This window comes from Opisthocomus hoazin, chromosome 3, assembly GCF_030867145.1.
Source record: "Opisthocomus hoazin isolate bOpiHoa1 chromosome 3, bOpiHoa1.hap1, whole genome shotgun sequence".
In the NCBI taxonomy this organism is placed as follows: Eukaryota; Metazoa; Chordata; class Aves; order Opisthocomiformes; family Opisthocomidae; genus Opisthocomus; species Opisthocomus hoazin.
The window spans coordinates 26822450-27106217 of record NC_134416.1 but is presented as its reverse complement, the minus strand read 5'-3'; the positions used below and the strand labels follow the sequence as shown (position 1 = coordinate 27106217).

General features: G+C 44.7%; 13 protein-coding genes and 1 non-coding gene across 15 annotated transcripts in view; 12 read left to right on the top strand and 2 right to left on the bottom strand.

Annotated features, from left to right (window-relative positions):
• LAPTM4B (lysosomal protein transmembrane 4 beta) overlaps nucleotides 1-59408 on the top strand; it is a 62570-nt gene extending 3162 nt beyond the window's left edge. The window contains exons 2-7 of the mRNA XM_075415232.1: nucleotides 13659-13770; nucleotides 20904-20977; nucleotides 21606-21728; nucleotides 30025-30123; nucleotides 38352-38447; nucleotides 57336-59408. Of these exons, the coding sequence (XP_075271347.1) occupies nucleotides 13659-13770; nucleotides 20904-20977; nucleotides 21606-21728; nucleotides 30025-30123; nucleotides 38352-38447; nucleotides 57336-57410 (579 nt within the window). The 3' untranslated portion in view covers nucleotides 57411-59408. The remainder of the gene's footprint in view (nucleotides 1-13658; nucleotides 13771-20903; nucleotides 20978-21605; nucleotides 21729-30024; nucleotides 30124-38351; nucleotides 38448-57335) is intronic.
• Nucleotides 59409-77240: 17832 nt separating this feature from the next.
• Nucleotides 77241-155775, top strand: MATN2 (matrilin 2). 2 transcript variants are annotated; one of them, XM_075415811.1, is made up of 27 exons: nucleotides 77241-77305; nucleotides 90568-90735; nucleotides 105618-106187; nucleotides 110673-110795; nucleotides 114362-114484; nucleotides 121255-121377; nucleotides 128138-128260; nucleotides 132176-132298; nucleotides 134415-134537; nucleotides 135440-135562; nucleotides 135718-135840; nucleotides 136200-136322; nucleotides 136414-136536; nucleotides 136749-136871; nucleotides 139933-140055; nucleotides 140150-140272; nucleotides 140367-140489; nucleotides 140666-140788; nucleotides 140984-141106; nucleotides 141248-141370; nucleotides 141532-141654; nucleotides 144559-144972; nucleotides 147747-147899; nucleotides 151984-152055; nucleotides 152624-152734; nucleotides 152970-153065; nucleotides 155448-155775. In XM_075415811.1, the coding sequence occupies exons 2-27, from the start codon at nucleotides 90582-90584 to the stop codon at nucleotides 155498-155500; spliced, it is 3837 nt and encodes a 1278-aa protein (XP_075271926.1). In that variant the 5' UTR covers nucleotides 77241-77305; nucleotides 90568-90581; the 3' UTR covers nucleotides 155501-155775. The 2 variants fall into 2 exon arrangements, with proteins under 2 accessions (XP_075271926.1, XP_075271927.1); XM_075415812.1 differs by lacking the exon at nucleotides 152624-152734.
• Nucleotides 155776-157322: 1547 nt separating this feature from the next.
• RPL30 (ribosomal protein L30) lies at nucleotides 157323-161343 on the bottom strand. The gene is made up of 5 exons (XM_075415813.1): nucleotides 161236-161343; nucleotides 161100-161144; nucleotides 159988-160133; nucleotides 158728-158858; nucleotides 157323-157490 (listed from the first exon to the last, which is right to left on the bottom strand). Exons 2-5 carry the CDS (start codon nucleotides 161118-161120, stop codon nucleotides 157441-157443), a joined length of 348 nt encoding a protein of 115 aa, XP_075271928.1. The 5' UTR covers nucleotides 161121-161144; nucleotides 161236-161343; the 3' UTR covers nucleotides 157323-157440.
• Nucleotides 157722-157856, bottom strand: LOC142360945 (small nucleolar RNA SNORA72). The gene has a single exon (XR_012763549.1). It is a non-coding gene; the product is annotated as a small nucleolar RNA SNORA72 (small nucleolar RNA).
• LOC142360934 (syntabulin-like) lies at nucleotides 161254-186626 on the top strand. Its single transcript, XM_075417251.1, has 5 exons — nucleotides 161254-161377; nucleotides 182852-182954; nucleotides 183835-184038; nucleotides 184615-184764; nucleotides 185619-186626. The coding sequence occupies exons 1-5, from the start codon at nucleotides 161254-161256 to the stop codon at nucleotides 186613-186615; spliced, it is 1578 nt and encodes a 525-aa protein (XP_075273366.1). The 3' UTR covers nucleotides 186616-186626.
• Nucleotides 186627-192115: 5489 nt separating this feature from the next.
• Nucleotides 192116-199243, top strand: LOC142360933 (syntabulin-like). The gene is made up of 6 exons (XM_075417249.1): nucleotides 192116-192204; nucleotides 195124-195146; nucleotides 195480-195582; nucleotides 196463-196666; nucleotides 197243-197392; nucleotides 198247-199243. The coding sequence occupies exons 1-6, from the start codon at nucleotides 192116-192118 to the stop codon at nucleotides 199241-199243; spliced, it is 1566 nt and encodes a 521-aa protein (XP_075273364.1).
• Nucleotides 199244-202599: 3356 nt separating this feature from the next.
• Nucleotides 202600-209123, top strand: LOC142360932 (uncharacterized). The gene is made up of 5 exons (XM_075417248.1): nucleotides 202600-202666; nucleotides 204729-204886; nucleotides 205887-206908; nucleotides 207157-207286; nucleotides 209016-209123. Exons 1-5 carry the CDS (start codon nucleotides 202600-202602, stop codon nucleotides 209121-209123), a joined length of 1485 nt encoding a protein of 494 aa, XP_075273363.1.
• Nucleotides 209124-210143: 1020 nt separating this feature from the next.
• Nucleotides 210144-220691, top strand: LOC142360931 (syntabulin-like). Its single transcript, XM_075417247.1, has 6 exons — nucleotides 210144-210253; nucleotides 210305-210567; nucleotides 216799-216901; nucleotides 217782-217985; nucleotides 218562-218711; nucleotides 219566-220691. The coding sequence occupies exons 1-6, from the start codon at nucleotides 210144-210146 to the stop codon at nucleotides 220560-220562; spliced, it is 1827 nt and encodes a 608-aa protein (XP_075273362.1). The 3' UTR covers nucleotides 220563-220691.
• A 1611-nt stretch (nucleotides 220692-222302) lies between these two features.
• Nucleotides 222303-226830, top strand: LOC142360930 (uncharacterized). The gene is made up of 5 exons (XM_075417246.1): nucleotides 222303-222315; nucleotides 222420-222577; nucleotides 223578-224599; nucleotides 224848-224977; nucleotides 226723-226830. Exons 1-5 carry the CDS (start codon nucleotides 222303-222305, stop codon nucleotides 226828-226830), a joined length of 1431 nt encoding a protein of 476 aa, XP_075273361.1.
• Nucleotides 226831-227850: 1020 nt separating this feature from the next.
• LOC142360929 (syntabulin-like) lies at nucleotides 227851-238284 on the top strand. The gene is made up of 6 exons (XM_075417244.1): nucleotides 227851-227960; nucleotides 228012-228274; nucleotides 234510-234612; nucleotides 235493-235696; nucleotides 236273-236422; nucleotides 237277-238284. Exons 1-6 carry the CDS (start codon nucleotides 227851-227853, stop codon nucleotides 238271-238273), a joined length of 1827 nt encoding a protein of 608 aa, XP_075273359.1. The 3' UTR covers nucleotides 238274-238284.
• A 5489-nt stretch (nucleotides 238285-243773) lies between these two features.
• Nucleotides 243774-250912, top strand: LOC142360928 (syntabulin-like). The gene is made up of 6 exons (XM_075417243.1): nucleotides 243774-243862; nucleotides 246782-246804; nucleotides 247138-247240; nucleotides 248121-248324; nucleotides 248901-249050; nucleotides 249905-250912. The coding sequence occupies exons 1-6, from the start codon at nucleotides 243774-243776 to the stop codon at nucleotides 250899-250901; spliced, it is 1566 nt and encodes a 521-aa protein (XP_075273358.1). The 3' UTR covers nucleotides 250902-250912.
• A 5489-nt stretch (nucleotides 250913-256401) lies between these two features.
• Nucleotides 256402-263659, top strand: LOC142360927 (syntabulin-like). Its single transcript, XM_075417242.1, has 6 exons — nucleotides 256402-256490; nucleotides 259410-259432; nucleotides 259766-259868; nucleotides 260749-260952; nucleotides 261529-261678; nucleotides 262534-263659. The coding sequence occupies exons 1-6, from the start codon at nucleotides 256402-256404 to the stop codon at nucleotides 263528-263530; spliced, it is 1566 nt and encodes a 521-aa protein (XP_075273357.1). The 3' UTR covers nucleotides 263531-263659.
• Nucleotides 263660-266886: 3227 nt separating this feature from the next.
• On the top strand, nucleotides 266887-273411 carry LOC142360926 (uncharacterized). Its single transcript, XM_075417241.1, has 5 exons — nucleotides 266887-266953; nucleotides 269016-269173; nucleotides 270174-271195; nucleotides 271444-271573; nucleotides 273304-273411. The coding sequence occupies exons 1-5, from the start codon at nucleotides 266887-266889 to the stop codon at nucleotides 273409-273411; spliced, it is 1485 nt and encodes a 494-aa protein (XP_075273356.1).
• A 1426-nt stretch (nucleotides 273412-274837) lies between these two features.
• LOC142360925 (syntabulin-like) lies at nucleotides 274838-283329 on the top strand. Its single transcript, XM_075417240.1, has 6 exons — nucleotides 274838-274971; nucleotides 279080-279102; nucleotides 279436-279538; nucleotides 280419-280622; nucleotides 281199-281348; nucleotides 282204-283329. Exons 1-6 carry the CDS (start codon nucleotides 274838-274840, stop codon nucleotides 283198-283200), a joined length of 1611 nt encoding a protein of 536 aa, XP_075273355.1. The 3' UTR covers nucleotides 283201-283329.
• The last annotated feature ends 439 nt before the right edge of the window (nucleotides 283330-283768 follow it).

The following is a 283768-nucleotide window of genomic DNA, read 5'->3' as shown; positions in this document are numbered from 1 at the left end:
TATAGTATACATAATGCAGTATACATACTATCACACAGCACTGAGGCACTTCAGTGTAAAAAGTAACTTGTAAAGGGTGGAGCAGCCAGAGGAAATTTCCTGAAAAGAATGTCTGATCAGAATAGCCTGCACTTCAGGAACCACTGTGCTGCCTTGGGGAGAAAAGCTTGAGAGGGGGTGCTGCGAGATTGAATACGAACGTTACGGTGAAGATTAAAATGGCAGTAATATGGCTGGTTGGGGGGTAATCATAGAATCATAGAATGGTAAGGGTTGGAAGGGACCTTAAAGATCATCTGGTTCCAACCCCCCCGCCATGAGCAATATTTATTTCAAAGCTTGAGGACCAGTTTGGTTCAGCTAGTTATTAATCTTTGGGTTTTCTTCTACTACACTTCATTGCATTGTATCAAACATGAAGTCAGAGGTGACAAGTAATAATACAGAAACATTTTGGGCATGAAAGTCTCACAAGTGTCATATTTTGAATAAAAATTAAGGAAGATGAGAAAGTTGCTTCCAGAAGCTTGGTTTTGTTCTAGACAGCTGTATTGGCATGCTGCTCAAGGCAGTGACACTGCTGAAACGAGCCAGCTTCCCTTCTCCTCTCCCCCGGGTGCCAGGGTCCAGGGGAAAGCCAGCATTTCTGTCAGTTCCAAGTGACCCAGTCGGTACTGGTGAGTCAGAAGAACATCCCCGTCAGTAACAGCATTTATAAAGACCACATGTCTTCTTCCCGAGTAAATGGACTCCACTTTCTTTATCTAAAACACAAAGAAGGAGCAGCGTCAGATATGCTGACAGTGCCATGGAAGGATTTCCCTCTCTCCCGGCACATGGCAGTGGGCTTCCTGCACACCCCCAGGCTCCTCCAGCACCATCTGGGACAACGGGAATTATTTCCCCTTGACTTGGGTGGAGGGAAGACAAAATATTAAGGCATCAGTTCAGGAAAAAAAAAAAAGTTGAAAGAAGGAGATTTTGGTTTTGATGTGTTCCCAGTGCCTTCTGCTACCCGCCTTGCTGCAGCAGTGCCCTGGGCACGGGCTGCTCCTCCCCACAGTCCCCAAAATCCCCAGGAACCATGGTGGGACCTGTTGGGCCCTGCCAGAGCTGCCCATGCTCCCCGGGCCTGACAGAGAGGGGCTAAAAATAAAAACTAATGGAAGGCTGAGAAGCTTTTACAGCCAAGAGGTATCAGGTTGTGTGGCTCCCTCTGAAGAACATGAGGCAGGAATGTAAACAGAGCGAAGTTTTCAGCCAGGGTGGCTTCAGCATTTGAGCTGCTGTTTGTGGGAAGCTCAGCATGAAATGCTAGTCGTCATATTTCAGTTCTGGATTTTTCTGAACATACAGTTGAAGATACGCAAAATTTCTGACTGCATCCCAGTCATTTTTTTAATCAGAGGATTGAATCCTAATGGATGAAAAAATGTACTGGTGATGGCCTTTTTATACTGTAAAGCGAAAGAAAAGCACTGGTTGCTATGGCCTCATTGATTGACAGGTTGAACACCCTGCTAAGATCAGTAGAGTGCATTTGACCTGGTGTCAAAAAGAGAATCAAGGTATATGTTTTGTGATTAGGCCACACTTATTTCCTTGTCTTTTTCAAGCTCATGTATGTATGGCGATGTGCTTACATACCAGATAGAAGATTACTGAAGTCTTGGCTTACTTGGCAGGCAGTAGAGATCAGCACAGACTGCTCATGTAAACAAAATATACCTACCCTGGGGTCCTTCCAAGCTGCTCTGTCCCCACTCCTGCAACCTTTACACAGTCTGAGGCTGCTCACATCAGCAAGCAGTTGTAAGCTTACTTAAGGAAGTAAGGAGTTGACCAGGGTGGAAAGGCCTTTTCAGCAAAAACAAAGAAATTCTAAGAAAAGATCAAGTTATTAATTTTTTTCAAACTGGTGAGAATCTGAAGTTTGAAAACTGAAAAAAGAACTGAAGTTGTGAAAAGGGGGAAACTGCATCAATAGAAAGCCTGATGTTACAGGGGCTTGGAAACTGTTATCCCAGTGCCAAGTTGTGGGAATCTGCATGAATACCAATATGAGGCCTTGTGTTTTACTTAGAAAATTATCTTGATTTGTTTTTATATGGAGTGAAATTGGCTAAGAATAAAGGATCTCCAACTTTATCTACATACGAATGGTCATAGTACCTCAGCCAGCTTGTTGAAGGCTCCATTTCTTCTCATCAGCCAGGAACGTCATGCCAGTGTGATATAGCTGGGGTGTTGGGTCAGGTTATCTTGCAGGCAACACTGCCTTTACCACCTCCACTAACAGTCCAATACTGGTGGCACCGGGGAAAGAAGCCTCGCCGAATGGGGCTTCGCTGTGGGTTCACTAGGTGATTGCCCCTCCATGCCCAGAGCTGGGCAGTGTATTCAGGGGAAGAGCTGGATGGTGCCAACAACATGGCCAATTCCCGGCCCTTGGTAGGAGATGCAGTGTCAGCAGCAGGTGAGATTTCTCCACTGGCAGGTGAAGGGGTCAGGGATATAATCTGAATTTACTAGAGATTCTCAATTCTTGTAGTGGAAATGGCTGCAAAGACTAAATATTTATGGTCCAAATGCCATGTCTGTAAAATTATCATTAGCTTTTCTATTGTCTCTAATTCCTTCCATACAAGAACATCTGACACCTTGAAAAAAAAAACAGTAGCATTCCCAAGTAACTCACTGGAGACTTGTGGCGTTGTGCACATGCTTGCTCTAGAGGAGAGTGGAGAGGAAACCTGGAATTCATCACGAATAAAGAAAAATATGAATCCTACTTTCGATGGCTTCCCTGTGTGATTGAAGTAGATGTTGAATATCCAACTGAGACAAGAGTCAGAGGAGGTTCAGGGTATGTGCTCTTGGAGTGGATCACATACATTTCATCATCTTCTTCAAGACCAGTGGGAAATAAATGACTGATCCTGCACACAAATCCCTGCTCAGGGCCTGCACGGTACTTTCTTCAGAAACTGAAAATATACGGGTGCATTTTAGACATAATACAGCAAAGAACAAAGACCAGCACTAATCATTAGCAAGAACAAAACGTATCTTGTCTGAAGGACCTTCTCAATAACTACGTTCTGATTGTAACTTATCTAGGGAGACAGTATTAAATAACATAGCAATTAATTGCTTGAAGAATGGCTTCTGGAGAGCTCCTGGAATAACTTGTCCCTACCATGCACAAACTCAGGTTGGTTTCTGCAGTGCAGGACCTTATCCCACCTCCTTCCCTCCTCATTCCAATTCATGTTTCAGGACCTCTTCAGTTAAATTACAAAAGAAAGTACCCTATGGGAGGAATTTAAATTGCACAATCAATAAGACAGCTTGCAAAAACCCTGATCACTCACCTCTGGATCACATAATCAATCCATGAACAGGCTGGAAAGATTATCTGAAAAAAGGATGGATTCATAAGTGTCATCTGTGCTTTCTGTTCTGAGTGAAAATAGCCAGGTTTGTGTGTTTGCTGTGTTGCAGAGAGGAGCAGAAATGGCATTTTGTCAGCCGTCTCCAGACTCTGTTACACATCAGCGTGCTTATTAATGTTTTGCTGTAAAAACTTCTCATGGCATTGGAGGGCTAAAAGTTCTTGTAAGCAACTTTTGGACAGTCCGTGCTTTACTGAACTGTTCATTAGTCTGTAACACGGCACAAACATTTCTGAAAACTTCTCTAAGCTCTAATCTCCTTACTTATGCAAGTTTTCTTACCTCCCCAAATCTCAAAGAGTATACGGATCATTGCTACTGTAGCTGATAATCTGCATCACTTGTCCAGGGTAGCGACACAGTTGTCTCTTCTAATCGACACAGTTATCAATTCAGAAAATGTAAACTTTTTTAGAATACCCCCTTTTTTTCTTAGTAAGGCCTTCAACTGGATAATCAATTCACTGGGATTACAAAGAACAGTTGTCTTCCCCCAGTAAGAAAACAGATGGTTTGTTGTCAGAGGAGCAAAGTTTACATAAATGCTTGTTAAAGGAAGAAACCCATTAAGAGTCTAGTATGCTATAATCACATTTGGTTTTTATACAAAAATAATGAATGTATTTATAGAAAGGAGAGGAGGTAATACATTAATCAAGTAAAATGTGTTTAGAAGTTCTGTTGAAGGTTAATATGTATCTCTTAGCGAGCCAGAGGAGAACACATTAAGCTTCCCAAACTGATCGTTGATTAGACTGACGTCAGTGAAAATGCAATTAGTCTTATATATTCCTGGACATGTGGAACGGATGTTGCAAAACAACCAGGAATTAATTTCCTTGATTGCTTTCTTTTTCTCTGGTTTTATTGTGAGGCTCATGCTTTGACTTTAAAACCCTGGAAGCTTAAAGTGACCAAGGCGTGAAAATGTGCACGGGAGTTTCTGTGCTGTTCTGCATTTGGGCTGGATGTTTCAAGCCCTAAATCCCCAAACAGCAGAACAGGAAGAGGAAAAACCATGCTCACTGCTGAAGGTGCGAGAGTGGTGTTGAATCTGCCAGCAAGGCATCACCGAAGAAATATCCTGGACTTGAGCCTAGTGCACTGTTCCTGGACCTCCTGTGGCTCTGCTCTCTTTCATATGCCTGCAGTCAGCTCAGGCTACGCTCCTTCGAGCCCTCTGCCTTAGAAGAGCTTTTTAAAGTGCTGTGGCTGTTTTTTATTTCATTCCCAGCTTGTGCTGAGCAAGGTCTTGTTCTGTCAGGAGATATATTAGGCTACTTAAAACAGTCAGGGCAAATGCTTTTGGCAGAAACACAGATTTGTGGCAGATATTCACCTTGGCGGAGGTACATTTTCCAGCTGTGAAACAGCTGTGCCCAGACAGATTGTATTCATGTGATCATGTTGTTTACCATTTCAGTAGTTATCTGTACTGTACCATCCTTTGTGAGGTGCCCACTTCTTCCTTGCATAACTAAATCACTGCCTTGGGTTGCAGAGTGTTGCAAGGATGCATTTTACTACTGACAGCCCCGGTCCCTTGCATGGTTTCTGTGGATATTGCCTGTGATGACTACATAGGTATAGCTGATCAAAGGTTTGATGTGTTTGGGTGTTGTTTTTTTTTTAATTAAGTGGGCATCTGTGGCTCTCTGTCAAAAGTTGGGGCACAATCCTCTTGCCAGTGCAGTAATGCATGTCCAAAGAGGCTCGAGGTGAGTCTGAGTTGCAGACAGCATCGTGAGCTGGTGTGGGTGAGACACAACTCAGGCAATCCAGCCCAGACGCTCAACTGCTCAGTTACAGCTGTGTTAACTGGCCCATCCTCTGCCACGACCCCACACAAAGGCTCAGACCCATGGGAGCTGTCACAACTCACACCAACAGCAACACTTTCACAGGTCTGCCCTCAAACTTTTACAGTCACCTGCAAGACTCAGAAATTAATTTCTGGAAGTCAAGGACAAATTCCAACTGACCAGCTGAACAACTCTTTTCTCTTGTAAGGTTTTAATGCATACCAATTCTTTGCTAGCTCTCCACATCATGCTGAATGGAGGTGCACTTTAGCAGAAATTGTGAGTCAGTCTGGCAATGTTATAGCTTGAATATGGGTATATGAATACATTTCCCCAAGGCTGGGCAGAAGACCCCTACAGTCATTTTCAAGACCTTGCTCAGAAACAGTTCAACTTCCTTTAAATGCAATGTAAAAGTAACAAAGAACCCACTGACAAATTTGCATTCAAATATCCCATTTCCTTAAACCGTGACAGGACTAAGATGAAGCGTACAACAAATTAAAATCTATCTCTAGGGAAGCAGAAACCTCCAGTGTGCATCCTGCACAGTTTGTCCATCTAATATTTCTTTTATAAATTTCATCATTGCCATATTTCATTAGTAATAGACCTCTTGTGGTTTGGGTTTTAGGAGCGTTAGAAGTCTGGCAGCAGGCAGCAGTTGAGTCATTTGTATAGAAGAGTGCTGATAAATTATGCTGGACTTCCTATATCAATTTAATTAGCATAGCCTTTAAAGTTCAGTGCTTAGTGTCGTTATAATAACAAAAGTTGAGTTTATATATAAAGTCTGATTAAAATATTTTACGCAGTTTTCTATTATATGCGCTCTGTATTATGCTAGTCTGAGCCTGCCTGGATCATCTTTGACTTCTCGTGAGTAATTTGGAAAAATAAGCAACAAGAATTGCAGACTCTACCCTGTCTTCTCTAGATTAAAGAACATAAAAACTTAATTGCTACTTCTGATCTGACTAATGCTCTACCTCTTCCAGTTCAGTATTTCAGGTAGCAGCCAGAAACATAGGGTTTGAGAAACCACACAGGGAAGTAGGAAAGAACAACTTGTGCGAGGAAGACATTTTCTTCTATTCTGCTATTATTTTAAGATGGGCAACAACCTGAAGCATGAAGGCTTATGTTTTATTGTTCAGATGCTTTGTAATACAACTAAGTACTTGCATTTCCTGAATAAACATCTCGTCCTTTTCTATATTCCTCTCACCTTTGGTTTCAGTAACAGTGTCTGATAATTACACTGGTCAAAGGGGTGAAAGATTCCTTTAACCTTTAACCCAACTCTGCGTGGCCATCTTTCTTTCCCTTCAGACTGCTATGTTTCATTGGGTGAAAAAATAACTATATGTGTCTGGGTTTCATTCCTTGGACCGTTTGTTATTTTGTATATCACTAACATGTCTGCAGCTTGTCCCCCAGCACTGAAGCATTGAAATGTTTTTCAGCATGAGGCTGAAAGCTTATAAAGCAGAAAAAAGAGAGACATATCTACTCTGGCAGCCAGGGTTCTCCTGCTCCTCCTTTCCTAAAAGGTCAAGCCACTCAATGACGTATGCTCAGATGTAGCTCCTGGATCCGATGTACCCTGAGGGGGAAGACACTTCTTTACGTTGAGGGTGACGGAGCACTGGAACAGGCTGCCCAGAGAGGCTGTGGATTCTCCTTCTCTGGAGATATTCAAGACCCACCTGGACAAGGTCCTGTGCAGCCTGCTGTAGGTGACCCTGCTTCGGCAGGGGGGGTGGGCTAGATGATCCCCAGAGGTCCCTTCCAACCCCTACCATTCTGTGATTCTGTGAAGATGACTGAACCGTTGCCATGAGATCTGTAAAGAAACCTGAGCACACAGGGGGACACCTCATCCCTTCTCACATTGTTTGCCTGCTCCCTGCAGCAGTCAGACAGCTGTAAAAACTTCATTGCTAAAATTGCTTCCTTCTTTCCTCTTTAAGCAGAAGTCAGAAGAAAAATATACTTTGCCTATCAGGGAGAGAGAGACAATAGATAGAAAAATGCCTATATGGGGCAATAGATCATAAACTTGAACTCATCATCAGTGCTAAAAGAAGTTTGGGAAAGGCGCCCCGGATGATAGTGCAAATCTACCCTGAACTATGAAGTTAAACTTGACTTTTTTTTTCCCTTTTGTAGGGTTCTTTTGTCCTCTTGATGAGCAAAAGTATTCTTGCTTTTATTAATGTCTTCTATGCTAAAAGAAAAAAGCAAGAAAAATGTGAAGATGATGTGAAGTGGGAAGGCAAAGGTAGACGCAGAGAATTAAGGATGTTAACTTACCTTAAATGTACATTTTCCATACATTCTTACTTTTTCTAACAGTAATATTGACTTCAAATATCCAAGTATTCTAAAGTATTTATTGACTACTGTTGTTAGTTTAGTTTCAAGGAGCCAAAAAGTTTTAAGATTGGGGTTTTGTTTCCAGAGAAAATTAACATCTAGAGTCATAAACGGAGTTTTTTTAAGAGGGATGGAGGGTATGGGGTTTTGCTTGAGACTTTGTTCAGTTTCATTAAATACATTTAGGATTTTTTAATAGCAAAATTAATGTCACTGGTGGTTTGCTTCAGTAATATCTCTGTAGAGGGCAACAAACTATACCCTGCCAGTTTTGTGTAGTTTTTAAAACACGCTAGAATTGTGTGCGCCAGTGCGAAACCTGGCCAAGGTTTAGGAGCCTTGGTCAGCAACACGCTGAGATGGCTCGCAGTTCAAAGTCCTCAGAGAAAGCTGCTGTTATTTGCTGATCAGTCACAACCGTTTTTGTTCACAAATGTCATCTGCTCTTTCATCTGGTAGCTCATACTTTGTCAGGTACTGGACTATAGAGTAAGCTGCAGTGATGGTTTTGGTAACTGCCTGTATCGATCCCAGTATCATAATTCACTGATACAGATTACAGAAACTTGGGGGTTAACCTACAATGACTGTGTTTTCAGTTTTCATGAAATCTATTTTTTCATTGTTTTTTGTATCATAAAACCAGAGTTCATCTTTGCAGTTTTCTGTTTTTCTCCCCTGATCTAAAAGCATGGGGGTTTTGTACCTGCCAATTACTGGGCTGGTCACTGTCATTAAACCAGCCCGCTGCGTAAAGGGCCCCCGACAGGGAGCACAGGCAGTGAGTTAGTGCTCCACTGACGCAGAGATTTAAGGAGCGTGCTTAAGTGGATCTCTCTTGAGTTTCAGTCAGGCTGAAAACAGAACCAGAACTAACAGTGTATGAACATCTTTCACCACATAGACAGCATACAGAGCGTTACATGCGTGGATTCAGTTGTAAAATGAACCCTCATAAATAAAGCTAGCTTTTTTCTTACCTTTTCCTATAAATGTAAGGTACTCTCTTCACTCCACTGGGAAGTCTTGGGAGAACTGTAGTAGAATATTTGTAGAGGGGACCGTGTGGACTTCAACAGAAACATCAGTGTATTTTTAATGCAGTGTATCAAGATAAAGTAAGCTTAATATTTCCTCTTCTAAACTCCTTTATCAGACCAATTTTATTTCAACTCTTGACTGTAAGCTGGAGGAAGGCAGAGACAAACGAAGCCATTGTAAATCCTGACAATTCTTCTAGTATTTACAGAAATCTATGTAAGTCACCAGCTTGAGCACTTCTCTGTCTGCTTGAGTTAGGGATCTGTGTTAATGGCATGCTCTTAGGAGCTACTGGAACTAATTTTATTTTAGGTAAGCTGGGATAGATATGATACAGCTGCACTCCTGTGAAGGGTCTGAAGTTATAGTGGTACTCATTTTCTCATCATCTGTGAATACAGCAGTTCCTGACACGTTCCCTCCCCTGCATTTTATCTCCACGGGTCACCACAGTTCATTGCTGATCTCTGGAACAAATGATGTGGAAAAGAAGACAACTCACTCATTGGTGGCAGAAGTCTGAAATTTCAGTGCATTAAATAGTTTCTAAGTGCTGGATGCTGTCTGTGGAAGACATGATGTTACTTCCTTGCATCCTCAATGCTGCACGTTCCCTCTGGCAGAGCTGCCTCACATCGTGTGTAAGCTGTTGGTTCTTTATCACAGTACAGATGGAAGCAGTGGCAGCGGCTGGCAGTGCCGGTCCTGCTCGCAGCACGTGCTGCCTTTCTCCCCCGTGTCTGGACACAGTTGTCTGTTTCTCCCCCTTCTATCACACAGTTGTTGCTGCTTAAAGTATCTTCTACTCAAAGCTGAAACTGTGTTTTCTAAGCCCAGAGCAGGAAATCCAAATAATGCTTCAATATTTGGACAAGCTATTCCCTTCGTAATATTTCCTGGTTTCCCCTTTTCACTGTACATTCTGGGGCTTCTACAAAGCAGTGTTGTTCTCCTCCTCTACATTGATGAGAAGATGGATGTATTCCATCTGGTGGCCAGAGAAGCAAGATATGTGGATTTTTAAAATTATTGTTTTATTTCTGTATCAGGATAAGAGCACAGTTGGGCATTTCTAGGACTTTCAGTGGGATCTTTGTCCAGTCTGTTAGGGCACTGTGGGAACCACCCTGCAGGGGCTGAGGCCGGGTGCAGAACTGGGGGCTGACAATGGGGTCTATCAACAGCCCCCAACATGGTAGGTGATGAACCAGGGCCAGAGGCCATCCAGGGGGCCCAAGCAGGAGCAGAAGGGGATGAGACCAGGGACACAACTGGAGACAAGCTGGAACACACATTCAAGCAGTCCATCTGGGGAGCATGGCTGGAGACCGGCACTCCCATGGTGCCACCGGCGCAGGGACTGATGATCCCAGGCTGAGCTGAAATGGGGTCCTGGGCCATGGCAGGGGTGTGACAGGCCCCAGGTGGAGCTAGGCAGGGCCAGAAAGGCCTGTTAGTGCCCCTGGGGCTCCTCTCCTGTAACTCTGGGTTGCATGATGGCCGTAACGAGCAGCAGGACCCGGTGGTCACAGTTCTGACTTGACAGTGCAATATTTTGCATTTTATTCTTACCGTTGAACACCACCCTGATGAATGTTCGTGAACGTGTTTCTGTTTCTTCATCCATAAAAAGAGGGCAACATGTCTTATTGGGAAAGTGTAGAGCTCAGTTGCTTACTGAAACTTTACATAATGAAAATGCCTTCTAAGCATGGTTAATTAGTCTTTACATTATTTGTTGCTGAAGGAATGTAAAACGTCTTGAAGGAAATCTTGGCCATATTGAGAGAGCAGAAAACTCTCATTTGTTTTTCCCAGAACAGAGATCTCAACTCATACCAACTGCATGTATCAACGGTGAGTCACTTCATGCTCTTGCCCTTGATTATGTGTCCTTGGAAGATGCTACATCACTAAGTTTTTAGGCACATTAAATTTATGCATTAAAGCAGTTTTCAAAATTCAAGGGTCACATCACTTTCAAAACAAAAGAAAAACCCTAACAAATACAATACTCCCAACTGTGCATACATTTCTTCTTGGAGAAAGACGATGAGCAAGTAAATACATGGTGTATTTCATTTGCGCTGCTGACAGCACAGTTGGAAGGTGCTCAGAGATAATTATGAGGATCTCGAGAGTACAACCTGATAGAACAGAAAAGTGATGCACTAAAGAGCATTAGAGAGATTCCTACTGACCCCAGCAGACTTCAGATCAGGCAAACAAAGTCTTGTCAGGACAAAGTCTTATACAGACACCTAAAGGCAATGCTGATCAACATGTAATCTGAATTTGGACATACCCATATGGAGAACGCAGAGTGCCTTAGGTCAGTATTTTATCAATCTTCCTGACTATAGCTGTACAAAAGATTAAACTTGTATACCTTTAAAACAGCAACACTGTATACATTTATAGCTTCTGATGGCTTGGTTATTTTGAGTACCCTTCTTATGTATTTATTACTGGTGTGTGTCCTCTAGCTTTCCACAAAAGAGTATAAAGCAAGAACTGGATTGCAATATAAAGTTATACATAATCTTAAAAATTAAAAGGATTTATAGAATATAACTGAATCATGACAGTCATCTGATCTGTCTTCAAAGTCAAGACACAACCATCTACGGCTACAGCACTCCCAACACAGAGCTTTTTAACTGTTTTACGAAAAAATGCAGTAATGAAGATCTCTGATCCCCTCCAGACAACCTCTTCTGGTGTCTGATTATTCTTATTGTTCAGCAGGCTGCTTAACCTAAGTTTCCTTTTGGTGTAATTTAAATCTTGTACTTTACTCATCACCCAGAGGATCTGGGGAAAAGTCTATTGCCTTCTTCATTTCCTCATCTTTCTGCTTATAAAAGAGTGAGAGCATCTCCCTCCACCTTCTCCTTGCTAAACCTCATTTTTTTCCCTGTCAGCCAGGTGTCTGATCACCCTCTGTTCTGTTGCAGGATCCTCCCCAGGGTTTTTCTTGGTACATTTTAGAAGGCCTTTGAACTGGACCTTTCCTGTAGAGGCCCCGTGGAGGGCGAGTGGGAGGATGACTTGTGTGTCTAATATCCAGGTTTCTACAGTACTGCCCACCACCGTGCAGCCGCAAAGATGAGCTCATGGGATGCCACTGAGTCACCTTCAGTTTACTCGCTATCATACCCAGACTCCTTTCAGAGGAACCATTACCTACTCAGTTATCTCTCCTCTTGTTCTTCTGCAGTTTGTCACAAATGTGATGCTCTATGCTTGCTCATACTGAATTGTGCTCCATTGTCTGCATTCTGCCATAGTTGGTCAAAATCTTTTTAGTCTTATCTCCTAAAGTGCTTACAGCTTGGCTTCGTCTGCAAATTAAAGAAAGATACAAGTTACAAGTGACTAGAAATACCAAATCTTTCAATGATACTGGAAAATCCTAATCCATATCTCTGCTGTGCTGGCTGTGAATCCCTGACAACTATTCTTTCCTTACAGATATCCAGCTGTTTGTGCACTCACCTTCCCGCACTTTTAACCAAACCAGGTTTTCTTAGCTCACTGATGAAAACCTCATAATGTCAAAAGGCTTGCTAAGATGCAAAGAAATGGTATCTACCTCCTTTTCCCTGTCCACAAGGCCTCTTAGCCTGACAGAGAAGGAAAATAAGATGAGTTAATTATGGTTTGTCCTTGATAGGCCCATGGTGGTTGTTGGTTATGACCTTACAAATTTGAAGTGCTAATGGGCAGAATGTTTGATTATCTGTTCTTGGGTTTATTTTATTCTTAAATCTCACAGTCTAGCTAGAAATGCTTTACATGGTTTTTCTGCTTTGCAAAGGAATAAGCTGTGCTTGCTCTTTCCCCGTGTTGTGAACTCAATCTATTCTCAACAGTTTTTCAAAAAGATCATTGCTAACAGATCTCGTATCAGCTAAACTTGATGGAATTTGCCTATCAAAGAGCATTTACCTTATCTAAGAAATTCTCTAACCAGTTAATGTTTTATATAGCCTGTGTTCCTATACCTTTTTGTTGCTGTTAGTAAGCTGTGATCAAATTCAATTTCTTTTCTCCATTTTCCTGTTCATTGGTTATCTTCCTAGTTCTGTAGAATAATCTTTTAAAGATTATTATTATGGTTATTATTATTATTATGAAGAAAAATCTTTAGTGAAGTGTTACTTCATGCTGAGCAACCTTCTTTTCTGCAGTTAGCCCTCTTCACTTCAAAGCGATATGAACATTTTGTTCATATGTTTTAAAATATAGCTCTTGTCTACCTCTGCATTCCTTTCCTACCTGACACTCAACAATCCATTTCTACTGCATCACTCAATACTATATTCTTGTCTTTAAGTCACTTATTGCATTTCATAGCCAAAGCCTTAGCGTATGTGCCATATGACACAGGAAGGTGCATATCAGACGCTGGGCTCACGCTTCCAACTGCTCTCATCTGCTCAGTACCTCCTGGTTTAGCAGCTCCTGTGAATCAGCTCATCACTCATCACCTCTTTCAACACTCAGCGTCTTCCAGCAAATCACCTCCTCGCTGACCATCCAGCAACTTCACAAGGCCTGTCCTCGACACCAGATCTACCACGTTAACAACCCTTGACTACAGCACCCATTTGTAATAATCTCAAAACTATTTGGTTTAATTTATTGTAGCTTTTGCAACAGAACAAACAGAAGTGGGTGTGCTGACATGTTTTATAATCTGAAAGAGCAATGATAACTTGTCTGATGGGGTGGGATAGAGTCAGAACAAAAAGGTGTAATCCATGTTTCGTTTTCCTGCCGCCACATGGGGAAGAAATAGGTCCTGTTTACACAAACCCAGAGAAACTAATTGTAGTGTCAGTTAAGTACCACAGTCATACAGTTGGAAAACAGCCTCTGCCATAGTTGGCACAGGCTGTGGTGGTTATATCCTGCCCAGAGCTTTTCCATGGATTACTGTCGCAGCCTGACCCTTTTCCCTTTTTCCTCTCCATAGATTATCAATTCAGTGGTATTGCTGATTCTGCTGAGCGCCCTGACCGATCCTGACCAGTACCATCTAACCAGTGCTGAATTAGGGGGTGAATTTGAATTTATGGATGATGCCAGTAAGTACAAACTGCCTAAATAATAGCACTTATTACTTCAACATTTATGTAACTGTCATATCATTTCAGTAATTAATGTCTTTTAATTATTACTCCAGCTTTGTACCTTACAGATGCATTTTTATTGCGAAGGGTGTATTCATGGCACAGCTCATACTGGTTACCTACTAGTAACCTTATCTGCTACTTATTAGTAATCCATCTGCTCTGCTGTGTCCTGGCTTGGCAGGGGGAGAGCCAACCCTTGACATAGAGATGTTATCCCTGAGCATGACGCTGAAAGCCCCAGGGGGATTTTGCAAGACAGAGGGAGATACAAAATCTCCGCATCTCCCAGCACCATGTCCCATAGTGCCTGCACAGGCAGAAGAACCCTCCTGCTATTTACGTAACTGGCGGAATATGTTCATTTGTGTTGTACATATCTACACACCCTCTATGTGCACATGGTATGACTTGCACAAACCTGTTGTGATAGATGCAAGCACAAGTATTAACTGTATAGTCATAGGTGTATGAGTGATAACATGGGGCTGCTTCCTTCTTTCACCAAAGGACATCATAGAAAATCTTCAGTACCATTTCAGGGAAGGGTGAGCCAGGCTATTTTTGTCTCCTGCAAAAAAACCTTCTGTACTTTGCAAATGTTTCTTTCTTCTGTGACGGTTTCAAATTGTTTGGTGATGTTTGATTTATTGATTCACTTTAACTGTTTAACTCATATCTAGAAAAGTTTTCCCTCAATGTGATTTTGATAAAAATGACTGTTTATTTTCATTTCTGCTCCCAAGATTGTTACAGTCAACATTTCTCTAAGTAATCTGAAACAAGATCTGCTACCAGTTACACTGGTGTCTTGCTGCTCAGAATCAGAACAATCCACAGCAATAGGCTCAAAGTCCTTTCCTCATTCTGACTTAAGTCAATAAAAATATCAGTAGGAAAAGGAATAGCTCCACGCATGAGAAAAATGGTGTGTCAGAGCTGCTGGGTATCAGTTAAGTGATACTTATTTCCACTAGTTCTTTACCACAGATAGGCCTTGAGGGTTTATCTTTAGTTAATAATAAAGGGGCAATTGCTACTTTATTGTGTCTTCATTGAAAAATCACCTACAACTTCCGACTAAAAATCTTTTTATATAACTGGATTTAAGAAAGTAAGGACCACAGTAGATACAGATGGGCCCCTAGCTGATTCTGACATATTAAAACTGACTGCCTTGTCCTAATTCTCAGAGATTAACCTTGGTGATGACTGTCCGTCAGTGTGGTTTTATATAGCCGACATCAGAGGCCTGCCAGTGCCCAAGGCTTTAAAATAGTAATTCTGTTTTGTAATGCAATAGCTGTCAGATGAAGTCCGTTGGGGATTTCCATCTACACTTGAAAATTGTATTTTTTAGATTTTTTTTTATCAAGGCTTCTGAAGTGAACCCTGCAAGACTGTAAAAGGATGGCTTCTGGGCCAAGCGACCTCATTTCCATTCAGTAAATGGAACATTTCACAGGCAGTTAAATTACGAATGAACATTTGAATTAATATCTCCTTTTATTCTTTGACTTGCTCTGGTTTAATGCCTACTGAGTAAAGGCAGTTGAATCAGGCTACTGGCTTTTATAGTTACTGGAAATAGCTGGCAGGAGATTTTTTTTTTTGCTTTTTTTCTTTAAGTGTGACTATATTTGTTCAAATCTGAGGAAATATTTTCTTATGAGATAAAACATCAGACAAAATGCCAAGTGGTCTTCTCTTGTCCTACTTTTTTGAAGAAATCTTTCCTAGGTTAGCTACTTGTGCTGAAATTCTTAGATATGAAACCAGGAGTACATAATACAGGAGGATACATCAATTTTTATGCTCATGAAGGTCCCAAAGTTTTTGTCTATATGTACTTGTGCTGACAAATCATAAAGATGGAAATACTAGTAGCTGTTATTCTTATTACTACTTTTGATGCCCTGTCAATAGCAAACCAAAAAAGAATGCAGACACAGATTTTTCATATAAAATTGTCACTCTCTTTCCCCCCCTACTCAAATAGGCTTCTTCATAAAGGATATGAAAATATCAGCTGGAAGTAAACTTAGCAACTGGAAAGAAACTTATCAATCAGCTGAGTCACAGTAGTGGGATCATGGCTAACCTGAAGTTAATGACTGATTTCCCTTAACTTTGAAGAAACCAGGATTCCCCCAGTATTGGTATTCTTATTCTAGCTGTGCTCAGGCCTGGTTTATGGAAAATTTTTAATTTTCTGTTCCAGCAGTGGGAAAAAGTCCTGCCATGTGTAGAGCCAGAGCCAGGCCAGCAAAAACTGCTTGAAATTGCCAATGCAGCATCAGTTCCTTCTGTGAATGGCTGCTCAGCCTTCATTGCAGGATTTAGCATGGTTCCCAGGGCGTTACCAGAGGCTCCAAAGTGCCTGTTCAGTTAAGCAGAGGCAGAATTTACCTGAGCACTCAGAAAAAGCTGTAGATTATAGCTTTTCCCTTCTATTCTAGCAAAGGAAACCAGGGGGGAAATAATCTGCCAAGACTTGCCATGCGGCAGATGGATGCGCCGGGAGACACCCGCGCGTGTGGTTTGGCAGGCTCTCGGAGGCTTGCACCTGGGAGTCAGGCAAAGCGCTGGCTTCCTCCTGTGCTGGATATTCAGCTGAGCCCGTTTAGTCTCATCTTTCTTTTTATTATTTCCTTAGGGCCTGAGGGAGTTTGTGAACTAGAAGCTGGTCTAGGAAAAACTAGAAATGTGTCAGCTGTCCTATGTAATACTGCTGCTGTTAAAAGACTAATAATCTTTGGGCAGGAGATGGAAAAGCCCTATAAATCATTTTGACTTCCTAGAGTGTTTCACCTGAGCCTCCTGCTCAGCTTCTCCAGGGACACAGACCGTGATCCTGACATGTCAACAGCCCAAAAAAAGCAGTGAGTGTTGCTTGGTTTTATTTACTGCCTTCAGAGCATCACAGATGTGTGCGATACTTTGTAAGTCGTATGACAGCTAGAACTGAAATCCTATGTATGGCCTATAGAAATTGGTGGGAACTTTGACACTGGCGTCAGCAACTCCAGCCAAAACCCACCTGTGTCCCTGCCCTGGGACGGGCAGACAAGACAAGCAGAGGACTCAGGGCAGGGCAGGGTAATGAGATGGTCTCTCTGACGAACGTGCCAGGCATCCATGGCTTAAAAATATTAATTCAAATAGAACAATGTTAATAAAGAAACCTACAGACAGCAGGCTTGGACTTCTCTTGAGGGGTGAAGGGAAGCGGTAGAGTACCTACCCTTCCTGCCCCAATCCATCACCACCACTCCTGTAGCATGAGCCCCATGTCACAGGGAGGGGGGGAAAAAACTAGATCCCTGCCCAGCGTAGCATTTTCAGGGCTGCATCATCCCCTCTAACCTTCTCCTCTGGAGTAAATGAGCTGGGCTCAAAGATGAAGAAAGCTTTCTCCTTCTCATTGACCTCCCTCCTTTGCTGGAGAGAAAATGCCCCTGCGCAGGGGTTGCACCTCAGTGAGCGATGCCGCTAGGCTGCACGGCGGCTGGCAGCAGTGGCACTGAGCTCACACAAGCAGCTCGGAGGATAGAGCGAGGCAGTAACCCTCAGCTGGCAGCAAGGAGGCCAGGCTGCTGGATAAATAGAGCTGGGAAGGTGGGCAGGACTGCCTGAGGATTGCAGGCTGCTGGTCAGCAGCTTTCTGGCCCCTGCTGTCGGAGCCGTGAGCCAGCGATGAACTCCAGGGCTGGGGCAGGTGATGAGCTGGAGGATTTGAGGTCTCCACCACTCCACACAGGCTCTGGCTCAGGGACTGGCCTTGCTGGCTTCTCCTTTGTCCCCTCAGCACATGCCACCAGCCTCCCCTGTGAGAGGAGAGGGGAAGGTAAGGAAATGCTCATGAGATGGGTTCGAGGGAGCTGCATCTTCAGAGCTTGCTGTGCACGCAGGCACTCCGTGGCAGGAGCTCTGCCCGGCCCCAGCAGAGTCTTCTCCCCAGTGCGGGAAGCAAAAGTCATCACAGGCAGGAAGATAGGATCTCACTGCGAGACATAAGAGAAAAAATATCCAACTGGTTTCTTTAAACCCAAGCAGGAAACTCAAAAAGCTGTCTAGGACAGTAGGCTGTATATCCACTGCAGCAGTGGATATACAGTGGATATAGTCAAGTACAGACCTCCTAGGCATGGAAGTACAACATGGCTGGAAAAAAATTCACACACTCTTGTTAGCTTCTCATTTAGTGTGCCACATAGCTAGTTTCATTCTCATTAACTGAAGGCGACACAGCTGAAAAAACTCAATGAAGCCTTAAATGAGAAAGAGCCAGCTTGAGCCAACTAGGACCTGGCACGGCAGAGCGCAGCTAGAGAGACACTGGAGATGAGGAGCACGAGTGTGTCAGACCAGAGCTTGAATGTCAGGTTTATAGCAGTTTGCTAGGCTCTGGCTCTGAACCAGAACTGCCATGGTCACGAGCAAAGCAAAGCCTCTGACTGCTGCATCTGCTGTGAATGGCAGTGAGAGGAGCTTCCCCTTGGATACAATGAGTAGGTAACTGGGATTAAGAATGGAGAGAATAAATACATGTGCAGTTCCTTCAAACTGATATTTAAAATAAAAATACTGCTCCAAGGTCCTCTTTTTCAAGAGGTTCAGCTGAGGTTAGTGGCTACAGGCAGACATTTCTATTTCTTTTCTTTCATTCCCTCAATTTTACCTGATCTATCTGGAATCATTTTGATTTCACGGGATGTATGTGGGCAGCCAGGGCAAAGTACCACACAAGTAAGAGTGTCTGAAGAGGCTGTAATGCCTTGTATAGCATGGGTTTGTTTTGTGGGTGCTTCTTCCTCTGGAGGGCAGAAATCAGATCAGCTCTAACAGGCAGAGCACAGCCTTACAGTTCCTACAAAGCTGGGCACTGGTCATGGCAATGCAGCTCAGATGCCTAAGCTGGATGTCCAGATTCTCTGCACATTCAAAGAGGTGAAGGAGGTGGCTCTGAAGAGCAATTTGGGATGAAGAGGAATTTTGGATGCACTGAGATGTCACCCCCTCTCAAATTACAAGCAGGGAGCCCAGCTGACTCCTGAAGGCATTTCCAAGCACCCACAAGCCAAGGTGCATAAAACCACCAGGTAGGAAGCAGTAAGCGCAAGGGTGCAGCCTAACCTCAGCGCTGAGTGCTGGTGCCTCTCCTGGGTGAGACCTGCTTATTTTGACAATAAGACAAGAATTCGAGCATTTGCACTGTAAAGACATCTGGACTCCAGGCCCTCAGCAGACTACCGTGGTTTAAATGGGCTCCTCCAAGTGCCCAGGAGAGGGGCTTCATTTGTTAAATTAGGAAGCAGCCTGCAATAGAGCGGCTTGTGTTGTATACAATCACAAGGACAAAATCTGGGGGCAAGAGTGAGAGAGAAAGGGTCCTGAAATCCAGGACACAGATAGGGTCCTGGAAAAGGGGAGACCTGGGTTCCTAAGTCCTTAATCCTGCCACTGGTAGGCACGGTACCCAAGGAGCCTGTAGCCCAACGTACATAAGCACTTTCCAGAGATGCCATCACCAGGCAGCAACAGTCTCCTCTTTCTCATTTTCCCACCAGCTTCACAAGTCTCAAGTTCCCCTCTGCACCAAGGGCCAGCAGAAATCTGGATTAGTGCCAGCCAGAGCTCTGCGCTAGTGCAAGAACTGTGTTCCCTCAGGCAGAGGAGGGTCAAAGACTGGGTCCTTTGTCTTCTGCATGGATGATCCTACTGGTAGGCTGAAAAAAATGACAGACAACTCTTAGTGTCTGTCCTTCCTTTTCAGCCATGACCCGGGTGAACCTGCTCTGCTGCCTGGTGGCAGTAGGTGGGACCTGCCCACAGCTACCAGATCAGGAGCTTTTGGGGACTTTGATTCAGGGTCCATCATCTTGATGCAGTCAGGAAGGTGGCAGGACTGTCCCTTGCTGTAGGATGCTTCTCCTCATATGCTGGAGTTAGATGTTGTGGCAAGTCTGTGATCAAATGGAGGTATCTTCACGCTTTGAGTGCCTACAAAGTCAGGCAGTGATGGGTAGTGAACAGCCTGAACACCAACGTGTATTTGTGTGTCTCAAGTCCATCGAATGTCTCTTCAGGGCAGGTAGTTTAAATGCACCTGGTGACAGCAATGTGAACAGCAGGTATCTCACAGATACCCACAGAGCTGCATTCTCTCAAGTCACATCCTATACAACTCACATCTGGTCTCCATTTTGTGCACTGGCTTAGCCTTCGAGAATTACTTGCAGTGTTCATTTGTGCTGCCAAACTCACTATAAGGTCGAGTTCAGAAATACACTTCTGATATCCTGACTATGGTCTGTAATGATATCTAGGGAGGTGTATAGGAAAAGACCTAACATACGTGATTTTTTCCTCCAGGATTTCCTTCCAGCTGTTCGTGGCTTAGGAACTTCTTAAATCTAATGAAAAGTTAATGGAAAGCTGAGCCGCAATAGAAGAGAAGAGTCCTGTAATTACTTCAATCAAAGCCTTAAAGAATATTTGGCTTCCTTTACTACTTCACATTTCCTGACAGTTATAGATCTTCATTAATAAACTGCCTATCTTTGTAGTATTCTTGTCTGAAATGAAAATTTCCAAGACGTTATTTCTGCTCTAAGATGCCTCTATCTGCCAGGTTTGCTTTAAAAAATATCTCCTTTTCCAAAGTTTTTAGAGACAAGTGAGCAATGGTATACAGGAGCTGTTAGTGCAAAAACAATCTGCAGTGCAGAAAAGCAGGCGCTTTCTGGCTACAGATGTCATCATCACCAGCAAAATAGTCTTCTAGTTCAGTCTGCTCCTGATCTTTGAAAATCCTCAGAAAAATTAAACCATTCATGTCATCTCCACAGCCTAATAGAGGCTGCAGATGCTTACACAGTGTAACCGCTGCTGTGCTTCTCATATTTAGGAGGTTTCCTGCAAGAGCCAGAGATTTCTTCCAGCAAATGGCTGAGTGATGCCCCTGCCCCCATCTCCACCTCACCACCCACTCCATCCTTCGAGATGCTCTGAGTGAGGCTGATGGCAAAATAAATGAACCAAGCTCTGAATTTATCTGCAATCATTTTGATGTGTTTCTCTTCCAGATATGTGCATTGCCACAGCAATTTCTCTTCTGATGATTCTGATCTGTGCAATGGCTACATACGGCGCGTATAAGGTAATTCATTATATTCAGTGAAGACACGAACAAAGTGAACTATACAACTCTGTAGAAACAAAATGAAGAAAACTGCTTTCTAACAATTTCTTGTTTAGTTGTTTAGCTGAAAACTGAGAGGGAAATAAAAAAGTCAAAGAGCAGCAGAACTGACTGCTGCGACCAGCGCTACCCAGGGCCCCATGCAGCAGGCAGGAAGCCTGTCCACTTGGGCTGGCCAGCTGCGGTTTCAGATATGGGCAAGCTCTGGGCAAACTATGAATTTAGAGAACTGAATCTTGTTCCTACCAAAGTTAAGGAAATCTTTTCTCATTCATCTCCCAGGTCTGTGGTTTGTCCCAGTATTAATCCTGTTGATTAGGGAGAAAGAGTGTCATGTGGTTTCTAAATGTCCTCGTATAATGAGCTGTCGGACTTGCACCACAAGTATTACTGAAGTAATTGGCTTGGCCAACTCTTTTGGCTGAGTGTCGTATTTCTTTTAGCTCATTTAACAAGTTCTTTTCTCTTCCGGCTTCATGAAATGTAATGCATTGTGTCAAATATTCCTTAGATTTTAGTACAGAAAGACATATATCCTTCTATTTCAGCTTGTGGCTGATGAGTTTTTATCTTCTTTCCTTTTTAGCAACACGCGGCTTGGATCATCCCCTTCTTCTGTTACCAGATCTTTGACTTTGCGCTCAACACGTTGGTTGCCATCAGTGTACTCATCTATCCCAGCACAATTCAGGACTACCTCCGCCAACTGGTAAATCGCTTGATGTTCACAAGCCTTTGGGGGCAAAAAAGCTGTGCTAGGTGCACCATTTGTCCTGTATTTCTAGCCAATGGTTTCCTGTTGATTTGCTATGCAGCCCTTGAAAAGTCCTCTCAGTCCTTGCTAGCCTGTATTCAACACCCCTGCAAGGTTACATTACTAACTTATTACAATATTTGTGCAGAGCGCTGGAGTTGTGGAAGCTCTCAGCACCACTTCATTTAGAATGAGACTCATATTGCAAGACATAGATAATGAGTAATTGCTTTTGGATTCAGAGTTATTGTGTTCATATCCAGTGGCTTATTTTTGGTGCTATTTCAAGGATGTTTTGCTGCTTCTTTTATTATATTTGGTGCCTTCAGCACAAATTTCATTAGGCAGGAGTTTGATTCAATGTAGCTTTGTATTTGCTGGAAAATATTGTCGGATTCTGTCTCAGAGACAGTTATGGCCTTCTTGCCATGGTCTACTTTGGGCAAACATCCATAGCCAGTATTGTGCAAGCTTACAGAATGTGATTGCAACCACCTACAGCAAAGACGAGAACCACCATCCTGTCTCATCACAGGACCTTGTCCATGTCCAAAAAGGTTCAGGTGGAGTTGCAGAGCTTTGGGAGAAGCTAATGCTGCTTCTGTCTCTGAAAATCTGCCTAGAGAACCTGAATGCAGATTAGCTTGGCTGTGGACTTTGTTATGTGGATGGAAAACTAGCTAGGGCAGTATAAATAACGGGTAATGAGAAACAGCAGGCAGATAAGTAGCCACACAAATCTGCGGGGAGAGGCAATGCGTCAAGGCAGCTGGAGCTGGGATGCATCAGGGGACTGTTATCCTTTGCCTTATTTAACACGTGCCTGCATTCACGGCTGATGCTGTGCTGGAAGAGAAGCAGAGGAATAATTCAAAAGGTTCTCAGAGATGCGAGTGGAGAAGAGAAAATTATGAGCATAGCTTAGCGAGTGCTTGAAGCTGGTGCTGCTGCTGGCTGGAGCTCTCCTGCTCACCCTTCGCCTGCAGTCCCTCGCTCCTGCTTTGGTGCCAGCCCTGCTCTTGTGGCAGCACAAGCATCTGAGTGGCTGCAGGAACTACCCCCCTCCTTTCCCAGAGCATGAGTCATAACCAGGTTTCACTCTGTCTTGGCCACTGTACAAGGACGTGAGGGGGACATGAGCACCAAAATGCCCCTGCTCTTCTGCTGAAAACCTGGTGCCACATCTGGAGCTGGCTCACCAGGAGGACAAAGAGCAGCTGATTCTCTCAAAATGTCTGCTAAAATATCACTGTTGTTCCTGCAGATAAAAAAATAATAGGTTCTTCCACAGCAGAAATACAAGGACTGGGCCTTGGAAGGTATTGGGTTGGGAATGGTGCAGCAGAGCACTTTGGGAGCCACGTTGCTGCTCTGGAGTGTTAAAATCTCTGGTTGTACACATCTTTGTCTTGCTGTGGTACAGCATTTTCCACATTGGTAATGAAATGCCACAAGACTTCAGGAGTGATAAACTGTCAGTGCACGAAAGGGCAAGGGGGATTTCCAGGATAATTATAGGCTGATTAGCCCAACATTGCTACCAAGCGGAATAATAACAGAAGTGCTGAGATGACAGTTAATTGATAAAGGATTAGCAGAGAGGAATATGATTAATGACAGCCAGCACGGTTTCACGGAAAGTCAGTCCTGCAGGCAAACTCATTTTCTTTCACCGACAAGATTACTGGCTTCGTCAATAAAGATGGGCAGGGGCATAACAGACTTCTGTAAGACATTTGACTTCACAGCATGATGCTCAGAGCAACAATAAAGCACTAGATCGATAAAGGATGTATCAAATGGATTAGGAGAGGTTAGCTGGCAGACTGCAAAGGGTCGTGGTCAAGCCGACCATCTGCCAACGGGTTTCTATTTTGGGTAGAGGAAGGTCTCCAGGAATCAGCCCTACGTCTCGTGCTCTTCCTGACTTCCATTAATAACCTCGGTACCCAAGAGGCCATTCACAAAGGTGAACGCCAGCCTTGGGAGAGTTTCCCCAGGCTCACTGTCTAGAGGGATCGAGTTCTGTAGCGGGAGGCTGAGAGCAGGAGCCCAATCTAGCTGCTTCATGGCATCCTCTGAAAGATTCTATCCCTGCACTGCCCAAAGTGAGCACATCTCTGCATTTCCTAGAGGCAGCGCTCATGCTTTTTCCCAGCAAAATCACTTCTAATAAAACCTGTCACTGACACAGAGATTAACAAAGAAATAAGTAAGACTAAGGACAGAGGCATTAATGAGAGTGAGCTAGACTGACTGAGAACTGGAATTCCATCATTAATGTGTGTTACATTGCTAAATGAAAAAAAAAATTTTAAAATGAGCAATATAAATGAGCGTACAGTATGGCAACTGTACGTGGGATGCAGTGACCCTGTAAGCAGTCTAGGGAGCGAAGTGTCAAAACAAGAGTCCCCAGGTTGTTTTTGACGTTTGCAAAAACTGCTTACGGGATTTGTGGACAGAAAATGACAGCAATGAATAGTAATGAATGGAGACTTTCCTTCTCTGTTGGTGAGATAGGTTTTGTCTGTCTGTTTCTGGTGTCCGGTTGTAAAGAACAGTACTTCAAAGTCAGAGAATATGCAGAAAATTTCCTCCGAAAACTATATAAAAGCTGGATGCATCATAGTATGATGAGAGACAATCAGCTTTTCCTGCTTTGTTTACCAAGAAAAGAAATCAAGAGGCAATACCGTTGGGGTTTTCATATGCAGAACAATGAGGTATTTAAAGGCCGTTTAAATTAGGTGAGAGACATAATAACAATGAGGAGCTAAAAGCTAGTCCAGGTTAAGTTCAGTTAGAAACAAAGAGTCATTTCTATTTTATTAGTCACAGTGGAGATGAGTGATTGGCAGAAGCTACCAAGAGCTGTGGAGAGTTTTGTACAGCTAATGTCACTTGTTCAACAAAGTTTTGAAGCTGTTTTGAAGCTGTTCTGTATCAACTTTGAAGTTGTTTATGCCTCCTGTGTCTGAGCTGTAGTCTCAAGCACAAGCGGCTCACCAGGAATCCCTCGGGTCCTTACCTAGAAGGGCCACGTCAGTTGGCAAAAGGCTGTCACTCTTGGTTCAGAGCAAACACACTCTCTCTGAAAAAATGTGCAAAACTGAAAGGGTGAGGCGAAGCTCACGCCGCTGGTATCAGATACTCAGACACACAACAAGACAAAACTAAAACCAGGCTTCTCAAATTTTTAACAATAATGCCATCAATGCAGTGCGAGAGCCCAGATATTGTTAAACAGGCTTGTATCCATGGACTTGTTTCTCTACCTTTTAGTAATATTCGCGGTAGATAGGCTTGTCATCTCAAACGTGGCGTTCGAACAAGACTATGGTTAATACCCTTGGCCCCGCAGGTGAGACCTGAGTCATGCCCGTTGAGTGTGATCCCTCCTGGTGACTTATAAATAAGCCCTAGACTCATCTTGCCCTCGCCCCCTTTGCAGAGGTCTGCCAAGGTAGGCACAAAGCAAGGGTTGTGTTTCTTCCTGGCATTCGTACAGTTTTTGTTCCTCTAAAACTGCTTTGAATTTGGGGAATGATATTTTAGGGAGCACACCTCCATAAGGGAAATGAACAATCCGAATTGTTCTTCAAATCCATTACTGAATATCTGGAAGAAGGTATGCATTAGGTAATAAAATATATTTGGCGGTCTCAGGAGAACTTTTTTTTTTAAATTGCTTTAAGGTGAAAACTCCATGTTTCTAAGCATTTCTACTTCCCTACACTAGTATCTGGAATTATCTATTCACTTTGGTGCACATCCACCAGATTTTAGTCTATGAATGGTGAATGGCAAGCTACTGTGAAACCCTCCATGTACTTTTATCAGGATGATACATGAGCACCTACCAACAGAGCAGGCACAGCCCTAGCTGAAAATGTTGCAATTGTAAAATACAGAACATTGTGTTCACAGGCGATTTGGTAATGTCAGCCTATACTGACTGCTTCTTTCCGAGGTGCAAGTATCTTCGGAATATTTTCTTGCCTTTAATCCCCAGCTGCACACAGGTGTGCCACTTAATTCCCATAAATTGCAAGAGCATCTCAGCATGAAGCGTCTTGTAAAACAAGTAGATGTTACAAATCTAGCATTTGAAGCCTTGCATGGTAATGACATCTGATAAAACTTTCTAAGGGTTATATTGGACGTCTTGGTTGTTATCACTGTCACTAGAAAAACAAAAACCTTCACATACAGTAAATCCAGCACGTGTAAAACAAAAATTATTTTGGTTCTTGGAGTAGTGCTCTAAAGCAGTTTGACGTAAAGCACAGTTCTGTTCTTTAGCCGCACTAAATCTTTTATATATGGGCTTTCTAAAGCCTCCAAAATAAACACTTCATCTTCTGTCATCTGATAACAGCATACAAAATGAATTGAAGTAGAGGTGCAGAACAGGCTAGTCTGCAACTGAGTTATGCGAACTTGTTTTTTATTAAAGTACAGAACTCTCACAGTCCATCTAAAGGAAACTGCAAAGTATATTAAATAGCTTTGCTATGGGACTATCTGCAATGCTGCTGTACAACAATTCGGGTGGTATCGTCATGCTTTTAAATCCTAGGGGAAACACCTAGAGAATGTAAAAGAGATTAAACTTGGAGAAATTATTCCTATAAACTAAAGCTTAAAAAAGGAATATTCTTGCTGGCATTTTTAATGCCATTTTATAATTCCAAAGAAGAAGTACTACTAATTTCATAGCAAAGCTCTAAAAATTCTACAGACACATTAAGGTTTTCTTTCAGTTTTGTAAGATTCTGATACTCAGAGGACTGTAACTGTTGAATGAGAATCTACACCATCTTTTACAGGAGATTTTTTGTGGTCCAAGGGGAAGGAAAACGTGAAAGGTTATGCAAGCAGGCTGAGCGAATGAGAAAGGGCTTCAGCCTTGGACTTTTAACTCTTCTTGTGCATTTGTACAACGCTGATGCAGTAGAAATATACTTTCCATGCAAATTTTAGATTCTTTTTAAGGGTCTAACAGAGCTTTGCTATGCATAAGCAGTAATTTTTTTTAAATTGAAAGTTTACCAGGTATATTTTTATGTATACAGCCCTCTCTGTGTCCACGACAAGGTTATAAATTACACTTTAATTACGACTTTGCCATGCTGGTGCCACTCCACTACAACTACCTCTTGTTTGTATAGAAAAATTTGTCATGCCCTGCTGCAAAAGAACAGACCCACAGAATTACAGAATGGTTTGTGTTGGAAGGGACCTTTAAAGGTCATCTAATTCAACCTCCTTGCAACAAGCAGGGACATCTTCAACTAAATCAGGTTGTTCAGAGCCCCGTCCAACCTGACCTCTCTCCTGTATTTCCAGCAAGGGCTTGACTTTTCCCACCCAGCCTTATTTCAGTCTCCACTTTATTAAACCTTGCACAACATTTGACAACGAGCTTTTCCCAGCACTGAGTTGCAGCACTGAGCCCGGTGCCCGCGGCCTTCCCAGCAGCAGAATTCCAGCTACTGGTCTCCCCACAGGAGAACAACCCCTCAGCACAAGAGCAGAATTTCTCTTCCCACTTCATACATCCACATCAGTGTTTCTGCTTGTCACTGCAGTCGGTGGAGGGCAATGGGTGTTCAATTCATCTGAGCTACCCTTGGTATCTGTCTTCCAGGGAAGTGAGTGAAACTTCTTCTGCCCAGGGCAGACCCTAAGGGCCACCTGATGGCACCAGCTCCATAGTGGCTCCATAGTGGTACCTGCACCAGGTGAGCCTGGAGCCAGCTGAGATGCTTCCCATCATCTTTCCTGCTGCTTTGCCCAAAGCTGCAGGTTTTATATATTTATTTTCCTGCTGCACGGAGGATGTTTGTAGTTATAAGTCCAGATTAGGCAGCTAGTAGGCCAGCCTGGGCAAGCCAGTGTTAAACATTTTCTGGTCAGCAGGTGCAGCCAGCCCTGTTAGCAGACAAAGGCTATTTCTTCCACACTGACCCACTGCCCCTGGGCTATTTATCACAGCCCCAAAAGCTTTTTCTCCCACACAGCAAGCTGGGAAGCCCCAGGAAGGGCCAGCTTTGGTTCTCATGCCCCCTGCACCAAGACCTCCAAGGCGTCTGTGGGTGGAGTGACAACCACATAGGTGCAGCACCCACTGCCTCGCTGGATTTGCTTGCACCTCACGAATCTTCAGCACAGAGACCCAGGAAGCTGAGCACAAAGGGGACAAATCACAGCATTTGCTCCTCACGTGCTCTCCCGGCTTGCTGCTTTCAGTGCTGAATTACCATCCTTCCACCTGAAATGCTGCTGATGTAAGGGAGAGCGTGGCGCTGCTCTGCAGCACATGCTGCTCTCAGATTTGGCCAGGGCTCATGGGTCCAGCAGGTGGTCTTGCTTTTCAAGGTAGTGGGACCTTTTTTTGTCATTTTCCTCTTACCCCTGTGCAAATCGCAGTTGAGCTGATGCCTGGAAACAGGCCATTAGGTTATGGCCAAGACCCCAGCATGCCGTCATCCAGTCTTTGACTAGTGACTGCTTCCCAAGACACAGAATGTAGGAGGACCAAAGCCTCACTACAAGTTTTTATTACACTGACTAATTTTTAATGGTAGTTCAATCCTAAAAGAAATTGTTTGGGGGCAGTTTTACTGTAACTGTCCCTAACTGACTGGACTTTCTAGCCATGTGCATGGCCTCCCTCCTGCAAGCAGGAGGGCAAGCTGTGGCATTCACGCTTACATTTTTTGCGTACAAGGTTTGTGTTTATTTTTCAGAGCACCTTTTCTTGGCATATGCTCTTGCTTTCTTGGTCTCTGGGACAGGGTTAGGGTTAGAGTTAAGTCACATCCTCTATGTTCAGCAATAACATTCTGTGGAAACACAAAAAAAGAGGCAACTTATTGAATGAGTGTAAGCTAGTTTCCTACAAAAGCTGTATCTTGACAATGAAGATAACGTGATAAAAACTTCAGCCATGAAATTCTGTACAGGAACAGAAACATTGCTGTCAAGCAGCGGAAAATGTGCTTATGTAACTTTTATCTGCAAACGGTTACAGCTGCTGTTGATGTTAACCTCTCTGAACAGTTCATGGAAGTGCTAAATAAAGAGCTATTCTCACTAGCATCTGTCCAAAAAAAGGAGAATTTCCTGATGCAGTGGGCTGAGTTCTGGTGTAAGGGGTATTAAGATGTTACTCTGGATTTACACCATAATCGCCAAGAATACAGTTATAGCTCGGTCTAGTTAATTGTCCTGACAAGGATGCAGAGCTGGCCTGGTTAAGTAATTAGACCTGTAAGGAAAAAGGGGATTGTATGTGTGTAAGGAGATAATGCATGCAGTTATAATGAGCTACTGTTGCAGCAGTGCTGTCTTTTGTGGAGAAGAGCTCTGTCTGTGAACAAAGGTTTATTCTAACTGAAACAGGAACTTCTGCCTTGAAATATTTCAAAATGATTTGGAACATTCCTTTTAAAGGGTGTGTTTTCTTTAAGCAATAATAAATACAGTAAAACATTTCTAAGAGGTTGTTTTTCAGCCACCGATCATAAAGTGTTTCACAATAGTAAATCACTAGAGCCTAAGCTAAGCAGGAAGATTAATTTTGTCACCTCCATCTCATGTACAAGATAACAGAAGGACCTGGAGCACATTTTGACATTGCTCCCCTGGAGGACCCGTACCTCCACAGGGCAGGCACTCAGGCAGCAGCACTAACAAGTGCTCCTGGGAGAAGCAGTGTAAATTTAGCCAAAAAAAGATGGAGCAGAGTAGACCCAATGTCTTTTGATCAAATATTTAGATGAAAGGATCGTGCTGTCCGTTTTTCCTTCTTTGACTTTCTGGAAGGAGCTGCCACTGGTCTTTGGCAACCAGTGCCAGTACAAGATAACGATTAGTTAATAAGTACAGGACTTGCGTGCCATTGCCCAAGACGGCAGGTTTCCTGCTGCAAAGGTCCCAGAGAGATGTCCTTTGCTAGTTTGTGTCAGATACAAACCCATTGTGCACAGAGGAAAAGGCAGCTCACACCACGTACAAAGCAGAAAGCAAACCCCTCAGCCCTCCAGGAAGCGCTGGGCAGCTGAGCCTTCATCATGCCTGTTTCAGCTAAACTTACTGAAACTTGTTGTTGGTGCATAGAGCTCCCCATTTAGCAGATCACAGAAAGTTTTGCAAGCTGCTAATTATAGAGTGCTGTAATTGAATGGCTCTTAAATGGCTTATGAGATTAATTTAGGGTGTTTTATTATTCTTGCTTATGCAGCCCACCAATTTTCCGTACAAGGAAGAGATTATGGCTGTGAATCCTACGTGTCTGGTTGTGGTTATCCTCCTTTTCATAAGCATCATTTTGGCTTTTAAGGTAAGTAAGTGCATTACTGTGCAGAAAATCTCCTTCTGGTCATGGGTGGAAAGTCCCTTGCTGGGAGGCCTGGCTTTGGAAGAGATCTAGGGAACTACAGACCAGGCAGCCTGACAGTTATAAAGCAAAGTGATAGACATTATGGAGAAAAAGCAGAAGATCTCATAGACAAACACGTGAATATATAGGCCACAATGGGGAAGCATGATGCTTGTAGGGGGAGCTCATGACACAAATCCTTTGAATGAGCGGGTCATCCAGTGGACAAGGGAGCGCCTGTTGATGCCAACTTCTTGTTTTTTTCAAAGGCTGTTTGGCAGATTCTCACATCAAAGGCTTTAAAAAACACCCCAAGATGCACAGGAACAAGAGAAATGTTCATCTCACAGACTGTAGTTAGGAACTCGAGAATAAGGATAAATTATCAGTGTTTACAACAGTGAGACCCGTACTGTTTGGTACATTCATAAAAGCTCTGGGAAGGGGAAGGAAATCTAACAACAACATTTTTTTTTCAATGTCATCCAAAATAGGGAAAACAATCTGTCAATAAAGCTTTGCAGAAGGATCTCATGGCACTGAGTGACTGAGCAATGAAATGGCAGAGAAACTCAGTGGTGATAAATTCTAAGTGGTGGGCACAGAGGAAATACAATCTTGTTTCACAGACACTGCAGTGGACTCTGAAATAAGCATGACCACCTGAAAAAGGGATCTTGTAGCTGTAATAAATAGACCTGTGAAAATATTAGCTTACTGCTCAGCTCTGGTTGAACAAGTAAATCAAATGCTAAGAATATTAAGAAAGGAATAGAAAAACCAGCAGTCTAAAGATTTCTCTGCCAGTTTTGATGCCTACCATCTTTGGAAGCATGCATTCACTTCTGATGCCTTACCTCGAAAAGGGTGTTGTAGAACAGGTAAATAGATCCAAACAGTCCCTCATGGGAGGGACAACATAAGGGACTGTCACACCAGACAGCTAAAGGACACAGGGAGTGATGATTCATTTGCTGTTATGCAAACCTCGGTGATGAGAGGGCTGGAGGTTGCAGGTACCAGACGAAGGGGAGATGCAGCATTGCCTGGTGCAGCTGGAAAGGACTCATGTGAAACCACTGCACCCAGCTTCATCGTCCAGTGAGGTCGGCCCCCACCTGCTGTGCATGGCAGAAGTCCAAATGGAGCTCAGAATAAGATAAGACAAACCAATGCCTGAAAAACAACCACCTGTGGCTCAACTAGTCCCCTGAGCCTTGGACCTCCTGCAAATCATGGTGGTATGTGTGCCGCCTTCTTATATCCTTCTGCCAGTTTCTCACAGCACAGTGCTGCTGTTCTTGTGTTTCTTGTGTTGGATTTTATCTCCGAATAGTTCTTGGTCTTTCTCTGCAGAGCAATTATTCATTAGACTAGAGAAGTCCCGAAGAGCCACAGTGACACCAGGGTTGCTGCTTCCAGAATACATATCTGACAACATGAGCAGGGAAAGTTATTGTGGAAAAAGAGGTAGATTATATTATAGAAGTAAAATGCTTCAAAATTGAAAAAAACAGACAGGGTTTTTTAAGGTGTTCTTGGAAGTGATATTCACTTTTCTTCTGTGATCTCGAAATACAACGTAATCTTCTGGCTTTGTCCATATATATGTTCACAGTCGTACATTTGATTTTGTTTGCACCTTTAAGAAATATGTTTGAATGAAATTAACATGTAGATCTGTCAGGTGCCACAAGGGATGTGCTCTTCAAAATTCCAGATGCAAACATTGACTTGTTTTTACCCCAGGTGGATCTGATATTTCATTGACTAAGTATGTCAAGGATGTCCCAAGCTTATAAAAGAAACGCAACTAAAATTGGAGTGGTAAAAATACTTGCTGAAGAAGAAAGAAAACTAAGAAATTAACAGCGCAAAGAAGTCATTCTATTTTAAAGTGGCTAACGTGTTTTTTCCGAGAGTATATGTGGCTCATATAATGCTCATTCTGGCAACATATTATTGTGCAAATGAGTCACCAAAAATGTGACTCACACAGAAACACTTGCTAAACTCCAGTTAGCATCTTCATTTGAATTTCTTGTATTTCCAGAAAAGCTGCTATGCAGATTTATGAAATCTGCTCCTTGAAAAGAAAGCTGGACACTATCAGATGCATCACACGTTTTTCGTTGATAGACTTAACAGATGGTACCACATTTATATACTGAAACTGAAAAGGTACTGTGCATAAAAATATGCTTGAGCTCCCTCTGCCTCTGCAGTTCGACTAGAAATAGGGAGAGAAACCAAAACACTGTAACGTAGGAAAATCTGCAGTAAGAAAAGCTGCATTCGGCTGGCGGGAAATATGAAACAGAATCACGTAACTCCCTAGAAACATCTGGCATCATCACAGTTTTATTTTGGGTGAAGCTACATGCACAGGAAAACACTACTGAGGAGAAATCAAGGTGTAACAGCATTAGATGGTGGGTTTGTGCTTTGCAGTGATGGGATTGTAGAAAGGAATGGTGGGGGCAAGAGATGACAGTAAGAAAGCGAGCCAGCTAACCACACACAAGCTCTTGTCTTTTTAGTCCTTAGGATTTACTTGGATCTGAAGCAGCTAATGGATATTTCATGTGCTTTTAAGCAAAATCTTTTTTGGAGTAGACCAAAATGTGTTATTCCTTTTACTGTGTTTGTCTAGAAACTGAACCAGAGTTACATACCACGAAACATAGGTTCTTCCTATCTGGCTGAGGAAGGACATCCAGCAGCACAAATGTATTTATATACGCATCCACAGGGCTTCACATGGCAAGTAGCCAACACAGTGGCTTTCGAAGCACACTTTCCTCTGCAGCTGGCTTGGGGAACAGGGCCTCAGTTCCCTCTGGCCGGCCCCAGATGCAGAGACAGAACGGTTGAGACTGCAACCTCCCCACCATGGGCAAAGCCCCCAGGCCCAAATGACCTAGGCTCAGGCGAGTACAAACACAACCAGAAAAAAACCCTTTCCCCAAGCTGCCCTGAGCACTCTGCAGCTGCAGAGTATGGCTGCTTCTTCTCTTCCTTTTTAGCCTTTCTTTTTCTGGAAAGTAGGTAGGAAGAGGCAGTTGCCAGTGGGGCAGCTGAAAGGTATTTGAGCTTAAAGAGACAGGCTGATCTTCAGCAAACTGAGTATTAGCCCTGGTCTCCTTAATATGCCCATAATCTCACTGTATGAGGTGTGGAGCCTGGGTATGAGACCATTCTGCTCATCCTGGTGTCCTCAGCAGATGGGAAAGAGTGATGCAGAATGAAGTTTTATGACCCTGAGAGAAGTCTTCTCACTCTGAGAGATTTCGTGTCTCAGCCCAGGTGATGCCTCCTGGCAGGACTAACCCTGACCTGCTGCAGCACATCGCCCCGGCATCTGCTACCTTCCCACAGGGCTGCTGGAGCAGCAGCCAGGACCATGAAAACATCCCCAGCAGCCAAGCTCTGACTCCTGCTCCCAGGAATGGCCAGCACAGAGCCACGAGGTTGCCACCTGCTCCATGAAAGCCTGGGCAGATCCCTGCATGGGTACTTATAGTGGAAGAACCTCTAAAGCAGGGGTCATTTGCTTTAAATTGCATAGCTCAGTATGTGTGACTGTGAGCCAGCAGATGATGTCCTGGCCCATTTAGAGGGCTGCAGGACAGCGGTTTGGTTTGGCATCATAAATTCTTTCAATCACAGCATTCCTTTGCAGTTATAAGGAGTGGTTCTTGTACAGCTTTTTTATTCTGACAAGATACACATGCTAGTGTGCTGAGAAGATGGATTTGATTGCAGATTTCATCAGCACAGCAACCTATTGTTTCTCCTTCTGCAGCACCAACATCAGAAATACATGTGGCCAACTGATCTGCCATTAGCATCCCTCTGAAATCTTCATAAAAATTTCAGTTTGTGTTGAAACCTTTATCTCATTTTCACCAGTTACTGAAGACCAGCCCTGCCCTGCAAACAGAAAATTCAGAGCAGCTGGAGAATAAGATGGGACTCAGAGCGGATGGCTCTCTGTTGAGTCTGCAGCATCCATCCTGCACTTGCTGCCAGCAAGGGAGCTGCCCGGAGGGCTGCTGTGACCCAGATCAGCACAGACTTCTCCTTGCTGCGTTACAAGAAACAGCAGTATACAGTAACCTCTAATTTCCACGAAGATGCCAGTCAGTCAGCTGGTCGGGCACGTGTCTGACGAGCAGAAGCTGTGCGCGGTACATTACTGTCGTTGTGCTGCTTAACAAGGGCAAGCGGAATGACAACGGCCAGAGGCAGGCTTACAAAGTTTAGTCGGTTCCAGTTCCTTAAAGGCTCAAGTCATCTCCCACTATTCAAAGGGGAAGACTGAGAGCTGGTAGAAGTAGGCACGGTGCCTATTTCCAGATTCAGCCCTTCTTGTGCGCCCGTCCGTTCACGTGGTGGCTGCTTGGGGCTGCCCCCCTCCAAAAGGCGTCCACCAGCAGCCTGTGCCATGGTACCTGGGAACACCACTAAGCGTGAATGAGGCTGAAGTGACTTAATGCCTTTCACATAGGGCCTATTCCAAAGTGAACATTAGTCTCCTGAGAGAAAAATCGATACATTTATATACTGTGTGTCCAGCCACACATTTCAAAGCAGTATTTGAAACCCCAGCCAAGTTTTTCAGGAAAACAAATTGGTAACTGAATCAGCAATCCTATCTAACGGTGCAGCAACATCAGTAGAAAATAATGATCTAAACAAGTTTAAAGAAGAAGTTACAGGTTGAGGAAATGAGTTTCTGTGACTCACAATTCACAGGCCAGCAGCACTTGCCCAAAGCACTTGGACAAGGGCACGTTCTGAGCTGCCACCACGCTCAGTGTTTGATTCACCACAAGTAATGGAATGGGAGCACTCAGAAATAAATGGTATGTGGGTCAGTGTCTCGGGGCCAATCACTTCGTGTGTGCTGGCTCATGACCTCTTTAGTTCAAGGGCTGGAACGGACCTCACCCACTGAGAAACAGCCTGTGCGTGCAGCAGCAGGGCTGATTGGAGCTAGGGCTCAGCGCTGGAGGAGCGGTAGGGGTTCATTGTGGGGTTAAATGTGTTTAATTCACCACAAGTAATGGAACGGGAGCACTCAGAAACAAATCTCCCACTAGCTGCTCCCAGATAATACTGTATTATCTGAAACGGGGCTTCCCTCAGTCTGGATTTTGACAGAAGGAGTAAAGAAATTGGTTTGCAAATAGGTAGGCTTAATGTAAAGGGTTTCTTACACAGATGGGCTGTGTCCCCACAGAAGAGTACTGTGTCTGTCTCTATTCAGTGTCTGTCGTGTACAGGCTCTTATGCCTTTCTCAGCCCATAGTATCTGAGCATTGAAAGCTACTGAACTACTTATTACTATTTATAATTAGCAATGACATTTTATTTAATTCTGGAAAAGATGCAGTTCTCCACGTATGTGCCTTTACTCCACTTGTTTCAGTAGCCTGGGGCAGGTTTGCTTAGCCCACAGCTCAGGCTGTAGAGCCAGTCTAACTTTCCCTTGGGACTCAGCTCACTCCAGAAGACTTTTGCTCTCCCCATTTGACGGTTGAAAGTATTGTCAAAGTCTGCGACGCCTCCAAGTCATGCAGGGTCTGCAAGCTGCTGTAAAGAAGAGGAAGCAAACTTACTGGATTTCAGCCAGCTCGGCTCTGATGGAAAAAACTCTTCCTGATCTGCAAGTGAGCCATGAGTGAGTCATGTGGATCCTGAAAAATGCAGCTCATGTGTGACAGCTCTGGAGAGGGAGGAAGCACAGGGCAGCTTAAAAGGATAAGAGGCTTTTGGAGGGTCATCAGTGCAAGTGAGTCACAAAATTATGACTCACTCGTGGCAAGACACACATGCAAATCCAGTCAGGGCTGCCAGTTTGATTTGCACGCACTAGGTTTGTGAAAGAATTGCCATGCAGAACCTACTAAGTAAAAACATAATTTGGGCACTATCAAAACATACAATTCTCCTCATCACTGTCATGTGTGAATATGTGGGAAGCAGAAAGCTCCAGCACCAGCTTAGTCGCACCAGCCTTGTCCCTGGCACGCTGAGGATCTGACTCCTGCTCCTCCACGTGTTATTGTCTCTTGTCTTCCTTCCAGTCATTTTGCTCATCTCTGCTGGCCAGACTGGAATCTTTCCTGCTGGTGAAGGAGATAATGGATGTGAGCACTTCACCCAACCAGTTAAAAAAAAAGTGGAGACAACTAGTTTTTTGCCAGGCAGCAGTGCTACCCACCCAGAGCCCAGTGAGCTCCAGCACCAAAACCAGTGAAGTTTATGAACCTGGGGTAGGATTATTACTGCAATAACACATTTTTTTTGCCTTATACTGAAAAAAAAGAAGTATTTGTAATAATGGTTAAAAGGTCAGAAATAATTTCAGATTTCAAAAAAAAAAAATTTAGACCGGCAATTTTCTCTAGTCAGGCAAGAATAGGAAGACCCCAGACCATTCCAGTCACATGGAATATATTGATTTAATGTCAAATGAAGTGAAACAGAGCATTGAAACAATGCAGGTGGTTTACAGGATCATCATACAGTCATTGGCCAGGCTTCCACTCACAAGAGAAGGAAGGTTTCCTGTAATTTTCTTGATGATTCTTCAGTCCCTAGCGTGCTTGTGCTCTTTTTACTGGGGTTTGCTTTCACTTTCCAATACTACTAATCCCCAGTTGACAATAGTTAAATGTCCTTACCATAGAGGAATCCAAAACTGATTTCTGTTTCCTTTTTGCTGCTGTCCCTGAGACATTCTGCATCTGCAGCACCTTCTCTTTTTTTGTCACAGTCTAACTTGTACCTTCATTTTCTGTTGTAAAACTCACCCCTGCTGGTACGCAGTATCCTGTGCACAGTAATGAGGTGTCTGACTGAACTCATATCTCTCTGTATTTCTAGAGAGGTGTAAGAAAGAAAGTCAGCATATGTGACCTGCTTATTTAAGTAAAACAGAGGTTATATACACTAAATGATAATACTTTAGCCATATTCAGGCCCAAAGGGACTGTTTCTTTTTAAAACAATTAGTCTACATGAAGTGTGCTGTAATATTAAGTATCTGGAGTAGTAAACTTCATTCATATAGGTCTAGATTGCAGTATCTCTGCCTAGATGGAGCGGCTTGTAGTGCAACACAAATATCCATAATCATAGAACCATATAATCACAGAATGGGTTGGGTTGGAAGGGACCTTTAAAGGTCATCTAGCCCCCACCCCTGCTGTGGGCAGGAACATCTTTCACTAGATTAGATTGCTCAAACCCCCATCCAACCTGACCTTGAACAATTCCAGGGAGGAGGCATCCACAATGTCTCTGGGCAACCTGTGCCAGTGCCTCACCACCCTCATCGTAAGAAGTTTCTTCCTTATGGCCAATCTAAATCTACCTCTTTCAGTTTAAAACCATTGCCCTTTTACAGAATCACAGAATCACAGAATGGTAGGGATTGGAAGGGACCTCTGTGGGTCATCTAGTCCAACCCTCCTGCCGAAGCAGGGTCACCTACAATAGGTTGTAGAGGACTTTGTCCAGACGGGTCTTGAATATCTCCAGAGATGGAGACTCCACAACCTCCCTGGGCAGCCTGTTCCAGTGCTCCGTCACCCTCAGAGGGAAGAAGTTCTTCCTCATGTTCAGACGGAACTTCCTGTGCTTCAGTTTGTGCCCATTGCCCCTTGTCCTGTCGCTGGGCACCACTGAAAAGAGCTTGGCCCCATCCTCCTGACACCCACCCTTCAGATATTTGTAAGCATTTATTAGGTCCCCTGGCAGCCTTCTCCAGGCTGAACAAGCCCAGGTCCCTCAGCCTCTCCTCGTAGGGGAGATGTTCCAGTCCCCTCACCATCCTTGTAGCGCTCCGCTGGACTCTCTCCTGTCACTGCAGGCCTTGGCAAAAAGTCTGTCTCCATCTTTCTTATAAGCCCCCTTTATATATTGAAAGGCCACAGTAAGGTCTGCCTGGAGCCTTCTCTTCTCAGGACTGAACAATCCCAACTCTATCAGTATGAAGAACGGTGTTGCACTACTCACAAAGTCCCTACACATACTTATAGCCACTACAGCCAGTGAAGTGACTGTCCTGTGCTTCTATCAGGCTCATATTCATATTTATATGAGAATAGAAATGCTCTAACAGAAAAACATATGTGGTTTGTTTTCTACACAGAATAATAAATCCATTTTCTTTGCAGGGTTACTTGATAAGCTGCGTGTGGAACTGTTACCGATACATTAATGGTAGAAACAACTCGGATGTGTTGGTGTACATTACCACCAATGACACTGCGGTAAGGGTGTTAGATTGCAATCATTTGTCTAAAGTTATGCATGTAATAGCTTTATTTTATATTAATTTCTGACTCCTAAGTTAGCATTCTTAATTCCTTTGATACTCCTCATCTGTTGGTTTTGTTTAGACTTGAGATTCAACAGATGGGTGTGCTATGGTTACAAATCACATCTAATGCTAATATATTTATTTTATGCATGTAATCTGTTAAAGAATCTCTGTTAAGCGGCCCCAGGAATGACCCCAGCTCTGAGCTCTCCAGCTGTTTGGTGATCTGGACAGTGGGGGGACTGATTAGGACCCAGGGATGCCATGGTCTACACCCGCTGTGAAACATGGATTTAGCTGTAGAAACTGGTTTAGGACACTTAGTATCTGGTGTAGTGCTTTACACAATCACAGAGAGGAGCTAATAGGCAACGAAAGTTCAGTGATTCATCTCCCAGCACATGACGGGTTTTGTACAGTAAGGAGACAAAATGAAACAAAGATCGACGTGAAAGAAATGAGTAAACAGATATTAACGTCAAAGAATGGAAAGTGTCAGTTCACTTCATAGTAGTTTAGTGCTGACATGCGTATGTGCGGGACACGACTGCTAAGCAATGTCTTGCTTGTTGCAGAAGGCACTGAAGGAATACACGAAGAAAGAGTCCCTGGAAAGAGCCAGTTCTGTTTGCAGCGGTATCTCCATGGAGCTGCTCGGTTCCACCCAAGCTACACACTGAGGGCACCGTTCCAAATCAGTCCTCGGGGTGACTCAACTGGCTTATGTAATGAGGGTCTTTATGTCATTAACGTGACAGAGTGAGAGCAGCGTGAACTTGGTCCTTTGGATCATCTGGGTACAGTCTCAGGATTGCCTTCCTCAGGTTTTCCTAATCGTGGGTGGTCTCCACACACTGAGGTATTAGACTGTCAACTTTTAACCACTGGAATGAGTGATTCCTGTGCAGCCGCAAGGGCTTAGAAAATTACTACTTTTACATGAAATTTGTAATTCTCTCATAGTTATTTTTCTTCAATATCTCAAGCTTTAAGAAAAGCATAAGAAGTTTTACAGACTATGATGAGAGCTGGCAAGCCGGACGTTTAAGTATAAAAATATGAGTTTACTGAAAGCTAAGAAGTATTACTAGTTTCTTCACTTGAATCTACTTTGAGTAAAACCAGGAGTTTTAAATGAAATAGTTTTGACAGCTCTTCTGTTCAACCTATAGCTTGTTGTAACTCAGCTTCAAACATTGCTACCTCTACGACCCCCAGAACTGGCAGGCTCGGTGGTGGGAGTATGTCAGCTGGATTATCCGCAAAAATAAAGTTACCAAGGCTTTTAAAAAGTTTCATTAAAACCACCTGCTCCACTGCTGCCTTTACAAAGCAAAAGACTTTGGTGTTTGGAACGCCTGATTGCCGAAACACCTCTCGGTACTTTTGTATTTAGTAATTACCAAAGTTCTCTGAGCTGCCTCCTCATCTTTAAAGCACTTGTGTTTCTGCGGGGAAAGGAAGCCCTTTTATCCTGTTTACAGTTGACATATGCTTGCACTGAGAGTTGAATTTAACTTTGCTTGCCTTGGTCTTACAAGACAGCTACGGCAGAAGGAGGTATCGAGAAAGGCCGTGCATTACTAGCCAGTGCCCTGACCATTGTACTCTTCTTCTTTCCTCAATATTTACATCTCCTTAATTTGAATATGGTCAGAATCTCTTGCTTTCAGGGATGATGTATTTGTTATTCATTGTTTCTGAATAAGTTCAATGAGATGATGTTAGATCAGGTCTTATAGCAAGAGTTGAGATTTTATCAGCTAACTATCTTTTTCACCAAAAAAGCATTGCTTGGGAGTACAGAAAGGCTCAGGAGCAATGCTGCTGGGGAAGAGTTTCTCAGACCCAGCCAGAGAGGCAAGAGTGTCACTAACAGCCTGGCTTTTGAATTATTTACTTGGGATGAAGACAAGCTTCATTCAAACCTATGTCTGGCTGCTTCTCTCCAGTCAAGATGAATTCCTTCATCCATAGGTGACACACTCAGTCTTCATCTCTTGCACATCCTTTCTGGAGAAGCTCCATGGACAGCCAGCAGCACAGTGCACTCAGCGATGTGATGGAGGAGCTGACATGCTCCTGAGTGGCCCCTGCCTTTCTTCTGCTCATTGCTGAGCTTCAGCAAGGAACAGAGTCTGTAGGGTTAAATCCTCACCATCCTCCACTGTGAATGAGAAGATTGCTCCTCCCTCCCTTCACCTCCCCAAACCACAGAATCAAAAAGATTTTTTTTTCTATGTCTTGACTGAGAGACATCAGCAAATACCCCTATTCACAGGACTGTAAAAAAGTAAACTCCACACAATTGGATAAAAATCGTTTCAAAATGAAGTGTGGAAGAACAGGGCTTTGAAAGTTGAGTGCTGAGGAGTTTGGGAGTTTAGACTCTTGAAGAAACCTCAGGAAATTTTGAAATGCTGTGATAGGTCATTGCTGTCTGTTGAACTGTACAGTATTCTCCCAACACTCAAAGGTATTTTTGTATAAAAATGATGTTTTTTCATTCTTATTGATGCTGGGAAGCTTCTTTTGGCAGGGCTCCTTCACCCCAACATTAAATTATAAACTACAAGTTTCTTTAAAAATGTGGGTCAATCTCTGCCCTTTGCTTTGAAAGAAATTTTTAGAATCATACCTGCTACCTGAATTCCAACAGAGATGCAGGTCATATCTGCAGGGCATATTCTCATCTTCAGGGATGGTTTTTTTGATATATACTTATCTTCAGCATTAGCTGAAAGAATACCAGTCTGTGCAAAAGGAAGTGAAAATCTAAGCTTAAATACAGAACTGGGCATAATAGCTGCAATTTAGAGTAATAAGTTTTAAACACATCCGAACACTTCCAAAGTCTAGAGATCAGATCCCAGCTGCTACCTGCTAATATCCCTTGTACTGCATAGTAATTAGTGCATCTCTTCTACACTCTACATACCCTATGTTCTTTTAAAGTTATCAGGTTTGCAAGTGCTAGTCATTGTATTAGGAAAACCATTTGGTACGGAGTTTAGATATGGACTAGAGTATGGGTTAGTCTGCTGCCAAACTTAAAAGACCTGTTTTATGTATTGGGACGATAAGAAATTCACGTCTTTCTGCAGTTACATAAATATTTTACATGAAGCTAAGAAATCTATTACTGCAAACATTTTATTACTGTGCCTTACAATTTTTTGGGAGAGATGTGTTCAAAAAGTACCTTAAAAAAGAAGTGTATACTGTATTTCTATTATAATTTGCACACAAGTTTAAAAAAAGAAATCTCTGTCTTCAATAACAAATCATTGACAAAGTCATCCTTGAATTCAAAATTCTATATATATTCAGGACTTGTACTGAAAATGGAAAAGGAATGGGTAAACCCCTGTCATCTAATAACTTCACAGACGATTGAATAGCCATAAACAATTGCATTAATTTTATGATTACCTGATGATTGTTGTGTGCCATTTTTTGAAGGGAGACCTATGTCTGTTGTAAGAGAAGGCATGTCAGCTACAATAGTTGTTCTTATCTCCGGTCTATTAATATATTGGCAAAATCAGATTCTTGGATCTTCCATTGCCAGATAAATACAAATTTACTTATACCTTCATAAAGATCATTATTTTCCCTCTTTTAACTTCTGAACTAGGAGTTGCCTGTTTTACCTGTTCAGAACCCTTGAAAAATACATGTAAGAGTTTCAATTTAAATGGAAATATGATGTTAATGACTGAGCTTTTCTGGAGAAGAACAATCAAATCCTTACTACCTGGGATGCTGTGGCACGAGATATAGGAAGGGTCCACAGGTACTTCCTGGCTGCAGGAGCTGTGAACCCTTCTGAGATGTTTGGATTACAGGTCTCTTTCTCGGGAAAGAAGGAAACTTTAATATAGAGTGCAAGGATTTTGTTCAAAAGTGTAAGAAGCTGTGACTGCATATAATCAGTTCTCCAGTCCAGAAAGTAGTTCTGAAACTAATAACCAGAGAAGTTTTACTTTACTGCATTTCTTAATTTACCACTGGCAAGGTCTGTAAGCACACTTACATATCACATCCAAAATTCCATAGGGAGAACAGATAACTCCTTAAGCACAGCCATGCAGGTCTGCTTCTTGTTCCTTGTTCCTCGGCTCTCTGCATTCAGGAAGTCCTTGGTGGGTCTCACAATTAGTTTCCCCCATTGCTATCTAAAGCAAGTCCATCACGACTCTCTAAATTCACGTTGAGAGTGTACAGGTCTCAATAACAGCCTTCATCTGTTTTTTTATTGGCTGGTTGTGTGGTGGAAATCTGCTGATATGTCCTTCCAAGAGAGGAGCTTTTGTGTTTTCTGTCCTCATACAGGACTGCTCTGCCAACACCAGTCACTGGCAGTCTCCTGTGTCTGCTGTGCATTCTCTCACGCTCCTCGTGAGATCCTCTCTCTAGACCCCTCTCTGCTCCCAGCCCCCAATTCAGTAATACTTTATTTTTAAAAATATTCAGCTGTCTCCTTGCCTTCCTACAAACAGTCGAATTTTCATGCCACTAAAAGCCATGAGAATAACTTAAGTGCAGACTGATCTGGAGGGGAGGGGTGGGGGGGAAATTCCCAGCACAGAAATTTCCACTTTGTTTCCCCTGATCAGACTGGTTCTTATCAATAATGCTCCTAGATCTGAACTGTAACTAACCTGATAGCTACAGTTCTTGGCTATCAGATAATCTGACTTTTGTCACTCAGTGTAAGTGGTTTAAGGTATCCTTTTTGCAAGTGTGCCATCTGAAACAAATGAACGTCCTCCCCACTGTGGGCTGTGAACGGGATATTCCTGCTGCCCCTGCTAGGCGAGAGGTCCTCCTTCAGTGGCCCTTAAGCAAAGTTTGACACCACATGAACACCCCCAGCTCAGCTCCATAAACAGGCTGCTTTATGGGGTGGGAGGACCAGCTGGTGCTGGAATGGGGAACAGCCTGAACCCCAGCCAGTGGCCCTCTTATGCTCCAGGGGCTGATAACGCCAGGACCTGGGGGGCCAGCTGTGTACCTTAGTTGCAGCAGAGTACCCTGGGGATATGGCATCATCTCCCTCTAAGTGTTTTTCAAACGCTTCTCTCCCCTCAGTTTCTGGAGGTAGCTGTAGGAGATTTTGGCATGGCAGCAAGGTGGCTCCGCCGCAGCGAACCATAGTACCCTGGAGATTATTTTTTCCACTTTCCCAGTCTGGGATTACTTTTTCCTGCCAACTGCTTCAAACAGACTATGGAAGAAGATTCATTTTCTACACTAATTTAAATTGTGACAGTAGCACCATGGAAATGTTCATTCAATTTGGAAAAATTGCCAGTGTACCAGCGCAGAAGATAACCCAAAGGTAGACATTCTGTTCTCTGGAGCAGGAACAGCTCCTTTGTGCTCTTGGACAGCCAGGGGATTTAATTTTGTTTATTTTTAACTCTCACTGAAGCCAATCAATGGAAGTTTCATCTCTGGTCATGCTGCCAGTGGTGATACAATGTAAAGCTGTAAATCTCTCTTCAAAGTGGGATTTACATCCTTACGTGCTTTACCAAATCGCTCCAATAGATCCTATCTGACACATGTTTATCCACAACAGTTAAGAAGTTATTTGTTTTTTCAGCACAAATACATTCCTTCTGTGGACATGACGTCAACTAAGTAGCTTGTAATTAATATGTCAACACTTTTCTTTTGTTTGCTCTCCCTTTCTCAAAGCAATCGGAGACCTATCTGAGAAATGCAGAGTTAGGTCTTTAATTGCTGCTGGTTAATTCCTCTGAGCAGAGGAGGAACATTCTTTGGTAAGGTTAGAAGAGCCATTCTTCCTGTTACTGTGTTATTCTACATGTGTGGAAGGTAACTAGTTTGGCTATAGGCAGAGAGAAGGACCCTTAGACTCATGCTGATTAAACAGACTGAAGCACAAGATGGAGCCCAGAGGCAGACAGACCATGCGCAAGAGCTCTTATTTCTGACAGGGGCTTTGGGACCTGTGATTTCTGACAATTGAGCCGGTTTTGGGATGGTACGTGTCAGAGGAGAAGACAACTTGTAGAAAAATCCTGCTTTAAATGTATTTTCCATAATGTAGCACAAAAATCCTACAGACTTGGCAAAGTTCACCAGGTAGCTGGTCTTGCGTGGCAGTTTGTATGCGTAACATTATTACTGGCCCACTAGACCAGAGGCTTCTTTTTCCAGTGAAGTAGTAACCATGAACATGCTTTAAAGGGAACGAACACCGCAGATGAATACCCCTAGCATGATTCATGCTCTGCGCCCTTCTCAGGGCCTCCCACTGAGTCCAGGCAGAGGAGCTCTGACCTTCCCTGGAGGAAAAACCTCCCCTGTCTCATAAAACCTACAAGAGGGAAAGCAGGTAACATGGGAGGCAGAGACGAGGAAGAAGAAGCAGGGGCAGGGGAAAAAAAAAGTATATAAGCAGAATTACCCAGTGTTTGAAGTGAATGGGATGATGTGTTAGTAACCACATGTAACAGTCTGCATGAGACCTGGGAGTGTGGTTTAAAGGCTGGATCAGTTTTTCTGCAGAATTGAGCTTATAAACACTCCCAAAGCAATGCCTTTAATCAGAGAATCTTCAAAGGGCTCGGGTTCCACGTGGATGCCGGCATTCACATCTTGCTAGTGTGTATGTACAATGTGTGCTCTCCCTCTTCTGTTTGATTTTGAGTTGCAGGAGAGTATCATGACAGTCTCCATCTGCCAACAGCTATTCAGTTACTCTAGCATTTCACATTCTACTGGCAGAGAAGTCCCATCCCGTGTCAGTTTTCCTTTAATCTTAGTGAAGATATTGTTTCTTCTTTCTTCTTTCTTATTTTCAACTTTTTCATCTTATCATCTATATTCAGCTCCTTCTTCTACTGCTTCCTCATTTATGCAAGGATTTTATCTTAAAATCCAGCATTCCCTGTGGTCTGAATTGCTTCTTTCTGCCTGTTTGCTCTATTGCTTAGTGCTATTTGCTAATCACACTTCTCATTATAGGTCTCACCTATTATTAGGTGGCTGCTGTCAGAAGCCAGCTGTGCTGTTTGGAACAGGCTATTAGCAGTGTCAGTTTGGGGCAAATACCCTCACGTTTAAAAATAAGACTTCTAAAACATTTTCACTTGTCATTACAGTCACTACATTTGCTTACATGTTAGATTACAAGATCGAAATATATATGTTGATCTATTTTTCCCCAGTAGCTTTTTATTTTAAAGACAAACACTCTGGTTATGTTTGCAGCTCAAATACTGGAATTATTCTAATGCATGACAATTTGTAAGAGATTTGCAATAGAAATAGACAAATCTGTTCTCAGTGTTCATAATTAGATTAAAAAGAAGACATGAAATGGGGATGTGTAATTCAAATCTTCCAAATCTTTTTAGATTCACTAACTGGGAATGTTGCAATGTAGGAAAAAACAGTGTTTATAAATTTGCAGTGTTTCTCTACAAACCCATTTTTTCTAAAAGGGTTGATTCATTACCATCCGACAGCTGCTGTTTTGTGGGCTTCAAAAAAAGAGTCAAAGTCCTCAGCATAATTCCAAGGATATGTATCAGTGCAGCAAAAGCTGATGACAACTTAAATCCCTGTTGCCAAGGATATATGGGTGTATAAGCCGAGCCGTGTGTGAATTTTCCAGGTCGGGCTCAAGTCGTAGTTGCACTGTGCAATGAAGGATGGGGAAAGCCTGAACTCACGCAGGCAGGTATTGCTTAAATAGGGAAACGCAGCAGAGTGCAGGAGGTGAAGCCCCGGCAGCAGTTAGCCACGCTGTGGCTTTATAGCCATGTAGCTGGCCCACGCTAGAAGCTCTGCCCTTCTGCAGATGCGCCCCTGCCTTCAGCTCCAGCACGAGCTCACCAGGTATCTTTGCATTGCATCCCCTTGTGCAGCACAAGCCTGGCCTTTGCCAAGTGGAGGAGGAACTCCTCGCACATCCCAGTTCCTCCAGCCCCGAGCCTCTCTGCCAAAACTTATCCAACACCACGAACTACGCAGAAAGAACACGAGCCATTAGGCAGGTAGGAGGGAGCAGCGGGAGCTGGTGGTTCAGGAGCATGGCATTGTTTGCTTAAGGACCATGTGAAAGCAAAGCTTGGCTCCCCATCATGGAGGAGCACCCAGCTGCGGTTGCTTTCCTGAGGGTGTGACCACAATCGAGAGGTCTGGCTTCCTGCGGTTATTAACGGCTTCTGGTGATTTCTGGACCATTCTTTCAGGCTGAATTCAGTTCACTTTAACAGCTCCCATAGAGCAACTGTGCTCTTCTCAAGCCTCTCCCAGGACTCTTTACAGATACAGGACTGTCCGCTGCGGTATGTCCCAAACTGCACAGCACTTGTGGTTTTGGTCCTCTGCCTTAGGAGCAGTGAAGAAAGCGAGGTCTGCTTTAAACAAACTCTGTGACAAACACTCAGCTTCAGAAAGAACAAGGCTGAGCGGGCATTCATGTACCAAATTTAGAAGATCTGCAAAAGTTTGTGGGAGTTTCTGGGTGACAGGTGCTTTACAGATGTGATTTGCTAACATTAACGGACTTTTATATAAACATAAGACTTCCCTCAACCTGTCAGTTCATCACCTTTCACGATACTGGTCCTTTGTAGTTTTAACACATTATTATAATAATTCAGTTATAAACAAAGGCTTCCCTTCAGCTTTCACTAGGAAATGCCGAAATACACTGTACAAGAAAAGCAGTATTTTATATGGCAATATTATGCCTCATTTTTTAATAGTGATACCAGAATAATGTGTTTGTATAAAAATAATAATTACTGAAAAATCTGTATGGAAGGCAGAACTAGAGATTAGTCATCTCAAAATCCCAGAGCTTACTGCTCCCAAATGTTACAACGAGACTACAAAATCTACCTCTAAATTTTACAACTGGCCCATCTCTCTGCTGAGGTCCCCAAAGACTGACATTGGGTCACCCCATGTCCCTAGGCATATAGAGAGGAGAAAATGGTCCATCAGGTGAGATGAAGATCAGACAGAAGCCTTCCCAGCAATATCTGTAATGCAAGCACGGCTGTGATAACCATGCTCCTGGGAGATGACCAGTCCTGTTAAAAAGTTTGTATGCCCCATGTGAGCTGTTCCTAGGCTCCTGTCTTGTTAACTTGAGTGGGATACACAATTTAATGGTCAGAGGAGATAAGTTTAGAAAGAGATGCAGGTAATTAAAAAGTACATCTAAAGATTAATGCTCTCTGTCACAGTCTCTGCACTCAGGACAACACATCAACTATTTGTTACACAGAGTCAAAGTATACCTCAAGACATCAGTGCTGATGACACGCAGGCAAGTACCCCCTGAGTAGGCATGTGCTCATCCAGCAAATGCTTATTTTGAAAAAAATGAAGGAAAAATTGAAAATATAAAGGAGTGCTCTCTGTAAAAAATCATGATGTGCAACTAGAGATGCAGCAGTAGAGGTCTGGCCCACATGTAGGGAAGACTTCCGTGGCCTGAGGTGGACTATCCCTCCATGCCTTTGAGTGGAGACAGTAATTACACCATTATTCTGGATAACTTTTATGAGGTTGCACATAATGGAAAAAGACAATAGCTTCCTAAATCAAATTTTCTTCCCACGCAAGGGCAATCACAATCTGTCCCTAAATATTACTGTGTCCTAGTAATATATACATTTATTCCTCTATGTGGAGTGCTGAAAGCATTGTGCTGCTTGATTACAGAAATCCATACACTCCTGTACAGTTTCTTAAGTAGCGTTTTGGAGAGCTTGTGGCTTGGAATAAACAAGGAGTTTTGTCAAAGGAAAGCAAAACATACCAACAGTAACTTCACACAGATGATTTTGCAGCATGGAGGCCTACTTCTTCGCTGAATGGGGTTATAAATTATCTCTGAGCTATTCTGCTTCCAGTTACTCCATCTATAATCATTCTAGTGTGGTTTCTAATGCAAATGCATACATACATGAAAATACTTCCTGTCCACGTTGAGAGGAAGGTTTCTTGGGATTTATTTGACTGACAATGTATCATGAAACCCTTAAACAGTAATTCACTAGCACGTTTTGGACAATATTTTCAAGCAAAAGCATCTGTGAATAAAGCAAAGTAAAACATTTCTTATTTTATATTAAATATGATTTGGCTCGGATGTGAAGCTTTGGCCCTATATCCAGGGTTTTTTTTGTCTGGGGACAGGGGGAGGAGAAAAAGAAAGATGGGAAAGATTTTTTGTAAATATTGCTCTCTGACTTCCTCAGAAACAGTTGCTTTGACTGGAGTCATTTGACCAGAGCAGCCACTTACATTGTAAACTGTCACCTCTGGAGCAGGTATTTATAAGCTTTTGTTTATAAGAATTGCTTCTAAAGGGCAGTTGATCTCATCTGGAAGAACGTATCTAACCCAGGATGGGTGGGTGAAACTGTCTGCCGCTCTCCTGAGCTCGAAGGCTGCGTCATGCAGATGGAGGTCAGCTCCCTCCTCAGCACCCTCCCGACTGTCATGCTTCCCCACGTGACTGGTCTCAGAGCTCTCTCTGCAGCCTGGACCCAAAACTGTCGACTTTCTTAGTATGAAGAAATTAACTCCGGACTGCACTGCAGGCAAGCAAGGATCCTTAGTGGGATGAAAGAGGGGCAGAACAAGAGAGAAGATGATGGAGGTCTTTAAAATAATGAGTGGCAGAAGAGGTAAAGCAGGAACAACTGCTCACTGTCTTAGCAAAAGAACTACGGGACATTCAGTGAAATAGCTAGTGGCAGGTTTCATAGCAAACCAACGAAGGTATTTCATCTCCTAACACCTAGATCAGCTGTGAGACTGCTTACCACAGGACATTGCACGTGCTAAAAGCCAACATGGATTCAAATGCAGGCTAGAAAAATCGGTGAAAGAAAAAATCCTGTAAGGCATGATCAGTAATTCAGCAAGTCCTTGACATTCCAATTTCTGACAGTTTGGAGAATATTCTGGGCAAGTCGTGACCATATGTGCTTGCACTGCCCTTTCTTCATTTCTTCTATGGTTATGTCTTGTACTTCTCTTTCTTCACAATCCATCAGTAGTTGCTGTGATCTGGATGGACCTTTCACCTAATCCAGCAGAGCTGTCGCTACATGCATGTATTTAGCTGCAGTGTGATGAAAGCTAATCCCTACTTCTTTCTCCAGTGCTTATCTTGTATGCAACATGACTGCTTTTCACCACAGAATTATTACTATTCCTGCTTCTTCACTACTAGGAGAAAGCTCCCTCTTCTCCAGAAGGCTCTCAGTCTTTTCACACAGTGTAAAATGTGTCTTTATGTTAAGGGGTTAAAGGGCTCTTGTCTAAGTTCTCAATAGATTTAGTTTTAATACTTTTGAAGTCTTTCAGTTAATCTCTCTCCCTTGATAAACCAAGGGTGCATGACTTATTGTTCTTCTGGGCCACATATTTCCTACTTTTTTGAAGTTACCTCAGAGATGATGAGGTCAGATGACTCAAAGGTGCAGTTTGCATCTGCAGTTTATGAACTGAATTTTTAAGACTGGTAGAAAACCTTGGGTGACTCACTTCTGAGACACCTGAAAAGCCTAGGGCTTAAAAACTTTTGGGCACCCACTGGAGAAAAAACAAATTTCTTCAGAAACTCATGATAAATGCTGCTTCTTCCCACCCTGCACAAAGAAATGTTAGAAACTTGTGAAGTCTGCTTCAATAAAATCAGCATATATAGTAACATCCAGTAAATTTTGTACAAGAAATAAATCATGCACTACATTCACATGCTTATTTCCTTTGAAGTAGAATAAAGAATTAATTATATAGTCAGTGATATTTACATATAGTCCTGTGCGTGTTGTCATACATGGTACTAAAGGAAATAGCTGCCACCTGGTGCCCGGAGTCTCCAAAACAGGGCTCTGCTGAGAAGATCTGGATTTCTGACAATTTTAACCAAAAAATACAGATAGGGTTTCTTACCAAATATTCCAGAGAGTTTCTTACCAAATATTTCGTATGCCAAAAAATTATATTTCCAGCCAACTCTACTCAGTACACTAATAATCACCCTAAAACATCATATTGCCCCATCTTAATTTTGCATTTTCCTCTGTAATCTCAGACTTGTTAGAAGAAAATCACATTGTCAAACTTGACAGGAAAACATTGCAAAGAGAGAATTATTCTCAGCCTTTCCTGCACACAGAGTGAAGCAATCAGCCGGCTATAGCTGTATGTGCACACAGAAACTAGTTTTCCCCAGGTGGTCTTCATAATATTTGCGTAGTCAAGAACCCAACAGTATGTGAGGGCTGCTGGGACTGTCTCGAACTGGACAGGTGGTCACATCGGCAGCCTTCCCTCTAGAGCTGTTTGTAGGCTCGCTGCTTGCTTTGCTGCAGCTGAGCATGGCTTAGGTTGCAGCTAATGGCTCCTCAAAGCACTGCAGCTGTGGGGGAAATTCCACTCCTCCTGGCTGGGTGAATGACAGGAGAGCAGGGAAGTAAGCATGAAATTAGTAAATGTGATTGCATACCATTAAACCTGCTCCAAACCGCGCAACGGTATCAGATTGGTACAAGTTGGTGGCTGGTCTTGGACTAGAATCACTGAGATGAAATGAACCCAGAGCAGAGGACTGGTGCAACTAGGCATGTGCTGCGTAAAACCTCATCTTTCAGTTCAGTTGTCTCTGAACCTGATGCATCAGTCCTGTGCTACATCAAGGAGAAAGTTTATCCTGAAAAAAGCAAGGCAAGGCAAGGCGAGGCATGTGGTGACTGCATTTCAGCCTGCAGCTGGATCAGTGTTCATCCCATACCAGGCCAGGGGCTGCATGTTGGACAGAGGCTCCTGGATGAGGAAATACCTGTGGTTTGGCACTTTTACCTGTGAAACGGTCCAGCACTGGCTCTGGCATACTCTCACCATCTGCCTACCACTATTCACTTTGTGGTTACTCTCCCTCCCTTTTTAAGCAAACAGTGGGTAAGGCCTGAACCCACTGACACTTTGTGTGTGAGCTGGGGGAAAGAAAAGGCTCCTTTTGCCCTTTCTCCCTCTCCTCCCCATGCATTCACATGAGCCTCCCATAAGGACTCCTGGTAGCGGTCTGGGTGTCTGAAACGTAAATGTCACTTCTGCAGAAGAATGTTAGGTAATGCACACATAGCTGTGGTGCAGAGGTTGGGGTAAACATTTCCAGGCATGGGCTGAAATTTCTGCAAATATATGTTTAGTTTGTAAATATTTCCACAATTTAGTCCCTGTCTCATACAGTCATATGCAAGAGAGTTTTAAATCTGTCTTAACGTTGCCAACACCTTTTAAGATATTTCAAATGAAATGCCTGTTTTACAAATGGGAGATCTTCTCAAGATGAAGTCAAGTGATTTTTCAAAACTCAAAAGGTCAGTGACAGGACTCAAATTAAATTGCAATAGTGATGACCTTAATTCCACTCAACTACTCATTGTCACCTGTCCCTGCCTGTATATTGTGTATTGATGCAATGTGAAGTCCTTCAGCATAAAGGACTGGAGTTTTTATTGAAAAGCTAAAGTTTGAGTTAACACCCCGAATTCTCACTACGACCATCAGCACTTACCATAGACATTTTTAATCTGTAGCTTTTTTGGCATTATCAAGTGCATTTCTGTTCTAGAAGGCATTAGAGAAAAGTATGTTAGAGCTGTCTCCAACAATGTGTGCTTCTAACAAGACATCAGTGAGGTATTTTGCCATGGGAACTCACAAAAGTTTCATATAGTTGCCAGCCAAAATGCTGTTCAAACTCAAAGCTGTTAAGTGACAATTGTACCATTCCACCCTGTGAACAACACAAGTGGCTTTGCGAAAAAGCCATCCAAAGCTTTCTGGAGACACAGACAGATTTCTCTTGAGTTCAGTGAATTTTGGTTGAGACCCTTAAGAATGCGGAAATAATCAATTAATCAAATATTTAAGTTTACTCACACAGGACTAAGCACATTTTTTCCTCTAGAAATGTACTGGACATCAAACAGATCTAAGAGCTTGCGTTCAAACAGGAATAACTGTAGCACTATGAGAAAACTTGTACATATGCTGAAAGAAGAAAGTTTTCTACTGGAAGTTCAGGTAAATGTGGAATCAGTGCAAAAATACAGAGTGATTATCAAAATTATGCAGTTCCCCCCCAAAAAAAAAATCTTTGGGCCAAGATTAATTCCAAACTGAATTTTTTCCAAACTTATTTTCCAAAATTCGATTAACCAGGATGCAAAAAATAAGAAATGACACATGCTTATATTAACTGAATATGTTATAGCCATTGGCAAACTTGTACGGTAATTATTTCTTCCAGAGAAGATCATCCAGTATCATGTGCTTTATAATAGAGAGATGCTTGTGTAATGCAATTATCCAGACCAGTTGGATGACACCAGCTAAACCAGGACCAGGATTTCTCATGGTTCAGTTATGGATTATTTCTGCATATTATACAACAAGACTGCTTATCGCAAAATGCTTAAATGGTATTGGGAGCAAAGCCCAGCACCCAGGAGCCACTTAAGCACCCCAACCATGGGGCTACATAGCCACACTTTCTCCCATTTTCTTTCTTTCCCCATGGATTCTTGCATACTTGGCTTCACTGTGACAACAGGACAGTGGAAAATGGTCCTTCCAACCTAACTGAAAACCTTGTGTCGTACGGGGACAGATGGGAGCTATGGGTTTGAACCCTTTTGGTTTGGGAGCCCCTGGAGCTCTGATCTCAGAGTCTCTGGGCAATGTTTTTATCACCAGACAACTATACAAACAGCCAGTAATGTCACCTCCTCCTCTGGCTGCGTATTAAAGGATGATATTAACATACTGTGTGGTTCTTAAATAGGGGTTGTGAAAGAAGTCGGGATCTTCTGTCCTTTGGGTTTTAGGCATCTGATAGCACTGAACCCTGCAATCATCTAATCTTCCAAACCTGCTTGCTGGTCTACCAATAAAAAGCCGGAACTTCTTTTCACAGGGATCGCTGAGTTCCAAAACATGGATGTCCTGCGTACTTACTTTTTATAGTGACTTGTGAGCGGCAGTCTCGAACACTCTGTAAACATTAGCCCCAGAGCATCCAGGAGAACTAGCACACATTTTTCTCAATTCACAACAAAGCAAAGAAATGCTCAAATTTAGTGCTTAGGAAGCAAAATGCATCAGTTGTCCTAGTGGATATTCTGCCTTGGGGATACCATGGACCTAAAATATGCATTCATTTTTGTTCTTCATGAATTATTTTAGACTGCATCCATTCTTCTCAGGTTCTTAGATAAGACTGAATAGAGAGTTTCTGTCTATTTTTCCAGTTTCTGAACTCACCCTTTGGCTCAGTGACTGGCTTCCATTTTATGTCTCTGGAGACCATAACATACTGCCTGAATAACTATGCTGTTTTATGCCCAAGCGACTTATCTGCTTCCATTAAACCATGCTCAGATTTAAAATTAACACAAGAGAAGGGAAAACTACTCTGATCTAGATTTTAACTTCAGCTACTTTGGTATAAATTCAGTTATTAAAATTCTGGTGGAATTATCTTTTCCTTGAGATTTGTAAACTGTTAACCATTTCAACAGTAAACAGTGAAAAGCTGAGATAATTCAGGTTTTAGAATATTTCTCCCTTTTGTCAAAAAAGACTTAACTGAGAAAAGAAGGAAAGATTAGTAAGGGAAAGTAGCGGCCTGAAACTCTGTGCTTGCCAAAAATAATTAAAAGGTAGTCTTGCAGAGGCAGAGTTGCAAGATTCGTAGTTATAGAGTGGTTCACAGAATAGAGTTATTCAAACTGTCATGGAAGCTGAAGGATGGTTATTTAGACTTACAGTTGACAGATGATTAAGTAAAAGTCACAAAACCACATTGGCTGAAAGTGGAACAGGTAAATTAGTTTTAAGGACTTTTACTATACTAATAACATGTGATCCTTGGGGTCCCAGCCAGTGCCAGGTACTCCGCAAACTCCGAGTGCTTTCTTCCACATGTTGTTCATGACGTTCATTCATCTTCACCTTTGTTTAATATCCTGTCCATATTTTCTTTGTCTAACTTAAACACTGCTAGGCAAAGGTAGTAATTTTGAATTCTACTCATTCTATACTCATTGTTTTTTATCGCTATTCTGTTCATGTCAAGAAATGCAAAATCAGGATACTGAAATATTTAAACACAAAAATGTTTGGGGAGTAAGCCTGTAAAGTCATCGCTGATAGAACTGTTCAGACAAATAACCTTTGCCAGCAATAAAGTGACCCTAAACCTTACAGACATTTGGCAAATATTTAGTCTTCCACCATAGATGCTTTCTTGTGAAACTTCTGAATCTTTTTAGTGGTCTCCCCAGTTCATACCCCACATACCTTGAATATTCCTATAGAAATTTATATGCCTCAGGATTTAGCCAGTGGCTTCTTCAAAATGGCTTCTGTAGGTATTCCTATCTTCCCTCACTTCTTATTGAGCTGTTGACAAGTGAGAAAGCCTCTTCCAAGGGTCCCTGGGGCCACTGACCCAGGTATAAGTTTTGGGTCCATGGAACAATGTGGAGTGCTCACCTCCCAAGGTGCAAAAGCCTCATGAGGAAGCTGTTCTCCTATCAGGCAGAGTTTGTTTCAGACAGGAGTGAAGGGAACGAAGAAGCTCACTCGTATCAGTAAATCCTCCAAGAGACCTACTGCAAATGACAGTAATCTCAATGCCAAGGTAGTAATATTGATGTAACTACAGTAGTCTTAGGACGCCTTGATTTAAAAGAGGATCAGAGCACAGGAAGAGGTATTGTCCTTTATTAATCAGCTCGTAGACCTGGCAGACAGACAGCTTTTTCAGTTGCGTCTGCTGTCATTTCTTATCACCCCTGATGAAATGGACTCTGAACCTGAAAGGAACGGGGCACAGTTTGGGGCTTAGCATTACAAGAGGGCAATAAGATGGCTAAATCTCCACGAAGTGAACTTGATTTATTTTCAGTCATCTGTTGATCAGATTTAATTACTAATTATATTGCTTTATAATCAGCTAATGAATATGTTTCAGTACATTTGAGAAACTAGTGACTTTTTTAGTAGTACAAGGATTTTACTAGAAACCCTATTATTAAACTAATGATTGGCACTAGGGAGAGGATCTTGACTGTCATGTTTTTCACCATTTACATGCTTTAGTGGTGTGATTTACTGAGGTTACATTGCAAAATATATTTATGATTTTTATTACAATATTTATTTGAAGTTGTCATAATTTCACTAGAAAAGTAGTCTCCATAAGCTGTTTGCACCCTTTAAAGTTAACATAATTTATTAAATGCTTTTTGATACAAGGCTTTTTAGATTATGTAGTGGATATGTGCGTAGTATATTGCATTTACAAGCTGAAGCATATGGTATTAATAAAGAGTGATGGCTCTGACAATTTCCTTTTCTAAGTGATGAAACTTTTTTGATTAAGGGCTGAAGATGCCAAGGTAGCCATTCTGTAATCTAACAAACATGTGCACAGATGTACTTGAATACATGGTCATCAACACATGTCTGTAAACTTACATAAGTATAATGTGAATCACCCTTGGAACTATCCCACAAAAACCTGATCCAAAGTCTATTTAAATCTATAGAAAAATTCCCCCTGCTTTTTTTTATGTTGTGGATAAGGTCCAGAAGAGATCATTATGGATGTTTCTTTGCAGAAGGCAGGTTATCAGCTTCTTTAAGAACTGGTGAAATCCTTCCATGGCATACCTTCCAATGACTTTTGAGATCAGGATTTTCCCCATGTATGTTTAGACAAACAGCTTTGTGTGCTCTTTAATGACCAAGAAGCGATGCTAATAAATCCGGAAAATCCACCATGAATAATTGATCTTCAGCTGCATAAAGTATGTCTGCCAGTGCACTACAACTGACATTCTTACACGATATTGAGATATTTTAGGGAATGTACACTCATTCTTCATTCAGACATCTATTTTATCCTCAGTCCCTGCTGGGATTCACAGACCAAGTGCTCCTTTGCCTTTTCACATGCGAGCTAATGAATGTCAGTGCTGGTGCCATTAAAAATTGCATGATAGCTAGCGCGCTTGCCTAAAGAAGTAGAAAGTTTGGTTCAAGTCCCACCTCTGCCCTGTGGGGCCTGAACTTGCATCTCCCATGCTCTAGGAAGCTGCCTGGAGTCCTGTGAATGGGGATGACATATGATTAAAGCTGTCCTAATTTCTACCAGATTTTTAGGTATTCACTGAAGGGCTTACAGGAATGTAGGTCTTCCTTCTCACAGCTGAGAGACCCAGCAGCACAAAACTGGAGATTTATTTAGGCATTGAGTAATTTGTTCTCGATTTGCTTTCTTTCTCCCCACCCCAAATTAATTATTAGCTATTCCAGGGAGACCTCAGAAAGAGAGGTTTTTGAGACTTTTCTCACTCTGGCTTAGCAGTTCGAGCACTCCTCCAGCAAACATGGTTTAAGCACTCTTGACAGAGGAGAGCTGCAGAACAAGCAGCTACTGTCACTGTCAGACTGAACAAATTCAGGTACCAGCAATGAATGACCTTTGGCTGAAATCAAGATGTCACTGGAGTCAACAAGAAATGAGAATAAATCACATTTTCCTTCGTAATGAAAACAGGCACACAAATTGAAGAGGAGGAACTTCAAGATAATACTGTTTCATTTTCTAACTATTTTGCTTCGTTCTTAATAATTTACTCTTTTTTGTTATTTTTTAGGGCAAAGCCTTAAGGGTTTTCTTTTCTGTAAATTTTATCAGCTGGCTTCTTTTAAAAAAAAAGTTAACCTTTTTTTTCCTCTCCTGTAGGTCCTGTTGCCACCATATGATGATGCTGCGAACGGATCTGCTAAAGATCCACCACCACCTTATGTGTCAGCATAAGTGAGAGAGTGCTGCGTACCTAGGGAGGATAGCTTTACTTTTCAGACATTGGAGCAATAGTTTGATAATTTCACTTCCAGGATATAACCTCTATGGGTTATACACTGCTGTTTTGCTGACATATTGAAACCTAAATTGTATGATTAAAATTCTGTAGATAGTTTTAATAATTTGCTGCAACTACAGTAGTGTTTCAGAAACTAGTGAACTAGTTTCAGAACAATTCTGGGTAGCGCTAAGATTACGGTAGTCACTGACTAGCTTTTTACACCATGTCCAACGTGCAGTGCTAGAGAATGTAGAACTTTGCATTCTCAGTCAGGTTCAGAGTGTAACTTTCTTTTGTCTATTTGTAAAACTTCCAATGCATTACAAATGTGTTTCTCGGATGCCCACTTTCACCTTCAGAATACAGACCAAGTCCAAAAAAGTGACATTCCACTTCATTCCTCTTTTGCAAGAATTTATTAAGTTATTATGTTATGAAGGATGATGATTGCAAGAAGAAGAGTAAGCCTCTATTCTCACCATTCTCATCAACCTGGCTAATGGGAAACAAATTTGACTGGGAAGAGTAAGTAAGGGAAATGAGAATAGACAGAGCACCCTGTGATGTGTAACAAGCCAGAACCTGGGGTCTACACAGACTCACTTTGTCCTGGCCTGCAACCATTCTAATGCTCCAAAAAAGAGTTCTTACCAACTTCTAGTCATTTTCTTTTCCTGCCCACACACCTTTTTCCTCCCCACCAACTTCACAAGTAGTATTTTGAGGTCACAATCCCTGCCTTTAAAGTCCCATGGTTAGGTGACAAAGCTGCATCTTTCACACTCAATATGCAAATATTTTCCTGTTGGAATGTGCTTGTAAATATCGCAATGCTCTGCTGAGTGTGAACTAATTTATGCAGATTCTAAGATATATGTTCCCACCCTATGGGAAACTTGTGCATGTCACTTCCTTTATCATTAGCAGGTATGTTTTGAGTGTTTCTCACATACATAAACCTGGGGATTTTAGATTCCTTTTATGACTGAACTGGTTGTGCTAAGAATCTTTCTCATGGGACTCCTCCAATCCATGAACGCTTGTGTGAGGTATTTATTTCTTCCCCAGAGAAGTGCCTCCTGCACATGTAACTTATTGTTGTTGATGAAGGTTCTACTTTTAATTGAAAAGGAACAGGAAAAGGGAATATAATGCGTGTCTCTACCTCTCATCATTTCCCCTGTGTTGTCTCTGCGTTTGGAGTGATTGAACAGGCTGAAGCTAGACCAATGCTATTGCACACCGCCTCAGGTAAAGAGCAGTGGAGAGCTGAGCCACACTTTGGAGGGGCACCAGAAGAAACCAAGATGCCACCTCTCCTCTGACTGGGCTGGCACGTGAGTCCACTCCCTTTTTAAGGAGGACACCTATTCTCAACCCCAGTGCATTGACTCTGTTCTGCAGGCTGAAGCAGAGTGGAGGCTTTCCTGCCTTTTTCTGGAAAAGAACTTTCCAGGAGAAGACAGGACCAACAACTTCTTTTCATGGAGGTTGCCACTGTGACCTGTCCTTGCAGAGGCCAGGGAATCAAGGGCCAGAATTTTTCTGCCTGTCTCTTCCACACCCCTGGGAAAAAGCAGGTCCCCATCTGCTTGTTGGAGTTTCACTTCAGGGTTCATCCACAATGCAAATCAAACTAAGCAACGGTTTTGACTGAACCAGTCCTGAAGCCCATCCTTTGATCTGTGTCACAGTCCTATTGCTTCCTTCAGAATAACTCGATGTATTATTGTATTATTGCTGTTATCTTTGGGAATTAATCTGCATTTGGGAGTTGGGCTGGCTGGCTGGGCTTCTGAGCTTCATTTTCTTTCATTCTTGACAGATTTGTGAAGGATTTTAAACAGTCATCTGTATGAGAAAAGCTGGTTGTAAATACATCACATCTGTGTATACAAACTTCTCTGCAATAAAAAGGTGATTCCTCAAGACTATGGAAATCATTTTTGCTGGTCTTCCAAGCACAAACATACACAAATTCCTGTCCAGTCAATCTGACATGGCAGGATTTTCTCTGGAAATGACCTAAACGACAGTTTTTCAGTCCATTCACCAGCTTTCCCTCCGTGCTGTATAAATGGATAATAAAACAGTAAGTTCTATAATTTATTGTACAATAAAAACACAGTTTTCCAGGTCTGATGAAGTGTGTGATACAGAACAGGGCTATATTGAGCTACAGCAAAAGCTGGGGCTTCTTTATCTCCACGTCATTGTAGGGATCCTGTTGTGCTAATTCACATGAAATTCCTGGAGACTTTCACTTGTCTTACTAAAGAATCAAGGTTTCTTCACACACACCATACGTGCATAAATGCGAGTACATGTGTCCTGCTAGTACTCCTAATACCCTTTGGATTTTGCCCAATTTGAGTTAAAGAGGGCAGGGAGATAGTGGTATCAAAACCGTGACATTCCTACACATACTGTAGATAAACAGCTGGGTAGGAGGGAACAGATAATGCAATATAAATTCAGATCTGCTGATGTATCAGAGGATCCATGTGGGAGATGAGTTCCCCCACTCCCACAGGAAAAAGAGATTCTCTGGGTTACATGAAGAGACACGAACTCCAGCTGAATGTTTTTTTATCCTCAGTTGTTGAATTCATTCTCCGTTGCCATGTCTAATCCTGGGGAATTCACACAACAGCTTTTCTACAATCCATTTTTAATAGTCAGTCATCTGTGACACAGAAACCCATTAAAAACCTTGCTTCTTCAATTTCTGTGCTTTGGGAACTGCTTGCTCCTAACAGTGCTTTTTTTTCACTACACCTTGCATTTTTTCCTTTCTCCCAGATACTAGGAGCATATGCTTACTGAAATCCTCTCCTCTTTTCTTATCTTAAAGTCTAACACAGCATTTTATTATTAATAATTTCCAGTAACTTAAGAGTGGAAAGAAAATACTTTCAAGGTATGTTGACATGGAACATCATAAATATGGGGCCACGACCAGCAAGTAGGAATCTGAGCCTTGATAGTACCAGAAATGTATGTAGATCTTTTGCTGAAACCTTCTAATTTTTTGAAATATCTGTTATAAGGCATTGCAGGCTTCACAAAGCCTAAACATGCTAAGGCACAAATCCCATTTCTCTCATCTGTACCTGATGCTCTTATTCCCAAAGGAATTATGTAGCTTCATTTTGATGTACACTCATCCATGCATCGTACTGGAGCAAGCAAAGAGTAATTCATAGTGGTGACCCAACAGTGTGGCTTGTAAGAAGATAATTATTAACAACCATTATTTTAGGTGTTAGCCTGTCTGTACTTCTTCGGGAAAACCTCCGGCTGGTAAAAACGATCGACTTGATATGTTACCAAAGGCCATATCAGACTGATTTATGGCCAGAGAAAAGCTTGGCAAGGAAGCAGAGGGAACAATAATCAATCCTCAACAAATTCCAAATTCTATGCTTTCAAAATAGGGCATTCCTCACCACTGCCTGTTGGCCAAAGTATAGCAACTAGGGACATCATGGAGTGTGTTAACAAATTTTGGCTAATGTCAACAAGTCTGTATGCTGATGCTTGGAATACACAAGGTGGAAGACTTGACTACTGGTAATGGCAGAATGGAGAGAAGAGCGGCAACAGGGACAGAACGTGAGTGGCCAATGTTCATGTATGCCCTTTAAACAGCACAGAGAGACAGATGTCATTGCATTGACAGGGTTCACTGCTACAAACCTGGTTGGCTGATATGTTCTCTTTCTCTTGTGCTGTGGTCAGGAGGAAATACAATTGCTCCTGTAACCTGTTACATTAGCTGTTACACCAGCTCTGTTTCAGACTTTTATCACTGGAGTGGATGATACCTTGGTCTTACTTGTTATAAGGCAAAGACATCTGTGTATTTATTTTTCTAAACCTAAAGGAGCATTGGTTAAATTCCTGCCAAACTATCCAGTTTGACGGAAGACTCTGACCTGCTTCTTTGGAGCTAAGTTACATCCTTAGAGGCTGCTCTCCTTAGAGGTTCTTTCCTTAGAGGCTACTCTCATTAGAACCTCTCTCCTGAGAGGCTGCTCTCCTTAGAGATTCCTTAGAAGCTACACTCCTTAGAAGCTCTCTCCTTAGAGGCTGCTTCTCTGGAGCTAAGTTACATCCTTTCCATTCATGTGTCTCTATTAGCTGCAGAACTTGCAGTCAGGTACCATGAAAAAGCACTTCTTTCAAAATTTCAGTGCCTACGGCTGCGGAGATGTTCCAGCACTACCTCAGTTCACAGCTCTGAGAAGCCCAAAACAGCAGCCATAGCTATCTAAGGGGAGGCTTGGCTCCGGTAAATCAGGATTAGTGCTCTTTCAGAGGAGGACTCTGGTATTTGTAAATGATGTCTCCACACCCATGGATTTGACCCAAAATGGTTCTGCAACGCGGCCAGTTTTTCAGCTGAATAGCTCAGCAGGGTGTGGAAGCCAGATCTGTGACCTTCTGCCTGCAGCCTGTGTCTACCTCCAGCAGAACAGTATACCCAAGCAACAGGAGTGAAAACTTTATTGTCACTCAGCAAGCAGATGTAAAGTTATTTCAAAGTAAAAAGGCAGTTCTATAACTATACCCTAGACAATAAGCTACAACAGTATTTCATTTTAATGAAGAAATTATGTGAAATTTAATGTAGGAAATTAGTTTTTTTTTTCCAGATTATTCAAACCTTTCAAACCGGAAGGTGTTCAGAAAGTCATGAAAGCTTTGTCCTTTGTAGCCAGAGCTGCACTTAACTAGTCTGAGCAGAGGACACAAGGTCACTTGGAAGGCTGAATAAACAGCCAGGAGATGAATCAGGCATGCAGCAGGGCTGGCTACTTGGCTTGCAGGAGCAGCTCGATAGCCAGCAGAGACAGCAGAGCTGTGAAGCTACGCTGAGAGAGCGAGCTGCAGCACGGCAGAGTCTCTGCAGCCATTTCAGATGGCTTCCGTTTACTCTTTGAAGTCAATGTGACCAGCAACAGCAGGGATGAGCCACACGCAGGTTTTTCAGCCCAGAGCCTGGGCTCCGTTACCATACCTAAGCACATCCTGCTAATAAGTCTAACAGGTTTCTGTTTCGTATCAGCTTTGCCCACGTATCCAAATATTTCTGGGTTTTGAGGGGTTGAGAGACTTTTTTTTGACATTCCTTCTACTTCATCATCAGGAACTCTGGGGAGATGATCACCTCTAATTTTGATACTGTTTCCCCCTCCAAAGTGCCCCATTTCAGGTCCCTTCATGACAGCAGAGGCAAGGATGCAATTAGAGACAGAGCTGGCGAGGCTCATTGAGAGGGCTTTAAACTAGGTTCGAAGGGGGAAGGGGACATCGCCCACCTCACGAGGGATGAACCCAGGCTTGGCGTGCCAGTGTCAGGGGTGAGATTGACAGCCCAGCTCAAGTGTGTCTATACCAACGCACGTAGCATGGGCAATAAACAGGAGGAGCTGGAAGCCATTATACAGCAGGACGGCTACGCCTTGGTCGCCATCACAGAAATGTGGTGGGACAACTCGCATGACTGGCACGCTGTCATGGATGGCTACAGACTCTTTAGGAAAGACAGGCCAACAAGGAGAGGTGGGGGAGTTGCTCTATATGTGAGGGAGCAACTGGAATGCATAGAGCTTGGCCTGGGGGCAAATGAGGAACGAGTTGAGAGCTTGTGGGTTAGAATTGAGGGACAGGCTCACACAGGTGACATTACAGTGGGTGTGTACTACAGGCCACCTGACCAGGAGGAGGAAATTGATGAGGCCTTCTACAGGCAGCTGTAAGCAGCCTCACAGTCACAGGCCCTGGTTCTCATGGGGGACTTCAACCACCCTGACATCAGCTGGGAAGACCATACAGCTAGGCAGGCGCAATCCAGGAGGTTCCTACAGAGCATCGATGATAACTTTCTGATGCAAGTGGTGGAGGAACCAACAAGGAAAGGCGCTCTGCTGGACCTTGTATTAACCAACAAGGAGGGACTGGTGGAGGATGTGAAGGTCGGAGGTAGACTCAGCTGCAGTGACCATGAAATGGTCGAGTTCAGGATCCTGCATGGAGGAAGCAGGGCAATACGCAGGATCAAAACCTTGGACCTCAGGAGGGCTAAATTTGGCCTCTTCAAGGAGCTACTGGGAGGAATCCCATGGGCCAGGGCTCTCAAAGGCAGGGGGGTCCAAGAGTGCTGGTCGCTCTTTAAACATCACTTCCTCCATGCACAGGAGCAATGCATCCCCCTGAGAAAGAAATCGAGCAAAGGAGGCAGGAGACCTGCATGGTTGAACAAGGAGCTTCTAGCAGAGATCAGGCAGAAGAGAAAGGTCTATGGAATGTGGAAAGAGGGGCAGGCCACTTGGGAAGAGTACAGAAATATGGTCAGAGCATGCAGGGATGCGACGAGGAAGGCCAAAGCACACCTGGAATTGAAGCTGGCAAGGGATGTCAAAAACAACAAGAAGGGCTTCTTCAACTACATCAGCAGCAAAAGGAAGGCTAGGGACAATGTGGGGCCGCTGCTGAATGAGGCGGGTGTCCTGGTGACGGAGGATGCGGAGAAGGTAGAATTACTGAATGCCTTCTTTGCTTCAGTCTTCAGTGCCAAGGCAGGCCCTCAGGAATCCCAGGCCCCGGAGGTAAGAGAGGAAGCCTACAGAGAGGATGACTTTCCCTTGGTCAAGGAGGACTGTGTGAGGGATCGCTTAAGCGATCTGGATGTCCAGAAATCCATGGGCTCCGATGGAATGCACCCATGAGTGCTGAGGGAGCTCGCAAATGTCATTGCTGAGCCACTCTCTGTCATCTTTGAGAGGTCCTGGAGGACAGGAGAGGTGCCCGAGGACTGGAGAAAGGCCAATGTCACTCCAATCTTCAAAAAGGGCAAGAAGGAGGACCCAGGGAACTACAGGCCGGTCAGCCTCATCTCCATCCCGGGAAAGATGATGGAGCAGCTCATTCTGGAGGTCATCAACAAACAAGTGGAGGAAAAGAAGGTTATGAGGAGTAGTCAGCATGGACTCACCAAGGGGAAATCATGCCTGACCAATCTGATAGCTTTCTACGATGGCATGACTGGCTGGGTACATGAGGGGAGAGCCGTGGATGTTGTCTACCTAGACTGCAGCAAGGCTTTTGACACAGTCTCCCATAACATCCTTCTAGGGAAGCTGAGGAAGTGTGGGCTGGATGAGTGGTCGGTGAGGTGGATTGAGAACTGGCTGAATGGCAGAACTCAGAGGGTTGTCGTCAGCGGCGCTGAGTCTACTTGGAGGCTGGTAACTAGTGATGTCCCCCAGGGGTTGGTACTGGGCCCAGCCTTGTTTAACTTCTTCACCAGTGACCTAGATGAAGAGTTAGAATGTACCCTCAGCAAGTTGGCTGATGACACAAAACTGGGAGGTGTGGTTGATACACCAGAAGGCTGTGCTGCCATTCAGCGTGACCTGGACAGGCTGGAAAGTTGGGCAGTGAGGAACCTGATGAGGTTCAACAAGGCCAAGTGCAGGGTCCTGCACCTGGGGAGGAACAACCCCATGCATCAGTACAGGCTTGGGTGGACCTGCTGGAGAGCAGCTCTGCGGAGAGGGACCTGGGTGTGCTGGTGGATGACAAGTTAACCATGAGTCAGCAGTGTGCCCTGGCTGCGAAGAAAGCTAATGGGATCCTGGGGTGCATTAGGAGGAGTGTGGCCAGCAGGTCGAGGGAGGTTCTCCTTCCCCTCTACACTGCCCTGGTGAGGCCCCATCTGGAGTACTGTGTCCAGTTCTGAGCTCCCCAGTTCAAGAAAGATGAAGAGCTACTGGAGAGAGTCCAGCGGAGGGCTACGAGAATGGTGAGGGGACTGGAACATCCCTCCTACGAGGAGAGGCTGAGGGAGCTGGGCTTGTTCAGCCTGAAGAAGAGAAGGCTGCGAGGGGACCTTATTAATGCTTATAAATATCTGAAGGGTGGGTGTCAGGAGGATGGGGCCAAGCTCTTTTCAGTAGTGCCCAGCAACAGGACAAGGGGCAATGGGCACAAACTGAAGCATAGGAAGTTCCGTCTGAACATGAGGAAGAACTTCTTCCCTCTGAGGGTGACGGAACACTGGAACAGGCTGCCCAGGGAGGTTGTGGAGTCTCCTTCTCTGGAGATATGCAAGACCCGCCTGGACAAGATCCTCTACAGCCTACTGTAGGTGACCCTGCTTCGGCAGGAGGGTTGGACTAGATGACCCACAGAGGTCCCTTCCAACCCCTACCATTCTGTGATTCTGTCCAACACTGGCAGACTTTTAGCATCAAAGCCTCTGAGGACATTCAATGTCAGGATGGGCAAGGTGTTCTTAAAAACATACGTACCATCCTAGTAAGACAGATATGTTCTGCTTTACCGATGGCAGATCTTTCGGGCTCCTCTCTGGGCCAGAGACAAGAACAAACAGGCATCCTGTCTCTTCTGGAGAAAAGGTAACTGGACAGACAATTACTTTTATATTTCACATATCACCAGCACACTGGTTTAAGACTGCCATATAAACAATAAATTGGTAGAATAAAAAGGGGTGTCTGACAGAACAAGGGAGGTGAATGTTTGAGGAAGTGTGGTTTTGCCTCAGGGGTCCAGAGAAAAGACAGATGCACAAGCTGGGAAAGTTTTGAGATGTGATTCCTGGTCATGTATGCGATGTCTACATACACCCAACATATCATGTCTTTCTGGACATTTTTTAGTTCCTAACTAGCATTCGTGCATTATACTCCTCAAAGATAACAAAGTAGATAATTGATTCTTCTTCTCTTTTGAAGCAAAAAGAGTTTATTCATCTTATTGTGAGTGTAACTTTTCTCATCGTGGTGGATTCAGTGGCAGCGTCAGCAGTATCCTTTTACTACCTAACCAGGTTTAACTTGGCTACAGACTGTACCAAGGTTACTACAGGTGTTCTCTGGCATCTCACAGTTTTTCTTTTACTGCAGTTTTTCTCTGCTGCCTTTTGCTGTGAAATACCATCTTACATTTGAATGGATTTTCCAAATATTTGGGGGCAGGGAGAGTTGAGGGCCTGTTTTTAACATTACTAGGAACATAGAAAATTAAGATATATCTATAACTCTATAGTAGTATTTTCAAGAAGTCTTTCATCCTTTGTCCTTTCCTTACGACTTCTTTTCCAACTTTTTATTCCTCTCCAGTATTTAACAGCAGAGTGATCTGGTGCAGAGCCAAAACATTGTCAAATGCCACCACCAACAACAGAGGTACTCAAAAAGCATGTTTTGGAGAGTTCAAGAATCAGAATTTCCAGATTTCAGGTATAACAGAAGATTCATCATAGAAGGCTATAACTTGGAGAGCCTGAACACCATCCCTGGGGATTTTTTTTAGGTCACTTCCTACCTAAAATTTTCCATAATTCTGTCATTTAGTGCGTTACACAGAAAATCGATAATAGAACACAGGACTGCTAGGAAAAACAGACTTTGTCAAACTAACCTCTATTTCTTTTTTAAAATGAGGCTATGAAATGGATCAATATGGGGCCAGGTGTAAAAGTTACCTGCTTGGACATTTCTCAGGCACTTTACCTGGTACAGCACAATATTTTGACTAGTAAACTAGAATGATATAGCAACAGCATTGCGTATATGAAATAGATTGCAAAACAGCTGATAAATCTCAGCTGTATGTGTGCAAACAATTCTCAGTAAGTAAGTGCATTTCAAGAGAAATTCTGCAAGGATCAGTTTTTGACTCCATGGTGCTTAAAATTCTTCATCCATGACTTTAAAGAAAGCATAAATCATCACTAAAAGGGAAAAAAAAATTATATATTGCCTATACCTTAAAGCTGTAAGTAATTCAAACAGAATGTTTAAAAAACCTTGGAGTGGGTTAGCAAAGAGCTGAAACAACCATTCGAGAGTCGGAAAACATGCCATCAATTGAAAAACTCAGGAAATGCAATGCCTTTAATAACTCAGATTTAGGAGGTGACTTAAGCACACTATATAAGAAAGTACATAGGGAACAAAACTTTAATAGAAGGTGTCCTCAATGCAGCCAACAGAAGTGTAACAGCACCTGACGACAGAAACCTGCAGGTAAACAATCAGGTGAGAAACAAGCTTGTTTTCTGCTATCCTACATCTCTGTCCTTCATATTTGATAACATATTGTATAGGATTTTTTTCTGCTTGGCAATTTTTTGAGTAATAAAGGAATATTTTTGTAAGGCAATCCATCAATTAATTCAGGAATGAATTAGTTCAGGGAAATTCATATCTTTTGGTATGTAAAACGCTCAGAAAAGAACTTGGATGTTTAATTCCAAAACTGGTGACTAGACAACACATTCAATGGCTGCCCAAGCTTACAAATGCTTCAGTTTGTTTGATATTGCTGCTCCCTTGGTGCCTGCATTTCCATATTGTGCACCACTTTTTCTCCAGCCTGTGGAGCTTGGCATTCGCCTTGGCTCCAAGGGGAACCAGTAAGGACAAAAGACCTGATAATTATGTTGAACACACCACCAGATTGGATAGGGCTGAGTGAGCTGGTGTCCAGCTTGGGCACAAGATCCCCGAAGCCATTCAGCCAGCAGAGTGACCGTGTGCTCTTACAACACACCCAGCAGAAGCCAGCAGAAATCTGTTCCTCGAGAAATGCAAAAGTGGCTCCTAGGGTCTTTTGCAGGACAACCTGAGGTGCAGGTGGCCTGGTTGCTGTAACAACTGCTGTTTGCACCAAGGCTTGGAGCATCTGCCCTGGAAGTCTGCTCAAGAGTGAGCGCAGGGTCACTAACACAAGGACTTGCGGAGAGCCGGGTAGAGCTGCTGCCCTTTCTCAGCTCCTGGGGTCATCTGCACAGAGCTGGCAGCAAGGACCAGACTTCTTTTCTTCTGGGTGATGGAACAGGTTTTACAACAAAGGAAATTAACGTCCACATTTCCTTATGCACTTCATGAAGCACCAAGTTTGCCCAGGGCCATTGCCAAAAACATAGGTGTTGCATGTTGCAGGGCCAAACTTTCAGGAGTCAAATATTTTTTAAGGTGATGATTCTTTTAAGAAACCACCAAACCCTCTGAACACATCCTTAACTTGAAGACCATGAGTAGTGTCCTTTAAATCTAAGTTCAGTGCAGGCTTTGGTGCCTCCTATTATCTCCTCAAGATAGTTCATGAGTCAGACTTGGTTCAAGAGTCAGCATCATGGCTGTACCACAGCCAACAGAAAAGATGCTTCCAGTATGAAATATTTAATCAACACCAAACTGGTTCATAACAGACACACTTCTCTGTATTAATTAATATGCATTACCATAACAGCCTTTTATCAGAATATATTTCATTCAGAGGCAGTCATGTTCCCCTAAACATATTATGGTATTAACTTTTTTTAAAAATATTTGTGTGTTTAAGTACTGTGGTTTTGTTGATATCTGCTATGAGACAGTCTGCATCCTTTTCAAAGTGGTAATATCATCAGCTAATTTCATTGAAGATGAAATCAGGGTAAATCTCAAGTCAGGGGCCTTAGCAATGACAGATCAGTCAGTCTAGTATTTCTGCCGCAAATGATACCACAAAAGCAGCCAGGGATCTGGCTGGATTGGCTACCTTTTTGTTGCTTGGCATCTGAACTGCCAAAATTTATATGTTGATGTAATTTTCATTTTTTAAACTTTGAGCTGCATAGTTCTGTATGAACACTGTTAGTTCACGCGCCAGGCTACCTAAATTCTGCCAAATTTGTAGTCCAGATGAAATTTGGGTGCCTATTTTGAGCACAACATGGATATTAACTGAGATTCATGAAGGACCTTGTTATTGCACTTAAAATCCAGACACGAGTGAAAATTCAAACACAACACTATGTTTAAAATTTTTTCATTGTGCATGGAGTGATTTAGAGCTAGCACCTTGCATGCTTTCCAGATCATGTTGTAGAATCTCAGTTCAGCTTCTTGTGTATGCAATCTTGATGTTGTCCCAAGAGCTGAGTAAACATCTATTGTCTTGGATTCTGAAGGAAAGGAGGGTTGAATTTAAGCATGGCATGGCTTAAACTAGCAAGGGAAATGCTGAAAACGCAATTTTACTGTCCACATGTTGAAAGTTACAGTAAAAGTAAAGCCTGTGAATATACTTGGCAGAGTGGCAAGTCCAGGACAATTCTTTCAGCTAAAGTAGGTGAGTGGTGTCCGCAGATGAATTTGGTATGTATTTTATCAACAGCATATAACTCCACTGAGTCCAGCCTCTGATGATATCATATATCAAATTTTTTTCACCAGTAAATATTGTCCAGTCTGGAACAGTAATCATAAGCTACCACACAATTCTCCTGTGGACAATGAAGAAAGGATGTAGCTTATATATAAGACAAATACTTGCTTTTCAGGTACAAGCTGCAGGAGTTCTCACTTTCTTCTTCCAAAACATTTTAAGGAGTCAAATGGAGTTTCCAGGAGAATTTCAGTAGGAAAAACCTTGGTAATTGCAACATCTGGGCTTCAACAAGCAAAACTTTTGCCTTTCACCCAGTTCTCTGAGCCACTGCAGGAGACTTTAGCTGCTGACTCTGGCAGCTAGGAAGATGGAAGCGTGCAGTGGTAGTGAGAGACAGCAAAGTAAAAAGGGCTGAACTGAGGCTGTGTGTCATCTGGCCATACATGCCAGTGAGTTATTTGCCTTTTTCAGATGCCTTAAGAATATGAAGTGATTCTTAGAATTAAGTACAGAGCCAGCCAAGATCCTAATCCTCAAACACCTGGAACTACACCACAGCAAAATCAACACAGAAGTTGTGGGAGAAAAATAAGCGCACCCTTTTTACCAATTCATAGCCCTTCAAACACTTTGATCCATTTTATTTCCCCTGATTTTATAAGTATATGACGAAGTTTGCAAACTGTGAACTGTGAACACAACTATGCGATTCATGTATCATTGGTCCATGGCTAACACTCAGGTGAGTCCTTTTCACCACAAGTGAGAAATAAACACTTTGTCGTTACATCGGTGTTTGAATATTTACTGAAGTTGGTTTTAACCAGCAGTATATTCCTGGAATTATGGAAAGTGTCAGCTGAATGGAAAGGATCCATGTAAGAAAACAGTGTGGCTTTTCAAAATGTCTCTGTCCTCATTTCTTTTTAGAAGCTATGTAATATAACGTATACAAATTAGAATCATGTAATTGTCAAGCAGGTTGCTAGTTATGGAAGAGACGATCAAAACAGCAAAAAGAAGTGAAGCACACGTTTGAAGTGGAAAAGGCTTGTGGGCATAGCAAAAAGATAATGTTTTCTGGGCAATGATGAGACATAGCATATTATCTGTTTACCTCTTCAGGAAAACAGATTAGATACAGCCTTGAACCCTACATCTTAATCTTTTATTTAAGTGATAACAAGGGAGAATCATAAAATAATTGACAACTACTGACTGACTGTAACATACTTGCTTTACATGACAGTAGTTTTAAGCACAACAGACATCTAAGCCAAAGAAAAAAAAATCTGCCTTGTCTTTATTTGGGAAGAGTAGGAGAGAAAGGATTGATACAGTTTTACTTTCAAGCTATTGTAGAAATCCAAAAATCCTGCTGTAATTAGAAGGAACTTGCATTATATGTTACGGAAGGTATCAAGTACCTGCTGATCTGGCACATCAGGAGTCAGTGGAGACAGCTTCATCTCAGTCAGTACTGGACCCAGGAAAGGGCATGTCTTCTAATTATGTAATTAAGGCTGGTGCTTCCACTGATAGACTCCGATTTGCATATGCATTGCAAACTCCGCTTGATTAATTGCAGTGCAGCCTGGCTTATAAACCCTATGAGTTAATATTACACATACATTATAACGTTGCCAATCATAAGGCTGTCAGACAGAAACTTTTGAAGTGATTTTTAAAATATGGTTTGATTTCTCTATAGACAATAAAGACACTTAATAATACAACTGCTTTATGATCTTGTTTATAAGCATTTCAAGCCTTGCATGTCAATAAATAAAAAGTTGAATACCTCCAATGGAAAAAGCCATGGACTTTTTATCATGCTAACAATCATCTCTACTTATTTATTTCAACCTCTTTTACTAAGGTCTAAATATTTTCTTGTTTGCAACAGAAATTCACAAAACTTGTATCTAGGCTTTTGAGAAACCTGTCTTGCTTCTGCTTGTCTACCCCATTCTAAAAACTTTGCTCTCTGTAAATAATTTATTACAGTCAACACAGACAAAGGCAGGATAATAAGCAAATGCAGCAGCAACTACAAGCAAGGGAGACATGAACCTTAAAACATATTCACATTAAGGGGAACAGACAATTTCCATCCCATATGACAGCACAGGTATCATAACAAATTTTCCTAACAATTGGATTGAGTCAGAAATGGTGCCCAACGAAAAGCAATTAATACCTTAGAGCAACTTGATTTGTACAAATGCCATCTCAGCTTTTATTCTGGTCAAAGTAGTACTAAAGACTTCCGAAAAATTTTGAAGCGAAGAATAATTAAAAATTTTGCAAAACTTGAGCTAGTGGTAAATGCAGGATTAGTTTACAAGCTTTAGGTTTTGCTCATCTAACTTGCTTTTTTTAGGCAAAGGAAATGCAGTAGATCTAATCTGTCTGCACTTCAGAAAAGCATAGCCAAAGAGGAAATTATTAATTGAAATAGGAACTAGGACAAGGACCGTGAGCTAAGTATGGACCTAGCGCATGGCAATAAGAAAATGGCATGAGGTTGTGTTCAAAGGCAAAAGTTAGAGAAAAAGTTAGTAGTGATTACTAAAAGAACAGTTTGGGAATCTTACTCAACAGTTAACTTTCTCACTTATGAGACGCACCCACAGGAACCAGCTCAGCACATGCACAGTGAGAACTTGCTTGTTGAATGAAACAAGTGTGAGGGCTGAAAGGGAAAACGATTGCTGTCACTAAAGACACTAACTTCGCAATCCTTGGAGAAGAAAAAGAGCTGTTTAGGTTGAAAGACAATGTTAGTACTAGAAAACAAGTATAAAATGGCTATAAATAAGTGTAGGCTGGAAATTACTAGGAAGTGTCTAGCTGCCAGGAAGGTCTGAAAAAGTCCTCAAACAGCAGGAGGAAAACCAATTCACTGCTGTTTTACTAAGGCACCTGCTTTTACAGAATCACAGAATGGTAGGGGTTGGAAGGGACCTCTGGAGATCATCTAGTCCAACTCCCCTGCCAAAGCAGGGTCACCTACAGCAGGCTGCACAGGACCTTGTCCAGGTGGATCTTGAATATCTCCAGAGCAGAAGACTCCACAACCTCCCTGAGCAGCCTGTTCCAGTGCTCCGTCACCCTCAGAGGGAAGACGTTCTTCCTCATGTTCAGACGGAACTTCCTGTGCTTCAGTTTGTGCCCATTGCCCCTTGTCCTGTCACTAGGCACCACTGAAAAGAGCTTGGCCCCATCCTCCTGACACCCACCCTTCAGATATTTATAAGCATTAATAAGGTCCCCTCGCAGCCTTCTCTTCTTCAGGCTGAACAAGCCCAGCTCCCTCAGCCTCTCCTCGTAGGAGAGATGTTCCAGTCCCCTCACCATCCTCGTAGCCCTCCGCTGGACTCTCTCCAGTAGCTCTTCATCTTTCTTGAACTGGGGAGCTCAGAACTGGACACAGTACTCCAGATGGGGCCTCACTAGGGCAGTGTAGAGGAGAAGGAGAACCTCCCTCGTCCTGCTGGCCACACTCTTCTTGATGCACCCCAGGATCCCATTGGCTTTCTTGGCAGCCAGGGCACACTGCTGGCTCATGGTTAACCTGTCGTCCACCAGGACGCCCAGGTCCCTCTCCGCAGAGCTGCTCTCCAGCAGGTCCACCCCAAGCCTGTACTGATGCATGGGGTTGTTCCTCCCCAGGTGCTGGACCTGGAACTTGCCCTTGTTGAACCTCATCAGGTTCCTCACTGCCCAACTTTCCAGCCTGTCCAGGTCACGCTGAATGGCAGCACAGCCTTCTGGTGTATCAACCACACCTCCTAGTTTTGTGTCATCAGCCAACTTGCTGAGGGTACATTCTAACTCTTCATCTAGGTCACTGGTGAAGAAGTTAAACAAGGCTGGGCCCAGTACTGACCCCTGAGGGACACCACTAGTTACCGGCCTCCAACTAGACTCAGCGCCGCTGACGACAACCCTCTGAGTTCTGCCATTCAGCCAGTTCTCAATCCACCTCACCGACCACTCATCCAGCCCACACTTCCTGAGCTTCCCTAGGAGGATGTTATGGGAGACTGTGTCAAAAGCCTTGCTGCAGTCTAGGTAGACAACATCCACGGCTCTCCCCTCATGTACCCAGCCAGTCATGCCATCGTAGAAAGCTATCAGATTGGTCAGGCATGATTTCCCCTTGGTGAATCCATGCTGACTACTCCTCATAACCTTCTTTTCCTCCACTTGCTTGATGATGATCTCCAGAATCAGCTGCTCCATCATCTTTCCCGGGATGGAGATGAGGCTGACCGGCCTGTAGTTCCCTGGGTCCTCCTTCTTGCCCTTTTTGAAGATTGGAGTGACATTGGCCTTTCTCCAGTCCTCGGGCACCTCTCCTGTCCTCCAGGACCTCTCAAAGATGACAGAGAGTGGCTCAGCAATGACATTTGCGAGCTCCCTCAGCACTCATGGGTGCATTCCATCGGAGCCCATGGATTTCTGGACATCCAGATCGCTTAAGCGATCCCTCACACAGTCCTCCTTGACCAAGGGAAAGTCATCCTCTCTGTAGGCTTCCTCTCTTACCTCCGGGCCTGGGATTCCTGAGGGCCTGCCTTGGCACTGAAGACTGAAGCAAAGAAGGCATTCAGTAATTCAACCTTCTCCGCATCCTCCGTCACCAGGACACCCGCCTCATTCAGCAGCGGCCCCACATTGTCCCTAGCCTTCCTTTTACTACTGATGTAGTTGAAGAAGCCCTTCTTGTTGTTTTTGACATCCCTTGCCAGATTCAATTCCAGGTGGGCTTTAGCCTTCCTCATTGCATCCCTGAATGCTCTGACAGTTTTCTTGTATTCCTCTCAAGTGGCCTGCCCCTCTTTCCACATTCCATAGACCTTTCTGTTCTGTGTGAGTTCTTCTAGAAGCTCCTTGTTCATCCATGCAGGTCTCCTGCCTCCTTTGCTCGATTTCTTTCTCAGGGGGATGCACCGATCCTGAGCATGGAGGAAGTGATGTTTAAACAGCAACCAGCTCTCTTGGACCCCTCTACCCTCTAGAGCCCTGACCCGTGGTATTCGTCCAGGTAGGTCCTTGAAGAGGCCAAAGTTAGCCCTCCTGAAGGCCAAGGGTTTGATCCTACTTAGTGCCCTGCTTTAAGAATGTACTTTCTGAATTTCTTTTTTTACTTTATGTGGGTGCCTGTGATAATTCAAAAGAAGCCTACATCACTGCGAGTTTCTTCCAGACTGAGATCTATCCTTCCAGGCAGCAAGTGAAGCTAGGAAAGGAAACAGGAGACTCAGAAAGCCTCTGGTATCCAGTTAGCAATCTTCAAGAAGCTTAATAACTCCCTGCAGATCAAAGCATGGCTGGATAGAAGCCTCCAGCTTTTTCTAGCTTAACACCTTCCAGCTTTCCTCTACCCATCTTCCCAAACGTTAAAGACTGAACAATGTCTCTCCCAAATGGAAAAGGAGTCACAGTGTGGGAGTGGAGGACAGAAGTTTGTCATTTGAGGAAGCACAAGTGGCTAAAAGAGAGTCAAACTCTGTAATGTGGGGAATACACAGAACTTCCGGTACTGTATTAAATAAAGAGCAAAGTTGGTTAATAAAGTCAAATAAAAATCTCCCCATCTTCTAAGCTGTCTCTTATGAATCGAATAGAAGCCTTATCATGCTGACTCACTGCCGTCATACTCGTTCCTCCAATCTCCAGTTGGGATACCTTCCGTGTGTTCCAGCAGCCAACAGCAGCAGCCTGCAGGACCTCTGGGTGGAGCTAGTGTTGGGATTTCTGATGCATAAATTGGAGCTGCCAGCCCAAGCCTCTGGGCACTCACATCATCTCCTCACCATACCACTTTCTCTCCTACCTGTTGTCTTCCTCTGGGACTCAGCTGGTGTCTCAAGCCACAGCACAGTGAAATCTTCAGGGGTACACATTCTGTATTTTGAGATGACAGAGCATTAGTTGGGACTGTGGCCGGGCACTCGTCCTACACTACATTACAAAGGATGAAGCAGAATGGGTGAACAGTTCTGCAGTTGGCTCTGCTGAGTTTGCTATAGTGCCTATCAATGTTCATCTGCCTTCTTCATTTCTCCCTTTCCTATAGCTACAGGAGAGGTTCGGGAGCCAGCGCTCAGAACAAAAGACAGGGTGAAGCCGGCCCGCTGCGGTTTGAGATTTGCTCGTCCTTTACACCCTCCTTTTGAGGGATTAGATGTTGCACACCCACCTCACTGACAATTAATTGTGCCTTACAAAACTCACCAAATTAGCTCTGCTGATTTCCAAAGTCTACTCACCATCCCAGCACCTCGGGGAGGGGTGTGGGTGTGCGTGTACAGGTGCCCGCTCTCAGACCCGCCTGGCACCCGATGCACTGGGACTGGCATGGCTTAGTGATTTGATCCCTTTCCTGTTGGATGAGACAGCGAGCCCGGCTCACCTCTGCCGTTTGGAATGCCTCTCACTGTTGTTATCTTCCAGGAAACAGAAATGGGAATTGCTTTGGAACAAAGCAAGAGATTTACTTTTTCTTCCTCATACATAATAAAACCACCAGCGTTCTCCACACTCGGCTTTTCCCACCTGGAATACTGTGTGCGCCGCTGCCCTGGCAGCAGAGGAATGACGGTCCCTTCTACTGGGCTCGTTTGTTCCCCTCCGCGCTCGGCGTCGTCCCCGCGGTGCCAGACACCGCACGGTTCACCAGGGACTGTTTGCCTTGGCTCGGGGCCTCCCCGCGGGGAATGGGGTTTCCAGTCCCCGACGCTTCCCTCGGTCGGCTTCCCTGGAAGGGAGCGCGGGCCTGGCCCGGGGAGCAGCGATGCCGCCGGCCCGGCGCTGAGCCGCCAGCCCAAAACCTCCAGCGGGGACCCCACGGCCCCCTCCCGCGGGGAGAGCACCCCCGACCGGGGCGGGCACTCCGCCCCGGGGCTGCAGTATCTCCCCTCGCCGACCCTTCGCAGCGCAGCGCCAGGTCTGACGGGGAGGACCCGGCGGCGGGGCCGAGACGGGGCCGCGGCAGGCGGGATCCCGGAGAGGAGGAAGGGAGGGAGTGGCGCCGGCAGCCCGCGTCCCTGGCGGGGCTGACGGGAGGGAGCGGGTCCCGCGTCCCTCGGGGGCAGGCGGGAAGGCGCGGGGCCGACGGCCAGTGGCCCGTGAGGGCTGTCGATCCCGTTGCTTCCCTCAGGCGACAGGCGGGAGGACAGCCCGCGTCCCTCGCACGGGACGGGCGGGAAGGAGCGGGACCACGTTCGTTACACGGGGCAGCCGGGAGGGAGCGGGCCGACAGCCCGTGTCCCTCAGGGGGCGGGCGGGAAGGAGCGGGACCGCGTCCCTGACGGCAGAGGCGGCTGAAGAGAGGCGCCCGGCCACCCGCGGCTGCCTCCCGGGGCAGAGTCGGCTCTGGAGGTCCGGGCAGGGAGGCCGGTGTCTCCCCAGCGGGACCCCCGCTTTCCCTCCCCTCAGTGCGGCTGAGGCGGGCTACGGCGGCGGGGGACGGGGCTGGCGGGAGGCTGCAGCTCCCCTCAGCCCGCGGTGCTCCCGGGGGGCGGGAAGGGGAGCGCCGTCCGGGGCCGCGCCGAGGGGGGAGGAGGCGCTCCCGCGCTGGCCGCCGCCCGCCGCTGCCCGCCGCCGCCCGCCGCCGAGCGGAGCCGCCACGCCAGCCCCTCAGGTAAGCCCGACGCTGCCGCCCGCGCTGCCCTGCCCTGCCCTGCCGCGCCTCGCCTCTCCCGCCCGGCAGAGCCCGGCGGCACCGGCTGCCCCGCTGCCTCCCATCGCCGCCGCCTCCGGGGCACGGCACAGCCTGCGCTCACCCCCCCGCCCCGGGGCCCCGGCTCGGCGGAGGGACGGTCCTGCCCCGCGGCGGCGGGGCCCCTCCGGTTGAGGGGGCGGCCAGGGAGGGCCTCGCGGCCGGCGGGGCTGCAGGGGCCTGGCGGGGAGCGGGAGGCCGAGGCGAGGGGCCGCGGCGGGGTCCGGGGCCGGGGTAGGTGCTCGCTTGCTGGGTCCTGCTGCGGTGGTTTGCTGCTCGCGTTTCAGCCGCGGAAGAGTGGAGCCTCTGACAGGCGGCGTGGGAGCTGCCCGGGCTTCCCAAGAGCACGGCGTCTGCTGGAGGGGGAAGGAGTGGGGGGCGGTTTGCTGCGTTTGATGGGCTTATCCTGGAAACCCAGCCTAGGCGGTGCTCTTTAATCTTATAAAAAATTGTTGCGGCATCTTTAATGACCACGTATTGATGTTTCGGAAGGCATTTCTTTCCGTGTCGGGCTGCCCGCTGTCACGGCTTAACTGTGGGTTGGTGTTGACTGAGAGGGAGGAATGCGACCGACTGATTTATGGAATACTTCCTAAACGTTTGGGTTTTCTTTTGGTGCCGTCGTTCAAGGGGTGAATGGTCCTGACTAACATCTGGAAAGGTGACGTGCTGTGTTACATCTTACAGCTGTGCTACTGTCAGGCAGCTGACAACTTCAGAAGAAATTACCGTACTGAATCCCATCACAAATTCTCCTTAAATCAAAGGCTTAATAATGTACATATATGGCTTTTCCATGAAATCCTACAAGATCTACAGAATAATTTTTGAATTTTTGAATTTTACGCTGGATTTTTTTAAACTTTTCCTCATTACTGTATATCATTATAATTATTCATCAAATTAAATTTGATTTATTTTATATCTCATAAAATGTAGCACTTGGTTACAGAAGGCTACAGCTAAGATCCTCAGTCTTGCACTCCATAGTCACACCTAATTACTTTATGTGAGTCTTTCCATTGACCTCACTGGGATTTCTCACGAACAGACTCGTGCAGACTCTAGTGCCTATGAGCTGGGACCCTGGGACCAGCTGTAATAGTAAAAGATGTTTTAGTCAGTCCAGGCAAACTAGAGAAAGATTAATCAGATCTAAATACTCTCCCAGGACTTATAAACTATCCCCATAGGAGGGTAAAACATGAAGCACTGCTATTTAATTATAATCTGGACATCATTAACAAGGTCTTTTTATATAGTGTACTCATTGTTAGATCCTGTTTTCATTATGTGCAACTAGTATTTGGAATGGAGTGGTTTTAATCCCCAAATTATTGTTTTACACTGGTGCTGGTACTGGGATCAGTGTGGGTTTGCAAAGAAGTTGCAGAACTACTGCATCCTTTTTTCTTAAAAAAAAAAAAGCCTTTCTCTTTGTGATTAATAGTGACTGTACTTCAGTGTACAGTGTCTATGTATGGTTTGTGACTGTACTTTATGGAGACAAAACTAAGTAGCCCACATATGTATTATATGTCACATAATATATGCTTTCATATAAATACCTATTCTTTGTGGTAAAAGTGAAGTTTCTCAGTTTTGCCATGCTACTCTTCTGGGAACTTTGTGGAAACTCTGATGTCTAGGTCAGATTCGGTACCAGAAAGCGCAAATGAGTCTTCCCCAAAAGAACATGATAATGAAAAGGTCTATTGTCCAAGTGGCAACTGAAGAAAATCATAACTTGGAGACTGATGCTGTCATAAAATAAGAATTCCCACTGCTAAAGCTTGCTGTCTGACCGTTGGAAACTATGCACAATAAACCATACTATGGGTGCACTGTTCTACAGCATCACCATTAGCTTTTACATGGCGAGTTTCTGAAGTTGCTGAAATGGTCATTGGCTTCATCTCTGAGCAGGGGTTGGACCTGATGACCTACAGAGGTCCTTTCTAACCTGAATTATTCTGTGATTCTATGACTTAGCAGTTACTAGTTTTAGAACAGTGATATCAGGAATTCTATATGTGATTTAGATGAATGACTTAAAAATAACTAATAGACCCCTTAATGTTCCTTATTTCACTAGAGTTATAAGTGTTATATGTGTATTACATATACTCTAAGCCTTATGTTCCTTATTTCACTAGAGTTGTAAGTGTTATACATGTGCTACATATACTCTAAGCCCTTTAGATGACTGAATCCATTATGTCAAAATCCTACCATGGTATTTACACCTCACAGTAAATTTAATGCTGATCTTTGCTCTTTCTTACATGCTGTGTGTTTTGGTGTGTATACTCATCAAGATGTGTATGTGTGCTAATCTGACCTCTCTGCTTGGGTAGGCAAGCTGTTCTTCCCCCCATACCCAACGCTCTTCTGATGGCTTCCAGAATGTGGTTGCCTTCCCATATCCTGTAGCACCTTCAGCTATACTCTGCCTGTGGGTACAGCATTGGGTTTGTGGGAATATTTAGCTGACTACCAAATGTCGTTCCCCTCCCTTCTAGGAACTGTTCTGTGATGCATTTTGGTTCTTCCCTTTGCTGTTTCATAATCTAAGTTTAGTTCACTATTGCATTTGATTTTATTGGTCCAGGATACAACTGAGCTGTGGGCATCTGTAACAGCGGGTCAGAATAGTTAGGTACTGATGGATTTTCTCTCAACTGCATCCCAATTGCTATCCAAGGCAGGGGGATCTCTCAGTACAGAGAGCACTGGAATATCCTATTAGCTGCCGAGGTAGGGATACATGTTGGATGCGGGGGATGATATGAAAGCGTAGGAAACAAAGCTGGAAGACTTTGTGAACCTGTGGTTATCGTCCTGCGCCTATCACTATGCAGACATGTCTGGAACAGGCAGATTGCCATCACATGCTAGGATCGTGCCCTTATGCAGACACAAAGCAACAATGTTTGGCCATAAAACTTCCTGTTGGGAGCAGACCTTCATGGACCCACACAAAGAATTTGTCCCAGTCTCCTTTTGCTGGAGTACAGAACTTCTGATCTTAAACCCACTGTAGAATTTGGTTACTTTTACTGTCTGGATACTCGTTATTTTAGATTGGTAGAAGACTGATACTGACTGGGCAACAGTTTTGTTGTTGTGGTGGCTTGCTGTGCTACTATGAAAGCAGTTTCCATTTGGGTTGTCTGTCTCAGAATACACCTGAATTACTAATTGACTTCTAAATAATGATTTTCCCAAATTCATCTGATACTACTGCTGGCATGAATGGCCAAAGTTAGCCTCTTAAAAGTAGATAAATAATGTGTTAACAAGCGAGTCTGCTCTGCTGCTTTGCTGCTTGGTGTAGTGGTGGGTAGGTTCACGTGCATATAGTGCCTGACATCAGGGTTGAGGAGCAGATGAGGAATCTACAAACTTAGAGCACCTGCAACCAGTTTCTTCTTCATGATTTAACCAGATCGGTGAGATGCAGTTGGCAACCATGGTTCAGGGGAGTTCCACTTGTCCTGTGCTGCTGAGCCTAGTGAAGCCCTCATTGTGCTGCAAGGAGTCGCAGAAAATCCGGTGCCTAATTTGGTGAAACAGGATGATAGTAGAGGGCTCCTTTGTAAGGATGAAGGCAGGATGGTGCATCTCGCTGATGTGCTAAATATCATCCTCCTGAGTGTGGCCAGCTGCCCACACACAACACCTGCATAGCTGGGGACAGATATCTTATCACAGAATCACAGAATCACAGAATAGTAGGGGTTGGAAGGGACCTCTGTGGGTCATCTAGTCCAACTCCCCTGCCGAAGCAGGGTCACCTACAGCAGGCTGCACAGGACCTTGTCCAGGCGGGTCTTGAATATCTCCAGAGAAGGAGACTCCACAACCTCTCTGGGCAGCCTGTTCCAGGGCTCCGTCACCCTCAGAGGGAAGAAGTTCTGCCTCATGTTCAGACGGAACTTCCTGTGCCTCAGTTTGTGCCCATTGCCCCTTGTCCTGTCACTGGGCACCACTGAAAAGAGCTTGGCCCCATCCTCCTGACACCCACCCTTCAGATATTTATAAGCATTAATAAGGTCCCCTCGCAGCCTTCTCTTCTTCAGGCTGAACAAGCCCAGCTCCCTCAGCCTCTCCTCGTAGGGGAGATGTTCCAGTCCCCTCATTATCCTCGTAGCCCTCCACTGGACTCTCTCCAGTAGCTCTTCATCTTTCTTGAACTGGGGAGCCCAGAACTGGACACAGTACTCCAGATGGGGCCTCACTAGGGCAGTGTAGAGGAGAAGGAGAACCTCCCTCGTCCTGCTGGCCACACTCTTCTTGATGCACCCCAGGATCCCATTGGCTTTCTTGGCAGCCAGGGCACACTGCTGGCTCATGGTTAACCTGTCGTCCACCAGGACGCCCAGGTCCCTCTCCGCAGAGCTGCTCTCCAGCAGGTCCACCCCAAGCCTGTACTGATGCATGGGGTTGTTCCTCCCCAGGTGCTGGACCTGGAACTTGCCCTTGTTGAACCTCATCAGGTTCCTCACTGCCCAACTTTCCAGCCTGTCCAGGTCACGCTGAATGGCAGCACAGCCTTCTGGTGTATCAACCACACCTCCTAGTTTTGTGTCATCAGCCAACTTGCTGAGGGTACATTCTAACTCTTCATCTAGGTCACTGGTGAAGAAGTTAAACAAGGCTGGGCCCAGTACTGACCCCTGAGGGACACCACTAGTTACCGGCCTCCAACTAGACTCAGCGCCGCTGACGACAACCCTCTGAGTTCTGCCATTCAGCCAGTTCTCAATCCACCTCACCGACCACTCATCCAGCCCACACTTCCTGAGCTTCCCTAGGAGGATGTTATGGGAGACTGTGTCAAAAGCCTTGCTGCAGTCTAGGTAGACAACATCCACGGCTCTCCCCTCATGTACCCAGCCAGTCATGCCATCGTAGAAAGCTATCAGATTGGTCAGGCATGATTTCCCCTTGGTGAATCCATGCTGACTACTCCTCATAACCTTCTTTTCCTCCACTTGCTTGATGATGACCTCCAGAATCAGCTGCTCCATCATCTTTCCCGGGATGGAGATGAGGCTGACCGGCCTGTAGTTCCCTGGGTCCTCCTTCTTGCCCTTTTTGAAGATTGGAGTGACATTGTCCTTTCTCCAGTCCTCGGGCACCTCTCCTGTCCTCCAGGACCTCTCAAAGATGATGGAGAGTGGCTCAGCAATGACATCCGCCGGCTCTCTCAGCACCCGTGGGTGCATTCCATCGGGGTTCCATGGATTTGTGGATGTCCAGATCGCTTAAGCGATCCCTCACGCAGTCCTCCTTGACCAAGGGAAAGTCGCCCTCTTTGTAGACTTCTTCTCTTACCTCCGGGGCCTGGGATTCCTGAGGGCCGGTCTTAGCACTGAAGACTGAAGCAAAGAAGGCATTCAGTAGCTCTGCCTTCTCCGCATCCTCCGTCACCAGGACACCCGCCTCATTCAGCAGCGGCCCCACGTTGTCCCTAGCCTTTCTTTTGCTGCTGATGTAGTTGAAGAAGCCCTTCTTGTTGTTTTTGACATCCCTTGCCAGCTTCAATTCCAGGTGAGCCTTAGCCTTCCTCGTCGCATCCCTGCATGCTCTCACCACGTTTCTGTACTCTTCCCAAGTGGCCTGCCCCTCTTTCCACATTCCATAGACCTTTCTCTTCTGCCTGATCTCTGCTAGAAGCTCCTTGTTCAACCATGCAGGTCTCCTGCCTCCTTTGCTCGATTTCTTTCTCAGGGGGATGCATTGCTCCTGTGCATGGAAGAAGTGTTGTTTAAAGAGCGACCAGCACTCATGGACCCCCCTGCCTTCGAGAGCCCTGGCCCACGGGATTCCTCCCAGTAGCTCCTTGCAGAGGCCAAAGTCAGCCCTCCTGAGGTCCAAGGTTTTGATCCTGCGTATTGCCCTGCTTCCTCCACACAGGATCGTGAACTCAACCATTTCATGGTCACTGCAGCCGAGTCTACCTCCCACCTTCACATCCTCCACCAGTCCCTCCTTGTTTGTTAACACGAGGTCCAGCAGCACGCCTTTCCTTGTTGCTTCCTCCACCACTTGCATCAGAAAGTTATCATCGATGCTCTGTAGGAACCTCCTGGATTGCGCCTGCCTAGCTGTATGGTCTTCCCAGCTGATGTCAGGGTGGTTGAAGTCCCCCATGAGAACCAGGGCCTGTGACTGTGAGGCTGCTTGCAGTTGCCTGTAGAAGGCCTCGTCAACCTCCTCCTCCTGGTCAGGTGGCCTGTAGTACACACCCACTGTAATGTCACCCTTATGAGCCTGTCCCTTAATTCTAACCCACAAGCTTTCAACTTGTTCCTCATTTGCCCCCAGGCCAAGCTCTATGCATTCCAGTTGCTCCCTCACATATAAAGCAACTCCCCCACCTCTCCTTGTTGGCCTGTCTTTCCTAAAGGGTCTGTAGCTATCCATGACAGCGTGCCAGTCATGCGAGTTGTCCCACCACGTTTCTGTGATGGCGACCAAGGCGTAGCCGTCCTGCTGTATAATGGCTTCCAGCTCCTCCTGTTTATTGCCCATGCTACGTGCATTGGTATAGACACACTTGAGCTGGGCTGTCAATCTCACCCCTGGCCTTGGCACACCAAGCCTATGCTCATCCCTAGTGAGCTGGGCAATATCCCCTTCCCCCTTCGAACCTAGTTTAAAGCCCTCTCAATGAGCCCCGCCAGCTCGTGGCCAAGAATCCTTTTTCCCTTTTGAGACAGCTGATTTCCACCTGTCGCCAGCAGGCCAGGTGCTGTGTACACCTCCCCATGATCAAAGAAGCCAAAATTTGACTGATGGCACCGGTCTCTGAGCCACCTATTAACCAGGTGAGTTTTCCTGCCCCTTTCAGTGCTGTTCCCTGCCACTGATGGGATGGAGGAAAACACCACCTGCACCCCTGATCCCTCAACCGGTCGCCCCAGTGCCCTGAAGTCCCTTTTGATGGCCTTGGGACTTCTCTCTGCTATCTCGTCCCCGCCAACCTGCATTACCAAGAGGGGGTAGTAATCAGAAGGCCGCACCAGACCAGGGAGTTCCTTAGCAACATCCCTAACCCGGGCCCCAGGGAGGCAGCAGACTTCCCTGTGGGATGGGTCCGGTCGGCAGATCGGGCCCTCTGTTCCCCTCAGAAGGGAATCACCTATGACAATGACCCTCCTTTTTTTCTTAGTTGAGGCAGTTGTAATACGTGGGGCTGTCTGACTCGTTCTAGGCAACCCCCTGGATGGAGCCTCACCTTCACCCACATCCTCTGTGGCCAGTCCCTCACATTCCAGAGCCCCATATCTGTTGCTTAAGGGCAACTGGGCAGGTGAGGGAGGCCGGGGGGAGAATCGCTTGCCACCCCGAGCAGGGAGCCATTTCCATTCCCCCCCATCTCTTAGGCCCCCTCTTTCTGCTCGGTGGCAAGAGGGTAGGGGGTTCTCGGTGGCAAGACGGTAGGGGGTTCTCTGCTTTCTGTGGAGCCGCCTCCTGCTGCCTCGGCCTCAGGGAGGGCAGGGTGCTGCCCCACCAGTCGATCTCCCTCTCACACTCCTGGATGCTCCTCAGCCTCTCCACTTCCTCCTTCAGCTCTGCCACCAGGCTGAGCAGGTCATTCACCTGCTCGCACCGAACACAGCTGCTGTCTCTGCTGTCCGCTGGTACGAGCGCCAAGCTCAGGCACTCCCTGCAGCCAGAGACCTGGACACCGGCATTCTTGCATGGGGCCTCCGTCTGGGTCCCCACACTCCTTCGAGCAAGAGCTTTACCACGGGTGGTAACCATGGCTTTATGATGTTGGACTCTGTGGGGCTGTGTAGCTACTTTTCGGAATGGGAAAATGCCTGTGTCAGCAACTGGTCCAGAAAGATGGAGGAAATTATTAACACTGTATGTCCTGATACCCATGCCACACACAGTGATTTTGATGAGTAATAGACTAGTAATGCATGTGCTAGCTTGTGGATAGTGAAGTACCTCGAAACATATTGTAACTGATAGTTAACAGGGCTTTACAGTGCCTGCTGTCCTTAATTTTTTTAATTTCTGAGGTGATGGGATTGAGAATGAGATGTTTTGTGGCTTTTGAGTAATAGCTCATTGGTTTTGCAAGTAATTCACTGTGCTTGCTAACTTTGGGACACAGACTATTTTTATTGATGCATAGATCGCTTGCAGTTCCTTTAACTTCAGTGGAAGCTTTTGATTTGATTGCAGGTTCCTGTTATCTTAAAAATGGGTAGATAATAAGGAGTGCTGAAGGAACTTAAGACTGTTTTCCCTTTTATGTGCGTACGTTCTTTATAACTTAGAAACATTGAAGTTAGATCTGCTGGCAGCTTAATGAAAGTAAATGGCTATGTCTTTTAACTGTCAAAAAAAGAAAGCTGAAGACAGCCTCTATAGTGGTAACAACTGCTGCCCCTGGTGTTTTTTTTGTCTTCCCTTTCCTTCCCATCTATGATGAGAAATTATATAGAATTGAAGAGAGGGGATATTTTCTGCAGTTACTAAAGGTGTGGATGTTCCAGATAACTGCTGAGAATTTCACGTGCTGTGCATCGTGCCAGTTTTGGTGGCAGCTGGAGAAGGTGGAGATGTTGGGGTTTGTGGAGTTCATGTTTCTGTTTTAGCCTTGGAAGGGTACTTGTACTGCAAGATGAAGAAGGAGACCACCCAGAGGAGCAGGAGGCATCAGCTGAAACATATTACTACCCTGGTTTTCCAATCTCTTTTTCAGCATGATCTGCCCAGCAAAGACAGGTGCATTTTAAAGGTATCTGAACGAGAAAAAGGCAGCCTTCCAGGCCTGCAGAAGGGTTTCCCAGTTCTGTGTGAAAGAAATTTCCCTAAAGTGGGGTAAGAGGTGGAAGGACACTGACTTCAGCACTAGCTACAGAGCATCTGTTCTCCCTTGACATTATTTAAGAGATATCACAGTGAAAAGGGCAAATCTTAATAACATGCACCATGCAGTGGAGAAAGTCATTGGACTCTGAATATTCAGCAGTGTCTCGGTCCAAAACAGCCATCAATCCCCTGTGAAGAGACTTGCATGGAAAGATATTTGGAAGGGTAGAAACAGGCTTGTGTTGTTTGAGTGCTGTCCAACAAAGGAAACAGGTCTTTTAAAGATGAAGTCCCAATTTAATTTTTCAATATTCTTACACTGTAGTTCATGAAAATTGAAAATCCAGAACAGTGCATCAGAAAAATAATTCTATTGCATGAGTATATGGCTAAGCAAGCACAGGTAAAATTGATAAGAAAACACCATGGAAATACTTAGCTATTGACTAGCAGCCAGTTAGGGAGCAAGGGAAACCCGAGAGGAACAAGAGAGCTTGTCTATTTACTTGCCGTCTTCTAGGAGACTCTCCTCCTTTACACAAAACTTATTGAAAACAGCTGCAGATATCGCAAGCAGCCCTCACCAGATTGTACCTCTGTGAGCAGCAGTTGCCTGTCCTCTGTTCGAAGGTTGTTCACATGCCCAGCAGAGCAGTGTGCTGTGTTGACTGCTCCAAGGTTCCTGTGAAAGCCCTGCACAGGACCGTTGTCTTCCTCTCTTCATGGGTAGAAGAAGTGAGCAGTGGAAGCCAGTGGATCTGGTGCTCAACCTGGTTGAGCCTCATGTTTTGCTATGCCTCCTGGTGTCTTGCTTTTGAGGCATTTGGGATGTTTGCCATACAATGACTTGGTCTTGGGTCTGCCCAGGGGAGTTGCCTCCTAATGGTATAATACTGAAGACTCCTGCTGCGACAGCTGGAATCGAAGTCCTTGAAACATATTTCCAGGTAGCCACAAAAAGACGTGTTTGTAAGTTTGGTACTTTGGAATTACGTTCTCAGCTGGTAGAGCAAGGGTTAGTCAGCATTGTGAAGCTACAGGGGGCTGTTCCAGCAGCCTGGCTTAGCCTGCTGGGAAAATGAGGTGCTAAATACCGAATGTGGTGCAATAAACACCATCCAGCTTCTAGAGTGAAGACAAGGGAACTTGCAGAAGACCCAGAAAATAAACAGAGAACCGTGGGAGAACTGTATGTGGAGAAGCCGTGCAACCACAGTACAAACTGGTCCTGTAAAAATGCAAGCAACAGTGGACACAAGTGTGTACCTGGAACTAGAGCAAAGAACACAAGTCCCGACTGTCATCACCTCAGGAAGGCAGCACAGGAGCTTTCGATGTGGATGAAAGGGTGGCAGGGGGCTAGGATCTGTGGTATCACATACACAGCCTTTGACTTTGGGAACTTGTTGGGTTTTTTCTCCTTGAAAATGGATGCAATTTCACTTTAATTTTTCTTTTAGATTATCTTATATATCAGAACTTGTAAGGTGAGGCAACTAAAGGTCTCCTCTGTTCAGCATTGCTTTCTTCTGCAACGGTATTTTAGAACACAGTTTGTGAGGGTAGGAGTGAGTTGATAATAGATTTTTTTTTTAATGAGAGTTGGATCTTTTTTGGTGGAACTTTGAGTGAGCTTGTTTTCTGGTTATCAGGCTGGTAAAGATATTGAGATCTAAGAATCTAAGGTTTCTGAATCAAAATGGAATACTATTGAGCAACAGAAGTTATGTTAAGTTTGAATAAAAGGATCCCCAGAAAACTAGGCACTGGTATTCAATGCTTATTTTTCTTTAGTACCCCCAACTTACTTTTCAAAGGGACTGGTAAAATCACATAAAATTGAAAATTTACTGCTTTAATATGTTTCAGAATTCAGTGACAGCTAATGAATGATTATGTAGGCATTTCAGTTTATATGGTCAGCTAACCATATGATATTTGCGTGCTATATAAACATTTTCCCAACAGAATTCAAAGACTTAAAATCACAGCAAACAAACATTGTTTTTTTTTCTTATTTCTGAAGTTGCTTGGGGACAGTAGTGAGCCTAGTGAATCTGAAATTGTGACCAAATATCAAAAATTGCTGCAAAGGTATAAAATATGTTAAGTACCAGAATGCAAGAGGGTTTAGTCTAGCGTGCTTTGCAGAGCTGCTAGGACTGTCCCGAGTCACTTGTTTATCACAGTTTCCTTCGGCATCATGCTGTTACTGGATGGTTCAGCAACGCGTTGTGAAGGTGCTCTGCAACAGTATCCTTCATTCTGCATTAATGTGCCATCAGGAACAAATAAAATGGCTCTACTTAGAGATTAGACCAATCTTCACTGTGGTTTAGGATGAGTAGGAAGGAGGCATGAGTTAGGCCACTGATAATTAGGTAACAGCCAGATAGCTCTCTTGAACAGACCGTTCATGCCTGGTTCCCGTGACAGCCTTGTAAGGAGCGTATTTCTCTACACTCCTTAGCTCTCTGAGCATGGCTGCTATGTTTCTAAAACATTGGTGCTAGAACTGGCGTGCATCCTTGAGGTCCTTTTGCCTTGTGTGCTGAAGGAACAGGCCAGAGGGAGAGGAGGAGGCCCTCTTGCACAGCCCTGTCATTGTTGACAATGTTCTGAGATGTGAGGAGACAACCTGGGAGAAACTTTCATTGGTAATTTCCAGCAGTAACAACTGTTGCCTCCAGCAGAATTTTGTCCCATTTTCAGTGGTGCATGCTATTTGTGGTGTCAATCTGTTTCTGACTAGAGCACTGAAAATATTCTACCAGTAATACCATCCAGGTGTCTATGCTGCTAGGACTCCAAAATTTTAATTTTTTGTGGCCACTATTACAAGCACCAACTATTTACATCTGTTTCCTAGTTTGAATGTCCTTAAATCAAGTGTTGCCTGTTACTGGGTAATATCGAACATTTAAGCAAGGCTGGGCATTTTGAGTGCAAAGACTCAGTTCATTTTGCCCTCTGGCATATACACCAGAACACTGTGTTTGCACTTGGGCATGCTGAGTAGGATACACAAAAGGAAAAACAGATTGATAGACAGAAAAATAGATCAATGTGTAATGCTTGTGCAGGACAGGCTGAAGAACAATGTACAAAATCTCTTTATTAGAGAGAAAACATTGACTGGGAATTTGCTTTTCTGCCAGTGAGTACCTCATGGTGGGAAAAAAATTAATTCTCTTTCTGAACTGGGGCATTCTGTTGCCTCATGTTACAGATCTGTGACTTTGTCTGCTTACCAGGTTTAGGACCATATTAAAATTGTTTTCAACATCTTTGTTACTTAACCAAGAATTACTGTTAAAATTTGAGCTACTTGTAAAGTTTCCACTCAGTTTTGGGTAGGACAGTTCTTTGCTGTGAAAGTGGGTAGTTTTATCCATCTCTTGTGCACCTAGGGGAGGTCTTGGCTAAGCTTGATCATACTGCTTGTTCCAAAGCTGAATCTAGCTCCTGTGAGATGTTCCCTTCCCAATCCACAACAATAAAGTTTTGGGGGGAGGTAGGAGGAATCACTATCTGATGAAGCCCACCAACAAGGAACATTGCCAGAAGATGAGCCTTTAGCATGTCAGTCTTAGCTTTCTGTTTGTGGGCAGTCAACCATGGCTTTTGATGATGTGTTAGCAAACTCCTGGGCAGGAATCATCTTTTAGTGTAGGAATTTTTCCTGTTAATTTTTTCTTCTGTATGACATAATTTCTCCATAACTTATGGCAAGCTCATTGCCAGTCCTCAGAAGTCTCCTTGAGTAAACAAGATTCATCCTGCACTATCATCTTCATACTAGGAACCATGGGCAGTCTTCTGAAAAGGATGCATGAGCTGTCGCCAGTTGATATTTGTAGTTGCTGTTTCTGGAATATATTCCTTTATCTTGTTTTAATTCTCTGAGATTTTCTGAAGCAAGTATCTCTCATACTACAAGAGCCATTAAACTTCTGAAACAATGCAATGGAATGCTAAGTAGAATAATGAAAATATATTTGTGTCCTCCTCGAGCCTGTTTATGCTTACAGACTGACTGAAACCAAGCTCCTTTTCGTGCTTTAAAAATACTTGATTATTATGAAGGATTGTAAAAGTCAATACATTTTAAATGTTAACTATGAACTTGAACTAACAATACGTATGAAGACACTGCAGGGTCTGCTAACTGCTACTTATTATGTGGATAGACTTTCTTGAACGTGTAGGTATTATTCCATGCCAGGGTATCTGCACGTTTGTATGTGATGTGAGGGAAGCAGTGCAGCTGGGTGGCTTGACATGGCTACAGTGCATGCTTTTGTGTAATCAAAGAGTTCATCTCCTGCTCTCCTTTACTGCAGTTTCACATCCCTGAATGTCCATCTGTTTCTTGAAGATGAAGAAAATGATTGCATGCTTCTTTCTGCTGTTCGGACACACTCTGCTTTCCACCATCTCTGTCATGGCAAAAGATCTCCCTGGAGGACATTTCATCCGAAGAAGGGATGTTCGCTCACGATCCCTACTAGGTAAGTTACAAAACGCCCCCCAGAAACCCAAACACCACCACCAAAGGCCATCTCAAATACAAATGATATAAGGCATTAGCAGCTGTCCAAACCTTGACTGAGTTAGTTTAGAATAAAAAGGAGATTCCCATTTGCAAGCAGGAATATGAGAAAGTTTATTGACCAATTAGCAGCTGTTGAAAGAAGGTGTTTACTTTTGGAGTACTAGATCTGCTTTCTGTAAATGGTGTGAAATAAATATTTGCTACAGGATTATTGTCTTGGAAAAAAGACCTTATTTTCACTGTTTAGAGAATACATATATTGGTCCATGAAGGTTCTGTCAAAGCTGCCTTTTACCATGCCAACAAGTTTTAGCTGTCTATGTGCTGTGCCTAGTGATGATTGAATGGAAGTCAATGGCTATTGAAATGAATCTTGTTATTACATTACTTGATGTTAATCCCTTCATTTTGTCAGGTTAATTTTACTTGTAATGAGTACCTCATTTTTTCCTCTTTTGCCAAAAATCTGAGGACAGGATCTAGTGGTTTTAGCTTGTGGCTGTCAGATGTTAAAACACAAGGTTCATCTCTCTCTTGTTGATCATTGCTTGTACAGCATAGAGCAGTTTGCTGGTCAACTTTTTCATCTGCTAACAGTTCATGACTTAGAATGATTGTTTTTGCTCATTGTTTAAAGTAATGGTCAGATTATGAAAACATAGCATGCATAGGTCTTTGGACATGGCCCATCATTAGGGATGCATGATACACATCAATAGTAGATCTAATCATACATCTCTCTCCAGCGACTGGGAGATGTTAAGTGGCCTGCCTCCCCATAAAAGTCACCTAACCTAGGTGAACATGAGGAATGTGAAATGTCCTGCAGAAGATGTGTTGGGAAGAAAGAAGAAGAAACAAAGCCAGAACATGGGAGAATGGGTGACAGAGATGGGAGCACCAAGTTTTATCAGTGAAACTCTTCCCCAAACAAAACGTAATCTTTTAAATATGTAAAATTCCATGAAGTACCATTCATAATCTGCACTGTTTTAACTCAAAGCCATTGGTTTTCAATTCTAATAGAAAAAAAAATATGCCAAATGACAACAGATTCCCATTTCTTATTCATCTTTCTCAAAACTAATAGATGTGGTCTTGAGACACTTGGGGTTCTGCAACTGAAAGATGAACACCACAGCTCTGGAGATCTAGTCCATCAGAAAATATGGATGTAGCACAGCAAAGAGAAATTCCGGTATTTACAGTTAACTCAGCAAGACTCTCAAACTTTCTAAAATCCTAAATTCTAAAATGTGATTAAATAGCAGCCCCTCCTGAATATTTTAGGGTCCCCAGCAAATACCTTCAGTGAACTTATTATTTAAGAAATAAACTACCTGTCTCTCTAGAAAATGAATGCAATAGCAAGGTGTTATGTGGAGAAACTAAAAGGTGTCACATTTCTCAGCTTGCCTTTTTTCCCCTATGATTTTTTAAATTGCTTTTATAGCCTCTTTTATCATTTTAAATTATGGAAATGTATCAAAAGAATTAGCACTCAATATAAATCAAAATGTATAGATTAAATTATTTTTCTTTTTTCAAAAGCCAAGTGATTTGTGGTCCCTGCATTTGGAAAATTCTGGATCCCTGTTCAGTTTGGCATGTGCAGGATACAAACAATTCTGGCAGCTCTGGCTGAAAGAACCTTTTCAAGACATTAAATTGTGCAGGAAACTTGGGACATTCTGTGGTCCAGCCCATAAAAGTACGTGGCAGTTTGGAGTCAGACTCTTGGGCCTTGCATTCTGTTACAATAAATTAGGTCACCTTCTTCAAATTCAGCAGCACATATAAACAGTGGCATGGTTAAAACGTGCCTCTCTGTAAAGAACAGAATGTGTAAAATGCATGCCACTCTGCTGGAAAGCTGTAGTGTTCCTCAAATGACATGAGAAAGAGCAGGGCCAAACCATGATCTCAGTGACATGAAGTCTATTGACTTAATAAAATCACTCCAGAATTACAGCAATGTAACAGGGGTTGGAAGCTGTCCCATTGTGTAGAATATGTATATTATAAATAGTGGTGGCAATGACAATTGCTGCTGTTGTGGAAAGACTTGGCTGGCAGGCACAAGTGAGCAATATAGCTGCAAAGAACCAGCAGATACCTGGAGAAGTAATAAAAGTTCAGGTTAGTTGTGGGTTTTTTTTTTTTTTGTGGAGGTCTCTATGTTTTTAGGACTAAAATGAAGGATTATGCTATGTAAGTATTAGTAGTGTCAAAATAATTTTGTTCCTTTTTTCTTCATTTTACTAATTTTAAAAACAAAAGCATACTGCTGTGCTAGCTATTTACTGGTAAAATACTAGTAGTTCCATGTACAGAAGTAAAAGTCTTTGCTCCAGCAAACTGACAACAATAATAAGCGGAATGGAATGGATGAAAAATCCTGTGGGATTGTCCACATAGAGATAAAACTACTTTGGGATCCAGCTTTAGGAGGATTTAGTTTTTTGGCAGCCATGCACTAATACTTCATAGGCTTCTTAATTGTCTTGTTAAGGCTAATAGCCTATGCATTTTAATGAAGGTTTCAGAAGGAGTGAGCTATGCCTTTTCTATGTTTTTCTTATCCCCTGTCTTTCTGCTAAACCTCAATATATTTTGTTTTAATTTGGCAGATCTTTGCATCGTATATTGTTATTTAAAATTAGTATTCCTATAGCTAATAAATTCTGTTAAAGAACTGAAATCTTTTGTGCAAGGAGCAATTGGACATAAAGTTTTTGGAACTGTCACTATGTGGCCCTTGAAAGCCAAACTGCTTTGCAGGTTTTTCTTTCTTTGAACACCGAATCAATTCCAAAGTATTTAAAACTTGTCAATTGTGCAAATTTAACGAAATTTTTTACAATTTTCTTAAATATTTCTTGCAACTCACTAGTTGCAGATCATGTGTAGTTGCTTTAGAGATAGAAAGTATACATGTATATCTCATAATAGCAGAATTTGTATTAGATTGCTGGAAAATACTGTTTTAATGTAGGTGTATTTATTTTTAAAGGATAGCTTTCATAGTCCTGCAAGATCTTGTGAAATAACAGAAAGAAGTAGGATGATCCATTTGTCTTTCCTGTAGCAGATGGTGGTCGCTTCTCCCCTTGAGTGACGTATGAACTAAATTTTGCCTTCTCTTTCCCCTCATCAGCAATTTGATCTTGGGTATTGGATCTCTGGCCTTATTCTGATTCCTTAAGGGAAATTAATCTTTTGTTTTAGAATCTTTTCTTTCAAAGGCTATATCAGAGCTCCGAGGAGTTTTTACTTAGCGCTCTGACAAAATCATTGCTCCGGCTGAGCGCAGCTGCTCTGTTAGATTACACACTGACCACTGAAAGCACAGTTTGCCAGCTTAGCATTACTTTTTGGATAATAAAGAAAAACAGTAATGGAAATATATTTGGCTGCATGGTTTTACAGATAAAATTTTGTTTGTTACATTAGCTAATTCCCTTCAGATATAACTGAAATGGACTTCTGCACCTAAACATGCTGAGGAAGAGCTGTATCAGTTGTCCAGAGTGGTGATTTCGATACTGTGATTTCAAGGCCACGGTCAGAGGTCCACAGCACCTTTCAGCAGGTTCCATGTTCAGAAGGAACATGTGCCCGTTCCTTGCAAGATGTAGCTTTTTTTGGGTTTTGATGTTGTGGGTTTTTTTGGTGGCATGGATTTTGGACTTATGCCCTACTACATATTAATCATTTATTATAAAACAAAGCAAAGCAAGATTTCAACATAGTGGAAAAAATACAGGTTCTTGTTTTATTTTTTTTTCCTTGGTGAACTCTGTTCTTGTAAACTGGGCATGTATTTCATGTCACGTGGGCATATTTCTTTGGAGAGCTCTGAAGTGGTTGCATGGGAGTAATTGAATAAGCTGTAGAATAATATTCTAAGCAATAACTTTCCTTCTGTTCCTTAGGAATATTAAACATGCACCTACCTCTTTTTGAAAATAATTGTTTATGTGAGGAGAAGAGCTAATTTAGGGGACATTCCTTTAGATACTGCGTGATACCAGAAGGAAGAAACTACAAGAAATTAAATGATAGCACACAAAATTGAAACAGAGAGGTGAAAGGAGGCCAAGAAGGAAATGTTCTCGGCTCCTGTTCAGTAGAAACTGCTGCTAAATGCAAATGTCCCTCTGTGTTAAATTATATTTTGCAACAAAATATATAATGGTTTCTCTCTTGGTTGTATATATATGATTCCTCAAAGAATGTGAAGGGAAGTAATATGAAGTACACAGAGTGCTCGCTAAATTCATGAATCACTCGCTACAGTCAATTAAAATTATTCCAAACATTCTTATATCCAACCCAGTTCTTAAACTTGTGTGTATGTAACTTTAATGCTCAAGAACACTATCAGGTTAACCATTCTGGTTAAGTTTTAGCTGCAAATCAGAGAGGAAAATATGCAACAAAAGTGAGCCTGGTCCATGATGCCTCTAGGGAGAGCAGGTAAAATTTCTGTTTAGCTTTGGTTGAATTCATTGTACATTTATACACTGAGAGTTGGTCAGAGATCTCTAAATCCTGCTGATGCAGAGTGCTGAACCACCATGGGATGACAACTGCTACAAGAAACTCATTCACAGCCTCAGCATGTGTGTGTATTATTTCTTCACATAAATGCAACCCTGCGAGTTTTTTTTCTCCTCAGACAGATTGAATAGACTCATTGTAACTGAAGTCTCCATTGCAATTGAAGGGAGAATTTTGTCATAATAACTACACCATGTGTTCAACATACTATGCTGGTATAGTATTTGGGGAGATTAAAACTATTCCAGGCAATAGATAAAAGTAGAAAGAGGTTGCAAATTACATCTTTTGAATTATTACGTATTTAGTTAAAATGTAAGCAAAATCCTAACCAAACTTTTATAAGTATACAAGGTAATCAAACACATATCAGTTTAGACTCTCTAATCAAAACATAAAATTGCCATATAAATAGATGTGTTATATTTGAAAAGAGAGAGAGCAAAGCATTTACAGTCTGTCAGATCATCTGTTTCTTCCTTCTGAGGTGTGTAGGTACATCTTACAATCATTATGCCTCTAGACAGTATTAGCAGCTGCACGCCCTGCTTCCCAGAAGTGATCATCTCAATAGCTGAGAGGTCTCCCATGGATATTATGCCAAGTCTTGAAACTTCTGTTTTCATCTTCATCTCTCAGCTGTCAGCTTCTCACCTGCAGTAGCTGTTGTCCATTATGTACCTAGCTGTGGTCTAAAACAGTAACAGGAAGGTTGCACTTGCTCAGACCACCCTGCTCTTTCAGGCTTCTGTGGTTTGCTTGCAGTGGGAGACCCTCTCTCTGTGGCTCTGAGACTTGGTAGCCTGGCTTGTGCTGAAGCTGTGACACCCCTAACAAGGGTCCTGAGCCTGAGGAGGCAAGCTCTGAATAACAGTCATACCCCTGCCCAGCCAGTTGTTCCCTGCAGAAGCTGTTATCCCTTAAGGAGGCCCAACTAATGAGCCATGAGGACCAGCTGGGACCATGACAGACCCTAGGGATATGTGTCCTATTCTGAGTATGCTCATCTGCAGCCAATTATCATGGAGATTAGAAAGTTTGGATTTTGGTCGGTGTTAGCAATTTTTAACCACATAACAACATTATGCTTGCCAACTGTCGTTTTTAGTATTCCTTATTAATTTCCAAGATGTCTATCAAAACAATGTTCACTTTTACGCCACTTAAAGGGCAATTCAGTAATTAATGTTATACGGGATACAATTCTTTTTCTAGCAAGGCAAGAAATTTTCTTGAATTTCTTTGATGTATGTTCCTCTAACAAAGCCTTTTCCCTACTTCCTCCTTCTTCTCTATTCTCTTTGTTTTGTTTTCCTATTCTTTTATCTTTCCACCTTTTTTTTTTCCTTTTCCCTTCTCCTTTTTCCTTTTTTTTATTAAAGTGATTTGTAAGTTTTCCACAAGGAGGAAGGAATGTCTGCTGCTACAGAAAAAATGGAGTCGTGTATTAAACTGCAAATGCTCTTTGCACTTCTGAAATTGTTTATTACAACCCTGACAAATTACTGTGAAATACCATTTCTGTTTGAAAAAGAGTTTGCCTTGACAATAATTCACTGAGTAAAATTACAAACTGTTTTTATGTGTATATTCTCAAAGAGCTCAAAGCCTCTTCTGTGTATTTTGTCTTGAAGAAAGATCAGGCCAGAAGAAAGAACACTGAATGTTCAAAAGTGTGGTGGTTTTGGCTTCATTGTGAGTACTTTAGCTTAATAATTAAAAAAGCACATATGTGCAAAATTAGCTTGAAAATCCTGGAAACAGTATTTGCATAACTTAAGGTAAGTCTCATTTTATAGGCGTGAATGGGTAATCTGATGTTTTTGTGAATGAAGACAACATGCCTTTAAATTGCTTGGGAAGCTAGAAGAAGACACCGTCTATTTATTTAAGTACTGCTGAAGTGGCAGAACTAATGGTTTGCCAGTGGGCATGATGTCCCACATCTTTTTGGGAAATGGTATACGACACTATCCCATGGTGCTGTTTCTGAAACTATTCTGGAAAAGAGTCTAGTGCTTAGGCTGTTACCAATGGATAGAAATATGTGGTTTCAGGTCAGCTGATCAGTGAGTAATGTTGAGGTTGCTAACAGCTTTCCCTGTAAACAAAGACATGGGCAACTTCAAAAAAAAGCATGGATAGGGGTTTTTAAAACATTAAGTTAATGTCCTGAAAGCAGAACAGCACAAACTCATTACGGTCACATTTTTTCACTGATTTTTCTATGCTGCTACAAACAGTTACTTACTTTCTCTATCTGTTCCTTCTTTAATAATTTAAATGTCCTTCCACCAGCACCCCAAGTAGTTCAGACAATATAGGAGTTTCAGATCTTCAAAGAGAAGGGTATGAAGATCATCTTCTCCCATCTTCCCCATCTTTTTTTGTGTTGGTTGTGATTTGTTGTTTTGCAGAAGTGTAAAGGAAAAGACAATCACAGGCAGAGTAAATGCCTCCAGGCTGTCTGTGGAAACTGGATTCAAAGTAGCATTAACTGTGTGTACTACAAGGTTTCTCTGTCATGGCTTAGAAAATGAATTCCTCCTCTCTCAGGGTGTGAGCTATGCTCAGCTGAGAGCACATAACATTTGTTTCTATCAGGAAGCAGTGGGTAGATGTTCATGCTGCCAGGACTGGCACTGGGATATCAGGATGCTTCATCCATCCCTCTGTCCAGGTGTTCTCCTGTCTGCAAGGGAAAGCAAGCCGCTGCTCCGTCCTCCTGACCGTGAAAGCAGGTTTGACTCCTGTTAGGAAACCCAACAGTTTCCATCTCAGAACAGCTGAAATATGCAGAAAGAACCAAGAAACTTGAGAGTATCCCTACACCATACTTTGGCTTCATGCCAGAGACAGCACTAGTCTCAGTAAATAAGTGGAGAAATACTAGGAGTCAGTTTTGGGACTCTGGAATTACAGAGACTTAATAAAGGAAGAATTAGTGAGGTGAAATGAGAACAAGGTAGTGGACCCTTCTGCAGTGACTGATAAGGAAGTATTTGCATGTAGAAGGAAATGGAAATCTGTGGACAAGAGCCTCCTGCTGTACAGTTCTCCCAGAAATTTTGGAAGTTCAGAGAAGATTTTGTCAGAGTCAAAAAAGAAATGTCTGGAGGCAGTGTTGTGTTTAGAGAGTGTTCCCAGATGAAGAAATTTGTAAGGAGGAATGGGCGAGCTGCCAAACTTGTGATGAATCTCTGGGTTAGGGGCAGAGGCCTGTGAGCCTGGAGAAAGGCTCAGAGCAAGGATGGGGCCAGGGAATATGGGGGCAGGTCTTGGACCCAGGGTCTGTCCCAGGGCTGGTAAGAGGTGGAGTGACCTACAGAACCAAGTGCAGCAGATGTGCAAGCCAGGAAGGGGATACTGGGCAGTTTCTAATGTTCACTTCAGGAAGTAGATATGATTAGATCTGAAATGCACCATACCATCCTTTGCCCTTCTTTGAATTAAAATGAGAAAAAAGAAAAGGAGTGGAAGCTAACTTGCACAAAATGTCTCGTTGAAGCCAAAAAGTGCTTGGAATTACTGCTATTCTTCATTTACTCTTGGCAACAACCACAAAATGTGTTTTCCAAACAGGAACAACATTACATTAACTGCTATGTACTTCATACTTGATCTTTGCAAATTATGCTACTGCAGTTTCCTAGGAGGTGTAAGTCATACATCAGTATGTCTTTCTTCCCATCAGAGTGTTTTGCTTTTGGTATGTTTATGAATGAATTGTAAATTTGAATATTCTTTACTTGAACGATTGTATGGCAAGAAGATTAAACCTTCTTGATGAACTAAAAAATCTTTTGGAAATACCTGAGAACCTATCAAACCCAGTCTTTCTGACTGGATATTTAGCTAGGAAAAACGAGAATTCTGGACTTTGACAACAATTATTTGACACCCAGAAAGTTCATACATTTTGAAAGAAATTTGGTAGGAGTTATACCAAGATTTGAGAAGAAAGAAGTTGTAAAGAAAAGAGAGTCAAGTAAGGTTGAGGGCTAGAAGGAAAATGAAATAATAAAATGGCAAAGAAAGAAGAGAAATTTAGTGAGAAGTTTTATAATGTGCTAGCTGGGAGAACAGTCTTCTCTTTTATTTAATTCTGATTGAAGACTTTTGTTCTGTTATTCAAAGATAAAGTCTAAAAATAAACCTAGTGTTATTGCTGGCAGTGTCACAGGACATGTAATTTTTTGTATGTACATTACTGTGGAGTGAGCTAAGAAACACAATATATTGAGTCTTAAAATTGCCATTAATGCATTGCCTGCGCAGGCAGTAATTTTTCTCTGATCTCATTTTTTCTTAACTGATCTCATCCTTCCTTTTTGCTTAAATTGTCTTACTTTATAACAAACATCTTCATGGAACTAATATTTGCTTGTTATAAACTGCTTTTTCAATGTCTTAACTTTGCTGTAGTGTTTACCAACATGAGCTGACCTCCTTTGGCTTTGCATACAGCAATAGCCTTCTTTAACATTTAAGGAGTCATAAAGATGTAGAACAACAACAGAAAATAAATAACCTATTTTTAAATGATCAACCTTTTCAAGGCAGCTGGCTTGCAAAAACTTTTGAAAAAATCACCATCTAAAATTTGGGTCCTTTGAATTTTCCAAAATGGAAAAGTTTGAGGAAATTAAACAGTGCTAGGGGACATTCTTGGGCGTTGGGACTCCACCATTGTTGTGACTGTTAAATTGCTGCAGCTATCTTTGGCTCACAGTAATTAGCACTCCCCAAGGAATTCCTGTGCATGGTTCAGAGGCTACAGGGGGTCAGGGATTATACCCAGTAGGCAACTTGCATACAGTCCCTCTATTTTAGTGGGAAGGTGAGTTTAATACTGTGGATGCAGGCCAGCTGGCCACTGAGCTTAGCTTGTATCTTAGGCTGCTCTGCAGCACTGAGACCAGTGGTATAAAATGGCCTCCTTCTGTACTACTAAATACCCTAACCTTACAGAGTGGTTGCATCCACATTGCTGATTAGGATGGGTTCCTGGCTCGTGCTACTTCCCATATCATGCCTGAGGATTGTTTGAGAAAATGTTAATTGTCCTAGGACAAATAATACCAGGAACCATTCTAATGATTTAACAGTCTAGAAGAGTCCATTCCAATGCCCAGGAGAACTCCCTAGCACTGCTTTTGTTATATGAAGGCAATGCAGCATTAGGTACAAATAAGATGGGAAGGTACAAACACACTCTCAGACAGAGACTCTGGGTGGGTAGCGAAGTCAGAGCAGCGTGAGCTTCGTCAAAGCCAGAGTAGGATTAAGCATAATTTGCCTTGAGAAAGGAGTAGAAGGAAACCTGCAGAGACTAGAGAAAATAATTTAATAGTATTTTCAGCTTTAGAGGAAATTAAGATGCTCAATGTGAAGTATTCTTTTAAGCTTTGTTTTACGTGTCTCTCGGTAATTGGATCCCAGCAGGATTCTTCCAAGTAGAACTGAAATTTCCTTGCATTTTTAATTTTGCAAAGGTGGCATCACTCTACCTGTCATTTACAGACAAACTGGATATTGAGTGGAGGAGGAGAATATACTTACTGTTCACTTGACTTTTCCTTCCCCCGCCTTGTCTGTCCTTGTCTTGCCTCTCCTGGCCTTGCCTTTGGATAGTACATCTCACACTGAGGGTTTTTTTAACCTTTGACCTGGCAATACAAAACCCCTGCTGACTTAGAAGCAGGTTTATGGATGAGTAGCTCTTTTCAATGAGTATGTCAGTTTTCATAAGAAGAGCGGAAGGGAGTTACTTCTGGGTACAAGGATGTTTGCCGAAGTTGTGAGAAAGTTCCCTGTTTAAAACAAGAGGTGGTAAGAGGAAGAGGTTATAGTTTACAGAGCAAGTGTAAAAGCATGCAACTGCTAAAAAAGTATCACTGAAAGTTTATTTGTGGGGATGAGTGTTCAGATCTGTTAGTCATTACTGACTGCCACTCCTCAAAATACCACCCATCTGGAGTTTTGCTTAGTAAAAGAGTTTTGGTTTTCATTGAGCCCACCTCAGCTAAATCAACTTTAATAATTACAAGGTTATTAAAAATTCCCACCAAGTCAGAAGACAAAGATTTTAAATGCATTTTAATTTGGAAATGTTTGGTATTTCTATAGATAGAATTTTGCAAGTGAAAGTGGTTTTGAAATACACTCTATTACATTCAGAATGATAGATTTTTCTTAAGTGATTTAGCACAATGAGGTGTGTTCCTGGTAGTACTATCCACTAATGCTGTCCAGATTTTTTCCCACCAAGATTCATGCCTGACTTGAAAATACATAACTGAGTCTCTTCAGACTGGGATCCAAATCTTTATATTTAAATTAAAAGGGTTCAACACCACAGCTCTAGTTTTGACTTGTTTTAAAGGGAGTAAAATAGCAGTCGTTTTACCCTTTCTCCCTTCTCTGTCCTTCCCCTCATATACACACACATATGCTTAACATTTTTCCTGTAATTATCTTGCTATCCCTTTGGCTTGCTCCCACACATAATATCCTAGTGTTATCTTTGTATTACAACCATGCTGGCATATTTCATGCTGTATTAGTAAAAATAATAATTAGATATGCCACTAAGATAATAAGACAGAAAATAGTTAATATGTCAGGATATCTGTATCCTATTAGAACTGGAATTTTGTTTCTGCTCAGTCTGGCTTTCATTCAACATCCTCTGGTTCTGAAAGAATAAGCAACCCAAGCATATTCCTACACTTATGAATAAAGCCATACTGTAGACTATACACGAATAAATCCAGGCAGTCATTTTTATTGTCATCAAAGAGCATTTTTATTCCATGCCCACAAATGTTCTTGGTAATCTATGAAAGAGGCCTCTGAGCTAACAAGTGAAAACAGGCATCCTTCTCACCCCTTGCCTTGGCAGAAGTACGTGATCAGCATTCATCAGCAGTCACAAGTGAACTCATGTAAAGGCCTGTCTACAGACAGATGTTTTTCCAGTTGAGTCTTTGATTGGCCCACTTGTGCAGTATGACATGACCTTTAATTATACAGTCTAATACTACTTTTTGACTGAGCATTTGCCTCATTCAGTGCACAAGATGGATGAGAGTTCACTGGGAATTGAATTGGGTTAGGCAGTAAGGGCGACTACTGATTAGAGGTATCTCATCTAAGATGCAATTTGATGAACATTCTTGCTGCCGTTAATCTTTCAAGTCAGGCAGACAAACAGGCAACTAGGTACCTCACAGGTTTGTTCATAAGCACAGGAATTTGAGAACATGAGCAGACATGCTGATTGAAGCCATAGGTGTATCTAACCCAGTGCCCTGTCTCTGACAGCATTCGAAAGTGGATGCATACAAAAAAGTTTAAGGACAAGACAATACTACCTGCAGGTATTCCCCCAACTGCCATGCTTTTGTGGCTCAGGGATTTCCTAATCTGGAGGGGTCTTGAATGTAAATACTAAACCTCAGTTGATTTCTCTTCACTAGCATCCCATTAAGCCCTTTAAAGTCCTATTAATCTTTCGCCATATGCTGCCTTCTGTGGCAAGGCTCGTGGCTCACCTCCACCTGCGTGCCTTAAGCCTGCCATGTGCTGGTTTGCTGTGAATGATCAGTCCCTATCCATTCTTATCATGCAACTCATGCATATGTCTCATATTCTTTCAAAAAAGAAGGATGCAGAGCAGAAGCCAGAGGATGTACACAGGGTCCTAGAAAGCTGGTAGCATGCCCAGAAGGCAGCCAGTCTTCATTTCTGCTGTTATCCATGATAGCTTGGCCTGCCTGCCTGTGCAGTTGTCAGCTAGAGACATACCCTGTGGTATTTCTACTTCAGTGGCTCTTGGAAGAAAAGACTGCTGATGGCTTAAATAAATAGAAGATTTCAGGAAGTGTGTGAGTGGTCTTTTGGCCCAGTTGAGTGCCACTATAGACAACGGGATTTTCTCTCTGATGCAGCAACAGAATTTGTGTGATGCTGAGCTAGTCCAATAGACGAGACTTTTCCCAGATGGATATTAATTATGCGTTTGAAATCATGGGGTTTGATTTGCAGAAGTGCTGAGCACTCACAGCTGCAGTTGATGTCATTGAGAGCTGTACACTGTACATGCAAAGTGCTGCTTAATGCCAAGTTCCCTGAAAAATCAGTCCCTTCACATCCCGTATTGGTCACTGCAATTCACAGCTGCTTCTGACCTAAATTTCTTTGAGTTACAGAATCACAGAATCACAGAATGGTTGGGGTTGGAAGGGACCTCTGTGGGTCATCTAGTCCAACCCCCCTGCCGAAGCAGGGTCACCTACAGCAGGCTGCACAGGACTGCGTCCAGGCGGGTCTTGAATATCTCCAGAGAAGGAGACTCCACAACCTCCCTGGGCAGCCTGTTCCAGGGCTCTGTCACCCTCAGAGGGAAGAAGTTCTTCCTCATGTTCAGATGGAACTTCCTGTGCTTCAGTTTGTGCCCATTGCCCCTTGTCCTGTCGCTGGGCATCACTGAAAAGAGTCTGGCCCCATCCTCCTGACACCCACCCTTCAGATATTTATAAGCATTAATAAGGTCCCCTCTCAGCCTTCTCTTCTTCAGACTGAACAAGCCCAGCTCCCTCAGCCTCTCCTCGTAGGAGAGATGCTCCAGTCCCCTCAGCATCCTCGTTGCCCTCCACTGGACTCTCTCCAGTAGCTCTTCATCTTTCTTGAACTGGGGAGCCCAGAACTGGACACAGTACTCCAGATGGGGCCTCACTAGGGCAGTGTAGAGGAGAAGGAGAACCTCCCTCGTCCTGCTGGCCACACTCCTCCTAATGCACCCCAGGATCCCATTGGCCTTCTTGGCAGCCAGGGCACACTGCTGGCTTGTGGTTAACCTGTCGTCCACCAGGACACCCAGGCCCCTCTCTGCAGAGCTGCTCTCCAGCAGGTCCGCCCCAAGCCTGTACTGATGCATGGGGTTGTTCCTCCCCAGGTGCTGGACCTGGAACTTGCCCTTGTTGAACCTCATCAGGTTCCTCACTGCCCAACTTTCCAGCCTGTCCAGGTCACGCTGAATGGCAGCACAGCCTTCTGGTGTATCTACCACACCTCCCAGTTTTGTGTCATCAGCAAACTTGCTGAGGGTGCACTCTAACTCTTCATCCAGGTCGTTGATGAAGAAGTTAAACAAGGCCCAATACTGACCCCTGAGGGACACCACTAGTTACCAGCCTCCAACTAGACTCAGCGCCGCTGACGACAACCCTCTGAGTTCTGCCATTCAGCCAGTTCTCAGTCCACTTCACCGACCACTCATCCAGCCCACACTTCCTCAGCTTCCCTAGGAGGATGTTATGGGAGACTGTGTCGAAAGCCTTGCTGAAGTCCAGGTAGACAACATCCACTGCTCTCCCCTCATGTACCCAGCCAGTCATGCCATCGTAGAAAGCTATCAGATTGGTCAGGCATGATTTCCCCTTGGTGAATCCATGCTGACTACTCCTCATAACCTTCTTTTCCTCCACTTGCTTGATGATGACCTCCAGAATGAGCTGCTCCATCACCTTTCCCGGGATGGAGATGAGGCTGACCGGCCTGTAGTTCCCTGGGTCCTCCTTCTTGCCCTTTTTGAAGATTGGAGTGACATTGTCCTTTCTCCAGTCCTCGGGCACCTCTCCTGTCCTCCAGGACCTCTCAAAGATGATGGAGAGTGGCTCAGCAATGACATCCGCCAGCTCCCTCAGCACTCGTGGGTGCATTCCATCGGGGCCCATGGATTTGCGGGCATTCAGATCACTTAAGCGATCCCTCACGCAGTCCTCCTCGACCTGTTCTGTTTTCCCTGTTTGTAGTAGAGAACTAATACCACCCTGCCTCATTGGAGTGTTAGATTTCTAAATTCTCAGGCACTACCACAAAAAGCATCACGGAGCAGCCCACTTTAATAGTAACTATGTAATTCAGAGAGGGTTTCCGTCCTGCGTGGGGTATGAGGTCAAAATGTCAACAGTAATGACAAAACAGGGTACAACACAAGTATCTACACATTCTACTGCCTTAGCCGTTCTGGGCACTGATCTCATGAAAAAAAAAAAATATACTGATCATGTAACAGGCAGCTTTCATTATTTACTGGAGGCCGAATTTGTATAGCCCAAGTAGCCTTAGTTCTGCCATCTTACATTTTTCCTGTGTTTTCCCAGCACTTGACAGGGTGTTTGTTTAGACAGCTTGTTTGAGACTTCAGGTCAACCTGAACCGATTTGCATTTTTAAATTCTTGTATTTTTGTTTGCATTTTGCATTCCAGAACATACTTGCAACAACAAGCGTCTGGACCTTGTCTTCATCATTGACAGCTCTCGCAGTGTACGTGCTTACGACTTTGAAAAAGTGAAGGAGTTCATTTTAACCATCTTGCAGTTTCTGGACATCAGTCCTGATGCCACCCGCGTAGGTCTGATTCAGTACGGCAGCACAGTCAAACACGAGTTTTCGCTGAAGACGTTCAGGAGGAAGCAGGATATCGAAAGAGCAGTGAAGAGGATGATGCACCTGGCAACTGGCACCATGACTGGGCTGGCTATTCAGTATGCAGTGAACATTGCATTTTCCGAGTCAGAAGGAGCTCGACCTCTGAAGCAGAATGTGCCTCGAATTATCATGATAGTGACGGATGGGAGGCCTCAGGATCCAGTGGCAGATATTGCCGCTAAAGCACGTAACTCCGGAATCCTGATTTTTGCCATTGGAGTAGGAAGAGTAGATATGAACACGCTGAAGTCCATTGGGAGTGAACCGCACGAAGAGCATGTGTTTCTGGTTGCTAATTTCAGTCAGATTGAAACACTGACCTCTGCCTTCCAGACTAAACTTTGCGGTAAGGTTTTCATCTATAGATTTGAATGCATAACTGAAAGTAAAACACAGAAAAAAAGTATGCATTATAAGTAAACTTGTTTTTTATGTGGAACCTTATCTGTTAGAATATATACATTAGAAAAAAGGGACTAGACAGACAACATTCAGAACAGCAGTCATACATATGGGGAAAACTAATTCTACTGTTAAGTGCCATAAAATATGATCTAATTCCTAGTGGTCGTAAGCAGTGAGGCAAACACACGTATCGTGATTTTCCTATTCATTGCATAATAGCAATAAATTTACAGATCTTTGCTATTTGATTATTAGGTAAGTTGTTTCCTCTATTGAGTTTAAATGTGATCTCCTTTAGCACTGAAACTTCAAACTGATAATCGGTCTTTTGGTTATTTAAAAAATTCAACGGAGTTCATGGATTCCTCTTCCAAAGCTTACATATTAATTCTGTACAAACAATTATCTCTGCACATGACTTGTGACTGGAAGTGAGACATAGGACATGGTAGTGGTTTTATTCCATCCATTTTAAATACAGAATGTTAGGAAAAGCCATTATGTTTGTATTATTCATTCATACAATAAAGTAAATAATATTTTTATAGGTATTAATTTACAACAGAGAAATCACTTCCATCTGTAATTCCTTGATAAGACATGACCTTTTACGAGTATCGTGGCATACATAATTGATTTTATTCCAATCTGTGTACTTAATATAATTTTCTTTTTTAGTTTTTCCTGAGATAAATATGAAAGAACTTCATACAGAATTGGCATTAAGCTGAGGCATTTTCAGCAGAGTCCAGAAAAAGGATGCATGGTGAGACTGAATGCTCACTCATCTCTAGGGATGGTTTTGCCAGAAAAGAACTGAGGCTTATTGTCAGGATAGTCTGGAGAATTTTCCTTGCTTGGTCTTTTCCAAAATTGTTTCAAAGAGCAACAAGGCTCCAGCTGAACTGTATCAGCACAAAACACCATCACAAACACTCATCAGATAATAGATTTTTTCCTGTTTCTTCCTAGCTGTATTATTAGCTGGCATAGTAAGATACATTTAAAAACCAAGGAAGGGTAAACTAAACATGGACTGAGAGTTTAAATGGAGTGAACAGCAAATGCTTCAAAACTTTATCTTACTGGATTTTTTAAATTGCATTTTAGAATAGTTTTCTAAACACTAAATACTTGGTTTTTTCTGATTAGGCAGTGTCCAGTAAATGTATAAGAGTTTTATGTCTCACTTTTAATCCAAATACATGTGATCCTCAATAAAACCACCCCCCAGCAGATGGAGGAGTATGGAGGTGACAAGGAATGCTGCTGCCTCCTTGCCTCAGGGAATGCCGCCACAACATTTGCTGTGTCAGGAATTGAAGGTGGTGAGATCCAAAAACACACTTGAAAACCCAGGCCCAGATGCAACAGAGAATTTAATGTGCTAGATTCTTATGGATTTCAACTGAAGGGACTAAATTGCAGATAGGATCCTTAATACTTTATTGAGTCTGGGCTGTGAAGCAGCGTTCAGCTTGCTGAATTTTGAGAGCAATCTAAGCATGCATAGCCTCTGTTTCCTGGAGCACCTACATTTGTCCCAGGAAATGTGGTTAGTTTTTTAAAGTCCTCCCCAGTGTGGACCCAGAGGCAATCTCATTGTAGCTGAGTGAAACATTTGGACACCTTTTTTCTTTGCTAGAGCAGCTGAAGGCACCCCTGTAGTCAAGTCTCCTGGCATGCATTCTGCTGGGCTTCAGTCTGTGGGAAAAGACCTTGGCACCTGTGCTGTCCTTGTGTCTGTGGGAATGTGTGTTCATGGTTCCTGTCAAGACAGGAGAAGAACCTGGCCAAGTGATGAAGCTCTGTGGCGAAAATCAAAAGTAAACCAAATGAACCACTGTTTACCAATGGATGGCAGAGATTACTCAGTACCTAGCAGCTATATTCTTGGAAGAATCTTTATAAACTGGCTGTGCTTCCTCCTCTGCTAAGTCAGACTTTCCCTACAGTTGCTGCCTCTGGCTGCTAAAGATTTGGGGGTGTCAGAAACAGCAGATGAAGCCAGGGGATTCTAGAGGCCTCTTTTTATTACCAGTCAGCAAGAAGCAAACAGTATCCTGGGAAATCAGAGGCATGAGGAGTGAGAGAAGAGTTGAAAACACAGAAGAGAAACAGAAATGGGGACAGAATCCAGGAAAGGAGGTGGAGATTGACTAGAAAGAGAGCGAGAAAGACAGAAGTTGGGATGGAGTGGTCAGGAGCAAGCAGAGTCTTTATTATGCTCCTGTGAAGTAGATAGTAATGTCGTCCCCATTTCACATGGGAGGAATGGAGGCACAGAAACAGAGTTAAGACTGTGAAGATTGCCCTCTATAAACATTTGACTCAGTGCAATTCCTGGTCTGTTTTTCTGGGGCGTTTAGCATCTTTAGGCTAATATAACATACCGGTCACAGCTCTACAGCCTTCACTTGCAGCTGAGAGAGCCCTGCATTCTTGCAAATCCATATTCAGGTGTCTCCAGCTGAACACGTACAGGGGGAAGGTTGGTGCTTGCTTGAAGTTACAAATGTTTGGCTTGCCCAAAATGATATCAGGACCCTATGACATAGACAGAGATAAAATCTAATTCACAAGGCTGACATTCAAATTCCTTAACTGTGAGATCACCCTTTCTATTACTTCAGTCCCTGGCTGTGTCCACCAAACACCTCCTGCAACAAATGAGGTTGCAGAAATCATACAGACAGCAGCCTCCTTAACCACAGAAATCTGACAGATGACCAGGGTACCACTGATTCTTTGAAATGGGTGCAACAGAGACACCTTGGAAAAATTTTGATGTAATAGTATATTGGAAGATTGATAACAGATGGTAACAATGTATTCTCAGAGGGACCGAGTTATTGGGACGCCTATCATTGAATGTTCTTTTTTTTTTTTTCATTTTTTAGTACTCTGTTTTGCAGCCTTATGCTCTTTTGATATGGAAGGACTGACTGTGTTTGTAGTAATGTTCTATAGATTCACATTCTATAGCATTAGTGCATGGTAAAATTTTCTGATGCTTAAACTACTGAAATTAGTATATTTTTCATCTATCATATTTAAAAGTGCTTCTTTGGTCATAGCAAGCTATACCTGATGTTGAAAGCTGGTGAAATATAGCCAGGAGGAGACTTCTGTTGAGAAAGTATCAGAGGCCATGCACTTCATTTTCAGAATGACAGGATGATGAAAAGACAAGAAGTCCAAGCAGATCTGTATTCACATAAATAAAAGTACTTGAGAAGTTCTATTATGGCAAAAAATTGTGACATCTGAAAAGCTGATTAAGAGATTTGGGAATTGTGGTGGTCTGTAAATTAGTAATAAATACATAACTCTCGTAACCATTCCAAAGACCAGACACATAGTATGTATCTCAAAACCACATTTTTTTTTCCACAAGTACCACACATACCACATATTAAGTTATTTATCAGGCTTCTGTTGTGGCTGATGGAAGATTACTGTTAATAGCTATTACATAAATTTTGAGCTTTGTTGACGTAGCACAATAAGGAGCCCATCAATCCCTAACTGTTGTTGAGCAGAATAGATTATTTTCCACACAATGTTCTCTGAGAAGTAATTCACCTATATGTTATAGAAATTACATACAAGCAATGCTCCAGTGGAAAGAAAATATGATAGAGATTTCTTAATTCCCAAATACTGATCATACATAGTTCAGCAATGAATTTGACAGAATGGGCCCACTATTCTTTTTCTTTCTTACTGTCTCAGTCTGTTGCATTTTACTACTTGCTATTAGAGACGCTTAATACAAACAGATTAAAAATAGACTTGGAAAAACTTATACTGTGGAGTGTAGCTCAGCTCCGTTCCCACTTACTGAATCGTGGAGATGCATGACCTCAGTGTCCTCATGTATTGCTGGTATGTTCCTCAACATTAATAACTAAGCAAGCAAGGTTCTTCATCAAGTTGTTTTCTAGTCATTCTTCTTTAGTATTGTGCTGTGTGGTGATTTTCTTCATTCAAGAAACTGAATGTCCTCTAGAACAGTTTGTACTTAAATTCCACATATTTTCTGAATTTGAATGTGGTAGGTTTGTTTCATTGTCTTCTTGGGACCACCGAGTAATTAGTGTTTCCAGGTACTCTATTGTATGTTTTTATTCTGTTTATATCTCCATTCCACATATAATTTGATGTCCAAAAACATGCCACCAATGTTAACCAGACAGAAAATACATAAATTCCTACTTTTTTTAGGAATAAATACATAGTACTGTTTGTTAAGGGTTTTTTTTACAGTGTTATAGTCTTAAGCTTCCCTTTTTGTCTTTACTGTCAACGCTTAATTTGAAATTTTTAAATTACTTCAGTAAAATTTTCTATAACAATTTTTTTCAGTTGTGACCGCAAGTAAGTAAGACCAGCAGTTAAAAACATTTTACTTTTTTTCTTTCAGTGCCCCATATGTGCAGTACAGTTGAGCATCGCTGTGATCACTTCTGCATAAACACCCCTGGCTCCTACGTATGCAGATGTAAACCAGGATACATTCTGAATGCTGATGAGAAGACTTGCAGCAGTATGTTATCTTTCTTAACCTTTCTCTTTCATGCTCCCAAAAAGTGCTTGACATTTCATACTCTTTTCGCTCGGCTCATGTAGAAGGACTGAGCTCAGTATATAATTTATGGTAATCATCAGAAAGAGTCTTAAAACTGAAATTGTTTTTCTTTTTCTTGTTTTCTGTAAATGGAGTTCTTATAAACCTTTCTGAAATACATCATGCTAATTTTTATACACAGCTCTGCAGAGGTACACTGTAATTACTTAAAATTTTATTTGAATTTTATTAGTGTAAAAAGTTTGACAATGGAGCAACAATCAAAGAATGAAGTGTTTTATCAATTCACATGAAGTAAATCCAACTACTTTAGTAACTAGTCTAGATAGTAGCCAGCACTAAATCGTACAGAAAGGTGCAGTAAACCCCGTACTAGAGAACTGTGAAATAACTTGCCATTCTGAAATGTTCTTCCTAACTGCTGGTTGAAGTACAAGAGCTTACAACCATTCAAAGAATAGTTTCAGAAATCTTGCTTATGCTCTCATTTCCTTCATTAAAAGGGTTGACTTTTTCCATTTTAAGTAATTGGCTTTATAGTTTACAGTAACAAACTGTATTTCACCTTAATTGTGATCTTTATAAGCAGTATTTCTTTTGTCCATTTTAACTTGCTTCCTTGTAATTAAAAGCATTTTTAATCTCTTGTGGAAAATGTACTTGCTAAAAATGCAGTTTCTTATCCCACAAAGTGCATAGATTCAAGTGAAAATTGCCAAACTGATTTTAGCCAGAAGGAAAATTTTGGAAAACGTCTTTTCAAAAAGCTGGAGGAGACAGTCATGGTGAGAGCATAGGATGTACCCCTCACAACTGATGATTTAGAACTAAGGTGAAGGATGCAGGCTCAGATCCTATCCTTGTGTTTGAACTCATATGTTCCACGTACCAGGAGAGTGCCGTAAAACAGTTAGGTAGCTTGAGATTAGAGGGTTCTCAGTCTCTCTTGCTTAGGGTTGCATTTTATATCAAATACTTAAGGATCACTGAAACAGTGAGAGTATGCCAGTATCTGAGGCGACTCTGCAGCTTGGGGATTAGAGTCCTTATTTGTGCAGTGGGACACATGGTTTCAGTCAAAGCCTCAATAAACAGGAATGAGAACAAAAGAATGTCGGCACTGGCATGATGTGGGCATTCTTGCTGCTGCATGGAAGTGTCTTCAGAACCTTTGGGCTACAGCAGGAGACTGCTTTTAAACTGCTCAATTTGTACGCTGTTGAGCTATAGGATGAGTTAATTTCGGAATCTCTGTTTTCTAGTACTTCTCACCAGCATCCTTCACTATTTGTCATATGCATGTGTGTGAATTATAGGAGAATGTTTTGTGTTAAATGGAACAAATTTAACACTTTATTTGGTTTTTGGTTTCCTCAAGAAGACGCAAAAAAATTCAATCCAATCTGGAATATTTCCTAATTATTATTTGGTTTAGCAGCTAAGACAAGACAAGAATAGTGACAAGAACAATTTTTCACACAGCATATTTTCTCTGCTTCCTCATATTTGCTATAGCTCTTCAGAAAGAGGGTGGTCAGAATCCCATGCGATGGCTCCAACTATGTAGTCACATTTCAGTAATACTCTCTAGCCTATTCTGTTCATTGTGGCCCTCTTAAAATGCTTCTAATTTAAAACTTTTTTACCATTTAAACCTTTCTTTCAAACCCTCCTCATGCTATTAATTTTCTTAACAAATTTTTAAGAAAGAATTATTTTGCTTTCAAGTTTCCAGGAATTATTTGAAATTCAAAATTTCTCTCTTTTCTAGTTTTCTGTCACACATTTTCCCCATCCTCAACACAAATATCAATTTTGACAATACGATTTTATTTTTGTGAGTCAATTAAAAAAATTTAATTACACGTCTGAAGAATTCTTTCTTTATTGTATCTTCTTCTTTTTTATTGTGTTACATTTCCGTAGTTTTTATCAGCCAGTAATTCAGTTTTTGGGCACTGCACTGCTTCAAATTACAGATTAATTTCCAAGAGAGTTTTGGAATTGGTGATCCATGCACAGTCACCCTCAAAATGTTCCTGCTCATTTTTCGAAGCCCGTTGCTGCAGCGCTTCACTTTTTTTTTTAGCTATGACTCGGTCTTACATTACTTTTCCCCACTTACCTGTCACACATGATTTGCTTGACTGTGTACTTGCTTTGGTCATCAGTCAGATGATACTGGATTGCAGTTTGCTAAATATGAAATGGAAATGAGTCAATGTGTTTGTAGCCTGCTTCTAAAGGACTTCTTTTTACATCATCAAACCATAAACTAATTTTAGCAATTAGCACTGAAAATCTAATATTAAGAGCCATCAAACTGGCCTTAAATGTGCGAAGATGGTGGAAATCATTGGTGAAGGAGGGAGATGATACAGTAGCAGTCTAGACAAGGCCAGACCATTATGTCTAAAAACTTCCCAGAGCAGTAACAGAATTCATGAGGAAAGGGGACCAAGCCTGGGCAAAATGAACAGCTGATTTCTGGAGTTAAGGGGGAGCGTGGCGATAGAACAACCCACAGTCTGACCAGATAATAGCTATTCTTTACTCATTGCACTGTATTTGTTTGTTTAACTTAATCTCTTCCATTCTTCTCTAGAGATGTTCAGATCTTACAGTAATACACAAAATAGTACAAAAGAGGAAATGTAGCTGAAGCAAGCTGGAAAATTATCTGGGTTTGGATGTTTATACTGGAACAAGAGAGTTAAACGACTGTTTATGCTGCTCATCATGCCGCTTGATATGAAACAGACAACTATAAAAGAAAATTTGTATTTGTTTGGCTAGTTTCCTCAACCATGTTCCAAAAGCCTTTTTTGTAGCAGTAAATGATCATTATGTGTTGAGCAGTCTTTGGGCCTGATCCTGAGCAACACAAGGTAGTCTGCTTCCAGAGATTTGACTGCAGAAACTTGGGGATCTCAGAAGGCTTTAGTGTATTGAAAAGAAAGCCCAATGTGCTGCATTCGGCCAGGTGCTGAACTGACCTCATTTGTCGTAGTAGTTTTTCTAATAAGATCTTTTGCTTGGGAGGGGTAACTTGCTATGATATTTTGCACAAAACTGAAAAATTATAAAACTCAGAAATTAAATATCCCCAAGTCTTTTGGTGTTGTGTTTTCCTTTTCTTTCCCTTTCCAACCTTGTCATCATTTATCTGGGAGGGCTGTGCAAAAAAAAAAAAGACAGAAATAAACACAAGTTTTTTTCCCAAAAAACTGAAGAATGCCCTTCAAACTTTCGAGAGAAACATACAGGCAAGCAACTCTACCAGGCACCACTGGCCCGTCAACAGTCACTGTCTTCAGCTGAAGGAATGAGCTCCTCAGCTTTGAGTGATTGTTCCTGCTGGCATAAGGCTTTCACTGTTCGACAGAACATTGTCATGATCTGTGTTAAAATGAGCTCATTTCTAAAGAGCTGTTCATAGCTTCCTGAAATTTATTTTTTATCTATAGTCTACCTGTGCGTCAGAAGGTCAACAAATTTCGTATTCGTGCAATTGTGTTTTGTAGCTCAGGACCTTTGTGCTGTGGAGAAACATGCCTGTGAGCAGATTTGTGTGAACACACCTGGGTCTTACGTCTGTCAGTGTTATGAAGGGTATGAGCTTGATGCAAATGGAAAGAATTGCATTGGTGAGTATAAGTTTAGCAATTCACATTTATCTCTTGACACAAACCAAAGGGAAATTCAATGTATATTACTATCCAGTTTAGCTGTAGACAATGATGGGAAGCTCTCTTCTCCTATATGAGTGGCAGATAAGGAAGAATACATACTGGCTTGTTTGTAGACATTTATTGATAATGAATGGTGACTTGGGAACATTATTCCAACTAATTTCACACAGAAAATAAGATTGCTGTTTTGAAACAACACACCATCTATTTTATTCTAGATCCATGTAGGTGGCCAACAATGTACTGCCATGATATATGTGGCCATTAAAAAACAAACAAAGCCAGACAAACTCATTAGCTCCTCTTCAGACAGACGTTATACATGGAAAAACTTGAAAGTGGACAATTTCTTGCCATTTCTCACTTGGTTTTATGGTCATGCCAGGAGAGCTTTCAGACTCTTTTTGGAAAGATGACTTTAAGGAAAGTTTAGGCCCCCCTGAAGAACCTATCCACTGTGTGCCTTTAATTTTCACTATGGGCAGTAAAGAAGCAAACATCAGCTCTAAGAATTACAACTCAAAAGAGTGAGTGTGGAAATACAGTATAATAACTTTTTAACAAAAAACATACTTCCCTCTCTATTACCATGTGAGTATCTCGCTCTTCTTCCTCAATTATACACAGTAATTACTTTTAGGATGATCTTTTTCACTGGCATGTTAGCCTTCTCATAAACTTTTTATCCCATGTTACATTTTGGGAAAATACTGTCTTCTGGTATCCACCACAAAAACCCCCTAGTGAGTCCTTAAAAAAAAATTGCTGCACTTGTTAGGTATTCTCTTCAGGTGAGGACTTAAATGCCTGCTTAATTTCAAACACATGCTGAAAGCTCATGCAAGTGAATCCAAGTGAATCCTTAGCCCCAAATCTGCTACAGGTCACCACAGTACTTTTGTCCAACAGCTTTCTCTTTCTTGTCATTTTAAAGAACTCTAACATAATATAATCTATCTCTTATTACCTTCAATTACCTCACCTAAGGTGCAAAATAGATGACAGTTTATGGAACTGAACTTTCTGCATGTAGTTTCACATGGGATGCACAAATGAGGTTTTGAGGTTTTTTTAGACCTAGGATAACATAGGCAGTTTTGAAGAACATTGACTCTGTACTTACTCTTCAGAAATGTTTCCCTGACTTACAGCTTCATGGTCTCAGTATAGGAGTGTTTAAACTTCTCAGCGTAATTTATCCTGAGCATAATTTGGCCACTAACACACCATTTTAAGAATCTGCTTTTTGAAGATGAATTGTTTTGAAAATGCAGCTAATAATGGCTATTTAGGCAAGAAGGTCTTTTAGATGTTCTGACCCAAATTTCTACATCTAACACTCCACAGAAGTTCATCCAATAATCTTAGCTAATCCTCATGACCTTTACCTGTATTAGGATAAAGTATATATTTCTCTGCTATTGGTTTGACTATATCCTGAGACTGAAAATCTGTTACTTCTGTTGGTAGTTTCTTTCATCCTCAGTTCTTTCCTACCATATACTGTAATCTGAAATATTCATGCTTAGTATCATCAGCTGTTGTTAATATTTTCTCTCTGTTAAGTTGAAGGGTCCTTTACAGTCTGAGGTGGTTACTGGGAAGGTAACTACCATTGCATCATAGGGATAAAAAGAAATTTTGGTAAAATTCTTTGCACATCAAACCTAATATTATCCTTTATAATAATTATGAAGTCTATTTTTCTTATTAAAAGCTTAAGAATTTTTCTATGCCATTTGTTGAATTTCTTACAGTGGCACTTGTTTTTGCCAGTTAATTTTTCTGCGAAGTCTGAAGAGTGCTATTTGGAGGTATGATACATCTTTAACATCTTTTTTCTACCTCCTTGCTGACCCTCTTCAGCACGGAGAGGTACGCCCCTATTACAAGCTCTATTGATGACATTTGAAGCTTTCATATTCTCAATTATTTTCAGTTATTTTCAAAATACAGTTCGTGCATGAGTTCACTATAGTATCTTACATTTTGTAGCTGTCTTTCCTCTCCAGTTCTTTTCTATTCATTTATAGCTAGTTTAGCAAAAAATCATGAACTCATGCTTTTCATACCCCTTCAATAATTAGGAGTATTGATTATGATTTTCAAGCACATTATTAGCACTTCTATTTTTCAATTTTCTTTTTCATTTATTTGATCATTTAACTTTTTCATTTCTTACTGATCCATGTGAGTGCTTCAATGTGTATTAATTTTGTTTTACCAATGCAGAAATTAGCCTCTCTACATTTACTGAACAGGGAAAGATTGTCTGGTTAATTTGTGTTTTTGATGCTAATTTGTCGCAAACACTATTAGCTGTCAGTCTCCAGAATCTGACTTTTCAGTTTTGAACAGTTTTAGATTTTTGAGGAGTATGCAACTACCAAGAATGTGCAGCTTCTGCAGATGTGATCACCAATGAATAATCGTCCTTGCTGGAAAATATTGCAAAGGAGACTGTGCATAGTACTGAATCAGTAGTGATAACTCTTTGTTCTCACTACTCATACACTAGTTAACCATTCCTTTCTGTGAAGTATTTATTGTGAAATGAGCAGGATCAGAAGGAAGATCTTGGATGTACGCATATAGCAGAGGCCACTGAGTACAACAACAGTTTTGCAAAAAGCAGTGACTTCATTAAGGTTACTCTCTGCTCTTCACCCAGAGAAGTTCAGCAGCACATACACATCGCAGTTCTCTCAAAGAGCCAAAGGTTATCTAAGACTTCTAAAATTTTAACTCCAGCAAAAATAAATGAGAAAGTGCAGAAAACTCATTGCACAGGCAGGTTTTTAAATTCTTTTTCTCCTTTCTGATGGGCTAATTTATCTGGCTACAGATCAAAGGCAGTACTAATTGCTTAATTGATACATGTGTCAGCCAGTTACCTGAATGGCAGTAATTAAATAAAATCTCAGAACCAACAGCTCACAATGTATCCAGTCAAAGTGACCACTGAATGGCCAACCACTGTGAGTGTTTGCAACACAGTTTATGAACAAATTTGTAGACTAAACAATGCTTGAAACTCTCTGCTTAGCTATAAGTATAGCTGGCAGGCTACTAGCACTTGGCCTTTTTAAAGAGATTTTAATGTTAACTGTCTTCCTCTCACATGAATGAAATCCTGTCAGTTAAAGTTTGTTAATAATAAGCCATTCTTTCTCCATCATGCTGCTGGACACTCAGTCTCTCCACCTTCTTGGTGTTGCTGGACATGCTGCCATCTCTTTCCTGGCGCTGGACTGTCTCTGTATTGCTGCAGCTGTTGGGCTTGGGACCTCTTCTCCTGGCAGTGGTTTAGCTGCTGGCACCTCTCTGCAGTCCTGGCAGTGCTAATTTTTTTTGGCTGCTTTCTAGGTTCTTACAAATCTTCCAGGAGTCTGCTCTACTCTTGCCCCATGTTGTTTTTCATACTCCTTATGATTTTACTTATTCTGTCACCTTTTCTTCCTACCCATTTCTTCTGCCTCTCTGCTTAACTTACTTTGTTCCTCTAAGCCTGAATAACCTACACAAACATCATATGAGTAAAACAGCAGTACAAGAGAAAGGTGATCAATGCTGTCCACAGTTCAGAGGGGGCAATGTAGGTACCCAGAGTGCAGAACTGCTAACTAGAAATAAAAGGTGTCTCTCATCACTTGACAACTAATTTCAAGCAAGGAAAACAGGATGGAACAAACATGGGGAGATGACAACTGAATTAATTGCTTGCTCACTAAAAAGGTCATTAATTCATCCTTTTGAAAAGTTTCTTATTGAAATAGGCATGCGCTAACATTAAAAACAGTGAGATCTCTTTCGTGTTCACGTTCTACTGTGTATCTCATGACTCAGTACAGAAAGATGAAAATAATAAAACTTTAAAGAATTAGGAAAATATTAATCTGCTTTGCTCTTTTACAAGCTGTGTATATTTTCTGCATGCCAACTAAAGGATTGCAGTAATTCAATATAAGAAGTACAGATTTATAATTTTTCTCAGTCTTTTCCGGAAGATTTAACTCTACGGACAACTTACCTACTTGCTGACTGGAATGCTGTTGACAAGTTTCCCTTCTAAGCAAGTACCACAAAATGAAACATGAAGCTAAAAGTGAAATCAATTTGTGGGTCAATTACTGGTGCCAGTCTTCAAGACTAAGCTTGCCTGGAATTAGGGCAATTTCTATACAAACATTACTGAAAAAGGGGAATAAGACTTATCTCAAAAAGCAACTGTCAAGGGAATGTTCTCACTTCTGAACTGTGTTAGTGGAAAGGCATTATTTAAATTGAAAAGCTCATTATTCTTACAGGCCAACAGACCTACTTCTGTGAGTAAGAGGTGCCCAGAAGGCTGTAAATGGAAAAAGGCAAGCCTGGAAAAATTAGCTATTTATTTCGTTGGGTTTTTTTCCTTTCTGTCCACAGTACATTAGCAGCTGCATGGCCATAAGAAGGTACAGTTCTTCCATCAAGAGACTGTCATCTGAAAGTGCTTAGGGCTGTAGTTGCTCAGATGTTGATAATAAAGCATTCTAAGACCTGTTTAGTTATCTCTCAAACAACAAAGCTGGTGAAAGGGTTGGAAGGAATGTCCTCTGAGGAGCAGCTAAGGACTTTGGGTTTGCCTAGTTTGGAGAAAAGGAGGCTGAGGGGTGACCTCATTGCTCCCTACAGCTTCCTGAGGAGGGGACGTGGAGAGGGAGGTGCTGATCTCTTCTCCCTGGTATCCAGTGACAAGGCGCATTGGAACGGTTCAAAGCTGTGCCATGGGAGGTTCAGACTGGACGTTAGGAAGCATTTCTTTACCAAGAGGGTGGTCAAACCCTGGAACAGGCTTGCTAGAGAGGTGGCCGATGCCCCAAGCCTGTCAGTGTTGAAGGGGCATTTTGGACAATGCACTCAACAACATCCTTTAACTTTTGGTCAGACCTGAAGTGGTCAGGCAGTTGGACTAGATGATCGTCGTAGGTCCCTTCCAACTGGAACAATTCTCTTTCTTCTCTTCTCTTTCTCTTCTCTTTCTCTTCTCTTTCTCTTCTCTTTCTCTTCTCTTTCTCTTCTCTTTCTCTTCTCTTTCTCTTCTCTTTCTCTTCTCTTTCTCTTCTCTTTCTCTTCTCTTTCTCTTCTCTTTCTCTTCTCTTTCTCTTATTATTAGTCGGGCAGTTGCAGGTATTGTGATAGAAATGTGTTTTGTTAGGGTTGAAAGGCAGAGGAGGAGGTGACTTTATGGAGCAATCCATATGGGCTGTTTCCCAGGTATGATGTTAGATAGAAAAATTTATGTATTCTTTGGCCTACTTATTTCTTAATGTGCCTTAAAACACTTGAAAATGTGCATGTGGTTAGAATTAATTGAAGAGGAAAGCTGGCTAATTGTATGACACATTATATCCTTGAAATGTATATTCAGTAAATATGTTTTTATATGAAGCTACTCTGTCTGGAAACAGGAACACGCTTGCCAGGAAAATGGTCTCACATAGTAGCCAGTAAGTAGGCTAATTTGACTTGATTCAACACAAATATTCTGAAGAATTAAAAGAAGCTCTTTCAAAGTAAATGGGTTATCTGCTTTCCTGACTAGGTGACCTGGACTAAATATCTTAGCACACCTAAGTATAAGCATGATTTGCAAAGGCAGGGCTATTGAAGAAGGAACTGATTTCATGAAATCAAATTACCGCCTCTTAAAGCAATTTGGGAGGCTCAGCAGTATAAAGTAATGAAAAAATTACTCAGCTGGCAAAGAAGGGGAAGTTGTCTCATTAAATGTCTGTGTGAAGCTGAGCACGTTACTGTCTTCTGCAGAATCAGGTAGACTTGCCTAATGTGGGCCTGGCAGCTCTCTTGTGACAAAACACCTGCTTTGTGATTTATCTTTAATTTCTTCTAAGACTTTCTTGGTGAAGAAACAGCTTAACCTGCAAAGAAATTAAAAATCAAAATCATTTAACTTCTGTAGCACTTTGGAATGAGCTTGACTGAGTAAACTCTAAAGTATTACCTTATTACCCTTTGACAATCTATCTTGTAAATATGGGTTTGTGTAATAAATGGCCTGACTTACGAAATAAGTGGCTGGACTAGCTATGATATTTTATTTCTCTCATGCAGAAGGCATTATATAAGCAAAATATCAGTGGTGAGTGTCAGCCTGAAGCTCTCACGCTTCATAGCTGCAGCTGCTTTGTACAGGATGAATTTGGAGTGCATTAGAGGGAATGAATGTACTGTGACAGTCCTCAGTGTAGAAGGTATTGCCATAGGTCTCCTATCAGGCTCAGGGAACAGCTCTTGAGAACTAATACAGCTGGGAGGGAACTGAGGAAAAGTAGAGCAATTCCAGGACTGGGACTGGAGAGACGGAAGACAGAACTAAATCAAACAAACTTTGCTACGCCCTGGTCTACAGTGTGAACATCTGGACAGAGTTACTGACTGAGGCATGGTTTCCAGATCTGAGAAAACATGTTGAGAAGGCTCCTGACAGTCCGAGAGTTGATAAATGTTCAAAGGGTAGGAGAAATGATCCAGGACTCATATCCAATCTGATTTACCAGCTGGTATTCAAAGTGCACTACTTTTTGCAGAAAGGCTCTTCAGGACAAAAATTATGTCAGCTTTTCCTTTTTTTATAGCTACTGTGTGTAACTAGTACCATTATATCTATGCATAATAGTTCTAATTTTGTTTTTCTAATTGTACATGTTGGTCTTGTTCTTTTTCAGTTGTAGACTACTGTGCTGTGGACAACCAAGGTTGCCAACATGAATGTGTTAACACTGAGGACTCCTATTACTGTAAATGCCACCCAGGGTTCATTTTAAATCCAGACAAAAGAACTTGCAGAAGTAAGTTGTGGTAAGGTTTAATTATGAACAATTTGTACTTCTTGTGTCTTCCAGTTCTCAGCAGTAATACTCCCACTGGTCCTGGGAACACTGAATAATGCATCAGGTATAGAAAATATTGGAGTGCCCTAGAAGCCAGAGTCTTGAAAGCAGTGCAGGTTTTTTTGGGGGAGGGGGCTAAGGGTACAGGTCCCACCTATGAACAGGAAGCTTTTAACATGAAACCAGACTGCTTTTCAACAGTAAAAGACCAAAGCTTTGTCTTGCATAGTGTCTTTGATTATCCAGATTTTTCAGTTAGAATATCATTTCCTTAGCTGGGTAAACAAACAAGTCTGTGCAAGACAATTTATAATCAGCTTGGTTTGTAAGACAAGATAAAATTAAATAGAGTAGTTCCACAATCAGAGGAAACTATTTTTCTATGGATTTTTCTCAAGAGTGAGTTCTTTGATACTGTGCCGAAGTTCTGGCAACATCAGTATCTTCTACCAAGCTTCCATGTTTCCACCAGGTTACAATAACTTCATGGCTTTGCTTGTTTGTTGTTTGTCAAATTTGATTGATAACAGGCTAATAAGCTCAAAAATTACCAGGGTTAGGAGTGGATATAAAACGGAGGGGAACTGACAGACCAGACAGTACTCTTTCCAAGGCTTCCCATAATTGGGAAAACAAGCTAAAACCTCCACAGTGTGTAATGTCGTAACTTGCTTTCAGGGAATGTGAAAAGAAAACCTTAATGTACCTTCCAGTTTCCCTTCTTCATAAACATGGGCCTTGATAGAGAAATGTTATTATTGTGTCTGTAAGCAGACAAACACCATTAGTTTTAGGTGAGTGGAATTGCTGATGCCAGTGGTGAATTCAGCCCATATTATTGAATAATGTGTTCAAACATTATTTCAGTGCTTTTTACAGCCTTGGGGGCATTTCAGTCTTTATGATGAGAGACTATGTTAACCTGTAGACTGTATTGTGTATTATGCTTGGTATCCGTTTCACTTAAATTTAACATTTCGAAAGAAAGCATCTAATCCAGGCTATACTTCTGACCTTATGATCAAGGGAAAGAGACACACACTTCTAGAAGGCAATTGCTCACAGCTCTGACAAAAATTTATGGAAGTGCCTGTATTTTCCTTGACTATGCAGGGAGCCTGGATGACTTGCCAGACCAGACACCTAGGTTTTAGATGGTCAGAGTCAGACGAGATGAATTTCCTGCCTCCCCAAGGGCCAGAGTACAGTTTGTACTGGTTCACATTGCTTGTAGATTGTATGAACTCCCTCATTTGTCAAGTATCTGTCAGCTGAGGGCTAGCTCAATTCTCTTATACTTCCACATAAACTTCCACATCCATATATTTCTGAAATCTTACTATAGTGTAAGTGCTTTCTGCTGCCCAAGCACATTTTTTTGTTAGTTCCTTGAAGTTAAGAATGTGGATTTTAAGCAGTGTTTTCTCCTCTGGTTTGAACTGAACAAAGACCTTAAAACGGCATAAATGTTTTATATGTCTGGAGTAGTTTTTAGCTTATGGTCTAACTGTATGAGTTATTTTAACCTGTTTGAATTGATGATCCACAGAATTCTGGAAGCTGAGAGAGTGTTATGGGAAAGCAGTATTTCAGGCTTGTCCTGTTTGTATCCTCTGATTTAGGTATCTATTGCTTGAGATGGCACATTGGGCTGTGTAGACTGTCAGTGTGACCATGTGCTGCTGTTTTTATGTTGGAAACATGAAAGATTTCAAATGCTGGTTGGACGAGATCTCTGAAAGACATCTACTTTAACTTCCTCTTCAAAGCGGAACTGCCACAAACTGTGGATCGAGTCAGCTGTGGTTTTGTCTAGCTAGGTCTCAGAAACCTCCTGTGGAGAGTCCACAACCTCTTTGACCAACCTATTCCACTGCTGCACTATTCCTCTAGTGCGAAACATTTTCCTCATGTCAACGTGAATCACCCAAGCCACAGCTGGTGACCATTCTTCCGTGTTACATCGTCTGGCACTACTAAAAAGGGTTTAGCTCCATCACCTTTATGATGACCTACAAGAAGTAATTGTAGGCTGCAGTTAGATACCTTCCATTTCACCAAACTCAGTAAGACCAGATTCCTCCAGGTCTCTGCACAAGTCCTAGCAGTAGCTCTCTGTTGACCCTTCTTCAGTTTATTCCCTTTTATAAAGGGGGGAGAAGGGAATGGAAGGGAAGGGGTAGTTCCAGAAGTGGTTTCCTGGCTTGAGCTCAGACCTGCCTCAGCAGCGTATACTTGTCTGATGATCTGCAACTTCTGTTTAAACCTGGCTACCATTTGCCTTGCTTGGGTACTGCAGGGCAGCGCCTGTGTGGTAAGGCCCCCGCCCTGCTCAGCTGTATTATCGCCCTTGGCTCCCGGCTCTCCTTCCCTTAGGGAGCAGCTGGCCGATGCTGCTCCCTGGCAGCAGGTCACTTCCCAATCTGTACAAACAGTGGGGTGTTTCCAACCCAGGTGCAGAACTTTGCCATTCTTCTCGCTGAATTTCAAAAGACATCTTCTGCTCCCTTGTCCACAGATGCTGTCATTTTATCATTGAAGGTGAACGAGTTGGTCAGGCATGGTTTGCCTGTGGTAAATCCATGTTGACTTTTCCCAATAATCTTCTTGTCCTTCATACATTTGGAAATTGATTCTGAGAGGATGTGCCCCATGATCGTGGGACTGAAACGATGCGGATTGGTCTGTAGTTCCCTGGGTCTTTCTTCTTGCCTTTTTATAAAGATGAGGCTAACATTAGCATTTTTCAGTTATCAGGGAACTGTCTTGGTCCCTGTGAATTTTCATACATGACAGTGGTGTCACATCCTCTAGTTCTTTCAGCACCCACAGGCAAATACCAGTCATCCCATGCATCTGTGTATATCCAGTTTCTCCAAGTAGTCTCTAACCAATGTTGCTAGCCCCTCTACTTCCCAAACTGTGCTGGTACACATGGAAATCTGGAAGCAGGCCTTGTCTGTGAGAACCAGGAATAAGGACATTATTTTTTTCAGCCATTTCTGTATTGTTCATCACTAGGTTGTTCCCATAGCCAAAAGGCCCACGTTTTCTGTGATTTTCTTTTTGCTACCGGCATATTTGTAGACTCCCTTCTTATTACCCTTAGTGTACTTCAGTAGCAATAGGTCCAGCTGGGCTTTGGTTTTGTCCCAAAGTACCTAAGCAACACTTTTATACTGCTTTTTTTTTCTTGGTCCTTCTTTCTCCCTCTACTATTTTCCCTCTTTGTGCTTTAGTTTACTGAGAAGCTCTTTGATCTTCTAAGCAGATTTTCCAGTACAATGGGGTCATTTGTTCCTGAGCTCTTAGCAAGTTTTCTTTAAAACTCATCTAGCTCTCCTGGGCATCCTTTCTCTTCTTGGCTCTTTCCCAGAGGATCTTTCCTAGCAATTGCCTGAATAAGCTGAAATCTGAGCTTGTAAAATATGGAGTCTGAATTCTGCTGTTTCCCCTCCCAGCCTTCTGGACTGTGAATTCAGTCATCTAATGGTCACAGCAGCAAGTCAAGAACATCACCCCTCAAGAATTTGTGTTAGGGACTTGTCATCAAGTCTGTGCAGAAACCTCCTGAGTTGCCTGCACAATGGTGTCGTACCTTCCCAGTAGGTGTTTGTCTGGTTGAAATTTCCAACGTGAGCAGAAGCCTAGGAGTGGGAGACTTCTGCTCTCTGTTTGTAGAAAGCCTTATTCACTACATCCTTTTGGTCAGGTGGGGTAACAGACTTCACCACCACATTACTGGTGTCATTTCCCCTCTGATCTTGACCAGAAACTCTCAGGAGGCACATCTATGGTTTCGTGTTGCATCTCTGTGGAATGAAGGAGATCTTTAAGATATAACACAAAAGTACCATGCTCCGCAAGGGAGTGCAAGCTGGGAATCAAGGGTGGCTACAAGGCTAGCTGGGCCAGTAATCTCTCTGACAAGGCCTTTGGTCCCACAGTACACAAAGAAGAAGGACAAAGCAGGTCCTATGACAATAACCAGGCTCAGCCAACAGCCCAGCGATCACCAGAAAAGTCCATAATGTCAAGAGAGGTCTAAGATCAATTCAGAAAACCAAGTCAGCTGGTTAGCAGGTCAGGATCAGCAAAATGCAAGGCTAGGCACAGGCGTACCTGTAACATAGCTAAGGCAAGAAGCAAGGGTGAAAGCCTGACATTAAATGCAGCTCCCAAGCCAAGGGACAGAGGCCACAGACAAGGCTTCTCACAGCTCTGTGCATCTCTGCCATGTTAACTGCATTCTAGTTTGTTGTAAATGCTTTAAATTAGTTTAAAATTAAGGGAGAAAATTCCATCAGGTTGCAATTAGGGAAAATTCAAAGTGACTGGACATGGTAGGCTGTAGAAATTGATTCAGAAGGAGTAGTCAGGGAGGAATGAGCAAATACTACGTCAAGTCATTCTCTTTCAAGATGCATGTCCTGAATTTAAGCATAAGGAAAACTTACTAAGCCCCTTTTCCTTGCACGTCGTATCTTCTGAGCCTTGCTAATAAAATAAAGCATGAATGAAGGAACTGTGTAGTTCTTAATACCGCAAAAGCCAAGACAGCATGAGAGCTCTTCAGAGTAAAAGTGTCCCCCAGCTCCCATAAGTTATGAATCACACTGCCTTTGAGTCAGCATAAACACGAAGAAACAAACTTCAGATCACTGGAGTTAAAATGTTTGTAAATTTAAAACCTTTAACATAAATTTCTACGTATTTGGCTTATGTACTGAATCTCAGGGAGGATCGCCAGCTAGCTAAGACTCACACCCATGCCAGACCAGATCTCTGCATCAGCGAGCAGGTCTGGGGCGCCAGCTCCCGAGATCTCGTGATTATCTCAGAATCCTGGCTTTCCTTTCAAAAACAGAAAGTAAGCTTTCATGCTTATGGCTACAAAGAAAAGCTTGAAAATGTAAATGTTATCACTACAGTCATGCATATCTGACAAATGTTTTCTCTGGGAATTACTCCAAACTTCGTAGAACGAAATACAAGGAACACAGCTCATGAGAGCAGCCGTGCCAACACCAGCAGAGTGCTCTGTGTGTGGCTGGAAGAGAGCAGCAAATTCAGATGATCAGTGAGGCAGGTAGAGGTCATTCGTAGCTACTAAGTTAAGGATGAAGGGGATTTTTGCCACTCTTGCTGCTCCCCTCAAGAGGACAGATGGCAGCTGCTGCTTGTACTTAGGGCTTCTGAGCCTGAACTGTTGCTCTTTAGTCAAGGCCCCTGTTTGAGTTGTGAGTGGATTCACATGAGCTGTAGCTAGTAGAGGCCTTTTGTTAGCAGCTTTAATCTGGGCTGTGTTACTGAAGTGCTGTGAAATGTGGTTTTAGTGTTCCCAACAGAATAGTCTCAAGGTTCTAACAAAGATAACAATACATATTTTTTCAACTCTTCTGGTCATCTTCAGAATCAGTTTCCCAGGAAAAGTCTGTCCTGCACACTTGAGTTAGCAAGGATTTGAGCAGGTAAATGCAACACAGCACTGAGTAGGTCCAGAAGGCATAGAGCTGTATTCCTCTGGTGCACACACGTGGCTTTATGGTTTCTGTCTCTTCAGTGCACTCGTGAACAAGCCGTATTTTCTGGTTAGTTTTTTTAGTAAGTAGATAAGATACCCCTGTGTTATGTGTACGTGCATATGCTGTCATAAACAGCTTTGCCAAAGGAAATGTATAAATATATGAAGTGGAGTTCGTAAATGATAAAATACTCCTCTCAGGTTTTCTTAGAATGTCACATTCCACTTTATTTGTCCTGAAAATAGAGAAGGGTTATTATTGCTAAGGGCTTTCATCCTATATAAAGGCTCAATTGCAGTAGCCCACTACACATACAAGGAAAGAACCGTTCCTGCCTCAGGAACCAGTTACCTCTGGCAATAGTAATTAACCTCTGAATGTCAGTTTTCAGGTTGTATAATGATGTGTTCAAAAGTGCCTGCATGTCTTTCAAAACGTGACTCACTTGATTTGTGACTTGTTGATCTGTTTTTAGCAGTGCTGAGGGGTTAAGACCATTCTTTCACTAGTATAAATTAGTTAACTAACTCCATTGATATAAAACTAAGTGATGGCCAGACACTGCATCTAAGTGAATGTCCAGGTTCTTTGACTTCATCAATAGTGGTAAACGTTGTGTGGTAAATATCCCCGTGCATGCTGCACAATTACTTTTGTTTTTAAGCTACTTTACACACAAGTGGTAGCTGTTTCTAGACTTTGCTCCTCTTCCCTTTCATGAGCATTTTAAAAGGAAGAACTATGTAGCAACCACCCAGAGCTGTTAAAACACTTGTGCTCCTGATGACCTGATTGTCCTGCTTTGATCTAATCAACAGCATTCAAAAGCAGCTTTGTGTATTTATTACAGATCATATCTAACTTGCTCTGAGTGAAATAACAAGGCAGTTTTGATGAGGCAATGTATAGGACTTAGCTGCAAAGTGTTAAGAAATATTTAAAATTCTAACTTTCTGCTGCGTGTAGTACATGTGTTCTCAAAGAATTCATTGAAATATACATATCGGGTATACCTAAGTGTAGCAGATATTTGGAAAAAAGGAGCATTTTATTTTCATAGTTTGAAACAATATGGTAAAAAGTCAGAATGATGCCGAGAAAAAAAAAGGCTAAAGAAAACAAATTGACTGGGTTTTACCTGGGTTATTTCTGAGGAATTATATTCCTCACTAACACAATTTTTTCCCGTTTAGGACCAGACTATTGTGCACTTCAGGATCATGGCTGTGAACAGGAATGTGTTAATACAGATGATTCCTATTTTTGTCGATGCCAAGAAGGGTTTAGACTTAGTCCAGATAAGAAAACATGCAAAAGTGAGTAATCCTTTGGATGTAATAAAGTTCATCTGCTTTTATTTCTTAAACCTGCTGTGAATGGTTTCTCTTCTGAAAGAATGAAAGTTTTCTCTACAATTAAGATTGAAACAAATGTTTCTTTATAAACATAAGTTTTAACAGAGCCAGTCACGCTGGACAAATGTACTTTTTGCTGTTTTGTAGACTAGATTGTAATTAGATGTTTTCTGAAGACATTTATGGAAACTTGAGGGGTAATATAGAAACCAGAGTGGCTCAAAAACAATAAATTCATTACTTATTTGAAACTTTCTGACCTTCTTTCTGTGACACAAGAAGTTTTTTTTAAAAAAAAAGAAAATTCACCTTGCTTTGACCAGTTGGTTTAGCCAAGGACAGATGTACTTCATTAGCTTGGGAAAGTATTGGATAGATAACATAGCAATTAAAATCAACTTAAAGTCACACACGAAACCCCACAGTTTCCTAAAAAAATTGTAAAACCAGTCTTCGCAATGTCAGGGTTCTAAACCAATCACACATACTATTTACTTTAAAAGGAGTTTTGTTTTACAGCTCTACTTGAGTGGGGGCCTAGAATCACAGCAGATTTTCAGTATAATGTTGTTAAAGTTTAAGGAGAATATATTCAGCAAAATGAACTAGCCTAATCTGGTGACTCAGTTCTTAGGGGGAGGAATTGTACTGCTGATATTTTATGATTAAGAAGCTTGCCTGGAGCAACATAATTGTATTTCTAGATGCTCATAAAATTTATCTGGTTTTGGAACTGTATTGACTGTATTTTCTTTCAGTCTTAAAGATGCGTTCTTGTGAAGCATCTTTGTCTATACAGTGCCATTTCTACAGCAATCCATGCTATTCTGTTTTTTATTATCTGTATGGTATTTAAATACATTCATTTTTTTATAGATTGGATGTGCCGTGGTGAGCATAGGAGCAAAATAACAGCATCGTGTTGAATATTTATTGCCAAGATTCTAATTGTGAATTAAAGGCAAAATGTGATTCCCATTTGGGGTATTTTTCTGTAACCTTAGGGGGCTTTGGATTTGGCTGCATATCTGGTGACATTTCCAGGATTAAACTCCTATTCCAAATCTTGTTATAACAAGGCTCATGTTAGATAAGCTTCTAAAATAAAGCAGAACGTTTGCATATATGCCATCTTCACAAATCCAGGATGCATCACTGATGACTAGCACCAGGCATTCCTCCTTCAGCACTATGCGTGGCTTCTGATGGCTACAGGAGCAAGTCTGTGGGAGTCAGTGAAGTTGTGCAAAGCCGACTATTTGCAATGCACTCTCAGATCCTCAGCTCACTGTCAGCTTTGACAGGTGTCCACAGCACAGAATCCAGTATGTTGAAGAAAAGTAAGCCATTTACTTCAGAAACCCTCATGGCTGGCTTGAATTCTTTACTGCTTTTCTCTCCAGAGAAGTAAACTTCTGTGCTTTAGGTCAGCGTGACTGTGCACATGAATGTGTTAACATGGAAGAGTCATCTGTGTGCAAATGTCCTCCTGGATACACCCAGCAACATGATGGCAGTGCGTGCAGAAACGATCTGTACCTCATGAATTGCAGTGGCTAGTTACTGCAGTGGGGCGAGGTGCGAGCAGAGTGAGAAAACGCTCCTGGTTCCCTTCTGAGATGTTTCTGGGCTATGCAAACGTATGTTACTGTAAAGTCCACCACGAGCCAGGCCTGGTGAGATAATGCTATAGTGAGATCCCTGATGCAATAGAGAGCTAAAGCATCATCTCCAATCCAAATAACTGGGATAATGTGTTCAGCCAAGGTGTCTAACACAAAGACCCTGCTTACTGTTGAACATCATTGCTATGGGTGATCTAAACTGCAGCACATCTGATACGGATGTATGCTGGTATGTGGAGATATGTAGAGACTTCCCCCTTCTATATATTTACACTTTCAGTGTTCTGTTCAATAAAATGTCCTCTTTTAATAAGAATGTTACTAAATGAAGAATCAGTGTTGCACCAGCAAAACCCAACAACAATGCCCACTTCACACCACCCACTTTTTAGAAGATACATTTATTACAGAGAACCATTTTGCACATCATCTAAAATATTGGCAGCCTTTTTTCCTGGTGTACTTAGAACATATTTTTCCAAAGGAACACGAAGTCACTGAAATTAAAAAAAGTTGATAGGCCAGGGACTAATTATTTTTAAATAAACTGTTTATGATAAAGCCATATTTAAGGAAACTTGGTTGTGTTGCAAGAGCTCAGAACTTTTTAATAATTACGGTTTTAGGCTATTGCAGGTTGAATATCTAAAAATTAATATATCCCAAGGCACTCATTGTTTTTAAAAATACTGAGCCTTGCCTGTCGCTTTCCCTTCTTACATTTGTTTTTTACGCATGTAATGAAGCACACATGATAACCAAATTTACAGTTATGCTAATTTCTAAAGCCTGGTAATTAGCAGCTTTGTGATTACTCCACTCTTTCAAATAGTGTGCTAAAAGATTCTGCATGAGAACCCAAAGTATTTAAATGTTAAAATTCATGTTAGTGTGGGTGTTTGTATTGTAAGAGACAGTGCCAAACAGATGCAGTTTTTCACAGAGAATACTGGGGGGGTTTGTATTCTTTTTTTTTTCCACATTTTTTATGTGCTCTGAGAAGTTACACAAGCCTCTTTATGATGATGTAAACTCTTGGAAAAATGAGAATGTTCCAGCTGGAACTTGCTTTAGCTAGTGAAAACTGACACCTCAGCTTGACTTCTTCAAGCCAATGTTATCTCTGTCTATGTATAATGGTAAACCTGGACCAATTAATGCAAACTCGTTGCTTAGTTAAATAAACTAATAAACAGCAATATTTAGAGCTAAGTAATTTTGCATTAAATACAGGGTTTTTTTGACGTAAACAAATAGCTGCAGACATGCCTGTTCACATCTGTAAATGATTTGCAAATAGAGACATACGAGACTGTGTTTGTGTCTGAGGGAACTCCACTACTTTTGATCAAGTTAAGCTAAAGTGATTTGGGCCTCTATAACTAAAAATAGCCATTAACAAATTGGCAATAAAATATTATGAGGAAGTTCAGTATAAAGCTTTTTTCCTAAAATATGCTTTTTCTATACTTACAGAGTCAGCAGATTACATAGTACATTTGCAAGTGCACGTATCTCACTCTACTGCTTTGCTGTCCATTCTATAAGATACAATTTTTAAACCAAATTCATACCTCTCTCTCCCTTCCCCCACCCTCCATCTTTCACACAACCAGTTGCATACAAGACTAAAGAAAATATTCCGTTTCATCTTACTTGGAATAGGAATATCAAAGAAAATGAACATAGTAAGACACTCTCACACTCATAATTTGTATCTGTCCCCCACTAGGCTTTAACTGCTTGAACCTGTTGGAAGGTTGAAGTTTTAAATTAGTGATTTCTCATCCTGTTGAAAAAGAATTTACTGTTTATGAAATAATCTGAACGCCATCATTTTTATTTCAAGAGTTAACAATATTCATACTTCCTCTCTGAGAAAATTTTATGCTGAACAAAAGACAGAGTCTTGGTTTTTAGAGAAAGATAGCATGATTCTGCAGGTGAGACCAGACGAGGACTTCAAGCTTCTCCCTTCGCTCTACATTAGTTTCCCGTTGTGATTTTTGGCAAGGGAGATCTGCACTTCATGAAGTTTGTTATCTGCCAAGTGGGGTTGTTGTATTCATTTCACTCAGGTGTTGTTAATTAACTCAGGTTACTCAAACAGGTGGGGATACCTCATAAATAAAAAGCTGTACTGATTTTTTTCCCCTTGCTCTGCAAAGGCATTGTGTGCTAACTACAGTGTCGTAGTGTCTGTGTCTAAGGCTCCAATGTGATTTCTTCAATTATTAACACAAATCAATAGGAGTGGACCATTGTGCTGAAAGCAATCACGGCTGCGAGCAACTGTGCCTAAATACTGATGACTCCTATGTCTGTCAGTGCTCTGAAGGATTTGTCATCAATGAGGACCTAAAAACCTGCACACGTAAGTCTTGTGAGAACCTCCTTCATCTCCGCTCACCTGGGAAAGGTTTCTGTTTCCGTACAGGGAAGAGGACATACCTTCAATTTATTCTCACGGTCTGCATTTCAGTAATACTTTAATAACGATTTGAAAGCACAGACAGAAAAAGGGCTTAGGAAAGGACACTTGCCAAGATGAATGTAAATCCTCACGTATTCAGAAAAGCTTTGGAAGATCTGCTCATTCCCTAGTGTTGAGGACAGTTTTTTGGTCACATGACAAAACATCTGACTGACAGGTCATCTTGACAGCAGTGTCCCTCAGGCAAAGTGTATTGGCTTACCTGGGGCAGGAGAAGGGGAAGTCCCACATTGAGCTTTCCATTTTGCATGGGAACCCTTAATAAGTGAACAAAAGTCATTCTGACAGCTCTCCGCCCTTTATAAATCAAATGATCTTTGAGAATCAGTTTCACAAATAGCCAGATTGCCTCCTTTACTGGAAAAATGATACATAGAAAGGGCCAGGAGAAGAGGTGTGTGAATGCGTTTTGCCTGTTCACTTTTCCTGGACCTATCCTCTTTGATGAGAGGGATTTGGCTTCTTTTTCTGCAGATTTTGGAGGTAAATTGCTTTTCAAGCTTGTTGAGTGTTGTAGCTGCTCCAGTTTGCTCGTTTTCTTGTCCTCAGGCAACACAGTTTCAACAGAAGTCAGACTGCAAGTGCTCAGACACAAAAATGATCTAGGGAAAAGTGAGGCAAATCAGCAAAGACATTTTGTCTTTGTCTTTACCCTGGTCTTTGCCTCCATACTAACCTTTCTAGCCCCATCCAATACCTTGACAGGCTTCGCTTCTGTCTGTCACTGCAGCTCTCTAGAAGGGGGCAGACAGTAATGCAAAAGCAGAACTAGTGTACATGTAACAGTGAGAGGGTCTGCTAGAAACAATATATCTAGACATTTATCTAAGACAACCACTGGAAATTTAGAAACAGCCAAACTATCAAGTTTTGTCAGCTTGCAAATGGAAAATCCCTTTTCCTTTTTAGTAAAAAGAGGTTGTTGTTTGAGTTATTTTCCTCCGGGCCATACTTGGAGAGCTATCAGCAGCATTAAAACAGTGCTGTGCCTTCTGGAATCCCTCTGTGCAATGAAACGGAACCCTTCTGAATAGCTCCTCTTCTTGCCAGCATATCCTTCTCTTCATATGTATTTAGGAAAGAGATTTGTCCTGTTCCTGAGCTCCAGATGAGTTGTTGAAACCTCATGGCAATTTTTAGGCTATCGTGAAAAGAGTTTTGGCACTGTGGGATTTCTTGAATGAGCAGTTGAATGGAAGGGATTAGCATTTAACATACACCACTCCTAATGGGAAGACATTTGAGAATTACAGTACTGGTGTCATATACACAGGCACAAGTATGTTGACGGCTGTGGAAACACCAGAATGGTAAACAGATTTCTACTCTGACAACTAATTACAAAAAAATGAGTGACACCGTGGTATAACCAGTGGACAATAGCAAGTGCTGCCTGCAGGATCCTGGGGGTCCTATGTCTTTTTGTATTACAAAGAAGAAACACTTAAGAAGCGTGAGATGAAAAATGGGCCATATTTGACAGTACTTGTCATTTGCAATTTTTTGCAAATGCTTGAATAGTCTAAGCCAAAGCCCACTGAGGTCCCTGAGAGGTTTTCTGCTTGGGGCCATGGCAGCTGGGTCAGGTGCACAAGTGAGTTCTGGGGACTGCCACCTTCACATCAGGCCATCTAGAGACCGTATTTAAAGAAGAAAGTTCACAAGGTAGCTTTGATGTCTTGGCCACTGCCTTATATAAAATCATTGCTCGAGTGTTTTGTATTTTCTAAATACAATGTGTAAGTACTGAGACATGGACTCTGAGCTATGTCAAACAAAGGAAAGTATGATTAAAGCAACCAATGGAAAGTACACCACAAGGCGCCCTTACATTTTATTGAAGTTATATTTATATTATCAGATAAGAAACTGGATTGTTGCTTAAGCAGTTCAATGTATTTATATTTACTTGCTTATATACCATGGAAATACTAGATGAAAAGTAATTGATTGATTATCTGTTAATTTTTTTTACTAATTTCAATTGCTTCCACAGGAGTTGACTATTGTGCTCTGAGTGATCATGGCTGTGAACATTTGTGTGTAAATGGTGACAGATCATACACTTGTCAGTGTTTCGAAGGATACAGGCTTCGTAATGATGGGAAAACATGTAAACGTAAGCTATTGTTCAGCAACTCAGAGTTAGATTTGTATTACATACGTAGAAGAGATCTGTAAGGTAGGATTTGATTGCCTAAACATTGCCATCCAGTGTCATTTTAAATGCTCGAAGATTCCAAAAGTTCACAGTTTCCCCTTTGAGGTCATATTTGCCAGCAGTATGTCAGTATCTTGGATACTCTAGAGTGTCTAAAGTGGCACTAGATGCATACTTTTGGGCACCTGAATGACACCCTGAAAGTCTGTGCCATTTAAAAAGTAGCCCTGATATTGGACTGTTGTGAATCCAAAACTATTTTACTCCAACTTACATCCTGATAGGATATGTTATATCCTTACAACTGTAATTTTCTTCTCAAATGAAGGCAAAAATATATAATGTTTCTAAAGTTTTATACAGCATGAATAAGCTTGCAATATTATTAATGGAAAGTTCATTTATTTGTCCAGCATGGGATAAGGATGATTGCAAAAAAGATCTCATAATTGCATTACATATTTGACTGCATTATGCAGTTATGATGAGTGGCAGATATAAAAAAAAATTAATTGAAATTTTTTCTCCAGTTTTATAGTTTTGATCAGTAAGTGATCAAAGAATAATCATGATAAATCTCTGAAAAACACACAGGCATGAAGCGTTTTATAACTGTAATCCCAATAATATCCACAGATCTCATCAACATCTGCTGTTAAAAAGCATTTACAGAAAAAAAATCTAAAGTGATCCAGATATGACCATGACACATGAAAAGCTCCAGCAGGTGCTATAAATGACTTGCAGGATTGAGTCCAGTATACTAGCAAGGACAAGAACATTCACTAACTGGGAATTGTAAGACTTTTAACATCTTGACCTTAACTAACACTATTTTTTTTCTATTAAATTACTCCCAGGTAAAAATATCTGCAAATCGGTCAACCATGGCTGTGAGCATATTTGTGTTAGTGCTGACAGTTCCTACATCTGCAAGTGTCGTGAGGGATTCGTATTGAGAGAAGATGGCAAGACGTGCAGAAGTGAGTGACTGGTATCTAGTGAACATTTTTGCATTTGCATCAGACAAGGAAGGAAAGGGGTCTGTCACTTCTTACTGGAAAAAAACATTCTTTTGAGATCTACATTTTTAAACCTGTTTTCATTCAAAACCCGTATTTATATCAATCATTCCCAGGACGGGACATCTGCAAATCAGTCAGCCATGGCTGTGAGCATATTTGTGTTAACAAAGATGACTCGTATGTTTGCAAGTGTCCTGAGGGTTTCCTGCTGAGAGAAGATGGGAAAACATGCAGAAGTAAGTATTCTGATAATTACTGGTAGACTTTTAGCTACAGTTTGTAGATTTGTGGAATTTTTCTAACAAATACCACTTTTGTAATTTACTGTTATAATACAATAGTATTGCTACACCTGCCAGAAGCTTGTAAGAGACTCTGTGGACAGCAGTAGTGTATTTTAATAGCCAAACTGATATGACTGGAGACAAAAAAGACCCACAGTTTTTCAGGTATCAAGAGCTGGCAGTGTTTGCTGCCTAAATTTTTGCCAGTTTCTTCCAATGATATCAGTAGACCTAATCAAAGCTGTTACTTCTCCCTGCATGATACATTTGCTGTAGATGAGCTTTAACCAAACACCATCAACTATTCTCAGATAAAGACATTTGCAGTTCAGTTGACCATGGCTGTGAACATGTTTGTGTTAATGCTGATGAGTCATACATCTGCCAGTGTTACGAGGGATTTGCACTAAGGGAAGATGGAAAAACATGTAGAAGTAAGTATCGTTATCTTTAATAGAAGATTTCCTGTATAATCTGTGCATTCATAGACATGTTTTAAATACCAGCAACCTTATTTTTTTCCAGATAAAGATGTTTGCAATTCTGTTGACCATGGCTGTGAGCATGTTTGCGTGAATACTGATAGTTCATATATTTGCCAGTGCTATGAGGGTTTTTTATTGAGGGAAGATGAGAAAACATGTAAAAGTAAGTTATTTTATGTTACTGTATTTTTTGCACTCAGAGGTCTACTGAAGGAACGTATTCAGTTAGAGGTAGGTCTTCTTTTAAGGGATTTTGTCTGACAAAAAGGAGGATAAATTGTTTATTTACTAGAAGCTTATTACTTTCAGTCTTTAAAGTTTTGGAAATGTTCTCATTCATCAAACTGTTGTAAATAAAATCTAAATTATTCCTAGATAAGGACATCTGCAAATCAGTCAGTCATGGCTGCGAACATCTTTGTGTTAATAATGACGATTCATACACTTGTGAATGCCGTGATGGATTTGTACTGAGGCAAGATGGGAAAACATGCCGAAGTAAGTAGCTTATGAATAAAATAAGAAATTTCATTTTCCTATTATTAGGAGATTATTCACTGATTTATAGTGGTCAGAATGGAATACTGTTCTCTATAGATCATAAGACTTCCATGAATTAATGATTGTTTGAACTAAAGATACATTTCAGAAAATCAGCCAATTGTAAGGTTTGAATGTAGCTTTTAAAATGTGAACTTTATTTCTAGACTGTGTTGAGTTGCTGCATTTTACTTTCATGGGTTGAAGTTCTAATTGCCACTGTTATTCTGTGTATATTCACGCAGATCATGACTTAACCTTTTCCTTAACTTAACCTCTTAGCATGTTCTTCTGTAAATGTTAAGCAGATGAAACTCCTTCAGGCTCTTTATATGTTGTCTAATCTCTTCATAAGTCTCTTCGTGCTCCCCTAAAACCTCTGCTATTTATCAGCGTCCCTGTGGGGGCACCACAGCGACACAGAGCCTTTTAACAGGAGACGCAGCAGGGTCCAGGGTAGAGGAACTATAACCCACCTAGTTCTTATTTGAATCTGCCTATCTTTTGTCTTTTTTTTTAATCTGTCTTTTTTTATGATCAAAGATAGCATTAATCTGTGACCAAAATACTCTGCTAGCGCTCATGTTCTTAGTTATCTACCATGATCGTAAGCTGTTTAAGACTCTCGGTCACACAGGTGTCCCACATCCTGTAAGTACCGCTTTCCTTCTTTGTTTCTAAATGTATAAACTTAGTTCTGACTGTTTTAAAATACATGTGATTTGCTGTTACCCGACTTGCAAAAAGGTTCATGACTCCTTATAACAGCAGCTGCTCTGTTTTTATTTGCCAGTGATTTGTCATGATTATTTTCTATTTTTGTTTGGGTTGTTCATAAAAATGTTAACTACTAGAGGAGCAGGGCAAATTCTTAGAAAGCAAGCCACTTGATGTTCCTCCATTTACAATTTATTCTGAAGACTTCTCTAGCCAGTGTTAATCCATATAATGTTGATTCTGTAGTGTGTTTTTGTAATCAAAATAAATACCAAGACTGCTGCCTTACTGAATGCTCCATTGTATGAACAGCATGAGCTTTATGAACCAGCCTCATAATCAGTTAAAAAAGATTTTCCGTGGTCTATTTTTCCATAATACCAAATTGATTGATATTAATTCTCCTTCTTTGATTTCACTCTGAATCTAGTTCCACATTATCTATTCCATTATTTTAATGCAGATCAATGTCAAGCTGACAGGCTTACAATGAATTACTCATCCTTTTCAAACACTGGAACAATAGTGTTTTTTCAGTGTGTGTGCATACACTGGGGATGGAAACTGCTCGGTGTTTTGGGGCTTCCTCAGAGTTCTAGGAGTTACTGAAAAAGAACACTAAGCATCCACGGTGTTGTTCAGCCAGCTCTTTTACAGCTCTTCACTGCAAGTAATCTGGAGTTACTGATTTAAAAATGCCTGTGTTCAATAGGTGCTATGTCACCTACTCCTCAGCTGATGGAACTCTTCACTCCAGCAGTATCATCGGTAGCCTATTTCATAAGTTCAGAGCTGAATATGCTAAACATTTTTACAATTTCGGCATTAAGATTGGCAATTTTACCATTTCTATCAATTAATAATACATAGTTAGAATGCTTTTTGTTCCAAATGGTTTTTAAATAAGTTACTCATACTATCCTTTATTTTGTTGGGCATGCATCCCCTTGTCCTTTATCTTATTATTTCGGCGTTTTCAAGTTCTTAATATTTTCATGTTCGTTATACTGCAAATGTTCATTTCTTTCAATCAGTATTCAGATCTTATAGCTGTTTTTTATTTCGATTTCTAAATGAGGTTGCTTTTTTTAACCCCTCTAACATTCTTTTTTAGATTATGGGACTGAATTTTTGGGGGGTATCTAGTAAAATAACCTTAAATAACACAATTATAATTCATTTCTTTTATTATTTTTTTTAAATTATTTCACTCACCCATCCCAAAATACTCTGGCTCATATTTGCTTTCAGCTAAATAAAATTTATCCTTTTGAAGTAATATCCATGTCTGCTGCTGGTTTGTATGTGTTTCTCTTTATAAACAACAAATGTGTCTCAGTTGCACACAGCTGTGTATGAGCAGATGCTAATTTTTACTTACATGGTAATTTCTTCATCTGCTATAATGGCATCTAGTTTAGATTGCGAAGTCTTGAACGTAATGCTTGGTGAATTAGAAGATTGTCCTCTGTAGTAGTTTTTGGACTTTTTGTATTGGCAGCATGAGACGTCCAGGTAATTTGGCTCAGATATTGAAGTTCTTGTGAAAATAGAAGTTTTTCTTCCCTACACATTAAACTTAGGTATTTTGCTGAAGAGTCAGTCTGAACTTGGCTGTCAGTACTATTGTACTTTCTACGTGAAGGCAGTTTTCCATTAGCAACTGAGAATATTTTATGTTGTGCTGCAGTGAAAAAGAAACAGGGAATGCTGATAGATGGCTCCACTTTCTTCTATACTTGCTCCCCATCTGTCCTTCTTGCAGAGGTTTTAACCAACTGGTTTTAACATTGCAGTCATGCAAATACATCAATTTTCAGCAAAACCAGTCAGATTTTATTTATCCTTTTAAATGAGTAGTTCCTATTCTTCTGGGGTTTGTTTATGCAGACACTTGGCATTGATGTAAGGATGTTAAATAATTATTTTGCTTCATGTCCTGTGGTACTTTGCTTAGTTTTGTTTTTACCAGCATGAATTTGTGCTAAATGACTCTACTAAATTATTCCCTCTTTTCACTCTTGCTGCTCTTAAAGTCCTCCTCCTTCATCTGGTCAGATTAATCCTAAAGTGATTTATTGTCAATGGGAGACCACCGAAACCATGCAGTGCTTTCTGCTCAGATGGTAAAGAACTCATGCTCAATGTAACTTAAGGTGTCTGTCATTTAACTAGCCAGAGATTTGCTTTCAGTTTGCAGGCTTCCATCTTTCGTTGCTCATGGGATTACCCCCCCAGTCTTTGTATTTATAAAAAAAGTTTAACTAGCAAACCACATTAAATATTATCTAACTATTCCCAGGCAAGGATATTTGCAAATCAGTCAACCACGGCTGTGAACATTATTGTGTTAACACTGGTGATTCATTTGTTTGTAAGTGTCAGGATGGATTCCTGCTAAGAGAAGATGGAAAAACATGCAAAAGTAAGCAGTCTGATATTTATCAGCATACTTTTTATCTACAGCTCATGCTTGTGTAGAAGTGCATTAACCAGCAAGAGCTGTCATCTGTTTTCAGATAAAGATCTTTGCAAATCAGTCAACCATGGCTGTGAACATGTTTGTGTTAATACGGATGATTCTTATATCTGCAAATGCCATGATGGGTTCCTACTGAGAGAAGATGGAAAAACCTGCAGAAGTAAGTAGCATGATAACTTACTTAATTTGATGAGTTACACATATAATCGAGGCCTGCGCTGATGTACGTGGACTACTAACTCTTCTGTTGGCAGACAAGGATGTTTGCAATTCAGTCAGCCATGGCTGTGAACAAGTTTGTGTGAATACTGAGGATTCCTACATCTGCAAGTGTCGTGAAAAATTCATACTGAAGGAAGATGGAAAGACATGCAGATGTGAGTAGCCTGAGCTGAGTAGGTTTTTATTTGAGGCTTTTAAGTGTTGTAGCTGCGAGTGTTTGCACATGTGTATGTTTATTTGTGATTTCCAACTATTTGAGCTGATTAATAAAGGACATTATCTCCCCCTAACGAACCTCACCTCACCTCACGAACTCCATCCCTCTTCTCAGATAAAGATGTTTGCAACTCAGTTGACCATGGCTGTGAACATGTTTGTGTTAATACTGATGATTCCTATATCTGCAAGTGTCGTGAGGACTTCATACTGAGGGAAGACGGGAAAACTTGTAGAAGTGAGTTGTTTAATCTTTGTCTTGTACTTCCTGATCTGTTAATGAAACACATTATGCAACAGTAGTGTGTTATTTGTGTCTTCAGTATGGAAGCAACTTCATGGAAGTGAGCTCCTTCATGGAAGATTATTGCCATAATTTTTACAAGTTATTTACCTAGCTAACTGTGCTAAATATAATTTTCATTATTCCAAGGTAAAAATATCTGCAAAACAGTCAACCATAGTTGTGAACATGTCTGTGTTCCAACTGGCGATTCATACACGTGTCAGTGTCACAAGGGATTTGTACTGAGGCGGGACAGGAAAACATGCAGGAGTGAGTAGCTGAAACTTTTATGGGGAATATGCCTTTTCTGTCATAAAAGAAATAACAGACTTGATTTTACTCAAAGCTTGTTCATGTCAGTTTTGCATTTGAGAAATGTTCTAATAAGGAAATTCTCTTAACAATTCTCAGATAAAGACCTGTGTAAATCCATTGACCATGGCTGTGAACATGTGTGCATTAATAATAACAATTCATACAGCTGTCAGTGCCATGAGGGTTTTGTCCTGCGACAAGACGGGAAAACATGTCGAAGTAAGTAACTGAATATGTCTGTCAGCCACTCTTCTCTGGCATTGCTACATAAACAAAGATGTTATACTGCTTTGTCATACCGTGTTCAATATCATATTTGGAGTCTTTGAATTTATAAATATGTTATATAGAATACATATAAGTATTCCAGTTTTTCCTAGGTAAAGATGTCTGCAAATCAGTTGCCCATGGTTGTGAACATATTTGTGTTAATAATGACGATTCATACATCTGCAAATGCCAGGAGGGATATGTACTAAAAGAGGATCAGAAAACGTGCAGAAGTAAGTACATTTTAATTAGAAAGCATTTGTTTCTTTGATTTCTAAAATTACTTGACCTCACTTCAAAAAATGCTTCTCTTCAAAAAAACGCCTCACTTCAAAACAGAAAATATTTGAAAGCCCAGAGCCTATATGAGTGTGATGGAAAATGTCTTGAACATTTAACTTGATGCTCTTGTAAGCAAAAAAAATAACAAATTGGTGCAGTTGTTTTGGTATAGTATCAACTATGATTATAATTCTTTCCAAACATCAGGAAAAAAGCCAAAGTGAAATCTTATTATCAAGGAGCGTGAACTTTAATCAGATTCATATACTGTTAAGCTTTTGTCTTTATATACTCCATTTTAAAGTATCATTAATTCTATCTGCTTATCTTCTAACATGACATGCTTAGAGTATGATGTGCATTTATCTCATCACCCCTTAATATTTGGAGGAGAAACTCTTCTACTGCAACTCAGTAAAAACATTTGTTCTGCAAAAATAAATGCCTTAGTTGGGGAGACTATTATTACAAAAAGAATGGTAACATGTTCGTGGCTGATCTCTATCCTAACTAAAACCATTCACCATGAACTGCTGCCCTGTCTTGACTTACGCAATGATACTGTGGTAGTTCTGATATTCATATTCATTGCATTTCCATCGCCTTAGTACGTGTGACACAACTTTTCCTCAGATGGCTGCAGAAAGGAATTCTTGGACAGCAGTAAAATAGAGCTATTGTCTAAGAAGAAAAGCCCAAGCTTTAAAGCTGAAAGTTCCTTATTCCTACACTGACTTGGTAACAGACATCTTCAGTAATTTCTGCAGTCTAAGCAGAAATAAATTTGGCAAGAACGTATGTGGAGTTCTCTTTTGTGGGACATCTACTCTGATAACTTTCACTCCGAGGTATCTAAAGATCCCAAATCCTCACTTAATGCCCTCCAGACAGTCACCTTCAGGATCTGTTAGTCTAGTCTGCGGTCAGCTTAAATAGTAAGAAGTGTTACAGACCTTTCCAGTTACCCTGTACAGTACACAGACTTCTCAAAATCTTACAAACCACAGGAAAAATAGCATTGCTGGTTTCTGTGATAGAAGGCAGAGACATACAGCACTTGTAGCAGCTTTGAGAAGTGATCTAGTTCACTGCATATGCTTGAGGCAGAATCAGACCGTGCATGTATATATCTCCAATAATATCTGATAGAAGTTTCAGTAATGTTTCAAAAACTCTTTAATAACAGAGTATGATTTCAGTGTCCCCAGTAGTCTGTTTTCATGCTATACTTTTATAATTTTTTTTTTTTTGCCTAACAAGCAACTATCTTTACAGCAGATGAAGCCATTTGCTACCTTTTCTAGTCACACAAAACGACTGCTTTATTGTCTTGTTTAAAATAATCCCCTTCTACATCGTGGAAGGGTGTTATCATGCTTCATATTCATCTTTCCTTAAGCAAACAAATTCTGCTCCTTCAAGCTTTCTTTATCTGGCATTTGTAAATATCTCATTGTTCTTGCTGTGAAACTCAGGACTCTCCAATTTGTTTTTAAGGGAGATACCCAAAGCTTTGCACTGTATTCATCTGAGACTTAGAAACTACTGAACATAGCTGCACAGCACAGTTCTCTCTTGTATTGTGCTTACAGCATTCTTACTCTACAGACGTCAGAGATGAGTGGAGGTCAAAGATCGTTTGGTCCAGACTAAGATACAAATCTTACATTCCTTAGTATAGCAAATTCTCCCTGAAAGTTACATTGATCAAATAGGAGCTGAGCATCTCTGCGACCAGCCCCTTGCACAAAGCTCACTAGTCTATGCCTGCTGGAGTAAATTGCTTTCCAGAGTAAAAAAACACCTGGCAGAGCCAGTCCGCAGCTTTGAAGACATTCTCCAGTCCCTAAATTCCCTAACCTTGTAATGGATACAGGGTGCCTACAAACTGCTTTGATTTTTGCATGTGCACTTGCCAAAATGTATGAACACTCCAAATTTATCAGTATCCTGGATTCTCTCCCAGCTTTAATGGGTAAACCAGAAAAGGTTAATTACAGAAACGCATAAGCCTTCTAATTACAAGATTTTTAGAGAGTTACAAGCAAAGAAAGGTACATAAGCAATTCTGATCCATGCTGGGAACATTTCTAGCATTTAGTCTCTCACCTATAGTTTTTTAGCTGTTTTTCTGCCACTAGAGGTTTAAGTTTGTGCTATAAAAACACACCAATTGTCTGAATTTTGTCCAAACTTGAACCTCATCCTAAGCTGTAGGGCAGGCTACCTAACCCTTGTCTTCTCATGCAGCCTTCCCCAAGCTCTTTGGCTTTTGTCTCACTGTTCCCTGCCACTCTAAATATAACTCCTAGATTTTCACCTTATATATAAGTGTGGCTTCACCAACTAATTTCTTTGTATCACCTTTACCTTTTTGCTACTTCTGCAACACAAATGCAGCTCAAATAATTATCTTCCATGTCTTTCAGCACTGGTCATCTGCACAAACATAAAGTTAGCAAACTGGCCTATCCCTGGAAGAAAACGATGGCAACTCTGTCTCTATATCCTAGCTATGTTCCTCAGTTATACAGTTCTCTCCACTTAATCACAGTCAGTCTTCAAATTTTCTGGTTGTTGCTGTATTTTTAAGAGTTGTAGTATTCTGCAAAGCAGTATGTCTCAGTAAGTATTCACTGTGATTGTATTTTTGTTAAACTTGTGGTCATAGGCACACTCTTAACTTTTGATATAGACTGTACGCACCGTCTTTAGACATGCTGGCGAAGTTGGATGAGCCAGGAACAAGGTGCTTTGGGTCATCTCTGAGTTTATGCAGTCCCTGGGTATCTAGGTCCCTTTTTCAGCTTTGTGGAGTTTTTCATGATCTGAACACTCTGCTGCTTATTTCACAGCATGCACTGAAGGCCCAGTTGACCTGGTGTTTGTGATTGATGGATCCAAAAGTCTCGGAGAGGATAATTTTGAAATTGTAAAACAATTTGTCTCGGGAGTCTTGGATTCACTTGAGATTTCACCCAAAGCTGCTCGAGTTGGTCTGCTTCAGTATTCCACTGAAGTCCGCACAGAGTTTACGTTAAGGCAGTTCAGCTCAGCCAAAGACATGAAGAAAGCTGTATCGCAAATGAAGTACATGGGGCGAGGTTCCATGACAGGACTGGCTCTGAAGCAAATGTTTGAGAGAAGTTTCACAGAAACGGAAGGAGCAAGACCACTTTCAGCAAATGTCCCTCGAATCTCCATCGTGTTTACGGATGGACGAGCCCAAGATGAAGTCTCCGAATGGGCTGCTAGAGCAAAGCGAAATGGTAAGTGGAATGTTTTTGACTCATTCTAAAAGGCAAATATTGCTAGAAATAAGATGTGGTAATAGTATGGATGTGCTACCGTGTGTGGTAATCAAGAGAGCATTTGCCGTAGCAGTCTGGCGACTGCAGTGACCACTGCAGCAGAACATCAGATCTTTGGTGTTCACAGGAGCCTTTGCTACAAGGCATGTATGTCATCCCTAGAGTGGGACCCACGATGAGTGTTTCACCACTGGGGTTCTGTGCCATCCGCAGGCGGTGGCACTGCCCACCTGGTATGCCAAGCAGTAACCTGAACCTATCCACTGAGGGCGCGCATTTGACAGAGATTTGGCAACACTGGAAACTTCATTAAAAATTCTAAGAAAACAATAAAAAAAAACCCCAACCTGTCTCTTCAAAATACAGAAATCTATCCTCCTGAGAAATACTCTGGTAATAATGGGTTATGTTATATTTTTATGTATATTCTGTATTTTCAACCAATTTTATAGTGCTAACGATGTTCTGGAAGGAAAATGGGTCCTCCTTTTGAAAGGATATAGCTGTAGCTGTTTTCTGTTGTTCTATTTTCTGTGTGCCTTGTCAGGTGATAGTTCATGCTGAAATGTAACTGAAAACTTGTATTTTATAACATAAAATATGTCTGGGGCAGAAATCCTGTAGGACATCTGCACCAGAAACTTTTCAGCTGTTCAGCAGCATTAACTGAAAATTTTCAAAACTTTTCAAGAAATCAAAAGATACCTTTTTTCTTTGCAAAACGTTTTCTGAGAAACTACTTTAAGAACCGTGGCTGATAGCTCACAAGACAGAGAAAATAGCCAGGCTTTAATAGATGCTGCATCTTTCAGAATTAGATTTAGAAGATCTTTTTTCTTGTTTTACTGACTTGATAGAACAGTCATGACTTGATTCATGATTAGCATAGCCCTGGTCAGGACTGATGCCTCTCTGTAAGGAGAACAACTAAAACATCCAAGGATGTGAGAAGAGCATGCGCTAACGAGGGTGCTTGTACAATGAAATATAAACAAAGTGGGTTTTAAAATATTAAAAACAAAATGAAAGATTTATATAGGGACTAATATAATAGGGACTAATTAGGGACAAGATTATATATTAGGGACATGGTTTAATGGTGGAATTGACAGTTGACAGTGTTAGGTTAATGGCTGGACTTGATGATCGTCACTGTCTCCTCCAACCTAAATGATTCTATGATTCTATAAGTCTATGTGCAAACTTGGGAAAGTACATGGAGGATTTACAGGACTGAAGAAGGAAAGAAGTACAAGCCAACCTTGCTTACTCGCTGAATGAAACCTCCGTTCTGGACTGCTTACACTGATACTTGTAATGCTACAAGCCAAATCCATCCCCTGTGTAATTGCAGCATAGGCAATGTAGTAATGCTGAATACGAAATTGGCCTTGAATGCTTTATCACTGATATCTCCAAGTCTTTAAAAAGCAACAGACCTCAGCATGACTGGTCCATTCATTAAATTGGATCAGCTTCTGGTGAACGTTTTACTTTCCTTAGTAAAGTGCAATGGTAGGCAGATCCATGACAAAAAGTAAGGAGATGCTTACGTTAAATGTTAGAGTTGGAAAAATGCATATTTTATGATGTTATCAGGCCCAGGATTCCTCAGCAAAAAAGGTTAAAGTTGCAATTCGGTGAGTGTGTAGCTGTTATTACCCTGTGATAATAAAGAGATAGCAAACCTCCTCACCCTAAGTTTTATCTGAAACCAACCAGCTGAGAAGGCAGCTTCCGCTCTTGAATCTTGTAAAAGAGCTATGAAGCTAATAGCTGTATTATGAACCACAAAATCAGTACTAGTTGTGGGCACTTTCTAAACCAGAACTGATGTAAAGAGAAATGTTGTATCAGATCATATGTTCACAAGAATAAAAAAAAATCCGCGATTAACTGCTGAAAAGGGGGATATCAAAGATCACTATGTTTTGTATTCATTACTTGTTTAAAACCTGTCCAGTGAGTGGGTTGTGAACCACTTCCTCTTCCATGCTTTCAGAGGACACTGTAAATCCTCATTTACTTTCTCCCTAGCACCTCTGCTGGGGAAATGCCTGTCCCGAGCATCCCTATTGTTAGGCTCTTTCCCTTCTAGCCCCACAAATCATTTCTTTTCCCCCGTTCTTACCCTTGTAGATCTGTGTGCCTTTGCAGTGCCTCCCAGCCCACTAGTGTCCTTCAGAGCACAAGAATCTAGTCTCAGTGTGCTCTGAGGATTTCAGTGAAACACTAAGTATTTATATTTTTCTAAAAAAATTACTGCCATCTTTTCAGGATTCTGCCCCATTTGCTAACATATAACAGGTCTTCCCATCAAACCAGTAATTAGCTTTATTGCACCCACCCTACGTACACGGACACACACAAAACAGGACCTTTGAGTACAACTGCGAGGCTGACTCGTGTGATTCTTTTGGATTTGCAAGAGTTTTGCAGTACTCTTTCTGGGTTCATTTACTGTCAGTACTGGCCAGGCAACTGCCATCTCTCTAACTCAAAAACTATCTGTTAAATTACAGCAAAGCTGGGAGTTTCTACACATCTCTCAATAACTAAAGCATATGAAGCCTGTTCAAAACCGACTTTGAAGTTACACAGCATATAAAGCTTTTGTGCTCTCCCTGTCTCTCTCTCTCTCAAATGACTAATGCTCATATTTTCCTTTCATGGAAGAACAAGGGTTTAGAACTGCTGATGTAATAATTATGTGTAATTTCTTTTGAACCTAGGTATAATTATCTATGCCATTGGAATAGGAAAAGCAATTGAGGAAGAACTGCTAGAAATTGCTTCTGAGCCATCATATAAACATCTCTTCTATGCTGAGGATTTCACAGCTATGGAGGACATAAGTGAAGAGCTAAGAGTCCAAATCTGTGAAGGTAACAGTATTCTACTTTCACTGAGACAGAATAGGAATGAATGCTTATAGATGTTTTTTGCAGGCCTAAAAGGACAACTGGTGCCATAGATCATTGGTGTCAGACACTGCAAGATATACGTCACGCACAATAATTTTTCTGCCCTTTAATATGTGAGGAATATATACCCTTAATCAATCACCAGGTAAAGGAATATAATAATTGTCTTTCCTTTATTTTCATAAAAATTGCATAAAATGTACAATTCTGTGCCCAGAAGAATCAATTGCTCCCTCCCCTTTTTTTCTGTACAGTTAAGTCAGCCATGTACCGAACCCCACCCCATCAAAGAAGCATGATCTACTTCATTAGGAATGTGGGAAAATAATCAGGGATTTGTAATGTCTTAATAAGAATAAAAAATTACTCTTAAGACCAGTGGCAAAAACCTAAACCACAGCAAAACAAAACACCAAGAGCTATTGTGCTTATTTACAGAAGACTAAATATAGTTCAGTGAACACACATTCGCAGCTACAAAGAGTGGATCTCGGTTAGGCATAAGCTTCAAGTTCTGCTCCACAAATGTGGAAGGTTTGTTCCAGAGAGCATCCTTCCTCACTCTGGCACAAACAGCCTCTATATAAACATCCCCAGATGAAGTTTTGCAAGGGGAAGGGGGAACAGGAGCTGGAACAAAAGCTGTTGAGCCAGAGAGAGGACTCCCACTCACACATTCCCAGGACTCTATTATTTGTACATTCAAACTGGTACCTGAAGCAAAATTCAGAAACGTCACTGTGAATAACATTAGTCATAGCCCTAGAATTGTGCAAGATGATTTAATTTTTACCAGCTTTTATTTGGTTGTTTTTCTTGGGACTAAATGCAAACAGGTTTTATTCTCTTCTTTAATGTTACTGTGTAAAATTGGCTAGCAAGAGGGAGTGAATTTCCTCCTAACAGATGTTAAGGAAAAATCTGGGAATGCTTCCTAGATTGTATATTCTCTGTGCTTCTCTCAGTCCTAAGAAGTCCTAGTTCCATCTTTCTGAAATACAAAATACTGTAACATGAAACCAAGTCTGTTCAATTAACCTTCTTATTAGGCAGATAATCTGCTGATGACAGGATGTCATCTTAAAAGCTTGGAGAGACGCCAAAGCCAAAACAATAATTCTCTCTCATTAGCAATCCCCAGAGCTCGGTGATGGAAATGCATCCTTCGGGTACCCACAGCGGTGTTTAGCAACCGTGATTTTCTGTCTTTTAACTACATTACTAACCATATCAAAAATAAGTAAATCCTGCCCCTTTGTGGCAGTTGCTAGACTACACCTCTAGTCACTGGGCAGAGCTGGTGCCTCTCAGCTCCTCCTCTCTCAGCAACAGGCAATGCCTCACACCTGTGAACTGAGGACTGACCCAGCCTTGTTTTTCTGGACACTCCAGGACTACCTGTTGCTCATCAGCTCGCTCCACCAGAAGTCCTGCCCCCAGGCCTGTTACACAAGCTGAAAGTTCTTTTTAATTTTCTCTCCTCTGTTTTGGTTTACAGCCTAAATTTTTTCCCTCTTTTGCAAAAGCAGTAATTTTATTTTTACTCCAGCCTTGGTCCTTGGCTGAGGACTTCTGAGGCTCCAGCCTGCGAGGGTAGTGGGAGACCCTCTAAACCTCATGGACTGGGCTGACAAAGCCTCTCATACACAGCCCCAGCTGTGGATGGGCTGCATGCTTCCAAGTAAAGCAGAAGCCCTCCGAATCTCTTTTTGGGGTAAGGATTTTTCCTTTTATTCTGCAAGAAAGCATCAGCCTTATAGAATAGCTGCTGATTACTATTAATTATTCTTGATGACTAGTAGTAAAATAAGAAAAAAAAAAAGTGGTTTGCTCTTTTGCCTCTTACCAAGAGGAATTCAGTCGTAAGTTTCTTCTCATTCATTGTCTTGGTTAATGCTCATTTCTCATCTGACTGGAAGCACTAACAAGGCTACAGCAATATCATACATAATATGCACTTATGATTGCCTCTTCACCCCTGTTCTGAGCATGTGCATTACAGGAGCCTTTAATTACATTGTCACATACTATTTTTGTCACAAGACCCCAGCCCTGATCAGATGACAGTACTCAGCAGCCTGCTGGTTAACATTCTGTTCTTCCAAATTGTGGATCAATATCACTGCTGCAAATAGTCAGCCATTGCTTTTGAAGATGCACTTTTCCGAAGACACTTTCCCACAAGCTTTTTCTAACAAAATACTTAGATTTTGTTACAAAAGAGAACACTAAAAACAAACACCCAACTTTAGCATTGTGCTCCAACAAATTTGAGCATTTACGTTCACTGCACTGACTTCACTGCACTGACTTCACCAAGGGACTCAGATGGGGTCAGCAGCCTCTATTGCTACTTCTCCAATTATTCACAGCATTACAGAGGTGCTGAGATCGGAAATCTTTGTGCCCAAACCAGTTTCTGAAGCCTGAAGATGAGTTTCAGAAATGCCCAATTCCCATCCCAAACTGAAGACCTTCTGCCACGCCTCTACTAGGGTTATCTATCAGTCTTCTCTCCTATGCTTACATCTGAATCCTAATTACTTGTTTATACCAGCCCAGTGCCTACAGCTCAGACTTTTCAGGTCAGTTCCTCCACCCTTCCTAGATAGCCTCCTCAGCCTACAGCTCTTAAATGACTTCTAGAGCACGTCATTACTTAGGGTTAAACAGTCAAGGTTCATCTGTTTCTTCCCTCCTACACTGGAAATCTCACCATCCTTGTTCCCAGTTGTTCATTCTTCGGCTAGACTCCTCACCTGTTTGTCTCATTGCTTACCTCGTGATCTCAGCCCACACCTCTCTGCCCTGAACTCTTCTTCATAATGTGTTCCTTCCACCAGCTGGTTCCCACGCAGACTTTTTGATATACAATAAATATTGTAGTTCTGCCCACTGAACTCTGGTCTTCCTACTCAGCCACTCACCTCTGTTCATTCTCTGTTCCTCATGCTCAGTCATTCCAGCCCCCACCCAGAGGGTCTCACCTCCTTCCCAGTGCAACTTAGCACAGCTGCGTATTATTGTGCATCTGTTAAAACTCAGTAGACCAAGAGATCCCAACAGCTGTAACAAACCTGTGGGGCTCAGAAGCATCTTGCACCTCCCTATTGCGCCTTTGTGGCCTATCAGGAGAGTCTGCACCATCACCTCTTACCCTCATGCATTCGCTTCCAGCAACGGAACTCCGGGTATACTCACAGGGAGGGAGGCCCAGATGCTCCATCCACGCCCCCAGCATAGTTGATCAAGTTGTGCAGCTGTTAAATGTATGTTCTTCAGCTCATCTGCACCATTACGGGCTCCACAGTTAACTGAAGGCAAAACATTTATTTTCTAGAAAAGAACCTATTGTTAAGGAACCAAAGCTGCCTCTGCATTACCCTCTTGTGGCAAGAAAGAGGTAGTGCACAGAACGACTCGAGGTGATTATACCTACATATAAAATAGGTTTCCATTTCTCTCCAGACACCCTTTGGCTAAGAAGATGGAGTCTGAAATAAACTCCTAGATTTTAAAGGCTGTGCTTTATGAATTAGAAACTTGTATTTTTGCTTATAACTGTAGCGCATCAAAAACTCTACTGCGCCCTTCTCACTTAAAACACTCCCAACTCCCTGACCAATGTTTCCCATTATAAAGGAGAAAACTGAAGGAGAGTTAAGAAATTTCTTCCTTTTCCAAGCAGTTTTTATTCTTACTCAGTTCACCCCAAAGGACTGATGGATGACAGCGAAAAACACAGGAATTTTCACTAAAGGATACAAAGTATATTGCTATCATCTCAGATTGCTTCACTACTATTAGTCTATTAGTAAAGTGCTTCCGGTTGTGGAAGACAGTAAGTCCGAGTTGAAGGGTGAGTCCTGGAGTTTCCATCAGCACTGGACCTCTTTTGAACTGCACAGGTACGAGGCATTCTTCGCATGTTATGAGAGACAAACACTGAGTTACTGGTAACAAACATTGCCATTTCTAGAGAATGTGAACATTTTTATTTGCTCCTTTTGTGATCTCATTTCCTTTGGCAATTTCTTTCCACCAGCCTTGAGAGAGTCAGCTCACCAGCAGGATCCATCGCCCGGGAGGCTTCATAACACTGGTCCACTGCCTTCAGGTTGGCTGTTTTAACTCAAGTGTCCTGCTGTCTCCCCAGATCATTGCTAAGCTGCCTCTTCATGCCACCTTCCATAGAGAACCCTAACAATTCACCTATGGGAGAATTGTTTATCCCATCCCTCTTCCAACCTCCCTCCAAACCACCCTCCTTTCTGCAATTCAGATCTGCTTTGTACAAACAATTTGCGATTCACTGTAACACACACGGCTGCATGCTTCTTACACCATCCAAATGAATTACTTCATGGGGAAACTTGTATTTCAACACTGTGCTTGATATTTTAAAGCATGTTCAGCTTTCAATCACTTCTGTTTCTCACAGGAACCTTCAAAACTCCCTTTCAGTTCTGCAACCCACAACTTAAATCATGTATACAGTAAATACAGCCTAACAGCTCGGTTCCTTCACATCTTTGTATTCCTAGTCCTCTCCATGAATGATCCTCACTGCAATCAGTGAGATTACTCACTAATTAAGGAGAACTCTGTGCATGTGAGTAGAAAACAATACTGTGTAATTAAGTGAAGTGGGTTTGATTTTTAGACTTTTGGGGGGTTTCCTGCAGGACCTGAATCAACCACAATAGCCATCACAGATGTCATTGCCTGTCCCAATCTTGCAATACACCACAAGTATCTCTTTGAAGACAGTCACACTCACTCAGCAAGAACAACAGGTAACCTTTGTTTAGAATAATCCAGACTACTCTTTGAATATATAGGCCTATGCATTGTGCACTGTTTTCCAGTATTTACAAAATTCGCCCCAGAGCATTCCTTTGGATGTTGACCTGTTCTGCGAACAGGAAGCTGTATTAAACCTGCTCTGCATTTATAAGTCCTCATCATTTCCTCCCCCATCCCATTTGATTTATTCAGCATTTAGCCTGTGCTTCACTATTTGTTTTTCAGCAAAAGCTTCAAAAGATAAAGACCAGTGCAAATGTGAAAACCTTGTGACATTCCAGAACTATGCAACCAGTGAAGTAAGAAAACTCACCCAGCGACATATCCTTTCAGAATATTGTTTCTTACATGTAAGACAAGGAGGGCAGGTTAAAAGAAATGGTAATTATAATGCATCAAGTCCGTATCTCAAATCAACCTACTGTAATGAAAAGCTAGACTACTTAACAGATAATGTTAATCTCCAAGACGCAAGACTTTTAAGACTTGAAATCTGCCTCTCCTTCATAGGAGGGACCAAAATATTAATAAGGATCTTAATTTTTAATAATCCCTAACAGTATACACCTTCAGGGACAGCAAAGAAATCACTAGTCAAATTCAAGACTAACACTCTTTGCTTTGGGTTATTTCTTCAGATGGTATCAAAATAGCATTTAATGAATACAGGAGTCAGAATACAGGAGATGTTTCCTTTCTGAACTGTTTGGTGAAGCACCAGATGCTGCGAGTCATTTATAATAATAGTCCAAATGAAGAGGAATTTAGAGGACTGAGGTCTGATCCATTTTGCACAAACAAATACGCAGATAAAAACTGGTTAAGTGCAGATCAGTAGCTTCCCCCCGCTCCCCCCTACGTTAGTCTGTCTTTTCAAGGGAGCTGTTAGTACAGTAGCCTTTACACCATCTGTAACATCCACCAGATGCCTCAGGGGACAACAGCAGCAAATTGGCAATACAACTTTCTGCAATATTTTGCATCATGCAGTATTTATGCAGCAAATTCCTGTTTTCTTCATGAAAGCTGCTTCTACCTCATCAAATAAACAGTAAGAAGCCATCACATCTTCTATATAAGTTTTGTGACTGTGTGCAAATCAACAGGCACTTCTTTTCTGCACAGAAGAGCGCAGTGATACCAACAGCCCCTAACTGTGTACTTGCTAGACAAGAAAGGCTTCTGTGGAGGTAACTGTGTGTCCACAGTCAGGCTGCCAGAGCCCTCGGCGGTCGTGGCAGCAGGCAAGACCATGGAGGGCTCTGTTAACCCGATGCAAAATATTGCCTACCAGTTCAGACTTCACCTCCAGCTATTCTGTGTAACTGCAACAGCCAGCCTCACTCTCTCCACCTTCCCAAGTGAATCTGTCAGCAGGCAGCTCAAGGAATCGTGTTCTGATCACTTGATTAAGTTTTTCCATGCAAAGTAGAATTACTTCATAAAGGGGGAGAAAGCTATCGCATAAGATTATTGCTAGGTGCTTCAAATGCTCATCAACATTTATACTTGTCTGAAGAGACTTCTCCAAAGTCTCCACATGACTTCTGAGAAAAATCTCTAGGTCATTTCCCACACCCATGAAAGTGTTATCCAGACACACACAGTTCCAACCTAGATGCTGACAAGAAAGCAGACCACTCCCGCCCCCTTCAGCAGAAGCCTTAGCCTCTCTACTGTAATCTCCTGCAGCTGTGCTGTGAGGAACGCCGAGCTTACCTAGAATCAAAGAAAACAGAGCTTAGCAACACGTGTTTTTTTGCTTTACAAAGTGAGCAGGCAACCCTGCAATTTTTAGAGTCCGAGAAGGACTCAAGGTGATGGAAAAGTTGCTGACACTGAGCCAGAGACCTACACATTTTGATAGGAACAGTGCCACGCACTTCCACAAAGCACTCACTGTGCAACCACTGCTTTGAACAGAGCAAGAACTATCCAGCTTCCTCTCCATTACAAATATTTCTCTGCCTTATCTGAAGAGCAGCTCAGGTACCAAGTGATATAGTAGTTGATAACCGCCGAAGACTGCTGGCCAGTTCCCATCCCAGGATCTAGAGGCAGAAGGAGAACTGGCTACAAAACTAGCTCCAGTTACAGAATATAAATTTAGAGGGACCAATCCAAACTGTTGATGATTTGTAGCCAACTACACTTAACTTTTTCTATCAGTAGATGAATGCAGTTTCTACTGCTTGAGCTTTGCCTCTGTAAATGCTTGAGAAACATTCATGATGCATGGAAAGCAGCTCAGATGTATGGCAGAGTTGAGGAATTATCAAACATAAACCCGATGTACAGGCAGGCAAGTCCCCCCAGAAGCGGGAGTCCCACTCTTTCTCCCTACTAGCAAGAGGATGAAACACTGTTTACACAGCATAACTAGGATAAATATTTAGCTTCCCCCTAAAATACAAGGGAATGGCCAGTTTTCAGAACCACCAGCCTTCTTAGTAAGCTGCAGCCTGAACTCCATGTTGAGGTATGCCTGTTAATGAATGGGGCTTCACATAGGTTTCTAAACTCAGCTGATGACAGAAGAATAAGAAATTACAGGGGTATTTTATATCAGAAACTACTGGGAGTCAAAGACAGTAACAAAGAGGAGAAACAAGAGCAAGTTTATGGACCGCAGCAATCAGACAGCAGACACATTTTCTAATAACGCATGCAATCAGTAGCTCTCTTTCCTTAACTTTTGTCTACTAGAAGAAATGACGAAGAGAATGGAAGACTTGGAAAACAGGCTAAAATACTGATCAAAGTTTAAAGTGTATACTACACTGTATATTTATACATACAAACTTGTCAGAGCTATTTTCTTAAACTGGTTCAAAGTAAAATAACAGATCCTGGTGTCTGAAGTTGAAAAGATTATTTTGGATCCCTGCATCTATATACTGTGTGTTCTGTCTTGCATTGATTGCAAATTAAGAAATATTGAAAGTTTTATATACAGAAACAATTTAGTAACTAGCAAAAATTCTAATTAAGCAGAACTAAACAACTGAAATAAGCTATGCAAAATAATAAAATGCTGTTATTTTCTGAAATGAAACCTCCATGTTTTGAAGTACTTTTAGGGTACGAAATTATTTGGCTTGTTTTTCTGTATTTCCCTCTTCCACTCACTCTTCGCAATATTTTAAGCACCCTATGTGTGTAGATATATATACTTCTATACATACATACATATATAAAAACAGAACAAGTGGGACAGCATTTACAGCAATTAGGTTTCATGTATTCTTTAACCAAGAGTACACTAGTGAATCAGTTGGAAGAAAGAATGAAAGTTTACACATCTGTGTTGAAACTGTGATGAAAGTAAATGAGCAAAGTGGGAAGTCTGCTGGATTATCAGGGTATCACTAACTGAAGTTTCAAGTACTTTTTCTCTTACCACATCCAGACCACGTAACTTCTCCCTACTGTTCCTCAGCCAGCATTCAGTGATTCTCTAACTTTCCTAAATGGAACTATTTTAATTATGAAACCATTCTTTGGGCAATACAACTAGTTGCACGCCTGTTTGTCAAACACTAAGATACAAATGAAGACAGCAGATTGCTTCCAGCCATTCTGGCTAACTGAAGTGCCTTGAAGTTTTACTCCTTCCCCCTGGCAGCAACAGCACTCTTCTGCTAGCTTTAGTTTCACACTAACAGGAGTACCTAAACTATCTCGAACTGATCCAAATCTGTGGTTTAACAGGCAGGCACCAGCACTTCCTCCTTTGCACTGACACATGTTGGTTTGCCTCTTTACTATCTCCAAATGGAAATACACAACCTCATCCATTCTACACCAGAAGCAGAAGCAGTGGCAGCAGAACTAGATGAAGTGATCTCAGATAAGCCAGTAAGCGTGAATGGAGACGTAATGGCAAGCTTGAAAAGGTACCCTGCGCTTTGGCATACTTTGGCAAACAGAATGCAAGTTCTGCAAGGATACCAGTGCATCCTGATTTTCATTAGGTCTTTCTTTTACCGCACGTCAGCAAAGCACCAGCACCTCAGTTAATAATCACTAGTAATAAGAAACACCCTGCAGTCATGTTCTCGCACAAAACAGGCACAAATCCGTAAGATACCAATGTCTTCAGCAATAGTAACTTGAGAACACCAACTCATCTGTCTCTTAACGTAACATCTTCAAAAAACTTTAAATACTTATTTAAAATCAGCTTTCAGAAGTTAACTGGTATCTTACTGAAAGTATGATGCTACACATTAAGTCTAGCAGCTATCCTATTTGACACATATATTCTCCTGGAATAAAAAAAGACAAAGGGGATAACCTGCATTAGTACTTTGTAATTGACTTGGTAAAAATAGTGTGAATTTTAGTGTAAGTAAACCCTTTGGAGTCTGTTACTGTATCTCGCATTATGACTTGTTTTTGCACTAGCACTCCAAAAACCAAAAACTAAGGAAGCCCTAGCCTCTTGGGATTTGGCACCATACTTGCCACGATCAAGTCTTACTCCACTTACCTTTCAAGATCCACAACTTCTAGAGAAAGAAACAGGCAAGTCTGGTCCTGTGAAGGTTATTTCTAACAGAACAGGAAACACAGCAGTGGTAATGAATCTTCATTTATATAGTTTGTTCCCTAAAACCAGCACAGGTATAATACAAATTTTTCTTAAAATGGATCTGTAACCAGTTTTATTGTAGAAATAACACCTTTACAGCATTTACTTCTCACTGGTTTGTTCTGGCATGCTTCTAATGATGTCAGAGTCACCTGTAAAATGAAAACATATTGTTACAAGACGACCCACAGCAAGATCTGTTTTCAGGAATAAGCCAAAAAGTTAAAAAAAACCACAACACACTGATTCTACAAATACAAAACAACTTAAAAGCTATACAGTCTGTTCAGAAAAAAGCCAGTAATTTTCATGGCTTGATAAAAAAAAAGTGCTTTCAACTGTATTTTGCTAATCCATACGCAGTATTGTTATGATAATTATGTACATGTCACTAGCATTTACAAAGCCAGTACTAGAGCAACAATCTAGTCCTGGAGGACACAATGCATAGTTTTAATATAGCGAATGTCTAGCCTCCCCTGATCACGAAAATATCAGGACAGCGAGAATATTCGCATTACATTACATAACAGTAAGATTTACTTGCAGTTCCCTAGCTTACAGTTAGCCACCCTGCCCAAAATCAAGTAACATTTCGAAACTTAAATTTACAGCTTGTATTTGAATACAAGCAAGCTAAATAAAGTTTTCTTAAGAAACAGCAAATTCAAGTCAATGTTACTTGGAGAACATTCAGCAAAAGTGATTGCAAAAATCATTAAATCCACGTGTATGCATTTTGGTCAACAAACAGAATGAAAGACTGATTCTTCTCTTAGAAGATTTCTGAAAGAGGATGAGAAGTCACCCAATTAGCAGTCTGTATGAGGAACCTGAGCAACTCTCTGGGACAGAGTGCTACCAAGCCATAGTAATCACACACAGATTTACAGTTTTAAAATGTTTAATATAGTTTTCAACCCTGGAATAGTATCCACCTGCACAGAAGTTATTTTTCTAAATATCATTCTGGGAAGCAGGACAACTCACAACCCTTTGTTGAAGAACAGTCAAACAAGGTTGATGCACACAGCATCTTGCACCAGCTCACACTCTAGCTGATGGGCTCACAAACAAGTACCACGAAGTTGCTTCCCAGCCACTGACACCTCACTACAGACCGACAGGTAGACAAAACGCTCGCTCACAGGGTTTAGCAGTAATAGGAGCTACGCGCAAACATAAGCGGTGGTAATTCCAGGTTCTAAGAACCCAGGACTCACAAAAGAACAGCATCTTGGGTCAGGGAAAATTATGAGTTAAACCTGACAGAAAAGTACAGCACAGTATGTCATTAGCCCGTTACTCGCTCAGTGCTGCTACTCACAGGTGAACGGAGGAACCACTGACACATACCCACTGGGTCACTACCCTAGGAGAGAGACGTACCTGGGTCGATGATAGCCAGTGTGCACACTCTGTAGTATTTTCCACACGCTGTGCCCAATTCAATGTTGTTGCCGCTGTAATGATGGACGCCAGTCTTGGCAAGCATAGCGTAGTACTCAATCTCTGATTTTCTGAAATTCAAGAAGTAGGTGTTACTGTACTGACAAACAATTCTGACTAATACAGCGAGAGCAGCTTCAACTCCAGTCACTTAGACCTTACAGTTTTCCTCCCACCCAGAAAAAACACATCTGTTCCTTGCCAGACAACATGACTACCGTATTCACTACTGTCTTGTGGCTCAGGAACCCTTTTCCAGAAGTACGCTGAGGGTACATAATGGCAAACCCACTTCTGGAGCGCAAATCTTTGAGGTTGCTCCTACACACGCTCACGTCTATGGGAAAGAATGGGATTCAGGACTTCCAGAAGGTTGTAGGAGATAAGCCAAATTACATAAATGACGACCCATACAAATGCTGGTACCCAGCGGCCAGATGCTGAACAGAGATCTGGCTGCTGCTAGCTGTGAAAGAAATTAGTTTTCTTACAAAAAGAGTCAATCCATATTCCACTCTCTTCTGACTTCCACTGGGAGATTCTACTGGTCAACACTGTTCCTCAAGCACTTCTGGGATCCCCACTAACATGCTGCCCGCTTAACAGTTCTGCCATTTCTCAAGTATCTAATTCTGGGTTTCGGCATTTACAGTCTCCGAATCTGTCAATATCCCATGAAGACAAAAAAGGACCAGAAATTCAACAAGGAAAATGTCAGGAAGTCAGTAAAGATTTCATTCTCAAAAAAAAAGCAACTTCATTGGCCAGGAACCCAGATTTATAACTTAGCTGGACAGCAAATTCTCTGTGCTTCAAGTATTTTAAATCAGTGTCAATTACTAGTTTTCCTACCTGTACAATTATTTTCCAATATACTGCTTCAAAAAAACAGAGGAATTCAGCCCCACTATACTATTCATTAATGCTACCAGTGTGAAAAGCTTACAGTATCTTCATTAGTGCAAACTCTTTGAATTGAAAAGCTAGAATTAGAATGTGTTGGGAAGCATTTCTACGCATCCAGACCTGAAATCGTTATACACCAAACAAAGCATCGCTTTTATTTCACAGCGCTCTGAAGTATGACAAAGTATTTGCACTAATAATTCACTGTAGCAATAAACATGAAGTACAGGCTCTATTTGTACAAAGAACCTCTCTTAGTTTTAAAAAGAATTGTTTCTTCATACATCTGCTTACCTCAAAGCAGGACAGTTGTTGGCTAGGATGACCAGCTTGGCTTTGCCCTGCCGAATCATTTTCAGAGTCTGTTTGTATCCTAGCACATATTTACCACTTTTCATAACCAGCTGAAGCCTAGAGTTTATGGACTCTAGGGACTTTTTCTGAAAAAGATGCCGAAAAGCATTATCACATGTTACTTTAAATTTTTCAAAATGGCACAGAACGTAATGAAACTGCTGCCCAGGGAAGTGGTGGAGTCCCCGTTCCTGGAAGTGTTCAAAAAATGTGTAGATGTGGCACTCCAGGACATGGTTTAGCAGGCATGGTGGTGCTGGGCTGACGGCTGCATTTAGATCTTAAGAGGTATTTTCCAACCTTAATGATTCTATAAAATTAAGAAATTCCAAATACAATTTCCCTATAACTTACAATGTGGAATAAAAAAGCCAGCCTACCACATGAATACGAGATAACTTGTGGATAAGGAGGCTGCCGATATTATGTTCACCCAACTTCTTAAAAATACGTCTTACCCACGTATCTTACAGTAGGAAAATACATCTTAACACATTTTTGCTGCTGTCTACGCTGATCAGTAACGTCCGGGTGTATCTGACAGGCCTTTACAAAAGTTCAGCCAGAAGTAAATAGTCAAGCCCTTGCAAACCTCAGCCGGGCTTGGAGCAGGTCTCTCCCCAGGGCGCACCGGCTAGCAGAAGCAAGCAATCAGACGCAATACGAGCTATTGCTCCAGGAGGAGAGTGCGCTGCGTACGACAACAGGTTCAGCGCACCTGCAAGGACCACTGCCACCGCCTAACAGGAAACCCACCCTTGCCAGAGCCGCTCTAAGAGAAAGGCAAGCACCGGGCGGGAAGCGCCCCCCCCGCGCTGGGAGCTGGGCCCCAGCTGCCCCCTCCTCCGGCCGGCGCAGGGGCCCCGCAGGCAGCCGGCGACGCGGACCGAGGGCACGGCAGCCGGCGGGAGGCGGCCGCGGCCCCAGCGCTGAGGGCCGCGTCCTGGGCCCCCACCGTCGTGCCCCGCCGCGGGGGTCCCGCCCGCCCCCGCCGCCCCGTCCCGTGCAGCGCCGCGGCCACGTGAAGGCGGCGCGGCCCGCTCCCCACTCACCGTCTTCTTGGCGGCCACCATGTTTCTGCCTGGCTCGGGCGGTAGCTGGAAGACAGGGGTGAACGGGGGAAGGCGTTAGCACCCGGCGGCGGCCCCCCCGCGTCTGCCCGCGCCGCCCCGGCCCAGCCCCACTCACCGGAGACGCGCCGCCAAGATGGCCGGGCAGCCAGAAAGGGCCGAGCTCCCACAAGGCATCGCGGATACCCCCGCCGCCTCTCGCGAGAGCCGCGAGCAGCCCCTCCGCCCGCCAACGCGCCTGCGCCCAACCACCCGTGGCCGTGTGGGGACGCCAACATGGCGGCGGGGGGTGGCGGAGGACGGCAGGGGGCGCTGTGGCGCTTCCTCCCCGCGCCCCAGCACTCGGGGGAGGCGGAGCCGTGCTCGAGGGCACCCTGCCAACCTCCGCCTAGTTTAGGGGAGAAGGCGATGCTTTCCTTAAGGGTTTATAAAACCACTTCTTTCCAGTGATGTGGTTAAAAGAGGAAGAAAAAACCCCTGCATTTCCTAAATAACTTTCTGACAGACACTTTGGTCATTGGACCCCAAATTCTGTCCCTAAATTTGAGTGGAATAAGGATCTGCGGGGGGGGGGGAAATCATGCAGAAATGGGAATTGCCTCTCACCCCCCCCCCCTCCCCCCTCAATCTCCCTTCTGTGGCCGTGAAGGCCTCTCTTGGGGGTCGGTAGTCCATAAAATGTCCCGTATAAAGGTAAAGGGCCAGTGCAAGTCAGGTGAAAGCAACGCTGGAAGGAAGAAAAGGCTTTGGACCCACTAAAATTCCTTAATATTATACAGCCACTGTTTTGTTGAAAATCAGAAGCTGGGAGTGGATGGGTACTTAAAATGCAGGTGTTTGAGAATTAAAGCACAGGGGAAGGAAGGCACCTCAGGCAGAGTTTGGCACCCAGGTGTAACCAAGGTGATGGAATCAGCTGACCATAAACATGAACAGCGCTGCTGTGTTTCTGGTACAGCCCGACCCACCTGGGCATTAGGTCTGGGAACAGAGGGTCTAGTCTCATGGTAACCATTAACGCTAACCATAGTGGGTAATTGTGTTTTTGTCAAGAGAAATGATGGAGCGTGGTTCTGTGAAGCGGACTGAAGAAACTGCCCAGGACTGCCAAGCTTGCGAGCCTAGTGCGTAAAAGGTAATTCCGGCAGGGGGAGATCGCGACCACCGACTCACTGACCCCCTGCTCAAGTAATGCCACCTCCTCAAAAAGGAACAATGGAAGAGGGTGACTGAGTCTGCACAACAATTTACTTAAGAAGCGAGAAAAGTTTACAGCAATCGCCAAAGAGAATAATACTGAGTATGCATGAATAAAATAAATATGTATATTTTTGATCTATATAAACTGCATGGAAATGGTATGAGGTGTGCACGTTCGGTGGAATTATCCCCCATGCATCCAGCACAGCAACAAAGAATGCCTGCCTTTTAACACTAACATTGGTGTTACGAGGTTTTATTCCCGGATTTTCGGTGACACAGGCACCGTCCTCAGGGGATGCTGGGCTCCCCTCCACAACAAGCCCGTGATTCAGCAGAAATAAAAGAAGGGAAGGGAAGCAGGAGACCACGTCTCCATCTCCAACAAACAGATCTCAAGATGGAGGAATCCGGGGAGCAGCTGGCAGCCTTGGGAAAAGCAGCATTACTTCTCCCAGCACAAACAGCAGGCACCGTGGCCACATCCAGCCCTTCTGCCTGCCCCACCGGCCACGCTCAGCCAGGAACATGAGCTCCTTCACGGGCTGAGTTGGGTGTGGCTCTGGCTCAGGGGCTCTGCAGGCTGGTGCTCTGTTTGGCAGTGGAGATGAGCATACTGGGAATGGAGAGGACGTGGGGGAAGCAGGGCTGCTCCTGCCTTGCTGCTTCTCCCACCCTGGCATTATTCTGTGCTCGCCTAGTGAGAGGGAAGGGTCAGGGCTTCTAACAGGGAGGGAGATAATTCAAATCTGGAGAGCAGCGGTCTTAAAGGAGGTCTCTTACCACCTTTCCCCCCCTAAAATGCTGATAAGGTTGTGTATGAAAGCACCAGTTAGAGACACGAGTTAGGAAAATGAGAGCACTATGAGAAAATCACTGGTGGACCATTGACCTGTCCCAAAAATTGGAGAGCAACTTCATCATTTGGGCCTGGAGAAATGTGAAACCAGCTCGGTGTATCTGAGTAATTCTAAATGATCTAGAAGATGGAAAATATCTAAGATCTTAAATAAGCCTTGTTTTCTTTGAGTCTGGACATGCGATCAGAGATTCCTGAGTCATGACTGGAGTAACAGTCTAATGGCCATCCTTTACCTGGGGCCATAACTTTGTGATACATCGACTTTAGTAGAGATGGCAGCTGCAGGAATTCCCACCCTGAGCCTTTTTTTTTCCCCCCAGAGTTATTTTTAAGTCAAGTCAGTGCTTTGATTGACAATGCGTCCCACAGCAGTACTAACACGGCCGGTGGGATGTCCTGCTGGCGGTGGAAATGTGCAGCTGGGGAAGGGGGAGATGAAAGCCCAAGGCAGGGACCTTCCGCCGCAGCACTGACACCGACGTCGGCATATGGACAGATGACACTGCAGGCAATGGTGGCCAGGTATACTCAGACTGGAGGACAGACAAGTGAGTTCATGTGTTTTCCTTCACAGCTGGGGCTGTCTGGGATCACCCGTCGGGTCTCTCGCAGCACTTCAGCTGTGAGGAGGAAGCACTGGGCAAACTGCAGATGCTGGCCCATCCATGCAGCACAGGCACACGTGTTTCTGCAGAGAAATCCCATAGCAACTTTTTTCTCCACGATACGGAACCCCAAACATTGCCCCCTCAAATGCAATGGTAATAATACTGTCAGCTTGTTAATAGGGTGGTCTCATTGCTCATCAAAAAATGACATGTAATCCAATGACAGTAAAAGAAGGCACTAAAAAAAAGGTATGTGTGCTAATTACGTGTGCTGTTGTAGAGGGTGTATAGTTAACTGGGAGAAAAGGCTGGAAAGGAGAAAGAGAAAACAAGACAGAGAAAAAATAATACTGAAGTCTAGAAAGCAAGCAGTACATGGACACCCTATGGCACAGCCTGGGATGGCTGTTAAATTCTGTTAAGTTCTCTGAAATTATGAGATCTGATAAAGCCAAAGTGGGAGCACTGCTGACCCTGAGAGAAAGTGGGGATCACCCTGACAGCCAGGGACACAGAGGAACATCTGAAGCTGCACCCCTGCTTGCACTCTTCCCTGGGCATCAGCAGGTGATGGGTAGAGCTCAGGACTTGCTCCTTGTTAGAGCTGCTGGGTGCCGGAGACAAGAACAGGTACTGATCCATTACCAGGAAAGAACTGGGAAATGTTGTGTGATGTGACTCGGTGGGGGGGGGATTTCAAGGTGTAACCTCTGCTAAAGCCACTGCAGGGGGGAGGCAGCGTATCCTTGGGTGTCCTTCAGGTGCCAGAGGTCACACGCTAAGGCCAAAAGACAAGATTCAACTCAAAAAAGAAGACTGACCTTTTGAAAAGTTAGGCCTACATCTTTATTTTACCAATATGACCAAAGCATACTATTTTGATAGGATGAAAATATAGGATGAAAATACGCAAAAATAGAGTCCTGTTCTTTCTTACATTTTTAGTCCCGTCAAAATTTCTGCACAATTACACAACAAAGTTGTGTGAACACCTGCAGCCACTATTTTCTCCTTTTGCACTTGTCAGGGCTATCAGAAGTGACTGTGCTCTCTGAGAATCATCGCATTTACAGCAAACGCAAACGTGTTCATCTGGTTTTCACGGGGTCCTGCAGCGAGATATCCCCTGTATTGTCAGGTAGAAAAATGCAGCTCTTTGTTTCAGATCGCTGGGAATCTGGAATCCCAGTAATGCACAGGGCCACTGGATCCGGATGCAAACCTCTCCCCAACCACCCTTCCAGCAGCTTTACTATGAGCAAGGAAGGAAGGAAAGAAAAGAGAGTAGAGGAACGTGGGCCAAACACAGACAGGTTATCTCATAAGGGAACAGGGAAAATATTGAGGATAAATCCTGTCTGTCGCAAATACCTGGATATCTGCACACGTCGGATACACTTTCAGTCAGTAAAAGGATGCCAGGGAGTATGTGTGCACGCACATATAAAAATATATATGTATATAAGCATACACATGTGTATACATATAGGTGTAGCAAGCTTAAAGATAGTGCTGGTACAACAAGAAATTTACATTTTCTAAGCTCCAAATTGTGCAGAAATCCACAGGTGCAGATTTCTAAAGATAGTAGCTAGTCTGATAAGAAGATCTTCAGATTCTCTCCTTCCCTGGAAATTACAAAGTAATTATTATTACAAGTCTAAGTTTCAAGGCTGTTGCCGTTCCAGGCAAAACAAAACCAGCGGTTTCAGAAGGCAGTTCTCTGCAGTTCATAAATCAGCACCCCAGAGCTGCCTTCAGTGGAGCTACTGGAATTTGCATCAGTGGAACATTTTGCCTGAATTATCTGCCACTATAAACGATTTAGAATATTTTATTGCCTGGTCAGTACTGGTCTTTCTGTACAGAATAGCCAAAGAGTTGAAAAAAGGAATCACAGTTTAAAAAAGAAAACTGATGATTAATACAATGTTTTGAAAAGTCTACTGTGATTTACAAAGTCCCATGATTTGGGTCTATCAACAAGCAGTTATAAATTTAATACCTGCAGTAGGAATCATATCTACAATATTCACAATTATTAGCAGCTAGTGAGCTCTGGAATGAGTGAAACAAGGTAGATCATGTAGTACTGGCCTGGGGAACTGAAAAATTGCCAGGACCTTACAGAAATCTTTATGAAGTTTGCTTTTGGAAGTGTATTTCTGCTTGTGTGCAAGAGGAGATAGGTATTTGTTACTTTGCCTCTGCAAACACAGCTATCATTGAACACTCCCAGTTTATGTTTTAATTTCCCAATTTATATTCCTGTACAAAATTAATTGTTTTCCTTTGTGAAAATAACTAGTTCGAGGCGATTGTTCAGTTTGTTTGTTGTGAAAGGTTATTCTTTAGCTCTTTCGGTACTGCCTTCATTTAAGGCAGTACCGGGGCGCTTCGGGTTAGAGAAGGCAGGGAGTCTGGAGGGGTGCCTGGCCCAGGGGAGGGGATGCGAAGGCTACCAAAGAGTTTCATCTGCCAGCTTCACGCTGCAGCCTCTGGATCACTTGCGGTCATTTTTTTGGGACTCTGAGCAAGCACGGGGCATAGCTTGCAAGTGCCACTGCCATAGCCCCTGCTTGCACACCCTCCCCCTCCCTGCTGCTGCCTCCTCCCACCGCCTCTCGATGCTGGGAGCAGCGTCTCAATTTGCCTCTCGCAGTCGTGTCTCCCTTCCCCAACCCCGAGACCCCGACTTCCAAAGCTCCTCACCCCCTGTCTTCACTGGAAGCTGCGTGTCACTACCACTTACCCTGGTCAATAGGTGAGCCTGCTAGCGCAGCCATACACACTATCTAGAAAGCAGAAATAAAAAGTTTGAGCCTAACTGGCACCAGCCCCAGCCCTGTCTTGGCCTCAGTGACGTTTTCTTGGACATAGAGGTCTGAAGAAGGGAACATGCACCAGTTTGTGTGTTTGCACAGTGAACTCTCGAGCCACAGCAGTGCGTGTAACCAGCCTCCACGGCACACCCACGGCCGTACCGCGTTTGGTGGAGGGGTGAGCGTCTTGGAGCTCCCAGCAAGGCGGGACAGGGGCACGGCGGCAACTACGGAGCAGCGTGTTATCCCGCGGGAATGTGTTTGTGTGGAGCGATCTGCAGAAGGCACGCGTTGTCCAGGCCTGACCCGGTACGTGGCCATGGCACAGCAGCTCCCGTCTTCAGTGTCACTCAGACTCACACCTCCAGCGCCACGGGAAAGGTCCCAGAGCTAGTTCATCACATCCGTCTAGTCCTGCAGGAGATGGCTGACACACAAAGGCACAGCCTTGTCCTGCCGTGGCCATACCTGCTTCCAGCTCCAGCACCAGTTCTGCTGTGACCAGCCTTCCTGCTGAAAAGATGCAGCTTCTCCTTTACTCACGGGGGGAGGGAAGGGGAGCGTGAGATTGTCGTTTAGTAATTCTGGAAGTACCTGCTGAATGGCCCTTGAGTTCTCGGCCCTATTTCTGTACCTCCTCCGAGGCCTGTTTAAAGAACGTGAAGCACGGAGCAGCCCCGACCGCCCTGATGAGCACCCTTGGCTGCCGGCATGTGCCCACTCAGGTCCCCTCTCTCTGGCCTTGTAAAGCTTGGATTCCTTTCTGCACTGTTTCAGTTAAGATGGGTGGTAGGGGGACTCTGCATGGCTTACACTTTGGTTAGGGCATGGAGGGAAGCAGGCACAAAGCTCCGCAGGCAAGAGAAGGAACGGAATGTAGCTTTCCCTTTTTTATTTTCCTCAGTTCCCATTGCTCAATGAGCCTGTCCTGGTACCCCGGCCACCTTCCCTTGTTCTCTGAAAGAACATCACAGAAGAAAGGTGAGATATCAGATATGTTTGCCATCCCTCCCTCGCATACGTCCTGTCTGCAGGCAGCTTCCTGAGCTGTTGGGACCCCTTCACAAGTGCAGATGCTGCCACTTCCCAGTCTGTGGGAGCAGAGCCCATCCCAGTGGGCAGGGAATCAGTGGTGCCTGGGTGTCCTCACACACGTCCACATTCTATGATTTTATGATTCTATGATTCTATTTTATGATTCTAATCAGAATGTCTTTCAGGACATGGTTTAGCAGACATGGTCATGTTGGGTTGACGGTTGGACTTGATGATCTCAGCGGTCTTTTCCAGCCATAGTGATTCTAAAACTCTATGACCTCTGATGCCAAGGGACCCGCATCTGTGCGGTACAGTGAACCCACAGGGGCTGTGTAGGGAGCCCACGTATCTCCCACCACAGTGCTGTCAGGGTTGCACACCAGCAGCACGAACGTTAGATATCTCTGCAATTAACTTTTAAGTTGCCAGGCCCTTTGTTGCACTCCTGCTTTTGTTCTTACACAGCGGCATGCTTTGCTAATGCTAAAGTTACCAGCATTTCACTGTCTAGTGTCTGCTAGAAATCTTATCTACAGCCACAAAGAAATCTATACAGCCTACAGTTTTTTCTATTATTTTTAAAAAGTGCCCTAAAAATGAACTCAAGCTGAGGATGCAGAAGTTACTGTTTAGGCTTACATGGTATAGTCACTCCTGTGTTGTTCCTCATCTGTTTGCCAGGTGATTTCCCAGAGTGATGCTGGTGCACTCAGCGTGCAGCGAGTCTGACAGCTCCAGGTTCCACCTTACATCCATACAACACACACCTCACCTGTATCACCCTTTCCCTCATGTGCCAGTGCTTGATGCTTGTGCTACAGTGCTGGTACGCGTGGGTGGTGGTACGGCCGCCCACTCGTCGGACCACCCACCCCATCACAGAACCAGCTGACATGGCGTTACTGTCGTTGTACAAGAGCAATGAGCTGGGACAACTCATTATTTTTCTTGCCTGTGAACGAGAGCAGGGAGTTGGGACGATCAGGCACTCCTTGACCATACCGGGAGCTCTTGCTTGGTAAGTGTCAAAAATGCACAGTCTGAGGAGCACTGAAATTGTACTGTTGTTGGGAAGAATTACCTCATACCAATGGTGGCCAGGATGGAAATTTATTGATGACCCAAGTCAATCACCTTGCGACCCTGCAAACAGTGGTACCAAGTGAGGCCTCTTGAGCTCTCCCGGACCGCAGTGGGTTGTGCCCAGCATCTCCCTCCACACGGGACGCCTCTCAGCACCCTCGAACTGTGACATTCGAAGTCGCTGATGGGACTCAGGCTGAACCACAGAGATCCCTCACTCCTGGAGGCTCGACCTTCGCCTGCTAAGAAAAATCATTTGAAGCAAGTATTTCACTTAACTTGAGGGGAATTTTTAACAGGTACCTTATATATGCATATTGTCTGTGTCTGCGTGTGTGTGAATCTATTCAAACCATGAACTACAAACTGGGAACTACAGGCCTGTCAGCCTGACCTTGATGCCGGGGAAGATTAGGGCCCCTCACTACAAGAAGGACATTGAGGTGCTGGAGCGTGTCCAGACAAGGGCAACGAGGCTGGTGAGGGGTCTAGAGAATAAGTCTTATGAGAAGCGACTGAAGGAACTGGGGCTGTTTGGTCTGGAGAAGAGGACGCTGAGGGGGGACCTTATTGCTCTCTAAAACTGCCTGAAAGGAGGTTGTAGTGAGGCAGGAGTTGGTCTCCCAAGTAACCAGGGAAAGGACAAGAGGAAATGGCCTCAATTTGTGTCAGGGGAGGTTTAGTTTGGATATTAGGAAAAATTTCTTGCCTGAAAGAGTGGTCAGACATTGGAACAGGCTGCCCAGGGAAGTGGTGGAGTCACCATCTCTGGAGGTTTTCAAAAAACCTGTAGATGTGGCACTTCAGGACATAGTTTAGCAGACACGGTGGTGCTGGGCTGATGGTTGGACTTGATGATTTAGAGGTTTTTTCCAACCTTAATGATTCTACAATTCTGTGATTCTATGATATTCTACTACTGTGATTGTAGCGAATCGTTTTTAATCACATTGTAAATGCTAAATCAACCAATGATTAATTGCTGCTAAATTATTGTGATTTTCTCTCTTTAACCATGAACAAACTTTAAATTGCTGCTGGACATATGCTTTAGACATAAACCACTGCAGTCTAAGGCGAAGTCTGGATCCAGCCGCACCTCGGCTCCTCTCTGACGAGTTTAGAAAGTAAGGGGGTCCACTCTGAACCTTGTGACTCAACAGGAGGGCTTCCCTAATCCCTCATCTCTCTCTTCAACCTACGCCTTCCCTTTAGACATAAACCGTTGTGGTCTAGGTCTAGGTCTGGATCCAGCCGCACCTCTGCTTCTCTCTGAGAAGGAGTTTAGAAAGCAAGGAGGTCTATCCTGAGCCTTGTAACCCAACAGGAGGGCTTTCCCTTAGACCAAACATACCAACCTTTAGACATAAACCATTGCAGTTGGAGACTAAGTTTGGGTCCAGCTGCACCTCGGCTCCTCTCTGACAACTTTAGGAAGCAAGGGGGTCCGTTCTGAACCTCGTGACTCAACGGGAGGGCCTCCCTTACACCTTACATCTTACATCTTTCTTCAATATCTGTATAAATCATTCTACCTCAATCCTACCTCTATTTTGTATTCCATTCATTTAATAATAGAGAGAATCTTGCCAATGAACATTGTTAAATCCCATTTTACAAATTCCTATTAAAAATCACTTCTGAAAAATACCTTTAACAGTCATTCTTCAAGCGACCGAACCACTCGTTCACGACAGCGTACTGTACGATACGCCACACACCCAGGATTTCTGTGTGTCCTGCAGCCGGTCTGGAGTTACTGCTGCCGCTCCACCTTGGCTGCAGGACACCAACAAACCCTGGACAGATTTCCAGAGACAATATGATTTGTCTGAACAAGTTTCTGGATGGATAGCAAATGTTTATTTAGAAGAATGGGCAATTACTCTGAATTTGAAGGATGTAACGAAACGTGTCTTGGGTGTGATAAATAGAATACCTTGGACCTGCCTGTGCAAGCAGATAAATGGCGAACATTCTTCATTCTCAGTTTTGGAAAAAGTTTCCAAGCCACCTGGACTTCCCTGGCCTGCTGATTTGCCTATATGCAAATATAAAAATCATATTAGCCTTATTTTATTTCTATTTTTTAAAATATGTTTTATTATCTTTAAGGCTGATAGTGATATTTCTTTGTGAGCAGAGGCCTGAAGTGCCACGATCAATGTTCCACTCTCAGACTTTGGAGGATTGGTCTTTGTTCTGCGATCTACAGAGGATACACCAGCTGTTGCTGCAGACATACCATCGTAATTTTGTTCCCCTCTAATATTTGGTTTTAGCCTTGGTCACAGAATCAGAGTCATAGAATCACAGAATGTTCGGGGTTGGAAGGGACCTCTGTGGGTCATCTAGTCCAACCCTCCTGCCGAAGCAGGGTCACCTACAGTAGGTTGTAGAGGACCTTGTCCAGGCAGGTCTTGAATATCTCCAGAGAAGGAGAATCCACAACCTCCCTGGGCAGCCTGTTCCAGTGCTCCGTCACCCTCAGAGTGAAGAAGATCTTCCTCACGTTCAGCTGGAACTTCCTATGCTTCACTTTGTGCTCCTTGCCCCTTGTGGTGTCACTGGGCACCACTGAAAATAGTCTGGCCCCATTCACTTGTCACCCACCCTTCAGATATTTATAAGTATTTCTAAGATCCCCTCTCAGCCTTCTCTTCTCCATGCTAAACAACCCAGCTCCCTCAGCTTTTCCTCATAGGACAGATGCTCCAGTCCCCTCATCATCCTCGTAGCTCTCCGCTGGACTCTCTCCAGTAGCTCCTTATCTTTCTTGAAGTGGGGAGCCCAGAACTGGACACAGTACTCCAGATGGGGCCTCCCTAGGGCAGAGTAGAGAGGGAGGAGAATCCCCCTCAACCTGCTGGACACACTCTTCTGAATGCATCCCAGGATGCCATTGGCCTTCTTGGCAACCAGGGCACACTGCTGGCTCATGGTCAACTTGTTGTCCACCAGGACACCCAGGTCCCTCTCCGCAGGTCGCATCTTGCCTGCATCCCACTGGTGCTATATGGAGTAGTTAGGAGAGTACCATCAGCCTCCATATAGTTCAAAAAATCTGTCTTTTTTTCTTAGTTTAGAAGCTTTTCATACCTGCACTCATACCACACTGGGAAGTCTTGTCTCAAGGCGTGTAGATGTGGAGGACGTGCAGGTATGGAGGACGTGCAGTTCATAGGCTAAGGGTACAATAGCGGATGTCTGCATGAATTCAGGCTCACAGATTAGCAAGGGAACCAAGGCAGCTCCTTCCCAGGTTGAAGCAGTGCCTGTTGATAATCCTCTAAGCTTTTTCCTTTGTAACTCAGGAACAAAAAAGCCTTTTTTTAGTGTTCAGCTTAGTGGTACCCTACATACCCCAAAGCTGTTGAAAACACTGAGGCACAGGAACTGCCTGCCTCCCCACCAGAGTTCCACCTGCACCCTTGCTTACGTCCGCCCTCTCACAAGGCTATTCTTAACTTCTGGTTATTATTTCTCCTTCCTTTTCCCCCAAATCAACTACCTCTCCTAACTCCCAACCACTAGAAACAGACTAAAACAAAAGCACTGTTTTATGTATATCCTACATGAGAAGAACAAACAAACGTTTTGCTCCACAACCCTTCAGACAAATGAACACAAAACATCGCAAACATGAACAGCTATAGCACAGTCAAGCAAAGAGTGATTTTTCAGTCCTTCTGGCAAGTCAGTCCTCCATAGTCAAGAACAACAGTGAAGGTCATCAGTACATTTCAGTCAAGAAGAAAAAAAAAAGAGAACATGGCCAACAGGCCACCTGCGGAGAGGGAAAAGGAGGAGCGTGCGGCAGCAGGAGGGAAAGAAGCAAACGCAGTGGGTGTGCAACATCTCTCAAGGAACTCCAACTGACAGAAAAGATAATGAGAGAGCAGCAGCTAGACAAAAGGTTTAGGAAAAAGGCTTTCATGTCTGTTGGGGATAAAAATCAAGACAGAGGAAGGAGGAAAGAAGATATAGCAGAGGAAAAAAGATGGCACAGATAGCAATGCATGGGTTTTTAACACGCAAGAGGCTCCGTACGAGCGCACCGGATACTTACCGGCATTAACTCAGCACATGGAAGACAAGACAGGAGTAATTCCTAGAGCAGCTTTGCTCCAGCACCGGTACAGAGATGGAGGGAAGAACAGCAACAGAGTGCGAGTGCAGAGCAGGAGAGGGAGAAGCAATGCAGGAGGGCTGACGTGCAAGAGGGCGGCAACACCTCGCAGTTTCTAAAATGGCTGCAGTCTCAAAAAACGGTTACGCCTTGATGATATATTCATAGGCTTTGGTCATAACTTGCTATTAACTAGCCCATGTTCTATTATTTTTAATAAATATTTATTTTCATCTCTTTTACATTGTCTCAGAAATAGCAATAGTAAGCGCTGAACTAACTTTTCTAAAAGATGAGATGTAGCTTCCAACAGGTTGCACCTGAAGCAGGCAACAGATAGTAGGTTTCCCTGCTCTGCGTCAGTAGTGAAAGAATTATGATTCGTACCTCCTCGCTTCACCAGAGCGGTTAAAAGGACAGACACTGCTTGTTATTGAAGCGTATTCACAGACTTTCTCCTTATCTCTCACCCTCCGCCAGATACTTTGGTCTGCTTGCCATGCCCCTGTGTAGTCTGCACTGACTGTCATCATCCATTCCTCTCCAGCCAGAACACTAGTGCAGAAAATCTACACATAAGTGCGTATTGTGGACTTCTAAAATGTATTTCAAAAATTAACATTTCTCAAGGACTTCTTTTAGGTCTTCAAATTGCCATCAAATCAGTTGACTTGTGCAAGATTTTCAGCAATATGACAAGCATGTTAAACATGTTGAAAAACTTTTCTCGGTGACTAAGGCCACTAAAGGCTAATTCTTACTCTCTTGCTTTCTCAAGGACTTCTCTGTAGAACAAAATTTGTGTCAGAATCTACTTACAACTCTGTTAAAGATTCTATTTTTCTAGGCAGAGATGATCTAGTCACAACGCCCCCCTTCCCTTCCCATTCTTTTACAGGCAACAAGTCTCAGGCACTGAATTTGCTGTCTTCACTCTTCTGTCACAGGAGAAGAAATCTGTACAACCCGTGAGTTCAGGGATAAGAGCATCCACACAACAGAAGATGGGCAAGGCATTCACTGAAGCTCTGAGATGGACATGAGAACCACAGGCATTCCCCTCCACCCCCACACCTCTCCTTCCAGCAGACATTAGCTTTTCTTCTGCACAAAAGTGCTGTTGTCTGCTATGCTTATTCACCTTGCACTCTTTTGCTAGAGGAATGCCACTGGAAACACATACAGTGAAAAGTGCTGTTAACTGAACAGAGAATTTTCACACTAGCTTTATTCACCACACAATCTTTTTTGTTATACTGCCTATGCAAGGGGTTTAAGGTGTGAGGATTTTTTCTTCTTCCTAACTGTAGGGAGTAGAAGAATCACTGCTAGAACTACCCATTTAGCAATACAGGTAAGTGATTAAATCGCTCCCCCATATCCGCGTCAGCCTTCACAAGAAAGGCGCAGCACGCACTACCTGTGTAGTGATGCCACTGCTGGAAGCCACTGCAGAGTTGTGAATGGTCATGGTAGCACAGGAAGCTGCAAGGGACAGAGTGACAAGAAATCCACTTCAGTGTTCAGGTGTAACTTGCGCTCCACCATGGCGCCATGTACCAGGAGTACATTTAAAGTTGCAGGTCATCCATAACAAGCCATGTTCTTCTGCACAGGTCAATACGATCTCCCACAGAAAACTGTGAGGTATTTATAAATATTTTTTTTATAAACAGCAAAAGCAGGCATTCTTGATTAGGCAGGAAGAAAAGGGTTCTTTAAAACCGTTTAATTACATGTTTCAGGTAAGCACAGACGATACAGTAGATTTCCCACCACCGAATATTGACATTCTTTTCTCTAGGCTTGAGCTGTTCATGAAGAGTGTCTTTCAATCCACATCCTTGCTCAATCACTTTTGCTGCCAAGAAGGGTGCTGGAACAGAACTATTGCAGGAAACATCATTCCATCAAGGCATGAATTTCTGTGGGTTTTTTCTCCTTGAAGAACCACCTACTGCTAGTCCAAGCTATTTTTGGAGAATCCTGGCTTCCAAGATGACCTGAAGAATGCATTGAAACCAAGCAGTGTGTTGAAGTCCTAGAAATACTGAAATCAATACCGGTATGTATGTTGTAGAGCTGAAATTCTCTTTTTCACTGGCACTGCCATTGATGCCTGGTTTCTGTTAGGACAGTTTTACACCAATTTTGTTTTGTTCCTTTTTCATCAGCCTTTGGGCCTCTTTCTCCATTTTCTTTCGTTGCTGTTCTGCTGCTCTTTTTTCCCTTTCTGCTATCTTCTGTTGTCGGTAATTAAAGAAAACATCAGTTGAGAAATAACAGGAATCCAGTTTTCAGGGCAGTTGTATCTGAAGTTCCTGTCAATAAATAGGTTATTATTACTTATAAAAACAGAGCTTCACTCTGCCACGGTCAGGCTTAGAACAGGCATTCTTTTCTTGTGCTGACGTCCTTCTTTCAGATTAAAATAGCCTTAGGCAGTAATATTTGTTCAAATATTTTACGATGTAAAAGCCACTCAATTCTCAAAAATTCACAGTACATGAATCAGTGAGAGCGTACGACAGTTAAGGCCTAGAGCTATTTAGGAAAAAAAAATTAGAAAAAAAAATCTAATGCTTTGAGTAGCAAGATTACCCATCTTCTCATATTCAAACCAAAAGTTTCATTTGTCTAGAACACTGACTTGTGTCCCCCCTTTCCCTAAGCAGAGGCATCAGTAGTTATCCTCTTTGTAATGAAAGTACTACGCACATCTTCCTCACAATCAGATGAGAGGATAACTTCTAATATTCCCTTTCACCTGTGATGTACTCTACTGTTCAGTAAACGTATAAACAATAGCCTCTAGGGACAGAAAAGAAATCGTTAAGTCTTCATCTGTGTATCCTTTTAACATTATTTCTTATCACTGCTATAAAACCTTAGACAATGCTATCTGCTAGCTCAAAGATTCTGAATACAGAAATAGGTTTCCAATTTCAATAAACACATAGCTGACGAGAGCAAAGGAAAAAAACACCACAACAATCCGCTCATTTTACTCCCCCACTTCGTCTAGAACACATCACTGAGTGGCACAGGGGCAACAAGGACCCATACTCCAAGTGGCACATTGCAGCTCTCTCCTGTCTTGCATAAGTAGTAAGAGACTGGCATAAGGAGGTCACTCCTGCTTTGGAGTCAGTTGATTTTATATGAAAAATCTGCTAAGATGTTTGCAGGAGGACTTTAAAAATAAAAATGAAGCTTCACTCACTTGAAAAAGTGAAATTTAACACAGATTCGGTAAGAATAAAGAATTATTTATTAGAATAAAGAATTGTAATTTAGAGTAGATTTTCTTATATTCCCCACACCTCTGAATTCATGCAGAAGGGAAGAAGCTACCTACACCCCAGCCAGCGCGTAGAGACAGCAGAGTTCCAAAAAGCCTTACGAGGTGTTAAGCAATGCTGCTATTCGTCTGCGATTCTGAAGTGAGGAGAGTCACAGCAGACCATGTTTCTTCTCCCCCTGATAAACCGCAGGACGCAGAACTGCTCTGCACAGACAAGTGCTTTCCGTGCCATCTACTGGCTGAGTCATTTTATTGGACTTCAGTTACGCCCAAATGAGAAGAGACCTTTGCAGCACCACAGGTAGAGGAACAGAAGTCACAAAAGAATTCAACAAGTAGCTTACCACACAGTGACTGCCTCTCCACTCGTTTTTCACTTGGTCGTTACTCAAAACATTGATCTCTACTCCAAACCTCCTGCATGTTTTGGACATTATGCTACTACCGTCGAGGGTCAGAAAGGTTTCATTTCTCCATAAAGGAAGAGCCTACGACAAACTGCAGCCATATCTGGCTCACTTTGTCCGGGTTCCAAAGCAAGGAGTTCAGCACAGACTGGACGGAATGATGTAAGTTGTTTAAACCAGGAAAGGACCCATGCCTGGTGTCACTCGTGCTTTGCATTCCTAACACAAGTTACGTCCAAAAAGACCTAAACCTCTCTCCTCAGTTAGCAGAACACTAATTATAATCACAACACTGTTAGAGATATGCTTCTTCTAGGATGTTTTTATTTACTGTATGCATACTGAAAAACTGTAATAAGAATGGTTTCATAGCATTTGGTCTTTGACCTCACCGCAATTAAAATGCACCACCATTTAGCTTACCTGTTCCCACTGGGAGGAAAAACTTCATTGGTATTAGAAAGTCGAAAGGTGCAGATAGGTATCTACAATTTGCAGAACAAGCCAACATCGAACTAACTTCAGTGAACTGAAAATCCAGTTTATCATCCACTACGCTGCTTCGTCACTGACTGGAGAATTTCAGTGCATCCCAGCCCAGAACCTGCCGGGGGGGGACGGGGGAGCGGGGCAAGGAGTCAACAGAGTGCAGGAACTTCTCAGGCACTAGTAGCCTACTCCTCAGCACTGTCCGCCAGCATGCTTCGATTCCAGGAAGCATGTGGCTTACTACGCATGCTCCTTGCAACTGCTCGGCATCTGCACTGAGTCACCAGTGACGTGCAGAAACAAACTCCACAACTCACAGAGAGTTATAAAGCAGGTATGTTTCTTATGGCGCCGGGTGCAAGGGGGATCGCTCCTCCTGACTTGCACACCAAGTCACAAAGCATGCACCTATTTATTACAAAGTTTATCTAAGTAGGCTGGACTATTGTAATTGTTTCTAGGAATAGGCGTGATTCTTGTAATTATTTCTAGGAATTCATTATCACCCAGATCCGCAGCTTTGCAAGGCACAATTTGTGCTTTTCCTGCCCTATCCTTCATGTCTCCATACCGTGCCGTTTCACATCTAGTGAGTTAATAGGAATGAAAGAATGAAAAGAGTAACTTATAACAATTAGTATTCCATTAGAAATGTCATTTAACTTTGAGCCGTTGTAAGCGTTGTTGTACTCAGCATGTGTTGCCAGTATGTTCTTCTCTGCTTCTTGATAGTGAATTTGTCAAGTCATAAGTGTGAGCCGTGGGTTAGGATGTCCCAGTCTGAACACAATCATCTTTGCAGGCTTTAGGACGGTTAGGAATTTGAGGAGAGACAGGTGGAGCAGACTGTGTTGGACTGAAATTGGTTCTGAGTACGGTGCAGGTGCGGTTGCTTTTTTACTCAACATTGGAGCTGACTGTAGTTAAGAAAAAGGAGGCAAGGGAAGTGACCCTGGGCATCTGGGAATATGACAGTTCGAGTCAAATAAGCTAAACAGATTAGACTGGAAATGCAGGTGTTAGCTGCAAATGATGGCTAGATGTTAAAAATGCCTAGCTGGTAAAATGTAATGCTATTCCCACTTATTACGTTGCCTTGTCTGGTATGTGAGGTTTAGATTCCCAGGAGACTAAATGTGCAGGAACTTCTTCTTGGGGACACCCTGTGCAAGCAAATAGTGGTGGTGAATTAATCCGTTAGGGTAAAAATAGCAGAATAGTTTATCCATATTGCTACTCTACTTCCATACGTGTCTGTACTCTAAAGGCAGTCGCTTTGGTTGTTTTAAAAACAAAATGTAAAAGCTGTGATTGAAGTTATGTTACTGACATGTGGCCATATGACTTTACAGATCTCTTGTCAGCTCGCTCCCTCTCTTCAGTAGAGTGGTGTGGGAATAATAGTGTCTGACACTGATACGTACCTATGTATGTGCTTCACTTCAAAAACAGAGGAGTTGGTGTCTAAGTTCTGCAAGAGGAATGCCTTAGAGGTAGCTCTGGAAATATACTTCACCCTCACGAACTTGACTTTTCTGGTTGCAGAAGCATGCAATGATAGGACTTTGTTTTCTCTTGGGAAGACTGATAAAGTATCAGAAAGACACATTTGACTGGTGCATTTGTGCAAGAACATTGTATCTTGTATTTGCATGGCTTTTGTTCGTTCCCTGTACCAGATTTCTGCAAGCAGTGGGAAAAATAATAGAACTGTTGTCCCCGTTGTTCAGGAACAGTGGTACAGAACACCAGGTTACCGAACGTGCTAACTTGAGTAGATCCTGTGGCACGCAAAGAGCTTCCTTGTTCTTCATAACTGCTAGTCGGTACTTCTACCTCTTACGTTGAAATACTTTTTAAAATGCTGCTGGTGTACTATGTATTTGAAGGCAAACTCACATTCATTGGTTGTTGGAAAAAAAAACCAAACAAAACAACAAAAAATACTCAAGAGAAAACCAGTATTTGGAGGTAGCAATCTGGCTTGACTGATCCCTAAAATAAATGGGCGTGCCTCATTTGAAAAGCAGGATGGTGCAAAGGTAAGAGCGATGAGAAGACTGGTGACCTCAGCGTAATGTGTCTCTCTTTCTGCTGTTACTTACTTAGCAGTACTTTATAGCCCACATTCCAAGACTGCGCCTTTCTGGGACAGGGAAAATGAAGAACAAGGCTATGTCAAAGAACATTTAACTCGGTTACAAATGCACGATTTCATCAGAGTACGCCGTGCTCCCATCCTGCAATCAGTCATAACCTTGCATGCGCTGTGAAGGTGGGAAGGTTTGTGCTTCTGTTCCTGAGACTGTGCAGATAGTTCAATGTGTGGCTGCTGTCATGTGCATAAGCATACTGAAGTGGGGAAATGAGCTACACCTGATTCAGTGTTCTTGAAATATGTGGTCATAGAACAAAAAATGGACTGAAGATGGATCGGAGAACGTACGGTCGTAGGCAAGGTGCTCCATCATTTGCTATCAACTTACTTCACTCGGTCCTCGGTCCTTACTTCACTCGGTACATATGTTCAGGACCGAGTGAAGTAAGTTGATAGCAAATGATGGAGCACCTTGCCTACGACCGTACGTTCTCCATGTCTATGGAGATACATAGTGGTCAATGACACATGCTTCTGGAAGGCTTTCCACCTGCTTCTTAAAACCTCACCTTGGCAAGCAAAAACGAGGATGTCGTTGAACATGTGTCATCTTTCCCCGATCTAAGTGCATGACTCAAATGCTACACTTCTGTCCCACACCTGACAGCAGACAACGTAACCATCCTGACATTCGGGTCCAATGGCACACAACGCTTGTTTCCTCTACAGTTTTCATCTCACTCTTCTCCCTTTCTTACACATGGACCTCGTAATATTCTTTGGGACAGTAAAGTTCCTGAGATCTTTTCTTCCTTCTCTTTGCCTTTCATTTTCGGCCTACACAAAATAGCTACTGCTGCTGTTTTGAAATCAAAGTGTTTCCGGATAATGATGCTCCATGCACTGAGCCCTCCTGCATATTTTACTGATGGGATCCGCTTTAATTTCACATCCGTTGCTGTGGAGTGGTGCAGATTTGCTGGAGTTGCCGGCACAGGGAGCTGCGAAGGACCCGGTCGCCAGGGGTGCCGGAGGATGGGGAGATGTATGCGCACACCTCTCCCTCCAGCAGCGAGGATGCCGTGTCCAGGCACCAGCCCGTGCTACCCTCCGAGCTCGCGTCCTGGAGCCGGGCGTGGAGGGCCGTGGGGTGAGGCTGCTGGGCGGCGGTGGGGTGGCAGGGGCTGCTGGGGGCCCTCTATTTGCATTGGTCCAGCCCCCCGCCTGCTTCATAATGGCCAGGTCTCCATGGCGCCAGTGTTAGGGAACGGTCCCTCCCAGTGGGCCAGCAGACCCGGCACAGCCGGCAGGTCCCCTTGGAGCTCCTCTCTCTGCCATAGATCCCTCGGGGTCTGTGGTCCCGAAGAGCTAACATCTGCACCTGCGGGCCTCCTCGGACAGGCTTCAGGCGCTGTGGGCTGCGGACGGGGAGGTCTCTCCTCATCTGGTCCAGCGACTGGTCCCATTGCTGCGGGAGGCAGAACAGCCTAAAAAGGTGGATCTGCCATTACTTTTCTTCTAGGGGTTACGGCAGCTGTTTTGGGCATGGAGGAGATGTGGATTCACGGTCTTGAGCCAAACTGGGTAGAGCGGAGACGGCTTGTGATTTATCTGACCTCAATTCCCTATCTCTAATGTCGCTGCAATCTTGCTTGCACAAGCGCACTGAGGGCCTATTTTGTTCTAAAGGAGATATGATGAATAAGACCAGTCAATCTAGTGTGCCATCTTTCTAACCTGACGTATAAGCGTTTACTTCAGGAGAAGAGAAATAGTACCTTGAGCTCAGTGGTTATACTGACTAACTCTCCGTTGACTAAAAATGGGAGGCAAGGCTGGCTCGGAGATGTGTGTCTGCGTTAGGGACGTCCACGTTTAGTCAGACGAATTCCACTCCTGTCTCCCGTGTTCCTCGTCAGGTCTCTGACCACTCTGCTGTTAGCTCTTATCGAAGCCAAGTACAATCTCTGTCTCTTTTACATCTCTTGTTTTTTTTTTTTTTTTTTTTGAACAGAAAGGAAAGTCAGTCGTAGACGTTCGGTTGCGGAAGAAAGTTTGCGTTTGAACCACGCATGTATCTTCAAGTAGGTCTATTTAGATGCCTTTTCGTCTTCTGCTCATCCCTGATAAGCTTAGGCACTGTCCGTTTGTCCTGTTTCTCAGGACCCCTGCCCAAGGTGCCTAGCATTGCACAGGGAGATTCTGTATCTCATTTTACACTGGGAATTCCCAGGAATGAAGTATTTGTAGAAGGCAAGCTAAGTAAATTGCACGGAAGTGAAAAAAGCGCTTGGTACCTTCCAAGAGATAATACTGGAATAGAGTCAGAAAACACATGTTTTGAGCAAAAGATACTTAGAAAGCGAAGTAAAACTTATTAGCGTAGAGCTATTGCTTTAGTTTGGATTTACATATGTTTTAGGTTTCAACTTTGAATTTCCATAAATTTGCTTGAATTGTTGTTGAAAACATGTTCAAATAGCCAAGTGTTTCTTTCAAATGGGAAGAAGCAAAGTAGCAGCTACAAAGAGTGTTTCAGCTTTCAGGTGGTCTGCATTTTTGAGCCCAAATCTACAAGTCCCTGTTAAATGACAGTGGCCTAGAAAAACAACCTTGCAATTCTGTGTCGCCAATTTTATAATCCACCCCCCTCTAAAAATTGTATTAGATGTTGCTTAGTAGAGACATAGGCAATTAGTGGTTGGGCTGTGGCCTCTCAAGACATGCATCTCTTTTTGTTCAGAAGACTCTCGGGCTGCAGCAAGCGCCCACAAGTCCCAGCGAAAACGGAGGACGCAAAATACAAGCCAGCAGGTTGCCACGGAGGATCCGGCAAGTAGAAGGTGAAAGCCTGAGTCCCACCTGTCCTACAAAATGACCTGCCCAGCTGTGGGCTGGTGGCACAATCCACCTCCAGTGCAGGGTCTCGATGGCGAGAAGCTGGGCACAGCAGTGCCCGAGGGTACCAACAGGCGTAGCCTTCCCTGGCCACTGCGCTGGCCAAGGAAGCCACCACTCCCCACTCTTGGGTGGACACCCACCCTACTGCTTGCCAGTGCTCGCTCCGCAGGCAGATCCCTTCATCACATTTCAGCTGATTGCATGGTGCAGCAACAGCTGGTAACTTGGGCAGCTGGCAAAGATGCGCTCAGAGGGGATGTGGAGCAGAACTTTCAGTGTGACCCTCCATAAATCCTGATATACCCTGCTAGGCTATACACATTTATACATACACACATGTATGCGTACATCATCTCAGAAACCAAAACAGAAGCGGCTTTCTTCCCAGCAAGGAGCATTTTCATGCGGTTTAAAGCAAGAGAAATCTCTACTTGCAGTTGTGTGCTCCTGAAGGAGCCACGTGAGCAGCCGCATTCGTCTGCTGATGGCTCTGAGAAAGCAAACAGGTTGTCACAACAAATGTGCCTAGCCGACTCCTAAAATGGCTTCTGTAGCGTGAGGGTTTTGTGTCCGAATGTTTTTTCTGCTCTTGTCGAAGTGCCAGTTCTGAAGCAATGTTGAAAATCTGGAACAGATCCAGCGCTTGTCCTCAGGGACGTTTGAAAATTCATGCAACTGCTGAAATTCACACAGGACGGACAAAGGAAGGGTGCTCGTGATTCACCGTTATTTTGAAAACAGTCTTTGAGTTAGAATTTCCATCATGTTTTCACTCTTCCCTTTTCCTTTCCAGGAACTGAAGCCGATTTGAGCTCTTCAAGCAGCACAGGCAGTATTTCAGCACCTGAAGCCCGTGTGACTGCGGCTGGAAGCCAAAGATCTTCTTTTTCTCGCAAGTAAGCAAAGCAGCTTTTGCTGAATCTTGCAAGTGTTGCTAGTGCAAAGACAGACTACTGGGTAAGGTCTTGCAGTTAATACACACACAACTACTATTGTGAGTTTTAAACCAATTTTTTTTGAACATTACTTAAGCGCTCCCTAGATTATATCTCAACAAGGAAAGGTATTGGCTGGGAGCAAAAAACAATACGAAGTATAATTTAAAGCCCTAAAATTACCTGACTTTCAGAAAGAATAGATATCATTTCGTATATTACTATACTGCCCTGCTTAATTGAACAGAAGTCCTCTGTAACAAGGCTCCTTCAGATGCATTGCTGTGTTAGGCGCAGCCTGTGCAAATGCTGCCTCACACAAGGGTTGATGCTGTACTGCACAAAGCGGAAGGAGATGTCTCCTTTGCAATATGTTCTTTTTCAACCGTTCCACTTAACTCTCTATGAAACATGTCAGTGCTGTCACAAACCACAGTCCTGCACTTCATTGTAAAACAATGATAAAATCACCCAAACCGCAGCAGTATGAGGCAGGTTTGCAGCAGCCCCTCACCCACCTGTTCCTTATAAACTGTTCCATTTTCAGAGAAGGGGAAGCTCAGGGGACGTGGGTGATCCGACGGAGTCGCTGGGAACTGTGCGATCCGCAGAGAAAAGTGAAAATGGCCAAGGTTTCCCTAGGTCACGTAGTTCAGACTGAGCACCCCACAGCTAGTGAAAAAACGTGCAGTGGCTGATGACTTCAGGACTTTCTTGCCGGCCACTCACAGTTCTCTGTCTAGTTTAGTGTTCAGACAACTCTGTGTGTAAAAGAAGACACACAAAGAGTTGCGCGACGAGGATAATCCAATATGCTTTAACCATTCTGGTTCCCCTCCAGTCGTGGCCCTTACGGTCAGAATAACGGATCCTTATCCTGCAAGTCCGCAGCCAGCCCACCTGCTTCCCGTCAGAAGGAGCCTCTGTCAGCCCTGTGCAAAAACCAGCTGACTCCTGCCAACATCCGTCAGAATTACAGGGCTTCTTCAGGCACCAGCAGCAGCTCAGGCTCCTACAAAGGAAGCGACAGCAGCCCAGCGCTGAGGCAAGTCTTTATTTCAGCGTCCCGGTGTTGAGCGCAACGAATTGCCTTCTCTGCTCTGTAACGGGGGCTCGGCTGTGCAAGTTGCCGAGCAGGTCACCGTGCTTCTCAGCATAGGTGTGACTGCTCGTGTTGGTGGCTTGACAGCCAGCAGGCTGCTCCATCCCACGGAAAAACTTGATTGTCTCAGCAGTGTAAAACTGAAGGTTCCTTTCTGTCAAAGCCCTTTGAGTTTTTTTGAGGCGCTCCCTCACCTGGCTGTGTCTACAGCTGGGTGCTTGCTCTTGGGCATGCCACCAATTTCGAGCGAGGGGACAGCTGGGTATTTTAAAGTTCAATGTCTCGTGTGATGTAATGGCACTGACACCAAGCAAAATAAGTAGTAGATTTTGCACTACAGCCACAGATCAGCCGTTTCCTCGAGTACTTTGATTTGCCAGAGGGAGTCACTTGTGCGGACTCTGAGGAGCCCCAGAGGAGGCAAGCTTTGTATCAGTCAACGGGACACTTTTCTTTTGGCTAGGACCGCAGAACTGTAGCAGTGATGTTATGTGACGCTTTGGGTTTTTTTCTTTTCAGGTGTTCAGGGGGATGCCATGCTTGTGGTGCCCACTACAAGATTAAGCCACCAAATCCAGAGCAGTATTTGACTGCTCTGCAGCAGAAAGAAGCTACATTGCGGCATTTGAAAACAAAGCTGAAGGAATCGGAGAGCAAACTTAAAGAAAGGTACATTTCACTTCAGAAATCAGTTAGAAAGGTTTGTTCAGAAGCATCTAGGGGCGGGAATCCTGAACGTTTTTACTCATTTCTGGACCACATAAATTGTTGATGAAGAAATCTGAACTATTATCCGTCTGATGAGGTTGTTTTCAGGTATTTCAGGTTTCATAGCATGTTCAGTGAAGCTGTACCATGCAGCTGAGTTCTGAATATGTCTGACTTTTCTCTTGTTTTGAACTTTCCCAACTGAATAATTTTCAAGGATAATTTTTCACCAGTCTGATTTAGCATTGAGACCTGTGATACATCCAATAGTTTCTACCTGCCAGCATGTATTTCCTGAGTCTCCTGTTCTACCTCACTCCGCGAAACAGGACTCCAAATGTCCCCCTTCTCCCCTAAAGAAAGAAAAGCTCTTACACAGACCAGCATGCCCGTCTGTGTTTTTGTCGCTTCAATATTGAAGTTTTCTCAGCAGCCCTTTGTATGGACGCTGAGCAAAGAAGTGACAATGTGCATTGCACAGCAACAGATGTCGTCTTTTCTACTAAAACCGCGCCCTCCTGAGAGCCGGCTCTCCGCACACACAACCCAAGCGGGCACACAGCGGGGTCTGAACGGAGCCCCAAGGCAGAGTCCCAGGGACCCTGCGGTCCAGTTCGGGATAGCCCGACCTCTGCATCAGCGAGGGCTGGATCTCACACAGAGATCTCTCCCCACTCGCTTGCAAGCCTTGGAAGGAATCTGCTTCCTTCCTGGAGAGTCTCTGCAGCGCAGCCACCCCAGTGCGCTGGAGCCTCATGTTGTCTCTTGAACTGACCACCCAGCAGAGCTGTTACACCGTTTTTCTTTTGCTACAGGGAAATAGAAATAGCAGAGCTCAAAGCTCAGCTGGGACGCACGAAGGAAGACTGGATTGAAGAAGAGTGTAAGCATGTGGAGGGGGATCTGGCCTTAAACGAAGCAAGAAGCAAAATTAAACAGCTCGAGCAGGTTATTGAAGCCATGAAAAACAATGCTGTTGAGAAAGACCAAAAAATTCAGAAATACTTCTTAGACATCAGCATTGAAAATAAGAAACTGGAATCTTTGCTGCAGAGCATGGAAATGGCTCAGAACAGCTCTGCGATGGACGAGCAGTGCCTGCAGTACAGCTGTGACGCAGAGGGGAAGCCATCAGCGTTGTGTGCCACGATGCCAGAGAGCCTCATGGCAGAGGACCAAGCTCTGGAGGAGGTGGCAGATAGCAGGCTGCTTCTTAGTGAGGACACATCTAATGGGACTGATTCAGCTGAAGAGAGCTGGAGCAGCACAGGTTGTGAGTGGAGTGATCCCGCTCCCTCCAGTTGTGTTGTGAAGAAACTGATGCTTGACAGTGTTGCAGATGAAAAACTAACTTCTTTGCGGCAGGAGGAGAAAAGCAGCAGTGTGATGGTGGAACAGGCCGTCCAGACTGACGCGGTGCCATATAGCCTAGATGTGGAGCAGCTCATTCAGAACGTCTTCAGAGCTCAGGATGCCTGTCCTCCTGTGCAGTCTCTATGCAGGAAGGTGGAGCACAGAGTTGGTGAAAACCATTTCATGAAAGAACTTGATTTTACAGACCCTCATGATGATGAAGCCTTTGGGTATGTCAATACTTGCTCGCAGGCAGGAAGAAAGAGGAGATATTGGAGCAGCAGTCTCCTGAGAGATGTTCCGGCTGTAGCTGCCCCTGTTGTATCAACTGTCATGTGGGCTTTCAGTACTCAGAGAGGAGGATTAGATTACATTTACAATATTGGAGCATTGCTTCGTGGTTGCTGCCTCGTAGCCCTGCACTCTTTACGCCGTACGCTCTTCAGTGTCAAAACTTAAAGTCCACTCTGTCCCCGGCCTCCAGAACCCTGCAGACAAATGAACACAAGGACATCGCAAACATGAACAGCTATAGCACAGTCAAGCAAAGAGTGATTTTTCAGTCCTTCTGGCAAGTCAGTCCTCCATAGTCAAGAACAACAGTGAAGGTCATCAGTACATTTCAGTCAAGAAGAAAAAAAAAGAGGACGTGGCCAACAGGCTGACTGCGCAGAGGGAAAAGGAGGAGCGTGTGGCAGCAGGAGGGAAAGAAGCAAACGCAGGGGGTGTGCAACATCTCTCAAGGAACTCCAACTGACAGAAAAGACAATGAGAGAGCAGCAGCTAGACAAAAGGTTTAGGAAAAAGGCTTTCATGTCTGTTGGGGATAAAAATCAAGACAGAGGAAGGAGGAAAGAAGATACAGCAGAGGAAAAAAGATGGCACAGATAGCAATGCATGGGATTTTAACACGCAAGAGGCTCCGTACGAGCGCACCGAATACTTGCTGGCATTAACTCAGCACATGGAAGACAAGACAGGAGTAATTCCTAGAGCAGCTTTGCTCCAGCACCGGCACAGAGATGGAGGGAAGAACAGCAACAGAGTGCGAGTGCAGAGCAGGAGAGGGAGAAGCAATGCAGGAGGGCTGACGTGCAAGAGGGCGGCAACACCTCGCAGTTTCTAAAATGGCTGCAGACTCAAAAAACAGTTGCGCCTTGATGATATATTCAGGGCCTTTGGTCATAACTTTCTATTAACTAGCCCGTGTTCTATTATTTTTAATAAATATTTATTTCCATCTCTTTTACATTGTCTCAGAAATAGCAATAGTAAGCGCTGAACTAACTTTTCTAAAAGATGAGATGTAGCTTCCAACAGGTTGCACCTGAAGCAGGCAACAGATAGTAGGTTTCCCTGCTCTGCGTCAGTAGTGAAAGAATTATGATTCGTACCTCCTCGCTTCACCAGAGCGGTTAAAAGGACAGACACTGCTTGTTATTGAAGCGTATTCACAGACTTTCTCCTTATCTCTCACCCTCCGCCAGATACTTTGGTCTGCTTGCCATGCCCCTGTGTAGTCTGCACTGACTGTCATCATCCACTCCACTCCAGCCAGAACACTAGTGCAGAAAATCTGCACAAAAGTGTGTCTTGTTGACTTCTAAAATGTATTTCAAAAATCAGCATGTCTCAAGGACTTCTTTTATCTATTACAATTGCCATCAAATCAGTTGACTTGTGCAAGATCTTCAGCAATATGACAAGCATGTTAAACATGTTGAAAAACTTTTCTCGGTGACTAAGGCCACTAAAGGCTAATTCTTACTCTCTTGCTTTCTCAAGGACTTCTCTGTAGAACAAAATTTGTGTCAGAATCTACTTACAACTCTGTTAAAGATTCTATTTTTCTAGGCAGAGATGATCTAGTCATAAAGCCCCCCCTTCCCTTCCCATTCTTTTACAGGCAACAAGTCTCAGGCACCGAATTTGCCGTCTTCACTCTTCTGTCACAGGAGAAGAAATCTGTACAACCCGTGAGTTCAGGGATAAGAGCATCCACGCAACAGAAGATGGGCAAGGCATTCACTGAAGCTCTGAGATGGACATCAGAACCACAGGCATTCCCCTCCACCCCCACACCTCTCCTTCCAGCAGACATTAGCTTTTCTTCTGCACAAAAGCGCTGTTGTCCGCTATGCACGCTTTTCCCAGAGGAATGCCACTGGAAACACAAACAGTGAAAAGTGCTGTTAACTGAACAGAGAATTTTCACACTAGCTTTATTCACTACACAATCTGTTTTGTTATACCGCCTATGCAAGGGGTGTAAGGTGTCAATAAACCCATAGCTGACGAGAGCAAAGGAAAAAAACACCACAACAATCCGCTCATTTTACTCCCCCACTTCGTCTAGAACACATCACTGAGTGGCACAGGGGCAACAAGGACCCATACTCCAAGTGGCACATTGCAGCTCTCTCCTGTCTTGCATAAGTAGTAAGAGACTGGCATAAGGAGGTCACTCCTGCTTTGGAGTCAGTTGATTTTATATGAAAAATCTGCTAAGATGTTTGCAGGAGGACTTTAAAAATAAAAATGAAGCTTCACTCACTTGAAAAAGTGAAATTTAACACAGATTCGGTAAGAATAAAGAATTATTTATTAGAATAAAGAATTCTAATTTAGAGTAGATTTTCTTATATTCCCCACACCTCTGAATTCATGCAGAAGGGAAGAAGCTACCTACACCCCAGCCAGCGTGTGGAGACAGCGGAGTTCCAAAAAGCCTTACGAGGTGTTAAGCAATGCTGCTATTCGTCTGCGATTCTGAAGTGAGGAGAGTCACAGCAGACCATGTTTCTTCTCCCCCTGATAAATCGCAGGACGCAGAACTGCTCTGCACAGACAAGTGCTTTCCGTGCCATCTACTGGCTGAGTCATTTTATTGGACTTCAGTTACGCCCAAATGAGAAGAGACCTTTGCAGCACCACAGGCAGAGGAACAGAAGTCACAAAAGAATTCAACAAGTAGCTTACCACACAGTGACTGCCTCTCCACTCGTTTTTCACTTGGTCGTTACTCAAAACATTGATCTCTACTCCAAACCTCCTGCATGTTTTGGACATTATGCTACTACCGTCGAGGGTCAGAAAGGTTTCATTTCTCCATAAAGGAAGAGCCTACGACAAACTGCAGCCATATCTGGCTCACTTTGTCCGGGTTCCAAAGCAAGGAGTTCAGCACAGTCTGGACGGAATGATGTAAGTTGTTTAAACCAGGAAAGGACCCATGCCTGGTGTCACTCGTGCTTTGCATTCCTAACACAAGTTACGTCCAAAAAGACCTAAACCTCTCTCCTCAGTTAGCAGAACACTAATTATAATCACAACACTGTTAGAGATATGCTTCTTCTAGGATGTTTTTATTTACTGTATGCATACTGAAAAACTGTAATAAGAATGGTTTCATAGCATTTGGTCTTTGACCTCACCGCAATTAAAATGCACCACCATTTAGCTTACCTGTTCCCACTGGGAGGAAAAACTTCATTGGTATTAGAAAGTCGAAAGGTGCAGATAGGTATCTACAATTTGCAGAACAAGCCAACATCGAACTAACTTCAGTGAACTGAAAATCCAGTTTATCATCCACTACGCTGCTTCGTCACTGACTGGAGAATTTCAGTGCATCCCAGCCCAGAACCTGCCGGGGGGGGACGGGGGAGCGGGGCAAGGAGTCAACAGAGTGCAGGAACTTCTCAGGCACTAGTAGCCTACTCCTCAGCACTGTCCGCCAGCATGCTTCGATTCCAGGAAGCATGTGGCTTACTACGCATGCTCCTTGCAACTGCTCGGCATCTGCACTGAGTCACCAGTGACGTGCAGAAACAAAGTCCACAACTCACAGAGAGTTATAAAGCAGGTATGTTTCTTATGGCGCCGGGTGCAAGGGGGATCGTTCCTCCTGACTTGCACACCAAGTCACAAAGCATGCACCTATTTATTACAAAGTTTATCTAAGTAGGCTGGACTATTGTAATTGTTTCTAGGAATAGGCGTGATTCTTGTAATTATTTCTAGGAATTCATTATCACCCAGATCCGCAGCTTTGCAAGGCACAATTTGTGCTTTTCCTGCCCTATCCTTCATGTCTCCATACCGTGCCGTTTCACATCTAGTGAGTTAATAGGAATGAAAGAATGAAAAGAGTAACTTATAACAATTAGTATTCCATTAGAAATGTCATTTAACTTTGAGCCGTTGTAAGCGTTGTTGTACTCAGCATGTGTTGCCAGTATGTTCTTCTCTGCTTCTTGATAGTGAATTTGTCAAGTCATAAGTGTGAGCCGTGGGTTAGGATGTCCCAGTCTGAACACAATCATCTTTGCAGGCTTTAGGACGGTTAGGAATTTGAGGAGAGACAGGTGGAGCAGACTGTGTTGGACTGAAATTGGTTCTGAGTACGGTGCAGGTGCGGTTGCTTTTTTACTCAACATTGGAGCTGACTGTAGTTAAGAAAAAGGAGGCAAGGGAAGTGACCCTGGGCATCTGGGAATATGACAGTTCGAGTCAAATAAGCTAAACAGATTAGACTGGAAATGCAGGTGTTAGCTGCAAATGATGGCTAGATGTTAAAAATGCCTAGCTGGTAAAATGTAATGCTATTCCCACTTATTACGTTGCCTTGTCTGGTATGTGAGGTTTAGATTCCCAGGAGACTAAATGTGCAGGAACTTCTTCTTGGGGACACCCTGTGCAAGCAAATAGTGGTGGTGAATTAATCCGTTAGGGTAAAAATAGCAGAATAGTTTATCCATATTGCTACTCTACTTCCATACGTGTCTGTACTCTAAAGGCAGTCGCTTTGGTTGTTTTAAAAACAAAATGTAAAAGCTGTGATTGAAGTTATGTTACTGACATGTGGCCATATGACTTTACAGATCTCTTGTCAGCTCGCTCCCTCTCTTCAGTAGAGTGGTGTGGGAATAATAGTGTCTGACACTGATACGTACCTATGTATGTGCTTCACTTCAAAAACAGAGGAGTTGGTGTCTAAGTTCTGCAAGAGGAATGCCTTAGAGGTAGCTCTGGAAATATACTTCACCCTCACGAACTTGACTTTTCTGGTTGCAGAAGCATGCAATGGTAGGACTTTGTTTTCTCTTGGGAAGACTGATAAAGTATCAGAAAGACACATTTGACTGGTGCATTTGTGCAAGAACATTGTATCTTGTATTTGCATGGCTTTTGTTCGTTCCCTGTACCAGATTTCTGCAAGCAGTGGGAAGAATAATAGAACTGTTGTCCCCGTTGTTCAGGAACAGTGGTACAGAACACCAGGTTACCGAACGTGCTAACTTGAGTAGATCCTGTGGCACGCAAAGAGCTTCCTTGTTCTTCATAACTGCTAGTCGGTACTTCTACCTCTTACGTTGAAATACTTTTTAAAATGCTGCTGGTGTACTATGTATTTGAAGGCAAACTCACATTCATTGGTTGTTGGAAAAAAAAACCAAACAAAACAACAAAAAATACTCAAGAGAAAACCAGTATTTGGAGGTAGCAATCTGGCTTGACTGATCCCTAAAATAAATGGGCGTGCCTCATTTGAAAAGCAGGATGGTGCAAAGGTAAGAGCGATGAGAAGACTGGTGACTTCAGCGTAATGTGTCTCTCTTTCTGCTGTCACTTACTTAGCAGTACTTTATAGCCCACATTCCAAGACTGCGCCTTTCTGGGACAGGGGAAATGAAGAACAAGGCTATGTCAAAGAACATTTATCTCGGTTACAAATGCACGATTTCATCAGAGTACGCCGTGCTCCCATCCTGCAACCAGTCATAACCTTGCTTGCGCTGTGAAGGTGGGAAGGTTTGTGCTTCTGTTCCTGAGACTGTGCAGATAGTTCAATGTGTGGCTGCTGTCATGTGCATAAGCATACTGAAGTGGGGAAATGAGCTACACCTGATTCAGTGTTCTTGAAATATGTGGTCATAGAACAAAAAATGGACTGAAGATGGACCGGAGAACGTACGGTCGTAGGCAAGGTGCTCCATCATTTGCTATCAACTTACTTCACTCGGTCCTCGGTCCTTACTTCACTCGGTACATATGTTCAGGACCGAGTGAAGTAAGTTGATAGCAAATGATGGAGCACCTTGCCTACGACCGTACGTTCTCCATGTCTATGGAGATACATAGTGGTCAATGACACATGCTTCTGGAAGGCTTTCCACCTGCTTCTTAAAACCTCACCTTGGCAAGCAAAAACGAGGATGTCGTTGAACATGTGTCATCTTTCCCCGATCTAAGTGCATGGTTCAAATGCTACACTTCTGTCCCACACCTGACAGCAGACAACGTAACCATCCTGACATTCGGGTCCAATGGCACACAACGCTTGTTTCCTCTACAGTTTTCATCTCACTCTTCTCCCTTTCTTACACATGGACCTCGTAATATTCTTTGGGACAGTAAAGTTCCTGAGATCTTTTCTTCCTTCTCTTTGCCTTTCATTTTCGGCCTACACAAAATAGCTACTGCTGCTGTTTTGAAATCAAAGTGTTTCCGGATAATGATGCTCCATGCACTGAGCCCTCCTGCATATTTTACTGATGGGATCCGCTTTAATTTCACATCCGTTGCTGTGGAGTGGTGCAGATTTGCTGGAGTTGCCGGCACAGGGAGCTGCGAAGGACCCGGTCGCCAGGGGTGCCGGAGGATGGGGAGATGTATGCGCACACCTCTCCCTCCAGCAGCGAGGATGCCGTGTCCAGGCACCAGCCCGTGCTACCCTCCGAGCTCGCGTCCTGGAGCCGGGCGTGGAGGGCCGTGGAGTGAGGCTGCTGGGCGGCGGTGGGGTGGCAGGGGCTGCTGGGGGCCCTCTATTTGCATTGGTCCAGCCCCCCGCCTGCTTCATAATGGCCAGGTCTCCATGGCGCCAGTGTTAGGGAACGGTCCCTCCCAGTGGGCCAGCAGACCCGGCACAGCCGGCAGGTCCCCTTGGAGCTCCTCTCTCTGCCATAGATCCCTCGGGGTCTGTGGTCCCGAAGAGCTAACATCTGCACCTGCGGGCCTCCTCGGACAGGCTTCAGGCGCTGTGGGCTGCGGACGGGGAGGTCTCTCCTCATCTGGTCCAGCGACTGGTCCCATTGCTGCGGGAGGCAGAACAGCCTAAAAAGGTGGATCTGCCATTACTTTTCTTCTAGGGGTTACGGCAGCTGTTTTGGGCATGGAGGAGATGTGGATTCACGGTCTTGAGCCAAACTGGGTAGAGCGGAGACGGCTTGTGATTTATCTGACCTCAATTCCCTATCTCTAATGTCGCTGCAATCTTGCTTGCACAAGCGCACTGAGGGCCTATTTTGTTCTAAAGGAGATATGATGAATAAGACCAGTCAATCTAGTGTGCCATCTTTCTAACCTGACGTATAAGCGTTTACTTCAGGAGAAGAGAAATAGTACCTTGAGCTCAGTGGTTATACTGACTAACTCTCCGTTGACTAAAAATGGGAGGCAAGGCTGGCTCGGAGATGGGTGTCTGCGTTAGGGACGTCCACGTTTAGTCAGACGAATTCCACTCCTGTCTCCCGTGTTCCTCGTCAGGTCTCTGACCACTCTGCTGTTAGCTCTTATCGAAGCCAAGTACAATCTCTGTCTCTTTTACATCTCTTGTTTTTTTTTTTTTTTTTTTTGAACAGAAAGGAAAGTCAGTCGTAGACGTTCGGTTGCGGAAGAAAGTTTGCGTTTGAACCACGCATGTATCTTCAAGTAGGTCTATTTAGATGCCTTTTCGTCTTCTGCTCATCCCTGATAAGCTTAGGCACTGTCCGTTTGTCCTGTTTCTCAGGACCCCTGCCCAAGGTGCCTAGCATTGCACAGGGAGATTCTGTATCTCATTTTACACTGGGAATTCCCAGGAATGAAGTATTTGTAGAAGGCAAGCTAAGTAAATTGCACGGAAGTGAAAAAAGCGCTTGGTACCTTCCAAGAGATAATACTGGAATAGAGTCAGAAAACACATGTTTTGAGCAAAAGATACTTAGAAAGCGAAGTAAAACTTATTAGCGTAGAGCTATTGCTTTAGTTTGGATTTACATATGTTTTAGGTTTCAACTTTGAATTTCCATAAATTTGCTTGAATTGTTGTTGAAAACATGTTCAAATAGCCAAGTGTTTCTTTCAAATGGGAAGAAGCAAAGTAGCAGCTACAAAGAGTGTTTCAGCTTTCAGGTGGTCTGCATTTTTGAGCCCAAATCTACAAGTCCCTGTTAAATGACAGTGGCCTAGAAAAACAACCTTGCAATTCTGTGTCGCCAATTTTATAATCCACCCCCCTCTAAAAATTGTATTAGATGTTGCTTAGTAGAGACATAGGCAATTAGTGGTTGGGCTGTGGCCTCTCAAGACATGCATCTCTTTTTGTTCAGAAGACTCTCGGGCTGCAGCAAGCGCCCACAAGTCCCAGCGAAAACGGAGGACGCAAAATACAAGCCAGCAGGTTGCCACGGAGGATCCGGCAAGTAGAAGGTGAAAGCCTGAGTCCCACCTGTCCTACAAAATGACCTGCCCAGCTGTGGGCTGGTGGCACAATCCACCTCCAGTGCAGGGTCTCGATGGCGAGAAGCTGGGCACAGCAGTGCCCGAGGGTACCAACAGGCGTAGCCTTCCCTGGCCACTGCGCTGGCCAAGGAAGCCACCACTCCCCACTCTTGGGTGGACACCCACCCTACTGCTTGCCAGTGCTCGCTCAGCAGGCAGATCCCTTCATCACATTTCAGCTGATTGCATGGTGCAGCAACAGCTGGTAACTTGGGCAGCTGGCAAAGATGCGCTCAGAGGGGATGTGGAGCAGAACTTTCAGTGTGACCCTCCATAAATCCTGATATACCCTGCTAGGCTATACACATTTATACATACACACATGTATGCGTACATCATCTCAGAAACCAAAACAGAAGCGGCTTTCTTCCCAGCAAGGAGCATTTTCATGCGGTTTAAAGCAAGAGAAATCTCTACTTGCAGTTGTGTGCTCCTGAAGGAGCCACGTGAGCAGCCGCATTCGTCTGCTGATGGCTCTGAGAAAGCAAACAGGTTGTCACAACAAATGTGCCTAGCCGACTCCTAAAATGGCTTCTGTAGCGTGAGGGTTTTGTGTCCGAATGTTTTTTCTGCTCTTGTCGAAGTGCCAGTTCTGAAGCAATGTTGAAAATCTGGAACAGATCCAGCGCTTGTCCTCAGGGACGTTTGAAAATTCATGCAACTGCTGAAATTCACACAGGACGGACAAAGGAAGGGTGCTCGTGATTCACCGTTATTTTGAAAACAGTCTTTGAGTTAGAATTTCCATCATGTTTTCACTCTTCCCTTTTCCTTTCCAGGAACTGAAGCCGATTTGAGCTCTTCAAGCAGCACAGGCAGTATTTCAGCACCTGAAGCCCGTGTGACTGCGGCTGGAAGCCAAAGATCTTCTTTTTCTCGCAAGTAAGCAAAGCAGCTTTTGCTGAATCTTGCAAGTGTTGCTAGTGCAAAGACAGACTACTGGGTAAGGTCTTGCAGTTAATACACACACAACTACTATTGTGAGTTTTAAACCAATTTTTTTTGAACATTACTTAAGCGCTCCCTAGATTATATCTCAACAAGGAAAGGTATTGGCTGGGAGCAAAAAACAATACGAAGTATAATTTAAAGCCCTAAAATTACCTGACTTTCAGAAAGAATAGATATCATTTCGTATATTACTATACTGCCCTGCTTAATTGAACAGAAGTCCTCTGTAACAAGGCTCCTTCAGATGCATTGCTGTGTTAGGCGCAGCCTGTGCAAATGCTGCCTCACACAAGGGTTGATGCTGTACTGCACAAAGCGGAAGGAGATGTCTCCTTTGCAATATGTTCTTTTTCAACCGTTCCACTTAACTCTCTATGAAACATGTCAGTGCTGTCACAAACCACAGTCCTGCACTTCATTGTAAAACAATGATAAAATCACCCAAACCGCAGCAGTATGAGGCAGGTTTGCAGCAGCCCCTCACCCACCTGTTCCTTATAAACTGTTCCATTTTCAGAGAAGGGGAAGCTCAGGGGACGTGGGTGATCCGACGGAGTCACTGGGAACTGTGCGATCCGCAGAGAAAAGTGAAAATGGCCAAGGTTTCCCTAGGTCACGTAGTTCAGACTGAGCACCCCACAGCTAGTGAAAAAACGTGCAGTGGCTGATGACTTCAGGACTTTCTTGCCGGCCACTCACAGTTCTCTGTCTAGTTTAGTGTTCAGACAACTCTGTGTGTAAAAGAAGACACACAAAGAGTTGCGCGACGAGGATAATCCAATATGCTTTAACCATTCTGGTTCCCCTCCAGTCGTGGCCCTTACAGTCAGAATAACGGATCCTTATCCTGCAAGTCCGCAGCCAGCCCACCTGCTTCCCGTCAGAAGGAGCCTCTGTCAGCCCTGTGCAAAAACCAGCTGACTCCTGCCAACATCCGTCAGAATTACAGGGCTTCTTCAGGCACCAGCAGCAGCTCAGGCTCCTACAAAGGAAGCGACAGCAGCCCAGCGCTGAGGCAAGTCTTTATTTCAGCGTCCCGGTGTTGAGCGCAACGAATTGCCTTCTCTGCTCTGTAACGGGGGCTCGGCTGTGCAAGTTGCCGAGCAGGTCACCGTGCTTCTCAGCATAGGTGTGACTGCTCGTGTTGGTGGCTTGACAGCCAGCAGGCTGCTCCATCCCACGGAAAAACTTGATTGTCTCAGCAGTGTAAAACTGAAGGTTCCTTTCTGTCAAAGCCCTTTGAGTTTTTTTGAGGCGCTCCCTCACCTGGCTGTGTCTACAGCTGGGTGCTTGCTCTTGGGCATGCCACCAATTTCGAGCGAGGGGACAGCTGGGTATTTTAAAGTTCAATGTCTCGTGTGATGTAATGGCACTGACACCAAGCAAAATAAGTAGTAGATTTTGCACTACAGCCACAGATCAGCCGTTTCCTCGAGTACTTTGATTTGCCAGAGGGAGTCACTTGTGCGGACTCTGAGGAGCCCCAGAGGAGGCAAGCTTTGTATCAGTCAACGGGACACTTTTCTTTTGGCTAGGACCGCAGAACTGTAGCAGTGATGTTATGTGACGCTTTGGGTTTTTTTCTTTTCAGGTGTTCAGGGGGATGCCATGCTTGTGGTGCCAACTACAAGATTAAGCCACCAAATCCAGAGCAGTATTTGACTGCTCTGCAGCAGAAAGAAGCTACATTGCGGCATTTGAAAACAAAGCTGAAGGAATCGGAGAGCAAACTTAAAGAAAGGTACATTTCACTTCAGAAATCAGTTAGAAAGGTTTGTTCAGAAGCATCTAGGGGCGGGAATCCTGAACGTTTTTACTCATTTCTGGACCACATAAATTGTTGATGAAGAAATCTGAACTATTATCCGTCTGATGAGGTTGTTTTCAGGTATTTCAGGTTTCATAGCATGTTCAGTGAAGCTGTACCATGCAGCTGAGTTCTGAATATGTCTGACTTTTCTCTTGTTTTGAACTTTCCCAACTGAATAATTTTCAAGGATAATTTTTCACCAGTCTGATTTAGCATTGAGACCTGTGATACATCCAATAGTTTCTACCTGCCAGCATGTATTTCCTGAGTCTCCTGTTCTACCTCACTCCGCGAAACAGGACTCCAAATGTCCCCCTTCTCCCCTAAAGAAAGAAAAGCTCTTACACAGACCAGCGTGCCCGTCTGTGTTTTTGTCGCTTCAATATTGAAGTTTTCTCAGCAGCCCTTTGTATGGACGCTGAGCAAAGAAGTGACAATGTGCATTGCACAGCAACAGATGTCGTCTTTTCTACTAAAACCGCGCCCTCCTGAGAGCCGGCTCTCCGCACACACAACCCAAGCGGGCACACAGCGGGGTCTGAACGGAGCCCCAAGGCAGAGTCCCAGGGACCCTGCGGTCCAGTTCGGGATAGCCCGACCTCTGCATCAGCGAGGGCTGGATCTCACACAGAGATCTCTCCCCACTCGCTTGCAAGCCTTGGAAGGAATCTGCTTCCTTCCTGGAGAGTCTCTGCAGCGCAGCCACCCCAGTGCGCTGGAGCCTCATGTTGTCTCTTGAACTGACCACCCAGCAGAGCTGTTACACCGTTTTTCTTTTGCTACAGGGAAATAGAAATAGCAGAGCTCAAAGCTCAGCTGGGACGCACGAAGGAAGACTGGATTGAAGAAGAGTGTAAGCATGTGGAGGGGGATCTGGCCTTAAACGAAGCAAGAAGCAAAATTAAACAGCTCGAGCAGGTTATTGAAGCCATGAAAAACAATGCTGTTGAGAAAGACCAAAAAATTCAGAAATACTTCTTAGACATCAGCATTGAAAATAAGAAACTGGAATCTTTGCTGCAGAGCATGGAAATGGCTCAGAACAGCTCTGCGATGGACGAGCAGTGCCTGCAGTACAGCTGTGACGCAGAGGGGAAGCCATCAGCGTTGTGTGCCACGATGCCAGAGAGCCTCATGGCAGAGGACCAAGCTCTGGAGGAGGTGGCAGATAGCAGGCTGCTTCTTAGTGAGGACACATCTAATGGGACTGATTCAGCTGAAGAGAGCTGGAGCAGCACAGGTTGTGAGTGGAGTGATCCCGCTCCCTCCAGTTGTGTTGTGAAGAAACTGATGCTTGACAGTGTTGCAGATGAAAAACTAACTTCTTTGCGGCAGGAGGAGAAAAGCAGCAGTGTGATGGTGGAACAGGCCGTCCAGACTGACGCGGTGCCATATAGCCTAGATGTGGAGCAGCTCATTCAGAACGTCTTCAGAGCTCAGGATGCCTGTCCTCCTGTGCAGTCTCTATGCAGGAAGGTGGAGCACAGAGTTGGTGAAAACCATTTCATGAAAGAACTTGATTTTACAGATCCTCATGATGATGAAGCCTTTGGGTATGTCAATACTTGCTTGCAGGCAGGAAGAAAGAGGAGATATTGGAGCAGCAGTCTCCTGAGAGATGTTCCGGCTGTAGCTGCCCCTGTTGTATCAACTGTCATGTGGGCTTTCAGTACTCAGAGAGGAGGATTAGATTACATTTACAATATTGGAGCATTGCTTCGTGGTTGCTGCCTCGTAGCCCTGCACTCTTTACGCCGTATGCTCTTCAGTGTCAAAACTTAAAGTCCACTCTGTCCCCGGGCCCCAGCTGGCCTCAGCACTGAGAATGAGGGATGAGATAGATAGGTCATAAAAAGTTATTGAATATTCTGGCAGAGCCCACAATTTTGCTACATATACCTGTATTGTGTTTTAACTTATTGTTTACTTAATTGCTTTATTATAGATAACCTTTATAATCAGAAGTTCAGTAAAGCATGTTAGAAATGTTAAAGGTGTGCGAGTATCTTCTTGAAGTACAGCTGCAGAGAACACCCCATCTCAGCTGAGCTGCCAGGCCCAGGCTGCGCAGGGGCAGGCACTGCGTCAGGGCATAAGGACCCATCAGGACCCAGAGACCGGAGTTAGGCTGAGAAAACCTAAGTACAGCTCCAAGCATAAGCGCTCAGCTGGAGAAGAAGGCTCCGGTCGGTCTGCGATTGTACACGCCACCCGCTCTGCCACACCCATGCTGCATTCACAGATACAAGTGACCTAATCTTTAACCCAGTGCAATCTTCTGGAAGCTTGTAACTTCTCATTTCTGCACTGCCAGGAGAGTATCAGTCTTCCTGGCGTTTAACAGAAGTCCAGAAGGCCTTGTTTAACCCAGCTGGTGGGAGCCACGCAGTCTCGCTGTGCACGCTGAGATGCCACTGTGACCATCAAACCACAAATTCTCCATGTCCAAAACTTCAGATCTGTCCATAGATCAGAGGAGGGCAACACTACCCAACAGATGAAACCGTGGCATTTGTCTGGCCCCACCCAACCTTTCAGCAACACCTCTGGCCATTGTAACCTCGCCGGCCTCCTGTTTTCTCCTCCAGCCATGCAAGTGTAGTATTTCCCGGTGCAGCCCAGAGCAGAAGAGGTCTAGTGAAGCCAGGCAGTGCCATGCATTGCTCTGCAGCTTTTGAGAAGAAGGGAGTTCGTAGTAAGCTGCAAGGGAGCAGGAATAACTGGCCAGCACGGGGGGAGCCTTTGCAGCACTCAAGAGGGTGACACACAGCGATGCACACAGAGGCGACGCAGAGACCCCTCATGTCCCTGTGGTGCCCGGGTTCTGAATTACTTGTGTTTGCAAGGGAGAATAAGGGAGGTTCACAAAGCCTAGCTGTATGGTCTTCCCAGCTGATGTCAGGGTGTTTGAAGTCTCCCATGAGAACCAGGGCCTGTGACTGTGACGCTGCTTGCAGTTGCCTGTAGAAGGCCTCGTCAACCTCCTCCTCCTGGTCAGGTGGCCTGTAGTACACACCCACCGTAATGTCACCCGTGTGAGCCTGTCTCTTAATTCTAACCCACAAGCTCTCAACTCCTTCTTCATCTGCCTCCAGGCCAAGCTCAATGCATTCCAGTTGCTCCTTCACATATAGAGCAACTCCCCCACCTCTCCTTGTTGGCCTGTCTTTCCTAAAGGGTCTGTAGCCATCCATGACAGCGTGCCAGTCATGCGAGTTGTCCCACCACGTTTCTGTGATGGCGACCAAGTCGTAGCCGTCCTGCTGTACAATGGCTTCCAGCTCCTCCTGTTTATTGCCCATGCTACGTGCATTGGTATAGACACACTTGAGCTGGGCTGTCAATCTCACCCCTGGCCTTGGCACACCAAGCCTAGGCTCATCCCTAGTGAACGGGGTGATGTCCCCTTCCCCCTTCGAACCTAGTTTAAAGCCCTCTCAATGAGCCCTGCCAGCTCGTGGCCAAGAATCCTTTCTCCCCTTTGAGATAGTTGCGATCCGCCTGCCGCCAGCAGGCCCGGTGCGATCTACACCTCCCCGCGATCAAAGAAGCCAAAATTTGACTGATGGCACCAGTCCCTGAGCCACCTGTTAACCAGGTGAGTTTTCCTGCCCCTTTCAGTGCTGTTCCCTGCCACTGATGGGATGGAGGAAAACACCACCTGCGCCCCTGATCCCTCAACCGGTCGCCCCAGTGCCCTGAAGTCCCTTTTGATGGCCTTGGGACTTCTCTCTGCTGTCTCGTCCCCGCCAACCTGCATTACCAAGAGGGGGCAGTAATCAGAGGGCCGCACCAGACCAGGGAGTTTCTTCACAACATCCCTAACCCGGGCCCCAGGGAGGCAGCAGACTTCCCTGTGGGATGGGTCCGGTCGGCAGATCGGGCCCTCTGTTCCCCTCAGAAGGGAATCGCCTATGAACAAAATTTCAAATGGACTGATGCCCTCTTTGCTCCTGGGTTTTACTCTGATTCTCAGTAAAGCTAAGGGCAGAGCTTTGTCCCAAGACAAATTTGCCTCCTGACCAATTTTTGCCAGTTGTTGTTTGATCAAATGATTCATTTTTTCTATTTGGCCACTTGCCTGTGGTCTGTAGGGGGTGTGTAGCTGCCAATCAATACGCAATATTTTACTGATGTGTTGTACTACATGTGTGCAAAAATGTGACCCTCTATCCGAGGATATGATTGCTGGCACCCCAAACCGTGGTATGATTTCATTTAACAAAATTTGTACCACTTCCCGAGCCTTATTTGTTCTACAGGGAAATGCTTCAGGCCATCTGGAAAACGTGTCTGTTATAACCAATAAGTATCAATACCCCCCTTTTCTTGGAAGTTCTGAAAAATCTATTTGCCAATGTTGCCCTGGTTTGTTCCCCTTTCCAGTTTTCCCAAAGTGTACTTTGCATGTTGTATTTGGATTATTTCTCAGACAAATTTCACACATTTGGGTTGCTTGTTTTACAGTAGCACACAGGTTTCTGCCTACTATTCTCTTGTTGAGATCCTTATATAGTGCATCTGCTCCCCAGTGAGTTTTGTTGTGTTCTTTTCTGACTACTTCCCATAATAGATTGGAAGGTATAACTATACGATTATCTGGTATTAAATACATCTTACCTTGTTCACTTGCTCCCAAATCTTTTACTAATTTCATATCTTTTTTTGAATATTTAAATTCCATTTCTGTATCTACGAGTTTACCATCTGGTACCAGTGCCAAGGTTTTTACAGAATCTCTTTCTGCTGCCCTTTTAGACTCTTGATCTGCTAGTTTATTTCCCAGTTCCTGTTCAGTGTTACCTTTTTGATGCCCTCTGCAATGCATTATTGCCACTTGTTCTGGTAGATGTATAGCTTCCAAAAGCTGTAAGATTTCTTTTGCATGCTTGATCTGTTTACCTTGAGCTGTAAGCAGTCGTCGTTATTTCCACAATGCTCCATGAGCATGGACGACCCCGAAGGCGTATTTGGAGTCTGTCCAAATATTTATTTTCTTTCCTTTCGCCAATTCTAAGGCTCTGGTTAAAGCGATTATCTCTGCCTTTTGAGCAGACGTACCTGCAGGTAAAGGTTCTGCCTCGATTACCTTGTGTGCGGGGGTTACTGCATACCCTGCTTTATGAGCCCCGTCCTTTATGAAGCTGCTTCCATCGGTGAACCAGGAGTCTTCTGCGCTTTCCAATGGTTCCTCCTTTAAACCAGGTCTGCTGGAATAGACTGTTTCAATAGTCTCCAAGCAGTCGTGCATCAGAGGTTCCATAGTGGCGGAAGCTTTACTAAGAAAAGATGCTGGATTTACAATGTTAGCTGTCACAATCTTAATATCATCTTGTTCCACCAAAATAGCCTGGTACTTTAGGAATCGGGATGGTGAGAGCCAATGGCCCCCCTTTTGTTCAAATACTGCAGAAACTGTATGTGAGACTATGACTGTCATTTTCTGGCCCATAGCAAACTTACGAGCTTCTTGAATGTTAAGGACAACTGCTGCAACAGCTCGCAGACACCCAGGCCATCCTTTGCTTACCTCATCCAATTGCTTGGAGAAATATGCCACTGCTGTCTTGGACGGCCCCAGCTGTTGAGCCAGCACTCCCAGGGCAATGCCTTGTCTCTCGTGAGAAAGTAACCAAAAGGGTTTTAGAACATTTGTAAGTCCGAGAGCCGGGGCTCTCATAAGTTCTCTTTTTAATTGTTCACAAGCTCTTTTTACACCTCCGGTCCAAATCAGTTGTCTGGCATTGTTTTTCAACAGTTCATAGAAGGGTTTTACCATTAATGCATAATTATATATCCATAGTCTACACCATCCTGTCATTCCTAAAAAGGTTCGTAATTCTTTTACCGTTTGCGGTTCTGGAGTCGGCAGACTGCTTCTTTCCTCTCTCTTCCCAGTTCTTGTTGTCCTCTTGAGATTTTGAGTCCGAGGTTAAGTCACTTGTTGTTGAATCATCTGAGCTTTCTGTTGAGAAACTCAATAACCATTAAGTCCCAGAAAATTAAGAAGACTCACTGTCCATTTTTTGCAATCCCCCTCTGTTTCGGCAGTGATGAGGAGATCATCGACATATTGTGACAAAGTCCCCTTTTGTGTCAGAGGATTCCATTTTTCGAGATCCCGAGCTAGCTGATTCCAAAGATGGTAGGGCTATTTTTGAAACCTTGGGGTAACACTGTCCGGGTTAACTGGGTTTTTCGTCCAGAATCTGGATTTTCCTATTCAAAAGCAAACAGGCTCTGACTGTTTGAGGCCAGAGGTCTAGTGAAGCCAGGCAGTGCCATGCATTGCTCTGCAGCTTTTGGGAAGAAGGGAGTTCGTAGTAAGCTGCAAGGGAGCAGGAATAGCTGGCCAGCACGGGGGGAGCCTTTGCAACACTCAAGAGGGTGACACACACCGATGCACACAGAGGCAACGCAGAGACCCCTCACGTCCCTGTGGTGCCCGGGTTCTGAATTACTTGTGTTTGCAAGGAAGAATAGGGGAGGTTCACAAAGGGTTATATTAAGAAAGACAAATCTAACAGACAGTTTGATGTAACACAGTCCCCAGGAGCTCACAAAGATGCCCACGAGAGCATCTTGCTTTCTCTGCCGGTCACTTTCTCTTCCATGCTCTCCTGCCTTCCTGGGTTCCTGCAGGCCAGCTGGCTTGCCTTGTGACACTTCTGCAATACATAGCTCACTTTCACCCAAAGATCACTTTCAAAAGCTTTTTCTTTTAATTGCATGGACACAAGGGCCAAAAGCAATAGCTGGGGGAGGGGGAACGTGCTAATCCAAATTTTACACAACCATGGCATTTCATCATTCCCAGAGATCTCCTTTTGGGCCTGGAACACATTACAGAAAATGCCTTATTCCTGCTTCAAAGTACATCTGTTGAAGGCTGAGAGCGCAATATTTTATACCCAATTTTACCAACTTTATTACAATTTTGGATTTCTCTTTTACACTCACTGTTGTTTAAACGATCTTCACTTTGTGTCCTCGTGAAATAGAGCATCATTTAGAGGAAAAAGTGATCTTCAGTTCGAGGAGAGACATTCACCTGCGACTACACGGGTTTCTTTTGCAGTAGGCAGGCAATAAAGCAGCACAAACCTACACTCATGTTCAACATTTCAAAAGGCTGAACTCATTCCAAACCATGTTTCAGGCAGGCTCCATTTAGCAGCAGTGTTTTTAAACGTGCTGTTTATAAGGCGCTAACACCAGAGTAGTGCCAAAGTTGTTTCCTGCCCTTAAAATCTTTCTGTCCTCTCAGCTTTCATAAGGTACTTCTGCTCAGCAAGAGGTGACAGAGCTCCCGTCACCCTCCCGGTAAAAGTCCTTGCTCTGATCTTTACCCAAAACTCAGATGCTTCCAAGCCTCCACCTTTCCTCCTCCATACTGAAGGGTGTAGGCAGCTGAAGGTGCCCTTTGTGAGCAGAGGCCAGAAGTGCCACGATCATTGCTCCACTCTCAGACTTCAGGGGACTGGCCTTTGTTCCGCCATCTACAGAGGATACACCAGCTGTTGCTGCAGACATACCATCGTAATTTTGTTCCCCTCTAATATTTGTTTTTAGCCTTGATCACAGAATCACAGAATCACAGAATGTTCGGGGTTGGAAGTGACCTCTGTGGGTCATCTAGTCCAACCCTCCTGCCGAAGCAGGGTCACCTACAGCAGGCTGCACAGGACTGCGTCCAGGCGGGTCTTGAATATCTCCAGAGAAGGAGACTCCACAGCCTCCCTGGGCAGCCTGTGCCAGGGCTCCGTCACCCTCAGAGGGAAGAAGTTCTTCCTCATGTTTAGGCGGAACTTCCTGTGCCTCAGTTTGTGCCCATTGCCCCTTGTCCTGTCACTGGGCACCACTGAAAAGAGTCTGGCCCCATCCTCCTGACAGCCACCCTTGAGATATTTATAAACATTTATAAGGTCCCCTCGCAGCCTTCTCTTCTTCACGCTGAACAAGCCCAGCTCCCTCAGCCTCTCCTTGTAGGGGAGATGTTCCAGTCCCCTCACCATCCTCGTAGCCCTCTGCTGGACTCTCTCCAGTAGCTCCTCATCCTTCTTGAACTGGGGAGCCCAGAACTGGACAGAGTACTCCAGATGGGGCCTCCCTAGGGCAGAGTAGAGGGGAAGGAGAACCTCCCTCGACCTACTGGCCACACTCCTCTTGATGCACCTGTAGAAGACTGCTACAAACTGCTTTTGTCTCGACATTGCCATTGTCGTCCCTTCCTGGCCTCTGAAAAAAACGCCTCAACGACCTGCAGGAAAGCACTTGCGCACAGAGTAGCGCGTGGACGGGTCCCACTGTGATTCTGTGATTCTGTGATTCTGAGTTAAGGAACCAGCTCCTGAGGAAGGCAGACTCCTTGGCGGAAACAGAAGTAGCGCTGGCAGGGAAAGGGGTGCGATCGATCTATCCCCAGGAGGACTTGAAGGGAGCAAAAGGGACTGTAGGGAGCCCCCCCCACAAGTACCCGTTGGTTAAAACAGAATTCGTATATGAAGATGACGGTGATAATCGCCCCCTGATTATTACTAAAGAAATCCCTTTTGCGGCAACTGAATTGGCAAAGCTGCGGAAAGATTTTGCAAGAACCACGAGAGAACTGGAGACAGAATATGTCTGGTGGGTGTCCCTGTCGGGGTGGGACAGGATCTTGTTGTTGGAAAGGGAAGCGGAAGGGTACTGGGTCCCGGGCGTGTTCTTAACCCCCAGTGAACGCCGAGCCCTGTGGTCGCTGACTCAGAGGGCCGAGCACTGGGCCGCGGGGTTGAACCCGCTGGAGAGGGGGGATCCCCTGGCCACCACAGGCACGACAGATCAGTTATTGGAAAGTGTGCAGAAAGTGGCTTGCCTTCAGATGATGTATGACCGGGAGCTCAAGCCTAATCTGAGCTCCCCGATGCTGCTGCTGGCAGACCCCGAAAGAATGACTCCCCAGCTACGGGGGCTTCCCGATTCCCTGAAACCCACAGGGATCCAGCGGCAGAGGAGAATTCAAAACACCCCCAGCGAGGGGAGAACCGCGGCTACCCTGGAGGGGGGAGTGACCCCCGACCGTCGGCAGCCGGGGAGCAAAGTGTGGATGTGCGGGGAGATAGCCCAAGAGCTGATTAGCTGTGGGAGGAGATACGGACCTGTTAACCGGCCATATCAAAGGGCTGAAACCAGAGCCCTGCGAGCCGCAGAACAAGGGAGTGGGCAGTCGTTTTTCTCGGGGAGAAGCCCGGATCTGGCTGGGAAAGAAAAGCCCCTAATTCGGCAGGGGATCTGGCAGTTAGGGCTTCAGAAGGGCATTCCCCGGGACCTCATGCATGGACTCCTGACCAAGAAGGTGGAACAGCTTGTGCAGAGATGGTCAGGGCGAGAAATCGCTTTTGGGCCAGATCCTAGTGCCCCACCCTTGGTGAATCTGGGGGGGGGAACGAAACAGGGAAGAAGCTGGTGGGAAACTAAATCCTCCCCTCCCCCAGGGTGAGGGGGGAGGCGGAGGGTGGATGTGTGTAAGACAGCTCACCTGCAATAACAAAGGGGATTTATTGATTACGGTGGCGGTAGGGCCAAAGAGGAGACCGGTAAGCTTTTTGATTGACACCGGAGCACAAATTACTGCGCTAAGCCGGGTCGAGGCAGAACGGTGTGGAATTTCGGTCCCGTCCGAAAGCCTCCGCCTTCCCTCCTCCATGCTGAAGGGTGCAGGCAGCTCAAGGTGCCCTTTGTTACGTGTGGCTGGTGAGGCCAGAGGATTTTGCAGCCCGGGGGGTTTCTCCTCGCCTCCCGGCGGCCGAGACCCCCGAGGCCTCCCCATCCCAGTCCGGCCCGGTTTGCGGGCGCGCGGCGCTGGGGCGGAGCAGGGCGCGGGGCAGCTCCTGCCCCCGCCCCGCGCTCGGGGACCCGGGGCCGGGCGGCCCCGCTGCCGGGGGCGTCTGACGGCCCCGCCGGGCCCGCCCCGCCCCGCCCCGCCGCCCCGCGCCCGGCAGCCGCGCAGAGCCCGCCGCGCCCCGCCATGGGCTGCTCCAGCAGCGCCCGCAGCCGCCCCGCCGGGCCGCCGCCGCGGGGTGAGCCGGGCCGGGCCGGGCCGTGCTGGGCCGCGGGGAGCCGGGCGGGGTGGGGGGTCCCCGCGAAGCCCGCCGGGGGAGGGGGTCCCGTCGGGGGGCTGGCGCCGCGGCTGGGCGTCCCGCGGGGGCCGGGAGCACGGCGGGGTCCCTGGGCGTGCGGTGGGGCCCGGGGCCGGGGACGTCGCACGCTGCTGCTGCTCGCAGGTGGCCGGGTCGCCGCTTCCCACAGAATCACAGAATAGTAGGGGTTGGAAGGGACCTCTGTGGGTCATCTAGTCCAACCCCCCTGCCGAAGCAGGGTCACCTACAGCAGGCTGCACAGGACCTTGTCCAGGCGGGTCTTGAATATCTCCAGAGAAGGAGACTCCACAGCCTCCCTGGGCAGCCTGTGCCAGGGCTCCGTCACCCTCAGAGGGAAGAAGTTCTTCCTCATGTTCAGACGGAACTTCCTGTGCCTCAGTTTGTGCCCATTGCCCCTTGTCCTGTCACTGGGCACCACTGAAAAGAGCTTGGCCCCATCCTCCTGACACCCACCCTTCAGATATTTGTAGGCATTTATAAGGTCCCCTCGCAGCCTTCTCTTCCTCAGGCTGAACAAGCCCAGTTCCCTCAACCTCTCCTCGTAGGGGAGATGCTCCAGTCCCCTCACCATCCTCGTAGCCCTCCGCTGGACTCTCTCCAGTAGCTCTTCATCTTTCTTGAACTGGGGAGCCCAGAACTGGACAGAGTACTCCAGATGAGGCCTCACCAGGGCAGTGTAGAGGGGAAGGAGAACCTCCCTCGTCCTGCTGGCCACACTCTTCTTGATGCACCCCAGGATCCCATTGGCTTTCTTGGCAGCCAGGGCACACTGCTGGCCCATGGTTAACCTGTCGTCCACCAGGACACCCAGGTCCCTCTCCGCAGAGCTGCTCTCCAGCAGGTCCACCCCAAGCCTGTACTGGTGCATGAGGTTGTTCCTCCCCAGGTGCAGGACCCTGCACTTGCCCTTGTTGAACCTCATCAGGTTCCTCTCTGACCAGCTTTCCAGCCTATCCAGGTCACGCTGAATGGCAGCACAGCCTTCTGGTGTATCTACCACACCTCCCAGTTTGCTGTCGTCAGCAAACTTGCTGAGGGTACATTCTAACTCTTCATCCAGGTCGTTGATGAAGAAGTTAACAAGACTGGGCCCAGTACTGACCCCTGGGGGACACCACTTGTCACCAGCCTCCAACTAGACTCAGCGCGGCTGATGACAACCCTCTGAGTTCTGCCATTCAGCCAGTTCTCTATCCACTTCACCGACCACTCATCCAGCCCACACTTCCTCAGCTTCGCTAGGAGGATATCATGGGAGACTGGGGCCCATCCCGCGGGCTGGGGTTTTGCTTGAGTTTACAGACAGGTCCTTTAGTGTAACGCCTTGGAAATCCAGTGCTTCCCCCCGTTCCCCCTTCAAAATAATGCGGGCCGGCAGGTTCTGACCCCGCGATCCTTCCTGCTGCTCACAGACTCTGCACGTCCACCCCAGCGCAGTCTGCGGCGCCGGCAGCGCTCCGGTGCCTCTGGTTTGGCTCCAGCCGCCGGGCGTTAACTTTGGGTGGAAGCCGGGTTTGTAGGATGCTCCAGAAGAGTGTCCTTGCTGTTCAGTGGAAGTTAAAGAAAACTTTGTTTCCCTATTCATCGTATTTGGAAGTTTGGAAATGCTTTTATAAGACCCCGAATGCTGCAGTTACAGCTACTGGCTTCTCCAGAAAGATACATCCTGAAGACAGATACGTAAAAGTTGTTTGCGTTTAGTTCGGCTGCATTTCTTCCCTGTGTTCTTGAGTCATTATCTGTTGCTGTTACTCTGGCTGCGGCATCCATGTTTTCTGCATGCGTTTATTCTCCGTGTGCTGTCTCGTGGTGGGGTGGTTTGCGGCTGCCGAGGTGACAACAGGTCGTGTGGGGCGAGCGCTGTCGCACCGCTGCCGACCCAGCACACGCCGGCGAACCGAGGAGCCCCGCTCTGAGATGGACATCAGAACCACAGGCATTCCCCTCCACCCCCACACCTCTCCTTCCAGCAGACATTAACTTTTCTTCTGCACAAAAGCGCTGTTGTCCGCTATGCACGCTTTTCCCAGAGGAATGCCACTGGAAACACAAACAGTGAAAAGTGCTGTTAACTGAACAGAGAATTTTCACACTAGCTTTATTCACTACACAATCTTTTTTGTTATACTACCTATGCAAGGGGTGTAAGGTGTCAAGAAACACATAGCTGACGAGAGCAAAGGAAAAAAACACCACAACAATCTGCTCATTTTACTCCCCCACTTCGTCTAGAACACATCACTGAGTGGCACAGGGGCAACAAGGACCCATACTCCAAGTGGCACATTGCAGCTCTCTCCTGTCTTGCATAAGTAGTAAGAGACTGGCATGAGGAGGTCACTCCTGCTTCGGAGTCAGTTGATTTTATATGAAAAATCTGCTAAGATGTTTGCAGGAGGACTTTAAAAATAAAAATGAAGCTTCACTCACTTGAAAAAGTGAAATTTAACACAGATTCGGTAAGAATAAAGAATTATTTATTAGAATAAAGAATTGTAATTTAGAGTAGATTTTCTTATATTCCCCACACCTCTGAATTCATGCAGAAGGGAAGAAGCTACCTACACCCCAGCCAGCGTGTGGAGACAGCAGAGTTCCAAAAAGCCTTACGAGGTGTTAAGCAATGCTGCTATTCGTCTGCGATTCTGAAGTGAGGAGAGTCACAGCAGACCATGTTTCTTCTCCCCCTGATAAACCGCAGGACGCAGAACTGCTCTGCACAGACAAGTGCTTTCCGTGCCATCTACCGGCTGAGTCATTTTATTGGACTTCAGTTACGCCCAAATGAGAAGAGACCTTCGCAGCACCACAGGCAGAGGAACAGAAGTCACAAAAGAATTCAACAAGTAGCTTACCACACAGTGACTGCCTCTCCACTCGTTTTTCACTTGGTCGTTACTCAAAACATTGATCTCTACTCCAAACCTCCTGCATGTTTTGGACATTATGCTACTACCGTCGAGGGTCAGAAAGGTTTCATTTCTCCATAAAGGAAGAGCCTATGACAAACTGCAGCCATATCTGGCTCACTTTGTCCGGGTTCCAAAGCAAGGAGTTCAGCACAGACTGGACGGAATGATGTAAGTTGTTTAAACCAGGAAAGGACCCATTCCTGGTGTCACTCGTGCTTTGCATTCCTAACACAAGTTACGTCCAAAAAGACCTAAACCTCTCTCCTCAGTTAGCAGAACACTAATTATAATCACAACACTGTTAGAGATATGCTTCTTCTAGGATGTTTTTATTTACTGTATGCATACTGAAAAACTGTAATAAGAATGGTTTCATAGCATTTGGTCTTTGACCTCACCGCAATTAAAATGCACCACCATTTAGCTTACCTGTTCCCACTGGGAGGAAAAACTTCATTGGTATTAGAAAGTCGAAAGGTGCAGATAGGTATCTACAATTTGCAGAACAAGCCAACATCGAACTAACTTCAGTGAACTGAAAATCCAGTTTATCATCCACTACGCTGCTTCGTCACTGACTGGAGAATTTCAGTGCATCCCAGCCCAGAACCTGCCGGGGGGGGACGGGGGAGCGGGTCAAGGAGTCAACAGAGTGCAGGAACTTCTCAGGCACTAGTAGCCTACTCCTCAGCACTGTCCGCCAGCATGCTTCGATTCCAGGAAGCATGTGGCTTACTACGCATGCTCCTTGCAACTGCTCGGCATCTGCACTGAGTCACCAGTGACGTGCAGAAACAAAGTCCACAACTCACAGAGAGTTATAAAGCAGGTATGTTTCTTATGGCGCCGGGTGCAAGGGGGATCGTTCCTCCTGACTTGCACACCAAGTCACAAAGCATGCACCTATTTATTACAAAGTTTATCTAAGTAGGCTGGGCTATTGTAATTGTTTCTAGGAATAGGCGTGATTCTTGTAATTATTTCTAGGAATTCATTATCACCCAGATCCGCAGCTTTGCAAGGCACAATTTGTGCTTTTCCTGCCCTATTCTTCATGTCTCCATACCGTGCCGTTTCACATCTAGTGAGTTAATAGGAATGAAAGAATGAAAAGAGTAACTTATAACAATTAGTATTCCATTAGAAATGTCATTTAACTTTGAGCCGTTGTAAGCGTTGTTGTACTCAGCATGTGTTGCCAGTATGTTCTTCTCTGCTTCTTGATAGTGAATTTGTCAAGTCATAAGTGTGAGCCGTGGGTTAGGATGTCCCAGTCTGAACACAATCATCTTTGCAGGCTTTAGGACGGTTAGGAATTTGAGGAGAGACAGGTGGAGCAGACTGTGTTGGACTGAAATTGGTTCTGAGTACGGTGCAGGTGCGGTTGCTTTTTTACTCAACATTGGAGCTGACTGTAGTTAAGAAAAAGGAGGCAAGGGAAGTGACCCTGGGCATCTGGGAATATGACAGTTCGAGTCAAATAAGCTAAACAGATTAGACTGGAAATGCAGGTGTTAGCTGCAAATGATGGCTAGATGTTAAAAATGCCTAGCTGGTAAAATGTAATGCTATTCCCACTTATTACGTTGCCTTGTCTGGTATGTGAGGTTTAGATTCCCAGGAGACTAAATGTGCAGGAACTTCTTCTTGGGGACACCCTGTGCAAGCAAATAGTGGTGGTGAATTAATCCGTTAGGGTAAAAATAGCAGAATAGTTTATCCATATTGCTACTCTACTTCCATACGTGTCTGTACTCTAAAGGCAGTCGCTTTGGTTGTTTTAAAAACAAAATGTAAAAGCTGTGATTGAAGTTATGTTACTGACATGTGGCCATATGACTTTACAGATCTCTTGTCAGCTCGCTCCCTCTCTTCAGTAGAGTGGTGTGGGAATAATAGTGTCTGACACTGATACGTACCTATGTATGTGCTTCACTTCAAAAACAGAGGAGTTGGTGTCTAAGTTCTGCAAGAGGAATGCCTTAGAGGTAGCTCTGGAAATATACTTCACCCTCACGAACTTGACTTTTCTGGTTGCAGAAGCATGCAATGATAGGACTTTGTTTTCTCTTGGGAAGACTGATAAAGTATCAGAAAGACACATTTGACTGGTGCATTTGTGCAAGAACATTGTATCTTGTATTTGCATGGCTTTTGTTCGTTCCCTGTACCAGATTTCTGCAAGCAGTGGGAAAAATAATAGAACTGTTGTCCCCGTTGTTCAGGAACAGTGGTACAGAACACCAGGTTACAGAACGTGCTAACTTGAGTAGATCCTGTGGCATGCAAAGAGCTTCCTTGTTCTTCATAACTGCTAGTTGGTACTTCTACCTCTTACGTTGAAATACTTTTTAAAATGCTGCTGGTGTACTATGTATTTGAAGGCAAACTCACATTCATTGGTTGTTGGAAAAAAAAACCAAACAAAACAACAAAAAATACTCAAGAGAAAACCAGTATTTGGAGGTAGCAATCTGGCTTGACTGATCCCTAAAATAAATGGGCGTGCCTCATTTGAAAAGCAGGATGGTGCAAAGGTAAGAGCGATGAGAAGACTGGTGACCTCAGCGTAATGTGTCTCTCTTTCTGCTGTTACTTAGCAGTACTTTATAGCCCACATTCCAAGACTGCGCCTTTCTGGGACAGGGGAAATGAAGAACAAGGTTATGTCAAAGAACATTTAACTCGGTTACAAATGCACGATTTCATCAGAGTACGCCGTGCTCCCATCCTGCAACCAGTCATAACCTTGCTTGCGCTGTGAAGGTGGGAAGGTTTGTGCTTCTGTTCCTGAGACTGTGCAGATAGTTCAATGTGTGGCTGCTGTCATGTGCATAAGCATACTGAAGTGGGGAAATGAGCTACACCTGATTCAGTGTTCTTGAAATATGTGGTCATAGAACAAAAAATGGACTGAAGATGGACCGGAGAACGTACGGTCGTAGGCAAGGTGCTCCATCATTTGCTATCAACTTACTTCACTCGGTCCTCGGTCCTTACTTCACTCGGTACATATGTTCAGGACCGAGTGAAGTAAGTTGATAGCAAATGATGGAGCACCTTGCCTACGACCGTACGTTCTCCATGTCTATGGAGATACATAGTGGTCAATGACACATGCTTCTGGAAGGCTTTCCACCTGCTTCTTAAAACCTCACCTTGGCAAGCAAAAACGAGGATGTCGTTGAACATGTGTCATCTTTCCCCGATCTAAGTGCATGGTTCAAATGCTACACTTCTGTCCCACACCTGACAGCAGACAACGTAACCATCCTGACATTCGGGTCCAATGGCACACAACGCTTGTTTCCTCTACAGTTTTCATCTCACTCTTCTCCCTTTCTTACACATGGACCTCGTAATATTCTTTGGGACAGTAAAGTTCCTGAGATCTTTTCTTCCTTCTCTTTGCCTTTCATTTTCGACCTACACAAAATAGCTACTGCTGCTGTTTTGAAATCAAAGTGTTTCCGGATAATGATGCTCCATGCACTGAGCCCTCCTGCATATTTTACTGATGGGATCCGCTTTAATTTCACATCCGTTGCTGTGGAGTGGTGCAGATTTGCTGGAGTTGCCGGCACAGGGAGCTGCGAAGGACCCGGTCGCCAGGGGTGCCGGAGGATGGGGAGATGCATGCGCACACCTCTCCCTCCAGCAGCGAGGATGCCGTGTCCAGGCACCAGCCCGTGCTACCCTCTGAGCGCGCATCCTGGAGCCGGGCGTGGAGGGCCGTGGGGTGAGGCTGCTGGGCGGCGGTGGGGTGGCAGGGGCTGCTGGGGGCCCTCTATTTGCATTGGTCCAGCCCCCCGCCTGCTTCATAATGGCCAGGTCTCCATGGCGCCAGTGTTAGGGAACGGTCCCTCCCAGTGGGCCAGCAGACCCGGCACAGCCGGCAGGTCCCCTTGGAGCTCCTCTGTCTGCCATAGATCCCTCGGGGTCTGTGGTCCCGAAGAGCTAACATCTGCACCTGCGGGCCTCCTCGGACAGGCTTCAGGCGCTGTGGGCTGCGGACGGGGAGGTCTCTCCTCATCTGGTCCAGCGACTGGTCCCATTGCTGCGGGAGGCAGAACAGCCTAAAAAGGTGGATCTGCCATTACTTTTCTTCTAGGGGTTACGGCAGCTGTTTTGGGCATGGAGGAGATGTGGATTCACGGTCTTGAGCCAAACTGGGTAGAGCGGAGACGGCTTGTGATTTATCTGACCTCAATTCCCTATCTTTAATGTCGCTGTAATCTTGCTTGCACAAGCGCACTGAGGGCCTATTTTGTTCTAAAGGAGATATGATGAATAAGACCAGTCAATCTAGTGTGCCATCTTTCTAACCTGACGTATAAGCGTTTACTTCAGGAGAAGAGAAATAGTACCTTGAGCTCAGTGGTTATACTGACTAACTCTCCGTTGACTAAAAATGGGAGGCAAGGCTGGCTCGGAGATGGGTGTCTGCGTTAGGGACGTCCACGTTTAGTCAGACGAATTCCACTCCTGTCTCCCGTGTTCCTCGTCAGGTCTCTGACCACTCTGCTGTTAGCTCTTATCGAAGCCAAGTACAATCTCTGTCTCTTTTACATCTCTTGTTTTTTTTTTTTTTTTTTTTGAACAGAAAGGAAAGTCAGTCGTAGACGTTCGGTTGCGGAAGAAAGTTTGCGTTTGAACCACGCATGTATCTTCAAGTAGGTCTATTTAGATGCCTTTTCGTCTTCTGCTCATCCCTGATAAGCTTAGGCACTGTCCGTTTGTCCTGTTTCTCAGGACCCCTGCCCAAGGTGCCTAGCATTGCACAGGGAGATTCTGTATCTCATTTTACACTGGGAATTCCCAGGAATGAAGTATTTGTAGAAGGCAAGCTAAGTAAATTGCACGGAAGTGAAAAAAGCGCTTGGTACCTTCCAAGAGATAATACTGGAATAGAGTCAGAAAACACATGTTTTGAGCAAAAGATACTTAGAAAGCGAAGTAAAACTTATTAGCGTAGAGCTATTGCTTTAGTTTGGATTTACATATGTTTTAGATTTCAACTTTGAATTTCCATAAATTTGCTTGAATTGTTGTTGAAAACATGTTCAAATAGCCAAGTGTTTCTTTCAAATGGGAAGAAGCAAAGTAGCAGCTACAAAGAGTGTTTCAGCTTTCAGGTGGTCTGCATTTTTGAGCCCAAATCTACAAGTCCCTGTTAAATGACAGTGGCCTAGAAAAACAACCTTGCAATTCTGTGTCGCCAATTTTATAATCCACCCCCCTCTAAAAATTGTATTAGATGTTGCTTAGTAGAGACATAGGCAATTAGTGGTTGGGCTGTGGCCTCTCAAGACATGTATCTCTTTTTGTTCAGAAGACTCTCGGGCTGCAGCAAGCGCCCACAAGTCCCAGCGAAAACGGAGGACGCAAAATACAAGCCAGCAGGTTGCCACGGAGGATCCGGCAAGTAGAAGGTGAAAGCCTGAGTCCCACCTGTCCTACAAAATGACCTGCCCAGCTGTGGGCTGGTGGCACAATCCACCTCCAGTGCAGGGTCTTGATGGCGAGAAGCTGGGCACAGCAGTGCCCGAGGGTACCAACAGGCGTAGCCTTCCCTGGCCACTGCGCTGGCCAAGGAAGCCACCACTCCCCACTCTTGGGTGGACACCCACCCTACTGCTTGCCAGTGCTCGCTCAGCAGGCAGATCCCTTCATCACATTTCAGCTGATTGCATGGTGCAGCAACAGCTGGTAACTTGGGCAGCTGGCAAAGATGCGCTCAGAGGGGATGTGGAGCAGAACTTTCAGTGTGACCCTCCATAAATCCTGATATACCCTGCTAGGCTATACACATTTATACATACACACATGTATGCGTACATCATCTCAGAAACCAAAACAGAAGCGGCTTTCTTCCCAGCAAGGAGCATTTTCATGCGGTTTAAAGCAAGAGAAATCTCTACTTGCAGTTGTGTGCTCCTGAAGGAGCCACGTGAGCAGCCGCATTCGTCTGCTGATGGCTCTGAGAAAGCAAACAGGTTGTCACAACAAATGTGCCTAGCCGACTCCTAAAATGGCTTCTGTAGCGTGAGGGTTTTGTGTCCGAATGTTTTTTCTGCTCTTGTCGAAGTGCCAGTTCTGAAGCAATGTTGAAAATCTGGAACAGATCCAGCGCTTGTCCTCAGGGACGTTTGAAAATTCATGCAACTGCTGAAATTCACACAGGACGGACAAAGGAAGGGTGCTCGTGATTCACCGTTATTTTGAAAACAGTCTTTGAGTTAGAATTTCCATCATGTTTTCACTCTTCCCTTTTCCTTTCCAGGAACTGAAGCCGATTTGAGCTCTTCAAGCAGCACAGGCAGTATTTCAGCACCTGAAGCCCGTGTGACTGCGGCTGGAAGCCAAAGATCTTCTTTTTCTCGCAAGTAAGCAAAGCAGCTTTTGCTGAATCTTGCAAGTGTTGCTAGTGCAAAGACAGACTACTGGGTAAGGTCTTGCAGTTAATACACACACAACTACTATTGTGAGTTTTAAACCAATTTTTTTTGAACATTACTTAAGCGCTCCCTAGATTATATCTCAACAAGGAAAGGTATTGGCTGGGAGCAAAAAACAATACGAAGTATAATTTAAAGCCCTAAAATTACCTGACTTTCAGAAAGAATAGATATCATTTCGTATATTACTATACTGCCCTGCTTAATTGAACAGAAGTCCTCTGTAACAAGGCTCCTTCAGATGCATTGCTGTGTTAGGCGCAGCCTGTGCAAATGCTGCCTCACACAAGGGTTGATGCTGTACTGCACAAAGCGGAAGGAGATGTCTCCTTTGCAATATGTTCTTTTTCAACCGTTCCACTTAACTCTCTATGAAACATGTCAGTGCTGTCACAAACCACAGTCCTGCACTTCATTGTAAAACAATGATAAAATCACCCAAACCGCAGCAGTATGAGGCAGGTTTGCAGCAGCCCCTCACCCACCTGTTCCTTATAAACTGTTCCATTTTCAGAGAAGGGGAAGCTCAGGGGACGTGGGTGATCCGACGGAGTCGCTGGGAACTGTGCGATCCGCAGAGAAAAGTGAAAATGGCCAAGGTTTCCCTAGGTCACGTAGTTCAGACTGAGCACCCCACAGCTAGTGAAAAAACGTGCAGTGGCTGATGACTTCAGGACTTTCTTGCCGGCCACTCACAGTTCTCTGTCTAGTTTAGTGTTCAGACAACTCTGTGTGTAAAAGAAGACACACAAAGAGTTGCGCGACGAGGATAATCCAATATGCTTTAACCATTCTGGTTCCCCTCCAGTCGTGGCCCTTACGGTCAGAATAACGGATCCTTATCCTGCAAGTCCGCAGCCAGCCCACCTGCTTCCCGTCAGAAGGAGCCTCTGTCAGCCCTGTGCAAAAACCAGCTGACTCCTGCCAACATCTGTCAGAATTACAGGGCTTCTTCAGGCACCAGCAGCAGCTCAGGCTCCTACAAAGGAAGCGACAGCAGCCCAGCGCTGAGGCAAGTCTTTATTTCAGCGTCCCGGTGTTGAGCGCAACGAATTGCCTTCTCTGCTCTGTAACGGGGGCTCGGCTGTGCAAGTTGCCGAGCAGGTCACCGTGCTTCTCAGCATAGGTGTGACTGCTCGTGTTGGTGGCTTGACAGCCAGCAGGCTGCTCCATCCCACGGAAAAACTTGATGGTCTCAGCAGTGTAAAACTGAAGGTTCCTTTCTGTCAAAGCCCTTTGAGTTTTTTTGAGGCGCTCCCTCACCTGGCTGTGTCTACAGCTGGGTGCTTGCTCTTGGGCGTGCCACCAATTTCGAGCGAGGGGACAGCTGGGTATTTTAAAGTTCAATGTCTCGTGTGATGTAATGGCACTGACACCAAGCAAAATAAGTAGTAGATTTTGCACTACAGCCACAGATCAGCCGTTTCCTCGAGTACTTTGATTTGCCAGAGGGAGTCACTTGTGCGGACTCTGAGGAGCCCCAGAGGAGGCAAGCTTTGTATCAGTCAACGGGACACTTTTCTTTTGGCTAGGACCGCAGAACTGTAGCAGTGATGTTATGTGACGCTTTGGGTTTTTTTCTTTTCAGGTGTTCAGGGGGATGCCATGCTTGTGGTGCCCACTACAAGATTAAGCCACCAAATCCAGAGCAGTATTTGACTGCTCTGCAGCAGAAAGAAGCTACATTGCGGCATTTGAAAACAAAGCTGAAGGAATCGGAGAGCAAACTTAAAGAAAGGTACATTTCACTTCAGAAATCAGTTAGAAAGGTTTGTTCAGAAGCATCTAGGGGCGGGAATCCTGAACGTTTTTACTCATTTCTGGACCACATAAATTGTTGATGAAGAAATCTGAACTATTATCCGTCTGATGAGGTTGTTTTCAGGTATTTCAGGTTTCATAGCATGTTCAGTGAAGCTGTACCATGCAGCTGAGTTCTGAATATGTCTGACTTTTCTCTTGTTTTGAACTTTCCCAACTGAATAATTTTCAAGGATAATTTTTCACCAGTCTGATTTAGCATTGAGACCTGTGATACATCCAATAGTTTCTACCTGCCAGCATGTATTTCCTGAGTCTCCTGTTCTACCTCACTCCGCGAAACAGGACTCCAAATGTCCCCCTTCTCCCCTAAAGAAAGAAAAGCTCTTACACAGACCAGCATGCCCGTCTGTGTTTTTGTCGCTTCAATATTGAAGTTTTCTCAGCAGCCCTTTGTATGGACGCTGAGCAAAGAAGTGACAATGTGCATTGCACAGCAACAGATGTCGTCTTTTCTACTAAAACCGCGCCCTCCTGAGAGCCGGCTCTCCGCACACACAACCCAAGCGGGCACACAGCGGGGTCTGAACGGAGCCCCAAGGCAGAGTCCCAGGGACCCTGCGGTCCAGTTCGGGATAGCCCGACCTCTGCATCAGCGAGGGCTGGATCTCACACAGAGATCTCTCCCCACTCGCTTGCAAGCCTTGGAAGGAATCTGCTTCCTTCCTGGAGAGTCTCTGCAGCGCAGCCACCCCAGTGCGCTGGAGCCTCATGTTGTCTCTTGAACTGACCACCCAGCAGAGCTGTTACACCGTTTTTCTTTTGCTACAGGGAAATAGAAATAGCAGAGCTCAAAGCTCAGCTGGGACGCACGAAGGAAGACTGGATTGAAGAAGAGTGTAAGCATGTGGAGGGGGATCTGGCCTTAAACGAAGCAAGAAGCAAAATTAAACAGCTCGAGCAGGTTATTGAAGCCATGAAAAACAATGCTGTTGAGAAAGACCAAAAAATTCAGAAATACTTCTTAGACATCAGCATTGAAAATAAGAAACTGGAATCTTTGCTGCAGAGCATGGAAATGGCTCAGAACAGCTCTGCGATGGACGAGCAGTGCCTGCAGTACAGCTGTGACGCAGAGGGGAAGCCATCAGCGTTGTGTGCCACGATGCCAGAGAGCCTCATGGCAGAGGACCAAGCTCTGGAGGAGGTGGCAGATAGCAGGCTGCTTCTTAGTGAGGACACATCTAATGGGACTGATTCAGCTGAAGAGAGCTGGAGCAGCACAGGTTGTGAGTGGAGTGATCCCGCTCCCTCCAGTTGTGTTGTGAAGAAACTGATGCTTGACAGTGTTGCAGATGAAAAACTAACTTCTTTGCGGCAGGAGGAGAAAAGCAGCAGTGTGATGGTGGAACAGGCCGTCCAGACTGACGCGGTGCCATATAGCCTAGATGTGGAGCAGCTCATTCAGAACGTCTTCAGAGCTCAGGATGCCTGTCCTCCTGTGCAGTCTCTATGCAGGAAGGTGGAGCACAGAGTTGGTGAAAACCATTTCATGAAAGAACTTGATTTTACAGACCCTCATGATGATGAAGCCTTTGGGTATGTCAATACTTGCTCGCAGGCAGGAAGAAAGAGGAGATATTGGAGCAGCAGTCTCCTGAGAGATGTTCCGGCTGTAGCTGCCCCTGTTGTATCAACTGTCATGTGGGCTTTCAGTACTCAGAGAGGAGGATTAGATTACATTTACAATATTGGAGCATTGCTTCGTGGTTGCTGCCGCGTAGCCCTGCACTCTTTACGCCGTACGCTCTTCAGTGTCAAAACTTAAAGTCCACTCTGTCCCCGGGCCCCAGCTGGCCTCAGCACTGAGAATGAGGGATGAGATAGATAGGTCATAAAAAGTTATTGAATATTCTGGCAGAGCCCACGATTTTGCTACATATACCTGTATTGTGTTTTAACTTATTGTTTACTTAATTGCTTTATTATAGATAACCTTTATAATCAGAAGTTCAGTAAAGCATGTTAGAAATATTAAAGGTGTGCGAGTATCTTCTTGAAGTACAGCTGCAGAGAACACCCCATCTCAGCTGAGCTGCCAGGCCCAGGCTGCGCAGGGGCAGGCACTGCGTCAGGGCATAAGGACCCATCAGGACCCAGAGACCGGAGTTAGGCTGAGAAAACCTAAGTACAGCTCCAAGCATAAGCGCTCAGCTGGAGAAGAAGGCTCCGGTCGGTCTGCGATTGTACACGCCACCCGCTCTGCCACACCCATGCTGCATTCACAGATACAAGTGACCTGATCTTTAACCCAGTGCAATCTTCTGGAAGCTTGTAACTTCTCATTTCTGCACTGCCAGGAGAGTATCAGTCTTCCTGGCGTTTAACAGAAGTCCAGAAGGCCTTGTTTAACCCAGCTGGTGGGAGCCACGCAGTCTCGCTGTGCACGCTGAGATGCCACTGTGACCATCAAACCACAAATTCTCCATGTCCAAAACTTCAGATCTGTCCATAGATCAGAGGAGGGCAACACTACCCAACAGATGAAACCGTGGCATTTGTCTGGCCCCACCCAACCTTTCAGCAACACCTCTGGCCACTGTAACCTCGCCGGCCTCCTGTTTTCTCCTCCAGCCATGCAAGTGTAGTATTTCCCGGTGCAGCCCAGAGCAGAAGAGGTCTAGTGAAGCCAGGCAGTGCCATGCATTGCTCTGCAGCTTTTGGGAAGAAGGGAGTTCGTAGTAAGCTGCAAGGGAGCAGGAATAGCTGGCCAGCACGGGGGGAGCCTTTGCAACACTCAAGAGGGTGACACACACCGATGCACACAGAGGCAACGCAGAGACCCCTCACGTCCCTGTGGTGCCCGGGTTCTGAATTACTTGTGTTTGCAAGGAAGAATAGGGGAGGTTCACAAAGGGTTATATTAAGAAAGACAAATCTAACAGACAGTTTGATGTAACACAGTCCCCAGGAGCTCACAAAGATGCCCACGAGAGCATCTTGCTTTCTCTGCCGGTCACTTTCTCTTCCATGCTCTCCTGCCTTCCTGGGTTCCTGCAGGCCAGCTGGCTTGCCTTGTGACACTTCTGCAATACATAGCTCACTTTCACCCAAAGATCACTTTCAAAAGCTTTTTCTTTTAATTGCATGGACACAAGGGCCAAAAGCAATAGCTGGGGGAGGGGGAACGTGCTAATCCAAATTTTACACAACCATGGCATTTCATCATTCCCAGAGATCTCCTTTTGGGCCTGGAACACATTACAGAAAATGCCTTATTCCTGCTTCAAAGTACATCTGTTCAAGGCTGAGAGCGCAATATTTTATACCCAATTTTACCAACTTTATTACAATTTTGGATTTCTCTTTTACACTCACTGTTGTGTAAACGATCTTCACTTTGTGTCCTCGTGAAATAGAGCATCATTTAGAGGAAAAAGTGATCTTCAGTTCGAGGAGAGACATTCACCTGCGACTACACGGGTTTCTTTTGCAGTAGGCAGGCAATAAAGCAGCACAAACCTACACTCATGTTCAACATTTCAAAAGGCTGAACTCATTCCAAACCATGTTTCAGGCAGGCTCCATTTAGCAGCAGTGTTTTTAAACGTGCTGTTTATAAGGCGCTAACACCAGAGTAGTGCCAAAGTTGTTTCCTGCCCTTAAAATCTTTCTGTCCTCTCAGCTTTCATAAGGTACTTCTGCTCAGCAAGAGGTGACAGAGCTCCCGTCACCCTCCCGGTAAAAGTCCTTGCTCTGATCTTTACCCAAAACTCAGATGCTTCCAAGCCTCCACCTTTCCTCCTCCATACTGAAGGGTGTAGGCAGCTGAAGGTGCCCTTTGTGAGCAGAGGCCAGAAGTGCCACGATCATTGCTCCACTCTCAGACTTCAGGGGACTGGCCTTTGTTCCGCCATCTACAGAGGATACACCAGCTGTTGCTGCAGACATACCATCGTAATTTTGTTCCCCTCTAATATTTGGTTTTAGCCTTGATCACAGAATCACAGAATCACAGAATGTTCGGGGTTGGAAGTGACCTCTGTGGGTCATCTAGTCCAACCCTCCTGCCGAAGCAGGGTCACCTACAGCAGGCTGCACAGGACTGCGTCCAGGCGGGTCTTGAATATCTCCAGAGAAGGAGACTCCACAGCCTCCCTGGGCAGCCTGTGCCAGGGCTCCGTCACCCTCAGAGGGAAGAAGTTCTTCCTCATGTTTAGACGGAACTTCCTGTGCCTCAGTTTGTGCCCATTGCCCCTTGTCCTGTCACTGGGCACCACTGAAAAGAGTCTGGCCCCATCCTCCTGACAGCCACCCTTGAGATATTTATAAACATTTATAAGGTCCCCTCGCAGCCTTCTCTTCTTCACGCTGAACAAGCCCAGCTCCCTCAGCCTCTCCTTGTAGGGGAGATGTTCCAGTCCCCTCACCATCCTCGTAGCCCTCTGCTGGACTCTCTCCAGTAGCTCCTCATCCTTCTTGAACTGGGGAGCCCAGAACTGGACAGAGTACTCCAGATGGGGCCTCCCTAGGGCAGAGTAGAGGGGAAGGAGAACCTCCCTCGACCTACTGGCCACACTCCTCTTGATGCACCTGTAGAAGACTGCTACAAACTGCTTTTGTCTCGACATTGCCATTGTCGTCCCTTCCTGGCCTCTGAAAAAAACGCCTCAACGACCTGCAGGAAAGCACTTGCGCACAGAGTAGCGCGTGGACGGGTCCCACTGTGATTCTGTGATTCTGTGATTCTGAGTTAAGGAACCAGCTCCTGAGGAAGGCAGACTCCTTGGCGGAAACAGAAGTAGCGCTGGCAGGGAAAGGGGTGCGATCGATCTATCCCCAGGAGGACTTGAAGGGAGCAAAAGGGACTGTAGGGAGCCCCCCCCACAAGTACCCGTTGGTTAAAACAGAATTCGTATATGAAGATGACGGTGATAATCGCCCCCTGATTATTACTAAAGAAATCCCTTTTGCGGCAACTGAATTGGCAAAGCTGCGGAAAGATTTTGCAAGAACCACGAGAGAACTGGAGACAGAATATGTCTGGTGGGTGTCCCTGTCGGGGTGGGACAGGATCTTGTTGTTGGAAAGGGAAGCGGAAGGGTACTGGGTCCCGGGCGTGTTCTTAACCCCCAGTGAACGCCGAGCCCTGTGGTCGCTGACTCAGAGGGCCGAGCACTGGGCCGCGGGGTTGAACCCGCTGGAGAGGGGGGATCCCCTGGCCACCACAGGCACGACAGATCAGTTATTGGAAAGTGTGCAGAAAGTGGCTTGCCTTCAGATGATGTATGACCGGGAGCTCAAGCCTAATCTGAGCTCCCCGATGCTGCTGCTGGCAGACCCCGAAAGAATGACTCCCCAGCTACGGGGGCTTCCCGATTCCCTGAAACCCACAGGGATCCAGCGGCAGAGGAGAATTCAAAACACCCCCAGCGAGGGGAGAACCGCGGCTACCCTGGAGGGGGGAGTGACCCCCGACCGTCGGCAGCCGGGGAGCAAAGTGTGGATGTGCGGGGAGATAGCCCAAGAGCTGATTAGCTGTGGGAGGAGATACGGACCTGTTAACCGGCCATATCAAAGGGCTGAAACCAGAGCCCTGCGAGCCGCAGAACAAGGGAGTGGGCAGTCGTTTTTCTCGGGGAGAAGCCCGGATCTGGCTGGGAAAGAAAAGCCCCTAATTCGGCAGGGGATCTGGCAGTTAGGGCTTCAGAAGGGCATTCCCCGGGACCTCATGCATGGACTCCTGACCAAGAAGGTGGAACAGCTTGTGCAGAGATGGTCAGGGCGAGAAATCGCTTTTGGGCCAGATCCTAGTGCCCCACCCTTGGTGAATCTGGGGGGGGGAACGAAACAGGGAAGAAGCTGGTGGGAAACTAAATCCTCCCCTCCCCCAGGGTGAGGGGGGAGGCGGAGGGTGGATGTGTGTAAGACAGCTCACCTGCAATAACAAAGGGGATTTATTGATTACGGTGGCGGTAGGGCCAAAGAGGAGACCGGTAAGCTTTTTGATTGACACCGGAGCACAAATTACTGCGCTAAGCCGGGTCGAGGCAGAACGGTGTGGAATTTCGGTCCCGTCCGAAAGCCTCCGCCTTCCCTCCTCCATGCTGAAGGGTGCAGGCAGCTCAAGGTGCCCTTTGTTACGTGTGGCTGGTGAGGCCAGAGGATTTTGCAGCCCGGGGGGTTTCTCCTCGCCTCCCGGCGGCCGAGACCCCCGAGGCCTCCCCATCCCAGTCCGGCCCGGTTTGCGGGCGCGCGGCGCTGGGGCGGAGCAGGGCGCGGGGCAGCTCCTGCCCCCGCCCCGCGCTCGGGGACCCGGGGCCGGGCGGCCCCGCTGCCGGGGGCGTCTGACGGCCCCGCCGGGCCCGCCCCGCCCCGCCCCGCCGCCCCGCGCCCGGCAGCCGCGCAGAGCCCGCCGCGCCCCGCCATGGGCTGCTCCAGCAGCGCCCGCAGCCGCCCCGCCGGGCCGCCGCCGCGGGGTGAGCCGGGCCGGGCCGGGCCGGGCCGGGCCGGGCCGTGCTGGGCCGCGGGGAGCCGGGCGGGGTGGGGGGTCCCCGCGAAGCCCGCCGGGGGAGGGGGTCCCGTCGGGGGGCTGGCGCCGCGGCTGGGCGTCCCGCGGGGGCCGGGAGCACGGCGGGGTCCCTGGGCGTGCGGTGGGGCCCGGGGCCGGGGACGTCGCACGCTGCTGCTGCTCGCAGGTGGCCGGGTCGCCGCTTCCCACAGAATCACAGAATAGTAGGGGTTGGAAGGGACCTCTGTGGGTCATCTAGTCCAACCCCCCTGCTGAAGCAGGGTCACCTACAGCAGGCTGCACAGGACTGCGTCCAGGCGGGTCTTGAATATCTCCAGAGAAGGAGACTCCACAGCCTCCCTGGGCAGCCTGTGCCAGGGCTCCGTCACCCTCAGAGGGAAGAAGTTCTTCCTCATGTTCAGACGGAACTTCCTGTGCCTCAGTTTGTGCCCATTGCCCCTTGTCCTGTCACTGGGCACCACTGAAAAGAGCTTGGCCCCATCCTCCTGACACCCACCCTTCAGATATTTGTAGGCATTTATAAGGTCCCCTCGCAGCCTTCTCTTCCTCAGGCTGAACAAGCCCAGTTCCCTCAACCTCTCCTCGTAGGGGAGATGCTCCAGTCCCCTCACCATCCTCGTAGCCCTCCGCTGGACTCTCTCCAGTAGCTCTTCATCTTTCTTGAACTGGGGAGCCCAGAACTGGACAGAGTACTCCAGATGAGGCCTCACCAGGGCAGTGTAGAGGGGAAGGAGAACCTCCCTCGTCCTGCTGGCCACACTCTTCTTGATGCACCCCAGGATCCCATTGGCTTTCTTGGCAGCCAGGGCACACTGCTGGCTCATGGTTAACCTGTCGTCCACCAGGACACCCAGGTCCCTCTCCGCAGAGCTGCTCTCCAGCAGGTCCACCCCAAGCCTGTACTGGTGCATGAGGTTGTTCCTCCCCAGGTGCAGGACCCTGCACTTGCCCTTGTTGAACCTCATCAGGTTCCTCTCTGCCCAGCTTTCCAGCCTATCCAGGTCATGCTGAATGGCAGCACAGCCTTCTGGTGTATCTACCACACCTCCCAGTTTGCTGTCGTCAGCAAACTTGCTGAGGGTACATTCTAACTCTTCATCCAGGTCGTTGATGAAGAAGTTAAACAAGACTGGGCCCAGTACTGACCCCTGGGGGACACCACTTGTCACCAGCCTCCAACTAGACTCAGCGCGGCTGATGACAACCCTCTGAGTTCTGCCATTCAGCCAGTTCTCTATCCACTTCACCGACCACTCATCCAGCCCACACTTCCTCAGCTTCCCTAGGAGGATATCATGGGAGACTGGGGCCCATCCCGCGGGCTGGGGTTTTGCTTGAGTTTACAGACAGGTCCTTTAGTGTAACGCCTTGGAAATCCAGTGCTTTCCCCCGTTCCCCCTTCAAAATAATGCGGGCCGGCAGGTTCTGACCCCGTGATCCTTCCTGCTGCTCACAGACTCTGCACGTCCACCCCAGCGCAGTCTGCGGCGCCGGCAGCGCTCCGGTGCCTCTGGTTTGGCTCCAGCCGCCGGGCGTTAACTTTGGGTGGAAGCCGGGTTTGTAGGATGCTCCAGAAGAGTGTCCTTGCTGTTCAGTGGAAGTTAAAGAAAACTTTGTTTCCCTATTCATCGTATTTGGAAGTTTGGAAATGCTTTTATAAGACCCCGAATGCTGCAGTTACAGCTACTGGCTTCTCCAGAAAGATACATCCTGAAGACAGATACGTAAAAGTTGTTTGCGTTTAGTTCGGCTGCATTTCTTCCCTGTGTTCTTGAGTCATTATCTGTTGCTGTTACTCTGGCTGCGGCATCCATGTTTTCTGCATGCGTTTATTCTCCGTGTGCTGTCTCGTGGTGGGGTGGTTTGCGGCTGCCGAGGTGACAACAGGTCGTGTGGGGCGAGCGCTGTCGCACCGCTGCCGACCCAGCACACGCCGGCGAACCGAGGAGCCCCGCTCTGAGATGGACATCAGAACCACAGGCATTCCCCTCCACCCCCACACCTCTCCTTCCAGCAGACATTAACTTTTCTTCTGCACAAAAGCGCTGTTGTCCGCTATGCACGCTTTTCCCAGAGGAATGCCACTGGAAACACAAACAGTGAAAAGTGCTGTTAACTGAACAGAGAATTTTCACACTAGCTTTATTCACTACACAATCTTTTTTGTTATACTACCTATGCAAGGGGTGTAAGGTGTCAATAAACACATAGCTGACGAGAGCAAAGGAAAAAAACACCACAACAATCTGCTCATTTTACTCCCCCACTTCGTCTAGAACACATCACTGAGTGGCACAGGGGCAACAAGGACCCATACTCCAAGTGGCACATTGCAGCTCTCTCCTGTCTTGCATAAGTAGTAAGAGACTGGCATGAGGAGGTCACTCCTGCTTCGGAGTCAGTTGATTTTATATGAAAAATCTGCTAAGATGTTTGCAGGAGGACTTTAAAAATAAAAATGAAGCTTCACTCACTTGAAAAAGTGAAATTTAACACAGATTCGGTAAGAATAAAGAATTATTTATTAGAATAAAGAATTGTAATTTAGAGTAGATTTTCTTATATTCCCCACACCTCTGAATTCATGCAGAAGGGAAGAAGCTACCTACACCCCAGCCAGCGTGTGGAGACAGCAGAGTTCCAAAAAGCCTTACGAGGTGTTAAGCAATGCTGCTATTCGTCTGCGATTCTGAAGTGAGGAGAGTCACAGCAGACCATGTTTCTTCTCCCCCTGATAAACCGCAGGACGCAGAACTGCTCTGCACAGACAAGTGCTTTCCGTGCCATCTACCGGCTGAGTCATTTTATTGGACTTCAGTTACGCCCAAATGAGAAGAGACCTTCGCAGCACCACAGGCAGAGGAACAGAAGTCACAAAAGAATTCAACAAGTAGCTTACCACACAGTGACTGCCTCTCCACTCGTTTTTCACTTGGTCGTTACTCAAAACATTGATCTCTACTCCAAACCTCCTGCATGTTTTGGACATTATGCTACTACCGTCGAGGGTCAGAAAGGTTTCATTTCTCCATAAAGGAAGAGCCTATGACAAACTGCAGCCATATCTGGCTCACTTTGTCCGAGTTCCAAAGCAAGGAGTTCAGCACAGACTGGACGGAATGATGTAAGTTGTTTAAACCAGGAAAGGACCCATTCCTGGTGTCACTCGTGCTTTGCATTCCTAACACAAGTTACGTCCAAAAAGACCTAAACCTCTCTCCTCAGTTAGCAGAACACTAATTATAATCACAACACTGTTAGAGATATGCTTCTTCTAGGATGTTTTTATTTACTGTATGCATACTGAAAAACTGTAATAAGAATGGTTTCATAGCATTTGGTCTTTGACCTCACCGCAATTAAAATGCACCACCATTTAGCTTACCTGTTCCCACTGGGAGGAAAAACTTCATTGGTATTAGAAAGTCGAAAGGTGCAGATAGGTATCTACAATTTGCAGAACAAGCCAACATCGAACTAACTTCAGTGAACTGAAAATCCAGTTTATCATCCACTACGCTGCTTCGTCACTGACTGGAGAATTTCAGTGCATCCCAGCCCAGAACCTGCCGGGGGGGGACGGGGGAGCGGGGCAAGGAGTCAACAGAGTGCAGGAACTTCTCAGGCACTAGTAGCCTACTCCTCAGCACTGTCCGCCAGCATGCTTCGATTCCAGGAAGCATGTGGCTTACTACGCATGCTCCTTGCAACTGCTCGGCATCTGCACTGAGTCACCAGTGACGTGCAGAAACAAAGTCCACAACTCACAGAGAGTTATAAAGCAGGTATGTTTCTTATGGCGCCGGGTGCAAGGGGGATCGTTCCTCCTGACTTGCACACCAAGTCACAAAGCATGCACCTATTTATTACAAAGTTTATCTAAGTAGGCTGGGCTATTGTAATTGTTTCTAGGAATAGGCGTGATTCTTGTAATTATTTCTAGGAATTCATTATCACCCAGATCCGCAGCTTTGCAAGGCACAATTTGTGCTTTTCCTGCCCTATCCTTCATGTCTCCATACCGTGCCGTTTCACATCTAGTGAGTTAATAGGAATGAAAGAATGAAAAGAGTAACTTATAACAATTAGTATTCCATTAGAAATGTCATTTAACTTTGAGCCGTTGTAAGCGTTGTTGTACTCAGCATGTGTTGCCAGTATGTTCTTCTCTGCTTCTTGATAGTGAATTTGTCAAGTCATAAGTGTGAGCCGTGGGTTAGGATGTCCCAGTCTGAACACAATCATCTTTGCAGGCTTTAGGACGGTTAGGAATTTGAGGAGAGACAGGTGGAGCAGACTGTGTTGGACTGAAATTGGTTCTGAGTACGGTGCAGGTGCGGTTGCTTTTTTACTCAACATTGGAGCTGACTGTAGTTAAGAAAAAGGAGGCAAGGGAAGTGACCCTGGGCATCTGGGAATATGACAGTTCGAGTCAAATAAGCTAAACAGATTAGACTGGAAATGCAGGTGTTAGCTGCAAATGATGGCTAGATGTTAAAAATGCCTAGCTGGTAAAATGTAATGCTATTCCCACTTATTACGTTGCCTTGTCTGGTATGTGAGGTTTAGATTCCCAGGAGACTAAATGTGCAGGAACTTCTTCTTGGGGACACCCTGTGCAAGCAAATAGTGGTGGTGAATTAATCCGTTAGGGTAAAAATAGCAGAATAGTTTATCCATATTGCTACTCTACTTCCATACGTGTCTGTACTCTAAAGGCAGTCGCTTTGGTTGTTTTAAAAACAAAATGTAAAAGCTGTGATTGAAGTTATGTTACTGACATGTGGCCATATGACTTTACAGATCTCTTGTCAGCTCGCTCCCTCTCTTCAGTAGAGTGGTGTGGGAATAATAGTGTCTGACACTGATACGTACCTATGTATGTGCTTCACTTCAAAAACAGAGGAGTTGGTGTCTAAGTTCTGCAAGAGGAATGCCTTAGAGGTAGCTCTGGAAATATACTTCACCCTCACGAACTTGACTTTTCTGGTTGCAGAAGCATGCAATGATAGGACTTTGTTTTCTCTTGGGAAGACTGATAAAGTATCAGAAAGACACATTTGACTGGTGCATTTGTGCAAGAACATTGTATCTTGTATTTGCATGGCTTTTGTTCGTTCCCTGTACCAGATTTCTGCAAGCAGTGGGAAAAATAATAGAACTGTTGTCCCCGTTGTTCAGGAACAGTGGTACAGAACACCAGGTTACAGAACGTGCTAACTTGAGTAGATCCTGTGGCATGCAAAGAGCTTCCTTGTTCTTCATAACTGCTAGTTGGTACTTCTACCTCTTACGTTGAAATACTTTTTAAAATGCTGCTGGTGTACTATGTATTTGAAGGCAAACTCACATTCATTGGTTGTTGGAAAAAAAAACCAAACAAAACAACAAAAAATACTCAAGAGAAAACCAGTATTTGGAGGTAGCAATCTGGCTTGACTGATCCCTAAAATAAATGGGCGTGCCTCATTTGAAAAGCAGGATGGTGCAAAGGTAAGAGCGATGAGAAGACTGGTGACCTCAGCGTAATGTGTCTCTCTTTCTGCTGTCACTTACTTAGCAGTACTTTATAGCCCACATTCCAAGACTGCGCCTTTCTGGGACAGGGGAAATGAAGAACAAGGTTATGTCAAAGAACATTTAACTCGGTTACAAATGCACGATTTCATCAGAGTACGCCGTGCTCCCATCCTGCAACCAGTCATAACCTTGCTTGCGCTGTGAAGGTGGGAAGGTTTGTGCTTCTGTTCCTGAGACTGTGCAGATAGTTCAATGTGTGGCTGCTGTCATGTGCATAAGCATACTGAAGTGGGGAAATGAGCTACACCTGATTCAGTGTTCTTGAAATATGTGGTCATAGAACAAAAAATGGACTGAAGATGGACCGGAGAACGTACGGTCGTAGGCAAGGTGCTCCATCATTTGCTATCAACTTACTTCACTCGGTCCTCGGTCCTTACTTCACTCGGTACATATGTTCAGGACCGAGTGAAGTAAGTTGATAGCAAATGATGGAGCACCTTGCCTACGACCGTACGTTCTCCATGTCTATGGAGATACATAGTGGTCAATGACACATGCTTCTGGAAGGCTTTCCACCTGCTTCTTAAAACCTCACCTTGGCAAGCAAAAACGAGGATGTCGTTGAACATGTGTCATCTTTCCCCGATCTAAGTGCATGGTTCAAATGCTACACTTCTGTCCCACACCTGACAGCAGACAACGTAACCATCCTGACATTCGGGTCCAATGGCACACAACGCTTGTTTCCTCTACAGTTTTCATCTCACTCTTCTCCCTTTCTTACACATGGACCTCGTAATATTCTTTGGGACAGTAAAGTTCCTGAGATCTTTTCTTCCTTCTCTTTGCCTTTCATTTTCGACCTACACAAAATAGCTACTGCTGCTGTTTTGAAATCAAAGTGTTTCCGGATAATGATGCTCCATGCACTGAGCCCTCCTGCATATTTTACTGATGGGATCCGCTTTAATTTCACATCCGTTGCTGTGGAGTGGTGCAGATTTGCTGGAGTTGCCGGCACAGGGAGCTGCGAAGGACCCGGTCGCCAGGGGTGCCGGAGGATGGGGAGATGCATGCGCACACCTCTCCCTCCAGCAGCGAGGATGCCGTGTCCAGGCACCAGCCCGTGCTACCCTCTGAGCGCGCATCCTGGAGCCGGGCGTGGAGGGCCGTGGGGTGAGGCTGCTGGGCGGCGGTGGGGTGGCAGGGGCTGCTGGGGGCCCTCTATTTGCATTGGTCCAGCCCCCCGCCTGCTTCATAATGGCCAGGTCTCCATGGCGCCAGTGTTAGGGAACGGTCCCTCCCAGTGGGCCAGCAGACCCGGCACAGCCGGCAGGTCCCCTTGGAGCTCCTCTGTCTGCCATAGATCCCTCGGGGTCTGTGGTCCCGAAGAGCTAACATCTGCACCTGCGGGCCTCCTCGGACAGGCTTCAGGCGCTGTGGGCTGCGGACGGGGAGGTCTCTCCTCATCTGGTCCAGCGACTGGTCCCATTGCTGCGGGAGGCAGAACAGCCTAAAAAGGTGGATCTGCCATTACTTTTCTTCTAGGGGTTACGGCAGCTGTTTTGGGCATGGAGGAGATGTGGATTCACGGTCTTGAGCCAAACTGGGTAGAGCGGAGACGGCTTGTGATTTATCTGACCTCAATTCCCTATCTTTAATGTCGCTGTAATCTTGCTTGCACAAGCACACTGAGGGCCTATTTTGTTCTAAAGGAGATATGATGAATAAGACCAGTCAATCTAGTGTGCCATCTTTCTAACCTGACGTATAAGCGTTTACTTCAGGAGAAGAGAAATAGTACCTTGAGCTCAGTGGTTATACTGACTAACTCTCCGTTGACTAAAAATGGGAGGCAAGGCTGGCTTGGAGATGGGTGTCTGCGTTAGGGACGTCCACGTTTAGTCAGACGAATTCCACTCCTGTCTCCCGTGTTCCTCGTCAGGTCTCTGACCACTCTGCTGTTAGCTCTTATCGAAGCCAAGTACAATCTCTGTCTCTTTTACATCTCTTGGTTTTTTTTTTTTTTTTTTTGAACAGAAAGGAAAGTCAGTCGTAGACGTTCGGTTGCGGAAGAAAGTTTGCGTTTGAACCACGCATGTATCTTCAAGTAGGTCTAATTAGATGCCTTTTCGTCTTCTGCTCATCCCTGATAAGCTTAGGCACTGTCCGTTTGTCCTGTTTCTCAGGACCCCTGCCCAAGGTGCCTAGCATTGCACAGGGAGATTCTGTATCTCATTTTACACTGGGAATTCCCAGGAATGAAGTATTTGTAGAAGGCAAGCTAAGTAAATTGCACGGAAGTGAAAAAAGCGCTTGGTACCTTCCAAGAGATAATACTGGAATAGAGTCAGAAAACACATGTTTTGAGCAAAAGATACTTAGAAAGCGAAGTAAAACTTATTAGCGTAGAGCTATTGCTTTAGTTTGGATTTACATATGTTTTAGATTTCAACTTTGAATTTCCATAAATTTGCTTGAATTGTTGTTGAAAACATGTTCAAATAGCCAAGTGTTTCTTTCAAATGGGAAGAAGCAAAGTAGCAGCTACAAAGAGTGTTTCAGCTTTCAGGTGGTCTGCATTTTTGAGCCCAAATCTACAAGTCCCTGTTAAATGACAGTGGCCTAGAAAAACAACCTTGCAATTCTGTGTCGCCAATTTTATAATCCACCCCCCTCTAAAAATTGTATTAGATGTTGCTTAGTAGAGACATAGGCAATTAGTGGTTGGGCTGTGGCCTCTCAAGACATGTATCTCTTTTTGTTCAGAAGACTCTCGGGCTGCAGCAAGCGCCCACAAGTCCCAGCGAAAACGGAGGACGCAAAATACAAGCCAGCAGGTTGCCACGGAGGATCCGGCAAGTAGAAGGTGAAAGCCTGAGTCCCACCTGTCCTACAAAATGACCTGCCCAGCTGTGGGCTGGTGGCACAATCCACCTCCAGTGCAGGGTCTCGATGGCGAGAAGCTGGGCACAGCAGTGCCCGAGGGTACCAACAGGCGTAGCCTTCCCTGGCCACTGCGCTGGCCAAGGAAGCCACCACTCCCCACTCTTGGGTGGACACCCACCCTACTGCTTGCCAGTGCTCGCTCAGCAGGCAGATCCCTTCATCACATTTCAGCTGATTGCATGGTGCAGCAACAGCTGGTAACTTGGGCAGCTGGCAAAGATGCGCTCAGAGGGGATGTGGAGCAGAACTTTCAGTGTGACCCTCCATAAATCCTGATATACCCTGCTAGGCTATACACATTTATACATACACACATGTATGCGTACATCATCTCAGAAACCAAAACAGAAGCGGCTTTCTTCCCAGCAAGGAGCATTTTCATGCGGTTTAAAGCAAGAGAAATCTCTACTTGCAGTTGTGTGCTCCTGAAGGAGCCACGTGAGCAGCCGCATTCGTCTGCTGATGGCTCTGAGAAAGCAAACAGGTTGTCACAACAAATGTGCCTAGCCGACTCCTAAAATGGCTTCTGTAGCGTGAGGGTTTTGTGTCCGAATGTTTTTTCTGCTCTTGTCGAAGTGCCAGTTCTGAAGCAATGTTGAAAATCTGGAACAGATCCAGCGCTTGTCCTCAGGGACGTTTGAAAATTCATGCAACTGCTGAAATTCACACAGGACGGACAAAGGAAGGGTGCTCGTGATTCACCGTTATTTTGAAAACAGTCTTTGAGTTAGAATTTCCATCATGTTTTCACTCTTCCCTTTTCCTTTCCAGGAACTGAAGCCGATTTGAGCTCTTCAAGCAGCACAGGCAGTATTTCAGCACCGGAAGCCCGTGTGACTGCGGCTGGAAGCCAAAGATCTTCTTTTTCTCGCAAGTAAGCAAAGCAGCTTTTGCTGAATCTTGCAAGTGTTGCTAGTGCAAAGACAGACTACTGGGTAAGGTCTTGCAGTTAATACACACACAACTACTATTGTGAGTTTTAAACCAATTTTTTTTGAACATTACTTAAGCGCTCCCTAGATTATATCTCAACAAGGAAAGGTATTGGCTGGGAGCAAAAAACAATACGAAGTATAATTTAAAGCCCTAAAATTACCTGACTTTCAGAAAGAATAGATATCATTTCGTATATTACTATACTGCCCTGCTTAATTGAACAGAAGTCCTCTGTAACAAGGCTCCTTCAGATGCATTGCTGTGTTAGGCGCAGCCTGTGCAAATGCTGCCTCACACAAGGGTTGATGCTGTACTGCACAAAGCGGAAGGAGATGTCTCCTTTGCAATATGTTCTTTTTCAACCGTTCCACTTAACTCTCTATGAAACATGTCAGTGCTGTCACAAACCACAGTCCTGCACTTCATTGTAAAACAATGATAAAATCACCCAAACCGCAGCAGTATGAGGCAGGTTTGCAGCAGCCCCTCACCCACCTGTTCCTTATAAACTGTTCCATTTTCAGAGAAGGGGAAGCTCAGGGGACGTGGGTGATCCGACGGAGTCGCTGGGAACTGTGCGATCCGCAGAGAAAAGTGAAAATGGCCAAGGTTTCCCTAGGTCACGTAGTTCAGACTGAGCACCCCACAGCTAGTGAAAAAACGTGCAGTGGCTGATGACTTCAGGACTTTCTTGCCGGCCACTCACAGTTCTCTGTCTAGTTTAGTGTTCAGACAACTCTGTGTGTAAAAGAAGACACACAAAGAGTTGCGCGACGAGGATAATCCAATATGCTTTAACCATTCTGGTTCCCCTCCAGTCGTGGCCCTTACGGTCAGAATAACGGATCCTTATCCTGCAAGTCCGCAGCCAGCCCACCTGCTTCCCGTCAGAAGGAGCCTCTGTCAGCCCTGTGCAAAAACCAGCTGACTCCTGCCAACATCCGTCAGAATTACAGGGCTTCTTCAGGCACCAGCAGCAGCTCAGGCTCCTACAAAGGAAGCGACAGCAGCCCAGCGCTGAGGCAAGTCTTTATTTCAGCGTCCCGGTGTTGAGCGCAACGAATTGCCTTCTCTGCTCTGTAACGGGGGCTCGGCTGTGCAAGTTGCCGAGCAGGTCACCGTGCTTCTCAGCATAGGTGTGACTGCTCGTGTTGGTGGCTTGACAGCCAGCAGGCTGCTCCATCCCACGGAAAAACTTGATGGTCTCAGCAGTGTAAAACTGAAGGTTCCTTTCTGTCAAAGCCCTTTGAGTTTTTTTGAGGCGCTCCCTCACCTGGCTGTGTCTACAGCTGGGTGCTTGCTCTTGGGCGTGCCACCAATTTCGAGCGAGGGGACAGCTGGGTATTTTAAAGTTCAATGTCTCGTGTGATGTAATGGCACTGACACCAAGCAAAATAAGTAGTAGATTTTGCACTACAGCCACAGATCAGCCGTTTCCTCGAGTACTTTGATTTGCCAGAGGGAGTCACTTGTGCGGACTCTGAGGAGCCCCAGAGGAGGCAAGCTTTGTATCAGTCAACGGGACACTTTTCTTTTGGCTAGGACCGCAGAACTGTAGCAGTGATGTTATGTGACGCTTTGGGTTTTTTTCTTTTCAGGTGTTCAGGGGGATGCCATGCTTGTGGTGCCCACTACAAGATTAAGCCACCAAATCCAGAGCAGTATTTGACTGCTCTGCAGCAGAAAGAAGCTACATTGCGGCATTTGAAAACAAAGCTGAAGGAATCGGAGAGCAAACTTAAAGAAAGGTACATTTCACTTCAGAAATCAGTTAGAAAGGTTTGTTCAGAAGCATCTAGGGGCGGGAATCCTGAACGTTTTTACTCATTTCTGGACCACATAAATTGTTGATGAAGAAATCTGAACTATTATCCGTCTGATGAGGTTGTTTTCAGGTATTTCAGGTTTCATAGCATGTTCAGTGAAGCTGTACCATGCAGCTGAGTTCTGAATATGTCTGACTTTTCTCTTGTTTTGAACTTTCCCAACTGAATAATTTTCAAGGATAATTTTTCACCAGTCTGATTTAGCATTGAGACCTGTGATACATCCAATAGTTTCTACCTGCCAGCATGTATTTCCTGAGTCTCCTGTTCTACCTCACTCCGCGAAACAGGACTCCAAATGTCCCCCTTCTCCCCTAAAGAAAGAAAAGCTCTTACACAGACCAGCGTGCCCGTCTGTGTTTTTGTCGCTTCAATATTGAAGTTTTCTCAGCAGCCCTTTGTATGGACGCTGAGCAAAGAAGTGACAATGTGCATTACACAGCAACAGATGTCGTCTTTTCTACTAAAACCGCGCCCTCCTGAGAGCCGGCTCTCCGCACACACAACCCAAGCGGGCACACAGCGGGGTCTGAACGGAGCCCCAAGGCAGAGTCCCAGGGACCCTGCGGTCCAGTTCGGGATAGCCCGACCTCTGCATCAGCGAGGGCTGGATCTCACACAGAGATCTCTCCCCACTCGCTTGCAAGCCTTGGAAGGAATCTGCTTCCTTCCTGGAGAGTCTCTGCAGCGCAGCCACCCCAGTGCGCTGGAGCCTCATGTTGTCTCTTGAACTGACCACCCAGCAGAGCTGTTACACCGTTTTTCTTTTGCTACAGGGAAATAGAAATAGCAGAGCTCAAAGCTCAGCTGGGACGCACGAAGGAAGACTGGATTGAAGAAGAGTGTAAGCATGTGGAGGGGGATCTGGCCTTAAACGAAGCAAGAAGCAAAATTAAACAGCTCGAGCAGGTTATTGAAGCCATGAAAAACAATGCTGTTGAGAAAGACCAAAAAATTCAGAAATACTTCTTAGACATCAGCATTGAAAATAAGAAACTGGAATCTTTGCTGCAGAGCATGGAAATGGCTCAGAACAGCTCTGCGATGGACGAGCAGTGCCTGCAGTACAGCTGTGACGCAGAGGGGAAGCCATCAGCGTTGTGTGCCACGATGCCAGAGAGCCTCATGGCAGAGGACCAAGCTCTGGAGGAGGTGGCAGATAGCAGGCTGCTTCTTAGTGAGGACACATCTAATGGGACTGATTCAGCTGAAGAGAGCTGGAGCAGCACAGCTTGTGAGTGGAGTGATCCCGCTCCCTCCAGTTGTGTTGTGAAGAAACTGATGCTTGACAGTGTTGCAGATGAAAAACTAACTTCTTTGCGGCAGGAGGAGAAAAGCAGCAGTGTGATGGTGGAACAGGCCGTCCAGACTGACGCGGTGCCATATAGCCTAGATGTGGAGCAGCTCATTCAGAACGTCTTCAGAGCTCAGGATGCCTGTCCTCCTGTGCAGTCTCTATGCAGGAAGGTGGAGCACAGAGTTGGTGAAAACCATTTCATGAAAGAACTTGATTTTACAGACCCTCATGATGATGAAGCCTTTGGGTATGTCAATACTTGCTCGCAGGCAGGAAGAAAGAGGAGATATTGGAGCAGCAGTCTCCTGAGAGATGTTCCGGCTGTAGCTGCCCCTGTTGTATCAACTGTCATGTGGGCTTTCAGTACTCAGAGAGGAGGATTAGATTACATTTACAATATTGGAGCATTGCTTCGTGGTTGCTGCCTCGTAGCCCTGCACTCTTTACGCCGTACGCTCTTCAGTGTCAAAACTTAAAGTCCACTCTGTCCCCGGCCTCCAGAACCCTGCAGACAAATGAACACAAGGACATCGCAAACATGAACAGCTATAGCACAGTCAAGCAAAGAGTGATTTTTCAGTCCTTCTGGCAAGTCAGTCCTCCATAGTCAAGAACAACAGTGAAGGTCATCAGTACATTTCAGTCAAGAAGAAAAAAAAAGAGGACGTGGCCAACAGGCTGACTGCGCAGAGGGAAAAGGAGGAGCGTGTGGCAGCAGGAGGGAAAGAAGCAAACGCAGGGGGTGTGCAACATCTCTCAAGGAACTCCAACTGACAGAAAAGACAATGAGAGAGCAGCAGCTAGACAAAAGGTTTAGGAAAAAGGCTTTCATGTCTGTTGGGGATAAAAATCAAGACAGAGGAAGGAGGAAAGAAGATACAGCAGAGGAAAAAAGATGGCACAGATAGCAATGCATGGGATTTTAACACGCAAGAGGCTCCGTACGAGCGCACCGAATACTTGCTGGCATTAACTCAGCACATGGAAGACAAGACAGGAGTAATTCCTAGAGCAGCTGTGCTCCAGCACCGGCACAGAGATGGAGGGAAGAACAGCAACAGAGTGCGAGTGCAGAGCAGGAGAGGGAGAAGCAATGCAGGAGGGCTGACGTGCAAGAGGGCGGCAACACCTCGCAGTTTCTAAAATGGCTGCAGACTCAAAAAACAGTTGCGCCTTGATGATATATTCAGGGTCTTTGGTCATAACTTGCTATTAACTAGCCCGTGTTCTATTATTTTTAATAAATATTTATTTCCATCTCTTTTACATTGTCTCAGAAATAGCAATAGTAAGCGCTGAACTAACTTTTCTAAAAGATGAGATGTAGCTTCCAACAGGTTGCACCTGAAGCAGGCAACAGATAGTAGGTTTCCCTGCTCTGCGTCAGTAGTGAAAGAATTATGATTCGTACCTCCTCGCTTCACCAGAGCGGTTAAAAGGACAGACACTGCTTGTTATTGAAGCGTATTCACAGACTTTCTCCTTATCTCTCACCCTCCGCCAGATACTTTGGTCTGCTTGCCATGCCCCTGTGTAGTCTGCACTGACTGTCATCATCCACTCCACTCCAGCCAGAACACTAGTGCAGAAAATCTGCACAAAAGTGTGTCTTGTTGACTTCTAAAATGTATTTCAAAAATCAGCATGTCTCAAGGACTTCTTTTATCTATTACAATTGCCATCAAATCAGTTGACTTGTGCAAGATTTTCAGCAATATGACAAGCATGTTAAACATGTTGAAAAACTTTTCTCGGTGACTAAGGCCACTAAAGGCTAATTCTTACTCTCTTGCTTTCTCAAGGACTTCTCTGTAGAACAAAATTTGTGTCAGAATCTACTTACAACTCTGTTAAAGATTCTATTTTTCTAGGCAGAGATGATCTAGTCATAAAGCCCCCCCTTCCCTTCCCATTCTTTTACAGGCAACAAGTCTCAGGCACCGAATTTGCTGTCTTCACTCTTCTGTCACAGGAGAAGAAATCTGTACAACCCGTGAGTTCAGGGATAAGAGCATCCACGCAACAGAAGATGGGCAAGGCATTCACTGAAGCTCTGAGATGGACATCAGAACCACAGGCATTCCCCTCCACCCCCACACCTCTCCTTCCAGCAGACATTAGCTTTTCTTCTGCACAAAAGCGCTGTTGTCCGCTATGCACGCTTTTCCCAGAGGAATGCCACTGGAAACACATACAGTGAAAAGTGCTGTTAACTGAACAGAGAATTTTCACACTAGCTTTATTCACTACACAATCTGTTTTGTTATACCGCCTATGCAAGGGGTGTAAGGTGTCAATAAACCCATAGCTGACGAGAGCAAAGGAAAAAAACACCACAACAATCCGCTCATTTTACTCCCCCACTTCGTCTAGAACACATCACTGAGTGGCACAGGGGCAACAAGGACCCATACTCCAAGTGGCACATTGCAGCTCTCTCCTGTCTTGCATAAGTAGTAAGAGACTGGCATAAGGAGGTCACTCCTGCTTTGGAGTCAGTTGATTTTATATGAAAAATCTGCTAAGATGTTTGCAGGAGGACTTTAAAAATAAAAATGAAGCTTCACTCACTTGAAAAAGTGAAATTTAACACAGATTCGGTAAGAATAAAGAATTATTTATTAGAATAAAGAATTCTAATTTAGAGTAGATTTTCTTATATTCCCCACACCTCTGAATTCATGCAGAAGGGAAGAAGCTACCTACACCCCAGCCAGCGTGTGGAGACAGCGGAGTTCCAAAAAGCCTTACGAGGTGTTAAGCAATGCTGCTATTCGTCTGCGATTCTGAAGTGAGGAGAGTCACAGCAGACCATGTTTCTTCTCCCCCTGATAAACCGCAGGACGCAGAACTGCTCTGCACAGACAAGTGCTTTCCGTGCCATCTACTGGCTGAGTCATTTTATTGGACTTCAGTTACGCCCAAATGAGAAGAGACCTTTGCAGCACCACAGGTAGAGGAACAGAAGTCACAAAAGAATTCAACAAGTAGCTTACCACACAGTGACTGCCTCTCCACTCGTTTTTCACTTGGTCGTTACTCAAAACATTGATCTCTACTCCAAACCTCCTGCATGTTTTGGACATTATGCTACTACCGTCGAGGGTCAGAAAGGTTTCATTTCTCCATAAAGGAAGAGCCTATGACAAACTGCAGCCATATCTGGCTCACGTTGTCCGGGTTCCAAAGCAAGGAGTTCAGCACAGTCTGGACGGAATGATGTAAGTTGTTTAAACCAGGAAAGGACCCATGCCTGGTGTCACTCGTGCTTTGCATTCCTAACACAAGTTACGTCCAAAAAGACCTAAACCTCTCTCCTCAGTTAGCAGAACACTAATTATAATCACAACACTGTTAGAGATATGCTTCTTCTAGGATGTTTTTATTTACTGTATGCATACTGAAAAACTGTAATAAGAATGGTTTCATAGCATTTGGTCTTTGACCTCACCACAATTAAAATGCACCACCATTTAGCTTACCTGTTCCCACTGGGAGGAAAAACTTCATTGGTATTAGAAAGTCGAAAGGTGCAGATAGGTATCTACAATTTGCAGAACAAGCCAACATCGAACTAACTTCAGTGAACTGAAAATCCAGTTTATCATCCACTACGCTGCTTCGTCACTGACTGGAGAATTTCAGTGCATCCCAGCCCAGAACCTGCCGGGGGGGGACGGGGGAGCGGGGCAAGGAGTCAACAGAGTGCAGGAACTTCTCAGGCACTAGTAGCCTACTCCTCAGCACTGTCCGCCAGCATGCTTCGATTCCAGGAAGCATGTGGCTTACTACGCATGCTCCTTGCAACTGCTCGGCATCTGCACTGAGTCACCAGTGACGTGCAGAAACAAAGTCCACAACTCACAGAGAGTTATAAAGCAGGTATGTTTCTTATGGCGCCGGGTGCAAGGGGGATCGTTCCTCCTGACTTGCACACCAAGTCACAAAGCATGCACCTATTTATTACAAAGTTTATCTAAGTAGGCTGGACTATTGTAATTGTTTCTAGGAATAGGCGTGATTCTTGTAATTATTTCTAGGAATTCATTATCACCCAGATCCGCAGCTTTGCAAGGCACAATTTGTGCTTTTCCTGCCCTATCCTTCATGTCTCCATACCGTGCCGTTTCACATCTAGTGAGTTAATAGGAATGAAAGAATGAAAAGAGTAACTTATAACAATTAGTATTCCATTAGAAATGTCATTTAACTTTGAGCCGTTGTAAGCGTTGTTGTACTCAGCATGTGTTGCCAGTATGTTCTTCTCTGCTTCTTGATAGTGAATTTGTCAAGTCATAAGTGTGAGCCGTGGGTTAGGATGTCCCAGTCTGAACACAATCATCTTTGCAGGCTTTAGGACGGTTAGGAATTTGAGGAGAGACAGGTGGAGCAGACTGTGTTGGACTGAAATTGGTTCTGAGTACGGTGCAGGTGCGGTTGCTTTTTTACTCAACATTGGAGCTGACTGTAGTTAAGAAAAAGGAGGCAAGGGAAGTGACCCTGGGCATCTGGGAATATGACAGTTCGAGTCAAATAAGCTAAACAGATTAGACTGGAAATGCAGGTGTTAGCTGCAAATGATGGCTAGATGTTAAAAATGCCTAGCTGGTAAAATGTAATGCTATTCCCACTTATTACGTTGCCTTGTCTGGTATGTGAGGTTTAGATTCCCAGGAGACTAAATGTGCAGGAACTTCTTCTTGGGGACACCCTGTGCAAGCAAATAGTGGTGGTGAATTAATCCGTTAGGGTAAAAATAGCAGAATAGTTTATCCATATTGCTACTCTACTTCCATACGTGTCTGTACTCTAAAGGCAGTCGCTTTGGTTGTTTTAAAAACAAAATGTAAAAGCTGTGATTGAAGTTATGTTACTGACATGTGGCCATATGACTTTACAGATCTCTTGTCAGCTCGCTCCCTCTCTTCAGTAGAGTGGTGTGGGAATAATAGTGTCTGACACTGATACGTACCTATGTATGTGCTTCACTTCAAAAACAGAGGAGTTGGTGTCTAAGTTCTGCAAGAGGAATGCCTTAGAGGTAGCTCTGGAAATATACTTCACCCTCACGAACTTGACTTTTCTGGTTGCAGAAGCATGCAATGATAGGACTTTGTTTTCTCTTGGGAAGACTGATAAAGTATCAGAAAGACACATTTGACTGGTGCATTTGTGCAAGAACATTGTATCTTGTATTTGCATGGCTTTTGTTCGTTCCCTGTACCAGATTTCTGCAAGCAGTGGGAAAAATAATAGAACTGTTGTCCCCGTTGTTCAGGAACAGTGGTACAGAACACCAGGTTACCGAACGTGCTAACTTGAGTAGATCCTGTGGCACGCAAAGAGCTTCCTTGTTCTTCATAACTGCTAGTCGGTACTTCTACCTCTTACGTTGAAATACTTTTTAAAATGCTGCTGGTGTACTATGTATTTGAAGGCAAACTCACATTCATTGGTTGTTGGAAAAAAAAACCAAACAAAACAACAAAAAATACTCAAGAGAAAACCAGTATTTGGAGGTAGCAATCTGGCTTGACTGATCCCTAAAATAAATGGGCATGCCTCATTTGAAAAGCAGGATGGTGCAAAGGTAAGAGCGATGAGAAGACTGGTGACTTCAGCGTAATGTGTCTCTCTTTCTGCTGTCACTTACTTAGCAGTACTTTATAGCCCACATTCCAAGACTGCGCCTTTCTGGGACAGGGGAAATGAAGAACAAGGCTATGTCAAAGAACATTTATCTCGGTTACAAATGCACGATTTCATCAGAGTACGCCGTGCTCCCATCCTGCAACCAGTCATAACCTTGCTTGCGCTGTGAAGGTGGGAAGGTTTGTGCTTCTGTTCCTGAGACTGTGCAGATAGTTCAATGTGTGGCTGCTGTCATGTGCATAAGCATACTGAAGTGGGGAAATGAGCTACACCTGATTCAGTGTTCTTGAAATATGTGGTCATAGAACAAAAAATGGACTGAAGATGGACCGGAGAACGTACGGTCGTAGGCAAGGTGCTCCATCATTTGCTATCAACTTACTTCACTCGGTCCTCGGTCCTTACTTCACTCGGTACATATGTTCAGGACCGAGTGAAGTAAGTTGATAGCAAATGATGGAGCACCTTGCCTACGACCGTACGTTCTCCATGTCTATGGAGATACATAGTGGTCAATGACACATGCTTCTGGAAGGCTTTCCACCTGCTTCTTAAAACCTCACCTTGGCAAGCAAAAACGAGGATGTCGTTGAACATGTGTCATCTTTCCCCGATCTAAGTGCATGGTTCAAATGCTACACTTCTGTCCCACACCTGACAGCAGACAACGTAACCATCCTGACATTCGGGTCCAATGGCACACAACGCTTGTTTCCTCTACAGTTTTCATCTCACTCTTCTCCCTTTCTTACACATGGACCTCGTAATATTCTTTGGGACAGTAAAGTTCCTGAGATCTTTTCTTCCTTCTCTTTGCCTTTCATTTTCGGCCTACACAAAATAGCTACTGCTGCTGTTTTGAAATCAAAGTGTTTCCGGATAATGATGCTCCATGCACTGAGCCCTCCTGCATATTTTACTGATGGGATCCGCTTTAATTTCACATCCGTTGCTGTGGAGTGGTGCAGATTTGCTGGAGTTGCCGGCACAGGGAGCTGCGAAGGACCCGGTCGCCAGGGGTGCCGGAGGATGGGGAGATGTATGCGCACACCTCTCCCTCCAGCAGCGAGGATGCCGTGTCCAGGCACCAGCCCATGCTACCCTCCGAGCTCGCGTCCTGGAGCCGGGCGTGGAGGGCCGTGGGGTGAGGCTGCTGGGCGGCGGTGGGGTGGCAGGGGCTGCTGGGGGCCCTCTATTTGCATTGGTCCAGCCCCCCGCCTGCTTCATAATGGCCAGGTCTCCATGGCGCCAGTGTTAGGGAACGGTCCCTCCCAGTGGGCCAGCAGACCCGGCACAGCCGGCAGGTCCCCTTGGAGCTCCTCTCTCTGCCATAGATCCCTTGGGGTCTGTGGTCCCGAAGAGGTAACATCTGCACCTGCGGGCCTCCTCGGACAGGCTTCAGGCGCTGTGGGCTGCGGACGGGGAGGTCTCTCCTCATCTGGTCCAGCGACTGGTCCCATTGCTGCGGGAGGCAGAACAGCCTAAACAGGTGGATCTGCCATTACTTTTCTTCTAGGGGTTACGGCAGCTGTTTTGGGCATGGAGGAGATGTGGATTCACGGTCTTGAGCCAAACTGGGTAGAGCGGAGACGGCTTGTGATTTATCTGACCTCAATTCCCTATCTTTAATGTCGCTGTAATCTTGCTTGCACAAGCGCACTGAGGGCCTATTTTGTTCTAAAGGAGATATGATGAATAAGACCAGTCAATCTAGTGTGCCATCTTTCTAACCTGACGTATAAGCGTTTACTTCAGGAGAAGAGAAATAGTACCTTGAGCTCAGTGGTTATACTGACTAACTCTCCGTTGACTAAAAATGGGAGGCAAGGCTGGCTCGGAGATGGGTGTCTGCGTTAGGGACGTCCACGTTTAGTCAGACGAATTCCACTCCTGTCTCCCGTGTTCCTCGTCAGGTCTCTGACCACTCTGCTGTTAGCTCTTATCGAAGCCAAGTACAATCTCTGTCTCTTTTACATCTCTTGGTTTTTTTTTTTTTTTTTTTGAACAGAAAGGAAAGTCAGTCGTAGACGTTCGGTTGCGGAAGAAAGTTTGCGTTTGAACCACGCATGTATCTTCAAGTAGGTCTATTTAGATGCCTTTTCGTCTTCTGCTCATCCCTGATAAGCTTAGGCACTGTCCGTTTGTCCTGTTTCTCAGGACCCCTGCCCAAGGTGCCTAGCATTGCACAGGGAGATTCTGTATCTCATTTTACACTGGGAATTCCCAGGAATGAAGTATTTGTAGAAGGCAAGCTAAGTAAATTGCACGGAAGTGAAAAAAGCGCTTGGTACCTTCCAAGAGATAATACTGGAATAGAGTCAGAAAACACATGTTTTGAGCAAAAGATACCTAGAAAGCGAAGTAAAACTTATTAGCGTAGAGCTATTGCTTTAGTTTGGATTTACATATGTTTTAGATTTCAACTTTGAATTTCCATAAATTTGCTTGAATTGTTGTTGAAAACATGTTCAAATAGCCAAGTGTTTCTTTCAAATGGGAAGAAGCAAAGTAGCAGCTACAAAGAGTGTTTCAGCTTTCAGGTGGTCTGCATTTTTGAGCCCAAATCTACAAGTCCCTGTTAAATGACAGTGGCCTAGAAAAACAACCTTGCAATTCTGTGTCGCCAATTTTATAATCCACCCCCCTCTAAAAATTGTATTAGATGTTGCTTAGTAGAGACATAGGCAATTAGTGGTTGGGCTGTGGCCTCTCAAGACATGTATCTCTTTTTGTTCAGAAGACTCTCGGGCTGCAGCAAGCGCCCACAAGTCCCAGCGAAAACGGAGGACGCAAAATACAAGCCAGCAGGTTGCCACGGAGGATCCGGCAAGTAGAAGGTGAAAGCCTGAGTCCCACCTGTCCTACAAAATGACCTGCCCAGCTGTGGGCTGGTGGCACAATCCACCTCCAGTGCAGGGTCTCGATGGCGAGAAGCTGGGCACAGCAGTGCCCGAGGGTACCAACAGGCGTAGCCTTCCCTGGCCACTGCGCTGGCCAAGGAAGCCACCACTCCCCACTCTTGGGTGGACACCCACCCTACTGCTTGCCAGTGCTCGCTCAGCAGGCAGATCCCTTCATCACATTTCAGCTGATTGCATGGTGCAGCAACAGCTGGTAACTTGGGCAGCTGGCAAAGATGCGCTCAGAGGGGATGTGGAGCAGAACTTTCAGTGTGACCCTCCATAAATCCTGATATACCCTGCTAGGCTATACACATTTATACATACACACATGTATGCGTACATCATCTCAGAAACCAAAACAGAAGCGGCTTTCTTCCCAGCAAGGAGCATTTTCATGCGGTTTAAAGCAAGAGAAATCTCTACTTGCAGTTGTGTGCTCCTGAAGGAGCCACGTGAGCAGCCGCATTCGTCTGCTGATGGCTCTGAGAAAGCAAACAGGTTGTCACAACAAATGTGCCTAGCCGACTCCTAAAATGGCTTCTGTAGCGTGAGGGTTTTGTGTCCGAATGTTTTTTCTGCTCTTGTCGAAGTGCCAGTTCTGAAGCAATGTTGAAAATCTGGAACAGATCCAGCGCTTGTCCTCAGGGACGTTTGAAAATTCATGCAACTGCTGAAATTCACACAGGACGGACAAAGGAAGGGTGCTCGTGATTCACCGTTATTTTGAAAACAGTCTTTGAGTTAGAATTTCCATCATGTTTTCACTCTTCCCTTTTCCTTTCCAGGAACTGAAGCCGATTTGAGCTCTTCAAGCAGCACAGGCAGTATTTCAGCACCGGAAGCCCGTGTGACTGCGGCTGGAAGCCAAAGATCTTCTTTTTCTCGCAAGTAAGCAAAGCAGCTTTTGCTGAATCTTGCAAGTGTTGCTAGTGCAAAGACAGACTACTGGGTAAGGTCTTGCAGTTAATACACACACAACTACTATTGTGAGTTTTAAACCAATTTTTATTGAACATTACTTAAGCGCTCCCTAGATTATATCTCAACAAGGAAAGGTATTGGCTGGGAGCAAAAAACAATACGAAGTATAATTTAAAGCCCTAAAATTACCTGACTTTCAGAAAGAATAGATATCATTTCGTATATTACTATACTGCCCTGCTTAATTGAACAGAAGTCCTCTGTAACAAGGCTCCTTCAGATGCATTGCTGTGTTAGGCGCAGCCTGTGCAAATGCTGCCTCACACAAGGGTTGATGCTGTACTGCACAAAGCGGAAGGAGATGTCTCCTTTGCAATATGTTCTTTTTCAACCGTTCCACTTAACTCTCTATGAAACATGTCAGTGCTGTCACAAACCACAGTCCTGCACTTCATTGTAAAACAATGATAAAATCACCCAAACCGCAGCAGTATGAGGCAGGTTTGCAGCAGCCCCTCACCCACCTGTTCCTTATAAACTGTTCCATTTTCAGAGAAGGGGAAGCTCAGGGGACGTGGGTGATCCGACGGAGTCGCTGGGAACTGTGCGATCCGCAGAGAAAAGTGAAAATGGCCAAGGTTTCCCTAGGTCACGTAGTTCAGACTGAGCACCCCACAGCTAGTGAAAAAACGTGCAGTGGCTGATGACTTCAGGACTTTCTTGCCGGCCACTCACAGTTCTCTGTCTAGTTTAGTGTTCAGACAACTCTGTGTGTAAAAGAAGACACACAAAGAGTTGCGCGACGAGGATAATCCAATATGCTTTAACCATTCTGGTTCCCCTCCAGTCGTGGCCCTTACGGTCAGAATAACGGATCCTTATCCTGCAAGTCCGCAGCCAGCCCACCTGCTTCCCGTCAGAAGGAGCCTCTGTCAGCCCTGTGCAAAAACCAGCTGACTCCTGCCAACATCCGTCAGAATTACAGGGCTTCTTCAGGCACCAGCAGCAGCTCAGGCTCCTACAAAGGAAGCGACAGCAGCCCAGCGCTGAGGCAAGTCTTTATTTCAGCGTCCCGGTGTTGAGCGCAACGAATTGCCTTCTCTGCTCTGTAACGGGGGCTCGGCTGTGCAAGTTGCCGAGCAGGTCACCGTGCTTCTCAGCATAGGTGTGACTGCTCGTGTTGGTGGCTTGACAGCCAGCAGGCTGCTCCATCCCACGGAAAAACTTGATGGTCTCAGCAGTGTAAAACTGAAGGTTCCTTTCTGTCAAAGCCCTTTGAGTTTTTTTGAGGCGCTCCCTCACCTGGCTGTGTCTACAGCTGGGTGCTTGCTCTTGGGCGTGCCACCAATTTCGAGCGAGGGGACAGCTGGGTATTTTAAAGTTCAATGTCTCGTGTGATGTAATGGCACTGACACCAAGCAAAATAAGTAGTAGATTTTGCACTACAGCCACAGATCAGCCGTTTCCTCGAGTACTTTGATTTGCCAGAGGGAGTCACTTGTGCGGACTCTGAGGAGCCCCAGAGGAGGCAAGCTTTGTATCAGTCAACGGGACACTTTTCTTTTGGCTAGGACCGCAGAACTGTAGCAGTGATGTTATGTGACGCTTTGGGTTTTTTTCTTTTCAGGTGTTCAGGGGGATGCCATGCTTGTGGTGCCCACTACAAGATTAAGCCACCAAATCCAGAGCAGTATTTGACTGCTCTGCAGCAGAAAGAAGCTACATTGCGGCATTTGAAAACAAAGCTGAAGGAATCGGAGAGCAAACTTAAAGAAAGGTACATTTCACTTCAGAAATCAGTTAGAAAGGTTTGTTCAGAAGCATCTAGGGGCGGGAATCCTGAACGTTTTTACTCATTTCTGGACCACATAAATTGTTGATGAAGAAATCTGAACTATTATCCGTCTGATGAGGTTGTTTTCAGGTATTTCAGGTTTCATAGCATGTTCAGTGAAGCTGTACCATGCAGCTGAGTTCTGAATATGTCTGACTTTTCTCTTGTTTTGAACTTTCCCAACTGAATAATTTTCAAGGATAATTTTTCACCAGTCTGATTTAGCATTGAGACCTGTGATACATCCAATAGTTTCTACCTGCCAGCATGTATTTCCTGAGTCTCCTGTTCTACCTCACTCCGCGAAACAGGACTCCAAATGTCCCCCTTCTCCCCTAAAGAAAGAAAAGCTCTTACACAGACCAGCGTGCCCGTCTGTGTTTTTGTCGCTTCAATATTGAAGTTTTCTCAGCAGCCCTTTGTATGGACGCTGAGCAAAGAAGTGACAATGTGCATTACACAGCAACAGATGTCGTCTTTTCTACTAAAACCGCGCCCTCCTGAGAGCCGGCTCTCCGCACACACAACCCAAGCGGGCACACAGCGGGGTCTGAACGGAGCCCCAAGGCAGAGTCCCAGGGACCCTGCGGTCCAGTTCGGGATAGCCCGACCTCTGCATCAGCGAGGGCTGGATCTCACACAGAGATCTCTCCCCACTCGCTTGCAAGCCTTGGAAGGAATCTGCTTCCTTCCTGGAGAGTCTCTGCAGCGCAGCCACCCCAGTGCGCTGGAGCCTCATGTTGTCTCTTGAACTGACCACCCAGCAGAGCTGTTACACCGTTTTTCTTTTGCTACAGGGAAATAGAAATAGCAGAGCTCAAAGCTCAGCTGGGACGCACGAAGGAAGACTGGATTGAAGAAGAGTGTAAGCATGTGGAGGGGGATCTGGCCTTAAACGAAGCAAGAAGCAAAATTAAACAGCTCGAGCAGGTTATTGAAGCCATGAAAAACAATGCTGTTGAGAAAGACCAAAAAATTCAGAAATACTTCTTAGACATCAGCATTGAAAATAAGAAACTGGAATCTTTGCTGCAGAGCATGGAAATGGCTCAGAACAGCTCTGCGATGGACGAGCAGTGCCTGCAGTACAGCTGTGACGCAGAGGGGAAGCCATCAGCGTTGTGTGCCACGATGCCAGAGAGCCTCATGGCAGAGGACCAAGCTCTGGAGGAGGTGGCAGATAGCAGGCTGCTTCTTAGTGAGGACACATCTAATGGGACTGATTCAGCTGAAGAGAGCTGGAGCAGCACAGCTTGTGAGTGGAGTGATCCCGCTCCCTCCAGTTGTGTTGTGAAGAAACTGATGCTTGACAGTGTTGCAGATGAAAAACTAACTTCTTTGCGGCAGGAGGAGAAAAGCAGCAGTGTGATGGTGGAACAGGCCGTCCAGACTGACGCGGTGCCATATAGCCTAGATGTGGAGCAGCTCATTCAGAACGTCTTCAGAGCTCAGGATGCCTGTCCTCCTGTGCAGTCTCTATGCAGGAAGGTGGAGCACAGAGTTGGTGAAAACCATTTCATGAAAGAACTTGATTTTACAGACCCTCATGATGATGAAGCCTTTGGGTATGTCAATACTTGCTCGCAGGCAGGAAGAAAGAGGAGATATTGGAGCAGCAGTCTCCTGAGAGATGTTCCGGCTGTAGCTGCCCCTGTTGTATCAACTGTCATGTGGGCTTTCAGTACTCAGAGAGGAGGATTAGATTACATTTACAATATTGGAGCATTGCTTCGTGGTTGCTGCCTCGTAGCCCTGCACTCTTTACGCCGTACGCTCTTCAGTGTCAAAACTTAAAGTCCACTCTGTCCCCGGCCTCCAGAACCCTGCAGACAAATGAACACAAGGACATCGCAAACATGAACAGCTATAGCACAGTCAAGCAAAGAGTGATTTTTCAGTCCTTCTGGCAAGTCAGTCCTCCATAGTCAAGAACAACAGTGAAGGTCATCAGTACATTTCAGTCAAGAAGAAAAAAAAAGAGGACGTGGCCAACAGGCTGACTGCGCAGAGGGAAAAGGAGGAGCGTGTGGCAGCAGGAGGGAAAGAAGCAAACGCAGGGGGTGTGCAACATCTCTCAAGGAACTCCAACTGACAGAAAAGACAATGAGAGAGCAGCAGCTAGACAAAAGGTTTAGGAAAAAGGCTTTCATGTCTGTTGGGGATAAAAATCAAGACAGAGGAAGGAGGAAAGAAGATACAGCAGAGGAAAAAAGATGGCACAGATAGCAATGCATGGGATTTTAACACGCAAGAGGCTCCGTACGAGCGCACCGAATACTTGCTGGCATTAACTCAGCACATGGAAGACAAGACAGGAGTAATTCCTAGAGCAGCTGTGCTCCAGCACCGGCACAGAGATGGAGGGAAGAACAGCAACAGAGTGCGAGTGCAGAGCAGGAGAGGGAGAAGCAATGCAGGAGGGCTGACGTGCAAGAGGGCGGCAACACCTCGCAGTTTCTAAAATGGCTGCAGACTCAAAAAACAGTTGCGCCTTGATGATATATTCAGGGCCTTTGGTCATAACTTTCTATTAACTAGCCCGTGTTCTATTATTTTTAATAAATATTTATTTCCATCTCTTTTACATTGTCTCAGAAATAGCAATAGTAAGCGCTGAACTAACTTTTCTAAAAGATGAGATGTAGCTTCCAACAGGTTGCACCTGAAGCAGGCAACAGATAGTAGGTTTCCCTGCTCTGCGTCAGTAGTGAAAGAATTATGATTCGTACCTCCTCGCTTCACCAGAGCGGTTAAAAGGACAGACACTGCTTGTTATTGAAGCGTATTCACAGACTTTCTCCTTATCTCTCACCCTCCGCCAGATACTTTGGTCTGCTTGCCATGCCCCTGTGTAGTCTGCACTGACTGTCATCATCCACTCCACTCCAGCCAGAACACTAGTGCAGAAAATCTGCACAAAAGTGTGTCTTGTTGACTTCTAAAATGTATTTCAAAAATCAGCATGTCTCAAGGACTTCTTTTATCTATTACAATTGCCATCAAATCAGTTGACTTGTGCAAGATTTTCAGCAATATGACAAGCATGTTAAACATGTTGAAAAACTTTTCTCGGTGACTAAGGCCACTAAAGGCTAATTCTTACTCTCTTGCTTTCTCAAGGACTTCTCTGTAGAACAAAATTTGTGTCAGAATCTACTTACAACTCTGTTAAAGATTCTATTTTTCTAGGCAGAGATGATCTAGTCATAAAGCCCCCCCTTCCCTTCCCATTCTTTTACAGGCAACAAGTCTCAGGCACCGAATTTGCTGTCTTCACTCTTCTGTCACAGGAGAAGAAATCTGTACAACCCGTGAGTTCAGGGATAAGAGCATCCACGCAACAGAAGATGGGCAAGGCATTCACTGAAGCTCTGAGATGGACATCAGAACCACAGGCATTCCCCTCCACCCCCACACCTCTCCTTCCAGCAGACATTAGCTTTTCTTCTGCACAAAAGCGCTGTTGTCCGCTATGCACGCTTTTCCCAGAGGAATGCCACTGGAAACACATACAGTGAAAAGTGCTGTTAACTGAACAGAGAATTTTCACACTAGCTTTATTCACTACACAATCTGTTTTGTTATACCGCCTATGCAAGGGGTGTAAGGTGTCAATAAACCCATAGCTGACGAGAGCAAAGGAAAAAAACACCACAACAATCCGCTCATTTTACTCCCCCACTTCGTCTAGAACACATCACTGAGTGGCACAGGGGCAACAAGGACCCATACTCCAAGTGGCACATTGCAGCTCTCTCCTGTCTTGCATAAGTAGTAAGAGACTGGCATAAGGAGGTCACTCCTGCTTTGGAGTCAGTTGATTTTATATGAAAAATCTGCTAAGATGTTTGCAGGAGGACTTTAAAAATAAAAATGAAGCTTCACTCACTTGAAAAAGTGAAATTTAACACAGATTCGGTAAGAATAAAGAATTATTTATTAGAATAAAGAATTCTAATTTAGAGTAGATTTTCTTATATTCCCCACACCTCTGAATTCATGCAGAAGGGAAGAAGCTACCTACACCCCAGCCAGCGTGTGGAGACAGCGGAGTTCCAAAAAGCCTTACGAGGTGTTAAGCAATGCTGCTATTCGTCTGCGATTCTGAAGTGAGGAGAGTCACAGCAGACCATGTTTCTTCTCCCCCTGATAAACCGCAGGACGCAGAACTGCTCTGCACAGACAAGTGCTTTCCGTGCCATCTACTGGCTGAGTCATTTTATTGGACTTCAGTTACGCCCAAATGAGAAGAGACCTTTGCAGCACCACAGGTAGAGGAACAGAAGTCACAAAAGAATTCAACAAGTAGCTTACCACACAGTGACTGCCTCTCCACTCGTTTTTCACTTGGTCGTTACTCAAAACATTGATCTCTACTCCAAACCTCCTGCATGTTTTGGACATTATGCTACTACCGTCGAGGGTCAGAAAGGTTTCATTTCTCCATAAAGGAAGAGCCTATGACAAACTGCAGCCATATCTGGCTCACGTTGTCCGGGTTCCAAAGCAAGGAGTTCAGCACAGTCTGGACGGAATGATGTAAGTTGTTTAAACCAGGAAAGGACCCATGCCTGGTGTCACTCGTGCTTTGCATTCCTAACACAAGTTACGTCCAAAAAGACCTAAACCTCTCTCCTCAGTTAGCAGAACACTAATTATAATCACAACACTGTTAGAGATATGCTTCTTCTAGGATGTTTTTATTTACTGTATGCATACTGAAAAACTGTAATAAGAATGGTTTCATAGCATTTGGTCTTTGACCTCACCACAATTAAAATGCACCACCATTTAGCTTACCTGTTCCCACTGGGAGGAAAAACTTCATTGGTATTAGAAAGTCGAAAGGTGCAGATAGGTATCTACAATTTGCAGAACAAGCCAACATCGAACTAACTTCAGTGAACTGAAAATCCAGTTTATCATCCACTACGCTGCTTCATCACTGACTGGAGAATTTCAGTGCATCCCAGCCCAGAACCTGCCGGGGGGGGACGGGGGAGCGGGTCAAGGAGTCAACAGAGTGCAGGAACTTCTCAGGCACTAGTAGCCTACTCCTCAGCACTGTCCGCCAGCATGCTTCGATTCCAGGAAGCATGTGGCTTACTACGCATGCTCCTTGCAACTGCTCGGCATCTGCACTGAGTCACCAGTGACGTGCAGAAACAAAGTCCACAACTCACAGAGAGTTATAAAGCAGGTATGTTTCTTATGGCGCCGGGTGCAAGGGGGATCGCTCCTCCTGACTTGCACACCAAGTCACAAAGCATGCACCTATTTATTACAAAGTTTATCTAAGTAGGCTGGACTATTGTAATTGTTTCTAGGAATAGGCGTGATTCTTGTAATTATTTCTAGGAATTCATTATCACCCAGATCCGCAGCTTTGCAAGGCACAATTTGTGCTTTTCCTGCCCTATCCTTCATGTCTCCATACCGTGCCGTTTCACATCTAGTGAGTTAATAGGAATGAAAGAATGAAAAGAGTAACTTATAACAATTAGTATTCCATTAGAAATGTCATTTAACTTTGAGCCGTTGTAAGCGTTGTTGTACTCAGCATGTGTTGCCAGTATGTTCTTCTCTGCTTCTTGATAGTGAATTTGTCAAGTCATAAGTGTGAGCCGTGGGTTAGGATGTCCCAGTCTGAACACAATCATCTTTGCAGGCTTTAGGACGGTTAGGAATTTGAGGAGAGACAGGTGGAGCAGACTGTGTTGGACTGAAATTGGTTCTGAGTACGGTGCAGGTGCGGTTGCTTTTTTACTCAACATTGGAGCTGACTGTAGTTAAGAAAAAGGAGGCAAGGGAAGTGACCCTGGGCATCTGGGAATATGACAGTTCGAGTCAAATAAGCTAAACAGATTAGACTGGAAATGCAGGTGTTAGCTGCAAATGATGGCTAGATGTTAAAAATGCCTAGCTGGTAAAATGTAATGCTATTCCCACTTATTACGTTGCCTTGTCTGGTATGTGAGGTTTAGATTCCCAGGAGACTAAATGTGCAGGAACTTCTTCTTGGGGACACCCTGTGCAAGCAAATAGTGGTGGTGAATTAATCCGTTAGGGTAAAAATAGCAGAATAGTTTATCCATATTGCTACTCTACTTCCATACGTGTCTGTACTCTAAAGGCAGTCGCTTTGGTTGTTTTAAAAACAAAATGTAAAAGCTGTGATTGAAGTTATGTTACTGACATGTGGCCATATGACTTTACAGATCTCTTGTCAGCTCGCTCCCTCTCTTCAGTAGAGTGGTGTGGGAATAATAGTGTCTGACACTGATACGTACCTATGTATGTGCTTCACTTCAAAAACAGAGGAGTTGGTGTCTAAGTTCTGCAAGAGGAATGCCTTAGAGGTAGCTCTGGAAATATACTTCACCCTCACGAACTTGACTTTTCTGGTTGCAGAAGCATGCAATGATAGGACTTTGTTTTCTCTTGGGAAGACTGATAAAGTATCAGAAAGACACATTTGACTGGTGCATTTGTGCAAGAACATTGTATCTTGTATTTGCATGGCTTTTGTTCGTTCCCTGTACCAGATTTCTGCAAGCAGTGGGAAAAATAATAGAACTGTTGTCCCCGTTGTTCAGGAACAGTGGTACAGAACACCAGGTTACCGAACGTGCTAACTTGAGTAGATCCTGTGGCACGCAAAGAGCTTCCTTGTTCTTCATAACTGCTAGTCGGTACTTCTACCTCTTACGTTGAAATACTTTTTAAAATGCTGCTGGTGTACTATGTATTTGAAGGCAAACTCACATTCATTGGTTGTTGGAAAAAAAAACCAAACAAAACAACAAAAAATACTCAAGAGAAAACCAGTATTTGGAGGTAGCAATCTGGCTTGACTGATCCCTAAAATAAATGGGCATGCCTCATTTGAAAAGCAGGATGGTGCAAAGGTAAGAGCGATGAGAAGACTGGTGACTTCAGCGTAATGTGTCTCTCTTTCTGCTGTCACTTACTTAGCAGTACTTTATAGCCCACATTCCAAGACTGCGCCTTTCTGGGACAGGGGAAATGAAGAACAAGGCTATGTCAAAGAACATTTATCTCGGTTACAAATGCACGATTTCATCAGAGTACGCCGTGCTCCCATCCTGCAACCAGTCATAACCTTGCTTGCGCTGTGAAGGTGGGAAGGTTTGTGCTTCTGTTCCTGAGACTGTGCAGATAGTTCAATGTGTGGCTGCTGTCATGTGCATAAGCATACTGAAGTGGGGAAATGAGCTACACCTGATTCAGTGTTCTTGAAATATGTGGTCATAGAACAAAAAATGGACTGAAGATGGACCGGAGAACGTACGGTCGTAGGCAAGGTGCTCCATCATTTGCTATCAACTTACTTCACTCGGTCCTCGGTCCTTACTTCACTCGGTACATATGTTCAGGACCGAGTGAAGTAAGTTGATAGCAAATGATGGAGCACCTTGCCTACGACCGTACGTTCTCCATGTCTATGGAGATACATAGTGGTCAATGACACATGCTTCTGGAAGGCTTTCCACCTGCTTCTTAAAACCTCACCTTGGCAAGCAAAAACGAGGATGTCGTTGAACATGTGTCATCTTTCCCCGATCTAAGTGCATGGTTCAAATGCTACACTTCTGTCCCACACCTGACAGCAGACAACGTAACCATCCTGACATTCGGGTCCAATGGCACACAACGCTTGTTTCCTCTACAGTTTTCATCTCACTCTTCTCCCTTTCTTACACATGGACCTCGTAATATTCTTTGGGACAGTAAAGTTCCTGAGATCTTTTCTTCCTTCTCTTTGCCTTTCATTTTCGGCCTACACAAAATAGCTACTGCTGCTGTTTTGAAATCAAAGTGTTTCCGGATAATGATGCTCCATGCACTGAGCCCTCCTGCATATTTTACTGATGGGATCCGCTTTAATTTCACATCCGTTGCTGTGGAGTGGTGCAGATTTGCTGGAGTTGCCGGCACAGGGAGCTGCGAAGGACCCGGTCGCCAGGGGTGCCGGAGGATGGGGAGATGTATGCGCACACCTCTCCCTCCAGCAGCGAGGATGCCGTGTCCAGGCACCAGCCCGTGCTACCCTCCGAGCTCGCGTCCTGGAGCCGGGCGTGGAGGGCCGTGGGGTGAGGCTGCTGGGCGGCGGTGGGGTGGCAGGGGCTGCTGGGGGCCCTCTATTTGCATTGGTCCAGCCCCCCGCCTGCTTCATAATGGCCAGGTCTCCATGGCGCCAGTGTTAGGGAACGGTCCCTGCCAGTGGGCCAGCAGACCCGGCACAGCCGGCAGGTCCCCTTGGAGCTCCTCTCTCTGCCATAGATCCCTTGGGGTCTGTGGTCCCGAAGAGGTAACATCTGCACCTGCGGGCCTCCTCGGACAGGCTTCAGGCGCTGTGGGCTGCGGACGGGGAGGTCTCTCCTCATCTGGTCCAGCGACTGGTCCCATTGCTGCGGGAGGCAGAACAGCCTAAAAAGGTGGATCTGCCATTACTTTTCTTCTAGGGGTTACGGCAGCTGTTTTGGGCATGGAGGAGATGTGGATTCACGGTCTTGAGCCAAACTGGGTAGAGCGGAGACGGCTTGTGATTTATCTGACCTCAATTCCCTATCTTTAATGTCGCTGCAATCTTGCTTGCACAAGCGCACTGAGGGCCTATTTTGTTCTAAAGGAGATATGATGAATAAGACCAGTCAATCTAGTGTGCCATCTTTCTAACCTGACGTATAAGCGTTTACTTCAGGAGAAGAGAAATAGTACCTTGAGCTCAGTGGTTATACTGACTAACTCTCCGTTGACTAAAAATGGGAGGCAAGGCTGGCTCGGAGATGGGTGTCTGCGTTAGGGACGTCCACGTTTAGTCAGACGAATTCCACTCCTGTCTCCCGTGTTCCTCGTCAGGTCTCTGACCACTCTGCTGTTAGCTCTTATCGAAGCCAAGTACAATCTCTGTCTCTTTTACATCTCTTGTTGTTTTTTTTTTTTTTTTTGAACAGAAAGGAAAGTCAGTCGTAGATGTTCGGTTGCGGAAGAAAGTTTGCGTTTGAACCACGCATGTATCTTCAAGTAGGTCTATTTAGATGCCTTTTCGTCTTCTGCTCATCCCTGATAAGCTTAGGCACTGTCCGTTTGTCCTGTTTCTCAGGACCCCTGCCCAAGGTGCCTAGCATTGCACAGGGAGATTCTGTATCTCATTTTACACTGGGAATTCCCAGGAATGAAGTATTTGTAGAAGGCAAGCTAAGTAAATTGCACGGAAGTGAAAAAAGCGCTTGGTACCTTCCAAGAGATAATACTGGAATAGAGTCAGAAAACACATGTTTTGAGCAAAAGATACTTAGAAAGCGAAGTAAAACTTATTAGCGTAGAGCTATTGCTTTAGTTTGGATTTACATATGTTTTAGATTTCAACTTTGAATTTCCATAAATTTGCTTGAATTGTTGTTGAAAACATGTTCAAATAGCCAAGTGTTTCTTTCAAATGGGAAGAAGCAAAGTAGCAGCTACAAAGAGTGTTTCAGCTTTCAGGTGGTCTGCATTTTTGAGCCCAAATCTACAAGTCCCTGTTAAATGACAGTGGCCTAGAAAAACAACCTTGCAATTCTGTGTCGCCAATTTTATAATCCACCCCCCTCTAAAAATTGTATTAGATGTTGCTTAGTAGAGACATAGGCAATTAGTGGTTGGGCTGTGGCCTCTCAAGACATGTATCTCTTTTTGTTCAGAAGACTCTCGGGCTGCAGCAAGCGCCCACAAGTCCCAGCGAAAACGGAGGACGCAAAATACAAGCCAGCAGGTTGCCACGGAGGATCCGGCAAGTAGAAGGTGAAAGCCTGAGTCCCACCTGTCCTACAAAATGACCTGCCCAGCTGTGGGCTGGTGGCACAATCCACCTCCAGTGCAGGGTCTCGATGGCGAGAAGCTGGGCACAGCAGTGCCCGAGGGTACCAACAGGCGTAGCCTTCCCTGGCCACTGCGCTGGCCAAGGAAGCCACCACTCCCCACTCTTGGGTGGACACCCACCCTACTGCTTGCCAGTGCTCGCTCAGCAGGCAGATCCCTTCATCACATTTCAGCTGATTGCATGGTGCAGCAACAGCTGGTAACTTGGGCAGCTGGCAAAGATGCGCTCAGAGGGGATGTGGAGCAGAACTTTCAGTGTGACCCTCCATAAATCCTGATATACCCTGCTAGGCTATACACATTTATACATACACACATGTATGCGTACATCATCTCAGAAACCAAAACAGAAGCGGCTTTCTTCCCAGCAAGGAGCATTTTCATGCGGTTTAAAGCAAGAGAAATCTCTACTTGCAGTTGTGTGCTCCTGAAGGAGCCACGTGAGCAGCCGCATTCGTCTGCTGATGGCTCTGAGAAAGCAAACAGGTTGTCACAACAAATGTGCCTAGCCGACTCCTAAAATGGCTTCTGTAGCGTGAGGGTTTTGTGTCCGAATGTTTTTTCTGCTCTTGTCGAAGTGCCAGTTCTGAAGCAATGTTGAAAATCTGGAACAGATCCAGCGCTTGTCCTCAGGGACGTTTGAAAATTCATGCAACTGCTGAAATTCACACAGGACGGACAAAGGAAGGGTGCTCGTGATTCACCGTTATTTTGAAAACAGTCTTTGAGTTAGAATTTCCATCATGTTTTCACTCTTCCCTTTTCCTTTCCAGGAACTGAAGCCGATTTGAGCTCTTCAAGCAGCACAGGCAGTATTTCAGCACCGGAAGCCCGTGTGACTGCGGCTGGAAGCCAAAGATCTTCTTTTTCTCGCAAGTAAGCAAAGCAGCTTTTGCTGAATCTTGCAAGTGTTGCTAGTGCAAAGACAGACTACTGGGTAAGGTCTTGCAGTTAATACACACACAACTACTATTGTGAGTTTTAAACCAATTTTTTTTGAACATTACTTAAGCGCTCCCTAGATTATATCTCAACAAGGAAAGGTATTGGCTGGGAGCAAAAAACAATACGAAGTATAATTTAAAGCCCTAAAATTACCTGACTTTCAGAAAGAATAGATATCATTTCGTATATTACTATACTGCCCTGCTTAATTGAACAGAAGTCCTCTGTAACAAGGCTCCTTCAGATGCATTGCTGTGTTAGGCGCAGCCTGTGCAAATGCTGCCTCACACAAGGGTTGATGCTGTACTGCACAAAGCGGAAGGAGATGTCTCCTTTGCAATATGTTCTTTTTCAACCGTTCCACTTAACTCTCTATGAAACATGTCAGTGCTGTCACAAACCACAGTCCTGCACTTCATTGTAAAACAATGATAAAATCACCCAAACCGCAGCAGTATGAGGCAGGTTTGCAGCAGCCCCTCACCCACCTGTTCCTTATAAACTGTTCCATTTTCAGAGAAGGGGAAGCTCAGGGGACGTGGGTGATCCGACGGAGTCGCTGGGAACTGTGCGATCCGCAGAGAAAAGTGAAAATGGCCAAGGTTTCCCTAGGTCACGTAGTTCAGACTGAGCACCCCACAGCTAGTGAAAAAACGTGCAGTGGCTGATGACTTCAGGACTTTCTTGCCGGCCACTCACAGTTCTCTGTCTAGTTTAGTGTTCAGACAACTCTGTGTGTAAAAGAAGACACACAAAGAGTTGCGCGACGAGGATAATCCAATATGCTTTAACCATTCTGGTTCCCCTCCAGTCGTGGCCCTTACGGTCAGAATAACGGATCCTTATCCTGCAAGTCCGCAGCCAGCCCACCTGCTTCCCGTCAGAAGGAGCCTCTGTCAGCCCTGTGCAAAAACCAGCTGACTCCTGCCAACATCCGTCAGAATTACAGGGCTTCTTCAGGCACCAGCAGCAGCTCAGGCTCCTACAAAGGAAGCGACAGCAGCCCAGCGCTGAGGCAAGTCTTTATTTCAGCGTCCCGGTGTTGAGCGCAACGAATTGCCTTCTCTGCTCTGTAACGGGGGCTCGGCTGTGCAAGTTGCCGAGCAGGTCACCGTGCTTCTCAGCATAGGTGTGACTGCTCGTGTTGGTGGCTTGACAGCCAGCAGGCTGCTCCATCCCACGGAAAAACTTGATTGTCTCAGCAGTGTAAAACTGAAGGTTCCTTTCTGTCAAAGCCCTTTGAGTTTTTTTGAGGCGCTCCCTCACCTGGCTGTGTCTACAGCTGGGTGCTTGCTCTTGGGCATGCCACCAATTTCGAGCGAGGGGACAGCTGGGTATTTTAAAGTTCAATGTCTCGTGTGATGTAATGGCACTGACACCAAGCAAAATAAGTAGTAGATTTTGCACTACAGCCACAGATCAGCCGTTTCCTCGAGTACTTTGATTTGCCAGAGGGAGTCACTTGTGCGGACTCTGAGGAGCCCCAGAGGAGGCAAGCTTTGTATCAGTCAACGGGACACTTTTCTTTTGGCTAGGACCGCAGAACTGTAGCAGTGATGTTATGTGACGCTTTGGGTTTTTTTCTTTTCAGGTGTTCAGGGGGATGCCATGCTTGTGGTGCCCACTACAAGATTAAGCCACCAAATCCAGAGCAGGATTTGACTGCTCTGCAGCAGAAAGAAGCTACATTGCGGCATTTGAAAACAAAGCTGAAGGAATCGGAGAGCAAACTTAAAGAAAGGTACATTTCACTTCAGAAATCAGTTAGAAAGGTTTGTTCAGAAGCATCTAGGGGCGGGAATCCTGAACGTTTTTACTCATTTCTGGACCACATAAATTGTTGATGAAGAAATCTGAACTATTATCCGTCTGATGAGGTTGTTTTCAGGTATTTCAGGTTTCATAGCATGTTCAGTGAAGCTGTACCATGCAGCTGAGTTCTGAATATGTCTGACTTTTCTCTTGTTTTGAACTTTCCCAACTGAATAATTTTCAAGGATAATTTTTCACCAGTCTGATTTAGCATTGAGACCTGTGATACATCCAATAGTTTCTACCTGCCAGCATGTATTTCCTGAGTCTCCTGTTCTACCTCACTCCGCGAAACAGGACTCCAAATGTCCCCCTTCTCCCCTAAAGAAAGAAAAGCTCTTACACAGACCAGCGTGCCCGTCTGTGTTTTTGTCGCTTCAATATTGAAGTTTTCTCAGCAGCCCTTTGTATGGACGCTGAGCAAAGAAGTGACAATGTGCATTACACAGCAACAGATGTCGTCTTTTCTACTAAAACCGCGCCCTCCTGAGAGCCGGCTCTCCGCACACACAACCCAAGCGGGCACACAGCGGGGTCTGAACGGAGCCCCAAGGCAGAGTCCCAGGGACCCTGCGGTCCAGTTCGGGATAGCCCGACCTCTGCATCAGCGAGGGCTGGATCTCACACAGAGATCTCTCCCCACTCGCTTGCAAGCCTTGGAAGGAATCTGCTTCCTTCCTGGAGAGTCTCTGCAGCGCAGCCACCCCCAGTGCGCTGGAGCCTCATGTTGTCTCTTGAACTGACCACCCAGCAGAGCTGTTACACCGTTTTTCTTTTGCTACAGGGAAATAGAAATAGCAGAGCTCAAAGCTCAGCTGGGACGCACGAAGGAAGACTGGATTGAAGAACAGTGTAAGCATGTGGAGGGGGATCTGGCCTTAAACGAAGCAAGAAGCAAAATTAAACAGCTCGAGCAGGTTATTGAAGCCATGAAAAACAATGCTGTTGAGAAAGACCAAAAAATTCAGAAATACTTCTTAGACATCAGCATTGAAAATAAGAAACTGGAATCTTTGCTGCAGAGCATGGAAATGGCTCAGAACAGCTCTGCGATGGACGAGCAGTGCCTGCAGTACAGCTGTGACGCAGAGGGGAAGCCATCAGCGTTGTGTGCCACGATGCCAGAGAGCCTCATGGCAGAGGACCAAGCTCTGGAGGAGGTGGCAGATAGCAGGCTGCTTCTTAGTGAGGACACATCTAATGGGACTGATTCAGCTGAAGAGAGCTGGAGCAGCACAGCTTGTGAGTGGAGTGATCCCGCTCCCTCCAGTTGTGTTGTGAAGAAACTGATGCTTGACAGTGTTGCAGATGAAAAACTAACTTCTTCGCGGCAGGAGGAGAAAAGCAGCAGTGTGATGGTGGAACAGGCCGTCCAGACTGACGCGGTGCCATATAGCCTAGATGTGGAGCAGCTCATTCAGAACGTCTTCAGAGCTCAGGATGCCTGTTCTCCTGTGCAGTCTCTATGCAGGAAGGTGGAGCACAGAGTTGGTGAAAACCATTTCATGAAAGAACTTGATTTTACAGACCCTCATGATGATGAAGCCTTTGGGTATGTCAATACTTGCTCGCAGGCAGGAAGAAAGAGGAGATATTGGAGCAGCAGTCTCCTGAGAGATGTTCCGGCTGTAGCTGCCCCTGTTGTATCAACTGTCATGTGGGCTTTCAGTACTCAGAGAGGAGGATTAGATTACATTTACAATATTGGAGCATTGCTTCGTGGTTGCTGCCTCGTAGCCCTGCACTCTTTACGCCGTACGCTCTTCAGTGTCAAAACTTAAAGTCCACTCTGTCCCCGGGCCCCAGCTGGCCTCAGCACTGAGAATGAGGGATGAGATAGATAGGTCATAAAAAGTTATTGAATATTCTGGCAGAGCCCACGATTTTGCTACATATACCTGTATTGTGTTTTAACTTATTGTTTACTTAATTGCTTTATTATAGATAACCTTTATAATCAGAAGTTCAGTAAAGCATGTTAGAAATATTAAAGGTGTGCGAGTATCTTCTTGAAGTACAGCTGCAGAGAACACCCCATCTCAGCTGAGCTGCCAGGCCCAGGCTGCGCAGGGGCAGGCACTGCGTCAGGGCATAAGGACCCATCAGGACCCAGAGACCGGAGTTAGGCTGAGAAAACCTAAGTACAGCTCCAAGCATAAGCGCTCAGCTGGAGAAGAAGGCTCCGGTCGGTCTGCGATTGTACACGCCACCCGCTCTGCCACACCCATGCTGCATTCACAGATACAAGTGACCTGATCTTTAACCCAGTGCAATCTTCTGGAAGCTTGTAACTTCTCATTTCTGCACTGCCAGGAGAGTATCAGTCTTCCTGGCGTTTAACAGAAGTCCAGAAGGCCTTGTTTAACCCAGCTGGTGGGAGCCACGCAGTCTCGCTGTGCACGCTGAGATGCCACTGTGACCATCAAACCACAAATTCTCCATGTCCAAAACTTCAGATCTGTCCATAGATCAGAGGAGGGCAACACTACCCAACAGATGAAACCGTGGCATTTGTCTGGCCCCACCCAACCTTTCAGCAACACCTCTGGCCATTGTAACCTCGCCGGCCTCCTGTTTTCTCCTCCAGCCATGCAAGTGTAGTATTTCCCGGTGCAGCCCAGAGCAGAAGAGGTCTAGTGAAGCCAGGCAGTGCCATGCATTGCTCTGCAGCTTTTGAGAAGAAGGGAGTTCGTAGTAAGCTGCAAGGGAGCAGGAATAACTGGCCAGCACGGGGGGAGCCTTTGCAACACTCAAGAGGGTGACACACACCGATGCACACAGAGGCGACGCAGAGACCCCTCACGTCCCTGTGGTGCCCGGGTTCTGAATTACTTGTGTTTGCAAGGGAGAATAAGGGAGGTTCACAAAGCCTAGCTGTATGGTCTTCCCAGCTGATGTCAGGGTGTTTGAAGTCTCCCATGAGAACCAGGGCCTGTGACTGTGACGCTGCTTGCAGTTGCCTGTAGAAGGCCTCGTCAACCTCCTCCTCCTGGTCAGGTGGCCTGTAGTACACACCCACCGTAATGTCACCCGTGTGAGCCTGTCCCTTAATTCTAACCCACAAGCTCTCAACTCCTTCTTCATCTGCCTCCAGGCCAAGCTCAATGCATTCCAGTTGCTCCTTCACATATAGAGCAACTCCCCCACCTCTCCTTGTTGGCCTGTCTTTCCTAAAGGGTCTGTAGCCATCCATGACAGCGTGCCAGTCATGCGAGTTGTCCCACCACGTTTCTGTGATGGCGACCAAGTCGTAGCCGTCCTGCTGTACAATGGCTTCCAGCTCCTCCTGTTTATTGCCCATGCTACGTGCATTGGTATAGACACACTTGAGCTGGGCTGTCAATCTCACCCCTGGCCTTGGCACACCAAGCCTAGGCTCATCCCTAGTGAACGGGGTGATGTCCCCTTCCCCCTTCGAACCTAGTTTAAAGCCCTCTCAATGAGCCCTGCCAGCTCGTGGCCAAGAATCCTTTCTCCCCTTTGAGATAGTTGCGATCCGCCTGCCGCCAGCAGGCCCGGTGCGATCTACACCTCCCCGCGATCAAAGAAGCCAAAATTTGACTGATGGCACCAGTCCCTGAGCCACCTGTTAACCAGGTGAGTTTTCCTGCCCCTTTCAGTGCTGTTCCCTGCCACTGATGGGATGGAGGAAAACACCACCTGCGCCCCTGATCCCTCAACCGGTCGCCCCAGTGCCCTGAAGTCCCTTTTGATGGCCTTGGGACTTCTCTCTGCTGTCTCGTCCCCGCCAACCTGCATTACCAAGAGGGGGCAGTAATCAGAGGGCCGCACCAGACCAGGGAGTTTCTTCACAACATCCCTAACCCGGGCCCCAGGGAGGCAGCAGACTTCCCTGTGGGATGGGTCCGGTCGGCAGATCGGGCCCTCTGTTCCCCTCAGAAGGGAATCGCCTATGAACAAAATTTCAAATGGACTGATGCCCTCTTTGCTCCTGGGTTTTACTCTGATTCTCAGTAAAGCTAAGGGCAGAGCTTTGTCCCAAGACAAATTTGCCTCCTGACCAATTTTTGCCAGTTGTTGTTTGATCAAATGATTCATTTTTTCTATTTGGCCACTTGCCTGTGGTCTGTAGGGGGTGTGTAGCTGCCAATCAATACGCAATATTTTACTGATGTGTTGTACTACATGTGTGCAAAAATGTGACCCTCTATCCGAGGATATGATTGCTGGCACCCCAAACCGTGGTATGATTTCATTTAACAAAATTTGTACCACTTCCCGAGCCTTATTTGTTCTACAGGGAAATGCTTCAGGCCATCTGGAAAACGTGTCTGTTATAACCAATAAGTATCAATACCCCCCTTTTCTTGGAAGTTCTGAAAAATCTATTTGCCAATGTTGCCCTGGTTTGTTCCCCTTTCCAGTTTTCCCAAAGTGTACTTTGCATGTTGTATTTGGATTATTTCTCAGACAAATTTCACACATTTGGGTTGCTTGTTTTACAGTAGCACACAGGTTTCTGCCTACTATTCTCTTGTTGAGATCCTTATATAGTGCATCTGCTCCCCAGTGAGTTTTGTTGTGTTCTTTTCTGACTACTTCCCATAATAGATTGGAAGGTATAACTATACGATTATCTGGTATTAAATACATCTTACCTTGTTCACTTGCTCCCAAATCTTTTACTAATTTCATATCTTTTTTTGAATATTTAAATTCCATTTCTGTATCTACGAGTTTACCATCTGGTACCAGTGCCAAGGTTTTTACAGAATCTCTTTCTGCTGCCCTTTTAGACTCTTGATCTGCTAGTTTATTTCCCAGTTCCTGTTCAGTGTTACCTTTTTGATGCCCTCTGCAATGCATTATTGCCACTTGTTCTGGTAGATGTATAGCTTCCAAAAGCTGTAAGATTTCTTTTGCATGCTTGATCTGTTTACCTTGAGCTGTAAGCAGTCGTCGTTATTTCCACAATGCTCCATGAGCATGGACGACCCCGAAGGCGTATTTGGAGTCTGTCCAAATATTTATTTTCTTTCCTTTCGCCAATTCTAAGGCTCTGGTTAAAGCGATTATCTCTGCCTTTTGAGCAGACGTACCTGCAGGTAAAGGTTCTGCCTCGATTACCTTGTGTGCGGGGGTTACTGCATACCCTGCTTTATGAGCCCCGTCCTTTATGAAGCTGCTTCCATCGGTGAACCAGGAGTCTTCTGCGCTTTCCAATGGTTCCTCCTTTAAACCAGGTCTGCTGGAATAGACTGTTTCAATAGTCTCCAAGCAGTCGTGCATCAGAGGTTCCATAGTGGCGGAAGCTTTACTAAGAAAAGATGCTGGATTTACAATGTTAGCTGTCACAATCTTAATATCATCTTGTTCCACCAAAATAGCCTGGTACTTTAGGAATCGGGATGGTGAGAGCCAATGGCCCCCCTTTTGTTCAAATACTGCAGAAACTGTATGTGAGACTATGACTGTCATTTTCTGGCCCATAGCAAACTTACGAGCTTCTTGAATGTTAAGGACAACTGCTGCAACAGCTCGCAGACACCCAGGCCATCCTTTGCTTACCTCATCCAATTGCTTGGAGAAATATGCCACTGCTGTCTTGGACGGCCCCAGCTGTTGAGCCAGCACTCCCAGGGCAATGCCTTGTCTCTCGTGAGAAAGTAACCAAAAGGGTTTTAGAACATTTGTAAGTCCGAGAGCCGGGGCTCTCATAAGTTCTCTTTTTAATTGTTCACAAGCTCTTTTTACACCTCCGGTCCAAATCAGTTGTCTGGCATTGTTTTTCAACAGTTCATAGAAGGGTTTTACCATTAATGCATAATTATATATCCATAGTCTACACCATCCTGTCATTCCTAAAAAGGTTCGTAATTCTTTTACCGTTTGCGGTTCTGGAGTCGGCAGACTGCTTCTTTCCTCTCTCTTCCCAGTTCTTGTTGTCCTCTTGAGATTTTGAGTCCGAGGTTAAGTCACTTGTTGTTGAATCATCTGAGCTTTCTGTTGAGAAACTCAATAACCATTAAGTCCCAGAAAATTAAGAAGACTCACTGTCCATTTTTTGCAATCCCCCTCTGTTTCGGCAGTGATGAGGAGATCATCGACATATTGTGACAAAGTCCCCTTTTGTGTCAGAGGATTCCATTTTTCGAGATCCCGAGCTAGCTGATTCCAAAGATGGTAGGGCTATTTTTGAAACCTTGGGGTAACACTGTCCGGGTTAACTGGGTTTTTCGTCCAGAATCTGGATTTTCCTATTCAAAAGCAAACAGGCTCTGACTGTTTGAGGCCAGAGGTCTAGTGAAGCCAGGCAGTGCCATGCATTGCTCTGCAGCTTTTGGGAAGAAGGGAGTTCGTAGTAAGCTGCAAGGGAGCAGGAATAGCTGGCCAGCACGGGGGGAGCCTTTGCAACACTCAAGAGGGTGACACACACCGATGCACACAGAGGCAACGCAGAGACCCCTCACGTCCCTGTGGTGCCCGGGTTCTGAATTACTTGTGTTTGCAAGGAAGAATAGGGGAGGTTCACAAAGGGTTATATTAAGAAAGACAAATCTAACAGACAGTTTGATGTAACACAGTCCCCAGGAGCTCACAAAGATGCCCACGAGAGCATCTTGCTTTCTCTGCCGGTCACTTTCTCTTCCATGCTCTCCTGCCTTCCTGGGTTCCTGCAGGCCAGCTGGCTTGCCTTGTGACACTTCTGCAATACATAGCTCACTTTCACCCAAAGATCACTTTCAAAAGCTTTTTCTTTTAATTGCATGGACACAAGGGCCAAAAGCAATAGCTGGGGGAGGGGGAACGTGCTAATCCAAATTTTACACAACCATGGCATTTCATCATTCCCAGAGATCTCCTTTTGGGCCTGGAACACATTACAGAAAATGCCTTATTCCTGCTTCAAAGTACATCTGTTCAAGGCTGAGAGCGCAATATTTTATACCCAATTTTACCAACTTTATTACAATTTTGGATTTCTCTTTTACACTCACTGTTGTGTAAACGATCTTCACTTTGTGTCCTCGTGAAATAGAGCATCATTTAGAGGAAAAAGTGATCTTCAGTTCGAGGAGAGACATTCACCTGCGACTACACGGGTTTCTTTTGCAGTAGGCAGGCAATAAAGCAGCACAAACCTACACTCATGTTCAACATTTCAAAAGGCTGAACTCATTCCAAACCATGTTTCAGGCAGGCTCCATTTAGCAGCAGTGTTTTTAAACGTGCTGTTTATAAGGCGCTAACACCAGAGTAGTGCCAAAGTTGTTTCCTGCCCTTAAAATCTTTCTGTCCTCTCAGCTTTCATAAGGTACTTCTGCTCAGCAAGAGGTGACAGAGCTCCCGTCACCCTCCCGGTAAAAGTCCTTGCTCTGATCTTTACCCAAAACTCAGATGCTTCCAAGCCTCCACCTTTCCTCCTCCATACTGAAGGGTGTAGGCAGCTGAAGGTGCCCTTTGTGAGCAGAGGCCAGAAGTGCCACGATCATTGCTCCACTCTCAGACTTCAGGGGACTGGCCTTTGTTCCGCCATCTACAGAGGATACACCAGCTGTTGCTGCAGACATACCATCGTAATTTTGTTCCCCTCTAATATTTGGTTTTAGCCTTGATCACAGAATCACAGAATCACAGAATGTTCGGGGTTGGAAGTGACCTCTGTGGGTCATCTAGTCCAACCCTCCTGCCGAAGCAGGGTCACCTACAGCAGGCTGCACAGGACTGCGTCCAGGCGGGTCTTGAATATCTCCAGAGAAGGAGACTCCACAGCCTCCCTGGGCAGCCTGTGCCAGGGCTCCGTCACCCTCAGAGGGAAGAAGTTCTTCCTCATGTTTAGACGGAACTTCCTGTGCCTCAGTTTGTGCCCATTGCCCCTTGTCCTGTCACTGGGCACCACTGAAAAGAGTCTGGCCCCATCCTCCTGACAGCCACCCTTGAGATATTTATAAACATTTATAAGGTCCCCTGGCAGCCTTCTCTTCTTCACGCTGAACAAGCCCAGCTCCCTCAGCCTCTCCTTGTAGGGGAGATGTTCCAGTCCCCTCACCATCCTCGTAGCCCTCTGCTGGACTCTCTCCAGTAGCTCCTCATCTTTCTTGAACTGGGGAGCCCAGAACTGGACAGAGTACTCCAGATGGGGCCTCCCTAGGGCAGAGTAGAGGGGAAGGAGAACCTCCCTCGACCTACTGGCCACACTCCTCTTGATGCACCTGTAGAAGACTGCTACAAACTGCTTTTGTCTCGACATTGCCATTGTCGTCCCTTCCTGGCCTCTGAAAAAAACGCCTCAACGACCTGCAGGAAAGCACTTGCGCACAGAGTAGCGCGTGGACGGGTCCCACTGTGATTCTGTGATTCTGTGATTCTGAGTTAAGGAACCAGCTCCTGAGGAAGGCAGACTCCTTGGCGGAAACAGAAGTAGCGCTGGCAGGGAAAGGGGTGCGATCGATCTATCCCCAGGAGGACTTGAAGGGAGCAAAAGGGACTGTAGGGAGCCCCCCCCACAAGTACCCGTTGGTTAAAACAGAATTCGTATATGAAGATGACGGTGATAATCGCCCCCTGATTATTACTAAAGAAATCCCTTTTGCGGCAACTGAATTGGCAAAGCTGCGGAAAGATTTTGCAAGAACCACGAGAGAACTGGAGACAGAATATGTCTGGTGGGTGTCCCTGTCGGGGTGGGACAGGATCTTGTTGTTGGAAAGGGAAGCGGAAGGGTACTGGGGCCCGGGCGTGTTCTTAACCCCCAGTGAACGCCGAGCCCTGTGGTCGCTGACTCAGAGGGCCGAGCACTGGGCCGCGGGGTTGAACCCGCTGGAGAGGGGGGATCCCCTGGCCACCACAGGCACGACAGATCAGTTATTGGAAAGTGTGCAGAAAGTGGCTTGCCTTCAGATGATGTATGACCGGGAGCTCAAGCCTAATCTGAGCTCCCCGATGCTGCTGCTGGCAGACCCCGAAAGAATGACTCCCCAGCTACGGGGGCTTCCCGATTCCCTGAAACCCACAGGGATCCAGCGGCAGAGGAGAATTCAAAACACCCCCAGCGAGGGGAGAACCGCGGCTACCCTGGAGGGGGGAGTGACCCCCGACCGTCGGCAGCCGGGGAGCAAAGTGTGGATGTGCGGGGAGATAGCCCAAGAGCTGATTAGCTGTGGGAGGAGATACGGACCTGTTAACCGGCCATATCAAAGGGCTGAAACCAGAGCCCTGCGAGCCGCAGAACAAGGGAGTGGGCAGTCGTTTTTCTCGGGGAGAAGCCCGGATCTGGCTGGGAAAGAAAAGCCCCTAATTCGGCAGGGGATCTGGCAGTTAGGGCTTCAGAAGGGCATTCCCCGGGACCTCATGCATGGACTCCTGACCAAGAAGGTGGAACAGCTTGTGCAGAGATGGTCAGGGCGAGAAATCGCTTTTGGGCCAGATCCTAGTGCCCCACCCTTGGTGAATCTGGGGGGGGGAACGAAACAGGGAAGAAGCTGGTGGGAAACTAAATCCTCCCCTCCCCCAGGGTGAGGGGGGAGGCGGAGGGTGGATGTGTGTAAGACAGCTCACCTGCAATAACAAAGGGGATTTATTGATTACGGTGGCGGTAGGGCCAAAGAGGAGACCGGTAAGCTTTTTGATTGACACCGGAGCACAAATTACTGCGCTAAGCCGGGTCGAGGCAGAACGGTGTGGAATTTCGGTCCCGTCCGAAAGCCTCCGCCTTCCCTCCTCCATGCTGAAGGGTGCAGGCAGCTCAAGGTGCCCTTTGTTACGTGTGGCTGGTGAGGCCAGAGGATTTTGCAGCCCGGGGGGTTTCTCCTCGCCTCCCGGCGGCCGAGACCCCCGAGGCCTCCCCATCCCAGTCCGGCCCGGTTTGCGGGCGCGCGGCGCTGGGGCGGAGCAGGGCGCGGGGCAGCTCCTGCCCCCGCCCCGCGCTCGGGGACCCGGGGCCGGGCGGCCCCGCTGCCGGGGGCGTCTGACGGCCCCGCCGGGCCCGCCCCGCCCCGCCCCGCCGCCCCGCGCCCGGCAGCCGCGCAGAGCCCGCCGCGCCCCGCCATGGGCTGCTCCAGCAGCGCCCGCAGCCGCCCCGCCGGGCCGCCGCCGCGGGGTGAGCCGGGCCGGGCCGGGCCGTGCTGGGCCGCGGGGAGCCGGGCGGGGTGGGGGGTCCCCGCGAAGCCCGCCGGGGGAGGGGGTCCCGTCGGGGGGCTGGCGCCGCGGCTGGGCGTCCCGCGGGGGCCGGGAGCACGGCGGGGTCCCTGGGCGTGCGGTGGGGCCCGGGGCCGGGGACGTCGCACGCTGCTGCTGCTCGCAGGTGGCCGGGTCGCCGCTTCCCACAGAATCACAGAATAGTGGGGGTTGGAAGGGACCTCTGTGGGTCATCTAGTCCAACCCTCCTGCCGAAGCAGGGTCACCTACAGCAGGCTGCACAGGACCTTGTCCAGGCGGGTCTTGAATATCTCCAGAGAAGGAGACTCCACAACCTCCCTGGGCAGCCTGTGCCAGGGCTCCGTCACCCTCAGAGGGAAGAAGTTCTTCCTCATGTTCAGACGGAACTTCCTGTGCCTCAGTTTGTGCCCATTGCCCCTTGTCCTGTCACTGGGCACCACTGAAAAGAGCTTGGCCCCATCCTCCTGACACCCACCCTTCAGATATTTGTAGGCATTTATAAGGTCCCCTCGCAGCCTTCTCTTCCTCAGGCTGAACAAGCCCAGTTCCCTCAACCTCTCCTCGTAGGGGAGATGCTCCAGTCCCCTCACCATCCTCGTAGCCCTCCGCTGGACTCTCTCCAGTAGCTCTTCATCTTTCTTGAACTGGGGAGCCCAGAACTGGACAGAGTACTCCAGATGAGGCCTCACCAGGGCAGTGTAGAGGGGAAGGAGAACCTCCCTCGTCCTGCTGGCCACACTCTTCTTGATGCACCCCAGGATCCCATTGGCTTTCTTGGCAGCCAGGGCACACTGCTGGCTCATGGTTAACCTGTCGTCCACCAGGACACCCAGGTCCCTCTCCGCAGAGCTGCTCTCCAGCAGGTCCACCCCAAGCCTGTACTGGTGCATGAGGTTGTTCCTCCCCAGGTGCAGGACCCTGCACTTGCCCTTGTTGAACCTCATCAGGTTCCTCTCTGCCCAGCTTTCCAGCCTATCCAGGTCACGCTGAATGGCAGCACAGCCTTCTGGTGTATCTACCACACCTCCCAGTTTGCTGTCGTCAGCAAACTTGCTGAGGGTACATTCTAACTCTTCATCCAGGTCGTTGATGAAGAAGTTAAACAAGACTGGGCCCAGTACTGACCCCTGGGGGACACCACTTGTCACCAGCCTCCAACTAGACTCAGCGCGGCTGATGACAACCCTCTGAGTTCTGCCATTCAGCCAGTTCTCTATCCACTTCACCGACCACTCATCCAGCCCACACTTCCTCAGCTTCCCTAGGAGGATATCATGGGAGACTGGGGCCCATCCCGCGGGCTGGGGTTTTGCTTGAGTTTACAGACAGGTCCTTTAGTGTAACGCCTTGGAAATCCAGTGCTTCCCCCCGTTCCCCCTTCAAAATAATGCGGGCCGGCAGGTTCTGACCCCGCGATCCTTCCTGCTGCTCACAGACTCTGCACGTCCACCCCAGCGCAGTCTGCGGCGCCGGCAGCGCTCCGGTGCCTCTGGTTTGGCTCCAGCCGCCGGGCGTTAACTTTGGGTGGAAGCCGGGTTTGTAGGATGCTCCAGAAGAGTGTCCTTGCTGTTCAGTGGAAGTTAAAGAAAACTTTGTTTCCCTATTCATCGTATTTGGAAGTTTGGAAATGCTTTTATAAGACCCCGAATGCTGCAGTTACAGCTACTGGCTTCTCCAGAAAGATACATCCTGAAGACAGATACGTAAAAGTTGTTTGCGTTTAGTTCGGCTGCATTTCTTCCCTGTGTTCTTGAGTCATTATCTGTTGCTGTTACTCTGGCTGCGGCATCCATGTTTTCTGCATGCGTTTATTCTCCGTGTGCTGTCTCGTGGTGGGGTGGTTTGCGGCTGCCGAGGTGACAACAGGTCGTGTGGGGCGAGCGCTGTCGCACCGCTGCCGACCCAGCACACGCCGGCGAACCGAGGAGCCCCGCTCTGAGATGGACATCAGAACCACAGGCATTCCCCTCCACCCCCACACCTCTCCTTCCAGCAGACATTAACTTTTCTTCTGCACAAAAGCGCTGTTGTCCGCTATGCACGCTTTTCCCAGAGGAATGCCACTGGAAACACAAACAGTGAAAAGTGCTGTTAACTGAACAGAGAATTTTCACACTAGCTTTATTCACTACACAATCTTTTTTGTTATACTACCTATGCAAGGGGTGTAAGGTGTCAATAAACACATAGCTGACGAGAGCAAAGGAAAAAAACACCACAACAATCTGCTCATTTTACTCCCCCACTTCGTCTAGAACACATCACTGAGTGGCACAGGGGCAACAAGGACCCATACTCCAAGTGGCACATTGCAGCTCTCTCCTGTCTTGCATAAGTAGTAAGAGACTGGCATGAGGAGGTCACTCCTGCTTCGGAGTCAGTTGATTTTATATGAAAAATCTGCTAAGATGTTTGCAGGAGGACTTTAAAAATAAAAATGAAGCTTCACTCACTTGAAAAAGTGAAATTTAACACAGATTCGGTAAGAATAAAGAATTATTTATTAGAATACAGAATTGTAATTTAGAGTAGATTTTCTTATATTCCCCACACCTCTGAATTCATGCAGAAGGGAAGAAGCTACCTACACCCCAGCCAGCGTGTGGAGACAGCAGAGTTCCAAAAAGCCTTACGAGGTGTTAAGCAATGCTGCTATTCGTCTGCGATTCTGAAGTGAGGAGAGTCACAGCAGACCATGTTTCTTCTCCCCCTGATAAACCGCAGGACGCAGAACTGCTCTGCACAGACAAGTGCTTTCCGTGCCATCTACTGGCTGAGTCATTTTATTGGACTTCAGTTACGCCCAAATGAGAAGAGACCTTTGCAGCACCACAGGTAGAGGAACAGAAGTCACAAAAGAATTCAACAAGTAGCTTACCACACAGTGACTGCCTCTCCACTCGTTTTTCACTTGGTCGTTACTCAAAACATTGATCTCTACTCCAAACCTCCTGCATGTTTTGGACATTATGCTACTACCGTCGAGGGTCAGAAAGGTTTCATTTCTCCATAAAGGAAGAGCCTATGACAAACTGCAGCCATATCTGGCTCACTTTGTCCGGGTTCCAAAGCAAGGAGTTCAGCACAGACTGGACGGAATGATGTAAGTTGTTTAAACCAGGAAAGGACCCATTCCTGGTGTCACTCGTGCTTTGCATTCCTAACACAAGTTACGTCCAAAAAGACCTAAATCTCTCTCCTCAGTTAGCAGAACACTAATTATAATCACAACACTGTTAGAGATATGCTTCTTCTAGGATGTTTTTATTTACTGTATGCATACTGAAAAACTGTAATAAGAATGGTTTCATAGCATTTGGTCTTTGACCTCACCGCAATTAAAATGCACCACCATTTAGCTTACCTGTTCCCACTGGGAGGAAAAACTTCATTGGTATTAGAAAGTCGAAAGGTGCAGATAGGTATCTACAATTTGCAGAACAAGCCAACATCGAACTAACTTCAGTGAACTGAAAATCCAGTTTATCATCCACTACGCTGCTTCATCACTGACTGGAGAATTTCAGTGCATCCCAGCCCAGAACCTGCTGGGGGGGGACGGGGGAGCGGGGCAAGGAGTCAACAGAGTGCAGGAACTTCTCAGGCACTAGTAGCCTACTCCTCAGCACTGTCCGCCAGCATGCTTCGATTCCAGGAAGCATGTGGCTTACTACGCATGCTCCTTGCAACTGCTCGGCATCTGCACTGAGTCACCAGTGACGTGCAGAAACAAAGTCCACAACTCACAGAGAGTTATAAAGCAGGTATGTTTCTTATGGCGCCGGGTGCAAGGGGGATCGCTCCTCCTGACTTGCACACCAAGTCACAAAGCATGCACCTATTTATTACAAAGTTTATCTAAGTAGGCTGGACTATTGTAATTGTTTCTAGGAATAGGCGTGATTCTTGTAATTATTTCTAGGAATTCATTATCACCCAGATCCGCAGCTTTGCAAGGCACAATTTGTGCTTTTCCTGCCCTATCCTTCATGTCTCCATACCGTGCCGTTTCACATCTAGTGAGTTAATAGGAATGAAAGAATGAAAAGAGTAACTTATAACAATTAGTATTCCATTAGAAATGTCATTTAACTTTGAGCCGTTGTAAGCGTTGTTGTACTCAGCATGTGTTGCCAGTATGTTCTTCTCTGCTTCTTGATAGTGAATTTGTCAAGTCATAAGTGTGAGCCGTGGGTTAGGATGTCCCAGTCTGAACACAATCATCTTTGCAGGCTTTAGGACGGTTAGGAATTTGAGGAGAGACAGGTGGAGCAGACTGTGTTGGACTGAAATTGGTTCTGAGTACGGTGCAGGTGCGGTTGCTTTTTTACTCAACATTGGAGCTGACTGTAGTTAAGAAAAAGGAGGCAAGGGAAGTGACCCTGGGCATCTGGGAATATGACAGTTCGAGTCAAATAAGCTAAACAGATTAGACTGGAAATGCAGGTGTTAGCTGCAAATGATGGCTAGATGTTAAAAATGCCTAGCTGGTAAAATGTAATGCTATTCCCACTTATTACGTTGCCTTGTCTGGTATGTGAGGTTTAGATTCCCAGGAGACTAAATGTGCAGGAACTTCTTCTTGGGGACACCCTGTGCAAGCAAATAGTGGTGGTGAATTAATCCGTTATATATATATATATATAATATTCTTTGGGACAGTAAAGTTCCTGAGATCTTTTCTTCCTTCTCTTTGCCTTTCATTTTCGGCGTACACAAAATAGCTACTGCTGCTGTTTTGAAATCAAAGTGTTTCCGGATAATGATGCTCCATGCACTGAGCCCTCCTGCATATTTTACTGATGGGATCCGCTTTAATTTCACATCCGTTGCTGTGGAGTGGTGCAGATTTGCTGGAGTTGCCGGCACAGGGAGCTGCAAAGGACCCGGTCGCCAGGGGTGCCGGAGGATGGGAAGATGCATGCGCACACCTCTCCCTCCAGCAGCGAGGATGCCGTGTCCAGGCACCAGCCCGTGCTACCCTCCGAGCTCGCGTCCTGGAGCCGGGCGTGGAGGGCCGTGGGGTGAGGCTGCTGGGCGGCGGTGGGGTGGCAGGGGCTGCTGGGGGCCCTCTATTTGCATTGGTCCAGCCCCCCGCCTGCTTCATAATGGCCAGGTCTCCATGGCGCCAGTGTTAGGGAACGGTCCCTCCCAGTGGGCCAGCAGACCCGGCACAGCCAGCAGGTCCCCTTGGAGCTCCTCTGTCTGCCATAGATCCCTCGGGGTCTGTGGTCCCGAAGAGGTAACATCTGCACCTGCGGGCCTCCTCGGACAGGCTTCAGGCGCTGTGGGCTGCGGACGGGGAGGTCTCTCCTCATCTGGTCCAGCGACTGGTCCCATTGCTGCGGGAGGCAGAACAGCCTAAACAGGTGGATCTGCCATTACTTTTCTTCTAGGGGTTACGGCAGCTGTTTTGGGCATGGAGGAGATGTGGATTCACGGTCTTGAGCCAAACTGGGTAGAGCGGAGACGGCTTGTGATTTATCTGACCTCAATTCCCTATCTTTAATGTCGCTGTAATCTTGCTTGCACAAGTGCACTGAGGGCCTATTTTGTTCTAAAGGAGATATGATGAATAAGACCAGTCAATCTAGTGTGCCATCTTTCTAACCTGACGTATAAGCGTTTACTTCAGGAGAAGAGAAATAGTACCTTGAGCTCAGTGGTTATACTGACTAACTCTCCGTTGACTAAAAATGGGAGGCAAGGCTGGCTCGGAGATGGGTGTCTGCGTTAGGGACGTCCACGTTTAGTCAGACGAATTCCACTCCTGTCTCCCGTGTTCCTCGTCAGGTCTCTGACCACTCTGCTGTTAGCTCTTATCGAAGCCAAGTACAATCTCTGTCTCTTTTACATCTCTTGGTGTGTTTTTTTTTTTTTTGAACAGAAAGGAAAGTCAGTCGTAGACGTTCGGTTGCGGAAGAAAGTTTGCGTTTGAACCACGCATGTATCTTCAAGTAGGTCTAATTAGATGCCTTTTCGTCTTCTGCTCATCCCTGATAAGCTTAGGCACTGTCCGTTTGTCCTGTTTCTCAGGACCCCTGCCCAAGGTGCCTAGCATTGCACAGGGAGATTCTGTATCTCATTTTACACTGGGAATTCCCAGGAATGAAGTATTTGTAGAAGGCAAGCTAAGTAAATTGCACGGAAGTGAAAAAAGCGCTTGGTACCTTCCAAGAGATAATACTGGAATAGAGTCAGAAAACACATGTTTTGAGCAAAAGATACTTAGAAAGCGAAGTAAAACTTATTAGCGTAGAGCTATTGCTTTAGTTTGGATTTACATATGTTTTAGGTTTCAACTTTGAATTTCCATAAATTTGCTTGAATTGTTGTTGAAAACATGTTCAAATAGCCAAGTGTTTCTTTCAAATGGGAAGAAGCAAAGTAGCAGCTACAAAGAGTGTTTCAGCTTTCAAGTGGTCTGCGTTTTTGAGCCCAAATCTACAAGTCCCTGTTAAATGACAGTGGCCTAGAAAAACAACCTTGCAATTCTGTGTCGCCAATTTTATAATCCACCCCCCTCTAAAAATTGTATTAGATGTTGCTTAGTAGAGACATAGGCAATTAGTGGTTGGGCTGTGGCCTCTCAAGACATGTATCTCTTTTTGTTCAGAAGACTCTCGGGCTGCAGCAAGCGCCCACAAGTCCCAGCGAAAACGGAGGACGCAAAATACAAGCCAGCAGGTTGCCACGGAGGATCCGGCAAGTAGAAGGTGAAAGCCTGAGTCCCACCTGTCCTACAAAATGACCTGCCCAGCTGTGGGCTGGTGGCACAATCCACCTCCAGTGCAGGGTCTCGATGGCGAGAAGCTGGGCACAGCAGTGCCCGAGGGTACCAACAGGCGTAGCCTTCCCTGGCCACTGCGCTGGCCAAGGAAGCCACCACTCCCCACTCTTGGGTGGACACCCACCCTACTGCTTGCCAGTGCTCGCTCAGCAGGCAGATCCCTTCATCACATTTCAGCTGATTGCATGGTGCAGCAACAGCTGGTAACTTGGGCAGCTGGCAAAGATGCGCTCAGAGGGGATGTGGAGCAGAACTTTCAGTGTGACCCTCCATAAATCCTGATATACCCTGCTAGGCTATACACATTTATACATACACACATGTATGCGTACATCATCTCAGAAACCAAAACAGAAGCGGCTTTCTTCCCAGCAAGGAGCATTTTCATGCGGTTTAAAGCAAGAGAAATCTCTACTTGCAGTTGTGTGCTCCTGAAGGAGCCACGTGAGCAGCCGCATTCGTCTGCTGATGGCTCTGAGAAAGCAAACAGGTTGTCACAACAAATGTGCCTAGCCGACTCCTAAAATGGCTTCTGTAGCGTGAGGGTTTTGTGTCCGAATGTTTTTTCTGCTCTTGTCGAAGTGCCAGTTCTGAAGCAATGTTGAAAATCTGGAACAGATCCAGCGCTTGTCCTCAGGGATGTTTGAAAATTCATGCAACTGCTGAAATTCACACAGGACGGACAAAGGAAGGGTGCTCGTGATTCACCGTTATTTTGAAAACAGTCTTTGAGTTAGAATTTCCATCATGTTTTCACTCTTCCCTTTTCCTTTCCAGGAACTGAAGCCGATTTGAGCTCTTCAAGCAGCACAGGCAGTATTTCAGCACCTGAAGCCCGTGTGACTGCTGCTGGAAGCCAAAGATCTTCTTTTTCTCGCAAGTAAGCAAAGCAGCTTTTGCTGAATCTTGCAAGTGTTGCTAGTGCAAAGACAGACTACTGGGTAAGGTCTTGCAGTTAATACACACACAACTACTATTGTGAGTTTCAAACCATTTTTTTTTGAACATTACTTAAGCGCTCCCTAGATTATATCTCAACAAGGAAAGGTATTGGCTGGGAGCAAAAAACAATACGAAGTATAATTTAAAGCCCTAAAATTACCTGACTTTCAGAAAGAATAGATATCATTTCGTATATTACTATACTGCCCTGCTTAATTGAACAGAAGTCCTCTGTAACAAGGCTCCTTCAGATGCATTGCTGTGTTAGGCGCAGCCTGTGCAAATGCTGCCTCACACAAGGGTTGATGCTGTACTGCACAAAGCGGAAGGAGATGTCTCCTTTGCAATATGTTCTTTTTCAACCGTTCCACTTAACTCTCTATGAAACATGTCAGTGCTGTCACAAACCACAGTCCTGCACTTCATTGTAAAACAATGATAAAATCACCCAAACCGCAGCAGTATGAGGCAGGTTTGCAGCAGCCCCTCACCCACCTGTTCCTTATAAACTGTTCCATTTTCAGAGAAGGGGAAGCTCAGGGGACGTGGGTGATCCGACGGAGTCACTGGGAACTGCGCGATCCGCAGAGAAAAGTGAAAATGGCCAAGGTTTCCCTAGGTCACGTAGTTCAGACTGAGCACCCCACAGCTAGTGAAAAAACGTGCAGTGGCTGATGACTTCAGGACTTTCTTGCCGGCCACTCACAGTTCTCTGTCTAGTTTAGTGTTCAGACAACTCTGTGTGTAAAAGAAGACACACAAAGAGTTGCGCGACGAGGATAATCCAATATGCTTTAACCATTCTGGTTCCCCTCCAGTCGTGGCCCTTACGGTCAGAATAACGGATCCTTATCCTGCAAGTCCGCAGCCAGCCCACCTGCTTCCCGTCAGAAGGAGCCTCTGTCAGCCCTGTGCAAAAACCAGCTGACTCCTGCCAACATCCGTCAGAATTACAGGGCTTCTTCAGGCACCAGCAGCAGCTCAGGCTCCTACAAAGGAAGCGACAGCAGCCCAGCGCTGAGGCAAGTCTTTATTTCAGCGTCCCGGTGTTGAGCGCAACGAATTGCCTTCTCTGCTCTGTAACGGGGGCTCGGCTGTGCAAGTTGCCGAGCAGGTCACCGTGCTTCTCAGCATAGGTGTGACTGCTCGTGTTGGTGGCTTGACAGCCAACAGGCTGCTCCATCCCACGGAAAAACTTGATTGTCTCAGCAGTGTAAAACTGAAGGTTCCTTTCTGTCAAAGCCCTTTGAGTTTTTTTGAGGCGCTCCCTCACCTGGCTGTGTCTACAGCTGGGTGCTTGCTCTTGGGCGTGCCACCAATTTCGAGCGAGGGGACAGCTGGGTATTTTAAAGTTCAATGTCTCGTGTGATGTAATGGCACTGACACCAAGCAAAATAAGTAGTAGATTTTGCACTACAGCCACAGATCAGCCGTTTCCTCGAGTACTTTGATTTGCCAGAGGGAGTCACTTGTGCGGACTCTGAGGAGCCCCAGAGGAGGCAAGCTTTGTATCAGTCAACGGGACACTTTTCTTTTGGCTAGGACCGCAGAACTGTAGCAGTGATGTTATGTGACGCTTTGGGTTTTTTTCTTTTCAGGTGTTCAGGGGGATGCCATGCTTGTGGTGCCCACTACAAGATTAAGCCACCAAATCCAGAGCAGGATTTGACTGCTCTGCAGCAGAAAGAAGCTACATTGCGGCATTTGAAAACAAAGCTGAAGGAATCGGAGAGCAAACTTAAAGAAAGGTACATTTCACTTCAGAAATCAGTTAGAAAGGTTTGTTCAGAAGCATCTAGGGGCGGGAATCCTGAACGTTTTTACTCATTTCTGGACCACATAAATTGTTGATGAAGAAATCTGAACTATTATCTGTCTGATGAGGTTGTTTTCAGGTATTTCAGGTTTCATAGCATGTTCAGTGAAGCTGTACCATGCAGCTGAGTTCTGAATATGTCTGACTTTTCTCTTGTTTTGAACTTTCCCAACTGAATAATTTTCAAGGATAATTTTTCACCAGTCTGATTTAGCATTGAGACCTGTGATACATCCAATAGTTTCTACCTGCCAGCATGTATTTCCTGAGTCTCCTGTTCTACCTCACTCCGCGAAACAGGACTCCAAATGTCCCCCTTCTCCCCTAAAGAAAGAAAAGCTCTTACACAGACCAGCATGCCCGTCTGTGTTTTTGTCGCTTCAATATTGAAGTTTTCTCAGCAGCCCTTTGTATGGACGCTGAGCAAAGAAGTGACAATGTGCATTACACAGCAACAGATGTCGTCTTTTCTACTAAAACCGCGCCCTCCTGAGAGCCGGCTCTCCGCACACACAACCCAAGCGGGCACACAGCGGGGTCTGAACGGAGCCCCAAGGCAGAGTCCCAGGGACCCTGCGGTCCAGTTCGGGATAGCCCGACCTCTGCATCAGCGAGGGCTGGATCTCACACAGAGATCTCTCCCCACTCGCTTGCAAGCCTTGGAAGGAATCTGCTTCCTTCCTGGAGAGTCTCTGCAGCGCAGCCACCCCCAGTGCGCTGGAGCCTCATGTTGTCTCTTGAACTGACCACCCAGCAGAGCTGTTACACCGTTTTTCTTTTGCTACAGGGAAATAGAAATAGCAGAGCTCAAAGCTCAGCTGGGACGCATGAAGGAAGACTGGATTGAAGAAGAGTGTAAGCATGTGGAGGGGGATCTGGCCTTAAACGAAGCAAGAAGCAAAATTAAGCAGCTCGAGCAGGTTATTGAAGCCATGAAAAACAATGCTGTTGAGAAAGACCAAAAAATTCAGAAATACTTCTTAGACATCAGCATTGAAAATAAGAAACTGGAATCTTTGCTGCAGAGCATGGAAATGGCTCAGAACAGCTCTGCGATGGACGAGCAGTGCCTGCAGTACAGCTGTGACGCAGAGGGGAAGCCATCAGCGTTGTGTGCCACGATGCCAGAGAGCCTCATGGCAGAGGACCAAGCTCTGGAGGAGGTGGCAGATAGCAGGCTGCTTCTTAGTGAGGACACATCTAATGGGACTGATTCAGCTGAAGAGAGCTGGAGCAGCACAGCTTGTGAGTGGAGTGATCCCGCTCCCTCCAGTTGTGTTGTGAAGAAACTGATGCTTGACAGTGTTGCAGATGAAAAACTAACTTCTTCCCGGCAGGAGGAGAAAAGCAGCAGTGTGATGGTGGAACAGGCCGTCCAGACTGACGCGGTGCCATATAGCCTAGATGTGGAGCAGCTCATTCAGAACGTCTTCAGAGCTCAGGATGCCTGTTCTCCTGTGCAGTCTCTATGCAGGAAGGTGGAGCACAGAGTTGGTGAAAACCATTTCATGAAAGAACTTGATTTTACAGACCCTCATGATGATGAAGCCTTTGGGTATGTCAATACTTGCTCGCAGGCAGGAAGAAAGAGGAGATATTGGAGCAGCAGTCTCCTGAGAGATGTTCCGGCTGTAGCTGCCCCTGTTGTATCAACTGTCATGTGGGCTTTCAGTACTCAGAGAGGAGGATTAGATTACATTTACAATATTGGAGCATTGCTTCGTGGTTGCTGCCTCGTAGCCCTGCACTCTTTACGCCGTACGCTCTTCAGTGTCAAAACTTAAAGTCCACTCTGTCCCCGGGCCCCAGCTGGCCTCAGCACTGAGAATGAGGGATGAGATAGATAGGTCATAAAAAGTTATTGAATATTCTGGCAGAGCCCACGATTTTGCTACATATACCTGTATTGTGTTTTAACTTATTGTTTACTTAATTGCTTTATTATAGATAACCTTTATAATCAGAAGTTCAGTAAAGCATGTTAGAAATATTAAAGGTGTGCGAGTATCTTCTTGAAGTACAGCTGCAGAGAACACCCCATCTCAGCTGAGCTGCCAGGCCCAGGCTGCGCAGGGGCAGGCACTGCGTCAGGGCATAAGGACCCATCAGGACCCAGAGACCGGAGTTAGGCTGAGAAAACCTAAGTACAGCTCCAAGCATAAGCGCTCAGCTGGAGAAGAAGGCTCCGGTCGGTCTGCGATTGTACACGCCACCCGCTCTGCCACACCCATGCTGCATTCACAGATACAAGTGACCTGATCTTTAACCCAGTGCAATCTTCTGGAAGCTTGTAACTTCTCATTTCTGCACTGCCAGGAGAGTATCAGTCTTCCTGGCGTTTAACAGAAGTCC

Excerpts from the sequence above, each read along its gene's own strand:
- MATN2 (XM_075415811.1), top strand. The coding sequence starts at position 90,582 with ATGTCCATCTGTTTCTTGAAGATGAAGAAAATGATTGCATGCTTCTTT. Across the intron at positions 140,490-140,665 it reads AGATGGAAAGACATGCAGAT|ATAAAGATGTTTGCAACTCA; the intron begins GTGAGTAGCCTG and ends CCCTCTTCTCAG. Across the intron at positions 147,900-151,983 it reads AAGAGTCCAAATCTGTGAAG|CCTTGAGAGAGTCAGCTCAC; the intron begins GTAACAGTATTC and ends TCTTTCCACCAG.
- RPL30 (XM_075415813.1), bottom strand. The coding sequence starts at position 161,120 with ATGGTGGCCGCCAAGAAGACG. Across the intron at positions 160,134-161,099 it reads TGGTGGCCGCCAAGAAGACG|AAAAAGTCCCTAGAGTCCAT; the intron begins GTGAGTGGGGAG and ends CATCTTTTTCAG. Across the intron at positions 158,859-159,987 it reads AACAACTGTCCTGCTTTGAG|AAAATCAGAGATTGAGTACT; the intron begins GTAAGCAGATGT and ends CTTGAATTTCAG.
- LOC142360934 (XM_075417251.1), top strand. The coding sequence starts at position 161,254 with ATGGCCGGGCAGCCAGAAAGGGCCGAGCTCCCACAAGGCATCGCGGAT. Across the intron at positions 161,378-182,851 it reads GCGCCCAACCACCCGTGGCC|GAACTGAAGCCGATTTGAGC; the intron begins GTGTGGGGACGC and ends TTTCCTTTCCAG. Across the intron at positions 182,955-183,834 it reads AGATCTTCTTTTTCTCGCAA|TCGTGGCCCTTACGGTCAGA; the intron begins GTAAGCAAAGCA and ends GTTCCCCTCCAG.
- LOC142360933 (XM_075417249.1), top strand. The coding sequence starts at position 192,116 with ATGGACCGGAGAACGTACGGTCGTAGGCAAGGTGCTCCATCATTTGCT. Across the intron at positions 195,147-195,479 it reads TGTGCTCCTGAAGGAGCCAC|GAACTGAAGCCGATTTGAGC; the intron begins GTGAGCAGCCGC and ends TTTCCTTTCCAG. Across the intron at positions 197,393-198,246 it reads GAGAGCAAACTTAAAGAAAG|GGAAATAGAAATAGCAGAGC; the intron begins GTACATTTCACT and ends CTTTTGCTACAG.
- LOC142360932 (XM_075417248.1), top strand. The coding sequence starts at position 202,600 with ATGAAGCTGCTTCCATCGGTGAACCAGGAGTCTTCTGCGCTTTCCAAT. Across the intron at positions 204,887-205,886 it reads GGCAGCTGAAGGTGCCCTTT|GAGGACTTGAAGGGAGCAAA; the intron begins GTGAGCAGAGGC and ends ATCTATCCCCAG. Across the intron at positions 207,287-209,015 it reads CCCCATCCCAGTCCGGCCCG|ACTCTGCACGTCCACCCCAG; the intron begins GTTTGCGGGCGC and ends TGCTGCTCACAG.
- LOC142360931 (XM_075417247.1), top strand. The coding sequence starts at position 210,144 with ATGCAGAAGGGAAGAAGCTACCTACACCCCAGCCAGCGTGTGGAGACA. Across the intron at positions 210,568-216,798 it reads TTATGCTACTACCGTCGAGG|GAACTGAAGCCGATTTGAGC; the intron begins GTCAGAAAGGTT and ends TTTCCTTTCCAG. Across the intron at positions 217,986-218,561 it reads GACAGCAGCCCAGCGCTGAG|GTGTTCAGGGGGATGCCATG; the intron begins GCAAGTCTTTAT and ends TTTTCTTTTCAG.
- LOC142360930 (XM_075417246.1), top strand. Across the intron at positions 222,578-223,577 it reads GGCAGCTGAAGGTGCCCTTT|GAGGACTTGAAGGGAGCAAA; the intron begins GTGAGCAGAGGC and ends ATCTATCCCCAG. Across the intron at positions 224,600-224,847 it reads ACGAAACAGGGAAGAAGCTG|GGTGCAGGCAGCTCAAGGTG; the intron begins GTGGGAAACTAA and ends TCCATGCTGAAG.
- LOC142360929 (XM_075417244.1), top strand. The coding sequence starts at position 227,851 with ATGCAGAAGGGAAGAAGCTACCTACACCCCAGCCAGCGTGTGGAGACA. Across the intron at positions 227,961-228,011 it reads TATTCGTCTGCGATTCTGAA|GACGCAGAACTGCTCTGCAC; the intron begins GTGAGGAGAGTC and ends GATAAACCGCAG. Across the intron at positions 235,697-236,272 it reads GACAGCAGCCCAGCGCTGAG|GTGTTCAGGGGGATGCCATG; the intron begins GCAAGTCTTTAT and ends TTTTCTTTTCAG.
- LOC142360928 (XM_075417243.1), top strand. The coding sequence starts at position 243,774 with ATGGACCGGAGAACGTACGGTCGTAGGCAAGGTGCTCCATCATTTGCT. Across the intron at positions 243,863-246,781 it reads CTCGGTCCTTACTTCACTCG|TTGTGTGCTCCTGAAGGAGC; the intron begins GTACATATGTTC and ends CTCTACTTGCAG. Across the intron at positions 246,805-247,137 it reads TGTGCTCCTGAAGGAGCCAC|GAACTGAAGCCGATTTGAGC; the intron begins GTGAGCAGCCGC and ends TTTCCTTTCCAG.
- LOC142360927 (XM_075417242.1), top strand. The coding sequence starts at position 256,402 with ATGGACCGGAGAACGTACGGTCGTAGGCAAGGTGCTCCATCATTTGCT. Across the intron at positions 259,433-259,765 it reads TGTGCTCCTGAAGGAGCCAC|GAACTGAAGCCGATTTGAGC; the intron begins GTGAGCAGCCGC and ends TTTCCTTTCCAG. Across the intron at positions 261,679-262,533 it reads GAGAGCAAACTTAAAGAAAG|GGAAATAGAAATAGCAGAGC; the intron begins GTACATTTCACT and ends CTTTTGCTACAG.
- LOC142360926 (XM_075417241.1), top strand. The coding sequence starts at position 266,887 with ATGAAGCTGCTTCCATCGGTGAACCAGGAGTCTTCTGCGCTTTCCAAT. Across the intron at positions 269,174-270,173 it reads GGCAGCTGAAGGTGCCCTTT|GAGGACTTGAAGGGAGCAAA; the intron begins GTGAGCAGAGGC and ends ATCTATCCCCAG. Across the intron at positions 271,574-273,303 it reads CCCCATCCCAGTCCGGCCCG|ACTCTGCACGTCCACCCCAG; the intron begins GTTTGCGGGCGC and ends TGCTGCTCACAG.
- LOC142360925 (XM_075417240.1), top strand. The coding sequence starts at position 274,838 with ATGCTACTACCGTCGAGGGTCAGAAAGGTTTCATTTCTCCATAAAGGA. Across the intron at positions 274,972-279,079 it reads CACAGACTGGACGGAATGAT|TTGTGTGCTCCTGAAGGAGC; the intron begins GTAAGTTGTTTA and ends CTCTACTTGCAG. Across the intron at positions 279,103-279,435 it reads TGTGCTCCTGAAGGAGCCAC|GAACTGAAGCCGATTTGAGC; the intron begins GTGAGCAGCCGC and ends TTTCCTTTCCAG.